This window comes from Canis lupus, chromosome 17 (assembly GCF_011100685.1).
Source record: "Canis lupus familiaris isolate Mischka breed German Shepherd chromosome 17, alternate assembly UU_Cfam_GSD_1.0, whole genome shotgun sequence".
In the NCBI taxonomy this organism is placed as follows: Eukaryota; Metazoa; Chordata; class Mammalia; order Carnivora; family Canidae; genus Canis; species Canis lupus.
The window spans coordinates 49272601-49476433 of record NC_049238.1 but is presented as its reverse complement, the minus strand read 5'-3'; the positions used below and the strand labels follow the sequence as shown (position 1 = coordinate 49476433).

The following is a 203833-nucleotide window of genomic DNA, read 5'->3' as shown; positions in this document are numbered from 1 at the left end:
CAAAATTGATAAACCTCTAGACAGACATTAAAAAACAAAAAACAAAAAACCCACAACTCACTAATGAAAGGAGAAATAGGGCAGCCCGGGTGGCTCAGCAGTTTGGCACCACCTTCAGCCCAGGGCCTGAACCTGGAGACCTGGGATTGAGTCCCATGTCAGGCTCCCCGCATGGAACCAGCTTCTTCCTCTGCCTGTGTCTCTCCCTCTCTCTCATGAATAAATAAATAAAATCTTAAAAAAAAAACCAACAACCACAGAAATACAGTTGTAACACGATTATGACAACTTAGAAGAAATGGATAAATTCCTAGAAACACAACTCACCAAAACTAAAGGAGAAATAGATTTGAAAAGAGCAATTACCAAAAATTAAATTGAATCAGTAATCCAAAAACTCCCAACAAACAATTAAGTCCAGGACCAGATGGCTTCATAGAACTCTACGAAACACTTAAAGAAGAGTTAATATCTATTCCTTCTCAAACTATTCTAAAAAATAGAAGAGGAAGGAAAACTTCCAAATTCATTCTATGAGGCCAGCATTACCCTGATACCAACACTAAAGACACTACAAAAAGAATAAATACAGGCCAATATCTCTTGAATACAGAAGTAAAATTCCTCATCAAATATTAGGAAACCAACATTTAAAAAATCGTAAACCACAATCAAGTGGGAATTACTCCTAGGATGCAAGGGTGGTTCAATATTTGCAAAACAATCAACATGATACATCACATCAATAAAAGAAAGGATAAAAACTATATGGCCATTTCTATTGATGCTGACAAAGTACATCCATTCATGATAGAAACACTGCAGAGTAGGTCTAGGGGGAATATGCCTCAACATAATAAAGCCCTTATGTCAAAACCCCACAGCAAACATCATCCTCAATGGGGAAAAAGAGTTTCTTGGGGCACCTGGGTGGCTCAGCAGTTGAGTATCTGCCTTTGGCTCAGGGCATGATTCTGGAGTCCCAGGATGGAGCCCCACATCAGGCTCCCTGCGTGGAGCCTGCTTCTCCCTCTGCCTACATCTCTGCCTCTCTCACTGTGTCTCTCAAGAATAAATAAAATCTTAAAAAAAAAAAAAAAAGAGTTTTTCTCCCAAAGGTCAGAAACAAGGATATCCACTCTCAACATTTTTATTCAACATAGTACTGGAAGTCCTAGCCACAAGAAATCAGACAACATAAAGAGCATCCAAACTGGTAAAGCAGCAAAACTTTCACTGTTTGCAGATGACATGACACTCTACATAGCAAACCCTAAAGACTATGTGTTTATTATTATTAATATTAATATTAACTAGAACTGATAAATGAATTCAGTAAAGTCACAGGATACAAAATCAGTGTACAGAAATCTGTTGCGTTCCTATACACTAATAACAGAAAGAGATTAAGAAAATAATCCCATGTATAATTGCACCAAAAACAATAAAATACCTAGGAATAAACTTAACCAAACAGGTAAAAGACTTATACTCTGAAAACTGTAAACACTAATGAAAGTCAGGAGAACACAAAGAAATGGAAAGATATTCCATGCTTATGGATTGGAAGAGCAAATACTGTCTATAGGATCCAAAGCAATTTTCAGATTTAATGCAAACCCTAACAAAATACCAATAGCATTTTTCTTTCTTTTTTTTTTTAATTACTTCTTTACTCATGAGAGAAACACACACACAGAGGGGCAGAGACACAGGCAGAGGGAGAAGCAGGCTCCATGCAGGGAGCCCAACATGGGACTCGATCCCACATCTCCAGGATCATGCCCTGGACTAAAGGCAGCACTAAACCACTGAGCCACCCGGGCTGCCCCCAACAGCATTTTTCACCAAACTAGAGCAATCCTAAAATTTGTATGGAACCACAAAAGACCTCCAATAGCCAAAGCAATCTTGAAAAAATTGGAGGCATCACAATTCCAGGTTTCAAGTTATACTACAAAACTATAGTAATCAAAACAGTATGGTACTGGCATAAAAATAGATCACTGGAAAAAAAATAGATCATTGGAATACAACAACTACAACAAAAGAGGGATCCTTGGGTGGCGCAGTGGTTTAGTGCCTGTCTTTGGCCCAGGGCACGATCCTGGAGACCCGGGATCGAATCCCACATCGGGCTCCCGGTGCATGGAGCCTGCTTCTCCCTCTGCCTTGTGTCTCTGCTTCTCTCTCTCTCTCTCTCTCTCTCTCTCTCTCTCTCTCTATCATGAATAAATAAATAAAATCTTTAAAAAAAAAAAGTTTAAAAAAAAAAAGAGAAATAAGTCCATGACTATATGGTCAATCTTTGACAGGCAAAACATATGCAATGGGAAAAAGTCTTTTCAACAAATGGTGTTGGGAAAACTGGACAGCTACAAGCAAAAGAATGAAACTGGACCACTTTCTTACACCATACACAAAAATAAACTCCTCGATGGACATGGAGCCTTATACTTAAACCCAAAATGGATTAAGGACCTAAGTGTGAGACCTGAAATCATAAAAATCCTAGAAGAGAGCACAGGTGATAATTTCTCTGACATTGGCCATAGCAATGTTTTTTCTAGATAGGTCTCCTGAGGCAAGGGAAATAAAAGTAAAGATAAACTATTGGAACTACGGGGAAAAAAAAAAAAACTATTGGAACTACGTCAAAATAAAGAGCTTCCAGACAACAAAAAATCGACAAAACAAAAAGACCATGTACTGAATGGAGAAGATATTTGCAAATGATATATCCTATAAGCGGTTAGTATCCAAATATATAAAGAATTTTAGGAAAGCCCGGCTGGCTTAGCAGTTTAGCCCTGCCTTCAGCCCAGGGCCTGATCCTAGAGACCTGGGATCGAGTCCCACGTCGGGCTCCCTGGCATGGAGCCTGCTTCTCCCTCTGCCTGTGTCTCTGCCTCTGCCTCTCTCTCTCTGTCTCTCTCTGTCTCTCATTAGTAAATAAACAAAATTTTTAAAAAATTTTATACACCAAAAAATAATCCAATTAAAATGGGCAGAATACATGAACAGACATTTCTCCAAAAAAGACATACAGATAGCTAACAGACACATGAAAAGATGCTCGACATCACTTACATCAGGTAAATGCATATCAAAACCACAATGAGATATCACCTCACATCTGTCAGAATATATAAAATAAAAAACACAAGAAACAAGTTTTGGCAAGGATGCGGAGAAAAAGGAACCCTCATGCACTGTTGGGGGTAATGCAAAGTGGTGCAGCCACTGTGGAAAACAGTATGGAGGCTCCTCAAAAAATAAAAAATGGAATTACCATGTGATCCAGTAATCATACTACTGGGTATTTACCCAAAGAATAGGAAGCCACTAATTTGAAAGGATATATGCACCCCTATGTTTATTGAACCATTTTTTTTTACAATAGCCAAATTATGAAAGTAGCTTAAGTGTCCATGGATAGATGAATGGATAAAGAAGACATGGTACATATGCACAACGGAATATTACTCAGCCATAAAAAACGAATGAAATCTTGCCATTTGCAACAGTGGTGGAGCTAAGGAGTGGAATGCAAAGTGAAGTAAGTCAGAGGAAGACAATTAGTATGATCTCACTCATACATGGAATTTAAGAAACCAAACAAGCAAAAGAAAAAAAAAAAGGAAACCAGGGAGGCCTGGGTAGCTCAGTTGTTGAGCGTCTGCCTTTGGCTCAGGGCGTGATCCTGGGGGCCCGGGATTGAGTCCTGTATTGGGCTCCCTGCAGGGAGCCTGCATCTCTTTCTCTCTGTGTGTGTGTTTCTGTCTCTCTCTCTCATGAATAAATAAAATATTTTTTAAAAAAGAAGAAAAAGAGGGATCCCTGGGTGGCGCAGTGGTTTAGCGCCTGCCTTTGTCCCAGGGCGCAATCCTGGAGACCCAGGATCGAATCCCACGTTGGGCTCCCGGTGCATGGAGCCTGCTTCTCCCTCTGCCTGTGTCTCTGCCTCTCTCTCTCACTGTCTGCCTATCATAAATAAATAATAAAAAAAAAAAATTAAAAAAAAAAAAAGAAGAAGAAAAAGAAACCAAAAGCAGCCTTAACTATGAAGAACAAACAGATGATTGCCAGAGAGGAAGTGGGAGGAGGGGGAGTGAAATAGGTGATGGGGATTAAGGAGTGCACTTATATTGGCAGTATATATATGGCCAATCCTGGTGGTGGCTGATCTGTGAAAAAGGGGGAACTGAATGGAGGAAAAGACAGAAGGGACAGTGGAAGAGAGTCCCTTCCTACTTGAAACATCTGACTGAAATTGATTCGATATCTCAGGCTGACCACAAAGCCAGCAGTCCATAAAGACTTCAGCATTCTTTCTAATGGATGCCAGCATCCTGTTAGGTCACTAGACAGGAAAGCTAATCTCTGACGGCATCTGAGTGAAAACCCCATAATCATAAAAGGGCTGCCAAATGATAGGCTCATAGATTTTCTTCTCCATTTTCTTTCACTTGCAAATGAACCCTCTGGAAATATCTGGGCACACAAGACACTCCTGGGATCTTCATACTCATTCACATGTTTTACAAAAGTAGGATCACCCTGTGTTTGGTAACCTGCTTCTTTCCATTTGACATCTTTGGATTGAAGGAGACCTAGTCCTGTCCCCTCCTGAGCCAGAGCCACTGTCCTAACAGCCACATTTCATGGCTTGAGGAGAGGGTGGGGAGATTCCTGCCTCAGCAGGGCTGGCTGACTCACTCCTGGGTAACTATAATTATGCTTTCATCTCTTGTTATATAATGCCATGTTAAATATAGAAACACTAGATGACAGAAGTTTTTAAAAATTACCTGAAATCCCACCACATATTGGTTGCAAACATTTTCTGAGTGTGTAAATATAAACATATATATACAAAATTCTGATGAAATCATGCAGTATTGTTGTAATCTTTTTTTACTTAATGGATTTTTAAGTATCCAATAATACAGAACTACATCTTTTTAAAGAGTTGCTGTCAGAAGGTGGAGAAGGGTCAGTAAGGTATTTTCCAGACTGAGAAGGCACGAGCCCAAGTAACAAAGCAAGCCCCTTCTGTACCTTTTACAGGGAGTTTTATTCAAGGTAACTTACTGACAGTGGGCATCAGGCAGGTGGATGAGCCACACATTACACAGCTATTCTCTGCCCCTATCTGGACCTTAACACACAGCTTTTGTAAAACAAAGGAATCACTGTGATGAGGTCAAAAAGTAGTCATCTAAGTGGGGCACTCCAAAAGGAAAGCTTCTGAATTCATTCTGTGAGGCCAGCATTACTCTGATACCCAAACCAGAGAAAGATACTACTAAAAAAAAAAAGAAAAAAGAAAAAAGAAAAAAGAAAAGAAAAGAACCACAGGCCAATACTTCCAATGAACATAGATGCAAAAATTTTCAACAAAGTATTAACAAACTACATCTTTAAAACAATACATCTTTAAAAAATCTTTCACCATGATCAAGTGGGATTTATTCCCAGGATGTAAGGATGGTTCAATATTTGCAAAACAATCAACATGATATATCAACAAGACAAGGGATAAAAAAAACATATGATTATTTCAACTGATGCTGAAAAAGCATTTGACAAAGGATAATATCCATTCATGATAAAAACCTTCTGCAGGTTAACGGGAAACATACCTCACCATAATAAAAGCCATTTATGAAAACCCATAGCTAACATCATACTCGATGGGGAAAAACTGAGTTCTTCTCGTAAGATCAGGAATAAGACAAGATGTCCCCTCCCACCACATTTATTCAACATAGTACTGGAAGTCCTAGATGCAAGCAATCAGATAAGATAAAGAAATAAAAGGCAACCAGACTGGTTGAGAAGAAGCAAAACGTCCACTGTTTGCAGGTGACATGATACTCTGTGTAGCAAAGCCTAAAGATTCCACCAAAAAACTACTAAAATTGATAAATGAATTCAGTAAAGTTACAGAATACAATATCAGTGTACAGAAATCTGTTGTGTTCCTATACACTAATAATGAAGAAAGAGAAATTAAGAAAACAATTCCATTTAGAACTATACCAAAAAACTGGGATCCCTGGGTGGCACAGCAGTTTGGTGCCTGCCTTTGGCCCAGGGCGCGATCCTGGAGACCCGGGATCGAATCCCACGTCGGGCTCCTGGTGCATGGAGCCTGCTTCTCCCTCTGCCTGTGTCTCTGCCTCTCTCTCTCTCTCTCTGTGACTATCATAAATAAATAAAAATTAAAAAAAAGAACTATACCAAAAAACAATAAAATAACTAGGAATAAACATAAGGAGGTGAAAGACCTGTACTTTGGGGGCACCTGGGTAGCTCAGTGGTTGAGCCTCTGCCTTTGGCTCAGGTCATGATCCCAGGGTCCTGTGATTGAGTCCCGCATCAGCTCCCTGCAAGGAGCCTGCTTCTCCCTCTGCCTATGTCTCTGCCTCTCTCTGTGTGTCTCTCATGAATAAATACATAAATTTTTTTTTAAAAATAAAGACTAGGATGCCTGGGTGGCTCAGCAGTCTAGCACCTGCCTTTGGCCCAGAGCATGATCCTGGAGTCCCAGGATCCAGTCCCGTATCGGGCTCCCTGCTTTGAGCCTGCTTCTCCCTCTGCCTGTGTCTCTCATAAATAAATAAATAAATAAATAAATAAATAAATAAATAAATAAATAAATAAAATATTTTTTAAAACTCTTAAAATATTTACATAAACTATAAAACTTTTCTTTTTTTAATTTTTTAAAAAATTTATTTATGGTCACAGAGAGAGAAAGAAAGAGAGGCAGAGACATAGGCAGAGGGAGAAGCAGGCTCCATGCATCAGGAGCCCAATGTGGGATTCGATCCCAGGTCTCCAGGATCACGCCCTGGGCCAAAGGCAGGCGCCAAACCACTGCGCCACCCAGGGATCCCTATAAAACTTTTCTAAATAAATTGACAATAAGAACAAAAAGATCGGGATCCCTGGGTGGTGCAGCGGTTTGGCGCCTGCCTTTGGCCCAGGGCGTGATCCTGGAGACCCAGGATCAAATCCCACATTGGGCTCCCGGTGCATGGAGCCTGCTTCTCCCTCTGCCTATATCTCTGCCTCTCTTTCTTTCTCTCTCTGTGACTACCATAAATAAATAAATTAATTAATTAAAAAAAATAACAAAAAGATCAACAAGATTTTACTCAAAAATGTATGAATAAACAGGAAGACCAGTTATCTGAAACCAAAAAAAAAAATCTTTTATTGCACAAAGAACAAACGTTAATTAAGAATTCAAAGACAGCAATGAGTCCTTGCAATCAAGACACAAGGGTAGACAGTGACTGCAATCTATTTTCAAAAAGATGGGCAGCCCCGGTGGCGCAGTGGTTTGGTGCCGCTTACAGCCTGGGGTGTGATCCTGGAGACCTGGGATCGAGTTCCACATCAGGCTCCCTGCATGGAACCTGCTTCTCCCTCTACCTCTGCCTGTGTCTCTGCCTCTCTCTGTGTGTCTATGAATAAATAAATAAAATCTTAAAAAAAAAGATTAAAAAGAATATCTCACCTACTCAACAAAATCAAGATTACTAGATAATAGACCAAATAGTATCTATGCTGAAAGCATAATTGATGTGCAGAGAACAGAATAATCAAAGCAGATTAGCAAACAGCTATTTAACAGGAAGGAACATCCAGGAGGATGCACGAGGCCATAAAAGACCATAAGAATAGATGCCGAAGAGCCTCCTGAGAATCCTGAGAGTCCCCATAAAGGACACAGAATAAATGGCTCTGAATCAGTAATCAAAGGTCTGAAATATTCCGAATGAGGTCAGATGAGAACACATAACTCCAAGGCTGCTCCAAGGCACCACAGGCTGTGGCTCATTCCACTGAGAAGTGAGCGTCCTGGAAATTAACTTCCTCCTATTGACCTGAAGATGCATTTCTGCAAAGAAATTTTGACTCTTCAGCATGTTCGCATTTGGAACCTGGAGCAAAAGCTGCTGCCCCACATCCAGGACCCACTCATTCCACAGCTGCTGCTGAACACCTGACTCCTAGCAGCTGCTGTGCTGGGTGCCGAGCACATGTGCCCAGGCCCACACAACCAAGCAGTTACATGTAAAACATATATATTTTTTAAAGATTTTATTTATTTATTTATTCATGAGAGACACACACAGAGAGAGAGAGGGGCAGAGACACAGGCAGAGGGAAGAAGGAGGCTCCATGCAGGGAGCCCAAAGTGGGACTCGATCCCGGGACTCCAGGATCATGCCCTGGGCCTAAGGCAGGTGCTAAACCTCTGAGCCACCCAGGGATTCCCTAAACATATTTTAATATCAATGTTTATCATGTAATTTAATTTCTAGTTACCACTTGTTAACAGCTAGTGTACACTCATTGCTCTTTTTTCAGGAGTTTCCTAGCGTTCTTGTGTATTTATTTTTCTATACGAACTTTGGAATGAACTTGCCTAGTGTCAGGAAAAAATACTGTTGACACTTTTATTTGATTCATATTAAATCTATAAGTTACTTAGAACTGACGTTTTTATGTGGTTGAGTCCTTCTGTACAAGAACAAGTTTACATTTTCCATTTGTCCAAGTCTGCTTGCTGGTCATTTGCAAATTAAAGCACACAGGATGCAGGACAGAGTATAGGTGAGGAGTCATGGGGACGGGGCTGGAGAAGACCCAGGAGGCAGTGCTGCAGGATGCATGACAAAGGGATGGGATTCTCTGGGGTTGGCCGAAGAGCAACTCACAAGGAGCCATGCCCCCTGGGAAGCACCCGCGGAGCATCAGTTTGACCTCAAACCACACAAAGTGGGAAATTGGTATTCTTGAAAAATATACCCCATTTGTCAGGGAAGAGACAGAGATTGAACTCAGCTATGCAGAGCAACTCAGGATCTTTTGAAGAAATACTAACCTAAAAAAGAAGTCGGAGGAGGAAGAAGAGTATGCGTACACATCATGGAAAGCTTTCCCTTCCGCCCTGTGAGTGAGTGACCCCGCAGGGCAGCCCTAACTGACCTGCCAGAACTTGACCTCACAGATCACCGTGGAGTGAGCGGCCTATGGTTAGGACCTGCGCAGGAGTGCAAATCGCACTGTCATGATACATGGAAGACAGATGCTCCCTGGAAGCAATTTAAATCGGGTAAAAGACAACGTCAGCAAGACTGCAAAAAGACTGGCCAAGCACAGCAGTGTTCTGAGAAAATGATGCCGACAGGAATGTTTTACAAAGTAGATGGTGAGGGGCACATGGGTGGCTCAGCGGTTGAGCATCTGCCTTCAGCTCAGGTCATAATTCTGGAGTCCTGAGGTGGAGTCCCCGCATTGGGATCCCTGCAGGGTGCCTGCTTCTCCCTCTGCCTGTGTCTCTGCCTCTCTCTCAAATAAATAAACAAACAAACAATCTTTAAGAAAAGATGGTGAAAAGGCACACTAGTAAGCTTGAACGTGTTGCCAATGACAGAGGACAGCAAAGCAGAATAGGCATCAATTCTCCAAGAAATACCACCATGAACTGCGTGACTATTACCATCTTCAGAGTTCCAACGTCTTGCAGAAAATACAAAAGATGGAGGCAAGGGGGAGAGTGAGAACAAGAGAATCAATGAAGATGTACAGAGATTGACTGATGGGCAATAGCAATCAATGAAAAGTTCTCAGATGTAACAGGAAAGGCCGCTGAATCAGTGATCGGGAAAATGTCACAGCTGCTAATAGAAATGTCAGATCAGAGTTTGAGCCTCACAGAGACATCTGAGGATGACACTCAGGCAAAGAAGTGTACTGTGTCTGAGAACAGTCTTTCAAATTCCAGAAAGGCAACCCAGAGGTCAAATCTGTTAGCATATCCAAAAAGGAGTTATAGCTATTCATAACAATAAATAAGTCTCCCGAACAGAAAAGGGAACTCAATGTTTCATGATCTTCAAATTCCAAATTCACTGCTTCAAAAAGCCTCAAGTACAGGTGATGCAATGCCAGAGGATTTCAATAATCTTCCACCTCAACAAAGAAGGAAGAAGCTATAAAAGAAAGTCAATGAATTAAATAAAGAAATCCAGATGGAGATGGAGATGGATCACAAATGTTGGAGAGGATGTGGAGAAAGGGGAACCCTCTTGCACTGTTGGTGGGAATGTGAACTGGTGCAGCCACTCTGGAAAACTGTGTGGAGTTTCCTCAAAGAGTTAAAAATAGACCTGCCCTACGACCCAGCAATTGCACTGCTGGGGATTTACCCCAAAGATACAGCTGCAATGAAACGCTGGGACACCTGCACCCCGATGTTTATAGCAGCAATGTCCACAATAGCCAAACTGTGGAAGGAGCCTCGGTGTCCATCGAAAGATGAATGGATAAAGAAGTTGTGGTCTATGTATACAATGGAATATTCCTCAGCCATTAGAAATGACAAATACCCACCATTTGCTTCGACGTGGATGGAACTGGAGGGTATTATGCTGAGTGAAGTAAGTCAATCGGAAAATGACAAACATTATTTGGTCTCATTCATTTGGGGAATATAAAAAATAGTGACAGGGAATAAAGGGGAAAGAAGAAAAAATGAGTGGGAAATATCAGAAAGGGAGACAGAACATGAGAAACTCCTAACTCTGGGAAATGAACTAGGGGTGGTAGAAAGGGAGGTGGGGGGGGGTGACTGGGTGACGGGCACTGAGGGGGGCACTTGACGGGATGAGCACTGGGTGTTATTCTGTATGTTGGCAAATTGAACACCAATAAAAAATAAATTTATGATATAAAAAAAGATGGCATGAAGATGATCATAGAAGAATGATTCTCTAAAGACTCCTCAGATAGGAGACTCAGCCATTTTGAGTCACAGATTAACAGAAGTTGCCCCAGATATAGAAGAACCATAACTAAATCTGGCTGGCTGGGGTTGAAGGCAGGCTCCCAACAGCCAAAGAATGGGCCTGACAACAGAGTAAACTGTACAAAACCCCCAAACCTCAAATAATGGTGCACAAGCCTTGTGGGGGCACAGGTGGCAGTTACAGAGAAGAGCCAAGTCAGGAGAGTGAGGGGCCGGTTCTGGGCATGGATTTTCAGTGAGTCTGATGACGAGGAACCCCTGCCCACCGCAGAGCTTATAAAGCTCTCTGCATAGTGAAGGGCAGAATGAAGCAGTCATCCCAGCAGCTGAAGCAGAAACACTATGGCTCAGAGGAAAATAAAGGCGCATCTGCACTGGGAGAAAGGAAAGGAACAGGGTTACATTCCTACTCTCTTTGTCAAAGTCTGTTTGCACAAAAATGCTAAAGGTGCCAAGATGTATATTTAGTATCATTTTTAAAACTTTGTAAAACAAAACAAAACAAAACTTAAATTGTTTCTCCCCACAACTGTGATTGTTACAAGCGGTCCTTCAAAAGACAGGCTGGATGGATAGCGCCCCAGTATATGTTTTTACGGACTCACATAGTAGGCTTTTAGGCACTGTACACCTGAGGTTCCCTCTGCTTTTTTTTTTTTTTTTTCTAGTTAGACAAGGATTTTATTGCTTGAATACACAGACGCATTTATGCAACCAGGGCAGAAGCTGTGAATGACTCAAATTTCCATTTGGCGGGGCGGGGGGCGGACTCATCTGGCCTTATAATATCAAGCCAACTGGTGAATACGGCTCTTGATCAGAATTAGTCTGAATTTAGCATCCTTATCCTTTCTGTTCTTCTCAAAATGCTTTCAATTGGCAACAGCTTTCTTAATCAAATGGTAGAGGTCCTCAGGAGGATCAGGAGCAAGTCCTTTAGCCCTAAAAACTCTCAAGATCTTATTGCCTGTCGCAAAAATGTGCTTGTACAACACCATACAAGTCCCTCCAGATCACACTGATTGCCCAGGAACGTGCATGTGACCCATGACAGCAGTTCTCACACGGGAGAAAAAAATCCCAGCTACTTTGAATTCTAATCCAGTCTCTCTTGCTAAGAAGTTTTACACTGAAAGCTGTCAACTGCCAACTTTACAACTGTGCCATTCGAAATCTGATAAACCTTTTTTCTCTTGGCAGTATCTGTATACAACAAAAAAGTTGGATTCCACCTCCTAACGATTGTTTCTGAACCAAGAAGGATAGCGTCATGCAGGTGCAGAAGACCTCAGCTCTCTTATTTATATACAGTGTCTACCATGAATTAGACTACATCAGAATGTTACATTTTGTAACTTAATAAATTGACCTAAGCTAGTTTGTTAAATTTTCCCGTCATTTACTCAGGGGAAATCATGAACAAAATAAAGCCTCACCTTTCTTGAGTAAAGAATGAGAAAATACTTATGCTGGCAATAAACATTTGTATTTTTCCTTAAATGTGCTTAAGATCATGGTCAATTCATTGTGATTATGCTAGCATATCTATTTGATCCCACATAACCAATTGAAATCTGGAAAAGCTTGGACAATTAACCTGTTGATTTTTACACATGACATCAGTTGACCTCCCTCAATAGAACTAACACAATAGATCAGATGTTCTCATGCTGTATAGACAGGTTTATATGCAAACAGTGCTTGTCTACTTCTCAACCACCTTGTTTCTGTTTTAGCAGGTTTTGTGGCAAGAGTAGGTGTGTTCAGCTCCCACTTCCCTACTCTGGCCTATACAAGAGTGCAGTGTGGCAGTAACTATTGTCACACATGGACACTCAGCATATTGCTTCTCAAAGAGCAGATAAATCATTGGTGTCTTTAAAACTTCAGTTTCAAATTGACTGGGATTTTTAAAATGTAAAACATGTAAAGGCTCACTTTAGAAAATAATATGATTAACTTCAGCCAGAATAAAATAAAATTTTCTCACCAACTTTAAAAACCTGCCCACATAGGATTTGCATTCTTAAATTGGTACTGAAGCAGGAGGATGGAGAGTGAAATGAGTCCGTGCTTAGATAGCTACCAAGTCCAGTGTTTTACCATGTTCAGGAATGAGATCTACCCAGAGATCATGGAGAACCAGCTATTAAATTCAACGGGTCAGAAGAAAGGTGTCAGGTTGAGATGTTCTTCTCTCTCTCTCTCTCTCTGGAGAAATATTTATTCATGTCCTTCCTACTTTTATTTATTTTTATTTTTTTAAAGATTTACTTATTTATTCATGAGAGACACAGAGAGAGAGAGAAGCAGAGACACAGGCAGAGGGAGAAGCAAGCTCCATGCAGGGAGCCCAATGTGGGACTCGATCCCAGGACTCCAGGATCACGCCGTGGACCAAAGGCAGGCACTGAACTGCTGCCACCCAGGGATCCCCAAGTTCTCTTTTTTCATGTATTGTATCAAGAAAATCAGCTGATCCTCAAATCATGAGTATTTGTTTTAATGAAACAAATGCTTGTCCTCACACAGCACTAGAAGATTCCTAGTTTCAGACATTAAACCAAATGAAGGGGAGACTGAAGATATAAGAAATCTGACCTTCCTATACCAGATGATAAGCTCATTTTCAAACTGTTAGCTATGAGAGGAAGCAAAATAAACACTGAAAAAGCCTAAAATGGGGCAAGTCAACATAAGCTTCTAAAAAGCTGCCTTGAAAACATCCTGGTCTTTGAACGTTTTTTTCTTTTGAGTTGTGCAAATCTGATTCAGAAAATAGCTCAGTTGGTTTGGACAGGGCGGGGCAGTTGGCTGTGCACATACACCTATGATCATTAACTTTACACTGTAAGCCTCAGCTCCAAGAACAGAGGAAGATGTGGGGCAAGGATGGAGCAGCTCAAGACAGTTTGTATTTTCAGTTCCACTAATTGGTGCCTGAAGTAGTAGAAAAAGTACTGAAACAATTTCCAAGGCATCATAACTTTCGACTTCCACCCAAAGTATTTTTCTGCCAACAGTTCTCTGTTAAATAAAAGAGGGACAGTCTCAGCTTGTTTATAGTTTTCTTCCGTTGTTTCATAGGTTAGTAATTATACGCTTATAGGTTAATGATGTGTGTGGAAAAGCTTTCCTTTTTTTTTTTTTTAAGATTTTATTTATTTATTCATGAGAGACACACAGAGAGAGAGAGAGAGAGAGAGAGAAGCAGAGACACAGGCAGAGGGAGAAGCAGGCTCCACACAGGGAGCCCAACGTGGGACTTGATCCTGGGTCTCCAGGTGGCGCCAAAGGTGGCGCCAAAGGTGGCGCTAAATCACTGAGCCACCCGGGCAGACCTGGAAAAGCCTTTCCTACCTAACCTTGTTTATAAATCTACCAAACCTCACCCAAGACAACCATCCTTTAAACCCATCCTGTCCAGTTAAGCTGCTACTTTCTGATGCCTCTAACTCAGGGTACTTGTTTTATTTTTAATAATGCCAGTGTATTTTCTTGGTGTGGTGTCTTAAGGTGTGACTATTTAATGTTTGCCAAAATGTTTAGAACAAAGTAATATTCTTTTTTCCTTTTCTTTTTATTTTATTTACTTGAGAGAGAGAAAAAGAGAAAGCATGATCCAGGGAGGGGCAGTGGGAGAGGGAGAAGCAGACTCCCCACTGAGCAGGGGTCCTGATGGGGAGCTCCATCTCAGGACCCTGGGATCACGACCTGAGCAGAAGGCAGACATTTAACTGACTGAGCCACTCAGGCACCCCTAGAGTAACTTTCAATTGGCCAACCAGATGGTGACTTCTCTTGCAGTTTTGTTTTTGTTATAAAAATTGCTTTCTATAGCAAAAAATGGTAAATAGATATGCGAACAATTAAGAGAAAGGAATCCCAGTATATCACTAAAAAAGCCAGCAAACTGTGAGAGAAGAGGGCAAGAGAATAAAGGAAAAGAGGAACTACAAAAACAACCATAAAACAAGCAACAAAATGGCAATACCTACATTCTTATCGATAATTATTTTGAATGTAAATGAAATAAACACTCCAATTGAAAGACATAAAGTGACAGAATGGATTAAAAAGCAAGACCCATCTATATGCTGCCTACCAGAGACTCATGTCAGACCTAAAAACACCTGCAGATTGGGCGGCCCAGGTGGCTCACCGGTTTAGCGCCACCTTCAGCCCAGGGTGTGATCCTGGAGACCCGGGATCGAGTCCTGAATTCGGGCTCCCTGCATGGAGCCTGCTTCTCCCTCTGCCTGTGTCTCTGCTTCTCTCTCTCTCTATCTATCTCTATCTCTATCTCTATCTCTATCTCTATCTATCTCTATCTATCTCTATCTCTATCTATATCTCTCATGAATAAATAAAATCTTTAAAAAAATAATAAATGAAATAGAAACTAAAATACAATAGAACAGATCAATGAAACCAGAAGTTGGTTCTTTGAAAAGATCAACAAAACTGATATGATTAAATCAGTTAAATCTAATTTAACCAGACTTATTGAGAGAGAGAGAGAGAGAGAGAGAGAGAGAACTTAAACAAAATCAGAATGAAAGAGGAGAAATAACAATCGACACAACAAAAATACAAAGAATTATAAGAGGGTATTATGAAGGTGCACCTGGGTGGCTCAGTGGTTGACTGTCTGCCTTTGGCTCAGGTCGTGATCCCAAGATGCTGGGATGAAGTCCCGCATCTGGCTCCTTGCTGGGATCCTGCTTCTCCCTCTGCCTGTGTCTCTGCCTCTCTCTCTCTCTCTCTCTGTCTCTCATGAATAAATAAATAAAATCTTAAAAAAAAAAAACAACCCAAACAGCCAAAGCAATCCTGAAAAAAGAGCAAAACTGATGGAATCGCAATCCAGATTTTAAGATATACTACAAAGGTATGATGAGCAAAACAGTACGGCACTGGCACAGAAACAGATACATTAAATTAAAAATGATCCAGTAATTCCACTACTGGGTATTGGGGTATTTACCCAAAGAATAGGAAAATACTAGTCTGAAAAGATATATGCCCCCCTGTGTTTATTGCAGCATTACTTACAATAGCCAAATTATGGAAGCAATTCAAGTGTCCACAGATAGATGAATGGATAAAGATGTGGTGTGTATAATCACATGTGCACATGTGCATGCATGTGCACACACCACACACCATGGAGTATTGCTTAGCCATGAAAAAGGATGAAATCTAGAGAATGTGAATGAATCTAGAGAATATAACGTGAATTATATGATAGATACCTAGAATCTATGTGAATGAATCTAGAGAATATAATGCTAAGTGAAGTAAGTTGGAGAAAGACATTGGACAGTCACGTGCAGAAGAATGAAACTAGACCATTCTCTTACACCAGACACAAAGATACACTCAAAATGGATGAAAGATCTAAATGTGAGACAAGAATCCATCAAAATCCTAGAGGAGAACACAGGCAACACCCTTTTTGAACTTGGCCACAGCAACTTCTTGCAAGATACATCCATGAAGGCAAGGGAAACAAAAGCAAAAATGAACTATTGGGACTTCATCAAGATAAGAAGCTTTTGCACAGCAAAGGATACAGTCAACAAAACTAAAAGACAACCTACAGAATGGGAGAAGATATTTGCAAATGACCTATCAGATAAAGGGCTAGTATCCAAGATCTATAAAGAACTTATTCAACTCAACAGCAAAGAAACAAACAATCCAATCATGAAATGGGCAAAAGACATGAACAGAAATCTCACAGAGGAAGACATAGACATGGCCAACAGCACATGAGAAAATGCTCCACATCACTTGCCATCAGGGAAATACAAATCAAAACCACAATGAGATACCATCTCACACCAGTGAGAATGGGGAAAATTAACAAGGCAGGAAACCACAAATGTTGGAGAGGATGTGGAGAAAGGGGAACCCTCTTGCACTGTTGGTGGGAATGTGAACTGGTACAGCCACTCTGGAAAACTGTGTGGAGGTTCCTCAAACAGTTAAAAATAGACCTGCCCTATGACCCAGCAATTTCACTGCTGGGGATTTACCCCAAAGATGCAGACGCAGTGAGATGGCAGGACACCTGTACCCCAATGTTTCTAGCAGCAATGTCCACAATAGCCAAACTGTGGAAGGAGCCTCGGTGTCCATGAAAGATGAATGGATAAAGAAGCTGTGGTCTATGTATACAATGGAATATTACTCAGCCATTAGAAACAACGAATACCCACCATTTGCTTTGTTGTGGAGGGACCTGGAGGGTATTATGCTGAGTGAAATAAGTCAATCGGAGAAGGACAAACATTATATGGTCTCATTCATTTGGGGAATATAAAAAATAGTGAAAGGGAATAAAGGGGAAAGGAGAGAAAATGAGTGGGAAATATCAGCGAGGGAGACAGAACATGAGAGACTCCTAACTCTGGGAAATGAACAAGGGGTAGTGGAAAGGGAGGTTGGCGGGGGGTTGGGGTGACTGGGTGACAGGCAGTGAGGGGGGCACTTGACGCGATAAGCACTGGGTGTTATGTTATATATTGGCAAATTGAACTCCAATAAAAAAAAAAAAAACTTCAAAAAAAGTTGAAAAAAAATTTTTTTAAAGTTGGAGAAAGACAAATACTATATGATTTCACTCATATGTGAATTTAAAAAACAAAATAGATGAATAAAGGGGAAAAAGACAAACCAAAAAATAGACTCTTAACCATAGAGAATAAGCTGATGGTTACCAGAGAGGAGATAGGTGGGAGAATCACAAAATGGGTGATGGGGATTAAAGAGTACACTTTGATGAGCACTGAGTAATGTGTAGAATTACTGAATCACTATATTATATACCTGAAACCAAGATAACACTGTAAGTTAATTATACTGGGATTAAATGGTTTTTTTTAATGATCAAATGTAATCAGGAATATGAATATTATGCAAATTGTTTTAAGCTTTAAAAACTAAACTATTATTTACATTCAACTCCAAACATTTTTTCCCAAGAAGGGGAAACACACTGTAAATCTGAAATCCCCAAACACCCAAGTATTTACAAATATGGGTACAGTTCCAAGGTGCCCTCACAAAAAAGGTTTCCTGTGACTGGGATCCCTGGGTGGCGCAGCGGTTTAGCGCCTGCCTTTGGCCCAGGGCGTGATCCTGGAGACCCGGGATCGAATCCCACGTCAGGCTCCCGGTGCATGGAGCCTGCTTCTCCCTCTGCCTATGTCTCTGCCTCTCTCTCTCACTGTGTGCCTATCATAAATAAAAAATAAATTTAAAAAAATTGAAAAAAAAAAAAAAAAGGTTTCCTGTGACCATATGTGGTTGAGGAATATGCCTTTGGTGTCTAAGGCACAGTTCTTTTTAAATCTAAAATAAGTAGAGGCTTGTCTCTCTTTTTTTAAAATTTTATTTATTTATGTTAAGTAACTCTACACCCAATGTGGGGCTCGAACTCATGATCCAGAGATTAAGAGTTGTACGGTCCACCCACTGAGGCAGCCAGTTGCCCCAAGCAGAAGCTCATTTTTAATGACAAAAAAATTGCTTTCTAAAAAAAAAAAAAAAAAAAAAAATTGCTTTCTGTCAAACACATCCATAATTTCCTCACAGGATATATCGGTATGCACTATTTAAAAACTAAAGGGGAAAAAAAAAAAACCTAAAGGGTCATCAAAAGCAAGGAAATTTTGAGAAACTGTCATGGCCAAGAAGAAGCCAAAGGGGACATGACAACGACATGTAATGTGGTGTCGTGGAGGGGCACCAGGGAAAAGATACTAAGGGAAAAGTAAGGATATTGAATAAACTATGGGCTTTAATTTGTAATACCGTATCAATATTGGTTCATTAATTGTAACAAATGTACCACGCTAATCTAAACTGCTGAGGGTAGGGGAAATGGTGTGGGATACACAGGCACTCTGTACTATCTTCTCCATTTTTCTGTAAATCTAAAATAGTTCTAAAAACAGTTATATAACTGTCCTAAAAACCATTTATTTAAAAAAAGCTAACATTATTACTTGAACCTTAGTTGTTCTCATTTTTTTTACTCTTTCATCCATTTGTTTAGCTGGCTATTCTGCTCCCTGAGGACCTGTGGGTTTTTATAACTGCTGGGGAGGTGGCCTGCTGGCCGAGGCCAGAGATGATGACAGACGTTCAGGTTCTGAATAAATAAATGATGCTTGAATAAAGGTCAACGTGATTGAAGAAACCCTCCTATCTGCCTCTCTAATAATCATTATATTTTTCTAGAACAAAACAAAACAAAATTAAAGTGCCTAAGTGTTCTTTGAAATTCACAGTGTCAGGGTATCTTACCACGACCTAGGAAATGAGACCAGTTTCCTGACAGCACCTAATGACAGACTTAATCCTATCAGCATTATTAGAACGAATGCAAATGTAAAAGATGTCAAAAGTCGGGCTCACTCGGGCAAGGGGAGAATGGTAAGATAGGGATGGTGTGGCTTCAGGCTTCCTGGGTTGCAAGCAAGAAACAACTCTGTTGACTCAAGCCAAAGGTTTCTGACATGCACCTGGCATCTGCGAGGTGGGGGTGGGAGGGGTGTCTTACCTTGCCGGCCAGAGGGTGCTCCAGAAAACTCGGGAAACTCCCAGATGGCAGAGGCCTGGCCCGCCTGGGGCAGGTGGGGGACCGGGGCCCACCTCCAGCTCCGGTGGCCGGGACACTCTCCCACCGTCCCCGATCCCCCGGTGGAATCAGGGGGTGGGGGCAGCCCCTGCAGGCCCCCCTCACCAAGGTGGGTAGGGGATGGAGGCGAGCTGGCAAACACACAGGCGCAGCCGCCCCATGGAAGGAAAGGGGGTGAGCAGGGCAAGCCTCACCCAGTTTTGGGGACAGAGGTAGGGGGTCTGTCCTGACTCAGGAGGCTCTAAGGCACGCAGGGCGGTTCGCCTGTCTTTCACTGCTTGGTCTCTGCCTCTGGACCTGGAAGCGCCCCAGGTGTGAGTATTTTTAAACACCCCAGGTGGTTCTCATTTGCAGCAGGAGTGAGAATCACTGTCTACTTTATTTCCGGTGTCCGCTTCCTCTTAACTCAGATTTGCAAATGCCTCGCAGGGCATCTGCCAGGCCATTTTTCCAACTTCCGTTTCTCCTGGATGGATTCTCTCCATAGTTCCTGATTGGAATTGCCCTTATTTGTTAGCCCAGAGCTTTCCACCAGCCATGAGCTGTCCTTGGTCCTTGGGTCATTTACTCTCACCCTTTCCAGTTTGGATTCGCCAGAAAGAGACTTGGATTCCTCCGCTCTTTGCCAATTCAAGCACATGGCTGGGGTTTGGTGGCCCCAGGGCCCCTCCCAGGCTGCTGGCCAGCCCGTGGGCTAGCTGCTAGCTGGGTGGTCTAATCAGGGGAGAGAGGGGCACTACATGAACCCTTGGGACCCAACCAGCCTGGGGGAGGGCTATGGGCAGGGCAGTGTCCCTTAGGTTGATTTATCTGGTCAGCAAGCACCTATCTCAAGGTGCTTTGGATTTTCTGCTGGAGAAGAGTACATTGTTTTTAAAAGGACACTTGAGGGGATCCCTGGGTGGTGCAGCAGTTTGGCGCCTGCCTTTGGCCCAGGGCGCGATCCTGGAGACCCGGGATCGAATCCCACGTTAGGCTCCCGGTGCATGGAGCCTGCTTCTCCCTCTGCCTGTGTCTCTGCCTCTCTCTCTCTCTCTCTCTCTCTGTGTGACTATCATTAAAAAAAAAAAAAAAGGACACTTGACTCAGAAAATGTACCAAATCGATTCAGCAATTTCCACAAGTAGCACTTAATCAAAAAGCTAAGGGTTGGCCGTATCAGATACAATGTTATACTCTGGCCACTCAGAGTAAACAATTTCTTCTTGTTTAATCAACTAAAAAGAAGCTCTGATTCCTCTCCCAACTTTCCTTTTAGTTTTGGAGGAAGGATAACTGCAGAGGGCGGCAGGGAACTCCTTGAAACGTTGTTGCCAGATTTGGGAACAGACATGTGGAAGTGGTAGGGCTGACACGTTTCTCTGGGCCTGAAGAGTCACCTGGGGTGGGAGTGGGGTGAAGCCAGGCAAGAGTCCGACGTTCTCTGGTGTCCCCCCACTCCTAGGAGGCCTGCCAGGCCACATCATCTTTCCCTCCAGTCAAGAATACCTATTGTTGGGGGGCCTGGGTAGCCCAGTCAGTTAAGTGTCTGACTTCAGCTCCAGTCCGATCTCCCGGTCCTGGGATGGAGCCCAGCGTCGTGCTCCCTGCTCGGTGGGGTCTGCTTCACCTTCTCCCTCTACCTGCTGCTCCCCCTGCACATGCTCTTTCTGTCTCTCTCTAAAATAAATACAATCTTAAAATTTAAAAAAAAAAAAAAAAAAGCCTGTTGTTTGCCCCAGCCTCTTCTTGGCACAGAACCCTCACTTTTTTTTTTGCCAATTGCTCTTCTCTCCACTCTAAACCAGAGTCCAGAGAAAGACTGCCGCGTCATAGGACTCCTGGGTGGCACCTGATTCAAGGTGGGCCCATCAGAGGCCTTCCCTGGCATTCTTTGGACTGGAACTTGGAAGAAAGTTCTGCCCTTCTCGCGCCTTGGACATTAAGTATAAAAATTCAGAGCTCTGGGCAGTACAGTGAGTCATACACGGGCAGTATATGGTGAATGCCCATCTACGAGAAATGTATCTAATAAAGTCGATCTGCAGAGAGAAATAGACAGAAGATGCGGAGCTCCGGGGACCTGTGGGACACTTAGCTCTACCCCATCCTTTCGGCAGCTCGGCTCTTCAGCGTCTCCTTCAATAGGTGAACCGCCCCAGTGTCCTGCCCGTAGCGCACAAGCGCCAGTGTACAGTTATCCTTCCTTCTAGAGCTTCCCCCAAAACTTAGTGGCTTCAAACAACAAATATTTATTATCTCCCAATTTCTGTTGGTCAAGAATTGGGAGTAGCTTAGCTCAGTGGTTCTGGCAAGCGGCAGTCAAGGTGCCGGCTGGGGCGACAGCTGTCTGAAGGCTTAGCTGTGGCTGGGACTCGGGAGGACACGCTTCTGAGACGGCTTACCCAAATGGCTCTGGTTTGGGCAGAAGGTTTAGTTCCGTGCTGGCCGTCGGCAGGCCTGTCCCATAGGCTGTGGCTAAGAGGCGGCGGTTCCTCGCGAGGCCCTCTCCACGGCTGCTCGAGGCCCTCACGACATGGCGGCCCCCTTCCCCCAGTCAGCAACCCGAGGAGGAGCAGGCAGCCGCGGTGCCTTCTACCACATAGTCCCTGAAGCTGCACCTTGTCATTTCTACGTTATTCTGTTCCTGAGAAGCAGAGGCTACGTCCAGCCCAGCCCCAGGAGGACAGCTGGGCTCCACGCAGGTAACCAACCGGTGCCGAATCCTGTTCCCGCCGACCGCTACCTTCTCCTGGCCTCGGGGCTTTTCCGAGGCGTTTCCTCCCTCCACCACCTAAAAGCTGTCCCCTGCGCTGCGCTTTAAGAGGCGCCTCTGATCCTCGGTTCTGTTTTATCCTGGCTTCTCAGCTCTTACACAACTCAGCTCTTATTCCATGTAAAAGGCGGGTCTGCCTTGGCAGGACACCAATCCCTCCCCCATACTGCGGAGACAGAGAATATTTTTAAACCCCAAAATGGGGGCATGGTATGGGAACAGAACATTCACAATTTGTGCTGCTCCCAAACTCAGGCCCCAGGTTGTTTTAACGACATACTTTCATTTCTTAGGGAGGTACTGGGGAGCCTCGGAAATGCTAGTGACCACGGCTTTCCCTGGTGAGCAGCTCCATGACAGACAAAGGACACACTGGAGAAAGAAGCAGATGATCAGGCCGCCCTCACCACGGTGACTGGGGTGCTGGGGACCAGGAGGGGCAGTGGACACAGTGGCTCAGGAAGCTGTCCAGCAGGGAAGCGGGGGTGGCAGGGCAGGAGCCACACGGGAACAAGAGAACCCATTAGGGCTCTCAGTTGCAAGCAACACTGACCAGACTGGTGTGAACAATAAAGAATTTAGTGAAAGGACATGGAACAGTCACAGATTTGTGGGAACAATGGCGAACCAGCTTCTGCTTTGGGCAGGAACGGGGAAGGCTCTGTTACCAGAGCCTAAAAATCATGCCACCGACCCAGACACTGCGACGGCCACGGCAGACTCCAGAGACGGCAGCTTGTTACACAAACTCTCCCACAGTCTCGCACAGGCGGAGCGCCGGACCCTGCTGCCGCGGCTGCTGGGATGGACGTGCCACTACCCCTCCTTCTCAGCTCCCCAATTCAAAGTCCAGATCCGTCTGATGGGCTGGGTCTAGACCACCGACCTGTGCCCATTGGCGAGGGAGCTGGGAAAGCAAACCTTTTCCACTTCTGCTGTGGGAGGTGAGATGCAGAGTGTGGCAGATCTTCAAGCAGGAAGAAGACCTTGACCCTGGCGTCCCAGACTCCTCAGAGTCCACGCCAGGTAGTAAGAAATTGAAGGTCTAACATCATTCTGGTAAGAAGTTTGGAGGAAGGGAAAGACAGGCATTAAACTGAGGGAATAGTAAAACCAAACGATATTTTTTTTCTCTTTCCTTTTTTTCTTTTCTTTTTTGGTAAGATTAAGGGGCCTTAATAGTTCCCTAGAGGAGAAGAAACAAGAAAGTCTCTTGACATGACAACTAGCTGGCACTCCAATCCGCGTGTGTAGCAGCAAGACAGCAGTGTCTGAGGACAAGAGCACTCTGGGCAAAAGGACAGTGCCTCTGAAACAAAGGAACTGGATGCATCACCAGTGGCTCTTCAAAGGTTTCAGTTGTCTGTTGCCTTTAATTAATCTCTAAATAGAGAACATATCCTTCTATGATTATAATACAGAAATGTCTATGAACAAAATACATAACTTTTTTGATAAATGCCTAGGAAAGGATGGTGTCAGCCAAGTTCATCCAAAGGCGTTAAGTAGCAGCATCTATGTAGCCAGGCCATGGTCAGTGTTTGGGGACAGAGGTAAATATCCGCAATCCGTGCATCCCTTTGATTTCTTCTTTTAGTGCCTAAGTAAGTAGAAGAGCATCACTGTTTTGCATTTGACATGGATTACAGTAAGTCTCTGTGAGTGTGTTTGGCTCCACAGGAGGCTCAACACCTGCTTTGGCTAACCAGTTTTTCCTTTTTTTTTTAGAAAATAGTTTTGTTTTGTTTTTTTAAAATTAGTGTCTAATGAGGCTCAAAAATCAAAAGTTATAGAAAGGTGTGCACTGAAGTTTCCTTCCCCCCGCCCCCAAACCTGTCCTCCACCACCCCTCATTCCCACCACCATCCACAAATAGAGAAATGGTGTCAATTTCCTGTGTGTCTTTGCAATGATTGAAAAATGCATATTTAAGCTAATATGAATATAGCTCCACCCTGGTACCTTTTTTTTTTTTTTTTTAGGATTTTCTTTATTTATTGATGAGAGACCTAGAGAGAGAGTGAGGAAGGCAGAGGCAGAGGCAGAGGCAGAAGCAGGCTCCCTTCAGGGAGCTCAATGCAGGCTTGATCCTAGGACCCCGGGATCACAACCTGAGCTGAAGGCAGACACTCAACCACTGAGCCACCCAGGTGTCCCACCCTGCTACCTTTTAGGAACACAAATGGTAGTATTTTAAACACACTGTTCTATACTCCCCCTTGTCCACTAGCCACTGGATATCTTCATTGTGTACTGCTCTTGGACTTACCAATTTGCCTGATATTTAGGTAGCTGTGTCCGTCTGGTGCAGCCTGATTGGTCCAGGGGTGACATGGGACCCAAACTGGGCCAATCAGAATCTCGACTGGGATTTTTCTGGGTGGAGCCTTGTCTCGGGTCATTTTACTTGAACAATGTCAGTTGGAGGTGGCTGAGGGCCATATTTTCCAATAAAAAGAGAAAGCCCATCTCCAGTAGGAGATAGTAAGGCCAACACACAGAAACTAAAAGCTCAGAGAGGTGGAGAGAGAGAGCATGAAAAAGAGCAAACAGATAAACTTGTTTAAGACCCTAGGGACATCTGTCTGGATGGCTCAGTGGTTATCCCAGGCTCCTGGAATCAAGTTCTGCATTGAGCTCCCTACAGGGAGCCTACTTCTCCTTCTGCCTTTGCCTCTGCCTCTGTGTCTCTCATGAATAAATAAAATCTTAAAAAAAAAAAAAACCCCAAAAAACAACCCTGAATCTAGATATACCAGAAACCAGATAATTCTGGCAATTTATTCCCTTTGTTTGCATTTGCTACTTTACAACAAAAAATATCCCTAACGTGTGGTCAGGTTTATAGGGAGAAGACTCCTTAGAGAAAATCTAGTCCTATCCCTTTCTTCGATAAAAAGAAATGGAATCTGTCCCCTGTCCAAACTCAGCAAGCGAGGAACAGAATTAGGACCTGAACCTAATGTTGTGGCTACTTCTCGTTTCCCTTGGGCTCCTGTCCAGCCCCGAAGCAGGAGCTGCTGTGTGCTGGGAGCCAAGGACATGTACCACCCCCTTCCACACTCACCAACTCACCAACGCCCCTGGACTCTGCAGACAACAGAAATGCCCCGAGGGGCATGGGGGAAGACTCCTGTCCTCACCCTGGAGAGGGAACGTAGCTGGGCCACAAGCTCTCTGCTTTCTGCAGGCACAGAATGCCCCCTAAAGGCTGTCCCTGTCCCCATGTTTAGGCTGTCACCTGGGGCACAATCCTTAAAGCCTCCTTGGCTAGTGTGGGCCCAGGCACACCTTCACATGGAAGGCCTTGAGCCCTCATGCCCTGGGCACTGAGACCTCCCAATGCCTTCTAGCAGCTCTCTTGCAGGCTTCTGAGACGAGGTCAGCATATCTCCCCACTACAGAAGGTCTTACAGATCATTGGACTAGGGGCACTTGGGTAGCTCGGTTGGTTAAGCATCTGTCTTCAGCTCAGGTCATGATCCCCAGGTCCTGGGATTGAGCCCCACATCGGGCTCTCTGCTCAGAGAGGAGCCTGCTTCTCCCTCTCCCTCTGCCTGCTGCTCCCCCTGCTTGTGCTCGCTGTCTCTCTCTCTCTCTGTCATATAAATAAATAAATAAATAAATAAATAAATAAATAAATAAATAAATAAAATCTTTAAAAGAAAAAAAAAGATCAAGCAGGCAAGCAGGTAATTTCACAGCTGATGTCCTGGTAGGGAAGTGACTGGGCCATAGCCCCACAGTTTGTAAGATGTAGTTTGGGTAAACATTTCTCAGTGCCTGCTACTGTGCTGGGGTCACAGATACAAAAGGCATGGGAAAAGGATGAAAGAGGTAAAGGGAAGTAATACAAGGGCCCCCAAAATGGGCAAGGGAGATAGTGATAGGCGCTGCCAGTCCACAAGCACACAGGCGTTGCTGTGCATGTTCACAGGAGGGAGCTTGCATTGACACTGGCCCTTCATGGAGGAGGCAAACCAGGAGCTGGACAGTTGGGAGTGGGACAGGCAGAGGGACCAAGAAGTGGGTCCAGGAGGGAAGGCTGGGAACCTGGCCCAATTCACCAGGGGAAGCCTGGCTGTGAATCAGGAGCAGGCCACAGAGAAGAGGGTGGGTCTGGACTCCCCCAGGCACCAGGGCATCCGCTGTGGGGCTCCAGGCAGGGGAGATATGGGTGGAGGCACCTTCAGGGACAGGTGAATGGGCAACACACAAGAAAGAGGCTGAGAAGGGGAGAGGGCACCTGCTGTGGCCAAAATGCCTTCCACATGCGTCACAAGGCCAGACACGTGTGGCCAGACATCTCATGCGATCTTTGCCAATAAGGACACGGAGGCTTGGATCCCACTGTGCAGCAGACAGCCAAGAAGGAACCGGCCTCGTCTAACACAAAAGGGAACTCAGTGCTCACTTCTCTCCCTGTGGCTGTTTCCCAGGGCAGGAAAAGGCTGGGTGGCATCCCTGGGGCCTGGCCCAAAGTCAATACTGGTGACTATTCCAGAGGAGAAGGCTGATGAGCCTCAGATGCTGAAAGAGTCTAGGCCACAGGTCGGCAGGGTCCCTGAAGAATGGCACATTTCTGCTGAGGGTGGGGCAGGTGTGAGTCGTGATAGCAGGGACACCTTGTCCCCAGGGAATCAGGCAGGGAGATCGTAAGTGGATTCTGGGATCAGATGGACCACGTGGCCTCTCAAGGGCATTTTGGGCCTGAGAGTCTTGATTCTATTAGGGTGACAAAGCAAGACCAACGGGGAAAGCTTCACCCCAGCCCAGGACCACCAGGCCCCCCACCCAATAGCTAGGGCATCCAGAGCATCCCAGCAGATCCTCCAGTGCCACCATCACTTCCTCCCGAATAAGCTGCTGACTCAGCACCCATGGAACAGAAGCTGGGGAGTGCGGAGTCTGCTCACCTCTCTTCCACTCCACTTTTAGGTCAGACTCCTCCTCCGTGAGTGCCCATCAGAACCCTCATTTCCAACACCTCTAATAGATGGGCGGCTAACTCCAGGTCGAGCTTAGCCCCCTGCAGGCCAACTGACTTGCTTTCAAAGACATTTCATTCTGTTCCTCCCACAGATTCCCACAGAGCCAACACCTGCAAATGTGATCATCTGAAAATGCCCAGGAGTGCAAGAGTACCTTGAGATGTGTGCAGTGGAGCCCTAGCAGCTTGCTGTGGCTGACCAGGGCCTCTGCACAGGCTGAGGGTCTGGCTCTGGCTCAGTGGGCATCTGGCTGTGGAACCACATGGCCTGCTAACAGCTTGAGTGGGCAATAAGCAGTGCTTGGGTGGGCAAAGCGGCTACTATAGTGACCTGAGTTTTAAAAGTACACCAGTGCCAGCAGGTGAATTCTCTGAAATGTGAGGGCTTTCAGCCACCAAACATTTCCTTTATCTGTGAGCCAATAACCAAACGAGGCCAGTTCTCCTTACTGTCTACAAACTCTCAAAAACTGGTTGGGCTTCTGTATGTGCCAGCTCCCTTGTGAGGTGTAGGCAACACAGCAGTGTACAAAACATACCCAGGGCCGGCCTGCATGGAGCTAGCTTCCTAGCACAGTGCAGACTGGCGTGCAGGGCTCTCCCACTAGGATGGTACCAGGAAAGTCCATATTCTACGGGGGTCCAGAGGAAGCCTTGAGCCCATGATGATGTAGGGGACATTCCCTCAAACCGAGGGAACAGCTGCGTTCCCCCTCAGACACGGCATGGGCTCCACCCAATGCTGTGGACAAAGATGATGATGGTGATGGCCGCTGATGTTTACTGACAGCTTACAAGGTGGCAGGCCGTGTTCTCAGTGCCACATGTGTGCTTTACCACTAATTTTCAAAACAGCCCTCTGAGGTGAGTCCTGTTTCTCTTCCCAGTGACAGATTAAAAAACTGAGGCACAGGCCCACAGCGTTGATTAAGTTGCCCAAGTTTCCACGGCTAGAAAGTAGCAGAGTCCACGTGTGTGATGTGGGCAGACAGACTCTAGAACCTGCCTCCTTCCCCACTTGTAACGGTGGCTTCAGGCCAGGGGATGCACTCAAAATAACAGTGCCCCTAGGAGTCCAGGCACACCAGACAGCCTGAGTAATTTTGAGGCCAGTCAGGTCTTCCCTGTCTTGCCTTGGCTCCTACCTCTGAGATCACGTGGGACTACAAGCACTTTTGGGAAAGCAAAGTAGCCGTTCCACCCCAGACCTCTCGGCAGACCAGCAGCACACCATATGGCCATAGATGTCCACATCCAAGCCAAAGACTGGGCTCTGTGAAGAATCCAAAGATGGATTCAAAAGGAAACAGCCCACAAAGGGATGACAGGGCCAAGGGACAGACAGCAGGGACATAACTATTCGGGACGCAAGGCAGAAAATGCTGCAGTCAGAGGGTGCAGGGACATTCAATCCCTGCCAGGCAGGTGGGGGGCGGGGCAGCGTTTGAGCTGGGTGCTGAAAAAGAGGAAGGGAACCCAGGCAGGAGGTCTGATCTGGACAAAGGTCCAGATGCACAGACAGAAAAACAAGCAGGGGCCAAAGGAGGGTTCATTCGGAGAAGGGTGGAGGCCTGGAATAGCTCTGGGACACTGGAACCAGATATACACAGGGCCACAGAGGGGTTCTCATGACCAGAGCTGTGTTGCACAAAAATTAAACTAGTTCACAATGTGCAAGACTTTCCAGAATGGTGTCAGATGCCCCTGCTGCAGGGGGTGGCTCTGCAGATGCAGGCCAGGGGTCAAGGCTGGTATAAATTCCAAGTAAAATAAGCATAGATCATGAATAAGCTGGACCTAGCCTGGTTAAATCTGATGTTCTGGGCCCCAAATGTCCTGTCACTGGGTCTGGGGCAGCTGGAGGAATTTTCAATCATGCCATACCCAGCTGCAAAGCAGTCCAAAGAGATGCTAAAAAAATATCTTTAAATCTACAAAAACATCTATTTTTTAGTACGTGTATGTTTACAAATATGTAAGGCAAACATTGGTAGCATTACATAAAGAAATATATAAGGAAATGTAAAATAACTATTGGGTAGTTTGTTTTCAGTTCTGAATAAAATTCCTATTTGCCCACCATCTGATTCCAGATAGTTCCAGATTACATTTTGCTCACGTCCTGAATGCTGTCTGCATGAGTGTGGTATTGCATTACTCTTTCCTAGGACTGACAATTAAAATGCCCTCCCTGCTCCTCAGGCCCTCTCAAGATACTGGAGCCCAGCAACAGCTTCTACTGACCTGATTGACCATTTGATGCTGTTGGACGGTTCTTTTCTCCTTAAATTCTTCTGACTCGATCTGGATTTCATACATCGCCCCACAGCCTCCTGAAATAAACAGGACTTGAAAGTCTTTCAGTTATTAACTTACAGCGGCCACAATCCCATAGATCCTCAAAGTACCATATAATCCAAAGTAGGTATGAATATTCTTATTTATTTATTTATTATTTATTTATTTTTAAATATTCTTATTTGGGAAAGTTGCTAAAACTGTCAAGGCTTGCAACCCGACCACACACCCCCTACAGGCTGTCTTGATCCAAAATGTGCTCTTCCTTTTCCAAGGCAGTTGCCCTACCCAGGAGTATTACTTGTGGACTATGTAACATAAGGCACAAGGCATGGAAAGCCTAGGAAACGTAGGTTTGCCCCATATTTGTTTAGTAGGCCAACCAACTATGGAATGGAAGGTTCAACCTTCCAAAGGACCAGCAATCAATATTTTTAAAAATGCAAAAATTGGGATGCCTGGGTGGCTCAGCAGTTGGCTTGCCTTTGGCTCAGGTTGTGGTCCCGGGGTCGGGTCCCACATCGGGCTCTCTGCATGGAGCCTGCTTCTCCCTCTGCCTCTGTCTCTCTCTCGCTCTATTATGAATAAATAAATAACATCTTTAAAAATAAAATAAAATAAAAATGAAAAATACAACAAAGCTTGGTTTAAAAAAAAACTGCGTAATACTAATGGAAAGAAAAGAATGGGCGCATGAGAGAGACAGGGACACAGCAGTATGGTGGCAGCTGCAGACATGCTGGTCACTGAGCTGTAGTCATCAAGCTCTCCTTAGCCCCTCCTGGTCTGGGAGCAGCCCTCAGGGTCTCATCTTGGGCTTCCTCAGGGAGGGAGCAGCTTTTTGGCCATGTTGTCCAGGCAGAGCCTATGGTGGACACATCCACCCCCTGCCCAAACTTTGTCTCCACGTGGCTGGAGAGCTAGTGCTGATGACTGATGGAAGGGTGCTGCCCTAGCATGAAGCAGTGTGGGCAAGAAGGAACATGTACCCAGGGCTGGTAGCACCCAGCTAGTTTCTGAGAGGTGCAATTTACTCAGCAGGCTTTATGTGCACTAGGGATCCGAGCTTTGGTTAACCAAGCTTCCTGGCCTCGATTCCCTTTCCACACTCCATTCAGGGCGAGGCAGGGGCAGCCCGAAGGCCACGTTCCAGCTCTGGCTGACCTGAGCCTGGGGCAGCTATAGGACTCCTAACGTCAAGGCCTCAGCACCACCCTGGAACACCCCAGAGGGCTTGCCTGACCTCCCATGCCAGTGGATCTTTGGATTGATTAATTTGTCTGTAGTTTCAAATAAAAAGTACTTTTTTAGACTTTCTCCTGATGCTTGCAGATGTTATGTTCTCAGAGAAGCCAGGGAGCCCTCGTGGCAAAGACACGTCTGGGTCTGGAGAGATGCAGGTAGATGCCCACCTTCCTGCTAAGCTGTTCTACATGTGTGTCTGGACAAAGGCCCTGTCCTCCTGGCCTGGGTGCAGAACTCGCCTCCCCAGCCTCTTCCTAACACGCAGTCCCCCATGGACTTCTGAGGTGCCTGGGGCTGGTAACTGGACTCAGCAGAGTCTGCCTGCGTCCCCCTATGTCCTGGTGCTGGTTCCACTTCTGCTACCTCCTTCCTGTGAGGGGCTGGGTTCTTTGGCCTTTTTGGGCTCAGCTCCTCATGAGGAAAGGAAGAAAGTTACTTTCAAAAGGATAAAATCCTTCTGGGGTCAGCTCTAGCTCTAACATTCTAGGGTGTCAGAAGAATGTGGAGAAACTAATGTTCATCTCCAAGTCAAATTAAAGACTCGGGACCTGAACCTCAGGGTGACTAGAGGGATCATTGGAATCGCACCGGGCTAGCGACCAGAAGTCCTCCCAGCCGGGCCATATCCCCACACACAGTTTCCCTCTAATGCTTCCACATCCACCTCCCTGCCATCAGCTGGGAGAGGCCATATTCCATCTGTCCAAAAGCCACACGTACTGAGAAGCCGCTGATGGCGAGTTGGCTCTGTCCAGCCCCCTGCCTCTCCCCCAGCAGAGGGCCCAATCCCACCAAACTCCGTGGGAAGGAGAGAAAAACCTCACCTGAAATGTCAGTGACTTTGATAGCTGTAGCCCCAGGAAACTTTTCTTTGAGAATCCGGGTCACTTTGAGCTCCCCCTCAGTCTGCGAGGCAAACATCCGCTGGGCACAGTGGACAAGAGGAGGCTGCCGCAGAACAGAGAAGAGTCATGGCAGGGCAAGATGATGGCGCCCCCAGGCCCCACCTGCCTTTACCCCCCACCCCGGGGCCCAGCCCCCGCCTCCAGCGTGGCCATGGGCTGTATCAGAGGGACTGTGTGGCATCGGATGTCCGCTGAAGCTCCCAGGACACAGAACAAACGTTTTGGGGAGTAAATGGAGCCGAGAAGTGAAATGACTCAACTTTGACTCCAGAGACAAGACAAACTTAAGAGACCTTGAACTCCTCAGGGTACTGCAGTGAGAGAGACACCATGACATCAACTTTAGAGGTGAAGAAACGAGGGAGGGGGGCATGAAGGCAAGTGCTAGGGTGGGTCCATCAGTGAGATGCAGAGCTAGAGGCTGGCCAGGGCGCCTCAGACGCATCTCCCCAGGCCAGCGTGCCCACACCCACACCTGGCTGGGACCAAATGCGGCCTATCCTGTCAGCCTGATGAACATTTCACACCCTCCAGTGGGATGTGGCCTTGTGGCCTGTTGCTCACTAAGCCAGGTGCACTTTGCGATCTGTACTAATTCTTATTGGGAAGAAGCAACAAAATGCTATTAAATGACCTAAAGGAGAAACATTGTTAGGTTATTTACCTTTGGCAACAGCACTCACCCTGCCCCTTGGGGGATACCACAGGGAGCCAGTGCTTCCGATGGGAACATGTCTCAACTCTTATAGTAGAAAGAACAAAAAACCGGGCCTGCAGCCTCTTGGCTGGGTTGAGCACATGCTGAAAGGGAGACTGAACAGAGAGCATGGCAGGTCTTGAATGCCAGGCTAAAGGTTATGGAGTTTGAGGCCTCTTGGTGCCAAAGTAACCTGCACAAAACAGTGTCTTTAGAAGCTAGTCAGGAAAGTCAGGAAAATGCCCAGTATTACAAAGGGAGCAGCACAGGGCCTGAGACTGGAGGGGGATGGCAGGTGGGAGACACAAGTGCTGTATATCTGATGCTGGTCCTGAAAGCACCATCCCTTCACCCTTCAGTCCCGTCCTCGGGCCTTTCCTGATGGCCTAGAGCAGGGTGCTGTGTTAGATCTCAAAGGACCTTTTTCTTCTTCTTTTAAGTAGGCTCCACACCCACCGCAGAGCCTAACACAGGGCTTGAACTCATCACCCTGAGATCAAGAGTCAGGCTCTTAACTGACTGAGCAACCCAGGTGCCCCTCGAAGCGCCATCCTTAAAATGATCTGTGCACTGGCTTATTCACCAGCTGGTTTCGAAGGTTCAGACTGCATCTATCCTCTTACTGCAGCCTTCCAAAGCTGGGCCAGGACAGGCCCTCCAGGAGACTTGGGTGAAGGATGGATGAAAGAATGAACAAATGAATGAGCAGAATGTGCACCTCATTCAGCCACGCCCCCTGGCACCTGCAAAGAAGTCTCAATTCTAGCAGGCGGTTGCAGTGCAGGTCAGAAGAAAGATCTGGAATGAGACTGAGTGCTGTGTGGAAGGACAGGAACTTGATGTTGTGGGCCTGGCTAAGATTGGGCTGGAGGAGGGGGAGGGGATGGAGCCTCTTTGGAGGACAGAGACTCGGGGCAGGGGCAAGGGCGGAGGGTAACCAGGTAGCAGGGAGCAGTAATCACTAAGGGGGAGGGTGCTTAGCATTGCCGAGTCCTTGGGAGGTCGTCCCTCCATTTGAGCCAATTTGGAGGCAGCGGCCTTTACCCGAGCAAGCTACTGACAAAACTCCTAAATGCTGAAAGTTGTCAGCTCTTTACACTTGGCGGAGGCAGGTTCAAGAGCAGCCGGAGCGAAGTAAGAAGGTGAGGGCAAGTGGAAGAAGGGAGGAGAGCGGGAGTCAGAGACGGAGAGAACCGAGGAGAGCGCGCGGGGAGTGCCCTCTGCTGGGCGTCCACTCCGGGCGCGTGGGACTCCGAGAAGGTTCAGGTCGCAGAGCCGGGAGGACTTGCCCAATGCCCGGAGCCCCGCACGCCCCGGCTCCCGGCCAGGACTCGGGGTGACCGCGGGGTCTCCGGCGCCGAGCGTCGACACCGCTTGCTCCGCGCCCGCCGGACGGCGACGGTTTCTGTCTGTCCCCCTCGCCCCCCCAGGCCCCGACCCCCGACCCCCCCCCCCGCCCAGGCTCGGAGCTCCGCCAGCGCGCGCGGGGCCCTGACGTTTCTCCGCTGCCCGGGCCGGGCCCCCTCCCCTGCAGGGCCGAACCCACCAGGAGTGGACGGGAGGGAGGCAGGGAGGGAGGCAGGGAGGGCCGGCCCCGGGCCCTGCGCCGCGCTCTCCGGGAGCCCGGCCCCGAGGCCCCGCCGCGCCTCCCGCCCGGGAGCAGCAGCCCGGCCCGCCCGCGCTCACCCCGCGGATCCCGCGGAGCAGCGGCCCCGCCGCGGCCGGGCTCCACGCCGCCATGCCCGGCCGACGCGGCCCGCCGCCCGAGGTCGCCGCGTCCCCCGAGAGGCGCGGGGCCGGGGCCCGGGAGCCGCCGCGGGCGAGGCCGCCCCCTGCCGCCCGGAGGCCGCGAGCCGCCCCGACCGGCCCGGCCCGGCCCTCGCCGCGGGGATGCCTGCGCGGAACCTGCTGCTCGGCGAGCTCCAGGCCCTTCCCGGCGCGGAGAGCCTCCGGACGCCGCGGGGCCGCCCCAGCAGCGCGCCCTTCTTGCCCAGCCCGCAGACGCCGAGGTCCTCGCACTGCCCCTCGGGCCCGAGGTAGGACAGCTCCCTTCCATCCCCACCGCCCGCAACCTGGCTTCCCAACTGGGGAGTGGGGGTTTCTCCCTCCAGAACAGGGGAGGCGTGGAGGGACATGAAGAGCGGCGTCGTTCTCAGGTTTGCGTTTTATTTTATTTTATTTTAATGAATTTATATATATATATATATATATATATATATATATATATATATTTAAGATTTTATTTATTTATTCATGATAGACATAGAGGGAGAAAGAGGCAGAGACACAGGCAGAGGGAGAAGCAGGCTCCATGCAGGAAGCCTGATGTGGGACTCGATCCCGGGACTCCAGGATCACGCCCGAGGCCAAAGGCAGGCGCTAAACCGCTGAGCCACCCAGGGATCCCCAGGTTTGCGTTTTAGAAAGATCGTTCGGGCTCCTGCGAAGAGGAGGGGCTGTTGGGGGGAACTGACATTGGAGACGGGGACAGAAGTTCTGAGGCTACCACGAAGGTCTGGGTGAGATGTGAAGCCTCCACCAGAGCTGGGGCAGCAGGATGGGGGACTGGGTTTGGAAACTTGGGAGGGGAAGGGAATGGAGTGAATGGATCCGGAGGCCAGGGTGAGAAAGGAGCCTGGCTTGGACAGTGCGGTGGGTGAAGGGGACCGACAAACTCAGATTTTGTTTTTTGGTGGGGGGTTTGTTGTTGTTGTTGTTGTTAAGATTTTATGTATTTATTCACGAGAGACACAGAGAGAGGCAGAGACACAGGCAGAGGGAGAAGCAGGCCCAATGTGGGACTGGATCCCAGGACCCCGGGATCAAGGCCTGAGTGGAAGGCAGATGCTCAACCGCAGAGCCACCCAGGTGCCCCGACAAACTCAGGTTTGGATGTGCCTGGGTTTAAGGTCCCTGCAGGAGGACATGGCCCAGCAGAAAAGTAGGCTGGAGCCACCCACCTTGGAGTCCTGCGAATGTAGTGGAAGCTGCCTCCTTCAGGACGGGTAAGATTATCCAGCAAACCTGCCCCACCTCTAGAGTAATTCAGACAGACGTCAGAGCCAAAACCGGACCAAGCCCTTTCTCTCACTAGCAGTGTATTTTTGCGGCATGGGGTCGGGTATGCCCCGCAGGCTTCACCAGTACTTGTCCAGCCTACGCCCAAGTTCACGGTGTTGCATTTGGATAAGTGGGACAGACCGAACAGTTGCTCTTGAAAGTGATCACCTGAATCCATGCTTAATTCATTCCAGTATTAATGGAGTGACTTCTGTGTTTGGGGTCTCATAATTTCTCCTTTGGATTACTCCAATAACTTCTTACATCTTTTGCTTGATTTCTTAAACATCAGGGTTGGTGTGGGATTAGAGATAACCTGCTAACTTTAAATTTTTCTTCACTGTTGTAATTAAAACTACCACAAATATTTTTTTCCCCCGGGTTATGTAGTGAACCCCCTTTGCTCCTCAGACCAGGTGGCTCAGATGAGGTCGACCTATCCCCAGCTTCAGGAGTGGTCCCATGACCCGGGGCTGGCCAATCAGTCACGGATTGGTTTGGGTTGGTCACATGATCCGAGCCAGCCCATTGAGAGCTGGTCTAGAGACAAAACTAGAGATGGCCCTTTACCACTGAGTTGCTAAACTGTTAGAGAGCCTACATCTTTACTGTTAGAGAGGCTGCCATCTTTACAATCTTTACAATCGTGCATGGCACCCAGTTTGTAAATGGAGTAGATACAGAAGAAGGAGCTAGAGACAGATGTTTGACACTGTGTGTCAAGTGGTGCCAGAAACGAGCACTAAAGTCGCTTCAGTTGGTTGGGTTTGTCACTTGTAAGAGACCCACGTTAGGCTCACTGATTTGTATTTGCAAGAATTCCCCCTTTATTGAAAATCAGTACTTTTGCTTATCCTCAACCTTCCTCTTCCTCCTAATTTCACTATTGCTCACATTGTTAGGGGTATTTTGGATCATTGGTCTTGCCCTAGGATCGTTCCCTTTGCATCTCTACACTGCTGTCAGAGCCGTCTGAGCTGAAAACCTGTCCATTGCTTGCTTATCTAAAATCCTTCTGACTCTCCATCACCTACTGGCAAAAACCTAAGTTCTTTGATTTAACCCCTACCTCCCTGTCCAACTGAAATCCACCCTTCAGTAATACTGGACAGCTGGTCCCTCCCTGTACAAGCTATGCTACAAGCTTGCTTATGCCGTGACCCTGTCTTATAAGAAACTTCAAGCCTTGTCTTCTCCAGGCAGCCACCTCTGATTGCCCCACAGTAAACACAAGAGCTCACAACTTGTGCATCACATTTATTGCACATATGGCCCTTCAGAGCTACCAATTTATGTAGGTGTGTTTTTCCCAGTGGTTCCGAAGTTCCGCCACAGGGTCTTGATTCTGTCCGCTTTGTCAGCTGCCCAGCGTGGCATGAACAAAGAGTGCACACACTAGGATTACCAAACAGAGCTGACAGTGATTTAGCCACTCTAGCTCCGTAGTGTGAATTTGAACCTTTTTAGGAAAGGATTTGCAGAATAGTCTCACCAATCTTGGGCTTCCATATTTATTCTAACTAAACATAAAAAGTTACCTCAAGTTACCCTTGATGATAGAAGCAAATAAAGGGCCAATTTTACTTTTTTATTATTATTATTTTTTAAAAGGCCAGTTTTACTTTGTTATGATTAAAAATGTCATAGCTTTAGTCCCAGGAAATGGGTCTATTCCTTCTGCATTTTATCCTTTTTGCCCTAAACTTGAGATTCTCTTATCTTTTATCTTCACTTATATTGGTTCATTGTCAACTCCCAGCTTTCATACTTATATTTACATCTGAACTAATCACAGAAAAAAGTCCTTCAGGAGGATCTTTTTGGATACTTTTTTTTTTTTTTTTTTTTTACCTCATAGGTATGCTTATAGTCATTTTTCTAGACCCTCCTAGCACACCTGAACACATGGAATTTTTACAGATGCATCCCAGAGGAACTAGCTGGACTCACTATGAACTCGCTATGTGAAGTCAGAGCATTTGTGCCACCTTCTGAAAAACACTGAAAAATTCTTAACATACCTCTCAGTTCCTGCCCCCTTCCTAGGTGGCTGTAAGGATTAACCTGCTGAAGACTCCCCTAACAGGTAGGTTTCCCTAAAGAAGTGGTATTCAAAGCGCTCATCAGGCACAAGAAAAGAGGTGGGCCAGAATCTGAATCAATAATCGACTTCCTTCACTTTGCAAATATGGTACAAAAAATATCAGTTGGGTTAAAACAGTGTGCCCAGAAACTTACATGCTAGTGAAAACTCCCTTATCTTTTCACAGAGCAGGAACAAAAAAGTCAGAGCAGGAGCCAGTCCAAACTTTTGGCACATCCAGCATCAATTTTGCTGTGAACTCTAAACCTCCAAGTAAAATCCAGAAAACCCCAGCCTCTCTGGCAGCCAGGACAGAGGTATATGACCAAGGATCTACCAAATTTGAGGCGCCCATGTTTTGTTTCTTTTTAAAAATTTGGCACCCATGTTCAGTTTTTATTAGGAAGACACAGCAAAGGAAGACAGTTCTAGGTAAATTTTTAAATTCTAGTCAGGACTGATGCATCTAGTTTTGAGGAGGCCCTGGCCCAGAGACTGACATCTAGTGGCCAGCAATAATGGTGCAGGCTGTAGTGTCCATTCCAAGCCCTTCAGCAAGGAGTTATTAGCTAGGGGGCCCGAGACACGGTTTAGGCATCGTTCTGGCTGTGTAGCTTTGAAGCCTGACTCTCGCACTCCCAAAGATTATTTGGGCTACTCTACGACTCATTTATAAAGTTTAAAATAACTTTCAGGGCAGCCTTGGTGGCTCAGCGGTTTAGCACTGACTTCAGCCCAGGGTGTGATCCTGGAGACCCAGGATCGAGGCCCCTCGTCAGGCTCCCTGCATGGAGCCTGCTTCTCCCTCTGCCTCTATCTCTGACTCTCTCTCTCTCTCTCTGTATGTATGTCTCATGAATAAATAAAATCTTTTTAAAAATATATAAAAAAATAAAATAACTTTCAAACTTAGCCATTGGACACCCTTATGTTTTTGTGAGTGACTTTAATCCTATCGAAATATTACCAAAATCCAAAACTGATCGAGTTTATTTGTATCTTCTACAAAACAGGAGTATTAACCCACATTATTTAGCCACATTAACTTCTAAACTTTAATCAAAAGGTCAAAACAATTCTACCATTGCTATCTTGTTTATTCATGAGAGACACAGGCAAGGGGAGAAAGCAGGCTTCATGCAGGGAGCCCGATGCGGGACTCCATCCCAGGACTCCAGGATCACATCCTGGGCCTGAAGGCAGGCGCTAAACCCCCTGAGCCACCCAGGGACCCCTAGCATTGCTATTTTGAATTAAAATGGGGCACCTGTGATTTGGACCTCTAAAATTAGTATTTCTCCTACTGTAATAAAAACTGGCTGATTGGGGTGGGTGATGTCTTATAGATATGCTGAGCACTCAGTTCAAGGTCAGAAAATCTTGAGTCCATTCTCCCCTCTTCCCTTTTCTCAATCTCACAACTAGAATATGCAAAAGAGGTCAGCTTGGTTAGTGCAGGAAGAGATTATGAATTTGTCCGGGATGGGTTTTAGCCACTATAGTCATAGGCGTAGTTTGTTTCTTGGGGAGTCAGGACCTGGTATTACAGAATATTTATTTAGAGACTTCCCTTTCCTCTAAGAGTTGAGGAAACATTTTAGCTACTAAATAAGCAAAGACCATCTTCTAGAGAAGCAAAAATCTTGTTTTACATTTAAATAGAAATAAGTGTGCTGAGGGGTACCTGAGTGCCTCAGTAGGCTTTGTGCTTGACTCTGGTCGTGGTCTCGGGGTCATGAGATCCAGCCAGTGTCGAGTCTGCTTGTCTCTTTCCATCCCCCTCTGCCCTTCCCCTCGCTCAGGGGTACTTACATGAGTACTCTCCCCCTTTCAAATGAGTAAAAACTTAAAAAAAAAAAAAGTGTGTTGAGACACAAACTTTAATCAGTCATTTCTTTTCATATATTTTATTCTGATGAAGTTACAAAAGTAGATACAAAATACTTTCTTTAAAAGTACAATTAACTGACTTAGAAAAATAGATAAAGCTCCTAAAGGTTTAAAAATACAACATAAATTTTCATGTAAAGAACACTTAAAAATATTTTAGATGGTAACCAGGACTAACTTATGCAAACTATTTTTGATGTAGACCAAACAAAAATGTTCTACAAAAAACCTATAGCACACTGGTAATCCATTTGGATTTACAGAATACTTGTTTGGAATGGAATTTGAGAATGAGAGAAAACCCTAGTGGATTTCAATGCAGTTGCTTCAATAAAGTCACTGTTATCACAGATAATATCATCCCTCTAAGCCATTTATAGTCTGAAATATCAAAATCTAATGTGAACACACAGGATGACTGACGGACTATTTTGCCTCTTTGCCAGAATTCTACAATAGTAAGAATCAAATCCACACACTGAACTGGTATCAGGAAAAAATAACATCCCTGTTGAAAGGGCTCAGCCAGCATTTGTCAGGGCAGGGTTCTCTGGCAGGAGACCATCTCCTGTGGCCAGGAAGGTAACACAAACACCAGGACTACTGCTGCTCAGAAATAGATTTCTAAGACTTGTGCTCTTTGGGGCTGATTTGTTTATGCTGATGAGATAATGATATGACGTTCAGAAGCTCCACTTCTAGTATAACCTCACTGTTCAGAGAGAAAGCCAATGGTATCATCAGAAAACCTCAACAATGTTTGCAAAAGTTAAAATCACCAGTGGATTGCTCCCCTTGCCACTGCACTGCTAGGAAGGCTTTCCTTTTGCTGTCAAAGTCATGAGTACAGATTTGCATTTCTCAAATAGGCAGCTACCGAAGCTAGGGCTATACAAGTCTAAGATGGAACTATTTGTTGCTGGCAGCCCTCTAAAAATCACTTTATTCACAGTCTGGAGAATAAAGGAGACATTTGGCTATCAAAACAAAAACCGTAGTTATGAGTAAGTTTCAATATTTAAACAAAAATCTGCACATCGTGGTCCAATAGTTTTTTAATGGCCCAGCAACTAGGCACCATAGGACTACCTGCATAATTTAGCAAGCACTCTCCATGACTGTACCCAGGGGTGAGGAGCAGTGGTCAGACATTGACAGGAGGTCAGTGGGGCTGACTTAGAGGGGCAGGGAATGTGGTATACAGGCAGACCTCAGACACAGAGAGATAAGTCACAAGGAATACGAGCCCAAGACAGTTGGATTTCTTCCAACTCTTCTCAAAGGCTGCTCTCTAGCCTGGTCAGGAGGGCCTCATCCTCTCCCCTTCCTCTAGTTTTCTTGCTCTCTACTCTCTGGCTTTAGATGTTAACAAGTAGTGTTAACGTAATGGTTAGGTGCATTGTTAGTTAAGCCTGATTAGCCTGGGAGCCTGGTAATGTGTTATTATTATTTTTTAAAAAGGATATTCTGAGTCTCAAATTACCAAAAACTTTTTATTTATGTCTAGCATGTGACCATCTTTGGTTTATTTTGGGAGGGAGTCACAAAGAGAGAGGATTTCTATCACTGAAAATAAATGGAGAAAAGTGAGAACTCCTTTAAGAACCATGTGAAATATGAGTAATGATGGAAAGTACAACCCTAGTTGAAAAAGAAGATTTCATTTCTTGAAGACTTAATTAAAGCCAAAGTCTAGAGAAACCTGCTTTCTTGTTCATAAATGATCAACACAAACACACAGAACTCCTGACAGGTACCTTTGGATAAGCTTAAAACATGGACTGTGGAATGTTTCAGAGGGCTTTTCTTTTTTTTACAAGGGGTTATCACACTTTTTTTTTCTTTCTTTTTTTTTTAAAACAGGCTCTATTACCATGCAGGGAGCCTGACGTGGCACTGGATCCTGGGTCTCCAGGACCACACCCTGGGCTGAAGGCAGCGCTAAACTGCTGAGCCACCCGGGCTGCCCCTATCCCACTTTTTAATTCCTGGACAATGATGTATGGTTTCAACCTAAATAAGATGAAAATTTTGTTTCCTGTAAAATTCTGCATATCTCGATATGAAATTGAGTTATTATAAAAATGGAGTTCCTAAGCAATTCTTTTCTTTATACTTAAGTGGACTAATAAAAATAAATTTAAAAACCTAACCAATCTAACCTTTTATTAAAGCCACCAAGGGAGTTGGTGAGCACTCTGCAAAAATCCCAGGTATGAAATCATACAGAATGCTGATGGACTTCAAGCAATACCAGCTGGGCAATTTGGCGGTATACCTGTGCCCAGTACATTCTTGACAGGTAGCTGGCGTTTACTAAATCTTAGAAACCTAATAAAAATTAGACCTTTTATTTCACTAACAGGGAAGACTTTTTTTTTTAACCCCAATAGAAATAGAAGAATTTCAAGTTTTGATACAAAAACAATTATAACAGGATTAAGTACAACCTTTGACTACTCACAGAATGAAGTAAGAATTTATACTTATTTCTCCCATTTTGTTTCCTTTACACACACACACACACACACACACACACACACACACACACAAGCACACCAAACTTTAAATTGTGTTATAAAATGTATATACCTTCAAGGTTTTTTATTATGGTCTTCCTTAAGTTTTATCAATGAAGTTTGGGCATTTCTACACTACTCTTAACTAAGTCTCAAGTCACGATAAAAACAAAAAGAAGTAATTCTTGTTTTTGTTTCAAAGGACACTCAAAATAATCAAGTACTCTGAGTACTTTCTCCCATTTTCTTCTCCGGGATTTCAAGGGCTCTGAAAAACAACATGAATGAAAATAGTGGTTCTGACACCTAAATTTGTCATAATTTGTTTGAGTTTTCTTTTTCTCAGACAAAAGCTACCTATTAAAATTAATCTAAATGAAGCATTTAAAAATAAAAATGTACAAGATTACCTTACATGCCTTAAGAAAATTATTTCTGATATACATACTCCTAAAACTTTAGATAGTTTTATGTGAATAAAATCCCAAATAAAGATTAAAAAATAAAGTCATTTTAGAAATAACTCTGGTTACTCCCATACCATATGGGTCATATGAGGATTTAAACTGTAATCATGGATTTTGAAAAAATAAACATATATATATATATTCTTATCTATAAAAACACTAGCATTCAAACTTTAAAACGTTATCCAAAGTAACACAGAAATGTTCTAAATCTTAAGGAAACTTAAAAAAAACCTCTTCTATTTGTAAATAAAAGCAGAATAGAACTGATCTGATTGTGTTATTAGGTAATTTGTTCTGGAAACTTGTTAATAAAGTATTGGTGGAAAGTCTCAATAGCCATTATATGCTGTCATGTGACACAATCATTTTCTTCAGTAAAATAAGTAAACTAATAGACTACATGTTAGTCATCACATATGATAACCAAGTATAACTCTGACAATAACAAGAGTGGTCACACAGTGCCTCAAATTTAGCTGTATCTTGAATTTCTCACTGAAGTGATTAGGCCAATCTACCTTGGGACAATTTTATCAGTAGACACAAACTACAGGTGTCTTTTTTCCTATTTTCTTAAAGTCTGTATCACTAGTTTATCAGAGATAGCAATAAGATAGCTCTAGCAGATGAAGCAAGAGGGCAACTGTATTCTAGAAGAAACATTTATCTGTCTTTCGATCCAAGCTTCTCAATTAATTCCTGAAGAGGTGCCAACTCACGCCTATCAATCAGATTAAACTCCTAAAAAGAGAAGAAAAGCAAAATTTTAAAATAGGCCTAAAATTAAAATTCCATAAATGTCTTCAGAGAAGGGATTCCCAACCCTGGTTTTCCAAAATCAAAAAAAAAAAAAAAAAAATGACATGATCTCTCTGAACATTCTAAAATGGGATCATTTTTACACATTTTTTAAAATACAAGAGACTTAGCAAATAAGCAACTGTATATTAGCATGATCCTCACTGTGTAAAACATTAAAATTAAAATTGTATATATGTTTGCATTTACATGGAAATTATCTTAACCTAACACAATGAACTTGAGAGTGGCCACCTTCCGGGGCAGTGGACCTTTGCCTTTCATAGGTCTATACTATACCTACATCTATACTATAGCCCTACTACAACTCTGTCCTTTATCTGTATCTAGATCCACTGTGTATCTGTATCTATATAACTGCATCAGCACCTATACTCTCTACATCCATGCCATGCAACAACCTCAGAAGGCAGACAGAGAAGAGCACAGTACATTTTCCTCTGTGTGGCACAATATAATTGAAATACACAGTATCTACTATAAAACTACTGGCTTTTCTGTCAAAAAAACAGCTATCTGGGTAGGCGTATATACATTTTGCATATAGAATTATATATCTCTAAAGTTGCTAAAGGAGTACCAATTCTTTAATATCTTTTTCAAACAATGCCAATTATTTTGATTTTAAAGAGTTCCAATTCCAATAAAGGGCCCATAAGGAAAAAAGCCACATCTTTGAAGGAGATGGTCCTTTTTAAGTTTCTAGCTGCTGACTTCATAAGACTTGACCTGAAATGAGACTTCTGGAAACTTAAACCAAGACAGCAGCTAACATGTTCTTCCAAAAGTTTCTCTCCTACACATAGACTTCTTATAAATAAACCAACTGCAGACATTTTCCCATAGCGTCCCTTCATGGAGCAGGAGGAAATGGACAAGCTATCCTGGAGTTTTGGTGCTCCCTGTCCTATCCTAACCAGAGAACTGGCAGGGCAGCCAGAGGCAGACGGCCTAAAATGGGGGTGATGCTCTCTCTGTTGTGATGCCCACTAATGAAATAAACAACATGGAAAAGAGAAAAGAGAGACCTCTGCTCATACTTTGCTCTACATCTATAAATTAGACAACTCTATAAATTGCTCTAAATTAAAATTACCAAATGAGACCAAGTCAAAGGACAAAGAAGTGAACATGGTTCAACTTACCTGAACAAAGAAAATAAAGTGCTTAAAGGAGGTGTTGAGGTGAGCCTCCTCTTGCAGCTGCATCACAGAATCAAAGTGCTGGTGATAAATATGGGCATAAACCCGGAAGAGACGCTTCAGAATGGTCTTTGCCACAGACATAAAGTTTTTGGGAAATGGGACACCTGTAATCAAACACACATATCTATCAATTGGTCTTTTATCTAATTGAACAGCAGAAAGTTTAGAAGCTGCCATAAGCAACACATGCATGTATGCATGTGTGACACAAATGCACACATTTACAAATATAAACCTATTTTCCATATACATTTTTTAAAAGAGAGAAAAAAACCCAAACATAAGGATGCCTGGGTGGCTCAGCAGTTGAGCATCTGCCTTTGGCTCAGGGTGTGATCCTGGAGCCCTGGGATCGAGTCCCATATCGGGCTCCCTGCATGGAGCTTGCTTCTCCCTCTGCCTGTGTCTCTGCCTCTCTCTCTCTCTCTCTTTCTGTGTCTCTCATGAATAAAATAAAATCTTTAAAACAAACAAATATAAGTATAGAGGTATTCTCACATAGCACACTATTTTTGACTGCCTTAGAAGAACAGGCACAGGCATTAGGTTTATAAGATGCTGCTGAATCCAAGTTAAAATAAACATAATTTTAGCTGTTTAATACTTAAGAGTTTCTTAAGATTAAATGCAACAAGTATTTTGACTATAAATAAAAATTTTTGTAATGCTTAATTCTAAAAATAAATTTTACACACACACATTCAACAAGGAATGAAAACTAAGCAAAAGGAAAAGACATTATAAACTACTGACTATGGATAAAAAGTATTTTATCTTCTGAATTACTCTGAAAACCACTTTTCTTTCTTAAATTAGGAGTCTGCAACTTTTTATCTTTTCAAAGTGCTATTTTCATTTTCCTGTAATACAAGATAGGGACAAGTTTCCTGAAAAAGGGAGGAAGAGCACCTCACTATTTTGCAAGAAAATAAACGCTTCCTTAGGAAAGAACCAGGAAAGGGTTTGGTAATCTCTCTCCAGTGGTTCACTGGGGATGTGACTGTTCATATTCCTGAGAATTCCAGCTGACATGATCAAAGTCTTGGGAAAAAGGGACAGGAGAAAGACAATACAAGTGGCACGGAGTACAGTATATGAACATATAAGAGGGCATCAGCTTCCAAAATAACCCAGATCAGATAGCCTTAAAGGTTATTCCACAACACTACTCAAGAAACATTTTTTTCTTCAATCTTTCAGAAAACAAGGGTTAAAACACTTTCTCCTTTCCTGTATTTAAATTTATTTCTTAACTAGTCCTTAAAAGCCTGGAATTTAGTGTATTTTGCTCTTGCAAGCTAATTTTTCTGATCCCCCCGTCCCCAATCTTGGCTAACAACTGATATTTACATTTTTAAAAACTTTCTTCCTTTCCTTTCCTTATTTCTATTTCTTTCTATTTCTTTATTTATGGTAAGCTCTACACCTAACATGAGGCTTGAACTCATGATCTCCCAAGATCAAGAGTTACATGCCCTACCTACCAATGGAGCCAACCAGATGCCCCCAACAACTAGCATTTCAAACATTATTCTGGAACCTGTAGGCATGTTTTTCTGGACTAGGGTCTTACGCTCGCATATTGAATATGGATTTTTTTAAGATTTTATTTATTTATTCTTGAGAGAGCGAGAGAGACAGACACAGGCAGAGGGAGAAGCAGGCCCCATGCAGGGAGCCCGATGTGGGACTCGATCTCGGGTCTCCAGGATCACGCCCTGGGCCGAAGGCAGACGCTAAACCACTGAGCCACCTGGGCTACCCTGAACATGGATTTTTAAGTCAAACTCCTCTCAGAATTTACAAATATGCATCTTGTTAACAAAAGGAACAGTAATAATTTGGTTAGTTCAAAATGAGTCATTAACAGTTCTAACTAGTAAGAATAAATAACTGGCAGAAATAGGATGTGGTTAATAGCCTAATTGAGGGGGGAAAGGATTCCAGAACATAGGCTAGATTACTGAAGAATGGAAAGCTGAGAAAATAATAAAATTTTAAGTATTCTTTGTCTTTCATAAGAGGGAGATTTTAATGAATAAAAGGATAGAAGTAATTTGTCTTAAATCAAGCACTTTCCAAGCTGAACTGAACAGAAATATTCAAGCACAGTCAATATACAATAAAGAATCCATAAAAAAGGAAATAAAAGACTTAATAATAAAACAGAAAACCCGACGAAAAGCAAAGAGACCTGGTGTAACATGATACAAGTTTTTCTCCCAAGAGAGCCACTGATTAGGCCACAAAAAGGAATCTGCTATGGTCTGAATATGTGCATCCCCTCAAAATTCCCATGTTGAAAGCCTAACCACCTAGGTGATGCTATTAGGAGGTGGGGCTCAGAGGTGATTCAGTCACAAGAGCAGAGCCCTCATGAGTGGGATTAATGCCCTTATAAAAGAGGCCCCAGAGAACTTGTGCGGGCTCCTTCTACCAAGTGAGGACGAAGCAAGAAATCAGCAGTCTGCAACCCAAAAGTTGGTTTTCACAAGACCTGACTATGCTGGCACCTTGATCTTGGACTTCCAGCCTTCACAACTGAGAAGTTTCTCTTCACGAACCATCCAATCTCTGGTAGTTTTGTTATTATAGCAGCACGAACAGAAAAGACAATCCAACATGTCATTTGTAAGACACACTCAAAATGAAAATGAAAAGATTGAACTCATCCATAAATACCGATGACAAAATCTTAATCAAAATATCAGCAAATAAAAAATACTCTTCCAGTAAAACATTGAAAAACAAACAACACAGAAAAAACTTTATGGTAACCAACAACAGACACTGGGAAAGTATCATAAAACTCAACAACCACACCTGATTTTTTAAAGATTCACATACGTCTAACCAAAAGTAAGATTCCTGCTTAACGCTGAAGTACTAGAAGCACCTGCATAAAAGTAAGGAAACAAGAAAAAGGACGTCCTGCCACATCATCTCCATTACTCAGCACTACTCTGGGGCAAGTAGGTACAAGTTACACAAGAAGCATCCCGATCAGAAAGGAAGAGGCAAATTTAATATTAGCTTAATATGATGTGATTGAATACTTAAAAACTCAAGAAAACCAACCCAAAACAACTGAAACAATAAGAATCTGATGGCCAATTTATTTGGAAATTTTATATAAAAAATCAATAGCTTTTCTACATACTAAACAATAACCCATTTGGAAGCCAGATATCATTTTTATTGATATTATATATATATATATATACACACACACACACATATATATATATTATACACAAAAAGTCTAGGAACAAACTTAAGAAACTTGAAGACTTGAAGGATTAACATATAGCTAAACTGCTGAGCCACCCGGGCTGCCCAAGAATAAAGATTTAAATGTAAAAATAAAACCACAAAAGTACTAAATGAAAATAAGGACAAATATTTTTATAATCTTGAAGTAGGGAAAATCTTTCTAATCATTGTATTAAAATCCACACAATGTAAAGGAAAAATTAGTAGAACAAAATAAGAAAGTTATATACAAGCAAGAATACCTCATGAACAAAATAAGACATATGGCAATCAAGGAAAAAGCACATATGACATTTATGTCAGAGCTAATCTTACCAAAGGATAGGAACAGAAAAAAATGAGTAAAAAATGAGTAGCCGGGATCCCTGGGTGGCGCAGTGGTTTGGCGCCTGCCTTTGGCCCAGGGCGCGATCCTGGAGACCCGGGATCGAATCCCACATCAGGCTCCCGGTGCATGGAGCCTGCTTCTCCCTCTGCCTGTGTCTCTGCCTCTCTCTCTCTCTCTCTGTGACTATCATAAATAAATAAAATTAAAAAAAAAAAAAATGAGTAGCCAACCGCAATATTAGTGAGGAAACATGGGCAGATACTGGTTACAATCTTTCTGGAGAGGAATTTGGCAGTATTCATTACAATTTTTTTTTAAAGTAATAGTATTAAAAAGAATGCAACATATTTATCAGTTAAAAAGGAAAACAATTCAACATTAACTCACCAATCTTAGAAGGAAAAAGAGTTTCATCATCAAGCTGATCCTGAACCCAAGTCATCAAATAGTCAATGTATTTTGGTGCAGAACATTTGATTGGCTTTTTAATATTAGTACCATCTGCCCAGTGATATTCGTATCTGGAGAGAAAAAGATTTTACTGATAGTTTTCAAAAACAGTAACAAATGTACAACTTGCAATCAAAGTAGGTCTACATTTTGTCAATAGAAGTTACATGTAACTTTAGTAAATTACCTCAAGTTCTACTGAAGATCACTCAGATTTCCCTATAGAATTTTTTTTTTAAAGATTTATTTATTTATTCATTCATGACAGAGAGAGAGAGAGAAAGAGAGAGAGGCTGAGGGAGAAGCAGGCTCCATGCAGGGAGCCCAACGCAAGACTCGATCCTGGATCTCCAGGATCACACCTTGGGCCAAAGGCTGTTGCTAAACCCCTGGGCCACTGGGGCTGCCCTATTTTTTTTTTCCCCTACAGAATTATCCTGAAAGAGGATAGGTATAATTAGAAGAGAAAGGGAGGATAATGTGGCAGCTGACAGTGCCAAAATGGATGTTTTAACACAGCCCTGGGAATAATAAAGGAACACACATTCCTGGCAGAGGGTGCTAAGGGCTGGTGAGAGACTGATGGGATATGCCTCATATCCTACAACAGCTGGCCATCAAGGTATCAACAATACAGTCAAGATTATAAGATTGTTTCCTGGAGAGGGTACTAAAGAAATACCCTTAGGCACGCATCTTTTTCACCTTTCCTTTGCTGAGCTAGAATGCATAATAAGACTTCTGCAAAACTTCACTGTGTGAAGCATTTAAGCCATTAATAAGTTTGTCTTATTTACTTTATTTAAATTTCTTCTAAGGAAGGTTCAGGAATAACAACACAAAATAAAAACATCCCTTCAAAATACTGTAATTAGAAATAGAACTAGAAACTCATTGGAGACCTTTTCTTTCCTTTATACCTGCAGCATATTCAGGGAAGACAATTTTTTCCCAAGGGGTAAATGTCTTAATACCATGTATCCCCATATAAAATTAGTCCTTTATTATCAGAAAAAGAGACTGGAAAGAAGAAACACTAAAACATTAATCCCATCACACCTTGATGTGTGTGATAACACACATTAACATTATGGGTGATAAAGTGTTCCATGTTTCTTAATATTTCTTAAGATTTATTATAATCAAATTTCTTATTTATTTGAGAGAGAGAGAGAGAGAGAGAAGGCTCAAGTGCATGCATGAGTGGGGCGGGGGTGGGGGGTAGAGGGAGAGGAATCCTCAAGCAGATGTGGGGCTCAATCCCATGACCCTGAGTTCATGACCTTAGCCAAAATCAAGAGTCAGCCACTTAACCAATTGAGCCACCCAGGTGCCCCTTATAGTCAAAATTTTTTCAGTCTAGCATCTTTAAGCCAGATAATTAAAGCAGCACAACTTGGAAATAATTAACACTAAATAAGCACAAGGAAAAAACCTGAACGTTCATTACTTACTATAATGCAATTAAATACTAAGTACCACATACCAAAGTATTTAATAAGAAGTAAAAGCTTATAAATAGGGAAGTATTCAGGAACTCATAAAATTGAACTGCTTGTACACAAGTAAATAGATAAAAAATATATATAAAGGCTTTATTATTTAATTTATATCAATTACTGATTAGCTTTACTTAGCATTTCAAATACCTATATAATAGGCAGTATATGTACCTGGGACCTGCAGACATGACTGGACAGCTTGCTTCAGTGCAGAATTCTGTAATAGTTCCATATAGCATGTTGATCTGGTTGAAGAAATCCACAGCTGGAAAGGTAATAGCAGAATTGTGTTAAAATGTTTGTGCCACCACAATAAAACATCAGACCTCTCAGTTGAAAGAAAAATGGACAATGCCTTCAAGTTCTTGTAAAATCCTCAATAGATTCGATAATACAGGGATAGTGCAAATTCCCTTCTCTTTTTAAGTTGTCACACTTAACTTTTAATATATATTCACTTTAATACAGGAAGCTTTTAGCCAGCATAGAACAGCAGGAAAATAAAATCTTGGCAGTAATTCTAACTTAATAGTGACTATTATATTATTAGAATATATAATTTGATTATATCCAAGGGAATGAAAATATCCATCACTTCTTTTTTTTTTTTTTTTTTAAGATTTTATTTATTCATTCATGAGAGACACAGAAAGAAAGAGAGGCAGAGATACAGGCATAGGGAGAAGCAGGCTCCATGCAGAGAGCCCAACATGGGACTCAATCCAGGGTCTCCAGGATCATGCCCTGGGCAGAAGGCGGCGCTAAACCGCTGAGCCACCCAGGCTGCCCTATCCATCACTTCCTATTGATCTGAACCAGACTATACCATTTGTGTCAGAAAAAAGCAGAGAATATTGTAGAATATACTGTGAAGGAGAAGGTGTATCAGCTGTATCAACAGGCATTTAAAATATCTTTTCAAAAAAAAAAAAAAAATCTTTTCAGGGATCCCTGGGTGGCGCAGCGGTTTAGCGCCTGCCTTTGGCCCAGGGCGCGATCCTGGAGACCCAGGATCGAATCCCACATCGGGCTCCCGGTGCATGGAGCCTGCTTCTCCCTCTGCCTATGTCTCTGCCTCTCTCTCTCTCTCTCTCTCTCTCTCTGACTATCATAAAAAAATAAAATTAAATTAAAAAAAAATCTTTTCATAAAAAACCTGAAGCCTAACGCATATTGAAGATATAAAAAGGATATGGGGGAAAAAAGGGACATGGAATAATGTCCCTTGCCTTGGAGACTCCAGCTGACTAAAGGGACAAAACTGAAAAGAATCATAAACACAACACATATGAGTTCAGAGAAAAGGCAGCATCCTGAGGGGTTGTGGCAGTCAGGGAACACTTCCTATAGGAGCTTCAGCTATATATGAAGGAAAATATGAGGAAGGGGGTAAGTAATGAGCTTATCTGAGTCAAATGTTCCTCTGCAAAGACACCCACATAAGCCTTGGAAAGTTTTAAAAAACGTTCTAGTTCCCCATCTAAAGGAGTACCTAAAAACAACTAGGGTTTTTCCATGTTTCTTAAAAAACAAATAGATAAAAAAGCTCCATCTTCCAAAAAGAATTTTATATAAAACTCCCCCACTTATAAATCTTCCTCTTAAAAAAAAAAAAAATTAAAATTTAAAAAATAAATAAATAAATCTTCCTCTTTTTTAGTCACGTTTCTAAGAAAGTAATAATTAGGCATTCAATATTCATTCAAAACAAAGAGTGTGCCCAGATGGTGTGCTGGTTTATTGGTCTAAAGCAGCTATTCTCAAAATGTAGTCCCGGGATTCCCCGGTTTCAGGGGGACATCTGTGAGGTCAGAGCATTTCAACTGCTCTTTCCACTCTGGTTCTCCCAGGAGGCACGGTGGAGTTGTCCAGAAGCTCCTGATATGGGACATTATAAGACTGAATGTGGAAGTGGACAGGACAATCCAGTTGTCTCCTATGAAGCCAAACATGAAAACAAATTTCCAAACATGTACAACAATGCCACACAGAACACTAAAATTCATTTTGGAAAATGGTCATTTTTCATAAAAATATATTTATGTTAACATGCAGTGGGTTTATTGTTATTTTTAGATGAATTAAAAAATAGGTATTTAAAGTTTCTCAGTTTTAATTTCTAACCCAGTATCACTAGATACAACCTACATAATTAAACACTCTTTGGGGTTCTCAGTAATTTTTTAGAGAATATAGGGATCCTGAGGCTAAAAGGTTTGAGAACAACCTATCTACAGCAAAAAGTCTCAAAGAAAAATCAAAGGCTAGAGAAGGCCAATGATGCCTTCAGAATAACAGATGATAATTTGAGTTAGGTTAAAAGAACAGAGGAAGGTCTTTCCTGAATATATAATGTTTTGCATGGTTCACATATCAAAAGACCTATAAAAACATATAGAGATTAATCTTAATCCCAACCACTCTAGCTTCCCCCTACATATATATAACCACATTACTTTTTTTGTCTCCTGCCCCAAGCACCTATCCTTATACAAAAGATATCACATAGTTCTGCATCTTGTTTTCTCTCTCTCTCTCTTTTTTTTAAATATTTTATTTTTATTTATTCATGAGAGACACAGAGAGGCAGAGACATAGGCAGAGGGAGACTCAGGCTCCTTGTGGGGAGCCCAATGTGGGACTCAATCCCAAGACCCTGGGATCACGCCCTGAGACGAAGGCAGACACTCAACCACTGAACCACCCAGACATCCCTTGTTTTTTCTCTTGTAATATGAATAACAGCTTTTTAATGTGCTGAAAAAAACCTAAAATTTTTCTTAATATGGCTACTAAAAAGTTTTAAATTACATTTGTAGCTCACATTATATTTCTATTGGACAGTGTTAATCAAAGGAGTGATTATCAATAGCTGAATAACACCACATAAAAACAGGTGGACACCAGGGAAGACACTATGGACACTGTTGGAAGTATATGCCACCACTTATAAGGTAGTCTTACAAACAAATAAAATCAAACCTGAATTTGAGCAAAGCTCCAAATCTGTGCTAATGTGGGAGCCACTAGCCACATATGGCTACTTACATTAAAATTCAGTTCCAGTCACACTAGCCACATTTCAAAAGCTAAATGGCCACAGTACAGACACAGAACATTTGCATCATTGCAGAAGTTCTATTGGACAGTGCTACTCTAGAGCTAACATTTACAAGGAAATAAAAGGAAGAGCAGAACATGATAATGGATGCCCTGGGGATACAATCAACAAAATTCATACTATGGTAAACAAATGAACTGGTTTCTTCAACAATAGCAACAAAATAGCAAGGAAAAAAGACTGCAATGAGGAGGAACCTGTGAATTAAGAGATTCAAGAAACACTGCATATATGGCTTATTAGTCCAGATTTAAACCAACCATCAATTTTTTTAAAAAAGAAACATTTAGAAGACAATCAGGGAAAATGTGAACACTGACTAGATATTTGTTAACATAAAGAAATGGCAGTACTGTCATTTAAAAGGGGGAGTTGTTGTCTTTTAGAGAAGGAATATTCATAGATGAAATAATATATTTGGGATTCACCTCAAAACAATCAGGGTGAGGTGGGCTGGCTGTGTCTCGCTGCCAGTGTGGAATAAGCTAGGGGAGAGACAGGAGGAATGGGGAGAGGTGAGGAGGGGATGGAGGTGGAAAGGGAGAAATTAAAATGAGAAGAAAAAAAAAATAATCAGGGTGACATATAGAAGCATGAATTGGCCGCAAACCAACTGCTAAAATGGATGCCCAAGAATTCACTGTTCTAGTTTCTCTACTTTTGTATGTTTGAAGTTTTCCATTAAGAAGTTTAAAAATAAAAATAAATAAATAAAATTAAAAAAAAAAAGAAAAGAAGTTTAAAAATTCCTGGAACATCTGAAAGTTCCTAACAGATTTAAACCTTATCACCCAGCACTGATCTCACCTCAGAAATGATCGGCCTCAAATAGTCAAATCTCTAGCCTCAGTATATATAACTTTCCATGTCATGCCTGCATTTTCTTGTACTTGAGTGACTTACAGCTCGTGGGTCCCACCCGTTTTCTCTCAATTTCCTTCTGACTACTCCTAAGGCACAACAATCAAGTGACTGCCCATAGAACTCCAAATGACTTCTGTGTATGGGCAGGCAGATGAGCGCTGCTGGGGGTGGTGGGTATGATTGTGACGATGGGCTCCCTACCAAGTCATGGTCCACCAGAGGCAGAATTTTATATTCCAATCTTTTATTTCACCCTACCACTCAACATTTCTCCTCAGTGTCTCTATCCAACCACACAAGCTATACAACCAAGTATTCTGAAGAGAACAAAAACAGTTTTGGATGTATTTGTGTTTATGAATTTCTTATAGGTAATCCATTATACTACAACAGTTATTTATACCTGTAAAAAATAACAAAAAGATTTTAGCAAAATGTTCCTATAAATCAGCAAAACTGAATGTTATTAAAAACTTACTGTTAACAGCAATCCATTCATTGAGGTCCTCTCCCTCTGGCAACATAACAGCTTGTCTCAGATTCCCACTTCCTAGAGTTGCTTCTGCATGTTTTAAGAGTTCATACTGATGAGAGCCCTCAGGGATATTCTTCTTTGGTTTGAATGTTTTAGAAGAGCGGCTGCTGCTATTAGATTGAAAGTAAAAATATATTAATTTTTAGGGCTGAAAGCAGAATGGCATAATTTTAGGCATATAAATTGTTCTGAAAATAATAATAAAAAAAAAAATTCCTGAAAAGTGCCAGTATGAGGAAGGGGTGATGATCATAAAAAAATGCTTTAAAATTTTTTCCTCACATAGAATCAGGATTAGCAATACAACTTCATATAGAATGCAATTTTACTGTGTCTCATGAAGTAGTCTGGTGTAATAAGATTCTAGTCTTTGATCTGCCACTAGTTCTGACTGTCTGAGAAAACGAACCTCCTTTTGACCTCAATTTCTACCTATAGAAAATGGTGGGAGAGGAAGGTAGCCCTAAGTTTTGAATAGCTCAAAAATCCAGTTTTCTGTATCAAAATATCTGTGATGCCATCAAAGCAAACCACAGAAGTGACACTAACATTTTATTTTTATTTATTTTAAAGATTTCATTTATTCATTCATGAGAGACACAGAGAGGCAGAGGGAGAAGGAGGCTCCCCGTGGGGAACCAGATGCCGGACTCAATCCCACAACCCTGGGATCACGACCTGAGCCAAAGGCATAAGCCCAACCACTGGGCTACTCAGGTGTCCCATGACACTAACATTTTAAAGTTATTAGCAGGGAAAATAAATGAGAGACAACTGGTTACTGGGGAAAAAACATTTTTACTCATCTCACACCATCTGCAAGGAAGCTAACAGAATATGAAACCCAGAAAAAATGAGGGATTTCTAATCATAAGAATTAAAATTTCCGTAACAAAGAGACAAAAAAGTACTCACAACATATATTACAAAGTAGTAAAAAAAAAAAAAAAGGGTATTAACTACATATTAAAAGGCTTCTATAATTTGTTAAGAAAAAGGAAAAGGACCCTTTAGAAAAATGGGACACCTGGGTGGCTCAGTGGTTGAGCATGTCTTTGGATCAGGGCATGATCCTGGGCTCCTGGGATAGAGTCCCTTATTGTGCTCCCTGTGGGGAACCTGCTTCTCCCTCTGCCTGTGTCTCTGCCTCCCTCTCTGCCTCTCATGAATGAATGAATGAATGAATAAATAAATAAATCTTTAAATAAATAAATAAATAAATATCTTTTAGAAAAGGAAAAATGGGCTAGAGATCAATAGGGAATTCAGAAATAAAAATACAATGGCCAATGAACATTTGAAAAACTATTCAATTAAAATTGTATTTCTTCAATGTGTCAGATTAAGTGACAACTATATTAAGTGTGAGCTAAGTACAGGGAAATTAATATTTTAATACACTTGGTGAGGGCAGTCCCGGTGGTTCAGTGGTTTAGCACCACCTTCAGCCCAGGGCATGACCCTGGAGACCAGGGATCGAGCCCCACATCGGGCTCCCTGTGAGGAGCCTGCTTCTCCCTCTGCCTGTGTCTCTGCCTCTCTTTCTATGTCTCTCATGAATAAATAAATAAAATCTTTTTTTAAAAAAGTAATAATAATATACTTGGTGAAGGTGTAAAGGGTATAATATTTTGGGAAGGCAGTATCTATAAATAGTATCTATAAACAAGGAAATGCTCCCAATTCGTCCCTTCTACTTCTAAGTATCTCTCCTAGATATGAATAAGGATGTGAAAAAAAAAAAAAAAAGAATAAGGATGTGTTTCTCAAGATTGGTTTTAACAGTGAAAAATCTGGAAATAATCCTAACACTTATTAGAAGAGGAATAATAAGTTTGATATATCCATAACATGGAATACTAGTTTTTTTAATGTTTTATTTTTTTATAGATTTTATTCATTTATTCACGACAGACACACACACAGAGAGAGAGAGAGAGAGAGACACAGACAGAGGGAGAAGCAGGCTCCATGCAGGGAGCCTGACGTGGGACTCGATCCCGGGTCTCCAGGATCACACCCCAGGCTGAAGGCGGCACTAAACCGCTGATATCCACCTGGGCTGCCTGGAATGTTAGTTAAGAACAAGTTAAAGCTACATGTATTCACATGCCAAGATCTAACGTCATTTGAGATCCTATTAAAGGACAAATGTACAGCGGAAGCCCATTTTGTAAATATACAAAAAGTGTCCAAAAGGGGGCACCTGGCTGGCTCAGTCAGTAAAGCATGCAACTCTTGATCTTGGGGTTGTTAAGCCCCACACTGGGTGTAAAAATTATTGTTGTTTTTTTTTTTAAACAAAACAAAACAAAACAGGGGATCCTTGGGTGGCTCAGCAGTTTAGCGCCTGCCTTTGGTCCAGGGCGCACTCCTGGAGTCCAGGGATCGAGTCCCACATCGGGCTCCCAGCATGGAGCCTGCTTCTCCCTCTGCCTCTCTCTCTCTCTCTCTCTCTCTATATATATATATATATATATATCATGAATAAATAAATAAAAATCTTAAAAAAAATAAAAGCAAATAAAAACAAAACATGAAATGATTTCTCAGGATTTAATATGATCATCTAAATTAATACTTTTGTCTTCAAGTGACTACATCAAAACAGTGTAAATGATCCACAGAATGGGAAAAAATGTTTGCAATTCATAGATGTGATAAAGGACTTGTATCTAAGATAAAGAATCCTTACAACTCAAAAACAAAAACAAAAACCCCAATTTAAAAATGATCACACAGGGGATCCCTGGGTGGCTCAGCGGTTTGGCACCTGCCTTCAGCCCAGGGCGTAACCCTGGAGACGAGGGAACGAATCCCATGTTGGGCTCCCTGCATGGAGCCTGCTTCTCCCTCTGCCTGTGTCCCTGCCTCTCTCTCCCTATGAATAAATGAATAAAATCTTTAAAAAAAATGATCACAGAATTTGAATAGACATTCTAAAGAAGATTTACAAATGGCCAATAGCATACAAAAAGATGCTGACCTTCATTAATCATTAGGAAAATGCAAAGTAAAATCACAATTAGGTAACATTTCACATCGACTTGGGATTACTATAATCAGAAAGACTACAAGTGCTACCTACAGTGTGCGTAAACTGAAACTCTCACACAGTGCTGGTGGGAATGCAAAATGGTGCAGTGCTCTGAAAGTTTGGCAGTTCCTCAAAAGATTAAACCAGTTACCATATAACTCAGCAATTCCACTTCTACATATATATCCAAGAGAGGTGAACATACACATCCAATACAAAAATCTGAACACAAAAGTTCATAACTACATTATTCGTAATAGCCAAAAAGTGGAAACTCAAATGCCTGTCAACAAAACAGTTTTTTTAAAAAACAGCCTCACGTTTTAATCCTAAAAGTAACTAAGCAGGTGAGCACCCACAAACAAACCCCTAACTAAACATTAACTCATTAAAAAAAAGACCTTGGGGGTGGAGGGAAAGTTTGTTCCAGTAATATAGAGATTTACAATTACATCTAAATCATACAAACTTTCAGACATGGTAATCACACTGTGTTGATCATACTCCTAAAAATATAATCGAAAGGTGGGAAAAAAGGATTTGAACAAAGATACTCTCAGTAGTGCTATTTTATAATAACAAAATACTAGATAGAATCCAAATTTGTGTATTGGTTTGATAAGATTTCAAATCCACTTGTTTATGACTTAAGTGAAATTTGTTTTAATCCACTTGTTTATGACAAACACCAAAAAAAGTCGTTTTCATATAAGAATGAGGTAAATATGAGGTAAATAGTGTCGAGATGTCATCATCTCATCTGTTCTCACCCATAACTCAGTAGTTTGGCAGCTGAAGCGGCCCTGCTGGGGCTTATCAGTGAAAACTTACGAAGAAGCAAGCATGACAAGGAGACACTTTGACTATAAATACCAAGAATTTGTGAGGAGTAGTTGAGAGTGTTCCGTCTGGACAAGGTGACACTTGGCTGATCTAAACAGCTTTCTTAAACCTTGGGGCAACCGGCCCCTGCCAGGCAAATGCCCAGTCCAGAAGGAAAATCCACTTGCTGGTCAACACCAGCGCCATGGTTGCCTGGCAACAAGGGACTTTTACTTTAGTGCTGGCAGCTGGACCTCAGCTCTGGGTTGGCTAAGCCCAACCCGTCTCCTCAGTACCAACTCCTAGAAAGGAGCACCTCAACTAAACGTGGGCTTGCTTTCTTTTATCTCTCCTTGCCCGGAAAAACAGTGTACTTAATCTATCAATGACTCGGGAGTATTTCATTAGTTTGTTGAGACATGATCCGGTATGCTACTGGCCTGTGAAAATCCTACAGCAAACCTTTGTTAAATAAATTGCTGGCAAAGACAAACTCAGTCTCTGAGCATAACCTGCCTCCCAAAGCAAAACATCCTCACATTAAGGAACTAGATAAATTCTCGTTACAGAACACTATGTGCTTTAATAAAATCTAACAAAAATGTCAAGTATGTGTGTGATGGATGTGTCCTCAATCACACAGCATGTATTTAAGTAATGTATCAGGTAGAAAGAGCCTTCTGAAAATAATGAGGTGCTGGAGAGATGCTTCCCAAACCTTTAACATGCTCAAGAATCATCAGAGAATTTACAAAAGTTTCCGTTTAAGACTCATTTGGGCCCCAGGCCGTATCTCTAAAACAGGATTCTACCCAGAAAATTTAATTACACAAAGTCACAACGCTGCCTGGCTGGCTCAGTCAGTAGAGCATGCGACTCTCGGTCTTGGGATCGTAAATGTGAGCCCCACGATGGGTGCAGATTATTAACTAAAATCTACACAAAATCGCAAAGTGGACTGACTGAATCCGAGTTGGACAGAAGTCTGCAAGCAAGGCGGCAGCTCAACTTGAAGCTGCTCAAGCTGTGGCACTCCACGTTTTCCTGGGGCAGCGTTTTTCCGCGGGGGTAACTTAATACCGAAGATATTAAAACGTGACATAATAACGGTGGAGTAAAAAGCTAAGTCAGCAGGGATCGGGACTGGAAAGCTCCAGACTTAAGGGGAATCGGGAGCCCAGCTGCGGGGCTCCGGGCTCCGCCCCCGGGTCGTCCCTCCGCCCTCAGCCGCGCTGGGGCGGAAAACTTTGGAGGCACTGGCGGCCTCGGGGCCTCTCGACTCCGCAACCCACTCGCTCCGCTTCCCCCGCCTCGACCTTCACCTCCATCTGCCAGGGCCCACGTCCGGGCCTCCCGCGCGGCCCGCGGGGGAGGAGGTGGGAGGGGGAGGCAGGCGTCCGCCGCTCCGCCCCGGCCCCCGGGGCCCGGCCCTCGCCTCTGGCTCCGGTAGCCCCTTCCTCGCCCTGGCTCTCGGCCTTCAGCCCGGGGACCCTCAGCCCGGCCACACTCACAAGAGGAAGCTCATCTTCTATCCTCGGAGGGGAGGGGCCGCTGGCCCCCGCCGCGGTCTGGATTCGGAGCCCGCGCGGGAACCACGAGGAAGCGGCCAGTCCTCAGCTCGCGGCCAGCGGAAGCACCGGGCGCCGCAGCTCTAAACCGGGGGTCTAGCCGGTGCAATTGCGGCGTCGCCTCCCCCACCTCGCCGACCCGAAATGCGGAACCAGCAAAATCTCGCGAGCGAAGGCTTCTGCCCGCCCCGCCCCTGCGAAAGGGCCTCGGCGCACCCCTCTTCGCCCCGCCCTCCCCCAGAGCTCAGCCAATCAGCGGCCTCCCAGCCGGGACTTCCTCTCCTGGAGGCACGGCCAGGTCGTCGTCCCTGGCTTGGGGGAGTGGCTCACCTTCTGCTTGGTCTGGGTGTTTGCTCTTGGATTGTGGGCATCCTCTCTATAGGGCAAGGGGTTTCTAAAAGCGCTGCAGTTTTTTTTAAATTTTTTTTTGATTTTTAAGTTGAGATGTAATTCACACAGCATGAAATTCACCCTTTAAAAATGTATACTCCAGTGATATTTTTCCTCTATTCAGAGTTATGCAACCATCATCTCTAATTCTAGAATGTTTTCATCACCCTGAAAAGAAGCCCATTAGCAGTCATTCTCCTTCCTCACTCCTGGCATCCCCTGACAACAGTCTTCCTTTTTTATATGGACTTGCCTCACCTGGACATTTTACATAAATGGAATTATACCATAGATGGTCTTGTGACTGGCTTCTTTCACCAAGTATGATGTTTGCAAGGTTCATCCACATTGTAGCACTGTATCAATACTTCATTCCTTTTTATGGCTTGAATAATATTCCGTTGTATGAGTATACCTGTTTTGTTTACCTCTTCATCCGTTGATGGACATTGGAGTTCTTTCTACATTTTGGCTATTACAAGTAATGCTGCTACAAACATTCCTGTACTGGTTTTTGCATGGACAAATGTGTTCGTTTCTCTTAGGTATTATACTCAGGAGTGGCTGGGTCCTATGGTTACTATACGTCTAACTTTTTGAGGAGCTCCCAAACTGTTTTCCGAATTGGCAGGACCACTTTATGTTCACCATGGCACGTCTGATGGTGCTAATATTTCCATATTCTTGATGACATTTGCTATTGTTTTCTTCTTTAAGTGTTTTCAGGTGCATTTACCTTATTTTAAAGATTCGTTTATTTTATATTTTATTTTATTTTATTTTATTTTATTTTATTTTATTTCCCAGTGATTCACCAGTCTCATAATACTCAGTGTTCATTATATCACATCATTTATTTATTTTAGAGAGAGAGCATGTGTGAGCAGGGAGAAGGGCAGAGGGAGAGAATCCCAATGAGGGGCTTCAAATGGGGCTCAATGTGGGGTTTAATCCCATGACCCCAAGATCATAACCTGAGAGGAAATCAAGAGTTGATGTACAATTGACTGAACCACCCAGGCGCATTACTACTGTCCTTTTTTTTTTTTTAAAGATTTATTTTTTTATTTATTCATGATAGACACACAGAAAGAGAGAGAGAGGCAGAGGGATAGGCAGAGGGAGAAGCAGGCTCCAATGCCGGGAGCCCGACGCGGGACTCGATCCCGGGACTCCAGGATCGCTCCCTGGGCCAAAGGCAGGGCGAAACCGCTGAGCAACCCAGGGATCCCCTTTTTTATTGCAGCTATTTTAGTGAGTGTGAAGTGATGATCTCATGGTCACTTTGGTTTACATATCCTGTTGAGAATCTTTTCATCTGCTTATTGGCCTTTTGAAAGAAATTTATTTTTATCTTCTTTTAAAGTTATCCCAGCCCCTCAAAGGATGATACAACAACCTAAAAGGGGTTCCAGTTCAGTAACATAGTTCACTGTCTCCATGACATCACCATCCCTTTGTTTCTCCACACTTGTCAGTCCACATTCTGAACCCCACCTGACCTCCTGGAAAAACTGTCTCATAGAGCTCTCCAGTGTCTTAGCTTCTAAATTCCAGGGGCATTTTTCAGTACCTTTATTACTTGCCACTTAGTTCTATCTGGCCCATCCTACCAGACTCCTCATTTGATCACAGTGATTTCATTTTTCAAGAACCCTTTCTTAGAAAACACAAACAGAAAAAGCCTCTTCCTTACTCCCTGTGATCTGGTTTCCATGAGGTGAAATGGGGGGAGGGGAGCACAGAAAAGGAGAGACCATGGCCAGAATGTTGTAATAGTTTACTTCAGTCACACTTTTTTTGGTAGAGCAAGTGACAGAAATCCATACTGTTCATATTTCCATCTGGCCTATCTTATATTTTCTTTGCCACTAGACTGTGAGATTACTTAAAAATAAAACCTTAGGGGAATCTTTGGGTGGCTCAGCAGTTTAGCACCTGCCTTTGGCGCAGGGCATGGTCCTGGAGTCCAGGGAGCAAGCCCCACATTGGCTCCTGCATGGAGCCTGCTTCTCCCTCTGTCTGTGTCTCTGCCTCTCTCTGTGTGTCTCTCATGAATAAATAAATAAAATCTTAAAAACAACAACAACAACAACAACAACAAACAAACCCGTAAGGGATGCCTGAGTGGCTCAGCGGTTGAGCATGTATCTTTGGCTCAGGGCGTGATCCCAGGGTCCCGGGATCGAGTTCTGCATCAGGCTCCTTGCGTGAAGCCTGCTTCTCCCTCTGCCTGCATCTCTGCCTCTCTCTCTCTCTCTCTCTCTCTGTCTATGAATAAATAAATAAAATCTTAAAAAATAAATAAATAAAACCTTAAAAAAATAAAGTGAAGCAAGATAGGATAGTGACTAAAAAGCTCATATGACTGTGTTTGAAATCTGCCAGTGCTACTTAATAATCATAGAACCTTAAGTATTTCATAACCCTTTGCCTTGGTTTTCCTATCTATAAAATGGAGAGCAACCTCATAGGCTTGTGGGGATTAAAGGAGTTCAGATATAGAACTCACTTAGACTATTCTTAGAACATATATTGGATTAACTTTTCACTATTTAAAAAGGAAGAAAACTTGATATGTTTTATTGACAGAGAAACTGGAGGGACCCCATAAAAAAAAGCTGGAGTTTTTTTCCCCTTTGCTTCTCTCCTTGCTTCTATTCTTACTAGGACCTGCACACCCACCCCATTGTACACACATCTTGTAACGCAATAGCACATGTCCTCCTTGTAAGGAACAAAAAGATACGATGTCTTTTGGAGTCTTCCAGCACAATAGATAACATCTAAGGAGTGACCGGGTGGGGTCACCATAAGTGTTCTCTAAGACACTGACTCCAAATACCTTGATGCCTAAACCCCTGGCTTCGGGGAGTGAGTGACCTATGGACACCTGGATCCTGTCCTTGTTCTGACCAGTTCCTGGAGTCTAAGAGGACACGTGCACTATACCAGACCACAATCACTAAGAAAACCCCAGGCCCCAAGCAAAGATGAAACTCATGCTCTTTTCCTTTCTGAATCTCCTGGATACTGTATTTCTCTCACTCTTTCTGTATATGTATCTTCAATAAATTCTGACTTCACCTACTGCTGGCTCATGTTTGATTTCCATCCTGCAGGAAGCCAAGGACCCTCTTCACTAGTCCTGCGGGACCCTCTTTAGGTCCTCGGACCAGGCCTACCCACATCATTATCACTTCTATTGGATGCTTCCTGACAGCAAATCCCTGATTTATTTGCTTTTCTGTTTTACATGTGTCTACTGCGGGGCCTTGTGTCTGTAGATATTCAGAAAATACTTGTGGGGCAGCCCGGGTGGCTCAGCGGTTTAGCGCCGCCTTTGGGCCAGGGCGTAATCCTGGAGACCAGGGATCAAGTCCCACGTCGGGCTCCCTGCATGGAGCCTGCTTCTCTCTCTGCCTGTGTCTCTGCCTCTCTCCCTCCCTCTCTCTCTCTCTCTGTGTCTCTTGTAAATAGATAAATAAATAGATAAATTGCTATGTGAATGCGATTGGGTAGCTGGCTATATATTATTTTATTTATTATTTATTTTTATTTTTATTTATTATTTTTTTAAAGATTTATTTATTTATTTTAGAGACAGAGCAGGGAGGAGGAGCGGGCAGAAGGGGAGAAAGGGAGTCTCAAGCAGACTCCATGCTGAGCGTGGAGCCTGACTTGGGGCCCAATTCCAGGACCCTGAGACAAAATCAAGGGTCGGATATGCAACTGACTGAGCCACCTAGGCACTCCTATACATTTTATTTATTTATTTATTTATTTATTTATTTATTTATTTATTTATTTATTTATGAGAGACAAAGAGAGAGAGCGAGCAGAAGAGACACTGGCAGAGGGAGAAGCAGGCTCCACGCAGGGAGCCCGACATGGAACTCGATCCTGTGTCTCCAGGATCACGTCCTGGGCCGAAGGCGGCGCTAAACCGCTGAGCCAGCTGGGCTGCCCTCTATACATTGTTTTAGACCAATTCCTTAACTAATGTAGTCCCTGATTTTCGGTAGTTGTGTGTAGCTTGGGAAGTAGTTGTTGAATCTGCCCAAAAAGTACATTCTCACTTTTTTTTGGTCTTTTATCTACCATGAGTTTCCCCAGGAGACAACAATTTTTGATCAAATGATTGTGAAATGACCGTATATGGCAGTACATATGTTCTGGGAGGGATGGAAGTGCCTTCCCCAGACACTTTTACAAGGAAGCCATGTGGGAAAACCACAGAAATATATCGCTAGGATACTGGAGGGAAAGCAGAGAAAAGTCCTATGCTGATTTTGTACCCTTAGCTTCTGAGAAAGAATGCAGCCATTAAATGCTAGAGCAGTAGTAAACTAGAAACCAAATCTATGTGTTTTGGATACCCCCACGTTTTCTATGAGAATTTTTTATACAGTATTTTCAGTTTGTTGTACACATGTTTTCTCTCTCACAATTATTCTAGACCATGTTGTCTCAGAAATACATTGTGTATAATATAATTTAAATGATATATATATATATTAAAGATTTTATTTATTTGAGAGAGAGTGAGAGAAAGAGCATGAGCTGGGGGGGTGGATGGGGAGAAGGAGATGCAGACTCCCCACTGAGCAGGGAGCCCCAGACATGGGGTTCAATCCCAGGACCCCGGGACCATGACCTGAGCTGAAGGCAGACGCTTAACCAACTGAGCTACCCAGGTGCCCTTCTAGGATCCATATTTTAAAAAAAATAAATAAACACAAACAAAAAACCCAGGTGGGGGCCATCCCGGGTGGCTCAGTGGTTTAGTGCCTGCCTTCGGCCCAGGGCCTGATCCTGGAGACCAAGAATCGAGTCCCACGTCAGGCTCCCTGCATAGAGCCTGCTTCTCCCTCTGCCTGTGTCTCTGCCTCTCTCTCTCTGTCTCTCATAAATGAATAAATAAAATCTTAAAAAAAAACCCCAAATGGGATTAATCTTAATCTTGACAATGTATTTTATTTAATCCAATGTACCCCACATAATGTGATTTTTAACATGAAGTCAATTTTAAAATATTGAATGAGCTTTGTTGCTTTTTTTTATTCTAAGTCATCAGAGTATGATATGAGTGTAGTTTACATCTATGTGCCCCTTAATTCAGACTACCCATATTTCAAGTGCTCAGCGGCCACGTATGGCTAGTGGCTGCCATATGGGATGGTGTGCAGTTCTAGATGATCTGTATGATCCTCCGATAATACAATTTCAGTATTGCAGGTCCATTTGTGCTTGTTCTTGTTGGTACCAAAGTGCCAAATTGCCATAATCTAATGAAACTTTAACAGAAGCAAATAATATGAAAACAATGCATTAGCATCAAGTGACAGCTACTTGACGCCACGATGGAATGAAGAAACCAAGGAAGGGAACATTATGGGAGAATAGAGTCATAGTTCAGTAAATAGTGGTGCAGGATGCCCAGCACAAAAGAATTTGCCCTGTACCTGTCACCACTATATTCATGTTGCAGGTGATTTCATTTTACCCAAGTGTAACCTGTCACATTAAGTGATGATGGTATTTTGATTTTTTTTAACTTCATGTAGTTTCGTTGGTGTTTAATTTATAACTGTGTTTTTTGATAGCTGTAAAGAGCTATAAGCCTAACAACATTTATGGATTTATGCTTTTATAATACTTTGTATTATTTAAATAATGTAATTACCATAAAAATATTTCCAAACACCACTGGGAAAAAGGGATTCATGAAAGTTCCTCTCCCTTTTAATAGGATTGTTCTTTAATTTGGGCATATCCCCCAAGGATATGAAAGGCCACCTATTTATTAAAAAATCTTTGAGGATAGCTAGATTTGGGGCTGGGGGAAGTAAGGAGTCTCAGGGATTTGGAGGAAAACCTAGGTCAATATTTGACCAAGTTATCAATATAGTTCACTTAGGAATCAAAGATAAGATTTCTGAGCTGGGGGAGGGAGATCTCGAGCTAATTATCAATTGTTGCAGGGCAATAGCCCCCTTCCTGGGCTAACACACAGGCAGTCTATAGTTTACAAAGACTGGGGAGGTTTACTCCCTCCTTGGCTCAGTTGGCTAAAGAGATCATTGCCCACCATCTGTTCACAGCAGATGCTGAAAGCAGAAGTGATGCAGTAAATTATGAAGTAGCCAGTACTGCCTTTTCTGAACCTCTCCCAGCCCCCTACCCCCAACCCCATTCATCACTCAGTTCCCCTTTCCAGCTCTCAGACAGAATTTGCAACCTTGCATTTTCATTCTGTGTAAGTGTCCTGTCTCATCATTCGAGAAACTCCAGCTTTGCCTAAACAACCTCATCCACACGCAGGGCCTCTTCCCACGTGGCTCACTGCCCAGTTCCCGCCCCTCCCAGCTAGCCACGTCTCTCAGCAGCAGCATGTGTTTTAGTCCTGTCACGAGAGAAAAAAGACAGTCAGTAAAGTTGCTAAGCCATCCTTGCCCATTATCTCAGGACTCAGGTGGGAGATTGTGAAAGAGAAATCCCAATTTATTAAACACTGAAAACACTCAACAAAGAAGCCAGATGAAAGCTTTCACTTTGAAAATATCTTAAGTCTGGGACACCTGGGTGGCTCAGTGGTTGAGCGTCTGCCTTTGGCTCAGGTCATGATCCCAGGGTCCTGGGATTGAGTCCTCTCTCAGGCTCCCCGCAGGGAGCCTGCTTCTCCCTCTGCCTGTGTCTCTGCCTCTCTGTGTCTCTCATAAATAAATAAATAAAATCTTTAAAAAAATGTATCTTAAGTCTAAGGTCAGACCTCTGTCAGTCACATAGACTGGTGAATAAAATACAAGGTCCTTGCCCTCCTGAGGCTTACATTCAGTTAGAGAAGATAGATATTAATCAAATAATCTCTCTTAGGAGGAAAAGCACAGGATGCATTAAGAGCTTTCAGAGAGCATAATGAGAGACATAAAGAGAGACGGGGAGTCTTAGGAGATGCCATTGAAGCCGAGCCCTCAGAAAATGAATTAGGCAACTAAAGAGAGAGGAGACAGGGTCTAGTCCTCTCAGGGTCAGCAGCATTAGCAAAGGCTTTGAAGCAGGTAAGAGTTTGCTCTGATCAAGGCCCTGAAAGAAGCCAGCAAAGGTGGCAGGCGAGGGGAGAGGTGAAGGGGGCCAAAGGCAGTCACCGAGAATCTTGGATCTTATTTGAAGCAAGATGGCCAGTCACCGGGAGGTTTTCAGGAGAAGGATGATGCCAGCTACATTGTAAAACGCTGAAGCAGTTAAGAGGCTATTGCCATTGACTGGGTGGGAGATGGAGTTGACCAGGGCTGAAACAATAGAAAGAGATAGATGGGACTGAGATCTATTCTGGAAAAAAAAAATCTGCAGGCCTCAGTGAAAAGCTGGATGTGGTCAAGGCTGAGTCCTGTGTTTCTGGCACAAACCCCTACCTGGTAGCTGGTTTTTCCCAATTACTAAGATGGAAAAGATTGGGAGGAAAAGCAGCTTTGGGATAGATCAGGAGTTCTGTTTTGAACATCTTTTTAATTTTTTTTTTTTTTTTAATGTATGGTAGTCACACACACACAGAGAGAGAGAGAGAGAGAGAGAGAGGCAGAGACACAGGCAGAGGGAGAAGCAGGCTCCATGCACCGGGAGCCCGACGTGGGATTCGATCCCGGGTCTCCAGGATCGCGCCCTGGGCCAAAGGCAGGCGCCAAACCGCTGCGCCACCCAGGGATCCCTGTTTTGAAAGTCTTAACTCTGAAATGTTGACAATACAGATATACACAGATGTGGAGCCCAGAGAAGAGACCAGGACAGACAGAGCTAAGCATGGGAATCAATAGCATACAGATATTTACAGCCATGGTGGAGGATAGAAGAGCCGAGGGGAGAGAGGGTACCAGGTTGGAACCTGATATTTAAAGGCCACATAGAGGGGATCCCTGCGTGGCGCAGCGGTTTAGCGCCTGCCTTTGGCCCAGGGCGCGATCCTGGAGACCCGGGATCGAATCCCACGTCGGGCTCCCGGTGCATGGAGCCTGCTTCTCCCTCTGCCTAAGTCTCTGCCTCTCTCTCTCTCTCTATCATAAATAAATAAAAAAAAATTAAAAAAAATAAAATTAAAAAGGCCACATAGAGGGCAGCCCGGGTGGCTCAGCGGTTTAGCGCCACCTTCAGGCCAGGGCGCGATCCTGGAGACCCGGGATCGAGTCCCACGTCGGGCTCCCTGCATGGAGCCTGCTTCTCCCTCTGCCTGTGTCTCTGCCTCTCTCATGAATAAATAAATAAAATCTTAAAAAAAAAAAAAAAAAGCCACATAGAGGAGAAGAAACTGACAAAGGACTTTGAGAGGAAGATCCAGAGACAGAAGGGAAAGCAGGAGGGGATGTTATGAAAGCGGGCGAAGAGTGTTGAAGGATCAGAGAGAGGGTCGACTCCGTTGAACGATCTTGAAGTCTCCGGCAAGACGAGAACTGAAGGGGAAAGCCTATGAAGGCACTGACCCGGGGGCAATCTGACGGCTTTCTCATCTTCGGGTTCCACTTTAGTGATCGAGGACAGAAGTCTTGTAACCGCCATCGATGTCGCGGGGAGGGACCCGGGCAGGAACCAGATGTACTGATGAAAACTTCTATCACCCAGGCGTGGCCTGCAGGACTTACTCAAGAGTAGCTTTCTCTCTCTGTCGTGTGAGAAATGGTGACGAATTTCGGGTCCAGGTTGCCTTCTGCCATGGAGACTCCAATGACCTTGGTTTTTAATGCCTTTTCTCTCATACTTTTTTCAACATTTTACTCTGCTTTATTAATTCTGGCACTTACCAGCTGTGCACCCAGGGCAAGTTATTTCACCTCTTTGTGTCTTACTTTCTCTATGGGTAAAATTAGAATAAAAATAGCAGATGTATGAGGATTGGATCATACATGTAGAACACTTAAAACTGTGCCAAGTATATGTTGGCATTCAAAGTTTGGGTTGTTGACACCTTTCCTTTTCTTCTAATGTTCAGAGAAACTGAATTTTCTTGTGTCTTCCAAAAGGAAAGGAGGGGCATCTGGGTGGCTCAGTCAGTTGAGTGGCTGACTCTTGGTTTGGGCTCAGGTGGTGATCTCATGGTCCTGGGATGGAGCCCTATGGTGGTGGTGGTGGGTGCCCTGTGCTCAGTGCTCAGTGGGGGGTGTGCTTGTGGATTCTCTCTCTCCCTCTCCCCCTTACCCAGCTCTCTTTCTTTCAAATAAATAATTTTTTTTAAAAAAAGAAAGGAAATGAATTTGAAAATTAGATCTGCTAATTACTAGCCATGTGATTTGGGGGAAGTTACTAACCTCTCTGTGCCTCAGTTTCCTGATCTGTAAAAGAGGAATATTGTAGTATACTACTTTATAGGGTTATTGTGAGGACTAAATGAGTTATTAATCATACGGCATTTAGAACATAAAGCATGGCACACAGTAAGTGCTACCTGTTAATTATGTTGTTCTCGCAGCAAATCATTCCCCTCAATATTACTACCACCTTTCATCTTAAATGGAATAAAATCAGGACAAATAGAAAGTGCGTAGAATTATTTTCACGAAAATGCATGATGTAATTGATTTATAATTAATTGTAGGGAAATAATAAATAGGAACATGCTGGATTGGCATCCAAGTACTGACACTTGGGAGACAAGCAGTATTTTCTATAACAAATCTTGGTGCTACTCTCAGAATCATGTAATTTTAAACACTCTGGTAAAGCATCATCTCTCTTTTTTTAAACCATACAACATTTTTGTAAATGATAAAAATTTAATGAGTTCTTTTTAGCCAGCCGAAAGAAAGAAAGAAAGAAAGAAAGAAAAAAGAAAAAGAAGAAGGAGGAAGAAGACAAAGAAGAAAGGGAAACAAAGGAGGGATTGTTAGAATATATGCTTCTGGGAGAATCGTGTCCTTAGATGTTCTGTGACCTTGTCAGGATTCCTTGTTCTACATTCTGACCACTATATTTTGCCAAATGGCCGGTCTTCCATCTGACCTAATACAACAGCGATAGACATGTTTTGTGGAAGAGCATTGGCTCTGGATGAAGACACACCTATGTTTGATCCTGGCACTGCCATTATTAGCTGGTGATCCTGGGCAAATCACTTCAAATTTGTGAATTTGTCCATTCTTCTATAATATGGAGATAAAAATAGAATGATGTCATAGGAATGATAGGATCATGCGAGCGAATGTAGGGGAAGTATCTAGCACAGTTCCTTGCATGTGGTTAATGGTCTATGAATTTAGTTCCTCTCTTCCCCAACCTCTCACCCCCTGTCCCCTTTCCTTTCCTGTCAAATAGAGTCAGGTTTACTTACTTCTCCTTACTTCTCTTTGAATTATAGGAGCACCTGAGTGGCTCAGATGGTTAAATATGTGCCCTCAGCTCAGGTCATGGTCTCTGGATCCTGGGTTCAAGCCCTGAGTCGGATTTTCTCCCCAGCTCGTTCTCTCTCTTTCTCTCCCTCTCTCTCTCTAAATAAATGAATACATCTAAAAAAAAAAAAAAAAAAAAAAAAAAGCTTGGAACTTTGTACAGAAGGCTGCGCTAGAACCTTCAGTGATTTACAGGGCCCCATTACATAGCTCCTTCATGAACCAATGGAGGGGGCAACTGGTTAAGGATCTTATGTTTGGAGAATACTGGCCTCAGAATTTCCAAGATTTAGGTTCTTTCTTCAGTTCTCTTTCTTGTCTTCTGAACTGGGGGTCCCTCAGTTTAAGGGGTTCCTCTGTATCTGGAGGAGCTAGTATGGTACCCTGAAGTGATGCAACTCAGTTTTCTTCTAAATTTTTAAAAGATTTTATTTATTCATTTGACAGAGAGAACACAAGCAGGGGAGAGAGGCAGAGGGAGAGAACTTTTTATTTTTTTATTTTTTTATTTTATTTTTTTTTGGGAGAGAACTTTTAATTCTTTCCATACGGGGCTGGATCCCACAACCCATGACATCACGACCTGAGCTGAAACCAAGAGTTGGATGCTTAACCAACTGAGCCACCGAGGTACCCCATTCTCAGCTTTTTATGAGCTAGGATGTTCTGCCTGTGAACTTCTAGAGCTCTTTTTCCCTGACAAAGGCCCTGCCAAAAAAGGCTGGATGTACTCCTTGGCTTCTTTCTTCCAACCTACACTTTCACTATGGCCATTGAGGCAATTCTAATCTAAAGGCAAGAAGAGGGGGACGCCTGGGTGGCTCAGTGGTTGAGCATCTGCCTTTGGCTCAAGTCATGATCCTGGGGTCCTGGGGTCCTGGGATCAAGTCTCACACCAGGCTCCCTGTAGGGAGCCTGCTTCTCCCTCTGCCTATGTCTCTGCCTTTCTGTGTCTCTCATGAATGAATAAATAAAACCTTTAAAAAAAATAAAGGCAAGAAGAGGAATTTGCCATAAATTATGGACCCCTCCACTAAGCTCCCAGAGCCCTCTTGGGTATACCTTTATCACTTATCCACTCAACTGCAAGCATGATTTGTCTTCCATCCCACTGGGCTAGAAATCTCATTAGTCTGAGTTTGCACCTTACTTGACATTTAAAAATTTTTTTATTTTTTAGATTTTATTTATTTATTCATGAGAGACAGAGAGAGAGAGAGGCAGAGACACAGGCAGAGGGAAAAGCAGGCCCCATGCAGGGAGCCTGATGTGGGACCTGATCCCAGGTCCTTCAGGATCACACCCTGGGCTGAAGGCAGATGCTTAACCACTGAGCCACCTGGGCTGCCCATGACATTTTTATTCTTACTTCTAAACAGAATACCACTCATCTAATCCCAAATATTTCTGACTGGCGATGCAGCATGTGTTACTTTGACTTTGATCCTTAGTCTTTTTTGTAGTTTCCAATGTGTATGTTTTATTATTTATTTTTTGATTTTTTTTTTTTTTTTTTATTTTTATTTTTTTGGAGAGGGAGCACATGTGGAGCCTAATGCCGGGCTCGATCTCATGATCCTGAGATCACGAGCTGAGTGGAAATCAAGAGTCCAACAATTAACTGACTGAGCCATCCAGGCAGCCGTGTGTGTGTGTGTGTGTGTGTGTGTGTGTGCTTTAAACAAAGAATATGAATTGCTTTTACAGCAAGAGAAAAGGCATAGCTACCTGTCTCTGGCTGGGTGTTCCAGGGACTGGACTGTCCCTACTTTACTGCTGTCTACTTCAGTGGTATTAAAATAGAAAACACATTGGCCAAGAATCAGTAAGTCCTGAGATGAGAGAAATTCAGGGTATATGTAATGGATAGAAATGGGCTAAACTGGCCTAGTGTAGAAGCAGGGTCATGGTCCACTTGTCAATATTAATTTCGTTAGGGAGGGCTCCTAGGGAATGATAGACAATCAAGGGAGTTGGGAGAACCAGTTTTATCAGTTGGGACGGAAATATTCCCAATATTTTTACAATTGCAATGACCAGCCTGGTGCATGTATACTAATTATGGCTCCAGATTATAAGGAGTGAAACTTCAGTGTCTGACATAATTCTTACCTAAAGAGTGCTCTGGAATGATAAAGGTTTCTTGATTGCTTCAGATCAGTTAGTTAAAGTGGAAGTTTGACCAATGGTGGAATGAACTGGAGTTTGTGAGCTCTGTGGTTCCTTCTAGACATGGAACACTATGGAAGTTGAGCTGCCGGCTTTCATGGGTTTCACCACTATGACCGCCTCTGCCCAACTGTTCCATCTTACCCATTTCTACTCTTGAAGGATTTTGCCTGTGTGCAGTCTGGTTTCCTCCTGAAGTATCTGTGAAACACTCAGGCCCGCATGAAGTGGAGGGCCAGAGGCAGGTCAGGCCCGGAGGGTGTAGAGCCTGCCTGGGCTTGCTGGATGAGTGACTTCATGGCTGTGTGGTCAAGTCCTCTGAGTCTCAGTTCTCTTATTTCAAATGGGAATCATAAGTAAGGGTGTAGGGATTAAAGAAGATGGTGTTGAATCTCATGCCAGGCACAGAATAAGTGCTTGAGAAGTGGTAGCTAACATTAGAGCAGGAGCTCTGGAGGCAGCCTGTTCAATCCCTGCCCCTTTCCTTACTAGCTCTGTGACCTTGGATGTATTTCTTAAACCTCCTGTGTCTCATTTCCCCCATCTGTAAGATGGCGATAGTAATAGCACTTACTTCATGGGATAAGTGTGCGAATTGCACGGGATAATGTACACAAAGTGCTTAAAACAGTGCCTGACACATTGCCAGTATTCAGTAAAGAGAGCTATTTTTAGAATGATTATTAATAGATGTTTGGTCATTCCTATGCTTTGTGCTTGCATGAATGAGATGAGTCATAAGATAGGAATTATAAATGAGCCCAGATTGTATTGGGGGAGATAGGTGCACAGATAATATCAAGATGTCATTCCAAGGGCTGAAATAGGATTGGAGTAGTTCTGAATGCTGTGATAGTCCAGAGGAGAGGGCAATTAATTCTGCCAATCCATGTTGTGTTGGCGCAAAAATGTGATTTTACCTGTGTGTGGTCCTGAGTCTTCCTTATGTGTCAGTGATACATTTGGGGCCATGTAAAGTGAAGACCCACAGGCCCAGCTTTTAAGTCAGGGAGTCTGAGGGTACAGCCTTGAGGGATGAACAGTAGCAGTTCTTGGGAGCAGAGAGAAGAGGCTGGTCTAACACTGGGTAGAAGTACAGAAAGTACTCAGTGGAGGGCAGGGCAAAGGAAGAGTAGAGTAGAAAAGCTAGTTGAGCCCAACTGGTAGAAAGCCCTGAGCACCTGCACCCCACAGAATTGGACTAAAGATCAGAGCATAAAGTATTTTTGTCAAATGAATGGTATTTCAATATCATTGGAATGTCCTTTCAATATCATTTACTTCTTGGGAGCATAGAAGTAAATCCTTGTGTTAAGTGTATTAAAAATATAATAATGCTCTCTAGCTTCACTCTTAAGAGTTCAAACTTTGGGAAATTCCAAAATCTCCAAAACTTTCCAAGTGTTGAGAGAGGGTTAGGTATCCAGACACGCTTGGTTCCTTTCCCTCCTCACAGCCTCTGCTGAAAGGTCGAAGCAACTAGAAGGCTCTCCTCATCATAGCTGTCTGGGCACAGGTTCTACAAGTCATCATGCTCAGTCTTAAAATCTGTAGGACATGCTCTTGAGTTAGAGACAGATGGGGCTAGGCAGAGAAAGATAAGGGAAAGGCCCAAAGTTGGGATCCCATAAATCTCTGGGCTCCCATAAATCCCAAGGACACCAAAAGGCCCAGAGTCAGGCTCTTACCCATCCCAATGAAACAGAGATAAGGCAGCAAAAACAGAGAAAAAAAAATTAAAAATAAATCTGGCTCCCTAGCTCCAAAATTTTAGGGAGTATCTCCCCTTGATGGTTCCCAAGTAATCATAGAAACTCACCAGACCACAAAGAAGTAAGTCATTAAAGGTGTTATCAAATAGTCCTTCCTCAAACCAAGACTGCACAAGAATCTCAAGGCCACAAGCTTTGTAATCAGTTCTCAATCCAAGACTGCCACTAAACGCCCTCAGTGGCAACCCTGTCAGGACTCCTCTCACTTCTGAGAGCTTTCTCTCTATCTTTGCCTAATAAACTTCTTTTTTTTTTTTTTTAAAGATTTTATTTTTTTTATGATAGTCACAGAGAGAGAGAGAGAGAGGCAGAGACACAGGCAGAGGGAGAAGCAGGCTCCATGCACCGGAAGCCCGATGTGGGATTTGATCCCGGGTCTCCAGGATCGCGCCCTGGGCCAAAGGCAGGTGCCAAACCGCTGCGCCACCCAGGGATCCCTTTGCCTAATAAACTTCTATCGCTTTACTCACTCTCTGTTGTCCATGAGATTCATTCTTCGACTCTGTGAAACAAGAATCAAGCTCTCCCGTATCTCTCTGACCTACACAGTCCTTCACATCTGCCCTCTTGAGGGTTCTCAGTACCACATTTTTTTTCTTACCTTCTTTTCTTGTTCACTGTATGTCTACCTTATCCCTAAGTGCCATGAGGGTAGAAATCTTACTGGTCTTTTTCTTTTTTCACTTGTTCTTTTCTTTTCTTTAATATTTATTTATTTATTATTTATTTAGGAGAGAAAGAGAGAGAGAGTAACCAAGTGGTAAGTGGTGGGGAGGGGAAGAGGGAGAAAGAATCCTGAAGTGGACTCCCCACTGAGCATGGAGCCAGAAGTGTGCTTGATCCCAGGACCCCCGACATCATGACCTGAGCTGAAACCAAGAATTGGTAGCTTCACCAACTAAGCCACCCAGGTGCCTCCACTGGTCTTTTTCTTTTTTTTAATTTTGAAAAAATTTCAGACACATAGAAAGGTTGCAGGAAAAGTTCAGAGAATGCTTGTATGCTCTTCACCTACTTCCCGGTTGTTAATATGTTACATTTGCCATATGCTTTCTCGGTTTCTCTCTTTATATATCTACATCATTATGGACTGCACTGTGCCTTCCCCCAAATTCATTTGTTGAATCCCTAATTCCCAGTACCTTAGAATGTGACTGTATTTGGAAATAGAGCCTTCAAAAACATAATGAAGTTAAAATGAGATGGTTAGAGTAGCTCCAAATCCAATCTGATTGGTGTCCTTATAAGAAGAGGTGATTAAGACATCCGGAGAGAGATAGCTGAAGTGTACTGCCATAAAGAGAAGGCCATGTGAGGACACTGAGAAGGCAGCCATATGCAAGGCAAGGAGAGAGGCCTCAAGGGAAAAAACAAACAAACAAACCCTGCCAACACCTTGATCATGTATTTCCAGCCTCCAGAACTGGGACAAAATAATTTTCTGTTGTTTAGGACACCTGGGCGGCTCAGCGGTTAAGCATCTGCCTTTGGCTCAGGGCGTGATCCTGGAGACCTGGGATCGAGTCCCACGTGGGGCTCCCTGCATGGAGCCTGCTTCTCCCTCTGCCTATGTCTCTGCCTTTCTCTCTGTGTCTCTCATGAATAATTTTTTAAAAAAATTTCTGTTGTTTAAGCTACCCAGTCTGTGATATTCTGTAGTGACACCCTTAAAAAACTAATATTTATATGGGTGACCCTTGAACCACCTAAATTTGAATTGCTTGAGTTACCATGTAGAATTTTTTCAATAAATACAGGACTATAATGTATTTTTCTCTTCCTCGTGGTTTTCTTGGTAATGTTTTCTTTTCTCTAGCTTACTTTATTGTAAAAATATATATGGTATAATACATATAAAATATGTTAATTGACTGTTCATGTTATTTGGAAGGCCTTTGGTCAACAGTAGGATACTAGTAGGATATATATAGAATATATATACACATTTCCTGAACCATTTGAAGACATGATGTCCCTTTATTTCTAAAGGCAAGTACTTTCTTTTATGTAATCACAATATAATTAGCTAAAGCAGGAAATTAACACTGATATGCTATTAGCTGATCTACAGATTTATTAATATTTGCTAATTGCCCTGTAATATCCCTTAAGCAAAGAGAAAGGAAAAAGAAAAATGAAATAAAGAAAAGAAAAATAATTTTTTGGTCCCAAATCACACATTTGTCATGTCTAGAGTCATCTAAAACGGTACATCATTCTTTGTTTTTCATGACTTTGACATTTTTTCAAAGAGTACAGGCCGCTTTTCTTGTAGTATATCTTTCAGTTTGGATTTGTTGGATATTTCCTCGAGATTAGATTAAGATCTAATAATATATTCCAAAATTTCAGGAATATGGCTTTTTCCTGGACTGTTTTAATATTCCAGGTCTGTGTTCTCCCCTCTCGATGTGTAAATGAAAAATTTATAACATTTTTTAGGGAACTTAATGGTTTAGAAAAACCACTTCGTTCAATTTTCAGACTTGTTAAGAGTTATGAATTGATGTGTCCTCCTTAATGCACCATATTGTGTGTTTGTCTCCTTAATGATGGTGTAATTTGCACCTCTTGTTTAAGGTCATGACTTTCAGGGCCGTGTGAGTGGCTCAGCGGTTAAGCATCTGTCTGCCTTTGGCCCAGGGCATGATCCTGGAGTCCCAAGATCCAGTCCTGCACTGGAGCCTGCTTCACCCTCTGCCAGAGTCTCTGCCTCTCTCTCTCCCTGATGAGTGAATAAATAAAATCTTAAAAAAAAAAAAAAAAAAGGTTACGACTTTCAGGTTTCCCTGTTGTAAGTTTATTATTTCCCCCCTTACTATTAATAAGTATTTTGTGGGAGAGATTCTTCAACACTTTATTTTTACTTTATTGTAAAAATATATATGATATAATACATATAAAATATGTTAATTGACTGTTCATGTTATTTGGAAGGCCTTCTGCAAAAAGGATAGCCAGATAAAATACAGGAAGCCCAGTTTACTTTTAATTGCAGATGACCATCGAATACCATCCTTTGTCTTTTCAAAAAAATTTACTTGAGAGAGAGAGTGAGCGCGCGAGACAGCCCGAGCAGGGGCAGAGGGAGAGGGAGAAGCAGGCTCCTCGCTGGGCAGGGAGCCCGCAGTGGGGCTCAATCCAGATCCCTCCATCCCAGGACCAGGAGATCGCGACTTGAGCCACCCGGGTGCCCTAATACAGCCAATGCTACCCTAATACAAGTATGACCCTTCCTCCTAAATTATTTATCTAAAATTCAAATTTAATGGAGTGTCTTGCATTTTTGCTTGCAAGATCTGGCATAACCCAGCAAGTTCATCACCTTGTTCCTCATCCAGTTTGATCCAGTTGTTTTGACATCCATCGATGATGGACGTCGCTATGATTTCACTATGATTTTGCCAAACAGTTTCTTTGTAACTGCATCACTCTTCTATCCGCCTGTGTTTCTATCCCCTATTTTACGGCGCCTGGCACGCGGCAGGCGCTCCGACACTCGTTCCAGCGATGAATGAACCAACTCTCGCCGGCGCTGGCCGGGCTTGGGGACGCGGGCCGTGTCGGGCAGGGGCTTGCCTTCCTCAGCCAACCACTGCGGGCTCCCGAAGCTTCCGAGCCTCCCCGGCCCCGCGGCTGGCTCCTCTTGCTCCAATCACAAGCCGGGCCTTGCTGGGAGGGGCCAATGGGTGCCGGCGGGAGGCGGGGCCTGCCACGCGGCGGCGGTATAACCGCGCGGCCCGCGCGCGCGCTTCTCTCCCGGGGCGGACGTCGGCGCGGGTGATGGCTGCTGTTTCCATCGCGTCCACGTTGGCCATCCGGCTCCTCCGGCCGGCGCGGAGCTGCCGCCTCCGCCATCGCCCCTTCCACCTCTCGGTAGTTCGGTAAGAGGGTGCGGGAGCTGGGTCGGCGCCGAAAGCCGAGGGGAGCCGCGGGTGGGGGGCCGCCCCGGCTCCCGGGGGCGCCGAGGGACGTTCGGCTGAGCATCTCCGTCCCGGGCGGCGACGGGGCGACGTGGCAGCCGAGCGCGGCCGCAGCCTGCGACCCGGGCGCTCGCTCCGTCGGGCGGGCGGATGCCCGGAGCCATCCTTTCCGAGGGAAGGGGTCTCCGCCACCCCGGGGCGTCGCCCTCTCCCGGGGCCAGTCCGTGGGCGGGACGGGGCCCCCGGAGCGAGCCAAGGCGCGGGCGGGCGCGGTAAGGCCCAGACTAACGCGGCGGCGTGCGGAGGTGACCGGCCAGAACGCGCCGGCCGCCCGTGGCCGTGTCGCTGGCGGCTCGGGCGAGCGCCGCGAAGGGCTCTCGGAGCAGCCCCGAGTGCGCGCCGGGATCCTAGCGGCGGGGGGAGTCGGTGCAGTCTGATGAAATCCGCGAGCCGGCTTGCTCGCCCGCTACCCGCGCTGCCCTCCTCCTTCGGGAGGTGGACGTAGCTCCCGCTGCTCTTCAGGCGGCCCCTTTCCCTCCCGAGAGAATAAATGTGCTGTGGTCTCCAGGGCTTTGATGCGGTCCACCCGGAGCTAGTCCCCGCCGGGCTGAGTAAATTGAAGGGAAAAATACCCGAGAGGAGGAGAGAGCGAGCTCTGATTGCCTTTTCTCAGCGAGGTCATAGGTTGTTGGTTTTTTTTTTTTTTTTTTTTCCCCTTTCCCATTTTTCCAGACCTCGAACTCCCATTCTTAAACCTAGGTTGAAGAGCCTTCTGGGGGCCTGTGATTTCTCTCCCTAAATCTGCGCACTCTCTCGCGCATCTTTAGAGCCTTGCGTTGCCAGTGGGCTGAGCCTTGTAACAGCAGCCCCTTCTTCCGTCCAGGCACTGCGCTAGGCTGTGTGAATTCAGGGATCATCGTAAGTCTTTTCTCCTAGTGGAACTCCCTTTAGAACACGTGTGTACTTTCCATTCAGTGTAAAAAAAAAAAAAAATGTTACAAGAAGCATTGCCACTGTGCTGTTGTAGCACAGCATGCGGATTAAGGTGTCCTTGAAAGAAGACCCGGGCTTTTGTTCTGACCCTGACCTGTCTTCCTGGCCCCATCCCCCGTTACTGTCTGTTCTCCTCCCCGAAGCTCCCTTCCTGAGTTCTGGCCTCGTGTGCCTGTGGCTTTCATGATTGAAGAGATTTCTAAAGATCCTCTAATTCATCACCTAGAAAACTGGACCAGTTTGTTCACTCTTCAGTAACAAATGCCCTCCTTTCACTTGTGTTTCTGAATGAACTAGTAGGCTTCCTCATGTCTGAAGGCAATATTATGGTATTTATGGTTTCCTTGTATTGCTTTGATCACTGATGGCTAGGAAATGTAAAACAATAATATCTTTTATGAGTCTGCATGCATTCCTTTTGGGGGTGGTGGTGGAGGGTTTCAGGAACATAGACTCCTGGTTGGAGAGCTAGTGCTATAGTAGACTGGGGTGTAGGGGAAAATGGAACTTTGGAGACAGAGGGTTGTTTGTGTTTGAATCTTACTTTCTACAGTCCTCACTTTCCCCTTTTGTATGCCAGAGTTAGTATAATAGCCTAAGGTAAGTGAGACTAATGTGTGTAAAGTTCTTAGCAAAATACCTAGTGTTTAATGGATATTAGTTGCATCCCCCTTTGTATCTTTCTTTACTCATTACTGGTTCCATTAATTAGTAGATAACTGAACTCTTTCTAGAATAACCTGTTCATGAATTGTAAATTGCACCTGGTAATTAATTTTTTAAAAATATTTTATTTATTTCAGAGCCAGAGACAGAGAGAGGCAGAGAGAGAAAGAGCACAAACAGGGGGAGGGGCAGAGGGAGAGGAAGAAGCAGACACCCCTCTGAGTAGGGAGCCTGATGCAGGATTCATTCCCAAGACCCTGAGATCATGACCTGAACCAAAAGCAGACACTTAACTGACTGAGCCACCCAGGCTCAGTTAATTATCACTCCCGATAATTAATTTTTTATGGAAGATTACAGTGCTCTGAAAAGCTATTGAATTAAAAAAGTGAAGATGCTACTGAGTTGGATTTAATTTTATTTGAACAGTCCTTGCAACTTCTTTCTAGTCTATTCATTCATTTTATTTTATTCTCACTCATAATTTTTTTTAAAATATTTTATTTATCTATTCATGAGAGACACAGACAGAGAGAGAGAGGCAGAGACACAGGCAGAGGGAGAAGCAGGCTCCACGCATGGAGCCCGATGTGGGACTTGATCCCGGGACTCCAGGATCACACCCTGGACCAAAGGCAGGCGCCAAACCGCTGAGCCACCCAGGGATCCCCTCTCACTCATAATTTTAATCAATTATTAAACATATCCGTGAAACGCGTTTAATTCCTACATAAGTGTTAGCTAGTATAGTTAATACATTTTGGATTTCCTGTGGGACTGTGGTGAGCCTCTTCTTCTCTTTCTTTTGGGGTAGCAGTTGCTTTATCTGCCCTTTGGCAAAAGAGATGATGGGAAATTAGGTAATGACTCACTGGCAGGACTGTGTTTCACATTTTGCAGAGTTGTATATGTAGAGGAGGGCTAAAACACCTTATATTAGAGAAGATACTCATTGTGTTGTGGCTTTGTTTTTGGTTCTTGTTGCTCTCTAACAAGCTTTTTAAAAGCTAATTGGCATAACATCCAGAACCTGCCTTTGGCACTTGGAACACTGGGTTCTCCCAGAACCCTGTGTTCTTAATTTTAGTATATCATTCTTAGCTCAAATGTGCTGCTACCATTTTGTCTAAGTGTATTGCTTTCAGATTTTTAAAAAAATATTTTAATTATTTATTTGAGAGAAAGGGAGTGCTGGGGTGGGGAGGGTGGGAGCAGAGGGAGAGGGAACCAGCTTGTAGCCATATGGGGGGGTGAGTAGTGTCTATCCCACAACCCTGAGATCATGACTTGAGCCCAAGGCAGACACTTAACTAACTGAACCACTCAGGCGCCCCTTAAAAGGAACTTTTTAAGAAAATGCAATTAAAGACACACATATCCTTATGAGTGTGTAAGTAAATATATATATGCTATATTAAGGATATGCATGTGTGTAAATCTAACCAATGAAAGAGAGTAAGAAATTAATGTTTCTTGAATATATGTGCCTTGTACTTTATGTTATTTCATTCAGTATAAATCATTGTCGTAAGCTCTTTTATTTTTTTTTTTTATATTTTTAAAAGATTTTATTTATTCTTGAGAGACACAGAGAGAGAGAGAGAGAGAGAGAAGGAGAGACACAGGCAGAGGGAGAAGCAGGCTCCACGCAGGGAGCCCGATGTGGGACTCGATCCCAGGACTCCAGGATCACACCTGGGCCGAAGGCAGGCGCTAAACCGCTGAGCCACCCCGGGATCCCCTGTCGTAAGCTCTTTTAAAATAATCTTTCATTCTACAGCATTCCAGGGTTGGGAATGCATTTCTGGACTGGAGCTGTTCCCCAGGAATGTTGCTAGAGGTGTTTGTATCCAAAGCCCTTTGAATGAAGCCACTTCAACTCTAAATCTAAAATAGATTTGCGAATGTTAACATGTTTTCAGTTCCTTATATACCATGTGTATATGTGAAATGCTATTATCTATTTTGTGCTATGCTTGTGTTATTACATAAAATTTGGGTAATAGTACTTGGTTTCCTATAAAATGTTATCTTTTTACTACCCCCAAGATATAAATACAAATTAATATAAGGTTTAGATATGAAATTACCCCTTTATATCTAAGACATTTCAGTCTGGTTTAAAATAGGTATTTAATCTTAATGGAAAGAAGCATGGAAGGTTTAAAGACTGTTGAAGCTTTAAAATTCCATTTTAAATAACAGTGGTCTTAAAAATGAATCATACGTGGGGTGCCTGGCTGGCTCAATGGGTGGAGTGTGCTACTCTTGATCTCAAAGTTGTCAGCTTGAGCTCCATGCTTGGTGTAAAGATTACTTAAAAATAAAATCTTAAAAAAAAAAAAAGAATTCTATCTGACCATACAAGATAACCAGTACCTTGGTGTTATCCCTGAGAATTGGATATGTGCTATAAGGGGAAATTTTCTTAATATTTCAGACAATCATGTGTCTCATTGGTCTTGAGGTTGAAGCATCCTTCATTGATACTGAGACTGAAAACTAAAGGGAAAGACTTGTTTCCACTGAGAGCTTTATGCTTAAGGAGCAGGTGCTTAGCGCACATGAAGTATTGGGAACTTGTAAGGACATGTATGGAAATAAGAAAGGCAGGAATCTTCCACATTAGAACCCAGGAAGAGCTGCATAAACAGTTCCTGTTGGGAAGCAGTGGCCTCTCAGAGGTCTGAACATGGTTTTGGGAACTGGAGGTTCTTTCAGACCCTGACTTTTCTCGTTGCCCCTCCAATAGCAGTTTCCACCTCTCTTGCTCCATCTACTATGAGCGTGATCGCTGTTCTGTTTCTACTTTTTTCTTTTCTTTTTTTTTAAAGATTTATTTATTTATTTTATGATAGACATAGGGAGAGAGAGAGAGGCAGAGACACAGGAGGAGGGAGAAGCAGGCTCCATGCCGGGAGCCTGATGAGGGTCTCAATCCCGGGACTCCAGGATCGTGCCCTGGGCTAAAGGCAGGCGCCAAACCGCTGAGCCACCCAGGGATCCCCTGTTTCTACTTTTTTTCTACGGCTTTCTTCAGCTTCTCCTACCAACAAGTCCTCCGGTTTGAGTGTGTGGATGTGAAGAGCTTTCGGGGAGAAGCTCTTATCAGTCTAGTTACCTACCACTGCTGCTGTTGCCGTGAGCTTTTGCACCAGCTGGACCAGTGGCCTGCCTAGAAATTGTTGTCCCTAGTGTCAGATACTCCTGGTCTGTGGCTACCAGGGCCCCAGGGTAGAGCACACTGCCACCCATGGGATAGAACCTCCTCTAGTCCCCTGCCAGCCCTTATTCTCACTGGGAAAGTCTTCTCTAGGAGGGCTGTGGGGAGCAATGGTAATTTTGAGGTTTGGCCTGTCCAGAATATTGTTTATTGGTTTAATTGCATGACATAATTTATATATGTGAAAGCATCACAGAAACTCAAAGCCAATTGACTTAACTAGGAAATGGTTTGAAACATATGACTGGATGCTAATAACATGTACAAAACACAGACTACAAAATGGTATATAAGCATATAGGAAACACCATTAACCTCTTAGTGGTGACGGGTCAAATAAAACAGTGCAAATTAAAACAGTGGGAAACTTGGCGGAGGGGGGGGCGGCGTCTATCATTTTGTCAGGGGGCAGGGGGCAGGATGGTATAGTGGTGAGAGCCTGGACTCTGGATTCAGAGAGAGCTGGATATGAGACCCAGCTTTGCCAAGTACTAGCCTTCACTCACGTAAACTCTTCAAGCTTCAGGGTAATGCTAGTAACTATGTCAGTCAACGTTATCTTTCTGAACAAGTAGCTAGACACAGATTTGTCACTTTGAGACTGCCCTTCAGATTTCTGTTGTCCCTCAGATTAGGGACCATGTGTTTGAATCTACTCTTTAAGTTTGGGGTAGTTAATAACTTTTTTTTTTTTTGTAATCTGATCTTTTTTAGTTTTCCCAGAAATTTAAGCTATTTGGTTTTGTGACTGTTGTTGCATTCTGCAGAGATGAAGCTGTCATCATCTCTGGAAGGAAACTTGCCCAGCAAATCAAGCAGGAAGTGCGGCAGGAGGTGGAAGAGTGGGTGGCATCAGGCAACAAGCGGCCGCACCTGAGTGTGGTTCTGGTTGGTGAGAATCCTGCAAGTCACTCCTATGTCCTCAACAAAACCAGGGCAGCTGCCGAAGTGGGTATGTGTCACTCTCAGACCCTGACTGCTGTTAAATTGTGGCTTATCTGAGGCGAACTCCATTGTCATTCATGATTCGTTTTTCTGATTAGAAGACTCAAGCAGAGGAAGCTGATGTGATTGAACTGTATCCAGAATGTTGTCATAAAGAAGTTAGGCCTTTCTGCCTGGGAGGCTTATAAACTAGGATGGAAAGAAAATGGTTGGTATTCTCAGTGTCTCCTGGATTGTAAGCTAAATTCTGTCTTTAGTCTTAACATTTGACAAGTGACCTTGAACACAGTTTACATCTGCTTTTCTTGAGCAATAAGGAGAGTCTGGCTGAGATGTTTGAGCACTTGGTTAAGGAGGCCTCAGTGATGTGGCCTAGAACACAGTCCTAGGGTTTGAAGGAAAAGACTGACTGCTGGGAAGTAGCTTTCAGCTTCTCTACCAACTTAGTCCAAAGCCAATTAAATCATGTGGTGTTAGAGTTTTGAATGCAGAAGCTGAGGGTCTGGGTGATGGGAGGTTTGTGTTGTAGGTCTCACTATACCACTGACTCTGTGTGATGGTAGATCAGGGGTGTAGGCTTGGCTCTGCCTCTTCCTCCTCCTCTGTGGGTCAGTGGTGTGAGCCCTGGGTGTCCTTCTTTCCTGAGAGGTTGTGAAACCACTGGTGTGGCTGGGCCATGTGCCTGGGCTGTGAGTCCTTGGTATACTCTGTTCTTTATCACTGAGGATTGAGGCCTCCTGCTCTTTTCATCGAAAAACTTTTGGAACCTCTAGAAAATAGCAAGCTGTGGTTTCTTAAGATGCTGGGAGGAAACACTATGCAATAGCAACAACAGGGGCTCTGGAACTGGAAGGATTGCCTTCATCACTGGCTGGCTTGTGTTTCAATTTTGCTGAGCCTCAGTCTCCTTGTCTATAAATAGAGGTTCATGAGGATAGTGTAGAATAATGTAGAGAATTGTCAAGCCAACATCCTCTAGCATGTATATTTGTGAAGTTACTTTTTTAGGTGACTTGGGAACTTTTTAGCTACCAGGGTTGGTGTGATGAAGAACCTCTATGTTAGAATGCCATGGCAGGCAACATAGCATTGCTCAGTAAATGCCTTGAGATATATATATATTTTAACGTTGGAATTTTCTTACAGGAATCAACAGTGAGACAATTGTGAAACCAGCTTCAATTTCAGAGGATGAACTATTGAATTTAATCAATAAACTAAATAATGATGATAATGTAGATGGCCTCCTTGTTCAGCTGCCTCTTCCAGGTGAGTTTTGGACTCTGCCACTTAGAATGATTTCTGAGGAGAGGATTCTTAGCTACTTTATACACCTAGCGCCTCATGTGGATTTGACTTAAAGGGGAGGTAAGGGGATCCCTGGGTGGAGCAGTGGTTTGGCGCCTGCCTTTGGCCCAGGGTGCGATCCTGGAGACCCGGGATCGAATCCCACATCGGGCTCCCTGCATGGAGCCTGCTTCTCCCTCTGCCTATGTCTCTGCCTCTCTCTCTCTCTGTGTGACTATCATAAATAAATAAAATTTAAAAAATAAAAAAAAAATAAAAAAAAAAAAAAAAAGGGGAGGTAAGCTCAAGAGAGTGAATATCTTATTAGGTATGCACAGACCTACTTAGAATACTAATTACTCTGATTTGGAATTGATACAAAATAGCAGCAGAGGAAAGCAGTTGTATAAGAAGACACTGCCTTTGATATTGGCATTTGGCTTTGCCTGGTGTATGTTCCTTCAGTGCAGACCAAGAGGTAAATTATGGAGGTAGAAGGGGAATGGGTTTGCAAGATAAATCAGATAAGCTGGTGTCAAGCAGCGCTAACTACATAACAGTGACTTCAAGCTGCTGCTCTGATTTCTTTTTCAGAGCACATCGATGAGAGAAAGGTCTGCAACGCTGTTTCTCCTGACAAGGATGTTGATGGTTTTCATGTAATTAATGTAGGGCGAATGTGTCTGGACCAGTATTCCATGTTACCAGCTACCCCATGGGGTGTCTGGGAAATAATTAAGCGAACTGGTAGGTATATCCCGTAATTGTATGTCTGTGTTAGTATCATGAAAAGTACTAACTTGCAGTTAGTACTCGCAAGTGGTAATAGACCATATATAGTCCCAGAGTGTACACTCTGGCCACATGTCCCCCAGTCCTGCCCACAGAGCCTGCCTCTCCCAGCAGTTGCCTGTTTTGACTATTTGCCTATATTGACTTTGTTGCTATGTAATGTAGAAGCCTCCGTAAAGGAAACTTAAGGTTTCATTGTGTCGATAGTGCACACTCATAAAATTTTGTAGCTTCCAGGGTGCTTTGTCTCCTGTTCTTTTAGCCTTCAGGATGTGTAGCAAGTGATGGGCCCCCTTGACTGATGAGGTAACAAGCTTAGAAACTCCCTTCCTTATCACGGTTAGATTGACATTCTAGGTCCTCTGCCTTCCTTGTTTGGTGCTCATTCTAACATAGTCTAGCATTCCTTTTCATACAAATATATGTTTCTTTATAGGCATTCCAACCCTAGGGAAGAATGTGGTTGTGGCTGGGAGGTCAAAAAATGTTGGAATGCCCATTGCAATGCTGCTCCACACAGATGGGGCACATGAACGCCCTGGAGGTAAGGAAATGGCTTTCATAGGAGTGTTTCCTTCTCCCTTATGTGCGAACCTTCAGAGTATCCTGTGTTTGTTAAACTTTGTATTCACGTTTGTTGTAATTTTGTTAACAGATATATGGGGAATAATCTTCCATAGGAGAAGCTGAACTCCTGTCACCTGAGACTTTATTTATATTCATTTATTGGGGAACTAGTACAGAAATGGATGTGCCTTAGAAATATATTTGAGTTTTGAGTGTAAGCATGGTTAGAGGCAATTAGACATTTTCAATTATGGCTTTGAGAGTTTGAACTAAGAAACAGTTCAAAGTAAGTATCCCATTCTGTGCCATTTGATAGAAAATAATCTTAAGCCATTGAAAAGAATTGACTTGATAAGACTGTAGTGTATCATTACGTCAGGTTCTGATAATTTGTCTGAGAAAAAGACTCCTAAATCAGTTATCACATGTGATTAATGTATGACCTTACCTGATTATATCAGAAATAATGGCAAAACTATATATTTTTAGATACCTTTCAACATGCTTATTTTTTAAACTTTGAGCAATTTTAGTGATATTTTGCTTAGGAAAGATAAAATTCTTGAAAGGCTGCTAAATGGGATAAGGAATAAATGTAATTATAAATGATTCCAAAGGATAGATCTAGGATGAGAGGATAAAAGCTGTAAGAAACTAAGTATCTACCCAAAAGATACAAACATAGTAATCCAAAGGGGCACCTGCACCCCAATGTCTATAGCAGCAATGTCCACAATAGCTAAACTATGGAAAGAGTCCAGATGTCCATCAACAAATGAATGGATAAAGAAGATGTGGGTTGTTGTTGTTTTTTTTTAAGATTTTATTTATTCATGAGACACAGAGAGAGAGTGAGAAAGAGAGAGAGAGAGGCAGAGACACAGGCAGAGGGAAAAGCAGGCTCCATGCAGGGAGCCCGACGTGGGACTCGATCCTGGGTCTCCAGGATCAGGCCCTGGGCTGAAGGTGATGCTAAACTGCTGAGCCACCTGGGCTGCCCAGAAGATGTGATTTTATGCATACACACATACAATGGAATATTACTCAGCCATCAAAAAAAAAATCTTACCATTTGCAACAATGTGGATGGCACTGGAGGGTATTATACTAAGCAAACAAGTCAATCAGAGAAAGACAATTATATGATTTCACTCAGGTGAAATTTAAGAAACAAAACAGAAATTATTATTTAAAAAAAAAGAAAGCAGAGGATCATAGGGGAGGAGAGGGAAAAATAAATCTTTTTTTTTTTTTATTTTTCATTTATTTATGATAGTCACAGAGAGAGAGAGAGAGGCAGAGACACAGGCAGAGGGAGAAGCAGGCTCCACGCACCGGGAGCCTGACGTGGGATTCGATCCCGGGTCTCCAGGATCGTGCCCTGGGCCAAAGGCAGGCGCCAAACCACTGCGCCACCCAGGGATCCGAGAGGGAAAAATAAAATAAGACGAAATCATAGAGGGAGGCAAAATGGAAGTTCCTTAACTATAGGAAACAAACTGGGTTACTGGAGGGGAAGAGGGAATGGGTATGGTGTTATATGCAACTGATGAATCACTAAACGCTACCTCTGAAAGTAATAATATACTCTATGTTAATTAATTGAATTTAAATTAAAAAAGAAACTGGGTATTATTTGCTGAAAAGTAAATAATACTTAGCTGTTCAGAAGATATGGTACATGAATTAAGTCAATTACTTCTTCAGAGACAGTGAATTTCTAAAATGGGTTGCCTAGTTGAGACCTAAAACAATCTCAGCTTTGATTCAGAAATTAAGACATGTATTTTTTACGTCCTAGGCGATGCCACTGTTACAATATCTCATCGATATACTCCCAAAGAACAACTGAAGAAACATACAGTTCTTGCAGACATTGTGATCTCTGCTGCAGGTAAGAACCTAGGGAGAGAATGGCAGGGCCTCGCTGCAGAAGGGTGAGGATAGATCTCTTAGCTTAGAACTTGCCTGCCTCACTGCTACCCATTCACCATTCTTCCGGCAGTGATGCTGTGAGTAGCCCACAAAGATAAGGCGGGAACGGTGCGTGCAGCGTTGGTTTCTGGCTTTCCGCTATCGCCTTGATGGGTGAATGTTACTTCAAAAGCCTCCCAGCATGTCTGTTTACTGTATGAAGTTTCAGTGGTTCCTTGGCTAATGGTTTTTACAGGTTTTCATCAGGCAAGCTAATTAGTTCTTCCAGGTCTCTTAAAAATTGAAATCATACAAGATGGACAGGAGAATCTTCCTTTTAGGACTAGTGATCATTCCTCTCTCATTTGCAGGCATTCCAAATCTGATCACTGCAGATATGATCAAGGAGGGAGCTGCAGTCATCGATGTGGGAATAAATAGAGTTCAAGATCCCATCACTGCTAAACCCAAGTTAGTTGGAGATGTGGATTTTGAAGGTAAATGGTATGATTTTCTTAAAATATAAAATCAGTAAATACTACCTTTAATGGATATTTAGAACGGCTTATTTACTTTTAACTTACATTGCTCTGAGGGCACCTGGCTGGCTCAGTTGGTGGAGCATGTGACTCTTGATCTCAGGGTTGTGAGTTTGAGCTCTACATTGTGGGTAGAAATTTATTTTCCTTTTTCTTTCTTTTTAAATACGACTAGAATTTTATTTTTATTTTATTTTTAAGATATTTATTTATTTATTTATTTATTTATTTATTTATTTATTTATGAGACACAGAGAGAGAGAGAGAGAGAGGCAGAGACACAGGCAGAGGGAGAAGCAGGTTCCACCCAGGGAACCTGATGTGGGACTTGATCCCGGGATCCCAGGATCACGCCCTGAGCCAAAGGCAGACACTCAACCACCGAGCCACCGAGGCATCCCTAGAAATTACTTTAAAGAAACAAAACAAAACCAGCTTCTGTTACTCGGGTAATTCAAAATACATTTCACATGAATTTAGAGAAATCTTAAGTTATAGTCCTTTTAGAATTATTTTAATTGTTTATATTATAAAATTATGGGGACCAGGTCTAAACTTTTCAGAGAGGTGTTCTTTTCTTAGGGTTACTTCATAATTAAAACAACTTTATCACTTAATAAGTCTGAAAATTTAATGAAGTTACTTTCCAAAACCATCGAGTTTCCTAGAAGGTGTTACAGATTTATCCTTTTCACATTAAGAGGAGAGATCACAAACCTCAAATGTTTTAAAAATGTTCCAGGAATAAGCCACATTCCTGAATTTTGAAATATAGTAGTAGATTTCTCCTTTGAGTTCCTAAGCTATCATGTTTATCTCAATTTTGTGCTGGTAAACCTATTTCTAGCTTTCTATTTCTAGTAAAGCAATCAGACACAAGCCTAGGTGTCTAAGTATTTTTCCTTAAGATTGGGTTAGATGGGCTGCCCTGGTGGCTCAGCGGTTGAAGTGCTGCCTTCAGCCCAGGGCACAATCCTGGAGACCCAGATCAAGTCCCACATCGGGCTCCCTGCATGGAGCCTGCTTCTCCCTCTGCCTGTGTCTCTGCCTCTCTAAGTGTGTGTGTCTCTCATGAATAAATAAATAAAAATATTAAAAAAGAAAAAGACTGGGTTAGAAAAAAATCTCACTTCTCACTTTCCAGAAAATTACTTTGCTTGGTGCTTTGAGCAAACAGTATAGTTAGGTAAATATAATAAATAGTAAATAAGGTAGAGTAAAATTAAGAAAATATGTAAGTGGTATTAATTGGTAATATATTAATATTAATAATTATTATAATTATAGCTTACATAAAATTAATTCATTGAGGTGTTTCTTTTTGAACTGATTTAATATGGAAGAAAAGTATGGATGGTAAATTATAAGCTATTTAGATGTATAAACATTCGTTGAACAACTCTTACTATATGCATGCTCTTTTTTTAGTATGTTCAAAAGCCTTTACTCCTGAGCAAATATAGATATGACTATTTTTTTATGAATTTGAGGCTTATAAAGGTGCATATATATATATTCTTGCTTTCTCTTTGAATGCTTCTTCCATGGTATGTTAAGATGCATATGTTTCCTTTGCCGTAATTAAGGCAATCTACCCATCTTGTTCCTATGTAGGAGTCCGAAAGAAAGCTGGTTACATCACTCCAGTCCCTGGGGGTGTTGGCCCCATGACAGTGGCAATGCTGATGAAGAATACCATTATTGCTGCAAAAAAGGTGCTGAGGCTTGAAGAGCGGGAAGTAGTGAAGCCTAAGGAGCGTGGAGTAGCAAGTAATTAACTGTTGTGTCTTTTATCACGAACAACACTCCAAGCCGGTTCAAGAGGCAAAACAGGCTAATAGAAATGCAATATTTTTTATTTATTTTACTGAAATGGTTTAAAATGCCTTGTATTTATTGAAAGCTCAAATGGGTGGGTGTTTGTGCACATAGCTCTGTAGTACCTCACCATGGAGCCCACCAGTATCACGCTGGGTTGTGTGATCCAGCCAAGAGAAGCCATTAACCTAGTGATTAATGTGGAGGACATTGTCCCATTGAGAGCAGATGCTTAACTTTGTCAAGCCACTTCAGTTAAAATTTGCCTTTTCTAGGATTGCATTTCCCAAGTGCTATTCCAATAAGAGTTGATACTCACTTTAGGTTCCAAACCTTTTGAGTTCAACTGGTCAAACCAAAGGAAAAATGTTGCTAGAGAAAATTAGGGCAAAAAGAAAAAAGAAAAAATGGTAATTGAGTAGGATAAAAAACCTTACTGTAAGTTACATACATACTGTATGTAAAACTACATGTTAATAGTGTCCTGAGCTGTCATTTCGTGGCTTAGTCAGTTGTAGGGAAAATATTTAGGGTAGTTCCATGTGTGTTACATTCATGAGGCTTCCCCATTTTTCTCTAGGATTGAAAGACTTATTTTATTTTATAGATGATTTGTGTATATTGTCATATTTGGCTTTTCCTCTACCCTTAAACTCCATTGCTATATCTTTGTATTCCTCGGGGGGTGTCTGTATGGTTTCCTTGGGATATCTTGAAACCTATTTTTGAAAAACAAAATTTGGGCTTGATAATCATTAGGATTAGGGCAGCTTGTATAAGTATGCAACTTAACTTTTCCACCAAAGACTTGTCAGCAGCTGCCTGGTTTTCTCTGATGTACCTGTTGGCTTTGTCCAATCGGTTTTTGAGAACTTGAGTTCATATTGAATTTAATCAGACTTTCTGATTAAAAGGGTTTTTTTGTGTGTGTTTGTTTCACTATTTTTTTTTTTTTTTAATAAAAACACTCTGGTGTGGAATGAGTTTCCAAATACTGTATCTTCCTGCTACTGTCCTAGTTGAGACCTAATTACAGTTAATCTTTCTCATTGGATGTAATTGATGTCGATATTCCTGTATTTGGTAATACCTAACTAATCCTGTGCCTTAAACAGACTGATGCAAAGTGCTGTGGAGAAACCAGCCCAGTCCTTTCAATGTGACGTCCTAATAGGCTGTGCCAAGCCAGAAGCTTTTAATCTGTAAGATTCATTTAAATTTCTTAGGTTTATTCTAGGTGTTCTCTAAACCATGCAGTTCAATTTACACATTGTTGGATTTACAAAGGACTTCTTGATGTGCTTGCTGACACCCCCACTTCAGGCTCCCCGCTCCCTTCTCTCTATATAGTTATTTTTTCAATGTGTGTGTGTTTGATTTGACAGATTGGAAGGTATTTGCTGTGCACATTTTGAGGCTGGGATAGGTCCCTGTGTATTCTCGATTCTCTACGAGGGTTGAGCATTTTGGCTTCCAGGCAGACAGATCCTCTGTTCCTGCTCCAGGCAGCATGAGGTAGAAAAAACAATGGGGAGTAGATTTCCTCCTTGTTCTACCAGCTGCCTTTTGATAGTTTGCTGAAGATGAAAGAAAATGATAGTTTGCTGGCGATGTTTTTGTAAGTGAGACTAGCTCATGTCCATATGCCACGTTTGCTGACTTAACCAAAATTATTAAACATGGAGCAAGATGAGCAGACAGGATTAAGTTTTATCAAGTTATAGTTACAAGTAGAAAGAAGGTCTGACCTACTTCATGGAGAAGTAATAATAGGTCAACTTGTTAAAAGCTGTCAAAATTAAAATGTTCATGTATACACAAAATGTGACATATTGGGTGAAAATTACAGTGATCAATTTATAACAACAAAAAATTAACATCATAGTTTCCAACTTGTTTGATTAATCAAGCACATTTACTCCAGAATCCATAATGTTCCTACCATTTAATTTGGACAAAGTGCTATTGGAAATCAGCCAAGTTCTAAACCTGAAATGTTAAGGGTAGATTGTTAGATTTCCCAGGATTGGTGTAGCCAAAGATACAGAATTTATATTTAAGTTCAGGCGATGGTTCTGGATTAGTTGAGCAGCTAAGTCCTTTTGTTGCAATCACTACAGGTGGGAGAGGTTTAGAGCTTTACCTCTTGGCAGTATCCCTTGGAAGGGAGCCCTGAAATTGAATTTAATAAACACTTAAGAGAGTTTTCTATGCACCAGGCACTGTATGAAGCACTGAGAATCGCAGAGGCAATTCGCTTTCCTAGTACCCAAAGTGTTAATGATCTCATGTCATTTGTCTTTAAAAATTAGTAAAGAATAAAGAAAAAAGCACCTACATTGGTCATTTTGAGTAAATACAGTAACTAACCAAAGTGATTTACTCAAGATTCAAATCCATAGTTGTTCCGGAGACAAAGTAAATGTCAGATGCGTTGTGGCTGTCAGGCACAGAGTAGGTGTTAAATAAACAAAGTTGGCATTCAGTGGGGATAGAAGATAGACTGATATTAAGTTTCATGAGAACAGAGTTTGCCTCTTTATTAAGTCATTAATCTACCCGGCTTGCTTCCAATCATTCCTTTAAAGAACTAATCTAATACTACAAAGTTATAATCTGATATTTTACATTAGCTCTGCCTAACATGCAGGGGTCATGTGGATGGGAGTTTGACTTTGGGAGCAAGACCATTGAAAACTTAGAGGAAGGACCTATCCAAAGGTAGAAAGAAGCCTTACTCTGTGAAAGAAGTGAAAAACCAGTGATATTAAGAGATCAGTTTGTTGATGTAATGTGCTTGAAGTTTCATTTTAACAAGAACAATTTTATTTTGAAAACATTTGCCCACTCTCATGTGTTGGTTCTTTCACTAGCAGACTTTGGGAACTGGCTTTTCAGTCTGGGGAAGCTCCAGTCATGCTTCTGTGCTGGCACAGGGCCCACAGCGCCCGCAGATGGCGCAGACTTGACATGGGAGCCTTGGAAAACTGCACAACACGGGAAGAGAAGACAGGGCCTTGTAAGCATTTCTTACCATGTCAAGTTGCAAAACAAATTTTCCAGCTTTTGTCTACTGAAGTATGCGCATTTTAATGGTTTTTTTTCAAGACTAGATACTTTAAAATCTAAGCTTTTAAAGAAAAATCTAACTGATATTTATTTCAATAAAAATTTACTATTGCCTCCTTTATCTTAGCTATGTTTTGGGAGGCAAGCATTGTTTTCATTTCAAGAAACAGAATTTCTATCCTTGACTGCATTTTAAAATAAGGTATAACATTTCTGTTAGTAAAATATTTCTATTTTCCAAACTCCGGAAAGAAGGAGATAGCTCTGCATGTAAGTAGTACGTTTCATCCACACAGATCAGTTTTCTATCAAGTGGAATGACTCCGTCTGTTTGGCAAATAAGGAAAGCGGCTGAGAGGAGTTCAGGGAGATGGCCCAGACCTCACAGTGAGATGCAGCCATGTCCTCCCCCACGAAGAGGAAGCTGGGCCCCTGGGCCAGCTGCGTCAGAGGGTGGTCTCGCCATCCGTTTCTCTTCCGTATCTGTCCACGTCTGTGAAGTCACAGTCTGACTCCATTTCTATCTTCACCTGTGGCACCATGAACACTGGGCTTTGTGAGTAGTTGAAAGCAGGTGAAGCCGGACAGGAAATTCTGAAGTGCAGTGTGATGCTGCGTGAGAAAGAGAGGGAAGGAAGAGTGATTTATCTAGCACGTGGTGTTTTCCACGCTATCCCCCAGAGCAGGGCTCTAATGCAAGTACTTCTGTCTTTGCTTCTGAAGTCTCCACACACCGTGGCAATGAGCAGCGTCCTCTGCGCTTGGCCTTCAGCTGCGCTTACTGAGCTAGGTTTGCCAGGAGTCTCAGCCTGGTCTTCACCTTGCTGCCAAGGTGAGCTTTCTGGATCACAGATCTGTCTGTGATTCCCACTGTTTGAAAGAGAGAATCCAAGCTCCTAATTCTGTTTGGACTCTTGATTACCCCTAGTTGGACTGCCAGCCATCCCGGCAGTCTTCACTGTGTTTACATTTTCAAATGGTATTTCAGGTGTGTTCCCACTGCCTGAAATGCCACCTTTTATCTCTTTTTGTCTTTACTCTGTATACCTGGGAGGCTCCTATTTATTGTTCTTGGACTCTCCAGATAAGGCAGCTCCCTCCCTTAGACACTGCCCTTTCTCTTACGTGTGCTCCATTGTTCCGGTTCACAGTGCTGTAGGTCTCTGTTCATAGACCTGTCTTTCTATATCCCCAGGAATTGAATGTCATGCCTGATAGGTCATGGATGCTTAATCTTTGTTAAACTAGATCATGTTGCTGAGCCTTTTCCTTCACTGAAACGGGACCCTGTTCAGTGGCCTCTGCTTCTACCTACTTTCATAGATTTGGTAAAACACCAATGTAGCTGGGAGATGCCATCACTAATTACCAACTTTTCTTAATTTCTGATCTTGTCCCATGTTTGTATATGGAAATGCCCTATCCTGGCCCAAATTTTCTCTCTATGGACTGAAATTGGGGCAAGTAGAGATTCAATTTGGTATAGCCTACTTAAAAATGAAAATACATCAGGATAGATTGCTTTTCTCCTAACACCTTTCAATAAAAATCAGTGACAGTGTAATTTGTAGGAATCCTGACTGGGGAGGTGGAATGACAAGGCAGGCAGAGATGTAATGTGAACACATGACATTCCTGGGCTAGAGTGGCCTTGGGTCTGCTGCTTAGGGAGGCTTGTTATGGTGATGTCCCTCTTCTCATCCTGGCAAAGATTTCTAACTCAGACAATCTCAGGCATGTTTTCTAAAATCTCTTGGATGAGGGCATCTAAGTCTGGAGGCTTACTTGCCTGTAGACTTGGGATAGCCTATGCTTTTACTCACATGTGATGTAGTACAGTGTTTCCTGTCTAATTCAGGGTACCAGGTAGGAGCGCCCTACCATCTTCACCAGTAATAACTGAGGCTGACTTTCTTGCACCTGGATTTCTCTTCCTTTTTGAGCAGTCCTTATTTTCAATTATCAGGTTGTTCCACTTTTTTCACTGCCTCTCATTAAGAACCCTAAAGTATCACAGTTGGCATGAAGGCTCCTGGAAATGGCCTGGAATCCTTTCTTGATTCTTTTTTTTTTTTTTTTAAGTAATCTCTGTGCTCAAGCTGGGGCTTGAATTCATGACTCCGAGATCAAGAGTCACACATTCCACTTAATCTTTGATATTTTTCTAACCTTTGCTAATTAACCATGCTGTTACTTTATTCTGTGTTTCTTCCCTAGTATTTTCAATTTTACGTAGTATTTTGTAATTTCCTTTTCTAAAGTAGAATACCTTTGTGTATTGTAATCATGTTATGTCCATGAGAGGACAGATTTGTTACTTGACACCAATAATCAGATCTGACCACTTCTGTTTCCCAAGGTGGACCGGCAAAGGCCTTTTCTTGAACACTGGCTAACCTGGGAAATCTTCGTCCCTCTGCCTTCCTGGCCACTACTTAGTCTCTTATTTCATACACAAGGGGTCTACCTCATGGCCATTACCTTCGGTCGAGTTCTGAGTCACTGAAGGAAGAATCAGAATGAGTAACTCCAACTGGAAGATCTTTTTCCTGGCAGGAAAATTAAAATGTCAGTTGTAGAGCAGGTTTGAGGATGATACTGGAGAAGACTTTTCTCCAGTGCTTTCCTCAATTCTTCCTGTTCTCTAATCCCCACGGCCAACACTACACAAGAGGACATCAGGGACTCACAGGGATGGCTTCCGGTTCAGTTAGTCCTTCACCAGAGGGCTCTTAGCTGGGTTAGGTGGGTGTGGGGCATGGACAGGGCCAGGGAAGAGTGAGAAAGGCTGATGGCAGTGTACAAATGGGAAGGGGGAAGGAGAGTTAGCAACTAAAAAAAAAAGAGATACTTCTGATGGACAGTGTGCTGGGAAGCCCTTCGAGGGCCCTGGCAGGATCCTAATCTGGGTCTTTTAGGAAAGTGGCAAGCCCTGTATTAGGAACACTGGGACTCAGGTGGGATCTTTCTGATTACTCCCAGGATAGGCTATGGTCTTGATGACAGGACTGTCCTCTGCTAGGGCGCTGAAGCTGGGATGCAGTAAAGACAGCCAAGAATCCCCCAGGATCTTCCTAAGCAATGCCCGATCCCTCTCAGCAGGAGGAATGTGCTAGTGATTCATACAGAATCACAGCCCAACCACTAGGCCTTCCCTTCAGACTAATTTATGATCCAAATGCTGTGCTACCTGTGTCTCTAAACGGGACAACTCAGCTTGGATTTGAACCCTCAAACATTTTCAACCACCCCTGGAAAGCATGGGAGGCTCAGTGTGTCATGTTTGCATCAATGTGGTCTGAAACAATTCAAGAGAGGGCCAGGTGGTGTGCCACAGGCATCAGGAGGCACCAGGGGCAAGGAAGGAATGAGGGGCTTTGCCTAAATGGAAGTGAAGCTTGATCACTGGCATCTGCAGGGTTTGATTTGGGGATTCCATCAGTTGAAATCTGAATCCTTGTGGCCCAGTTCTCACTGAAGTCTGCCTACCACAGGAGTCCTCTAGCATCTAAGACCATTAGGTTCCCCTGAGTTAAAGATGGAAGTTCCTTGGAGGAAGAGGTGGAAAATTAGTAGTAAGTAGGAAGGGAGAGACCCCATGTGTTTTACTTACTGGCAATGCAGTGGATACCATTTTGGGGATCTGATTGGACACTTTCCATGGGAATCTTTATAACTGAGGGAGGAGGGAACTGGGGCTGGAGAGAAACAGTGGGAAAAGCTGATAAACACCAATACAACAGCTTTGACTTTTTTGCCAAGATGGAAAATACACGTATCCACGATGTGCCAACCACCATCCTCTCTATATCAAGTCTAAACAGGGGCTGCTGCAAATACTCTGGGACTCACTGAGGGACAATCACAGTTAGCCTGCTGTCCAAGACAGAACTCTTCCAGGAACATTCTTGATCAGAACAGTTTCAAATGTCATAGTAACCAATCTCTTGGGAATGAATCTCACACAATAGCTGGTGTTGCTGTAAAGACGTGTGTAAAATGAATTTGCGCAAAATTGAATCCCATTTTCCCACTGAATATATCATGCTTTTCCCCAACCCTGGAACAGTTCTTGGCACATGGTAGCCACTCAAATATTTATTGAATAAATCAATGAAAGAATAAGTATTTGTCTTTAAAAGGCACTTAGACTCTCAGTTTCTTTGTTCTCAAGGCCTGTCTTTGCAAACCATCTAAATTATTAATGAAAAAAATGTGAATGAGTGATGGGCCTCTTCCTACCTGGAAGAGGAAAGCAATTAAGGACCAGGGGAGGTTTGGTCCATCCCTACCATCAGAAGATGGTCTGATTGCCACCAATCAGCAAGGATTTGCCTATAAACAGCTTTTATCTGCAAAAGGCACAATCAACTAGAACAGTTCAGGGTGGATACAGGGATGTGGGTTCAGGTCAGACCAGGAAAATGGGAGCCAGGCATGTTGTTAGATGGCAAGGGCAGCTTAGCATATTGGGAATGATCAGATTCAAAGTCAGCAATGCTTCTCTTAATTCCCTTTTAGACATTTAGCCATATGTCCATCTTGGGTGAACCACTTCTCTTTTGGAGGACTGTTTGATCATCTGTAATGAGCATTTGAACTATATCTTTCTGCTTAATATTTTGTAATTTAAGTTCTGGACTGGCTTCCTGCCTGTTGACTCCCTGAGTGTTTTGGGGGTGGGACGGGGAGGAAGCATAAGAGAAGAAGGGTAGATGGGGCAAGCATGTCATCCCTAACATCTGGGGGGATGTAGCCACTCTCCTTTCAGGGAGGACATATTCCTCTCCCCTGCCTTCTTCCTTAATACCCCAGGGGCAGGCCAAGCAAACCTTGTTCCCAGTCCTTCCACCTGTCCAGGAGTCCAATCTACTAACTGGTGCCCATTAGTCTTCCTCCAAGGCCTGCTCCATTCTTTGGAGGCCAGTCCTCATAACCTCCCCCATGATGGAGCCGAGCCTTCTGCGCCAATTCATCAAGGATCTGCACTGCTGTTGAGAACAGCCCCAGAAGCTCACAGAAATGGGAAAGAGTGGGTGTGGCTCATTCACTGTGACCCACTCTGAGGATATTCACATAAGCAGACGAGCTCTCAGCACCCCCCACCAACACAGAAGCCTCAGCTCATCCTGGAGTAGACCCAGGTGATCACGGTTGGTCACCCAAGAGCCCATCCTCCCCCTGGCCCTGGCAGAAGCAGAGGGAGGGTCTTCTGATCTCTTCCCTCAGCTCAGCCTCACATCCTCCCCACCTCCTCATCACTGTCCTCATGGGCCCCTTTCCTTCTCTTCTTCTTATCTGTCTCCTTCTTCTCCTTCTCTGGGAGGATGTTGTCAATCCAGGCCAGATCATGCTGGGAGAAGATGAGATCCAGAAGTCTTCGAACGATGATAAGGCCCAGGATCTGTGGGGAGAGTTCAGAGAAAACCATGGCCTCAAGGTCCCAAACTCAGACATTGTTTTTTCTCCCTCAACTATGTTTAGGGACTTTTTCTGGTGTCTTTGGAGTCATCTCAGAGCTCCCACAAAGCATCATTTACCACTTGCCCAGCTTGGTTCCTCTCATCTGGCCTTTCCTCAGCTGAGTGGCAAAGCCTATCAGTGACCCAGGGACAGGGACTGTGACAGCTGAAGTAAGGAGTCGGGCAGAGACCAGAGGCCACAGAACTAGAGTTATTCTTTAAATCAGTGATCCTCTAACTTGAGCTTCCATCAAAACACCTGAAGAGCTTGTTAACACACACTGCTGGGTGCTACCCTCAGAGGTTCCAAGTCAGCAGGTCTGGGCCTGAGAATCTGCACCCTTAACAAGCTTCCCTGGAGACATTGATACTTCCAGACTAGATTGGAGATCAAGCTTTGAGCCCCAATATCCCTCTGCCCCATTTCCGAGAGCTGCCAATCTCTTTGTTAACAAGTATAAAGTAGGGCAGCCTGGGTGGCTCAGCGGTTTAGCGCCACCTTCAGCCCAGGGCGTCATCCTGGAGTCCCAGGATCGGGTTCCATGTTGGGCTCCCCTCATGGAGCCTGCTTCTCCCTCTGCCTGTGTCTCTGCCTGCTTCTCTCTCTCTCTATCTCTCATGAATAAATAAAAATCTTTTTTAAAAAGCAAGTATAAAAAAAAAGTATAAAGTACACTGAATACAGTGTACTGGGATATCAGGAATTCTAACTGCAAAGTCTAGAAAGTTTGGTTCTGTTCAGCATACACAAATTAAAGGGAAACAACGTGTGTGCTTTGGGGAAGGATTAAATACTGGCCTTTTAATAAACTCAATGGGCCCAGGGTAGCTAGTTATAAATATTGCTCCTTCACTACCAAGAACCCGCCACTAAATGAGGTCAAGGAGAAAACCAGCCAGCTGGATTTAACTCTGGTTCCTCACTGACTCCTGCTTCTTAGAAGCAAGTAGAGCTTCAGAGTTGGACAGACCCAGGTTTTAAAAATCCTGGCTCTGAAAACAAATTCGTGGTTGCTAGGGGCAGAGGTGGGAAGAGGCACTGCCTGCATAGAAATGGCATGGGGTGAGGGGTGCCTGGGTGGCTCAGTGGGTTAAGTGTCCAACTCCTGATTTCCGCCCAAGTCGTGAGATCGAGCCCCCCCCCATCAGGCTTTGCACAGGGCAGGGAGCCTGCCTAAGATTCTCTCTCTGCCCCTCCGCCACTTGCCCCCACTGCCATGCCATGTACATGTGTGTGCTCTGGCACTCTCTCTCTAAAAAAAGAAAAGAAATGGCATGAGGGGATTTTAGGCATGACGGAACTGTTCTGTATCATGACTTTGGTTGTAGAACCACTGATCTGTGCATTTGTCAAAAGTTGCAGAACCACAGAGTGAATTTTACTGCATGTAAATTAAAAAAAAAAAAAAATTAGGGCAGCCCTGGTGGCGCAGCGGTTTACCGCCGCCTTTAGCCCAGGGTGTGATCCTCGAGACCCGGGGTCCAGTCCTGCGTCGGGCTGCCCGCATGGAGCCTGCTTCTCCCTCTGCCTGTGTCTCTGCCTCTCTCTCTCTCTCTCTCTCTCTGTGTGTGTCTCATGAATGAATAAATTTTAAAAAATTAATAGGGGAGGGGTATAGATCTTGGCTCAGCTCCCCCTGGTTGTGTGGGCTGGGTCACTCATGCTTGCTGAGCCTGTTTTCTCACCTGTAAAATGGGGTTAGGAGGAGTACTTTAAGGCTGCTGTGGACTAAATTAAACAGCACCCCACATATGCTAATCACGACTATAATTTCCTTTCCCCTTGTTACCACTAAACCCCATGAGGGCCCTTTTGGAAGATCTATTTCTCCTTCCCTGGAGAGGTGGTCCTCACTCTTGACTGCACTTTTAGGCTCACCCGCAGACTTATTACAAACAGCAATGCCTGCGTTTCCCCCAAGAGATACTGGTTTAACTGATCTGGGGTGAGGCCTGGGCACAGTTTTAAAAAGCTCCCAAGTGATTCTGTGGTCACCCAGGCTTGAGAATCCTAGGTGGGCACATTTCAAATCCTACCTCTGTGTTCTCACTTTGGCCCCTAGTCCAGCCCCTCAGGCTTTGGGGGCCACTCAGGGCTTCCCCGTCCCATGAGCCCACAGGCTCTGACACTGCCCCTCACCAGCCACCAGCAGGGGTCCGGGACCACTTCCCTTCAGTGGGATTATCTAGAGGCCAGATGCAACATGTTGTTGGCTGTTTTTCTTTTCCCTTTTTCTTTTGTAATAATTTCAAACTTCCATAAAATTTCAAGAATAGACCAAAAAACCCCACCCTATACTTTTCCCAGCTTCACCAAACCTCATGTTCATGACCTCAGACTAGGAAGTTCTTACTCTGATTCTAGTTCTCTTCCGCACACACACCGCCCCCCCTCCCCATTTATCTTTTCAAATTCAGTTCTTTTGAATGGTGAAAAGAGTTATACTTCGTATAGGTGTTTGAATTTGGCAGTGGGGACTTGGTCTCCTTCCTGCCCCAGAGCGGGGAGGCTGGATGGCTTTTCCATCACCTCTGAGCGCTGGGACCCGAGCTGGGTGGAGGTGGGCAAGCCGGCTGTGGCTGTAGGGCTCGCCTACCCCTGGGGGAGCCTTCCTCCCGCTCCACGGCCCCACGTCCCCACGTCCATCCTGCGGGGGGGCCCCCACCTGCATCTTGCTCTGGGCTTGCCTCTGTGACCCTGAGAGTCAGGCCGCACGCACTGGCAGGCCTCTCCGCGGACACCTGCCCGGCCCCATCCCCTGAGCAGGATGGGGAGCCCGCGCCCACCTTACCATGACTGGGAAAATGATGGCAGCCACCGTGGACTTGAGGATCCAGAGCACCGCCAGACAGAGGATCTGCACCAAGGTGAACAGGTGGATCCGGCGCAGGGGCACATGCCGCAGGAAGGCGTGGTCCGGCTGGTGCTTGGCGGGCATTAGGAAGAGCTTGCAGCGCTCCCAGAACTGGCAGAGAGCGTGAGGTCACTCGGCTAGGCCATGGGGGCCCCGTGAGCCAGGGGGCCCGCCCCCCCACCTCCCGTCCGGCCTAAGCACGAACAGGAGGAGACTGGAGGTCTAGGAGCACACGTGGGGAGCTCTGAGGGGAGCAGGCCTGAGCTCTGCCCAGGGGTCCAGCCCTGGAGCCGCCGCAGGTGAACACTGCGTTCAAGAAGAGTGCAACCAGGGGATCCCTGGGTGGCTCAGTGGTTTAGCGCCTGCCTTTGGCCCAGGGCCTGATCCTGGAGTCTCGGGAGCAAGTCCTGCATCGGGCTCCCTCCATGGAGCCTGCGTGTGTGTGTGTGTGTGTGTGTATGTGTGTGTGTGTGTGTGTGTGTGTGTGTCTCTCTCTCTCATGAATAAATAAAATCTTTAAAAAGAAAAAAAGAGTGCAACCAATTGCAACACAAAGATATCCAAGACACCTGGTGAATCCTGGTAAATAAGGAACAAAACAAAAGAAAATGTTTTCTTCAGCCAGAGTCGCCTCAGGGAAGAAGAGATGCAGTGAAATGCTCACTAGAGTCTGTACTTTCAAATCCTGAGCCTGTTTCCTCATTGGTAAAATAGGTATCACATCACCTACTTACGCAGATTTCATTACAGAACACCTAGAAAGTGCCTGGTAAGGTTATCCCACTGCGCACACAGTAAATGGTAGAATCTTTGGCACCATTATTCTTCCCCTGAACCGGAATAGCAAGCGCTTGGGGTTTGGGTCATCAGGCAGCAGACAGGGAGTACTGCCTCCCCACAGGTCACCTGGAGCCCGGTGGGGGGTGGGGTGCGGAGAACCTTACCTGGATGCCATTCAGGGAGGCCACGCCCATGTAGAGGAAGACTCCGTACAGCACTGGCAGGGGGATGTACTGAAATGGGAGATGAAGCAGAGCTTTGGCCTGGGCCTCTGCCCCGGGCTGGCTGTTGGCTGCCTTGTTCCCTATGACAGTGTCTGCTAAGTCGCAGAGGCCACCTGGTCTGCCTTGGCTTTTCCCACGCCATGAGGGAGCTGGATATTTAGGGGGAACTGAGCCTCTGAGAGCAGATCTACAGCCAGTGTTGTGGGGTGGCTGACCCGCCCCCTTCTTTCTGTGCAGCTGCTGTCCCAGCCTGGTCACCCTGCCACCTTTCTTCCAAACCTGCAGAAGCCTTGTGGCTTAACTGAAGACGCACCTTCTGGAACATGGGAAAGCTCCCTAGAAAGCCCCCTGCTTATTCTTGTCAGCTCCTTCTCCCAGCCCTAGCTGGGGACACCCCACAAACCTGCATTGCTCTGGGGACTTTTATTGAGCTGACCACCATTGGCAGAGAGTACATGCTGATTAACAAAAATTATACACCATACATAATTGGATTTTAAAAAGAAGCAAAACAGATATGTATATATAAACCAACCTCCACTAATTGCTAACTAATCACTAATGGTTTGGTGGACATATTTTCTTCTGATCATGCTCATAGGTAGTTTGTTAGCTTTTTCAAAGGTGGGACATCATTTATACTGTTCTACAATCATAGTTATGACTCTTTATAAACCATTTGAGGTATTTCTCCACTGTCTTTCTAAGTGGCGTTTCTGCTTCTTTCATCCTTCCCCTCCCTTTTTTTTTTTAAAGAGTATGTTTGTGAGCAGTGTGTGTGGGGGGGGTGTTGGTGGTGAAAAGGGCAGAGAGTAAGGGAAAGAATCTTAAGCCAATTCCATGCCCACCATGGAGCCCAACTGGAGACTTGATCTCATGACCCTGAGATCATGATCTGAGCCAAAACCAAGGGTTGGACGCTCATCCGACTAAGCTACCCAGCACCCCTCATCTTTCCCTTTATCTGCCTCTTTGACTTGCCACTCTGAATAAGGCTCTGCCTTGACTCCAGGGTTGTCATGTTAGAACATGTGGCCAAATATAAAGTCCTGTGCTCAACTTTTAGATGCTATTTAGGATGTCCATAAACCCAACCAAATAAATAACCTCTTTATTAAAATCAGTTAGAGGGGATCCCTGGGTGGCTCAGTGGTTTAGCGCCTGCCTTCGGCCTGGGGTATGATCCTGGGGTCCCGGGATCAAGTCCCGCATTGGGCTTCCTGCATGGAGCCTGCTTCTCCCTCTGCCTGTGTCTCTGTCTCTCTCTGTGTGTCTCTCATGAATAAATAAAATCTTTAAAAATAAATAAATAAATAAAATAAGTTAGACTGGGTTCATTTTTTAAACACAAACCATGATTTGAACCTATGTGCTGGAAACCTCAACCCAAGACATTTGATCTTAAAGCAAAGAAGGGAAATATGGGCCACTGTACCATTACATTTGTATGTGGCTTATGAGATTGTTTGCCTAATTATGAAACAAAGTTAAAATTTCCACTGAACAACACTGTCCTAATCATTCTCAAATCGTGGGAGCAATTGAGAGAGAAATAAAAATCTTAAATAAAAGACTTAGTTGGGGCACCTGGGTGGCTCAGCCGGTTAAGGGTTTGCCTTTGGCTCAGGTCACAATTCTGGGTTTCCGGGATCAAGCCCCCATCAGGGTCCCTGCTTGCCTCTCCTCTCCCTCTGTTTGTGCTTTCTCTATTGCTCTCTCTCAAATAAATAACATCCTTTTTTTTTTTTTTTTTAAAGACACTAATTTCAGGCGGCTTAAAACTTCCTTTTGACCTAATGAGGAGAACTGGGCTAAGTCTTAGAGAATTTGCAGTTACCAGTGTCTGACCCATCAACCCTAGGAAATTATCTCCTGTCCTGTCATTTGCAGGATCAAACAGCTTTCTTGGCAAATCCCAAGGCCTATGACATCAGACTGACAAGTGTTGGGGCTGTGATATAGAATTATAGATTGATCCACACAAATCTTCCTTGAATCCCCAAAGAAAGGCCCTTTTCAAACATTAATGAAACAGTCAAATGGCAAAAAAGGCGCCTCTAGTGTCAGCTTTCTACCCCTCTGTTGGAAGAGTCAAAAATGTCACAGTCCCACAAACATAAGGACATTGCAGCCTTTCCATATAATTTGAAGCTGAGACCATTTGAACAACTCATGGGGCTCAGAGGAGAAGCTTCTGATATGGTCAGGGGTTCCCCTGCAGCAGAATGCTGAATTTGGGCAGCCTGGGTGGCTTAGCGGTTTAGCGCCGCCTTCAGCCCAGGGCATGGTCCTGGAGACCCAGGATCAAGTCCCATGTCAGGCTCCCTGCATGGAGCCTGCTTCTCCCTCTGCCTGTGTCTCTGCCTCTCTCTCTCTCTCTCTCTGTTTCTCATGAATGAATAAATAAATAAAATCTTAAAAAAAAAAAAAAGAATGCTGAAATCCACAGTCCTGAAAAGCAGTGGCAAAGTGCAACAAAACATAAGATAAATCTTCAGGGCTTTGGATGGACTGGGAATCTGCAGAACTGAGTGTGTTAAGTTGTGTATGCTGCCCGTCAGATACATGGCACCTCATCCCCCAGTGCCCTCATTTGAAAAGATAACCAAAAATTTGTAAATTGGTGATAATAGGGCTGAAGATTATCAGTGATTTTCTAGCAGTAAAAATCACTGTGTCTAAATCAGTACAACCATCCACTGAGAGAGAGATTTCATCCCTTACTGCTCAAAGTGTGGTCTTTGGACCAGTATTATTGGCATTGTGGCATTGCCTGTGAGCTTATTAAAAATGCAGAATTTTAGGTTCTACTGAGACCTATTTGAACTAGTACCTCTTTATTTATTTTTTTATTTATTTATGATAGTCACACACAGAGAGAGAGGCAGAGACACAGGCAGAGGGAGAAGCAGGCTCCATGCACCTGGAGCCCGATGTGGGATTTGATCCTGGGTCTCCAGGATTGCACCCTGGGCCAAAGGCAGGAACCAAACCACTGCACCACCCAGGGATCCCCCAACTGGTACCTCTTTAAAAACGAACTTCTAATTCTAATTCCAGAATAGTTAACATAAGTGTTATACTAGTATCTTTCTTTAACAAGATCTCCAGGTGATTTTTTTTATGTATATATGGAACCCAATATAGGACTTGAACTCATGACCTGAGATCAAGACCTGAACTACTATCAAGAGTCGGATACTTAACTAGCTGAGCCATCCAGGTGCCTCTCCCAGGTGATTTTTATACATATTAAAATTTGAGAAGCTGGGGATCCCTGGGTGGCGCAGTGGTTTAGCGCCTGCCTTCAGCCCAAGGCATGATCCTGGAGTTCCGGGATCGAGTCCCATGTTGGGCTCCCTGCATGGAGCCTGCTTCTCCCTCTGCCTGTGTCTCTACCTCTCTCTCTCTCTCTCATGAATAAATAAATAAAATCTTTTAAAAAATAAATAAAATTTGAGAAGCTCTAGAGCAAAATTCTACTGGAGGAATTGGTACAAAGGTATAGTTAATAACTGATTTTTTTAAATAACTGATTTATTTATTTATTTATTTATTTATTTATTTATTTATTTATTTATTTTTAAGATTTTATTTATTGATTCATAGACACAGAGAGAAAGGCAGAGACACAGACAGAGGGAGAAGCAGGCTCCATGGAGGGAGCCCGATGTGGGACTCGATCCCGGGTCTCCAGGATCACACCCCAGGCTGCAAGTCGCGCCAAACCGCTGCACCACCAGGGCTGCCCTAATAACTAATTTTGATCACAGTTCAGGTCTTGATCTCAGGATCCCCTGTTGGCTACATAAACAAGAATTAAAAGTCCAAGGGCTCCTGGGTGGCTCAGTCAGTTAAGTGTCTAACTCTTAATTTTGGATCAGGTCGTGATCTTAGGGCCCTGAGATTGAGCCCTTTGATGGGTTCTATGCCTAGCAGGGAGTCTGCTTGAGGATTCTCTTTCCCTCTCCCTCTGCCCCTCCTCCTGTTCTCTCTCTCTCAAAACAAAACAAAACAAAAAAACTCAAATAAAGTACATCTTGGGTAGATAGCTCTCCCAATGTAAGTTCTCTGAATCTTGTATAGGCAGCTGTGCCTAATTTGACAGACATGGGCAAACATACAGTTGCAAAAAGTTAAGTAAGCTTTATGGAAAAAAAATTGTTGACTATTTGAGAGAAACAGTGTGAGAGAGGGGGTGGGGAGTGAGCTCACAAGTGGAGGGGAAGGGGCAAGGGGAAAGGGAGAAGCAGATTTCTCACTGAGCAAGGAGTGTGGGGGGGAGGTGGGGGTGTGCTCAATTCCAGGACCCCGGGATCATGCCCTGAGCTGAAGGCAGACACTTAACTGACTAAGCCACCCAGGCGCCCTGGAAAATTTTTCTTGTTGGAAATAAATGCTGGGATTAAAACGAGGACCTCAGATCTGGATTAATTATATTTTTCTTGAACTGGCTATACAAAATATCTTTCCTTTAACCTAAAATTAGCCCAGTATTTAGTACTGATGTCAGCTAGTGATAATGCTTTAGGCATTTAAACAGTTTTGAAAGCCAATCTTTTTCTGTTGTTGTAGGAAATGATTTTGTTTTGCTTGGTTAAGATGGAAGACATTTAGATAATTGTCAGGTTGTGATGGGGAAGGTCTGCCTCAAAGATACTCTTGAACTCTTATTCCCAGAAGTAGTTTTGGGTAGGATCAGTCTCTGAAAAAGCATGTGCAAAGTTGTTGACTTCTTCTGAAAGCTTATCTTTATAAAAAGGTATAAAAATAGAAATAAGTAAAAAAAAAAGTGAAAAGGTATGTATCTTAATACAAGCAAATGAGCAATCCCAAATCTTATGATTAATAAAAATCTATATAGTGCCTGGGTGGCTCAGTCGGTTAAGTGGCAGTGGCTGCCTTCAGCTCGGGTCATGGTCCTGGGTCTCTGCTCGGGAGTGGGAGGGTCGCGGGGGGGGTTGGTCTGCTTCTCCCTCTCCCTCTGCCTGCAGCTCTGCCTACTTGTGCCCTTGCTCACTCTCTGTGAAATAAACAAACAAACAAATAAATAAATCTTTTAAAAAATCTAGATAGGTCTTCTCAGTTATAAAATATATCAAATAAATTAATTGGTGGTAAATAAAATGATATTGTATTTTTTCTACTCTTTTTATAAAAGAACCTTCAGTAGGATTTTTTGGGAGGTGGGAGTAGGATTTTTCAAACTGTTTTTGTCACTGAACACTAAGACAATATCAGAGCCTTTAGAGTTATGTGGACTCATGGAAATTTTTCCATCATGGCCAGAGTAATAATTCACATTTCCCCCGTATCTGGCTTCAGAAGAGACCAGACTGGTGACACTTTGATCATGGACTTCTAGCCTTCAGAAATGTAAGAAAATAAGTGTTGTTTAAAGTGCCTGGTCTGTGGTACTGTATTAATGCAGCAAATGAACTCAATGGGGGGGAGTGGCTGAACTGGAGAAACAGAGAAACCGGTGCAGAGAGAGAGGGTCCCACAGATGCCTGCTGTGAATGTCCTCCCATTTGATTTGGTCTCTCCCAGCTGGTCTGGGGGAACATGGGCAAAAGGAGCTTCAAACAGTATGGGGGAACAGTATGTGCTCAAGACACACAAGACAGAGGAGCAGACAAGGCCACAGGAAAATCTACAGAAGCCTTCCCCTTGTAAGTTTTAAACTTCAGAAAATGGGTGAGCAAACAAGTGTCTAGTGAGCGAGGAAAGAGTGTCCTCCAGAAAGGGGAGGATGGACCCTGGGATGAGTGAAAATAGTGGTGAGGATTGCCTGGTGCTGATAAGGAATGCAACATGCCAGAAAACAAAGATGGTGATGGAACATGTATTTGGGTCCTGCCTCTTTAGGGTCCAGGTGGGACCTCTAGGCACCAGGCCAGGGCTTTCTAAGGCAGATGGGGCCCTGGTGGAGGGAGCAGAGCCTCACCTTCAGGATAGGAGCCAGGAAGACGGAGATGCCAGTCAGGATGAAGACGATGGTGCCGGTCACTCTTTGTTCCCTGGCAGACAGGGACACAGGGTCAGGGTGAACTGGAAGATGCTCCATGACCACTCTAGCCCTCCATGACCACTCTAGCCCTCCAGCCCTCTGCGTGCACCTAAAGATTGTGGCCATACCCTGGCCTCCCCATTCCAGAGAGTAAACCTGCTGCCTGAGGCCCAGCTGACCAGCACATGGGACGAGAGTGAGCCCTGACTGAGGCAGTTGTAGGGTCGTCTGGGGGGCTATCCAGTGCCGTGACTAATAGTAGAGGTACTTGAGCCAAACTGACCTGGGTGTGGCTCTGCCACTGTCGTGTGGCATCAGACAAGGCCCTAAATGTCTTTAGACTCAGAGGAAGAAAGATAATGGAAACTGCCTTGGGAGTTGTGAGGATGAAATGGGAACATGCACTGATTATTATCCCTGCCCTCTGACTGCAAGAAGATCCCCATGGGGCATGACTAAAGGGAATTGGAGGAAGGGGGCCCGGCTGCTGGCAGAGCAGGCATGTGTCCCCGAGTGCCCGCGCCCAGGCACAACTCAGGTGGGGGTTGGGGGGTTCGGGGTCGACTGCTCAGGCCCAGTCATCTGTGGCTCAGGAGTCCAGGAGGGGACCCTGCCCTGACCAGACAAGGCTCACCGGGGCAGGCTGGGTAGCCTAGGTATTCCAAGGCAGTGAGGAGAAATTCTTTGGACAGCCAGTTCTGGTGTGAGCTCACCCCAGAGGCCCTAAGAGGTGGGAGATGCACATGGCCACTGGTAACAGGTAAGGGACCTGACATGGGCACAAGGGAAGGAGGAGTGAGGAGATGGAAGTGATAGGCCATGGGCCACAGGCTAGGGAGTGGGAGTGGTCCTGGGAAGACACTCTGAAAGAATGGAGATTGGGTAGGATCTACACCCATGGGAGGGGGCTTGAAGAAGAGGCAAAAAGACAGGCCCATGCAGGTGAGAGGTCAGTGTGCAATGGGGTGGTGTACTGCTTGCAATCCATTACCAAAAAAGCACCACTTAGAACTGAATCTTTGTCTCCTTTTTCTCCTCCCTAGAAATATCACTCCTATCCTTGTAGGTCCTGGGCTGTCAGAGCAGGGGCCCCTTTTGCCCAAATACCTTGATGGTAAGAAAAACCTGCTTCCCTTCTACCAATCCAAACACCCTTGCTTAGGTGGGCCCCAGTCACTGCTCCCCACCTACCTGACCCCCAGGAACTGGGGCTGCTCCCCAGGGGCGCTGGTCTCTGTCTCCATCTTGAGGCTGTCGATGTGGGCGATGGAGATGACAGTGGCCGCCACATACCAGGGGAGCCCCATGAAGGAGCACAAGGCCATGAGGATGCCCACCCAGAACAGGTCCAGATGGTAGCCAGCAGCCTTCTGCATGAGGCAGTGGGAGACAGAGAAGCTGTCTAGGGAGTCTACACCAGGCCGCCTGAGGGTAGGAGGTGAGGGAGATAGAAATCTCCCCAGAGCAGCCATTTTGGGGAACATGGCTCAAGGCTCCCTTCAGCCTTCATTAGGTACTCTTGGGGTGTCGCTACCCTGAGGTGCTCAGGCATCACCAACCCCAGGGTTTGTTGAACCAGGGAAGGGACTCAGGAAAGGGAGGAGAGGTATTTAGGCTTGAGAGGCCCTGGGATTGGGTCCTTGGGAAGAAGGGCTCCTACCAGTGGTCACAATGTCTCTGCAATTCTTGAACAAGGGGTCTTGGCAGGGGCAGGCATTAGACCAAGCTATGAGTGGTCTAGATTGGGATGGAGGAAGGTAGCCCGAATCTCTTCAAACCCGAGACAGGGAGGGGAGTTGTAGGGACTGGGGGCACGGGTGATGGTGGGGGTGAAAGATTCTCCTCTGCCTCAGAGTTCTGGGTCAAAATTCCAGATCTGTTCAGACTCTCAAGCTCCCAGTCAAGAAGCTGGAAAGTCACTTTGGGAGAAGCAAGCAGCCCATACCTAGTGGCCCCTACTGGGTTTGGTCCTGGTCATTGCATCATATCACCCTGGCCCTGGTTGGCCTTACCCACATCTGGGGGTCACATTTCCCCACACATGCACCAGAACTCCAGGCTTCTGACCTCCTGCCTTGCTTTATAAATGGCCCCACATTTTGACAAAAGCACCATCTCCCTTCTTTTTTCCTTCCAACTTTGTGGGAAGAAAGAGGTTGTGCTCCTGCCCCTGGTAGCCGCCTTACCCTCAGCTTGTTCTCCTTCCGGTTGACTATGACAGCGGTGATCTGCTGGTCCATGAAGATCAGGATGGTCACCAGCAGGGCGGGCAGGATGCTCGCCAGGTATACCCACCATGGGTTCTTCCCGAAGGGAGCCACGAACCAGCCTCGGTCAGGCCGAGTGGGCTGAGCAGAACAAATGGAAATGGCCCTTTCCTCTCCCCTGTGCCAGTGCATTTGCTGCCTGGGGGCCCCAGTCTCCCTGACCTCCCACCACTCCCCCTGCCTGCCCCAGGGTGCCTTTTGAGCCTAATCTTTTCCTTCCAAGACCTTAGGCACCTGCAACTTTAAAGAGACCACAGACACAGATTTGGGAAGGGCATGGTGTCTGCTGAACTGAGATCCCTGGGATTGGTTGGGAACGAGGAGGGGCGGAGAGCTGGGAGACAGCTCGAGGACCTAACTGCAAGGTAGCAGGAAGCAGGAATGAGGCCCAACAGGCAAGAGTAAGGAATCTGATGGGCCCAGTGCCTAAGGCTTCTGCCTCTCCTCTGAGTTACCTCTCTGGGGAGCCTTACAGGAAGGTCTGTAAAACATCAGTCTGTTAATTCAGACTTGTACCTTAAGAATATGGGATTATCTCTGCAGAAGCTGGCTGAAATCTCTCTTTTATTTAAGAGAAAGAGGTACTTTTTTGCATGTAAGCTATCAAAGAGAACCCTGGAGTCATAGCAAGGAGATCAAGCCCTTGAAGACAGGGAAGGTCAGTTCTAGAACCTCCAAGCCCAGTGTAGGTGGCTGATGCTCCTAATAAGGGAGCAGGGCCTGAGCTGAGCTTCAAGCAAATGGCACCAACTCAGGACTTACTAGGACTTCTGCAGCAGTTCTCAAGCTTGGCGCTGGCTTTCTGGGGGCACTTATTAAAATGCAGAACTCTGTGCCCTATCCCCAGACTTTCTGATTCCACAGGTCTGGGGCGGGGCCAAGAATATGTATTTCTAACAAATTGTCAGGTGATGATATGATGTTAGTCTGGGGACCACACTTGGAGCATCAGTGTTCTCAGGGATCATTTTCAACAGACCCCAGGTGACCCCACTTGAAGATTGCTGGAGCCAGGGGATCGCAGACCAACCTGTCAGTGGAAATCAGGGGGCTTCTGCTGGGCTGAAGGGTGGGTTCCAGTACCTTCCCCACTCTGTGACTCCACAGCAGGACTTCACTGTGAATATGTCCCCAGCCTACCGTCTCAAGGGACCACCCCCTGGGAGCCTGTGTGGAGGAAAGGTGGAGCATACCCAGAGAACCCCCACAGCTGAGAGTCTATGAAAGTCTGATGAGCAGAGAGGGGAAAGGAACTACAGCTGGTGGGTGGGCAGAGCTAATGTCCAGAGCAGGGACCAGGGGCAAACCTTGATGACACTGGGCACGTGCAACTTAGGGGTTGCCAGGCCGAAACAGGCATCAATTCCACAGAACAGCAGGATGGAGAAGATAATGGAAAAGTCAGCTACCAGGGCCCGGACCTGCAGAAAGGAGATGCATGAATGAAGCACCTGCACTCCTCCTGGAGGACTCAGTCCCCTGGCAGCAGGAGGACCGTGGCTAAGTACTTGGGTTTGAGTGTCAGCAGACCTATGTTCAAATCCTGACTCTGCCCTTGCTGGCTGTGTGACCTGGGGGAAGCAGGTCGTCTCTTGGAGCCTCAGTTTCTTCATTTGTAAAATGAACATAACAGTAGCACCTACTTCATAGACCTGAGTGAGCTAGGACATATTCAGAGGGCTTGGCATATGTTAGTGAGCATGGGAATTGTTATTAGACACATGGCATGTAGTCATTGCTGAAAGCATTTCCTGGTATGACAGACTGAACTGAGTCACTGTAAGGGGTGGTGAGAGCAAAGCTGAACTCCAAAGAAAATTTTAGCTCCTGATAATATGTGGCAGATTGCTGCACTGCCACCTGGGCTGGGAGGGAGGTTTCCAGTTCCACGGGGGACCCCTATCTGCCTGCAGACTTTCTGTCCACTAGGAATCCTTTGCCTCTTGCTCCTGTGTCTCAGAATGCCCATCCTAGGCCAGGTTCCTGACCTCCTCCCACTACCCCCTACCTTCTGACCAACGTCTATATTGCCACCTTTTCTATCTCTCTTCAGGGATAGCAGTTTCCAGAGAACAACAGGAAAAGAAGTTAGGAAGGGTAGGGGTAGGTAATGGTACATTGAATGCATTCTCTGTATCCATACTCACCTTGAAAACTGTTATTAAAATAATATATATATAGTTAAAAACCCACATAGTGTAGAAAGCAAAGTCCCCTACCTCACTTTTCTTCACTCCAGATGTACCCAATAAGTCTGCTTGATTTTAGTTGTTCTGGTGGTTTCCTCCATGTCATTAATATGCTATACTTTCATATTTTGATTTACAAATTTAAAGCAAAATCTACTGATAAAGATTTAGCTTACCTGCACTGTCCCTTCTGCCCTTTCCTCAGTCCCAATAATTGAGAGTTATTTTCAAACTCTTTCTATGGGTTTCCTTTATACTTTCAAGTTTTATAACTAACCCTCTCTTTCTGCTGACTTTACCAGTTGCTCTCGTGCTCCATCCTGGGAAGCTAGCTGCTTCCCTTCCCACCACCTCCCTCCCCATCCTGTTCCAACTGTGATTCTTCCAAGTGGATCTTTACATTGTCAAAGCTGAGAACACTCACATTGTGTTCCATAAACACATGTCTTTTGTGGTTTATCTGTAAGTTGATTCTAAAAGTTGGAAGTCAATAACTGCTTTATGTTACTATGATCATGTAAACCAAGCAGTGTGCAGATTTACAATTGGTTTTCTGCAATATTCCTAGCATCCAGATCAAAAGTTAAACCATATGAATTTGCCACTTTTTTGTAGAACAAAACAGTCAAATGCACTCCATTTCACATGGTCCAACCTAGCATAAAGATGGATGTAGTAAATAGTTGTGAACTCCTCAATCCTTAAGAAATGAAAATATACCCATTCAGTCAATACCTCTCTGTGATCCAGTGGCTTCCCTGTCACTGCTCTCTAGAGAGATCCACTGCTCTGAATTTAGACTTTATTATTCCCATGAATCTCTCTCTCTCTCTTTTAACATTTTCATTTATTTATTCATGAGAGATACACAGAGAGACAGGCAGAGACATAGGCAGAGGGAGAAGTAGGCTTCCTGCAGGGACCCCGATCCTGGGACTCCAGGTTCATGCCCTGAGCCAAAGGCAGATGCTCAACTACTGAGCCACCCAGGTGTCCCTATTCCCATGAATGTCTTAATACTTTTACTAAATATGTAGATAGCTCTAAACAAAATATGATATTGTTTTGCACATTTAAAAATTTTACATAAATGTTTTCATATTATTTGTAGTCTTCTGCAGTTTGCTTTATTTGCTCAACATTATGTTGGTGCTATTTTTCCTTGCGGATAGATGTAGTTTTAGTCTGCGTGTATATGCATTGCAGTTTAATATTTGTATGATTGTTTGCCATTTACTTCTTCATTCTCCTGTTGATTGATCAACTCAGATTATTTTCATTGCTTTCCTCTAAGAATCAATGCTTCTGTGAACATTCTTGCACACGTGAGAGTTTCTCTGGGGTGTATACCTGGGAGTGGAAATGCTCATTGGAAAATCATATCCATCTTTAACTCTATCTAAGAGGGCCAACGGCTCTCTCAAATGCTTGTGCCTATTTACACTTCTACCCACTTTTCACCTCCAACACTTGATATCCCAAGATCTTCATATCTTTACCAATCTTATGGGTATGAAATGGTACAGTCTCAGTTCTTCTCTGCAACACTAAATTCCAGTAGGCAACAGAGGAATTTGTAAGAAACTTAAGGGGGGGAAAGTTGGTGATAAAAGATAAAAGAAAGTTGGTGAATTATATTTAATCCTCCAGGAAATAGATATTCTCAGATGCAATTGCTGTTCTGGATCTTTTACATAAGAGGTGACTTGGATATAATCTGGTTGGAAAGTAGGGAGGTAGGGAGGGAATTTGCCTTGAGGATGCATTTGTGTTGCAAGCACACTATTTTTCCCCTCAGTTTGCATATTGCCAACTTCCTAAAGAGCTTTTTAGTTTTTATGGAATACTGAAAAAAAATTCAATTATTCATATCAATTTTATCATCATCATCAGTCATAGTAGTAGTAGCAGCAACAGTAATATTTATTTAAGATGGCTTTAGGAGAGGGACGCCTGGCTGGCTCAGTAGAGCATGTGACTCTTGATCTTGGGATCATGAGTTCAAGCCCCATACTGGGTGTAGAGATTACTAAAAACAAAGAAGCATTAAAAAAAGATGGCTTTAGGAGAATGCCCTGGGATTTATAGTGGAAGAGTGTTGCTACAATTCTTCTGAGCTTCCCTCCCATTGCTTACATATACGCAAGTGCTCTTTTGATTAATTAATGTTTTATTTTGACCAGAAAAGAAAATGCAATTCAAATTAGTATTTAGCATTTCAATAGCATAAAAAATCAAGTACTTAGGAATAAGTCTAATAAAAAGTATGCAAGAGCTTAAGGCCAAAACCGAAAAAAAAAAAAAAATATGGAGAGAAGACAGAGCCAAGTAAATGGTGAAGCATACAATATTCATGGATCAGTAGACTCCAAATTTCAAAGGTGTCAATCCTCCCCAGTTTACATTTAGGTTCAATACAATCCTATCAATATTCTAACAAGTTTTTGAGACACCTGGGTGGCTCAGCAGTTGAGCGTCTGCCTTCAGCTCAGGGTGTGATCCTGGGGTCCAGGATTGAGTCCTGCATTGGGGTCCTTGTGGGGAGCCTACTTCTCCATCTGCCTATGTCTTTGCCTCTCTCTCTGTCTCTCATGAATAAATAAATAAGGTCTTTAAGAAAAATTCTAACAAGTTTTTATTTTAGTAAAATTTAAGATTAATCTTGGAAAAAAAGGACAAAGAGGGAAAGTTTGGTCTGTAAGACATACAGACTTATTATGAGCCATACAAATGAAGACTGTGATACTGGCAGATAAATAAATCAGTGAAACAGTAAAGAACCTAGAAACAGACCCCATCATATGTGAATATTTGACACCTGGCAAAAGAAATATTGCAGAGCAGTGAGAAAGGAGAGTCTTCTTTAAAAAGTGCTATTTATATACATATAAAAAGAAACACAATCTCATACTATATGTCAAAAGTAATTCTGATATAACATGAAAGGAAAAACAATGAAGTTTTTAGAAGATAACAGGAGAATATCTTCTGTCCAATATTTTCCTTGAGGAAAATTCTGATGTATTTGATTATAATAAAACTAAGAATTTCTATTAGTCAATAGATACCACTAAGAAAGTAAAAAGGCCAGTCACATAGGAGAAGATATTTGCAACACAGATGATCACAAAAAGCTTTCTATCCAGAATATGTAAAGAAATCTTGCAAACCAGAAAGAAAACAGACAGACTGCCCAATAGAAAATGTGTGAAAGATTTGAATAGGCACTTCCAAGAAGAAAGTTAAATGGTTATGTGGCCAATAAATGCACAAGATTTTCAACTTCGTCATTGGGGAAGTGAAAAATTTAAAAACATAGTGAGATAGTACTACACAGAAAGACTAAAGATAAAAGTCTTATAATGTTGAGTATTGCCAACAGGACTTGGCAACAAGGGAACTCACTTCTCTCTGACAAGTCTGTAACCTGAAAAATCCCAGTGAGCCAGTGCTGATGTGGTGGGTGTCCATCCTGTCAGTGGGCCCTAACCCTCACAGGGAGACCCCACTGGGGCTTCCTTGTGAACTGCCTAACTGTAGGCCCCTTCCTAACCGCAGAGTAAGCTTACCTTGGTAGGGAAATAGCGGCTGAATTTGAACTTCTTCAGGGTCAAGGTCATGGAGTACGTCCCAAAGAAAAGGATGAAGGACATGAGTGCCAGGTCTGGGATGAATTGGCAGGAATTCCCAAGCAGCTGCCCACCATAGTTCAGACACTCCTTCTTGCTCAGCAGAGACCAGTCCAGTGCTGTGAGGTTAAGGGGGTTGTACTTGGAAGACCAAGCACAGGAGAGAAAGAGTCAGGGCCTTCCTGGGGAGTCAGATGTATCCTTGCCCCTGCAGTCCCTCAGGCATCCCACACATCCCTCCCCTCCTCCATGAGGCCCAGTAACAGAATGATGTCCCGGGATACAGGCCGTGTCAAGGAATAGCAAACAGCAGGACCCCCAGGAAGCTTACAAGCTGGCATGTGTTTCTTCAGTTCTAGGATGTACTGCAGAGTTAGCAAGGAGAAAAAGCTCAGAGGGTGGGATGCCTTCTCCTACAGTAGGCTCAGCTACTAGTTCAGCCAACTATGGATTTCTCTCCCAGAGCATATCACATTTATTCTTTCTTTTCCTTCTCCTATGCACACCTTTTCACATATTGGGGCATATGCCCCACCCTTGTCAGATCTCTCTTGAGTCAGTCACTTCAAGCACTTCCCCTTTTCATGTTTAGATGCTTAAAATCCAGTGTACACATAAGTACATATATAGACACATACATTTCTCTAAGTGTATGTATATGAGTGCATATATACATACATATATGTGTGTACACACATGTTCATACACATATGTTTTTAAGTGTAATAAAAGCAGAGTAATTTATAATAAAGTTAATATATACTTCAAACAATTACTGTGTAAATATTCAGCAACCTGCAAAATGAAGCCAGCAGGTATTTGTAACCACCTGTAATGAATGTTTGGCTTATAAGTGTGGTACTTTGCTATAATGGTGTTTTCCAGTGAATCATGCCTCTCTGTGTCCACACTCCTTTGCCATGTGACACCAATAATCCTCCCATCAACAAATGAAGTCTATTTCTCCACCCTTTTGAATCTGGCCTGGCCTTGGGTCTGCTTAGACCAGTGGAATAGGGGAGGAAGTGGCTCTGAGTGGGCTCTGGAGTTGTGGCCTTGAGGGGACTTGCAGGATCCATTCTTACCCTCTTGGAAACGTGAGACTGGCATACTGTGGGAAAGCTCAGGATCAGGAAATACCACGTGAAGAGAGAAATCCAGATTTGCAAGACATCTGCTGAGTGTCAGGGCCTCCCCCAATCACTGAAGCTATTAAAAATGCCCTCTTTCCGGGTCACATGCCTCTACTGCCCCACTGGTCCAGCCCCACATCTCTCTCCTAGCTCATCTCCTGTGCTTTCCCTGTGCCATGACACCCTGTGTGCTGTCTCAGCCAGACTGGTCCCCTCACTGTCCTCAGAACAGGTTTTGTGTCTTCTTTGTTTGCCCTTCTGTCTGTGCTGGCCCTGGGTCTGGCATGTGCTTCTCTCTAGGGAACCAACTTTCTCAACCTTCAAGACCAGATTACATTCCACTTTCTCTCTGAGGCTTTCTTCTCCAGCTTGTTCCCATGGCTGGAAGGACACATGTGGCCCAGATTTGACACATGGCATGCTCTGCTTTTGCTGTCCCACCACCGTTCATGTTCATCTCTACACATATACTACCAGCAAGTTTGAGGACAAGGGCCACATCTGGTCTTGTCTTGTCTTTTCTTTTCTTTTTTCTTTCTTTTCTTTTTAACATCCCTTTAGCCCTCAGAGTACACATGGCACGTTGAACATAGTAAATATCCAGGCACAGGCATCGACGGATTCCCTTCTTTCCTCAAAATCAGATATTTGAAAATCTTAGGTGAAATTGCCAGCTGAACAGCCAGCTGCCTCTTCAGGGGTGACTAAAGCAGCAACCTCAGTGACCCACAAAAGTCCAAAGATCTTCCCCAAAGCCCACCAGGAGCCACCCTTGTCCTGGTTTTGGACTTTCCCACCATTGGTGCCACTCAGGCTGGGTGCCTCTCCTAAGGGCCACCGCTCATAGTTCCTGGCAGAGGCAGACCAGACCTGCTGGACGGGGGACTTGTGAGCACACAGGACAGATCAGACTTAGTGAGGGTCATAGCACTAACAACCTTCCTGGGGTTGTTGGGTGGGAGTTGGAGGCGCTGGGTAGAAAGGCAAGGAAGCAAATAGAAAGATGGCTGGGAAACTGTGTTTATACTGTTCTTTGTGCAGCCCTATTTACCATGCCTTACCTCTACCTCCCGTTCATGTGTGTGAGCACGTGCATGTGTGATATTTAGGCACACAAATTTCATAGGAAGAGATGTGTTTTAAAGGGGGGTTTTGACAGTATATACTTAGGATAAAAGTACGCATTGACACAGCTCCATGGGCCACCCTGGGGTGCAGCTGGGACTGGCTTCTGCAAGTCTGGCTTGCCAGAAGATGGTCTCTGTTTCCCAGCTTCTCCCACTATTCCCACAAACAAACGCCCTCGAGTGTCTGAGTAAGAGGAGAGGACTTACCAGAGAAGTGTTGGTGTTTGGTGCCAGCAGGGCTGAAGCATTGAACACGGTTGTATTCGCTGTGGATGAGCACAGGACATGGGCCAGGTCAGTGGCTGCTGGTGGGGAGAGCCTGGGGCCCCCATCAGGCCCCCACCTTCTCCATCTCCCACCATTCCTCAGAGCCCAGGAGTGGCTTCCCTTGTGAGGGCACCTCATCACGCCCTGGCTCCGCTCTGCTCTCCTCACTCTGCACAGTGAGGACAGGGGTGGTAGAGGAGCCTGGGTTACAGCTCTGACTGCCCCACTGGGCCGGTCTATGACAGCTCCTATCTGACCACGAAGGGCTCACTTTAAAAGCCAAAGTAAGGAATCTGCTACCAAGACCCAGTGCTGACACGAGCTGGGGAATGACGTGCCTTGTCCCTACCAGCAACTGGATCCACGTCTACGCTCTCAGACACTTTCAGAGGACTTATCCTGTCTCTGCTTTGCACAATGCCAAGCCTTAGAAGCATCATCTTGCCAAGTTCCTAAATTCCTACTATCCCCTTTTGAAAGATGAGGCCCACCAAAGCCCACACAGGTTAAGTAACCTGCTCATTTCCCCACGGTCGCACAACTCGTACTTGCAAGGAGTCATGATCCATCCCAGGCCCAGCCTAGATACCTCCAAGGTCTACACAGCAAGAATCCCTTCCTGTGCTGCTCTCCATGCCCCTGTCCAGATGTGTGTGTGTGTTTTTTAGGCCAACCGTAAGAACACATTGGCTTTGATATTAAATTTTCTAACCTACCCCTTGAATGCATGCTGAGGAAAATTAAACCCAAGTCCAAGCCTGAAGGTGAATCATAACCCAGAGGTACTGTCCTTAGCTGTTTACCACTCCCCTCCCCAGCCTCAGGGTTCCAAACTGTAGGTAGAGCATATAAGGGTTCCCATCACAGGCCATGAGAAGAACTGAGAACTGTAATTCCCTTCCTGTGGGATGTAGCCATTCATTAAAAAGGCAGGCTTTGGAGGCTGCTGTTTGCCTTCTCTCTCACGTGTGCTCCTGTGCTGCATGGGTAAAGAAGGGCCAGGTCCTCCTTGCCTTTCTTCTCTAAGCGAAGGCTCATTAAGTAGTTCCAATGGAGCAGGTTTGGGGAGGGAGGCAGGAGGCCAGCTAGCCAGTTTGCTGGCAATGAATCTGAAATGCGCTGCAAGCCATTTGGCTCCTACTGACTGTCCATGGTTGGTTAGGAACCCAGAGTGAAGTTGAAGCTATTCTTGAAGCTTCTTCAACCTCCAATAAGCTGTCACGGGGTAGATGTAATCACAGGGCCCCTCTATGTTGCCCACTTCTGGGGCAGTGGGGGGCTGGAATGACTAAGGAATTCAGTCTTGACCCAGGGCAGAATATTCCTAAAAGTTCTACAACCAGAGGTTTGTTACGATTATTCTGAAGAAAGCTTTACTAATAGAAATCAGGACATCTGCTACTTTACCTCACACCACTGACCAAGAGAACATGATGTGCAGTTAACCACAGAGCAGGGCAAGTGGGCCAGAAGTGGGTAACTCAGGGCTACCCACACAAACACTAGAGGACTCCCAGCTAATGCTTGAGCCTCAAGAACTCAGGTGCTTTTCCATTGCCCAAGCTTGTCAGACCAGACACACCTTTGATGTCTTCTTCTTAGACTTAGCCATTCTTTTATATTGGGTAGGGTTAATCTGAAAGTCACTTTGAGGTAAAGAGGATGAAATATAATATTTCAAATATTTGATTCCAAATATCAAATATTTTTAAATACTAGTGTTTACAAAGTGGTACTCACTTGGGATTGAAAGCAGCCAAATCAGTTGTGCAGCATCCATAAACAGAATACAAATCAGTTACAATGGAAACAAGATTAAATTTAAAAAGAGAGCTCCCCCACACAACAAGCTCTTAGGATGAAGAGTGGCAAAGACCAATAGGGTGCCTTGTCCAGACTGGGCTTTGCAGTAAAGCTAGGAATATGGAACATTTTGCAAGCAAGTGGACCATGGACTGGGAAAGAAACCCTCCTCACTTAGTTCCCCTAATGTCTAGAATTTTCCTTTTCATATTCTAGTCAAAACTAACTTGTCCTAATCCCAGTTCCTTTACTCTTGGTGAAGAAACTGAAAATCTAATCTTATAAGGGTTAGTGGCTAATGAGGGCTCCAAATTACTAATTAACAGCTGAATACAGCAATGGTTCTCAAACTTAAGCATGAATCAGAATCACCTGGAAGGCTTGTTACTATACAGCTGGCCCTACCTCCAGAGTTTCTGATCAGCAGGTGTTGGGTGAAGCCCAATAATTTGTATTTCTAACAAGTTTCCAGAGGTACTAATGCTGCTTCTGGAGACCACACTTTGAGAACCATGGCAATAGAGTGATCCAAAATGAGGAGGTTAAAAAAAAAAAAGAGGTGTTATCAGGCACCTGGGAAAGGGCAAAGGGGATACTCTTTGAAGGCAAGTAGATTTTATTATGGCCCTCAAATTCAGCCTTCTATGCTCCTACATCTCCTGTTCTTAGGGTATGTCTATGTTTGGTTTCTCCTGTGGACAGATGATTCTCAGAATGACCAAAATGCCACATATGACCCCAGAATTTGGACAGTTTCTCAAAGAGATCAAGGCCATGTACTTCCAAAAGCCGTGCTTGTGTGAACCTTTGTGTTCAGTCAATGCAATGAAGCCACCATCCAGTGGGCACAAGCAGCAAATGGGAGTATCCTGATGGGGCCTAGGCCACAGAGGAGAGATTCACTCCAGGGCAGAATGAAAAAGGCCTGCAGGTAGGATCTCCTCCATTGCCTAGGCAAGCAGCATGTTCTGGCTCAGGACAAACAATAGCTTAATCTATGCTGAATTTTAATGAAATAACTCTAAATTAATGATAGAAAAAAATTAAGTCTAGACTTGTTTACAAAACCAGTGCAGTGACAGAGGGAGAGAGGGTATAACCAGAACTATACACCCTGAGGTCAGGACATCTTCCTCTCCATGAGGCCTAGTCTAAAGCAGGGTGCACAGTGACTGTACAGTAAATATTTTTGATTGACTTATGATCAATCTTTTATCAATAACATGTGGAGTACTAAACAACACAAAATCTACTTGTGTCAAACTCCAATCCAATCTGGGTATAGATTTGGAAGCCTCACAAGAGTTCTATGAGACCATCAGGGCCAGCATTGATATTCCTCTTTCATAGCTAGGGAAACTGAGCTTCAATGTGACCTTGGGTTGTCTCTGGGCCTCACTCTTCTCTCTGAGTCCAGCTTGGTAGTACTTAGAGATATATGGACAGATCTCTTTCTCTCTCTTGATCTAGATCTATGTATTTATGGGTGTCCCTGCTCCACGGCATCCTGGTCACCCCAGACAAGGCCCACTGAAGGCTCTGAGGGCATGACTAGGACTGTGAAGGGAGGCCAGTGGTTGAGACTATAGGAAGCCCTAACTGTACAGATGACATTTTTTTGGTTAGTAAGGAATTCCACAGAAAAGGCACTATGTATTATCAGGTTGACCAGTTGGTTGATTCAACCTCCCACCCAATGCCAGAAATCTATCTTTTGTTTTGAGAGAGAGAGAAAGAGAGCAAAGAGTTCTGGGGGGAGCAGAAGGAGAGGGAGCCCAACATGGGGCTCAATTTCATGACCCTGAGATCATGACCTGAGACAAAACCAAGCCAGTGCTTAACTGACTGAGCCCCCCAGCTCCCTCAGGAATTCTGTTTATACCACCATTGGCAGACGGACATCCAAGTGTTCAGGTAGCTTGCTACCACTCAAGGGGCCTGATACCTCTCAGGATGGTACCTCCTACATTTGAGTAGAGAGCTGTGGTGAGGGGAGAGTGTGTGGGTGAAGGCCCAGGGCACATCTGGGATTACCGGTCACCTGTGTCAGGGGCAACACACTCGCATTTGTAGGTGGTGATGGAGTCAGGCTTAAAGTCCATGTTGATGGGATAGTACTTGAAGGCACTAATCATCTTCTTGATGGCATCATAGATGAAAATGAAGCTGATGAGGGTGGAGAAGCCCTCTTCGGTGAAGCGGGTGATATACTTGATGATAAAGCTGGCATCTGTGGCCACCAGGATAAGGCACTGGATGGCTGAGTGGAGACCAATCCAGAGGCGGAACTCCATGTAGTCCAGGCCATTGCCTCTGGAAGATAGAGGGAAGGAAGGGGCCTCCAGCCCAGGGCTCTTCACAGTACTTGGCTCCCCAACCCAACCTGAGTGGCTCATCCATCCCTTCTGTGGCACAAATGCCCTTCTAGGAGCTGTGAGAGGACAAGGGACAGGGAGAATTCCTGGGTGGGATTGTTTCATCTTTGCAAATTCTGGCAAAGATCTCATGGGGGATGGCAGGAAGGTGCTAAGACATCTCAATTCTCACACATTTGGTAACAAACACCCAGGGTGAATGAAAAACAGGGAATATCAGAGTAACAGAGCTTGGGGAGGCCTTAAAATGGTCTCATGTTGTAGATGAGGCAATTAAGCTCAGAGTGGTGAGAGCAGGTGCAGGTGTGAGAGTAGGCACCGGGGGCTACCAACGGCACCTACTTGCTGAAGTCAAAGAGGAGCTTCTCAAAGATGAGGATGGGCCCTGTGCTGCTGAGGATGATGAGAGGCTGTCCCGAGAAGAGGCAGAACAAGGAGCCGGCCATAGCAGTGCCCAGGAAGCTCTCCATCACTCCCTGGGGGCATGAGGAGTATGAGGCTCAGTGGAAGCAGGAGAAGGGGCATCTTGGCATAGGCTAGAACCCAGCCAAGGGCCCAGGCCACAGTGCTCATCCTTTATTCTGGGCCCTCTCCTTCCCAAATTCTGCCTCCTATCTCCTATTCCACACCCTCCTCCCAATCACCAGTATCACTCTCTATTTATATTTGGACTAAGGTCCCATGTAACTTCTTTTTGGCACCCTACAACTTAGAAAACAGGGCTGCCGGTGGATGTGCTTGATCTCATGCCCACACTACTCCCAGAGGACAGCCTATTTGTCCATCCAGTCATTTATTCATTCAAAAATCTGTTAGGTGCTTTTAGAGGTCAGACCACTCATTCATTCAAAATCCATTAAGTGCCTACTGTGTACCAGGCATTTTGTTAGGTACTGGGGACCCATCAGTGAATGAGATAATGCATCTTCAGTCTAATGGGAAATACAAACAAGTAACCACCAGACAATTTCCATACAGCAGTTTTTCAACCTTTGTATTATTGACATTTTAGGCTAGACAATTCTTTGTTGTAGAGGGATGTCCTGTGCATTACAGGATGTTTAGCAGCATGCCTGGTCTCCACCCATCAGATGTCAGTAGCACTCTGTTCCCCAGTTATGACAACCAAAACTGTCTCTATGTCTCCTGGGGAACCAAATCATTCCTTGTTGAGAATCACTGCCTTGGAGTGTGATAAGCTGGGATAAGTTCAAGGCGCCATAGGACAACATAATAGGTGTAAGAGAGTGGTCAGAAAGGCTTCCCAGGAGGTATATATATAGAAGCTGAGACCTCCCCAAAATGAGCAAGGAATTGACCAGGAGAATAAGGTAAGCAGAGTGACAAAAAAAGATGGTTCCAGGAATAGCAACTCTTGTTCACAAAAGCTGGAGCTGAAAGGGAGCATGCCTTTGAATAATGGAAAGATGATGAAGATTGATGGAAAACATAATGGGTAAGGAAGACAGGAATCTGAGAAAAGGATCTTTGGAGATGAGTCTTGAGAAGCAAGTAGAGTCATGTCATGAAGACAATGTGGGGAAGCTGGGATTTAGAAGTCAAGGATGATGCATGGATAGCTGGATAAACCATGGTGTCACTTGCTATGTTGGGATAGCAGCAGGTCTAGTGGGAAGACAATGGATGCAATGTTGACTCTCTGAGTTGAGGGATCTCATATGAACATGCCCAGGAGATAGTTGGATATTGGACCTGCAGTTCAGGAGAGTGGTATGGTCTGAAGATAAGCATTCATCTCAATTTATCTGGAGTAATAAGTCTTCACCTTGGCTTCTAAGCTTTCCAATGGTTCTACCCTGAAGGCCCCATGGGACAAGACCCTTGACTGGGATATGGGCTGGTGTCTCTGCTGACTGATGTTTTTCCAAGGGAGGCCTGTATTGTTGTCATGGTAACAGATTACCATCTTTCTAAAGATGTCTTAATTCTAGGCAAAGAATTTAAGATTGATTTAAAAAATGTGCAAAGAAGTCTCTAATTAATAACTTAATTAATTCTGATTGCTCATTCACACATCAGTGGGAAAAGTATCAAACAACAGAGAGGATCATTCCCCTTAAAAGCACTGCATAATGTATAGAATTATTGAATCACTATGTTATACCTGGACACTAATATAGCATTGTATGTCAACTATACTTCAATAATAAAAATTGACAAAAAATAGAGTGCAATTAACACAACTTTATAAATGTTAAAAAAAGTTTGATCTATTTATGTCATCCTTACATTTGGACTTTAGTAACACAATTTAACTTTAGATCTTTTAATACTGTAGGCTCACTACTTTTTTGGAAGGGTAAAAGATCACTAAAAGTGATGTTCTGAGCCCCATGGTGGGTGAAACTCAAGCCCTGGTTTTGGGATTATGGTATGAAACTCCTTACCACTGCCTGGTGGCAGAAGATTTTATGGAGGTTTGCACAGATGTCCCCAGTTAGCAATAGTTGTGCCTCTGATAAACACCATTGGCTATGATACTGCCACTGCGCAAACTTAGCACTCACAGCCCCAGCTCACACACACCTGATAATTGTCAGTGGCATCCCCCAGAAGCCCACCAAAGGTGATTGCGTTGGTGATACAGCCGAGGTAGATGAACAGGATGGCAGAGATGGACTGAATGTGAAAACCGTCATAGAAGTCACTCAGGAACCAGGGCAGCTTCCTCTTGATATCCAGACGCAGGCCACCGAAGAACCTGCTCAAGACAGGCCCAGGGGCTGCTTTCTCACTACAAACACCAGTGCAGGGGTAGGGCTATTTATAGGAGCCTGCAGAATTTGGGGCAAGAAAAGGACCTTGACTAGAGGTGGAAGGGGACAGGGGTCTTTCTACTAGCACATATAAAGGCAGAGAGGATTTTTGCAGGACTGAAAGTCTGTGGTTAGCATCATCCTGACTGGAAAGGTGGTCAGAAACAGCCTGGATGGGCAAGGGAAGGCCTGATGGGAACATGTCCTAGAGTAGACCTAACATCGTATGGGGAAAGGAGATCGTGGGGTCCACAGAAATCCTGCCGTCCTCTTCAGTGATGTCCCTGATCATCTTCAGGGCATCTGCCTGTGCTTGGTAAACAGAGATGTGTCCAACTTTAGGAGAGAGAGAGAGAGACAGCCCAGATTCATCAAGGGCAGGTTCTCAGTCTTAGAACTGGTTTCTTTATTCTCTGGAACAATCAAGTAGGAATTTTAGGTTTAGGGACTGTGCTATTGGATATAGTATTCCCCACAGCTCCTAATGCAATGCTTGGCATGGAGCCGGGTTTCTCAGCCTTGGAACTATTGACATGTCAGGCTGCGTAATCCTTTGTCATGGGGCTGTACTGGGCCTTGTAGCATGCTGAGCAGCATCTCTGGCCTCTGTCCACTAGATGCCAGCAGCAACCCCCCTCTAGTTGTGGCAAATAAAAATGTCTCTGGACATTGCCAAATGTCTCCTGGGGGAAGATGGGGGTACAGGCAAAATTATCCCCAATTTGGAAGCACTGGTTGGCATAGAGCCAAAGACATATAAAACATGACTCCATTCTCAAAGTCATAATTTACATATAGCTTTGCAGGGCCATGTCCTTTCCTAAATTCAGAGCAACCCGAATTATTCTAAAAGACAGCAAGGAAACCCAAGCCAGGAAATCTCAATCTCAATCTCAATCTCTCTCTCTCTTTTAAAGAAAGAAAAAAGAGAAAAAATTCAAATTGTGCTGTTATGGATTAAATAGTGTCATCCCAAAAGACATATTGATGTCCTAAGGGACATAGGGTCTTTGCAGATATAATCAGGTTCAGAGGAGGTCATGGCAGTGGGCCCTAATCCAATATGACTAGTGTCCTCAGGAGAAAAGTGCCATTGGAAGACACATGCAGGGAGAACACCACATGAGGACAGACACATAGACCAGAGCCCTGCAGCTGAAGCCAAGGACGTCAAGGACACCGAGGACTGCTGGCCACCACCAGAATCTGGGGAGAGGGAAGGGAGGATGCCATCCAAAGTCTCAGAGGGAGCTGGCCCTGCCCAGACCTTGATTTGGATCTTCTACCCTCCAGGACTGTGAGAGAAAACTTCTATTGTTTAAGCCACCTAGAACAGGACATTTTGTTATGGCAACCCTAGAAGACTCACACAGGAACAGAGTATCTAGAGGAAAGTGTGTGTTCCTGCACTCCCGTGCTGGACCTCACTTCCCTTCTCCTGCCACAATAGTTGCCTCTTTTGCCAGATCCAGAGGGGTTTGAGGGGATGGGCAGGGAAAGAGTGCAGTGTCCGGACCCCATGGCCGGGAGTGGGAGCTGCAAGGCAGAGGTGGGAAAGGTTCGCACAGGTGGGTGAGAAGGAGACAAGCCTAAAGGTTGTCTGGCATTCCCGTCAGGCCTGGGGTGGGCACCTTCCAGTCCAGATAAGTTCTTCCCCGATTTCGTGCATGGCTGGCATCTCTCCTTCATCCCCGCTGCTCCCTCCGCCAGCCCCGCCACCACTGCCACCGCCACCGGCGCTGCCTCCTGCAGCTGCTCCGCTGCCTCCCCCTGCAGAGCCGTTCATCTGTCTGAGCTCCATCAGCGAAAACACGGATTTCCTGTAAGGAGCCAGGGGGGCAGGGGACAGTGGGGCTCCCAATCCTGGGATGAACTTAGCTCCTCTAGAACAGTCCTGAGAATGCCTCTTACCTCTCTAACAAAAATCATGAAATAAAATAGAGACAAATGCAGAAAATGGCCTCACAGTACCCCTGCACAGGTCACCCAGATTTTACAGATGTTCACAATGCAGCATGTTGCTTGCTAATTTTTTTTTTTTTGAGAGATAAAATGACACCAGGTCCAAGGATATACTATATCCTCCAAAATATAGTATAAACCCATCCACGCTGACCAGAAAAGTCATGAACAGACTTGGACAGACAGTCATGGAGCTCCCTTTGAACCACTTCCCTCCTCACCACCCCTCCATCCACAAACATACCTCTTATCAGCAGAGGGCACTTTCTTGGGAGGCTCAATCCGGATATTTGGGTCCCATTCTCCAGGGGGAAGGACAATGACCTCATCCAGAAACTCATCAATTCCTGCTATCAGATCTTCCCGATTCCGGGCTTTATAGGCTACGTCACTGAAGAGCTGGCAAGGAAAGAGTAAGGGGATGTCTTGCTTCTCCTTCACCTCCTGGGAGCACATCACATATAGTTTCGGAGAAAATCCCTTTGAACCTTTGCTCCTGCCAGCTCACTCTGTCTTTAGGTGAGGACAGAGCCCAGCAGGTGAAATTACACACGGTGGGGAGCAGCGGGTCTTGGGGGAAGACCTGGAGGCCAGGTCTCCCTGTCCTCACTGAAGGTCTTTAGCTGAGTTACTTAACTGTTCTGCTTTCAATTTGGCAGGGAACAAGTTTATTAGAAAACCTGTACAGAACCCAGTCCTAGCAGCTCAGTTATTTTAGATCTGATTATAACTTCCTCGCCCCTCATCCTTGGAGGGTCAGACTGCATCATTCCAGGCTGTCTCCAGGACGTTCTTTCTGATTTACAGATCTTGCCTGTGTTTGAAGTCTTCTAGGCTCCCCACCACTCCTGGGACAGAGAGAGCTCTCAGCTATGCCTATCGGCTCTGTCATCTCTGGGTCACCTCCTGCTCTTGAGGCTCTTACACTGAGCCTAAGTCGAACCACTTTTACCCAGCTTCTCTATCTCTAAGCTTTGGTTCCTATTCTCTTTGTCTGGAATGCCTGCCTCCTCTTAGGCTTGTGCAGGATCTACCCAATTCCTGCTCATCCTTAGCTTACAGCCCTCTCTTACGTGAAGCCTCTCCTGGCTGCCCGGACAGTTAGCATATGGTTCACTTTTAGAATTACAAGTCTGTCTCTCCCTCTTGATCAGCGCTCCTAAAGGGCAGTGACTGAACTGATTCTTATAATCTTCAGTTCCCTGCATAAGCCTGGCACACAGTAGGTGCTCAAATGTGCCTGTTGGATAAGTGAGGGAATGAAAGCATAGTGCTTGATGCAGGAACCATGGCATTCAGGAGTACACGCTTTTTGTTGCTACTTACATCATCTACCATGAGGGTTGCAATGGCACGGCCAATTTCATTGTAGGATTTTGCTCTCCCAGAAGGTCCAAGCAGTATGAACAGAAATCTGCAAAGAAGATAAAGGAGGAGGAGGAAATTGACAAGGAAAAATAGAAGCAGGTAAAGACAGGGATTCTCTGGCCCTGGACATTATTCTTTCTTAACTCATGAATTGACCATACACTTGTCCCTTCCCTCCTTTGAATCTCATAGTTGCTCTGGAAGGACGTCTTTTCTTCACCCCCATCCTCTCCCCCTGGAGTATCCTCACCATTGTCTTATGGCCCAAGCCCAGCCAACAGTATCTCAGCTCCTTCTTTTAAATGATTATTTTAAATAAGCTCTAAACCCCACCCCTTAGTCAAAAGATTTCCCTCCCCAGCAATTCCCTAATTTTCCTTCTGTTTTAGGGGTGTCTCCAACAGCTCTTTATGCCAACTGCATGGACAGCTGGCTTCCTTCAGGCGGGTGTAGGGGCAGATTTCAGTGGCCCTCACCTGGTGGGGACAGGCACCTCGGTCACTCCTCCCAACATGGCCGATTGAATGAGACGCACGAAGGCGATGAATGGCTGGTCAAGGAAGTCCACCTCACCGACAAGCACATTGGAGGCTTCTGAGTCCTTGGGGATCTTCTTCATAAACTTGTTTTTCCGCTGGCAGGGAGGGGGAAACAAGATGCCCGTGGATACTCTCATCAGTGGTTTCAGCATTCAGTATCCCCAAACCCCTTTAGATTGCTGTGAAGGCCTGACTTTAAAAAATTCTCCAAGTATTTCTCAGGAGACTGAAATAACCAAACACTTTCCTCTGTTCTGTAGATGAGGAGACTCAAAATCCGTCAACCCCAGGACCAAGCCAGCCTTAGGAGACAGGAAGGAACAGGCAGTGACTTAACCCCTAAGACATTCCTTGATGAGTAGAAACTGCTCAAATGAAGTATGAGCTGAGGGGTCATACAAGAAAGCCAAGGTTTGCCAGACATCAGGCCTCATCCCCCAACCCCCTGAGGCTCAAGCAGGTGGGAGTCGGCTCTTCCACACCAAGCACCCAACCCTCCCTCTCTGCCTTCACCTTGAGTGGCTGTGGAAAGGATTAGGCCCATTCTGGTGACCAGGGCAGACATGTTTGTCTTCCCTTGCCATCAGCTTCCTGGCTGACAGGAGCCCCTGGGCCCCATCTCCAAGTCCGTGGGAGACTTCCATGTCCCCAGGTCATCCCGAGGGGAAGTCCTAAGAAACTCATGGCTTCTGAGACTTTCCAACTATAGACTATCAGGATGCTAGGGGCTAGTGTCTGTTCAGGGCAGGAAGGTCAAATAGGCAGAGCGAGTGGGGTCCAATAGGAGAGGTACCAGAAACAGGCCCTCATCCCAAACTTATTCTCACTCTCTACATCTATGACTTCATTCCTAAGGTTAAGACACAGACTCCTCCTGAGTCCTATTGTACAATGAAAATGCCCCAGGGACAGTCATGTACAAGTTTTTCTTTTTTTTTTTTTTAATTTTTATTTATTTATGATAGTCATACAGAGAGAGAGAGAGAGGCAAAGACATAGGCAGAGGGAGAAGCAGGCTCCATGCACCGGGAGCCCGACGTGGGATTTGATCCTGGGTCTCCAGGATCGCGCCCTGAGCCAAAGGCAGGCGCCAAACCGCTGCGCCACCCAGGGATCCCAAGTTTTTCTTAGTCTTTAACATCATAGGGTGCATTGGTTTTTCGGATTGCTTCCCCTCAGCAGCAAGGGGATGGGCAAGGGACAGAGATAAATTTGTACAGAGAGGAAGGGGAGGAAGGCTTTTGTGGGGGCAGGGCTGGTAGAAGTCCCTGATGGCCAACAAAGGAAGAAGGGACCAGAGGGGGAGGCAAGTCCTAAAGAGATCTTGTGGACACCACAATTTTGCCACCCTTTCCTCCTTGGCCAGAGTCTTTCCTTGTACAGATTCCTTGTGTCTTTTCCTGGCCCTAGGCAGGGGAATGGCTCACAACTGTTCCCTGATGCATTCATGGGGGGTGGGATACACACTGGGCTGGGTGGACTACCAGTTCAAGAAAAAGCACGTGAGTGACAGCTGCACCCTTATAATCTTTTAAATTCAAACCAACCAACCAACAAATAAAACTCTTCACAGCCACCCATGCAACAGTCCCAAGGACAAATAAGCATGGCCGGGAGTTAAATGGGAACCAGAGTCCCAAAGGCTCAAAAAGTCCTTCTGTTACAGATGAGTCAGCTGATTCATAAGCAGGTTCTTCAGGATGAAGGACTGGGTGTGCCAGGAGAGCTATTGTCCCACACTCCCGGCATCATGCCCCTGAGCATCTGGCAGGGAGGGGATCCAGGGGACAGGAGGAGGAGGGGTAATAGGAGTGCCCTGGAGAACAAGGCTTTGAAAACAACAATGCTTTGGAGAAGCATAATCCAGAAGAGGAGAAGGACCTGGGTCCTCTCTTGCAGATTGTGACATGTTTGGTAAGGAGCCTGCCCTGGTGGCATCCCAGATATGAGCCACGGGGGCATTCTGGTCCTCCTGGCTTGGCCACAATCTGAACCTAGATTTGTCCAATCAGGGACCTGTTGACCCCTCTTCCTGAACCCCATGGGGACTCTGGTCCACCTCTGCTGAGTCTCTGCACACAGTGAATCCACGTTCTGCTTACTGGGAACCCACTGGCCTACCTAGGGCGGGTGTGGAGTTTTAAAGAAAGATGCACCTATGGCGTACCCACTGCCTGACAAGCCATTGTGCCCACAACAAGCCATACTGCTGCAGGAACTGAGAAGCAGCACCACTCTGTCAGGAGAGCTGGACACTGGGCTCCAACCCCTAAATCAAGGCAGCACTGCCCGGCAAAAGTGACAGCTAGTATTCTCATTGCTACTTAGATATTTATTAAAATCGTCCCTCAAAGACATTTACTAGGCAATGCTTTCTTAGCATGGCTTCACCATCAATGTGTATGCCTATAGTAAAGTGAGTTTCTTCTCTAAATAATATTCTAGAATATTCCTTCCTAAGGCACTCCCAAAGTAAGGGCTCTAATATCAGACTGCCTGGGTCAAATCATAGTTCTGTTGCTTTTAGCCGCATGGACTGGGGCACATTATTTAACTGCGTTAAGCCTCAGTGTCCTCACCAGCTGAATGGAGATGTTAAGAAAAAAGCTCAGGTCATTGTAGTGCATGCAGTATTTGGATTTTAAATGTTGGTTGATGCTGTTCTTACTGTTTTAGCCACCAAAGGGCCCTTGGGACTCTGACGCGAGGGACTGTTTTTGTTTTGCTTTCCACCAAACTTGGTGGTGCTTTGAAAGCCTGGAGATCCCCCAAGCTCCTGAGGGGTCCTTACCAAATTTCAGGTTTCCTTCATCACCTTTATTCCTCCTCCTGGGGGCTCAGGCATGGGGACCATGAGACTGCTGCCCTCAAGATGTGTGGGGGTTGTGGGTGAAGGGGTCCCCCACTGGGGTTCCCAGGAGGACATAGTCATGGGGTACCTGGGCTGGGGGCCTTAGACTTGGACTCAACCTGTTGTAGAATCCTGATCTCCTCAGGGGGTTTCAGGCAAGCTGGTGGGAGACGAGAAATGATGTCATCCTGCCCTGGCCTGGGAGAAGACACTAGTAGGTAGTCTAGTGGATCTCCTCAGGGAGGCCCCACTGTTCTTTTCTGCCAGCCCAAATCCCCACTCCATCCTTAAAGGTGCTTGAGGGTCAAGGAGGAGGTGAGACTCTATGTGCTGGTCTTCTCCATCCAACAAATCCCAAGCTCAGGGATGGCTGGCACCTCATCTGATCATGCTTCTCTGTCCCCCACTCCTCCCAGAGCCTGGCACAGAGGCAGCACATGGAGCTTGGTCAGTACCTGGCCGATGAGCTGGGCAGTCACCAAGGCAGCCCAGAGCCCCCACCCGGGTCCTTCCTGGGGACTCTGACTCCTTCCTAGGAGTGGAGTTCTGTCCCTCGGGGCTCCCTGCCCCTGCAACCAAAAGCATGTTCCTGCCCTGCACCTTCACAGCAGCCCAGTGCAGGGCCTTTACTACCTGGTCTGTGTTTGGGGTGCGAGAAATGTCATTCATGCTTCTGCTCTGGGCGTGACCTAGGAAAGAAGGAAAAGAAGGTCCATCAGGGGAAGTCAGACTCTTGCAGGTCCTTTTCCCTTGGTCCCTACACATGCTTCTCCCAGCTTCATAACCAAAGCAAGACTGGAGCTAGCCTCTGCTCTCATTTCTTCTTTCTTCCCTTCTACTGAAGGTTCTCCTTTTCCCTTCTCACTCCTCAGCCTGCTGCTCTCTGCCCAACCTCCTTGGGCAGAGATGGAGATGTCTGCTCTGTGCCAGGCCCTGGAGGAGTGGGGGACACAGACACATTATCAGGTGAGGTGCCAGGTGTCACTGAGTCTTGGACTTATTAGAGAGAGAAGACCAGTTTCCCCTCTGTCCTCCACAACCCATGTGAGTGTTTCAAGATGGTCAGGGATCTGGCTGGAAGAGGGAAGGAAGATGGGGCTCTCCATGGGGGGAAGAGTGATGGCAAATGATCTGAACTGCCCTGCCCGATGGTCCTCCCAACTCGGCGAGGCAGGAGAGGGAATGCTGCTCATTCCCCAGCAGCAGTCACATCCAATGAGCACTCTCAGCCCTCTTATTTCTTGGCTTTCTGTGGCCTGTGGCACCTCCTGGTTTCCAGAACTCTGCCTTCCCTTGGCTCCCTTACTCTTATTTACATCCAGAATCCTCTCCTGCTGGGCTCAGGGCCTTGCTTTGCCTGCATTCCCTGCAGAGGCTTCATCCTCTCCAACCTTGTTCAATGGGATCCAGCTCTGTTGCTTCAGGCCCATACTGGGCTGAGGAGGCCCAGATGGAGTCTCCACTCCACATCTCTCTCCTGAGCCCTGGAATCCACTGTGCAGCCCCACCTTCAACTCAACACACCAGGAAATAGAACTCACTGACTTCCAACAAACCACCCCGACGCCATATCTTCTTTGGTTCTGCACCCCTGCCTCCCATCCACCAGCTGAATTCCAGCCTCGTCGCTTCCACATCCTTGCCTCTTGGCTCCCTTCCCACCTCCCCTCGTCCTCACATCCCACCTTGGCCCTTTCCTCTCTGGTCCTGCTCTGACAACAGTCTCTTACTTCCAGTCTTGTCCCCTTCTAGTTTATTCTTTCTCAAGTAAGAATCTGATTATGGTGTGCTTCTGCTTAGGTCTCCATTATCTTCCAGATAGAGGTAGGGAGGATCCTCTGGCAGGGTACATGGGTCCCCTTCAGTTTGACCCCCTGGCCCTCAGGCTCTGTCCTCCTGGTGAGGTGGACAACTCCCTTCACAGTGCCTTCCTCTTTTGTTTGCAACCTTCTCCCCTCCCTCACCCCCACCCTACCACGTGTGCCTGAAAAACCCCTATTGATTCTCCAAGACTCAGGCGTGGCTCCTCTTTGAACCTTCAGGGCCCCCCCGGGGTGGGACGGCATGCACACAGAGCCTTTTATCCGGGTCTCCTTCCCGCAATGTTGGGCACGACGGTGACTTCATACACAGTGAACAGCTGTGAAAGCCCTTGGCTGCCGGCCGCCTCCTGGTGTCCCTATGTGAAATAACCAAGTCCGGGATGACTCAGCTCACCAGCAAACAGAGAGGAAAGACTGTAGCTGAGGCCTCCGCCAGGGCCCACACTACCCTCCAAATCATTCCTCAGGCCTGGTCAGGGCACAGCTGTCATAACTTGTTCATATCTTGGCATTTTAATAAAAGTATCTAAAGGAACATACTCATACCGTTTTCTTTCCATTTTGCAAGTTCTCTCTTTGCTCTGCTTCACAGCTCACCAGTCTGTTCCTCCCCACACCTCCTGATGAATTGCCTGAAGAGCCCTGTCTGTGACCATGCATCTCACAAGACCCTCACCCACCCCCAGGCCCAGGGGGGCTGTGACAGCCAGCATCCCCAGGTTGTGGTGCATGAGGCTGTCATCCAGTGGTGGTGGTGTTCTCGGACTGTCCCAAGGCAAAGTACTTCACCTGTTTCTAATCCAGTTTTGAGGAAGACTTCTTACCAAAAATAGAGCCGATGATCAGTTTTGGTGGAAGCAGAGGTACAGACCAAGATCAAAATGCCTAGTACATAGGACTGGATCCTGATTATGCCAGCACTTGACTTAGAGTTGCATTTTTCAGAGTAATTACCTAGAAACTTAGGGTAGTAGGTTAGGCCCCCAGGACAGCCCGGGTTTGGGGTGAAGGCTAGATCTCTCCTGATGCCTGTCCTGAGAATTTTACACAGGTCCTGGCCTTGATCTCCTTCACCTGTGAGAGCCTACGGTCTCTGTCATGCTGTCATGCAGCAGCCGAGAACACACTTACACAGCCGGCCATAACTGGCATTTTGCCGCATCCTCAGGTCCTCAGTGGAGTGGTGGAGGCTGGGGCCAGCAGCTGGGCTGCGGGCTGGGCTGCGATCTGGGGGGAGGAACGGAAAGGATTTGGCTTCAGCAGCCTTACTGTCAGCATGGTTTACATTCATGGACCTTCCACCTAAACAAAGCTGGGTTGCGAGGCATGTCTCCTCTCCTTTCAGGAAGAAAGTGTATTTTTAGTTGTTTTGTGTTTTGCTCTGGAAGTAAATTAAGAGCCTGAACAAGATTACAGAGAAAATATCTACTCTGGAGAGTGAGACAGATACACAATCATTAAATCGGCAGCAAGGGTTGTAGACTGCCTGTGTTCATCCGTGACTCCAATACTTACTGGCTGTGTGACATTAGTCAAGTAACTTAACTTCTTGGTGCCTCAGGCTCCTCATGTGTGAAATGGAGATGACAAGAACAGTACCTAGAACACACTAAGTGCTGACCATGCACCTGCTGTTATTATCATATGCTAAACATTTTCCATTTGAAAACAATTTGTCTAAAGAGATTTCTTAATGATTTAGCAATCTTATCAACTGTTTTCTGATCACTGCATTTATCTGGCAGGTTCAGCAAGGCTACAGGCTGGGCATCTCGACTCTGCAATATTAGGGGTGGAGGACTGCAGGTTTGAGATGTGTGTGTAGAACAATCCATTCTCCCTAATGGCTCCAGGCTCTGGCAATCAGAGTGACACAGCTGCCAGATTTGTAAGCACACCTGAGAGGAACCCAGAACCTTCTACCACCTTGATGTGTTTCATTTTCTGCCAAGGTTCATGGGTTCTTCTTGGGGTTTTTTTTTTTTTTTTTTTTTTTTTTTTTTTTTTTTTTTTTTTTTTTTTTTTTTTCTTGGGGGTTTAGTGGGAGACTTTCAAGCTCTTTCCACACACATGCCATCGCTACCAGCATTTTGCAATCCTGACTGCATATGAGAATCTCTTGGGGAGTTTTCTAAACTCCTAGGCCATACCCTAGACCAACCAAATCCAGGTTGAGGCCAAGGCACAGGGACACGTTTCATACCCCCAGGTGATTGCCATGTGCAGCATAGGCTGAGAACCTGCTTTCTTCTAGGAATGGTTCTGTTCTTGGTGGGGACAACATTGGGGTATAGCTGGGGTCTCTGCAGACCTGCCAGAGAAGGGGGCAGAGAGACCCCCCAGAACTTTAGAATTTCTCCAGGATCAAGAGGTCCAGGAAGCCTCCAAGTTGCCAAGGCTCTCCAGCCACCAAGGTGGGCTCACCTGACCCTAGGACCTGGCACCAGCCCCCACATGCCCATCGCCCACCAGTACATGGCCCAACTCACTGGTGGTGGAGGAGACGGACTTTCCAATGTCAACCAAGGAGCGGTGGATGGGCTTCTTGGTTTGGTGACGGTGTTTTCTCAGGAGGACATAGCTGACCCTCTCCCGGAGCTCAGGCCGCAGGAGGCCGTCCTCAATTTGCTTCTCGATGACATCATCTAAGTGGGGAACAGACACACCTCATCCATGTGGGACAGAATGACCAGGCATGCGGGGGTCTTCAGTTTCATCTGTTCTAAGTGGGATTAAAAGTGACTAAAGGAGATAGGAGATGTGGAAATAGTTCCGGTTTTGCTACAAACTGTGGAAACATGGGCAGGTCACACAGCTCTGGGTATGTGCATGCATGTGTCTCTGTGTGTGTGTGTGTGCATACAATTCTATGCTCTATCAACGCTATTGTGGAAAGTCAATGAAGTACCCTAAGAAGCACAAGAGTTCTGTGATCAATAGTTTTAGTCCTAGCATCAATTCCTTCTAGAAAAGTATTTGGGGCAAAATACCTGTGGCAGATTTGAATATGGTAGAACAAAATTCACAAAGTTTTAGGGACAGTAAGGTAAGCTTCACTGTTCCACTTAATAAGAGCTAATTTCCTAAAGATGAGTGATGATCCATTTACTCTGGTAACAAACAGGTTGCCATGGCAATAGGATTCTCTGACAACACTAGGAAGCTCCTCTCTGATTTGCTTCATTGCTGGGTGGCATTTCAGAGGATGGTCTTTTCCTGGTCAGAGCTCCACTGGGGACTGACGCCTAGGGCCACTGTAATGCTATCTTGGGAGCATCAGACCTAGAGCCTCGTGTCTGCAGAATCAGGTGGGCGTCACACAGGTCTGAGGCAGGCATGAGGCTGCCATGGCTTTAGGGGACCCCGGTGGTCTCTGCCTCACCTATGATCTGTGGTAAGGAGCCACCATCCAAATCCAGCAGCACCGTTCCCGTCTGCAAGCATGTCCGCAGCTCGAAGAGGCTGTGCAGAGACAGTGTGGACACATGGGGCTTGCTCCAGCGTTCGCCTCCTTCCTCTACCTTTTCTTCAAACTTTATCCACCTGGAAGGGGTCAGGATGGGGTTCAGGATGGCCAGTGCCCTCAGGAGGAGCCCCCATTGGATTTCCTCAGGGCAAGGAGTGTTGGCCTGGAAGTCATGCGCATGCATGTTGTGGAAGGCAGAGGATCTTGGGAACCCCCTCATTCTCCCCCCCCCCCCACTTCTCCTGATGCTGTCATGCTCAAGGCAATGTGACATCCAGAGGATAACCATAAATGGGCATGAGGGATCTTTTTGAGGGTGGCAGAAATGTTCCAAAACTGGATTTGGTGATGGTTGTGCAACTCTGTACATTTACTAAAAATCATTTACTTGAACATTTAAAATGAAAGAAGTTGACCATAACTTAAAATAATAAAGCTGTTAAATAAAAAGTATCACTTTATCACTTGGAACCTGGTTACCCAGGGTTGGTCACACATGTGTCCAGTGTCTGCCTTACGGGGGTGTAGTTTGCCAGGAGCAAAGAAAGCATTCCTGACAAAAAAGTATTTCCCCACAGCTTCTGCTGAAGAGCCTGGAGATTCTACACGTCAACCCTGCGTTTCGGTTCTCAAAGTTCATATTAAAAATCCATGTCATCTGGGGAAGGAAAGAAATTAAACCAAGGATATGTAGGAATTTGTTCTTTCTAGAAGACAGAATCAGAGGCTGGGTGGAGCTGAGAGGGAAGGCGTGGAACAGCCCAGCAGAGGGCAGCACCAGAAAGCCTAGACAGCGCAGTCAGCAGGCTCTGCTTTGCATGATGTCAACCCCCAAGTTAGTGGGTAGCTTCAAGCTAGTCCAATCAAAATCCCAAAAAAGTATTTTTGGACCATGACTAATTCTAAAGTTTTCTGAAAAGTCAATGTCCGAAAATGGTTGGGGAAAGTCTAAAAAAGAAGGATGGGGACTGCCATGCTTTTAGCAGATACAGAAACTGGCCTAAAAGCTGGAGTAATTAACAGTGTGATTCCCATCAAGATATAGACAAAGAGATCAATGAACAACGGTCCAGAAGCAGACCAAGCCGCCATGGGAATTTGGGTTTTGATAGAGGAGGTTTTTAAAAGATGACTAATTTAAAAATAAGAATAAAAAAACTTACCTGTCTCTTATTTCTCACCAAGCACAATATTAAATTCTACATAGATTAAAATCTAAACATAAAGTTAAATCTATGATGAAATATTATTAGCTAATAAAAAGAGAAGAAACTCTGACACATGCTACAACATGGATGAGCCTCGAAGACTTTACACTATGTGAGATAAGCCAGGCACAGAGGATGAACACTGTGTGATTCCACTTATGTGGAGACCCAGAGTAGTTAAATTCATAGAGACAGGAAGTAGAATGGCAGCTGCCAGGGGATGAGGAGTACAGGAGAGTGGGAGTTACTGTTTGATAGGTAGAGTTTCAGTTTTGCAAGATGAGAAAAGTTCTGGAGATGGATGGTAGTGATGGTTACTCCATTACCCTAGGTGAATATACCTAAGTCCACAGAACTGTACACTTAACAATGGTTGAAATGGTAAAATTCATGTTATGTATATTTTACCATAATTAAAATAAATAAATAAAAATATATAAACAACAATGCAAATATACTAGAAGAGAGTATAGGAGAATCTTCTTATATTCTTGGTTGTATAGAAAGAACTGCTAAACAAGATATAAAACCACTAGGGGAAAAAATGGGCAGATTTTGTTACATAAAAGTAAACAAAACTAAAATTTCTGTATTATAAAATAAGACAAAGTTCCAAAAAAATGCAACATAGTGGGGAAAATATTTATAACACACAGGGCATCAAAAAACTGGTGTTCATAATATAACACAACTCCTTCACATCAAAGAAAAACTCACATTACCCTATTGAAAAGTGAAAAATTCTGGAAAGAAATGAAGATGGCCAAAATATTTTCAACTTTACTAGGAATCAAGGACATTTAAATTACTGCAAATGGAATGGCATTCTTCACTTCTCACATTGGCAAAAATGAAAAAGACTGGTGACTTCCAGTGTTGGTGAAAACACGGGGTTGTGGGTGTTGTCTTACTGGATGTGTGTACATAGTGTAAGTTTGCATGTATACCCTGGGTGTATGTATATAGCATAGCAGCACGGTCTTGGTATGGGGAATTGGGCAGCTGCTTTCAATATGTAGTGTGCACATCTTTTGATTCAGTGGTTCTATTTCCAGGAAATTATCGCAGAAATATCCTTACACATTTGCACACCATAATATGTATACAAGGATTCATTCACCTGTTCATTATGGTGAAGAACTGGAAACTGCCAGTTTGTGGTAGGGGCATGGTCATATCTGTTCTCTACACTCCTGCTGCAGAATACCCCTCAGAGGTAAAAAGTGTGAGGGTGAACTATGCATACTGACATGATAGACAATACCATCCTATTTTATAAAAAAAAAAAGAAACAAACAAACAAACAAACAAACAAACAAACACACACAGATCTGTGTGTAAGGTCACATGTATCTAAAAGTTCCTGGCAGAAGCTTTGGAAGGCTACCCATCAAATGGTTAACAATGAGTCTGGGAGAGGAGAGGATTTGCTGGTGGGGGAGGGGTTAAGAGACTCTTAGTCAGTTTGGATTAATTGGTATAGTAACAGGGAGGCCTGTGGAGCTAGACAACGGGGTTGTAAGTCCCAGCTCCCTCATTAGCTGTGGAACTTATCATTTTTTTTCTTCAGGAATAATAATAGTATGTAGCAATTAGAGCAGAGCCCAGCATATAATGCACATACTGTGTCAGTAACTAATGTAAAATAAATAACATTGCTGTTGTAATTTTAGAAACAATAAAAAATAAAGTAGAGGCATTCAAAGATCTTGCAACCAGAGGACACCATGGTTGATATTTCAAGGACTATCATTATTGTTTTATTTACTTATTTTTGAGAGAGAAAGAGCATATACTTGAGGGGGAGGGGAGGGAAGGGGTAAAGGGGTAAAAGGAGCGGGGGGGGGGGGCGGGGAGAGACAGAGAGAGAATCTTAAGCAGGCTCCATGCCCAGAGCAGAGCCCAACATGGAGCTCGATCCTACCACCCTGAGATCATGACCTGAGCTGAAATCAAGAGTCTGACACTTAACCAATTGAGACACCCAAGCACCCCTCCATGACTATCATGGTTATGAAAGCACATGTGTACATGTACACACACAGTTTTACATTAAAGATACCATAAGAAAAAAAATACCATAAGGACCTAATATCTATTGGACATTATTTCATGTCCACAAATGTCTATAAATATTCGTATCATCTTAAAGGTTTTTTAAAAAAGATTTTATTCATTTATTAATGAAAAGCACAGAGAGCAAGGAAGGCAGAGACATAGGGAGAAGGAGAAGCAGGCTCCCTGCAGGGAGCCCCATGTGGGGACTCAATTCCAGGACCCCAGGATCATGCTCTGAGCCAAAGGCAGATGCTCAACCACTGAGCCACCCATGTGCCCCCATCTTAAAGGCTCTTTAGTATTATTTTATTATATGAATGGACCACAGTTGATATGATTTAGGTTATTTCTTGGTGACATTTAGGTTATTTCTAATTAATCTTTATTACAAACAAGGCTGGCTTGAATATCCTTGGTCCTGCTCAATAATTTCCTTAGGATAAACTCTCAGAAGTGGAATTGCTGTGTCTGCATATTTTTAAGTGTGTGATATACATCCCCAAACTGTTCTCCAGAAAGCTTCTGCCAATTTACATCTCTGTCAATGTACAGGAAACCTCACATTACCCTGAAGTCTCTCAAATCCTGATATTATCTTTTTTCACTTCTGTTCCTTTGGTAATTGAAAATTTACATCACATTTGCATTCTTTGAATTACAAATAAGGTTGGACATTTTTTCCTTTATCAGATTTCCTCTTTACACAATTGTGTGAGAACTTTGCATTACGAATGTTTGACATCCTGACTTACTACATTTATTTGAGATCAGTTAACCAGGTGCCTGGCAGGGCCTTGGGGGCTCAAATGGACATAAGGTGGAAGGTTTAGAACTTCACTATGGAAACTGGAGTGGATGCCACACATACACTTGCCTCATATTTACCAAAGTGCAGTTTTTTAAATGGGAAAATCTGTTTTGGGGGAACATCAGCTAAATTCTGGTAGATCCAAGTCTGTATGAAGTCAGTACAAAGGTTTCCTAAAAGTTGTATTAATACAAGGGTTTGTTGGGGATCCCTGGGTGGCTCAGCGGTTTAGTGCCTGCCTTTGGCCCAGGGCGTGATCCTGGAGTCCCGGGATCGAGTCCCATGTCAGGCTTCCTGTATGGAGCCTGCTTCTCCCTCTGCCTATGCCTCTGCCTCTCTCTCTCTCTCTCTCTCTCTCTGTCTATCATGAATAAATAAATAAAATCTTTAAAATATATATATAAGGGTTTGTAAGGAAGAGATCAAAGGATCAGTCCAAATGTTCTGACTGAGAAGATGCTTACCTTCTCCTTGAGAGTCTTTCTTCCATGCAAGCAATCACATTGCTGTTTTTTTTTAATATGCAAGATAAATTATACTGTCACCTTGCCACTGAAGACCCTTTGCTAGTCCACGGTCTTGCCCTATCCACCCAAAGGTGTGACATATCCCAGTACATGGGGCCACTTGGGTTGACTGTTTTCTATACTGTCTCATAAACATCCTGGGTGAACATTCTCAGGCATTTCTCTGCCATGACATCCATTCTTCAGTTTTCTGCCTATACTAATGCAACTCTACCTGGAAGGAGTAGGTGAAACTTTGAGGTTTCACTTTGAAACATCCTCTATTAACTCCAGGTGGCACAGACAATAGGTTCTCTCTGCCTCCCAGAATTTCTGCTATTTATACTGTGTTAGGTCTCATAAAACATTAGTTCTATACACAAACAGACAAAGACATCAACCTACCTGAACATAGTCTGCAGAAAAGCAAAGTTACTATTTTCAGGTTCAGGACAACATCAGATCTAGTCTCCTACTACCAACATCCCTTGAGAACTTGATTTCAAAAAAATTCCAGGGATGCTCAACAACTTAACTAGAAACACCTCTCCAGGTCCTCCTTGCAACTATTTTGGGAATCTAGATGTTGAAACAGCTAGCCTGTGCCCTGAAACTTAATTTTATATTTTTAATGGTAACTACTAGACTTTGAGCTCACTTTTACCTTGAGTGGAACATGGAAACACAGAGGACCCAAGATCTGCAGTGATGGTTTTCAATTTTGGCTGCCTATTAGAATCGCCTTGCCTGGGAGATTTTGTAAAATAGGCATAAGATGCCTAGATGGTCACTCCTTCAGGAGGGTGGCCTGGCCATGGAAACTCCCAGTTTATATAACAGTGCCCTGAGAACTGAGGAGCCCTTACTCTGGAATCATATAGAACTGTGTCACTTAGGGAAGTTGGACTTGTCTGCGGTCCCAATGCAGACAAGTAGCTCTGTGTACATGCGTCCCACCCTCCTTATACAAGAGGAAACATGTTCTCTTTCCCTTAGAATGGCTTTGAGAATACCAGCTGAAAGGCAGAACTGTATCTCCAGAGTCTCCTTCCTAGCATGGCCATTTTTAAATTTTGTTTCCCTAATTTTTATAACTGGAGTACATACTCTATACCAGTGTGTCTCAAATTTTAATGTACATACAAATCACACAGAGATACTGTTAAAATACAGATTCTGATTCAGCAGATTTGGGGTGTGATCTCAGATTCTGTATTTCTAATAAGTTCCCAGGCACGCCTACACTGCTGGTCTTCAGATTACTTTTAAGGGTCGTGGATCTATATAGTAAAATGCCCTTTTTCCTGTTTTCCAGATATGACCCCTTCATTTTCCACTGCCCATCAAGAGGGTCACTTCCTCTCAAACCTCTCCCAGTCTTCCTATTTCTCCAATAGTAAACACTGAGGACAGGGTTCTCAAACTTACACACACATCAGTATCACTGGTTAGGCTTAGGAAAATATGGATTACTGGGTCTCAATCCTAAAGTTTTTTTTTTTTTAAAGATTTTATTTATTTATTCATGATAGTCACACACACAGACACAGAGAGAGAGAGAGAGGCAGAGACACAGGCAGAGGGAGAAGCAGGCTCCATGCAGGGAGCCCGACGTGGGATTCGATCCCGGGTCTCCAGGATCGCGCCCTGGGCCAAAGGCAGGCACCAAACCGCTGCGCCACCCAGGGATCCCTCAATCCTAAAGTTTTTGATTTCATAGGTGTCGGGTAGAGGGGAGACTGCACCAAGGATTTGGACATTTCTAACAAGTTCCCAGGTGATGCTGATGCTGTGATCTAGGGACCACACTTTAAGAACCACTATCCTAGGATAATGATTCTTAAACCTGGTTGCACAGAAAAATACCTCAGATGCTTTTAAAATCTTGATGTAGTGGGTGAAGTCTTGCTTTGAAGAAATGACTGGGGTTTAACCACTTTTCAGAATGAATAAAGGAATGGGCTCTTTAAAAAGCCTCTGACCAGAACCTTGCTTAAAAATTCTCAGAAGCCTGATAAAATGGTTAATGTGTAATCCCAAGAAACTCATTACAAAATGACCTTTATACCATGATTGGCTTCAGAAAGTAGGGAATTAGAGTTGGGGAAGCAGGTCAAGTGGAAAGAAAATCTCTGGCTGGAAAAGAACTTGCAGGGATTTTGTCCAGGCGGGGGGCAGGCACCAGGTACCCTTCTTCTGGCTGGGGTGGAGCTGGACAGAACCTTGAAGAGTCACATGTCACAGAAAGCAGTTCCCTGTCATGCAAAGGGAATCTGAAACCGAGGCCTTTTCTGTGACTTGTAACTTGGCCACAGATACAACTGCTGCACAGTTGCACAGAAGCTGCACAGAAGCTGCTGAGGAGTTAATACCAACAGTAGTAGAAAGTGTCACAGAACAAACTACCAGGTACCACTGAGGCTTTCCAACACTTAAACCCAGGTTGTGAGAAGAAGAGGGGGTTCTCCTTTTAGGCCCTGGAAAAAGCTGAAAACTAGGAGACCTGAATTGTAGCTCTATCCTCAGATAGAGATTTAAATTATAACCCCACTTGCCCTGCCCTGGCTAGCATATCAGTGGTTCTTGACCTCATATGCATTCATGGCATCTGGGAGCTTGTTACAAATTCCAACACTGAGGGCTGAACCCCAGGCTAATGACACCAGAATCTCAGGGGCCTGAGAAGTGGACATCAGTACTTTTAAAAAGAAGACACAGGTCTTTGAGGGGACACTGAGCAGGTCATGTGCACGGTCAGCTAAGAGTAAAATCTGGAGAATATAGATAAACATTTTGATTGGAGTGAAGGTCATTTCTTTCTGTGCTTATTTTGCATATCATTATTATTAAATTGTGTCCTGGTTAATTTGTTTGTAAAAACTCCCCTTAGAGGGCAGCCCGGGTGGCTCAGTGGTTTAGCGCTGCCTTCAGCCCAGGGCCTGATCCTGGACACCTGGGATCGAGTCCTATGTCAGGCTCCCTGCATGGAGCTTGCTTCTCCCTCTTCCTGTGTCTCTGCCTCTCTCTCTCTCTGTATCTCAAAAAAAAAAAAAAAAAAAAAAAAAATATATATATATATATATCTTTAAAAAAATCTTTAAAAAATTCCCCTTAGAATATCCTAAATTTAAAGATTAAAAAAATATAGGGGCATCTGGCTGGTTCAGTCAGAAGAGCACATGACTCTTGATCTTGGCGTTGTGAGTTCAAGCCCTATGTGGAGCACAAAGATTTCTTACACTAAAAATAAAGATAAAAAAATATGTATAGAATGCAACCTTTAATATTAAGGTTATGTTGCCTCTAAACATTTGTTGTAAGACTTCTATTTGTGTGCGTTTATTGCTTAGATGAAGTTATGCTGACTCACATAAAAGTTGAGAAGTACACACTTACACTGTGATGATTCTCCATCTCCATGGCCTCAGACTTTATTCTGTAACTCTCCCATCCCTACCCCATTACCCATTGTCCAAAGACTTGACTTCCATGTATCAGTTACAAAGCATCAAGACATGGTGTTTTTTGCTTGCTGCTAGGGCCAGCTGGTAATAAATTTTGAGACTTTAAGAGATCATTTCTTAAAAGTAACATGAATATGAGTTTCCTCCCATCATCCAGCAAAGCTGTTTAACTTAATTTGAGTCATATCAATGCCCTGAAATTTTCAGCAGAAACCAAAGTCCAGTGTTCATTCTCTTATGGGCCATTGAAGAATTTTCCTGGAGATGTCTAGGAGATATCATTAGATATTCCCTAGTTCAGTCTTTGAAAGAGGCACCAAGAGATGATAAAAGGGGAGCTCCTAAGCTAATTCTTTCCTATTCCTACAACTTATTTGGCAAATTCTTACTACATAATGATAAACACATGCATTAAAATATGCATGTGAAGTAATACAAAAAGTTATTTCTACAACTGATTAAAATTATACATATGGTATATATGTTCACAAACCAAACTTGCCAGTGAATTTGAAAGATTATAAAGTATAAAAGACTGAGTGGGAAGGCATGAATCAAGGGTCATCATGTATATGTGGAAGTTTAGAAGGTATCAGTAAGACAAAAGCATCACAAGTCTCTTGTGGTATCCACCTCAGAACAGACTCAGAAATTTGTCTTTTTATAGTCCCAGAGATGACTAGGTCCAAGGATACTGACTAATGTCAATCAAATTCACAAGGACTGATGTATAAACCTAAATTTACAATGAGATTTACAACAGTTACAGAGTTAGTTACTGTCATCTTGCAATCTTTGCTTTCTCTCCTTACAGGCAGATGCACCAGGAAAGCCAGACTATTATTAGAAAGATATAGAATCATGATTGAGGTTTAAGTGACTCAAATATTTAATAGGATAAAATGTCTGGAATCTTCTATCTCTGCAAATGAAATTTACCTGGGACCAGACACGTGGACACCTCTGTCCTAGACTGTTCTGGAACAAACCCCATGTGCTTTCATGGCTGACTAACTCCCTGTGATTGAAAGTCTCTCCTTTTGCTAGGATAGGAGTCTCCTCTCAGGGCCTTTAGTTATGCAGTGCAATTTGGGTATTACTGGAGAATAACTTCTCAAAAAAGTGCACTCAGCAGTGAGCTGGCAGGGAGGAGGTCGAGGTGTGTCATTCCAGGGGCTGTGGTCAATGGAATAGGTGTGGGCACTCTGCCCCCAAGCTCATGCATTCGGTGAAGGGTCTTTCCTGTTGCATATCATGTCTTCATTCATGGGTAAGGGGGAGCCCACAGCTAAGTGAGTGCCATCAGACACAGCTACTGGCAAATTCCTAACTGGTTCCTTCAGGGAAAGGTTTCAATCAAAACTCTCTGAAGGCCACTTTTCTGTGTGTCCAGGAAGCTTTTGTAATTATTTCCAAAGGACTGTCATTTATAGACTTGTCATTCTCCCTCAGAGTCTGCTAACACCTGCTCCTTACTGCCTCTCAGGAAAGGCCCTCTTCTCTACCTGGATGCTCTCTCTCCCACCTCTGCTGTTCGGGCCCTAGTTCAAAGGTCACTTCATCCCTGCAAAGCCTCCCCAGGGACCCAGCTTGAAGAGATTGCTCCTTCCCCTGACTCCCATTCCATCCTGTGTCATTTATCACATGGCACTCAATATAACAACAGTGGCTAAATCATACTGAGCACATATTATGTGCCAGGTGTTATACTAAGTATTTTACATATATTATCTCACTGAATCCTCAAATCAGCCCCTTGAAGAAGATCTGTTACTATTACTGTCCCGGTTAGGAGGCCAGAGACTCAGAGGAAGGAACCTGCTCAAGGTCATGCAGCTTATAAGAGAAAGCCTTTGGACTCTAGAGCTCTGTCCTCATCACTCCACAGTATATCCCTGGGTTTTAGTTATCCACGTATATGAAAACACACCTGCCTTTTACACTAGATCAGGGGTCAAAAACCCCATCCCATGGGTTAAAAGTGCCTCATAGCTTGCTTTTGTATGGCCAGCTAGCTAAGAATGGTGTTTACATTTTTAAAAAGTAGTAAGAAAGGAGGAGGAAAAGGAGAAGAAGAAAAAGATCATATGTGGTCAGAAAACCTAAAATACTATTAGTCCCTTAGAAGAATTTTGTTGACACCTGCACCAGGTCATAAGCATCTTGAGGACAGATCCATGCATGGCTCACTTCAATTCTCCCACAGAACCTCATACAACATCCCCTAAAATATTTTTAGAATGAAGGGGAAAAAGTGTAGATAAGATAAACTTTCCAAAGTTCTCCTAGATCCACAGATTAAAGCTTCCACTTTTCCACCGCCCTAGGAATTGATAGTGACAATAGGTGTCAATGTACAAAGATTGGATGTGATCTCTGAAGTGCTCATCCAAGAGGGGGACAGGTTACAAAACTACCACCTCTCACAGTGGCCTGAAGAATTCTGCAAATTCTGGTTGGCAGTAGAAGCACAACTGCAGCCAAAGAATAGATTACATAAAGTGCATATCTTCACTACTACATACGTGAAAAATACATATTTCGGATGTGTGTCTGCTCTGCTGCCATTCGTGGGGGTATGTTCTCCAAACCATGACCAGCCTTTCCTGAACCTTCCCATAACTCTGATTTAGGTCACAGTGATAGGACAACCAAAGTTGGGCAAATCAGGTGTCATTGAAGAATTAGGAATCAGGATGGATAAATAGCTACACAGTATGAGATGGTCACTTGAGGACAGCCTGGGTGGTTCAGCAGTTGAGCGCTGCCTTCAGCCCAGGGCCTGGTCCGGGAGTCCCAGGATCGAGTCCCACATCAGGCTCCCTGTATGGAGCCTGCTTCTCCCTCTGCCTATGTCTCTGCATCTTTCTCTCTCTCTGTGTCTCTCATGAATAAATAAATAAAATCTTTAAAAAAAGAGAGATGGTCACTTGACTAGAGTAGATGCAAATGTGGAAGCTAAGGAATAGCCAAGGATGGGAACAAATTGGGGAAGCCAGCTACAGAAGAGTGAAGGAGCTGCCCAGAGAGAAGCAGAAACCAGAAGCAGAGAAAGAGGACAGCCTGGCTTCCTGCACCCAGGCCTTGAGATATCTGACCATCCCTGAGTACTATGAGGTCATCCTACATTCTGTTGATGCTCCCTCCTTTTGCATAAGTTAGTTTGAGTGGGCTTCTGTTACTTGTGGCCTAACATGCCCTAACAAAGACAGGGGCATTTCTCTCTCCTTTGGCCATCGTACACAGGCTCTGACAGCTCACTTGAACTTAGGCTATGGTTGTGAAGCTGGACATATCAGACAGGGAGGCTCTTGACTTTAGCATAAAGAACACCTGGCAAAGGGTTTTCAGGGAGGTCTATTCCTTCAGCATCTCTGGAGTCTAACAGTTCTGATCCTGACAACACAGGAGACATAACCACCAAAATCAATTTGTGGACCTTGCTTTGATTTGAAGTTGTATAAACCAACAATAAATGGATGTTTTTGAGACAATTAGGGAAATTTGAATGTAGACTATCATATTAAGGAATTGTTCTCAATTTTGTTAGGAGATATAATGACATTGTGGTTATGTTTATAAAAGATGCCTAATTTCATAAAGTTGTATACTAAAATGTTTACAACAAGTGGAATTTTCTTTAAAACATTGCAGCAGAAACAAAATTCCTAAAAGCAGACCAAAAAAGTGGTGAAGATAGATCAGTATTAATCATTGATGAAGCTGGGTAATAGATACATGGGGCTCAAAATGTTTTACTTATGGTGTCTGAAACTTTCCTTAATAAAAAATTATAAGTAGATAGCTATTTAGATATTTAAAAGTTAAAAATATATATTTGGATTTAGACAAATATGTATTTATATACTTATATATATGTAGGTGGATGAATCAACTGGTGTCTTGGCATGCAAGGTAGTCTGATGGTGGGGTTTCTTCCCTCTTGACAACTGCATCTGTGGGAGCCAACCAAGAATTTCGTTGGTTGTAGAGAGGTGATCTTCCTGCTGACTAGCTTCTAGGGATTCTGAGGAACTACCAGCTAGTCAAGCCACATCCAGGTGGAGGCCTGCCCTCTCTCCTCACTTAGCTAGCCTTCCTATCCCAATCACTAGCCAGGTAATCCTATCTTACCATCCTGAGCCCACCAGGTGATGGTGTTGTGTCACTGCCTGGCTGTCCCCACAGGTGCACACTGGTGCTTCCCCAACCTGATGGCAGGTGCTTTGAAGGTGGCCCCTCTAGGGGTGTTGGGGCCTCATGCATCTCCTACCCTGAGCTGTGCTACTATAAGTGATCACTAAGTCCCTGGGGATAGACACACAGCTCGCAGGGGAGAGTGCTGGCTGCAAGCAGGGACTCTGAGGCCTGGGGGAACGTTGCCTTGGTCCAGGTTCTGATTCGCATAAAATCGCTTTTGCCCACTTTCTCAGCATAAGTGTCAGATATCAGTGTTTGACTAGTGGAGGAAGAGGGAAGGACAATGTTAGCTATTGGATGTGCAAGCGGCTTGATAAAGACAGTGTAACTATTCAGACCAGGAAGTAAGTAGCCAGTCAAACAACTTTAAAAACTTTCATCTGAAAAAAAGAAAAAAAGAACAAAAAAAAACAAAGAAAAACAAAACAAAAAAACAACAAAAAAAAACTTTCATCTGGCCACAAATCTCCACACATGACTCCACTGCAGGAAAACAGGAGGCCCCAGGCCTGCCAGCAGCTCACCTGCCTCAGGACCACCTGGTTACCTGCAGCTCCCACACTCAGCTCGTGGGCTCCTCACCTCCTCCAACAAGAAATGGCACTGGCAGTCACCAGCCCTTCCACTCCTGCGAGGAACCCCCAAGCATCTCACTGCAGCTGCCCTGCTCCCTCAGGCCTGTCACATAGAAGGGATATGGCCTTCCTAGCTGGGGGCTCAGGGTTCCCCTTCCCCTCTCCCCCCACCACCCCCATGCCCCCTAGCAGCTCCTAAACCATTCTCTTTCATTTGGCTTTTTTCCATCAGCATTCAGTATGCTCAGATTTCTTATGCTTACAGACACAGAACAAAAGCCTCCCTTGAGAGTCCTAACTACCACCTTCCACAGACAAGCATCTTAGAAGAATTTTTCCACTGAACCCACCCTCCATTCTGATTTCTCCACCCTCTACCCCATGCCACCCGGGACTGCTCTCATCTCTCCATCTTATGGATACTCTTCATTTCTTCCCTCCTTTGTTGGCCACTCCTTCCTTTTAATTTTTTAAAGATTTTATTAATTTATTCATGAGAGACAGAGAGAGAGGCAGAGACATAGGCAGAGGGAGAAGCAGGCTTCCTGTGGGAGCCCAATGTGGGACTTGATCCCAGGACCCTGGGATCACGACCTGAGCCAAAGGCGGATGCTCAACCACTGAGCCACTCAGGTGCCCCTGGCCACTCCTTCCATCTTGAATGTCTCCCTGCCCCTGGTTTCCAGGACACAGCACCCCTCTTGTTTCCCTCCTGCCTCTCTGGTTGCTCTTCCTCAGTCTCTATGGTGGGCTCCACTCCCTCTGCCCATCCCTCAAAATGTTAGTGATCTGGAGGTTCTGCCCTGGCAACTCTCCTCACTTCACAGACCTCAAGGGCCTTACCCTTTAAAAAAAAAATTTTTTTTTTTTTTTTTTAATTCATGAGAGACACACAGAGAGAGGCAGCAATGTAGAGGGAGAAGCAGGCTCTCCACAGGGAGCCCAATGCAGGACTCAACCCTGGGACCCCGGGGATCATGACCTGAGCCAAAGGTAGATACTCAACCACTGAGCCACCCAGGTGCCCCAACTTTACCCTTTTCTAATGGGTTTGATCACTGACAAATCTGTGCTTCTATACCGAGCTCCAGACCTCTATCTCTACATGCCGACCTGCTGGACACTTCCCCTTGCAGTTTCCTCAAACAGAACATGTCCCAGAGGGAACTCATCATCAAGATCCACCAGAACAAAACAAAATACCCAACAAAATGAAACCTTGCTATTCCTCTTGTGTTTCCTAAATTGCTATCCCGAGTAACCTGCTTGCTCGAGCTGGAAAGCTGGGCATCTCCCTGACTGTCCTGATCCTCAACATGCCACCTGTCACTAAACCCTGCCAATTCTCCCTGTTAAGATAGGTCTCAAATCCTGTAAAAAGATCAGTGGCTTCCAGGGATTAGGGGAGAGAGAGATACAAATAAGCAGAGCACAGAAGATATTTAGGGCAGTGAAATTACTGTATATGATACCATAAAAGTGGATGCATGTCCTTATACATGTCCAGACCCACAGTAGGTCCAACACCAAGAGTGGAGCCCAATGTAAACTCTGGCCACTCACTCTGCAGCCCAGCCACAGAGCATTTCTGCCCTTTCCTTTGTGTGTCCATCCTCCTTGCTCCAGGGACCTCTCCTTTCCCCCCTTCCATACCCTCTCCTCACTAATTCTGACCTATCTTTCAGGTCTCAGCGTGAATACCTCTTGCTCCCGGTTGTTTTCCTTCACCCCTGCTGTCTGGGCTAGGTGCCCCTACACTATGCTTTCACAGCACCCCATCCTCAAATGCCTTTTTATCCACTTCTATGCCCCATTCAACTGAAAGCCCAAGTGAGCAGGGACAGTATCTGCTGTGTTCATTTTGGTATCTCCAGCAGCTGGCTCAGGCTTACAGACAGTGAACACTTTGTAAATAACAGTTCAATGAATGGGGGTGCCTAGGTGGCTCAGGTCATAATCCTGGAGTCTTGGGGTGGAGCCCCGTGTCAGGAATCCCTGCTCAGCATGTGCACATGTGTGCTCTCTCAACTAAGTAAATAAAAATCTTTTAAAAACATAGTTAAATGAATGAATGAGGCTTGCTGACTTCTGTGCTAAGAGTTCTCAGCTTCCTATTCTGCTTTAATCCACAAAGTAGGCCCCTCTGGACTTATACATGTGATCACAGGTGAGTAGTGAGCAGAGGGCTGGGGGTGCCTTCTGCCCCAGACTAAGCAGGGAAATGATACTAGGGGGGCATTTTACAAGATCTTAAATGGGAGAAATTTCAAAGCTGAGACAAAGCTCAGGCTTTCCCCTCTATCACATAGGAAGTGTGCAAGCATCTCCACAAGTAAGATGCTTTTGAAAATATATGGATCTGGTTTGACCCAATTAAGCGACCCACTTTTCCTGCTTTTCTTTCTGCCCTTTCCCTGGTTATCACACAATCATCATCAAAGCAGGTATGTCTCATAAGAACCTCTGGAAAGTTCACTCGCTTGGTCCACTCTGAGTGGAGGATCAGAGGCAGCTTGGATTTGGAATTTGCTCTGAGAACTCTTGGAAGGCTCTGAGCTTTGGCTGTCTCTGAGTAACCCCAAAGGGCCCTCCACACTTGGGTGGGTTCCAGCCCAGGTCATTCTTCTCTTCCTGTCCTCGCAGCCAGGCCGACTTGGGCTTGAGAGAAGACAGAATGCTGGGTGAATTATTTGCTGGAAGTGAGGGGGTTGTGTGCCCACTCCCACCTGACCCAGCCCTCCCTTCAGGCAAGGTCAGTATCCGCAAACAGCCAGCTGCATTTTCCTCCCGGGAATGCTAAAGAGGCTGAGTTAGTAAAAATCTATCTCATTAACAGCCTGACCTACTAGCATTGATCACACTAGAAGTGACGCCTGCACACACAGTCCCCATCATGTGCACAGGGGCAAGGCTTCAGTGGAGCGCAAAAAGCCATTTAAATCCGTCAAGGGCTCAAAACATCCTCCAAACTAATAACCCCCGACAAAGTACCACCAGAGAAAATTCCTTGCGGATTTGAGATTTTCACTCTGTTAATCTCCTAACTCAATAAAGCAAACACTCCTGCAGCAAATTAAATACTTTTATTAAAGGGTCCCTTCCTGCATTCCCTTTGATGTGGTATAGGCCTGCAACTCTCCCAGGGCCTAAATGTCTGTGTAAGGGGTTGTCCACTCCCCCACACCACCATCATTTTCTCCTGTTACCCCCAAGGAGGCCCAGAACCCACTAGGATTCGCAGATTCTTGGATTCTGGAGACTTCTAAGACCTCTAGCTTCCCAGAGTAGATCTCCCAGCCTGTCAGGTGAGGGAAATACTTCCTGATCTTCTGTGGGAGGATATGGCTGTCCCCAGGTACCTTTACTGTTGTGGTTTATCTGGAGGAGTTCTTAGTACAACTGTTCAGGCCAAGGTGGACATGTTGGCCAATGGTCATGCCCTTCTCTCTGACCTTTCTATAGGCTTGCTGGTCATACCTCCAGCAATGAGCTGGAGACCTGATGAGGTTAGCTGGACAAAAGATTAAAAGAGGCTAGGTAGAGAAAGGGGGGGGTTGGGACTCAAGGTAGGGAGGTCAGAGCTCCTCTCCTCCCATGGCTTCCTATCCCCAAGTTGGCCTCCAAGCTGCTTCTCCCTCACATCTGCCTGGAATTGCATTCAGCCATTTTAACTTCTCTGAGCCATAACTTTCCTCTCACTATTGGTTTAAGGTCCACTCAGGACCCTTCCATAATCACCTCAGATGCTGTCCTCAGAAAGCCTTGCAGGGAAACCTATCAGCTTGCAGATGGTAACTCAGATCAGACCCCTTTATATTTCAGGAAAAGCCTCCTTCTAGAAACATCATCTCCTACAGTTTATAAGCTTCATTACAGGGTCTATAGTGCAGAAGGCTCTATGGATCCATTCTCAGAGATCAGAAATAGTATTTTGCCTAGGATGACAGACAATCAGGTCTCTGGGGGCCCTGAGGCTCTGTGGGAGTACATGATAAGCCCTCATGGAAGTCTGGTCCTGGCACCAGATACAGACCTCACCCAGTGGGGAAAACACACTCTTTTTCCTGGGTCTCTGAGAAGGCCCTTCACAACATTCCTTCTATTTGCCCATCTTAGACAAGGAAGGGAGGAGAAGTACAAGCTCCTCAGAGACATTAAGCCACAGGAGTCCAGACCAGGCCCTGGTCATTTAAAATGTCCTACTCGGGATGCGTGGGTGGCTCAATGGTTGAGTGTTTGCTTTCAGCTCAGGTCATGATCCCAGGGTCCTGGGATCGAGTCCCACACTGGGCTCCCTGCAGGAAACCTGCTTCTCGCTCTGCCTATGTCTCTGCCTCTCTCTGTGTCTCTCTTGAATAAGTAAATAAAATCTTTAAATAAAATAAAATAAAATGCCCTACCCCTCTCTTCTCAGCCCTGAATAGATGCTCTGGTCTCTGTGACTTTTTCCATTTATGTCCCATTCCAGTGGAATTGCCTCCAGGCTCATGTATTCCCATGGAAACCCAAACAGAGTCTCTCAAAGTTAGAGGAATGGGGAGGGAGGTAGCTGAGAAAATAGGGAAAGCACACAAAGTGCAGAAGCCCTTAGGCTAGGGTCAGACAGGCCTGAGCTAGATCCCAGGCTCAGCAGCCAGCACACTGACCTTTGCAAGCTATATGGCCCTCTAAACCTCAGTATCCTCATCTATAAAATGGGGATCATAATAGCTCCCACCTCCTTAGGGGCAATGTGCAGCTTGAGTGAGAGGAGCCTGGAAATTATCTAGCATATAGTAAGGGCTCAGTGAATGGCTGATAGGTCAAGGCTCAAGGGCTTCTGGCAGGCCAGGAGGTAGGAATTCATTCCTTCCCCAAGGCCAGCAGGGATTTGGTAGTCCACCCAGTGGCCTTTCTTCTGGGAGAGATTAGTAGGGGAGAGGCTTGGGGATGTCCAAACCTGCTCTTCCCCACTCTACAGAGTCACTGCCCAGGTGAGGGAGGTTAATGGGTAAGGGAAGAGCCCAGGCCATGGTTGGAGCAGCCTGGGAAGAGCCAGTCCTAGATACAGGTGACAGTCCAGGCATTCTCAACTATGGCAACAACAGCCCCAAAGGGGTCTTGGGGGAGCAAAAATTTCAAATATCAATCACCATGATTTATGGCACTCCAAAGTTCAAGCCAATCTGACAGAATCATGTTCCTTAGTATTTTATTCCTCTCATTAGACATAAATCAAATAATAATTTAATAAAGTTGAATTAAAATTTCTCAGGGGTAAGGGGCACACTAATACAAAAAAAAAAAAAAAAAAAGGGTCAAGAAACATTGGTATGGTCCATCTTCCGGACTTTCTCAACATCCTTCCCAGGGTCCCTCCACTCTCACCAGCCCTTCTACCTCCTACCATATCCTTCCTTTTCCTTAGACTCTCAGCAGCAGTTGGTGTTGCTGATCAGGCCAGTTCAGGTAGAAGGCCACTCTGTCCCAGCCACTGGGTACGGCCAACACTGCTACTCACTCCAATCCTCCCTTGGCTCCATGTCTTCACCGTGTGGTTCCTCAACAGTCTTCTGACTCTTTTTTTTCCTTCTACTGACTCTATATACACAGTTCCTCTGTCCCCCCACCCCCACCCCACATGTGCCTCCAGAGCTCCACTCTGCTTGTCCCACTTCAAACTCTGCTTCAGAGGCCCACTGGACCATTCCACCTGGATTTTTCATGACTACATTTCTTTCTTCCAGGAAGCCCTCCTTGCCTACCCTAGCTCCTTGGTGCTTTCCCTTCTATCACATTTAGTTTGAACCATTTGACAAGAAAGAATATATGTTTTTGTTATTATTCTCTCATGGTGTCATGTATGTTTGTTCTACTTTCCCACTTGGATTTTAATTTGAGAATAAAGACAAAATGATAAGTATCTGTTTGCTCCTTAGTGTCCAGTCTAGTTCTGGACACCAAGGAAGGCAGATGTGGAGGTCTTTAGGGGCCAAAGAGTGCCCCAGCAGAACTCAAGGTGCAAGATGCCACTGGTTACTGGTCCTTCCCACCAGGAGGGTCAGCTCAGCCTGGGTCCCAGGCAGACCGCAGGGGGGAGCCCTCCCCTCCCCTCCCCCAGGACTGCACCTCACCTGGCTGACTCCTTCCACTCCATCTGGTCTCCGTCGTGCTGCAGAGTGTCCATTTCTGTGAAGAGGGTGGGGTTGGGAGCCTCATCTTCCTCCCCCAGGATGTCCTGGAGCTGCTCAGCAGCTGGAGACCCTGCAAAAAAAAAAAAAAAAAAAAAAAAAAAAAATGGGCAGCAGGATCTGCTGAATGGCCTGGAGGAGGACAAGGGCTGCAAGGCCAATTGCAATGGAGCCAGAGCCAAGCTCAAGGGAAAAGTATTTCCTAATTTAGTAAAACTAAGTCCAGCTTCTGGGTGAAGCTAGACTCAGGACTCGGAATTGGATGTGGGTGAGATATTCTTTGAGATAAAGGGATAAAAGGTTTTAGTTTGGATTCAGACTCCAGGGTCTTATAGCTGACAATGAAGAAGGATAGAAAATGGCCAAAGCTGGGTGACAGCAAGGATAGGAAACAGAAAAGTGAGAAGTGAGAAAAACTCTGACTCAACTTCAGCATACCAAACCCAGAGGGACCCCTTTTCCCACTGGGCCCCAAAACCAGTCAACTCCCAGTGTTGGCCTTGAAGAAGCAGTCAATCTGTGAAAGGACATGCTTGTACTGGTGTGCCACAAGAGCCCACCTTCTTCATGGGTAGGTGACAACATATTCCTGAGATCCTGGCCTGCTTTCTGACTGCCCAGGGATGTCACCTCCTGGGTGTATCTCAGGCACCTCAAAAGTTAGCATTCCAACATGAACATGTGCCCTTCCCCAACATGCTTCCCCTTCCTGCCTCCCTTCCTTCCTTCCCCTCATTCAGTATTTCATGAAAGTCTACTATATGCCAGGCATTGTTGCAGGTGTTGGGAAACAAAGCTGGGATGAAGGCCCATACATCCTTGCTGTCTCAAATGTCTGTTCTAGTGGCAGAAACAAATAATCAACAGGTAAACAAAAGCATAAATGATCATTTCAACCATTCTGAAAAAAAAAAAAGATAAAGCAACCGGAGGGGCACTTGGGTGGCTCAGTGGGTTAAGCATCTGCCTTTGGCTCAGGTCATGATCCCAGAGTCCTAGGATTGAGCCCCACATCAGGCTCCTTGCTCAGCGGGGAGTCTGCTTCTCCCTCTCCCTCTGTCTGCTGCTCCCCTTGCTTGTGCTCACTCTGTCAAATAAATAAATAAAATCTTAGAAAAAGAAAACAAAGCAACCAGAGAACTATATTAGATTGGTTAAGGAAGACCTCTCTGGGGAATGTTTGTTTGAATTGTGACTTGGAAGAGAATGAGCCATTTCTGCACCTCTGGAAAAAAAAAAAAAAAAAAGAGTGCTCCATGTGTTTCAAAGACCCTGAAGTGAGAGTGTGCTAGCCATTGTGCCTAGAGCATGGTGAGTAAGAGAGGGGCAGGACATGATGAGGAAAGCCTTGGTTAAAAGCACGGCTGTCTACCCAACTGTACAGGCTAGACACCCTGGAGTCATCTTCACCTCAACTACTTTCTCTCACCTCCACCCCCATTTGAAAGTTTTTAAGAATATTTCCCTCCTCACCAATCCCTTTGCCCCTGCCCTGGTTCAGTCTTTCATTGACTGTCTCCTGGGCTTCATCAAGTCTTCCCCTTCCTCCAAGGCCCTGCATCCCTGCAATTTATCATACCCACTGACCCTCACTTATTTCCCCATGGATACCCAATGGTCAATAATTTCAACTACTCTGTCATTGTACTCCCCACTCTTAATCCTTGACTACCCAGTAAAACCAGGCAGCCAATGCCCAAACAAGAATTCATTGACCCAGTCACTTCTGAAAGATTGTCCTGGGGGCACAGAGAGAGGCAGTGTGGTACTGTGGTCTGGTAGAGAGGAGGTGCACAATGGGCTTGCAATCCAACTAGACATAAGTATGAATCCAAGAGTTGCCACTGCTTATGAGTGAATTCAGTCTGAGTGAGCAGGATTGTTGGGAAGAACAAGGAAATAAATCGGATAAGGAGTATAAGACACATGACATGGGCCGGGAGTGTAACAGGTACTAATCCCCTTCACCACCAACCCCAGCACCCAGGCTCATGGGCCTTGCTGGAAACAACCATCCTACAGTACAGGTCTTAGAAGTGCAGCCACTTCCCAATCATCCTTGTCAGCATGCCCCTTGATGCCATTCTTAACCTTTGCTCCTCTCTTCAAGCCTCTTGATCCATCTCCTATCTACTCCACCAAGGAACTAAAGGCCTCTAGATGTGAAATCGATCACATCCAGTTCTTCTGTACCCTTACCACTTTGTAGTTCGTTTTTGAACAAAGGAGTCCTTCCTCCAGCTTAATCTCTGGCCACATTTATTCCCTTCTGCTGGGTCATAATTTTATCAACTAGTTTCCTTACCTTGGTCTTCAACTTCATCTCTCCACTATTTTTCTCCCAGCCTAGAAACAGTCCTTCCTACTCTAGAACACTCTTCCCTGACTCTGCCTGCCACCCAAGCTCTCCTTTCTCTCCAATTTCTTGAAGGAGTGGTCTCCACCTTCTCCTTACCCAGTCACTTTCCAACCTGATGCAACTGGTTCAGCCCCATCACTCTAAGGGACAGAGATTTCAAACTGGCAACTCAAAGATATGCTTAATTTAGTTCTCACATAGTATAAAAGTTTTTTTGAAATTATTGCTAACATAAAGAATTATGATATTTCATTTAACAATCCAGATTTCTATTTTTTCTTGAAAATTCAGATGCTCTGATGACTGTGCCTACATTCCTTCCTGGCAAAAATCAACTAGGACTGAGTGATGGCTGCTTCCTTTAGATGGGCATATCCACTTTTTAAAAGTCCTTTTATTTGAGTATAGTTGACACACAGTGTAATGGGCATATGCATCTTAGTTTGCCACAACCCCCACTACTCCCTGCTATACCCTGCTCATCTCATTTATGCTATGCACCTGAGCATACAACCCTGTCTTCAGATTGATCTTGTTATCTTATTCTCAAACCAGTAAATTAATAAAACCAAGCAAACCAGCAGGTCTGGCCTATCTCTTTGGGTCATCAGTGGTGCTGACTGCTCCCTCTGAACTGACATGCTACTCTTGGCTCTCATAATGCAGTACTTTCTTGATATATTTTCCTATCTCTTCAAGGACTCCTCAATATCTTTCCCTGGCCCCTCTTTCCTGTCTTACATAAATCTTCATCTTTCCTGAGATTTCTCCTTGGCCTTCTCTTTTCTCTTTGTACACCCTACACCATCTTGTGTTCTTCATGGTGTCACCCTATAGATGAGGTCACTCATGCCTCCAGACCTGCCTGTATTGAGCATTTCCAACTGTCAACTGGATTACTCCATCTGGGAGTTCTGTAGCCTTCACAAGTCAATTTCAATATATTCATAATGGTTCCCTTATTCCAATACCCTAACTCTGCCCTTCTCAGTTTTGAATGATATAGCACTGCTAACTACCCAGCCATCGAGATAAGAAATATTGTACTCCCTCCTGAAGCCTCTTTCTCACCATTCATGTCCAATCAAATACTAACTTCTTTCTCTTGCTTCCTAAATATTTTTCAGCTCTCTCCATTTTATTCCTACCCAATGCCACTGTCTTATTTCAGGTTCTCATTATTTCCTGTTCCTAACACTGCGAGAGCCTTACTGCTCCCACTGTCTCTGGTTGCATAATCCACCTCTATTCCCTATGTGGCAGCAAAGTTTGCTTTTAAAACATTTCAAACATGTACACGTGACACACTCCTGGGAGTCATGGTGCTCTTTGGGCAGCACTGTAAAAGCTTTTGCATAGGAGTAAGAAATAATTTTACTAGCAGAAAATACTATTAATTTATCTGTATGTAGCTCAATCTACGACATTTATTTAGATGAATGTTATTTCTGAATTTTTCCATTACTTTAAACATAGTCCTTTCACTGGGTTATTGGTTGCTAATACTTGTTAGCAGACATCAAAGGTTAAGGAAATTTTACAGAAGAAAAACTAATTGAACAAATAACCTTATTTTTTCTTTAAATTGGGAGAAGACTATGACTTTTTGATTCTGAGAGACACACCAGTTCTCCATGAAATCACAGTTCAAGAACTACTCTTTCAAAAATATAGGTTTGATAATGTTACTCTCTATATGAAAAACCCTTAATAGGCTCTGTATTACCTAGAGCCGAAGGTCTATGACATGGTTTAAAACATCCCTTGTGGGATCCCTGGGTGGTGCAGCGGTTTGGCGCCTGCCTTTGGCCAAGGGCGCGATCCTGGAGACCCGGGATCGAATCCCACGTCGGGCTCCTGTGCATGGAGCCTGCTTCTCCCTCTGCCTATGTCTCTGCCTCTCTCTCTCTCTCTCTCTCTCTCTCTGTGACTATCATAAATAAATAAAAATTAAAAAAAAATAAAAAAATAAAAATAAAAAATAAAACATCCCTTGTGATCTGGCCCTTACCTGCCTACTTAGGTTCTACCATGTTCCTCAGCCAGTTGCCCTGGAACCCAGTCACCCTTAACCCCAGATACCCTTGACCCCAGCCATCCCTGACCTCAGACACTCCAGACCCCAGCCACCCTCAATCCCAGATAGCCTGGACCCCAGCCACATCAGACCATACACAGTTCTCTGAAGAGGAGGGCACCTTACTCCTTGGATCCTGGTACCTACTGCTCCCTAAGCTTGGAATTCCCTTTCCCCTTCAAGTCCAAATAAGAAGACAAGTAAATGAAACAATCACAGAAAGAGGAGACAGGGCAGAGAGCAGGATGCCTGAAGTAGCTCTGTCTGAGACATTACCTGCTCCCTGGAATGGCTGAATGCTGGGGTCTCCGGCTGTTGGCACTGCCTCTGGCCCCAGTCTGTTTCTGCTGCTGCCCCCTGGCCACTGCCTCCAAACGTCCTCTTCCCCACCAGGTCACAAAAAATTCACTTTTGTTTCCAGTTAAGCACCAGGGGTGGCGTGGAGGAGAGAAGACAAGAGACAGAGACCAGAGATGGGAGGGGAGGGGGGAATATGGGAAAGACTGCAGAGGTGGAGGGAGGACTGTGTGTGGGAGAGAAAAGAGATGTAGTAAGTGAGAGAGATTGTGAGTAGAAAGAAATACTGTATTGAGGGTGAATTAAAGGTACTGGAGGTATGAGAGAAGTGTGTGTGTGTGTGTGTGTGTGTGTGAGAGAGAGAGAGAGAGAGAGAGAGAAAATGTGAGAGAGCAATGTGAGGGGCGGGGGTCCCAAGTGCACCAGAGAGAGAAGAGAGAGGAGAGAAGGGCTTAGTGGTGCCTCAGAGGCTGGAGCAGGCAGCCAGGTCTTCACAGCAGCAAGGGCAGTAGCAGCAGCAGTCCTGTGAGAGCGCTGGTGCAACTGCCCCGTCCCCCCTCCACTATGAGGGCTCCAGGAGAGCCCAAGCACCTCTCCTCAGGCCCCTTTATAAAGGCAGAAGTAGGATTTGCCAGGAGACTCCCTGGGGCCTCCTTAAGAGACTTGGCTGCAGGTGAGCTGGCTGGAGAGTGGCTGCCAAGGCAGAGTTCTCTGGCTACACGGCCCCAGAGGAGGTGGGGTAGTTAGGGAGGGTTGCTGTGGGGTCTCGTGTTTCAAAGCAACCATGCTTGGTCAATAATATTCCATGGAGCTGGTTTCTCTCTGTCCCCAGCTTCAAACCCAAACTCCTGATCCTCTAACTCTTCAGCTATTTCTGCGACGAAAGTGCCAGATACCATCACTCAGTAGGTGTTTCCTGAGAGCCCGTGGACAGTGAGGACTGGTTACTCGAGGGTGTGCGGTGAACCCCACAGGGAATTATTTTGCTCTGCTGAGACACTCCTAATCTCCTGGGTTCATTTCAACAAGTGCTTACTGAGTACTTAGAATGTGCCAAGGTTGATTAGAGGTCACTAGGCGGCTGCTGCTCCAAGGGGCACTGAGCCCTGAATTCTCTAAGTCTCAGGGTTAGGAGGGAGCTTAGCCACTGTCGAATCCAAGCCCTTTACTTCACAGATGAAAAATGGGAAACCCAGTTTACATCATAGATGGCCCCACCAAGCCCCAAATTAGGGGATCCCAGAGGAAAGCAAAGTTTTCTAACATCCTCCACCCAACACTGCCCACCTGCAGCTGGCCCCACTCACCACATTTTCATACATGAGGCTCAAGGATCTAGAATGCCCACTTTAAAGTTGAGAAAACAGCAGCAGCAGATCAGAGGTATCTGTTTAGGTGCTGGGATTCAAGCAAACATCACCATCCAGGAGTTTCTGCCATGGTGGGCTTCTCAACAGGACAGGATACTGAGGATGTAGGCACCTCCTCCAGGGTCCCAGGCTCTCCAGGTCACACTACCATGTGACTGAAGTCACCCCATCTCCTCCTGAGTGCCACTGGGCAGCTACTACATGCAATACTGGGTCAGGAGCTGTGGACTGCCCAGAAACACCACAGAAACACCCAAAGAGAGATCACCAAGGATGCCAAAGGATTCTCTTTATTTGTGTGGTGCTCTAAGAGCCCATACCTGGATTTAACACCTGACTCTGCTAATTATTAGCACTAGGATGTTGGCAAAGCATTAAGCTCTCTGAGCCTTGGTTTCCCCATCTATAAAGTGGGGCTAATCACACTTATCTCATTAGATTGTGGTGGCCATTAAGTGAGATAATATATGTAATGTAGTTGGCGCAGTACTTGGTATACACCAGTCACACAATAAATGCTATCGCTATTATTGTTGTTGCCAACAGGTCTGATACCTTTCTCCATTATTACCAGTCATCAAGTCCACTATTGCCAGTCCTCACTGTCCACAGGCTCTCAGAAACACCCACTGAGTGATGGTATCTGGCACTTCCATTGCAGAAGTAGCTGAAGAGGTAGAGGATCAGGAATTTGGGTTTGAGGTTGGGGACAGAGAGAAACCAGCTTCATGGAACATTATTGACCAAGTATGACCCCACATTCTTTTAAATATTCTAAGGGCTCAATCCTTTTCAACCTCTAAATGCCCATGCCGCTCCCACGCTACCCTGAGGCCCTTCTACCCTGTCTTCCCCTCCCTCCTTCCCATAGAGGGTTTGGCACACCACATGTTGGGCTCCCAGGTCAGGGTGACTCTAATGCACTGTGGGCCCCATGCACATGCAGCACATCAGAAGTTAATCCACATAATGAGAAATGCCACAGGTAATAGCCACTGTGGTTGATAGCACACAGCTGAGAGTCACATAGTGATGGCTGTAGGACTGGACTGTGCCAGCAGTTGCTCGGAGAAGCATAACAGTGCTGGAGCAAGCATCAAGAAGCACAATAAAAGAAGCAAGTAGCATTGTGCTTTTACTGAGTGGGAACTGTCCAGTCATTGGATTAGCAAAGCACAAAATGATCTAGTATACTATATACCAGCAAGCCTTTAATTCCTAGTAAAGACTGAGAAGGCTATGAGGATAGTCTGGAAGTCAAGCTGAGGACTGGGTCCTGGGGCCCTGGGCTTTGGGTGAGCCCTTTCAGAGGGCTTTCAGAAGTTCCCTCCCTCTCTCTTGGGCTCCACACAAATCTCTAGATAGCCAGCTTTGCAAGGTTGGAGTCAGCACAGAGCTCACCAGCATGGGCACTCAATAAATATTTGCTGGGTGAATGAATTTCACTGATTAACACTCATGAGTGTATCAGCTGGATTAGGCTTGGCAAGAAAGCAGCCAAGGACAAGGAAATGCTGCTGTGAGTAGAGCCGAGTGGAGACTTTGGGTAGCTGAAGGTCACTGAATATTGGGAAATGGGAACTGACCTAGGGTTCTAAAATCATTCTTGCAACTGTGTGAGGGGGGTGGTCTTGAGAGGCCATGTGAAGGCCCCAAGTCCTCATTTCATGGACAGTAAAGTTTTGTTCCTAGGAATCTGTCCTAAAACTCCAAATGTACCCTCTGAGAGAAGAGGAAGAGAATATACCTCCTTTGGTGTTAACAGGAATCCTTCCCGTCATTGGTAGTTTTAGGGGGTATCAGACCAGCCACACACCCCCAAAGGCAACTGTGTTTGTGGAATGTATTACCTATGCCTCTTGGCTATAGCTAATTAGACCACAAACAGTTCATGGGACATCTGACCCAAGCCCGAAAATTTTGAATTGAGTCTCTAAGATAACTGGAGCTTTTCTCAATGGTCTCTGGAAGAGAGAGCATGTAAACTGGAAGGCAAGGGCACAGAGATGCAGAAAAGGCTATAGAAAGAGGGGAATGGAGTAGACCCTCAGGAAAGGCAGGGGAAGAGGCCATCAGTCCTGGAGAGGGGATTGAGAGGTATGGTGTCCACTTGCTGATCCTGGCTGTTTATTTTGCTTTGGGATTGTGAGAGACTTCTTTGGGCTTGTAATAACCTACACACACACACACACACACACACACACACACACACGCCCTCCTTGCCCAAGCCAGCTCAGATAGGTTTTTGATACTTGTGATCAAATTACCTTCTTAATCATGAGTGCCTCTTATATGAAATTCTAGGGTATGGAAATTTTCTTCTGTGTACCTTCTTAAGAACCACAAGTGTAGGAGTTATAAAGAATGTTGAGTCACTGAAGGGAAAATAGTTAGAATGAGAAAGAATGGGGAATCAGTAAAAGAGGGGAGTGAAACAATAGAAGAACAGGCCAAAAGCAAGAAAAGAAGGAAGGCCAAGGAAAAGAAACCTTGGCCTGGGCCCTGACTCTGCCTGAGGGAGTTGCTGCATCAGAGGACCAGAAGAGCTTGGCAAGGGCACTGCCAGCTCCCCTACAGACTTTTGGATGGAACCAAGGCTGGAGGATCTTGATGTGTTGGGCAAATAGGGAGATTCAACCAGATTCAAATAAAAGATCCCTCAGCCTTCCCCAGGAAGGGCATCAATCTCAATATGAGATCAGAGAGACCTCGAGCATTTGCAGGAGACCCCACAGAGAAAAGAGAACAATGACACTGAAGCCCTGGAGGAGGAACTTCTGACACTTCTGGGGAGCCAAAATAGTAAAAGGCAATTGATTGTAGCATATCGATTATTTATCATTTTAGATGTGTGACAATGTTAGAGATAGTTTTCAATTAGCATGTGTTTTTTTATCGCTTTGTTTTAGTGAGTATAAACACAGTAAAGAAATTGTTATTTAAAATCAACAAAGACAGTGGCTGCTTCTCCTGCCCGAGCCGTCAGGGACATGGGGGCCCAATTCACACACAGAATCCTGACATAGTCTGCAGAGGGAGAAGGGGGAGAAGGAAGCCTCAAGCCCCTTTCAGATCTTCGAGGCCACCGAAACGCTAGACAGGCTAGACGCAGAGGCGATGGTCTGTGTGTTTGGTGTAACCCATTATGTGGCCTCAGCTGTGCGAAAATGTGCTGGGAGCCAAGAAGGGGTGGAAAGAGAATTGATGTGATTGGAAAGTGAGGGGACTGAGTGTATGCTCATGGAAGGGGCTCTGCGCTGAGAGCAAGGAGGTGCGAGGGCACTCGGGAGGGGGCAGAGGGTGGCAGGAGTCTCCGCAAAATATGATAGGAGGCTGGAACTGTAGAGAAAAATGCCCAGTGTGAAATTTCAAGTGGCCAGAGGATTTTTAAGAACGGGGATATCTAGTATCTCATTTCAAAAATTGTGTATCTCTGCAATGTTAAACTTGGTTCTGACCCTCCATCAAAGCCTGCCATTCACATGTATGCCATACGTGGCCAATTCTGGGAAAACCAAAGAAGGTCTGAACTCCATGCATGAGCTGGCCTGGAGGTGAAGGCAGAGAATAGGTCTAGGAGGTGAAACATATGGAGATGACAAGCCCACCAGGCAGGGACTTGGATGACAGGATGACAGGTGACACTGAGACCAGCAGCCTCTGGGAATACACAGCAATTAGGCAAAGACATGGATCTCCTCCAGGATGAGGCCAGGGAGACCAGAGTCCATTTTAGCTAATACTCAAAGAATAAGGACACCCGGCTAACATATGGTTTATAAAAACTACCTATTTATTAGGACTTTCATTGGTTTGCTAGCAAACCTGGATTCTCAAATCTAATTTCCCCTCAAGATCTTAAGGTCACTAACTCACTAATAGGATTTTTTTGTTTGTTTTAGAATAGTCCTCACAGCTGGGGAGGGAATGCTATATATGTTGATAATTCCAGGAGACCCAGATTTTAAGATGTCAAAGAACAAGAAGAGAGAGAAAAGGGGATCCCTGGGTGGCGCAGCGGTTTGGCGCCTGCCTTTGGCCCAGGGCGCGATCCTGGAGACCCGGGATCGAGTCCCACGTCTGGCTCCCGGAGCATGGAGCCTGTTTCTCCCTCTGCCTATGTCTCTGCCTCTCTCTCTCTCTCTGTGACTATCATAAAAAAAAAGAAGAAGAAGAGAGAGAAAATACAGGCTTCCTTTGGGAAATCCATTTTAATTTGCTTTCCTGCATGTCCCCTACCTCCAAGGGGCATGATAGGTCTAGAATGATCCTCATTCTTTCTGCTTTTCCATCTTCCTTTCCCCAAGTCTCTCTCCAAGTTATATCCTTCCAAGACACAAATTTGTAAGGTACGCAAAGGCAAGAAAATGACCCTGTTTCAAAGCTTCGAAGTCTAAAAGAATCCTAACTGTCTTTGCACCTATGTTGGAAATCGCCTGTTTCAGGAACTATTCATGGAGGATACGCTTTAGAGACAAAATACGTGTTCTGTCCCAACCCTTGCTCCTTCCTTATTAGAAATGTGAACTGAAGACCACATGAAATATATCCTTGATCCTAAGGCACTGGAATGAGGCACAATATGAGGCTCAAATGCCTAGCTGAAAAATAGCCTTTCCCTCCTTTACTGCACATCTTGGGATGGTTTTAATCTTTTAGTGACCCCAGAGTTAACACCCAGGTAGAAGACCTTGATAATTTTTCACAACCCTCCCACCAGAAAGATCTCTTAAGCCTTCAGTACCAATAAAGACAGCCAAACCAAATCAATATCCACATGTAGAGGGAAAATATTTGGGGTCCTTGCTTTTAGATTGGGTTAATGTGTATTAGTTGAACTAACATATACTAAGTGTATACCACACACCTACCATGTTATTTATGTCCTTCCTGCCTCAGGAGGGACCCAGCAAACTCAATTTTAAAAGGGGATCTCTGGGATCCCTGGGTGGCTCAGCGGTTTGGCGCCTGCCTTCGGCCCAGGGTGTGATCCTGGGGACCCAGGATCAAGTCCCACGTCCGGCTCCCTGCATGGAGCCTGCTTCTCCCTCTGCCTGGGTCTCTGCCTCTCTGTGTGTGTGTGTCTCTCATGAATAAATCAATAAAATCTTTAAAAAGGGGGGGGGGAATCTCATCCCTAAATGTCGGAGGAGGCGGTGGAGTTATATAGGAGAATGCCCCAGAAAGTGAGGGTGAGGCATCCAGAGCCAACATGGGGAGCAGGTCTTCCCAACAGGCTTGCTCTCCTCTGGGTCTCTGATGTTCCCACCTCTGAGCTGGCACTTGTGCACCTACATGTGCATGTATATGCATGTATATGTGTGCATATACATGTTTTCATCAGAGCTCATCTCTTATGCTAGACAGCTCCAAAGGACTTCCCTTAACCCATCTCCCACATTAGACATGTCTACTCTGGAAAAGCCACAGGCCTTGGTAGATGTGTTGCCTAGGAGAGCAGTTGTTCAGGGCAGCTGCAAGGTTGGGGGTGGCTCAGTTAGCCTTTGGGAACATGTATGTCAGATCTCTTCCTACAGATGCTGAGACAATTACTGCCTCTAACATTCATTTGAAAGTTGTTTTGTTTTTTTTACATGTTTTAATTATTTATTTATTTGAGAGAGATAGCAAAAGAGAGCACAAGGGAGAGAGAGCACAAGCGGGAGGGAGAAGCAGGCTCCCCACTGAGCAGGGAGCCTGACTCTTGGGGCTCCACCCTAGCACCGTGGGATCATGACCTGAGCTGAAGGCAGATACTTAACCGACTGAGCCACCCAGGTGCCCCACTTTGAAGGTTTCATGGTAAAATAACTAATTTTGCCTTATTCAAGATAATGGAAATATATAATAGAGATCAATGAAATACCATTTATCAGGCAGATTTAGAATATGCTGGGGTGAAAGCATGTCCTTGCAAACAGTGAAGTCTCAAAAGAATAAAAAGTCAAAGCTATGCTCTAAGGATTCCAGTCTTTTCACTTCTCTTAAGATTGATACTTTTCTTTCTACCAAAGGAACAAAAAGACTGATTTTTTAATCAACCCAGAACTAATTTTTGCAGTGGCAGCAGCAGACCCCAGGGGATTTGTCGGCCTAGGAGAGAGCTTCCCAGGGGTCTGCAAGCTATCCTGCAGGTGCCTAGACCATTCTGTACCATTCCTTGGCGTTCAGGTGAGGAAAGAGGATAGAGGTAATGTGGTGAGGAATTCAGTTTACTGAGCACAATGCCTCATGCTAAATAGTCATGTTTGTGGTTAGGACAATGACTGTGTGGCCCCTAGGAATTTGAAAATGAGAGAAATAATTAAAGCATGAAATCACTTGGGACAGATCAGAGCGGAAGTCTCAAAGTCACCAGAGAAAGATGGGGCTCAGCGTGACTCAAGGTGTCCCTGAGCAGGGAGGTTGGTCTGCAGTGGCAGCTGAGCAGGGGTACTGAGAGCCCTAACCTCAGCAGGACATCACTGAGTCTCCAGACAATCTCCCAGCCCTGTTGCCCCATCTAGGCTCACCAGCAGATGGCTCCCCCAAATACACCTCTCAAAAACTCACGGATCCTGCTGACGTGATCCACATGGCTGTCCCGGCTGCTTCCCCTGCTCCCCACTCCAGGCAGTTCCTGCTGTGGCTTGTCTGGCTGCAAACCCCAGCAGACCTTTTGAAGGCCTGAAAGTCGTCCCTGCTGGTCTCTTTTCCTTTGAGGGTAACTGGGGACTGAAAGCCCAATGTGGATAGAACGGCAGTCTGTGGGCATAGCACAAAAGAGGGAGAGGCAAGAATTACTGAAAATTGGTATTTCTCCTTAATATTCTTCAGTTACAAAGCACTGAGGTCACCAAAGCAAAATGGAAGACAAGGGATCCCTGGCCAGGGCCACTGCCCTGAGTCTTGGGTTTTACAGAATTCCATTTCTGAGCAACTCAACAGTTGCTGGAAACGATAACCTTGGTGCTGTAGTTAGAACTCAGAAGGAGCAGAATTCCCATCATTCTGTTCTTGCTTGTCCAGAATGGCAGTAACCACATAAGGTTTATGACACATGGCCTGGGCGAGGGTCCCTCACTGAGTCAGTTTTTGTCCAAAATGCCAACGCCCTTCTTTGGGAAAGCCATATGTATTTTCACTGAGGGCCACCTTTATTAATAACCAAAGACTACATAAACTATTTATCAGGAAAGTGAGTTACTAAGAATTTCTCAAAGCTGGTTTTGTATACTAGATTTTCAAGAACAGTAATCACCAAGAACCTTAATTTTGAATTCCACTAAGCCTGGCTACTCTGTAAAGCCCTCACTGGGTCCGTGCACACAAAAGCAGCCGGAATTCTCTCAGCTCTTGGGATGGACATTCTGCAATCAGTATGTCATCAGTGTTAGCTTGAATTGGTCAACAGGTTTTAAAATAATCAACAGATTCAGTTTTATATTTACAGAATAATTCCGCAGATAGTACGTAGGAACTTAGACTTCCTCCTACCCACTCCACAAACAGTTTCTCCTATTATTGAGGTATAATTGACATATAACATTGTACTAGTGCAAGATGTGCAACACACTAATTTGATAGATGTATATATATTGCAAAATGATCGCCATGAGAAGTCTAGTTAACATCTATCACCTCACATAGTAGTATTTTTTTTCTTGTGATGAAAACTTCTAGAATCTACTCTCTTGGCAACTTTCAAATACACAATACAGATTGCTAACTATAGTTACCATGCTGTACCTTCCATTCCCAGAATGCATTTATCTTATATCTGGAAGTTTGTACCTTTAACTACTTTCACCCCTTTTGCCCACCCCCAAACTCCTACCTCTAGCAACCAGTAATCTGTTTTCTATGAGTTTGGTTCTTTAGATTCCACATATAAATGATACCATACAATATTTGTCTTTCTCTGTCAAAGACTGCCAAGGAGATAACCTTCTGTGTTTTCTTCTTGGAATTTTGTTGTTTCAGGTCTTACATCAGTCTTTTATCCATTTTGAATTGTGTGTGTGTGTGTGTGTGTGTGTGATAGCGTTAGATAGTGGTCTGATTTTATTCTTATGTGTGTGCCTATCCAGTTTTCTCATCAGAGAGAGTATCATTCCCACTGTATATTCTTGGCTCCTTTGTCATAAATTAATTGAACTTAGATAAGTGTCAGTGTATTTCTGGGCTCTCTATTTTCCATTGATCTATGTGTTTGTTTTTATGCCAGCACCATACTGTCTTGATTGCTATAACTTTGTAATATCTTTTGAATCAGGAAGCATGATATCTCTAGCTTTGTTCTTTTGCAAGATCACTTTGACTATTCAGGCTCCTAATACAAATTTTAGAATTATTTCTTCTTTTTCTGTGAAAAACGCCAATGCCATTGAGATTTTGATAGGGATTGCATTGACTCTGTAGATTGCTTTGGGTAGCATGGACACTTTAAAAATATTAATTTATACAATCCATGAACATGGAATATCTTTCCATTTATTTGTGTCTTCTTCAATTTCTTTCATCAGTCTTATAGTTTTCAGTGTACAAGTCTTTTACCTCCCTTGTTAAATTTATTTATTCCTATGTATTTTATTCTTTTTACCATTGTAAATAGAATTGTTTTCTTAATTTCTCCTTCTGATAGTTCATTATTAGTACATAGAAATGTACCTTTTTGTATTGATTTTTTTATATTGATGTTGTATCCTGTAAATTTACTGAATTTGTTTATTAGTTCTAACAGTTTTTTGGTGGGATCTTTAGGGTTTTCCATATATAATATTATATCATCTGCAATTACAGACACTTTTATTTCTTCCTTTCTAATTTGAATGCCTTTTATTTCTTTTTCTTGACTAACTGCTCTAGCTAGGGCTTCCAGTACAATGTTGAATAAAAATAGTAAGAGTTGGCTTGTTCCTGATGTTAGAGGAATAAATTTCAACTTGTCATTACCAAGTATGATGTTAGCTATGGGCTTGTCATATATGGTCTTTGTTATGTTGAGGTGCATTCTCTCTCTACTCAGCTCATTGAGATTTTTGATAATGAGTAGATGTTAAATTTTATTTATTTATTCATAAGAGGCACACACAGAGAGAGGCAGAGACACAGGAAGAGGGAGAAGCAGGTTCCTTGCAGGGAGCCCAATATGGGACTTGATCCCTGGACCCCAGGATCATGACCCAAGCCAAAGGCAGACGCTCAACTGCTGAGACACCCAGGCATCCTGATAATGAGTAGACATTAAATTTCACAAAATACGCTTTCTGCATCTATTGAAATGATCATATGATCTTTATCCTTCATTTTGTTAGTGAGGTATATCACACTGATTGATTTGTAGGTATTGAACCATCCTTGCACTCCTGAAATAAATCCTATTTGATCAAGGTGCAAGATCCTTTTAATGTGTTATTGAACTTGGTTTCCCAATATTTTGTTGAGAACTTTTGCACCTATGGTCATCAGAGATATTGGCATGTAATTTTGTTTTCTTGTAGTGTCCTAGTCTGGTTTTGATATCAGAGTAATAAGTATTTCCTTTTCTTCTATTTTTCAGAAGAGTTTGAGAAGGATTGGTATTAATTCTTATTTAAATATTTGGTAGAATTCATTGGTAAAGCCATCTGTTCCTGAACTCTTGTTTGTTGAGAGGTTTTTCATTACTGATTCAATCTCCTTACTAGTAATTGGTCTGTTCAGGTTTTCTTTTTTTTTTCATATTTAGTTTTGGTAAATTGTATCTTTAGGAATTCATCCATTTCTTTTAAGTTGTCCAAATTGTTTGCATATAATTGTTCACAGTACTCTCTTCTGATTTTTTGTATGTGTGTGCTTTCACTTGTAATACATTTTCTTTAATTTCTAATTTTATTTATTTGAAACTTTTCCCCCCTTGATAAGTCAGCTAAAGATTTGTCTATTTTTTTTGTCTTTTCAAAAACCAGCTTATCCTCTTTTTTTAAAATATTATTTATTTATTTATTTATGACAGTCACACACAGAGAGAGAGAGAGAGGCAGAGACACAGGCAGAGGGAGAAGCAGGCTCCATGCACCAGGAGCCCAACGTGGGATTCGATCCCGGGTCTCCAGGATCACGCCCTGGGCCAAAGGCAGGCGCCAAACCGCTGCGCCACCCAGGGATGCCAAAAACCAGCTTATCCTCTTTGATCTTTTATATTACCTTTTTGGTCTCTATTTTACTTATTTCTTCTTAGATCTTTGTTATTTCCTCCCTCTACTAACTTTGGGCTTAATTTGTTCTTCTTTTTCTAGTTCCTTGAGGTGTAAAGTTAGGTTATTTACTTGGGACCTTTCCTTTTTCTTAATGTAGGCATTTATTGCTATGAATAGATTCCCCTATTATTAACAACTTGCATTAGTGTCGCACATTTGTTACAATTAATAACCAATATCGATACATTATGATTAACAATAGTCTATAGTTTACATTAAGTTTCACTCTTAGTATTGGATAGCTTTATGGGTTTTGACAAATGCATAAAGACATGCATCTACCATTACAGTATCATACAAAATAGTTTCACCACCCAAAAATTCCCCATGCTCCACCTATTCATCCCTCTCTTCCTGAATACCAAAACTACTTTCCTCTTTTGGGCCTTTACACTTTGTTCTCTTTTCTTTTTTCTTTCTAAAAAGAAATGAGAATGGGTGGAGTAAATGAATGGGAAGATCTTTTTCTCTGCTTATGTGAACTGCAGCAAAAATGTTTAAGAACCACTAGTTTAGGATAAGTTTGAGTCTGGCATTCCATGGTGACAATTTTCCAAAGAGCAGACTGACCAAGAAATATTATTGTAACTAAAGTATTTCCCCTTTTCCACAGGGGATATGTTCCAAGATCCCTAGTGGATGCCTGAAACTGCAGATAGCACTGAAACCTGTATATGCCATGCTTTGTCCTACACATACATACCTATGATAAAGTTTAATTTATAAATTACACACAGTAAGAGATTAACAATAAGTAATAGTAAAATAGAATAACTGTAACAATATTTTATTTAAAAAGTTATGTGAATGAGATCTCTCTCTCTCTCTCTCTCTCTCAAGCTATCCCATTGTACTATATTCACCTTTCTTCTTGTGATGATGTGAGATGACAAAATGCCTATGTGATTAGATGAAGTGAGATAAACGACATCAGCACTGTGATGCAGGGTTGGGCTACTATTGACCTTCTAATGATATTTCAGAAAGAGAACTGATCTGTTTCCAGACCATGGTTGAACATGGGTAACTGAACTGAAGAAAGTGAAATCACAGAGAAGGGGGGACTGATGTATTTATGAAGCCCAAAGATGGCAACTGAGAGTTGAAAGCTGCTTCAGAATGGAAAATTAGACTCTGTGTTTTTCCTCAAGATTTATCTTAACTTGATTTTACTTTCCTTGGAGGGGAGGTGTGCCTCTTGGCTCAAACTCCTAAAATGCAGATGCCAATGTCTGGGCATTTATTGACTGGACATATCACACAGAAACCACATCAAGCTGGACCTTGGAGAAGCATATCTAACTAAGTCCTTTAGAGATATGTCAAGTGTCTACTCTGGTGAAAAGACTGTCATTCCTAGGCATTGGAAAGTGAGGTTACCTGGACATTAGCATCTAAAACTCTTCAGAGCCCAGCTCACTTGAACTTACCTCATTGTTCACTCCTATGAACTTCCAGTCTTTCTTGAGTGTAACCAGGAATGTGAGGTGGAGATGTTTTTTAAAATAAAACCTTGCTTTCTAGTACACCAATATCAGAATGACTGGGGCTCCTCCTTTCCCTCCTCTCCCTCCAATATGGTGGGACTTCCCTTGCTTAAGTCTACCATTTCTTAAGCAAGCTGAAATTTGAGTAAGCCATGGACACCAAAATTTAGAGATAAGTAGTTTTAATCTAAGAGCTTAGCAGATAAGTTCTTATTTTCCACCATTGAGGCTAGGAGCAGAAATGAGAAGTAGCTGATATATCACAAAGGCCTCTATCCAAGAGTCACATGCCCTGGATGCTCCTTGGCTTGTTCTTCACTTGCTCTGTGGCCATGAACATCTGCCTCTCTAGGATTCAGCGTCCTCACCTCTAATGTGGTAATAAAATCCTTTCTCTACTGTCTGGGCAAGATTTTTGAGACGATAGAATAAGATGGTATATGGGAACATGATTATGAACACTGTAAGGACTATACCACGAAAAATATGCTTATTAAGGAAATCAGGGGAGATAGCTGTCAGGAAAATATTTTACTTTCTGCCCTGGATCTAACTTGTCCCATTTCTTGTGCCTCCCATCATAATCATCAGAGTGTTACTGTGTAGCTGGTAAACTGGAAAATGGCTAGCCCTCTCTCAAGCTTTGTCCTTTGCTCTATGGGACCTCTCCACTCACTGTGAACATCTTGCAGTTTGGCTCAGGACAATGTCAAGTTCTTCTAAGAACTCTTCCACTATATTCTCCAGTGACATCCCCAGAATGGCTCTTAACATTCTGCAGCTCAGCAAGCATCCAGCTGGGCAGTGAGTAGGGAGATTAGTGTTTCCCTCCAAGTGGGGCTGGGGCAGTGACAGGGCAGTAGCTTGTCTGGTTTCGTCTTCATAAGTCCTGTGGTTGCTTCTCTGTAGAATGTAAGAACTTAGGGTCTCTGAGTTAGCAATTTTGGAGCAACAGATAGCCCCACTCAATATCCTCTCGCACTAGTTTTAACTAAGCTTTAGAATCTATATAATGCTGGCATCTTGTATGGTTTGTAGATCTTGTAAAAATAAGTAAGTTTAATTCTGTGTTGGGGATGCTATGCCCTAATCCATAGAAACAAAGTAGTAGTTTCCTGTCTTCCACCCCACTATGTGATCTCTTTAAGACAGTGAAACCTGGTCCCATTGGATCCAGAGAAGATACTGAGGATGGGTCAGGGAAAGGGATTAGCTCTCTAGATTCCCCCGCTAGATGGGTATTATAAGGATATTTAAGAAATTATCAGACCCTTCTAGGATCTGCATGAAATTCTCAAGATGACCTTACCTTCTGGATCCTGACATCTCCTCCTGTAGTTAGCAGGATCCAGCTTCCCAACCCCAGCCTTCTCTTCTTCCACCTTCATAACTATAAAGTAAAAGATGAAAATAGCCTCAAAATATATACAACACAAAGGTAGGATTTCAAGGAGAAATGATCAAATCCTCACCCATAGTGGAGACCTTAAGGCAGATGAAAAACTTAAGGCAACAGAAGGTATAATAAACAAATTGAAGAAGCTCAAGTATCTGTCTCTAACAAATAGAGAACAGATCTCTTTTTCAAGTACAAATGGAACATTTATAGAAAGCATATATCTAGTTCACAGGAAAGCCTTAGTAAATTTCAAAGAATCTGTATCATAGTTCTACATTAAGAATATATATGTATACACATATATATAACTTTACAAACTAAAGGTAATTTCTACTCATGGGTTTAATAGGGAACCACAATGAAAATTATTAAATAATTAGAACTTAATAACAATTACAACTACTAAATATTGAAACTTATGTGATGCAACATATTTAGAGGAAACAGGGAAGGAAGGAAAGAAGGGAAGGAGGAAAGAGGGAAAGAGCAAGAGAGGAAGGAAAGAAAATAAATGTGATAAGCATTCAGCTGAAGAACCTAGAAAAAAAAAACACATGAGAAAACCCAAAGAAAGTAGAAAAATGTAAATATAAAATATAAAACCAAAATATAATGAAACAGAAACAAGAATAGAGATGGTTAGTAAACCCAAAGGTAATTATTTGAAAAGATTATTAGAATGGGCAAACTATGCAAAACTAATCAAGAAGAAAAAAGAAGATTCATAAGTAAACAGTATTAGGAATGAAAGAGACATAACTAAAAATATAGTGGAGAATTTAAAAGTTAAAAGTGGGGATCCCTGGGTGGCGCAGCGGTTTGGCGCCTGCCTTTGGCCCAGGGCGCGATCCTGGAGACCCGGGATCGAATCCCACATCGGGCTCCCGGTGCATGGAGCCTGCTTCTCCCTCTGCCTGTGTCTCTGCCTCTCTCTCTCTCTCTGTGACTGTCATGAATAAATAAATAAAATCTTTAAAAAAATAAAAATAAAATAAAAATAAAAGTTAAAAGTGAATGCCATGAAAGACCTCATGCCAATACATTTTAACTTTGATGGTAATAATAATAAAATAATAATTACCATTTCAATGTGCCAGGAACTATTTTAAATGCTCTGGAAGTATGACTTAATTGAGTCTTCTCAACAACTTTATGAGATAACTAACATTATTATTCCCATTTTACAGGTGAGGAAATGGAGGCACAGAGAGCTTAAGTGACTGCCCAAATGGAGGAACAGAGGTTCAAACCCAGACAATCTGTTTCTGGAATTAAAGCTCTTAGCCACAAAGTTGATAAATGGATATTTTATTAGAAAATAATAGAAGTGATCAAAATTGACTTAGAAAACCTCAATAACCAATAACCATTAACTGAAATGTTTATGGGAAAGTCATTACAAACAGCCTCCCCCATATTCCATGGATAATTATTGAAGCTGGATTATAAGTACAAAAAGATCATCATATTTTTTCCTATTTTTGTTATGTCTGAGTTTTTTTCTATAGTGAAAAGTAAAACACCAGGAGCAGATAGCTTTTTAAAATTGTTTTATCTGAACCTCCAGGGATTAGAGAGTCTCTAACTGATTCAAAGTGGTTTTCAAAAGTAGAAAAAAAGGAAATTGGAGGTAGTAGATACATCTAAAGACTAGAATACAGGGAAGAATTAAAAGCCAGAGAGTTAAAAAAAAAAAAAAAAAAAAAGCCAGAGAGTTGGTTAACAATCTTCATAAGGAGTCAATTAAACACTCAGATCTCTCCTTCCTAGGCTCCAGGCTCCTAAAATGTGCCCCCTTCTAGAATAAGGAGGAATTAAATCAGAACATCTTTGGATAACTAAGGGCAAGAAGGAGTCATTTCATTGAGATGTGGGTGGGGGGTGGATATAAGCAAAGGAGTTAGCCACCCAGCTCTCTGCCTACTTGCCTGGTACAACACTAAAGAAGCTTATACCTCCAGGTGGGAGGTTGGAGGACTTACAGATTCTGACATTTGGGGGACCTCTAACAAATGGTGAGGGCTCCACCCAATTGCCCACCAGTAGTCTATCACTCAATAAGTCCAGCCTGTCAAACAGTTGTTTGGCAGCTCCACTCCAAAATGATAGCCAGCCAAGAATCATTAGAATGACAGAAACCAAAACAAACAGGAAAAGAAGTCCAGGGAAACAGGAGCAATGTAGGCAGCCAAAGAACCATTTAAAAAGCATGTAACTCATATCTGAAGACACTTGAAAGTAGCCTAGAAAAGACATCGTCTCCATAACAAAAAGAAAAGTAGAACGCTATAAACCTGGAACTTTTAAAGAATAAAGAAGAACTCTTGAAAATTAAAGATATGTTAGAAGAAAAATTTCAGTAAAAGAGTTGGAACAGAAAGTTGAAAAATTATGTGAGATAATTGAGCACAAACACAAATAATTTTTTAAATTGTAGGAAAAGGACAAGGAAATCAGAGGATTGATCCCGGGGTCTAACATCAAAGCAACAGAAGTTTTCAAAGAGATCAGAAAAAAATAATGAAGAGGAAATTATCAAGGACATGAGAATAAAAAAAAAAAAAAAAAAAAAAAAAGGACATGAGAATATTTCCCAAAACTGATGGATTTTAATTTCATGGTGGAAAGAATTTATTGAGAGCCCAGGAAAATGAATTGAAAACAAAATCCCCTCTAAGTATATTACGAAGTGTTAGAATATTATATTATAAAGAGAAGACCTTAAAAACCTTCCAGAAGAAGAAAATAAGTCACCTAACAAAGAATCAGACTTGAAAACCGGCATTAGACACAACAGAAGCTATAAGACAATGCAGTTAGGTCTTCAAAAGTGAGAAAATTATTTCCAACCTAAAATTGGAAAATACCAAATGTGAGGGTAAAAAAGGGACATTTTTTGGACAAGAAATGTCATAAAACTATACCATTTATGCACTTTTTTCAGGAAGTGGTTGAAGGAAGAACTCCAGCAAGATAGAAGAGCAACTAAGAAAGGGATATAGCATCTAGAAAATGGGATTTACCACATAAGATTGGCACAGGAGGCCCTGCAAAGTAGCTGTGTAGCAGTCCAGAGAGCAGTGGGTCCATCTAGATCAGGCTCTCCACAGGTTCTCCAAGAAAATTTTTTTTCAAGAATAAATAGTCATGGAAAGGAGGAGTGATTACTGAACACTATGTAACTCAAATACAAGCAATATTTATATAGTCATAATAAATAAAAATATTAATTTAACCAAAAACTGACATAAGCAGGGTTGGTATTCCACCAGTGTGCAGTATTATGCATATGTTGTTGCTTGTGGCTGATGTTCAGGTATCTATTCTGATTGGTCAGTGCCAATGCCATATGGGCTATTAAATATTTTTAATATCTACATTGGATGTAAGTATTTGGAGAGATAAGGATTTGTCAGGGGGATGGGAGTTGTAAGACACCTGTAGAGGACAGTGCTAGTTACTTGCCTGATGTCCATTCCTCTTTCTGCTCTGATTTTATTCAGGGCAGCAATGTGGCTGACTAAAAATAATCACTTACCCTAATGCCCTTCAACAATCTCTAAAGAGATATAAGAGAAAGAACCTAGGAAAAGATTCTCTTCCTGGGTGAAGCTTCCGCAGAAGAAAGCTCCTCCATTTTTTCTTCTTCCTCCCTGGATAAGATTGTCAGATTTAGCAAATAAAAATAGAGTTTTCCCAGTTAAATCTGAGTTTAATATGCACAATTAATATTTTTAGTATAAGTATTGCAGTATTGGGGACATACTTATACCAAAAAGATTACTTATTATTTATACAAAATTCAAATTTAACTCAGCAAACTGTACTTTACCTGGCAAACTATTTCACCTCTGTATCTGGAGCATAGACATTATACATGGAAGTGCATCAGCCATCTTGTCATCATGGGAATGAAGGCCACATGCTAATTGTGGAAACAAGGGGAGGAAGGATTCTGAACCTTAATGTCTTCACAGCACTAGACAGCCCCCACTGGTTTTCTTGTTATGGAGAAAATTAGGACACTTACTTGTTCAAATACTATAGTTAACTTTTCTGTTACTCAAAACCACACCTAGGTCATAGGACAAAAGACTCTGAGGCAGTATTTACTGGAAAAATAAAATTAGGTTCTGTTAATAAGAAAAACAGGGAGAATGGGCACTGAGTGGTCATGTAACAGTGTCTGCTACACTTTCCAACATCCATTCCCTCCTTGTCTTGCCTGTTCTGTTCAGATAGAGACACAGGGCCCTTCACTGCTGTATTCACCTTCCCCAACTTCAGGCACGAATTGTGATCTGCCTAAATTATTTGTGGCAATCGTGTGGCCTTTGTCCTAACCAATCTTAGGAGTAGTCATGTAACCCTATTAAGCTAGTGAGATTTAAATGGAAGTCCCTTGGGTAAGACTTCCAGGAAAGCTTTTATTTTCCTAATAAATAGTGACTGATGCTTCTGGAATGCACGTTTGGCCAATTACCCTCCCTATTTTCCTGCACAGACCTCGGTCATGAGACTTCTAGATGAAGCAGCCTTCTTGCAACAATGATGTGACAGGTATGAAGAGCAAAGGCTCAGGCTGAGGACAAAGCAGAAGGCTAGAACAAATCTTGGTTCCTGATAATGTCACTGAGCTCCAGACTGCTTATCTCTGGGCTTCCTGTTACATGAAAAGAAATCTACTTTGTATATTTAAATTGCTAGCTAAATTTTATGTTACTTTTAGCTGAAGACCTTCCCCGGGTGCCTGGTGGCTCAGTCAGTTCAGCATCCAAGATCCCCTCAGGTCTTGATTTTGAGGTCGTAAATTCAAGCCCTGTGTTGGGCTCCACAATGGATGTGAAGCCTACTTAGAAATAATAATAATAGGGATGCCTGGATGGCTCAGCAGTTGAGCCTTCGGCTCAGGGCGTGATTCCGGATTCCTGGGATCAAGTCCTACATAGGGCTCCTTGCATGGAGCCTGCTTCTCCTCCCTCTGCCTGTGTCGCTGCCTCTCTTTCTGTGTCTCTCATGAATAAATATTTTTTAAAAAAGAAAGAAATATTAATAATAATAATTTTATTTATTTATTTTTTAATTTTAAAAATAAAGACCTTAACTGAGATTTAACGGAATACTATGGGGAGTTCAAATGAATGAACTAGATTTCTGTGTGCTCACATGTATAAATTTCAAAAACAAAATGACACTATTTATATAAAACTTTAAAACATTGTTTTAAATTGTATTGTTTGTTGCTTCATTTATAAGCAATAGCAGAAAATCACCCAGAGGAATGAGACACACTAACTCAGTTTACTTCTGGGGAAAGGTAAGGTTTAATGATGATGTTTTAGCTGTATCTTTGATATTTGGGGGGGGGGGGTTAGTTGTTGGCTTTTTAAAAGATTTTATTTATTTATTTAAGAGAGAGAGAGAGAGAGAGAGAGGGCAGCCCCTGTGGCCCAGCGGTTTGGCTGCCACCTTCAGCCCAGGGTGTGATCCTGGAGACCGAGGATCGAGTCCCACGTCGGGCTCCCTGCATGGAGCCTGCTTCTCCCTCTGCCTGTGTCTCTGCCTCTCTCTCTCTTTCTGTCATGAATAAATAAATAAAATCTTTAAAAGAGAGAGAGAGAGAGCACTATCAGGGGAAACAGCAAAGGGAGAGGGAGAAGCAGGCTCCCTGTTTGGAACCTGATGTAGGGCTTGATCCCAGGACCCTGTGATCACGACTTGAGTCAAAAGTAGACACTTAACTAGCTGAACCACCCAGGCGCCCCTCTTTAATATTTTGGATAGAGATAGATGGATATGAAGCAAATATGATAAAATGTTAATATCTGCTAATTCTGGACAGTGGTAATGAATGTCTTACATTTACAAGTTCGAAATATTTTATTACTAACATTTTTAAATGAGTTCTTTTAAAGATTTTTATTTATTTATTAATGAGAGATACTGTAAGAGAGTGAGTCAGAGACATAGGCTGAGGGAGATGCAGGCTCCCTGCAAGGAGCCTGATATGGGACTTGGTCCTGGATCCCGGGATCACATCCTGGATATGATACAGATGCATCACATCCAGCATCACAAAGGCAGATGCTCAACTGCTGAGCCACCCAGGCAGGCATCCCGAGTTTTTTTTTTTTTTTTAAATAAGAGAACTCCCCAACACCATGACATACCAGTCTCAAATAAAATGGGCCAATTGAATACCCTGACAAAGAATGACTGGTAGGAAAAATCCTCACACTTTGATACATCATTATGAAATTTTAGAGCACTAAATGAAGATGAAGAAAAAAGAAACCCTAAAAAGTTCTAGAGTGAAAGAAACAAGAACAGGTCACCTACAAATGAATAAAAATCAGACTTATTTCTCATCAACAACTTGAATAACAAAAGAACAGTGCATCCAAAATTCTGAGGAAGAATAATTCCCAACCTAGCATTCTCTTCTCAGCCAAACTACCAGGCAAGAGAGAGGGTAGAAGACATTACAGACATGTAAGAAGTCATTTTACTTCTCTCTCATAACTTCCTAGGAAGTATGTTACCATGATGAGTGAAGAAGGGGAAGATAATGGGATCCAGGAAAGGGCTCCAAGCTGAAGAATAATGAAGGGAGGAGGTCCCCAGATGGTGGCTGTGCCACAATCCCAGTCCCTCTTCAGAAGTGCTAAAAATGAGGTTTCAGAAGGAGCCACCAAGGAAAAGACAAAATGCTAGAGATCTGATACATTCCTTGAGAATTTGGAACAATTTAAGACAGTGACAAAGACAGAAAATTATAGAAAGAAAGGCAATTAGAAATACCGGAGTGGGGGAGGGATTAAAATTGCAAGAAATTAAATGTGATTGTGGTACACAGTTGTAAAACATTGATTTTTTTTTTTAAGATTTTACTTATTTATTCATAAGAGACACACAGAGAGAGAGGCAGAGCCCAATGTGGGACTCAGTCCGGGGACTCCAGGACACGCCCTGAGCTGAACGAAGGCAGACACTCAACCACTGAGCCACTCAAGCATCCCTAAACATTGATTTTTGAATGATGATAGGGACGCCTGGTGGCTCAGTGGTTGAGCATCCGACTTCAGCTCGGGTTGTGATCCTAGGGTCCTGGGATCAAGTCCTGCATTGGGATCCCCACGGAGAGCCTGCTTCTCCCTCTGCCTATGTCTCTGCCTCTCTCTCTCTCTCATGAATAAATAAATAAAACCTTAAAAAAAAAAAAACCAAAGCAACAATGATATATCTACATTGGGCGAACGAAGAAGAGATGGGTGTGGTATAAGAAAATTATTTACCCATAGGTGGCTAATATTCAACTCTGATAAACAGCAGGATATACAATCTGTATATATTATCAGAGGGGGTGTCAGTAGCTAATAGAAAAAGCTAAAAGAACTTCAGGTGATCATCTTTAGGAAATGAAACAGTGGAATGTTTAGAAAGCTGGAATAGAGTTTTCTTATTTTTTATTATAAGCTCTTACATGTGTTACTTGATTTTTAATTATGGTCATTTATTATTTCTATTTTAAACATTTTAAGGCAAATAATTTGACACATATACTCTCATTATGTGATAATTATATCCTCCCAAAAATTCATGGTTAAATCTGTTTGTTCAAAGTGAATCATGTTTAAATATTCAGGAGAACTACAAAACAAAGAACCTTTAAGAAACTGGTTCACAGGAGTTCTCAAACATAAGCATGCCTAACAAGCATTTCTGGAGGGCTGGTTAAAACCTAGATTTCTGGATTCCACCCCAGAGTTACTGATTCTGTGGATCTGGGGTGTAGACTAAAAGTCTGCATTTCCAACAAGTTTCCACTTGATGCTGAAGCTGCTGATGATCCAGGGGCCACACATTGAAAGCTGCTGTTTTTTTTCTTTTTCCTTTTTTTTTTAAGATTTTATTTATTTATTCATGAGACACACACACACACACACAGAGAGAGGCAGACACAGGCAGAGGGAGAAGCAGGCTCCATGCAGGGAGCGTGACGTGGGACTTGATCCCAGGACTCCAGGATCACGCCCTGAGCCGAAGGCTGGTGCTAAACCGCCAAGCCACCCAGGGATCCCCAAAAGAACCGCTGTTTTAAGGAAATAACTCCGATTTATATTTTCTATGAAACTGAATCACCATACACAGAGTTTACTTCACACAAGCTTACATACATAACAATATCACGTCTTTGCTTTCAAACTGGGCATTGTGAACTGGTAAGCTTAGCAAGGACACACTGGTAGCTCCAACTGCTTGGTGATTTTTTTTTTTTTTTTTTTTTTGAGAGTTGCTATCTTCCTCAACCCTCATAGCATGTGGAGTAAAGATAAGCTGAGTAACAGACCCTCTTTCCCATATAAAACCACCGCCCAGGTGGGGTTCACTCCACCTCTCCCCAACCATAAACAGGAAAGGCCACGCGACCCAGCCTGGCCAATCAAATACTCCTCATCACCCCCATCACAGAGATTGGTTCCTCGCTGATCCCACGCCCAAAGCTGGGCAATCAGAATTTTTCCTAGAATGTTTCCATTTGATCCATCCAAAACCTGTCTGCTCTGGCTCTGGCTTTGGCACTGTGAAGCTGATTAGCTTGGGTGCCACTATGTTGCTTGCCCCAGGGAGGGAAGCATCCAAAAAAGTAGAGAAACAGAGTACTGGTAACACTGTAACTCCCTGAGTCAGTTAATTCTGAACTGGCCTGGCTAATACAAATGAAATAGAATTTTCCAGCATGTTTTAAAAACATATTCTTTCATATTTGAAGTACTATGGATTTTCAGACTGGGAGCCAAACAGAAGTGAGTGCAAAATGACAAATAGATGCAAACAGATGAAGACTTAACGGAACTATAGAGGCATAGAGATGTAATGTAGTCCATATTCAGGTAAATGCATACCTCCCAGTTCTGCACTAGTTCAGACCATTCCTTCCACACTTCCTCTGTACTGGAGCCTACCTCCTCACAACTTGAGAGAAGCTCCCTTCCAGGAGTATGCAGAAGTAGGAGAAAAACTCAGGCTGCCCCAGATCATCTTCAGCAGAAACCATTCATTTGAAACCACTCAAGTGAGTGCTGACTGTACGTAAAGTGTTTAGGTTAACTACTGCTGTAATCAGCAGCTGCACAGCTCATCACAAAAATTTCCAAAAGTGACCTAACCCTTGAAACAGAATTTCTATCTCCACCATTTTGTATAATATATATTAATTGAATGTCAGATATCTTGCTTTCACAATCTCATTTAATCCTGATTAAAATTCAGTGAGGTGCATAATTTTCACCCCCATTTTACAGATGATGAAATGGAGATTCAGAGAATTAAGTAATTTTTCCTATGTCACAGGGCCAGCCATGGCGGAACTAAGATTGAAATTGGATTCTCTTTGATTCCTCAAGCCAAGGAAGAAAGGAAGGCAGGGAAAGAGAAAGGGAGGGAGAAAATGAAGGGAGGTAGGGGGGCTAGAAGAGGAAATAAAGAAGTGAAGACTTGAGAGAGAGGTTGGGAAGAAGCCACAGACTTAGTTCTCAGCCCTTCCTGAGGTCTAGCTGAATTCCCATCGCCAAGACCTTCTCAATGCCTTAAAATAATCTCTTCGTTTCTCTTTAGCTAGCTTCAGTTGATTTGTTATTTGCATCCCAAGAATATTAACCAGTACAGCTATCCACTACAGTATGTTGCCAGAGAAATTTGTTAGCAACACAGCAGCTCCTGGCACGTAGCAAATGAAAGAACTTCTAACAGCAGTTTTTTCTATACCAGCACCTCCACTGCTTAACTCCCTCGTCATTATTCTCCCATCCATCTTTAGACCCTGGGGGGAAGTATGGCTTTACAGTGAGGGATCAGACCAAATTCTCATCAGTCCTGAGTCACTTAAGGGATCGATTCCACTTTACTGCCCCTGCCACCAGCCTGGAATTCCATCTTGGATCCCTCAGAGTACAAACCCTGCTGACAAAATCAATGCCCTCAGCCTAAGCCACACCAGGGAACAGACACTCAGGGTCCCTGCCCTAAGCAGCCTACATGCCCACTGCAGTAAGGAGGTGATGATACAGCCAACCTTATGGGCATACAACATGTTTTGACTATCCAAACCCTGGTGATTGAATCCTGGGCCATTTGACCCTGCCACCTCCCCAGCCACAGAGACACATCAGTTCAGTCCAACAAATCCACTTTGTTCCAGATATTTGCTCTAGACACTGGAAACAAACAGAATAAAATAGTTTATTAAGGAAGAAGGGCAAAATATGATAATAAATCCTTAGGATTAGACATCCATATGTCTGGGGAAAAAACTAGCTAGAAAAAGGTTGGGCCACATGCATCAGTCAGGTTTTCCTCCTATCCTATCCTTTAACCATTTGACCTTATTATGCCTAAGAACAGAGACCAGCCCAATGTAGTATCCAGTGAACTCTTGTGAGAGCTCAAAGTATTTCAAAAAAGGACCTCCCGGAGAGCTCATCTGGGATAATTTTGTGAGCTGAGTTGACAAAAATGACACGGGGTCATGCTGGGCTTTAAAGACTACGCCTGGAAACTAGAGAAAGGCCACCTTCCCAACTGATAGCTTATTCATTGCCTCTGGGCCCTGAGGACCTCACCCATGCATGCCCCAGAAGAGGAAGAGAAAACAAGTGAACAAAATATTCCCAAGCAAACCACCAGTAACCAAACCAGGTGCACAGTATCCAAACCTAACAACAGAAATGTGTAATGAAGGAGGCTAGCCATTATTTAGTTTCTATCCTGAGATATTATATCAACAGACATAATCTATTTTCCCATAATTTTCTGGGGAAGAAGCGAGTCTCGGGGTTTTTGATTACTTCCCATTCAAATTTCAGCCAGTCTTGTAAATTTAATAAAGGCCACAGAAATTTGCATTGCCTAGGAGAAAAAGATTCTCAGTTCCATCAGTTGAGCAGAAAAATGAACTCACTTGCCAGGGTATCAGAGAGTGAATTTCATGTCATTTCGGTTAAATTGCCATGAGGTTTTATGCCCAAAACTCAAGACGTCAAGGTGACTAATACAGTATAATCTTTGAAAGAAAAAGCAAATATCTAATGCTTGTTTGGAGGACTTATTAGCTTTCATGGTATTCTCCTCAGTGTGTGTGAAGCTCACTCTCAAATACTCTGTGTTCATATTGTCAAGGACATTTTTCTTATCTGCATAGTTTTGTCTACTATCTCTGAAACTCCAAGCTGCAAACTTACCTTCACGCTCTTAGCACTGGAAACCAGGATCCAAATCTCAGGAAGGCCAGAGTCACTTGCTTTGTTGCCGTTAGGTGGCAAGAAGGACGCTCTGTGATTTCCAGAATAGTATTTGGGGCATTGGAGATTGACTTGTGGGGCTCAGTGGCGGCCAGCCATGTGACCAGGGTGGGGGAAGGGACACTCCTGCAGGGCAAGGGACCCATGCCTACTCGGCTGACAGACCAGGGTAGAGCAAGGCTCTGAACAGAGCTGGCCATGATTAGAGACAGACAACTTTGCTCTAAATTTCTTTTTGGATATTAGCTTAGTGATCTTACTATGGCAGTGTTGTGTTTTAGCCTTGGTTTTTATTTTTTATTTATTTTTAAGATTTTATTTATTTATTCATAAGTTGACAAAGACAGAGAGAGAGAGAGAGAGAGGCAGAGACACAGGCAGAGGGAGAAGCAGGCTCCATGCAGGGAGCCCAGTGTGGGACTCGACCCCGGGACTCCAGGATCACACCCTGGGCTGAAGGCGGCACTAAACTGCTGAGCCACCCAGAAGTCCCCAGCCTTGGTTTTTAAATGCTTGTTTATCTCCCTACATGATTTCTATCCTACATCCTTTTTGGATTCTGTCTTAGAGGGATATTAGAGCTGGAAGAGACCTTACAGATGATCCAGCACTACCCCCCACCCCAGGCTCACCCATTTTACAGATGGGTCTCAGCACTTCCAGGGGCCTGCAGAGGCCTGGGTTTGGTATTGTATATTGGAAGACCCTGGCTTGCTGGCTGGCTGTACTTGTGGTCAAAGAGTTTATATAGGGGCTCCTGGGTGGCTTAGTCAGTTGAGTATCTGACTCTTGATTTCAGCTCAGGGTGTGATCTCAGGGTCCTGGGATTGAGTCCCACATGGGACTCCTGGATCAGCGCGGAATCTGCTTGTCCCTCTCCCTCCCTCTCTACCCTTCCCCTGCCCCCTTACTCTTGCATACTCTCTCTCTCAAGTAAATAAATGAATCTTTTTTAAAAAGGAGTTTATATAAACACTTGTACTTATGTTTATGTATCTATCATAATCTTCTTAAGACACTCTGAGATGATCTTTTTGGAGGGATTAGGGGACATCAAAGATGCTGAGACTTCTTAAGGCCAGAGCCACATGATAGGCTTCTAGTTCACATCTGCTTCTCCACCAAAATGGTCTGTGCTGGTTGCCTGCTAACCAAAAGAGCGATAGTGATAATGGTGGTGGAAATGGTAGAGGGAGCAGTGGTAGGTGGAATGGTAGCAGTGGCAATATGGTAGTTGGGCATAAATGGACATCACAAATGGAGATGGTGGAGGTAAAGATGGAGGTGATGAGGCATAGCTGGAGGTGATGAGGGGTTGATGGAGGTAGTGGAGGAAGGGGCAAGAAGATGCCCTGAATGACAGAGTAGGAGATTCTTGTTACTGATTATTATGCTGGTGATCCTGGATGAAGCTGACCTGCTATGATTTCAAGTGTGAAATGGTAAAGTCGTGGCATTAGAAGCCTGTAAGATCTCATTATGTCCTCAGAGCTGTATAGTCTTAAGATAATCACTTTACCTCTCTGGACTCCAGGTTTCCTGAAATAGAATTTGCACTAAATGGTATACTGTTAGGCGAAATTCATCCTTCTTCTAAGCCCTTTACCCTTCCCTATAAAGTAGTAGCTTCTGTCCTTTTGTGTTTTTTAATGTTTTTTTTTTTAAAGATTTTATTTATTTATTGATGAGAGACACAGAGAGAGAGAGAGAGAGAGAGAGACAGGCAGAAACACAGGCAGAGGGAGAAGCAGGCTCCATGCAGGGAGCCTGATGTGGGACTCTATCCCAGGTCTCCAGGATCACGCCCTGGGTTAAAGGCAGGCGCTAAACCACTGAGCCACCCGGGATGCCCAGTAGCTTCTGTCCTTTTGAAGTCCCAAAAAGAGTACTCTTCACTTACCTCTCTACCTCCCTGAGGATGAATGACTCAGGGAATTGGCAAATTGGGGAGAATAAAATGGGCATGTGCCATGACTCAGATCCTTCTGAGAACTGCCTGCTTCAGAGAAAGTCCAAGCTGTGCTCCTCTCCTCCTCTCTTCACAGTAAACTTCCAGGGCAGGTTTTTACCCTGAAGGTAGAGAGTCTTCGAGTATTGGGTAAACGAGGTTAATTCTGGGGGAAAAATTAGGAAGCTTCATTGTGGTTGTACATTCTAATCCAAATTCTCCAATCAGCTTTACATATTACAAAGTTATTTTGACTTCTACCTATGTGACTTCTGTATCCTATTTCTCATTTGATTCCAAGCAGAGAGGGAAAAATTGTAAACAAGTTTCATCTTCAAATCCCCATGCTGAAGAATTAATGAAAGAGCTGTCATAGAGTTGATTTGACTAAATGATCTCTAAATTTCCTTCAAGCTCTAACATCCTGTGATTCTACAAGTCTCTGGAGCAGAACTAATATTTGTGAAGCTGGGCAGAATGTTGAGACTCTTAGTGGACAACTTCCTAATCTCTTTCTCTCTTCTTTCCTGCTTTTCAACTCAATGAAGACATCTTCCTCTTCTCCCCCTCCACCAGCCCTACATGGCTTCATTTACCCCTATTCTGGTCTGGACCCCATGATGAATCACTTCACTCTTCCCTCATTGATACCCACAACCTCTTGTTCCTGCCCTGCCAATCTTTTGGTCTAAATCAGCCCCACTGCTATCTTTCTTTTCCTGTACTGAGCTCTCTCTCATCTCTGGAGAAAGTCTATGTTCAGAGGGAGAGAGGAGAGCCAAGACAGAGTGGTAGAAGTGTGTGTGTGTGTGCGTGTGTGTGTGTGTGACTAAGAGACAGAGTACTCCACATGGGCCCACTTCAATCACCAGGATGCTACAAGGAGGGAGGAAGGGCAAAGATTCTTAGTATTTGCAGTTTTGACCTCTGGGCTTCCATTTCCTTTGGAGACCTGGCAGACAGGGGTGGTTATTTCACAGGGACAGATTCCCTTCCATCTTCTGGCTAGATGCTATCTGAACCCCATCTAGGTTTAACATATGGTAGGGCTTAAGCGGGTTTGACATTGGGTCCTGGCATAGGGGGTGAAGTCTCATGAAGACAAAATGAGCTTTCTATCCCTGTGTTGGTGGGAACAGGGATTCATCTGGGGCCCAAGCAGGCTTACCTAGAGCTTTTGCCCACAAGAGGTTTTCCACAAGTTGGGCAAGCCTCATGCCAGTATGTGCAATTTGGGGCTCTCAGATTATTTATGCCAAGCTTTGGGAGGTGGTACAAGCCTGGCTGCCCCAGATTCTTGTCCGCTTTAGCTGCTTTTGAACTGTATCCAGGGTTGAAGAGGGAACATACTGTGGCATGTCAAGACTGTAGAGAAAGACAAGAAAATCTGAGAGATATCTTAAAGGGAAGCTGAGAAACCTGAAGAGGCCAGGCTCAGGTTATGCAATGGATGGGTTCTCTCCTTCTTCCATCTCCATTTACCCCCAATCACTGCTGTGGCCTGTGGCCAGCAATAGCACAGATCTTGGCTCACTCTGTACCAACCACACTCCACATCCTGCTGTTCCTCTAACATCCCAAGCTCAGTCCCACCTCAGGACCTTTGCACTTACTGCTTTCCCCACTTTCAGCTCTCTCATGTGCTCAGCTTTCTGGTCAAATGTCATCTATCCAAGAAGGTCGTCCCTGACCAGTCTATCTAAAATGCCCCTTTCTAGTCTTTAACTCTGCCTTATTGGCCTATATGTGTTTATTTCTTTGTTCATTATTTTCTCTCTCTTTAATATGGCAGGGACTTTGTCTTGTTCACTGAGGTATCCCTGACACCTATAAGATGGTTGGTTCGAATCCTAGCTCCACAAACTATGGGATGCTGAGCAAATCACCTATCTATTTTCTTCTTCAATTGCCTCAACTGAAAAATGGAAATATTAATCATACCTATCTCCATGGTTGCTATGAGAACTGATTGAATCAATGTATATAAAATCTTAGGTCAATGTCTGGCATGCAGAAAATGATTAGTATCAACTAGTAATATTATAATTATTATACTGCCAGGAAGTTCACACCATGTCTATACTGAGGAGGTGGGGAGTGGTATTCCTGGCGGTTTGCTGGAAAGGAGCAGTTATTGTTACTTCTCTGGGAACCAAAATCCTTCTGCAGGCCCAGACCTGGGTGGGACCCTTTTCTCTCCTTTGCATCTGCTCTCTGCTGCCCTCTGAAGGCCCTGAGTAGAGGCTGGCAAAAGAACTGTTAGGAACTCCACAGATGAGGCATTTCCCAAAGAAAAATGAGCCATCCCTTTTCTTAAGCAAGCCACACTCCCCAGGTGGCAAGCTTGGCCCTTGACAAGACTGCCACTGGAGCCATCACTTGACAAATTCAGTTAGGGATCACTGAAGCCACGGAGGACCTGCAGGTACCTGGGCATTCATTCTTCAGACAGGCTCCAGGAGGGACTGAGAACAAACCCACTTCTTCTTTCCCCTAGGCTGTACTTCTTGAGCCCAGAGACAGTGATCTGTCAGCCAACATGAGCCACCCTGTAAAGCCATCCCTCACCCTGTGCCTCACTCCCTCTTGAACTGTGTAACCATGTGGGTCAAGTGATCTTCATATTGTCAGCCTAAAATGAGAGAAAAAGCCACTTCTCTGAGGGTGGTGGTGATTCATTAACAAGAATCTGGGGACACACACACTGAGGAAAAGATATAATGGGGGAAAAGATTTCATTTTCAATAGTGACAAAACTCCTAAAACATCTGGAAATAAACTTGCCTAGAAATGCATATTTTATATGAGAATGTAAGAAATATAAAATAAGGTAACATATTCCTGAATGGGAAAATTGAATAGGGCAAATATATTAAATATCCATAAATTTATATAAATTTTAAATACCATTCCAATGACATTTTGGATAAAAATGACAAAAATAATGGTTAAAATATTAGCTTAGAATTTATGGAGCTCTTACTATGTGCCAGGATCTGGACTGAGAGCTTTACAAAATTACCTCAGTTAATCCTACAGCAACCCTATGTGATCATTATCATTTATGAAGGAAAGAGCTGGGCAGTAGTTAAGAGCAGGAGATCACATGACATTGGGCACTTACTTATGACCCCTGAGACTTGGTTTCCTCATCTATAAAACAGGAATAATGTGTTTCTGTTTAGGATTAAATGAGATAATTTGGAATAGTGCCTGGCAAGTGCTAAGCACTTAATTAATATGAACTACTGTTATCCACATTTACAGATAGGAAATTAAAGCTCTGAGAGGATAAAGGAAATTGCCCGTGTTCACATAGCTGGTAAATAACTGATCTGGCCTGAGGGATGGGCTTAGGGAGGCTTTCCTAAAAGATACAGAAAATTATAATATCATAATAGTTAAAACAGGAAGCACGCCTTATATAAGGCATTTATATAAGTCTTGCAAAATAATGTTGTGAATAATTAGCCAGTGCCTCCTATTGATGAATGAATGAATGAAGGAATGAATGAATGAATGGCCAGCCTGCTGGTTTCTTTACTTCCCTTCCTTTCAACCATCCAAACAGCCAGATCATTCCATGCTTTGCCTCAGGAGGGTATGTGAAAGCAGAAAAAAAGAGATAAAAGGAGCCTCTTCCCTTAGGGTAATAGGAAAGACTCCTAACCAAACTAGACTAAAGTATGGGAGAAGATGGTCATGATGATCAAGGCTGTCCCCTCCCCCTCATCCAAGGTGGCACAAAGATATGGAAAGAGACTTGGTGCTCCACAGGGACCTGCAGGTACCAACAAACAAGGACTAGATGGGACAAGAACAGATGATGTCAAATGTAGGAGGCCTTTATAGGTCCCTAAGAGTCCAGCATCTCACTCACTCTGACCCCGAAATGGATTTAAGTGTCACCATCTTTTTTAAATGGGGGCTCAGAATACAGATGGAAAGTGTTAGAAAATAAACTAATGTTTCTTATACATGTCAGTTTAGAGGCTGAAACTGGTATTCCAAATGATAGATTTTTAAAGACAATAGCATTGGAGAAATGCACTATTAAAAATTTTTCCATTTATTTTTTTTATTTTTTTTTAATTTTTTTTTTATTTATTTATGATAGTCACACACAGAGAGAGAGAGAGGCAGAGACACAGGCAGAGGGAGAAGCAGGCTCCATGCACCGGGAGCCCGACGTGGGATTCGATCCGGGGTCTCCAGGATCGCGCCCCGGGCCAAAGGCAGGCGCCAAACCGCTGCGCCACCCAGGGATCCCAAAAATTTTTCCATTTAGAGGAGCAGCTTGGGCAGTGGACAAAGGCAACAATATATTCATTTGTTGGACGCAGCACACTAAATGTGATTGTCCTTAAGACTGCGGTTGAACTTGCATCCCAGTTTGCCTTGGACAGCCACCATGTGCCCATTTGTCCCGGCTTCATTGTTGGTAGTACCCCCTTTCATTCTCAAAAGCCTTTCAGTCTGGACAATAAGTTATATGGTTACTCTGTTAAGATTTTAAAATTCAAGCAATCCTGTGGGTGAGCAACTCTTAGCTAAGCTCTATGAAACAGAAAGTAAGGATTTCCAGACAGGGGCAGCTGGAGGCCATTGGGGCAATAAAGTGAAGCCCCCAGAGAGCTGAGAATCTCACCTGGATGGGAAAGAAAGGGTTGGTAAGGTTGAAGGTCAGGTGCTGGAGTTAAGAGGACACTGCTGGGGTTAGAGTGGTATGTCTGAACTTAATCTTTCACACACATGAAACAGCTCAGAGTGACAGCGTGGCCCAAGCTATGCCCATATAAGCAGGCAAGAAATGGAACTGAGATTGCATTTGGGGTTAGGGACTAGACAGCTAGTGACAGACTTGGAAAGAGGAGATGTCTACTCTATACCCTTTTACTCCTATTGTATCTTGAATCTTGTGACTATATTACCTATTCAGAAACATATAGAAGCAAAATGGAAATTTTAAAGAACCCAGGCTACCTTGCTCATAGATTCTCTACACAAACTGTGGAATCATTTTGTCAAGTTTTTAAAATGCCATCAGTAAACCAAATGGCCTTTAAACATTTGAAAAGATGATCAACCTCATTTAAAAAGGTGGTGGAGGGGGGTGGGAGTGAATGGGTGACGGGCACTGGGGGTTATTCTGTATGTTAGTAAATTAAACACCAATAAAAAATAAATTAAAAAAAAAAGAAAAAAATAAAAAAATAAAATAAAAAGGTGGTGGGAGTTGTCTAGGTGGCTCAATTGGTTAAGCGTCTGCCTTCAGCTCAGGTCACGATCTCAGGGTCCTGGGATTGAGCCCTGAGTCAGGCTTCCTGCTCAGTGGAGAGTCTGCTTCTCTCTCTGGCCCTCCCTCTCTGCTCGTGCACTCTCTCAAATGCATAAATAGAAAGAAGAAGAAGAAGAAGAAGAAGAAGAAGAAGAAGAAGAAGAAGAAGAAGAAGAAGAAGAAGAAGAAGAAGAAGAAGAAGAAGAAGAAGAAGAAAATTAGAGCCACAGTGAAATACCACTTTTTAACTTTCAAATCAGCAAATATCAAAAGGTTTCATAACCATGACAGTGGAAGGAAATGGGCCCGCTTCACACAATGGCCAGTGGCCCTGCAGTTGAGCACAGACCCTTTGGGGCCACTTTGGCAATATTTATAAAACTTTAAAAATGAAAAAAAAAAATAAAAAAAAATAAACTTTACAAATGCATATACTTTTGGGTAGTAGCATTCTTTGTCTAGAAATTTATCTTACAGAATACTCCCACCTGTGTAAGGACATATGTGTGGTTTGGGGCAGTTACCCACCTCCCTGCATTTATATCAGGGGATTATCATAGGAATTAAGTGATATAATACATGGAAAAGATTTTAAAGGATTTAAGGATGACACATAGGAAGTACTCACTAAATTCTGTTATTACTACAGCATTGTTTGTGGCAGCAAAGCACTGGAAACAACCTGAATGTCCATCAATAGGGGACTGATTAAAAAAAGTTTTATCTATATATTGGAAAACTATGAAGCTTTTAAATAGAGTGAATACTCTAAACAGTGCTATGGAATGATCTTAAGAAGTATTGTTAAATAGGGGGGGAAAAGCAAAGTGTAGAAAAGTGCTTATGGCGTGCCACCATTTGGGGAGGGGCGGCAGGCATGCCTATGGGGGCATAATCTCTTCAAGGAAGAAGTCACAAGAATCTGGTTTCAGTGAAGATTCCTGGGAGCAGAACTGGGGGGCAGGTGCTCAGGGGCTGCTAGTAGAACCCTTTGTCCCTTTTATATTGTCCACATAGGGATGTATTTTCTATTCAAAAACAAATAAATTCGATTTCTAGATATATGCCCTAAAGAGTTAAAAGGCAGTGGCTCAAACAGGTACTTGTATTGTACACCAATGTTCATTACTCACAACAGGCAAAAGGTGGAAAACAACCCAAATGTTCATCTATAGATGAATGGATAAAGAAAATGTGATATCCGTGCAATTCAATATTAGCCTTTAAAAAGAAGGAGGGGGGAATCCCTAGGTGGCTCAGCGGTTCAGCGCCTGCCTTCGGCCCAGGGCGTGATCCTGGAGTCCTGGGATCAAGTCCCACGACTCCCTGCATGGAGCCTGCTTGTCCCTCTGCCTGTGTCTCTGCTTCTCTCTCTCTCTCTCTCTCTCTCTATCAAGAATAAATAAATAAAATCTTTTTTAAAAAGTTTAAAAAATAAATAAATCATCTTATTAAAAAAATAATAATAATTTTAAAAAAGACAAAAAGAAGGAGGGGCACCTGGCTGGCTCAGTCGGTAAAGCATGCAACTCTTAAGCTTGGGGTTTTAAGTTCAAGTCCTGCATTGGGTGTAGAGATTACTTAAAAATAAAGTTTCTTAAAAATTTTTTAAATTAAAAGGAAATTCTAATACACACTGAACCATGAAGACATCATGTTAAGTTAAATAAGCCAGACACAGAAAGACAAATACTGTAGGATTCCACTTTTATGGGTATCTAGAATAGCCAAATTCATAGAGACAGAAAACAGAACAATAGATCTGGGGCAGCAGGAAGGGGGAGTGAGGAGTCACTGTTTCATGCATATAGAGTTTCAGTTGGGGAAGAAGACAAAGTTCTGGAAATGGATGGTGGAGAGAATTGTACAGTTAATGTGAATGTACTTAATGCTATTAAGTAGTTAAAATGGTCAATTTTGTTATATATATTTTACTACAAAAATTAAATAATTTTAATTTAATTTTAAATAAGGTAATACATCACTTTAAATACTTTTTAAAAATAATCTTTTTTTACTTTGACTAGAGTTATGCTAGACGTAGAGATTGATTACAGGGAGCCATAAGGTATGAGCTACAACAAAGAATAAGCCCTAAAAAAAGGACCCTTGGTCACCAAACCCTGGCATTCTCCATGCCACGTGAACCTACTGTGCTGACTGGCTTCTGGGGGATTCCTGATACATAGCAAAGGTGAAAGGCTGAAGCAGGACCAGGGGAAAACGGCAACTTCATCCAAGATGGAAGAAAAAGGAAGAAGAGATGACAGGAGGACAGAAGCAGAGGAAATTCCCACTTGACTGTATATACTTCCTCTGTGAGGAAGTGAGGAGTGGGAGTGTGTGCCTTTGGGTGGATTTTGAGGGTAGCAGAAAGGTTGACCTTTTAGGGGTCAGACCAGGGATGTGTAAAAGAATTCCCATGTCCCCACTGAGGACTCCATTGAGGCTGGAGATCAGACATGTGTAGAGAGAACTCTCCCACTCCTCTCACCTCTTTTCCCTCCCCAGGCAACAATCCAGAAGCGTCCATAGACCCCTGCTAGCTAAATAAATGAGGAAAAGTAGAAACTAGGACTTTCCATCCAGACCACCAACTACCATAGGCCTCTCTTCTTCAGTAACACAAGGTTGGGATGGGAAGAGGCCTCAATTTTAAATTGAGATTGAAGTTTGGATTTTCATTGGGAACAAATGAAATTTGTTTCATTCAATTTTGAAATTTCATTCATAATTTCTGAAATTTATTTGGTCTCTGACTGAGACCAAAGGTGACCACAACAACCATGTGACTTGTCTAAATTTCATTCGGGGACAGAACAAGATCCAACCCCACAGAATAAATTTAAAAGAGCAATCATAGGTAAAAATCCAGTTGCTTTCTGATTTTACCCCTTGAGTCATGCTTGCTTAATGGAACAGTTACACAATACTATCAACTGTTACTTAACATTCATATATCTTGCACCTCCCACTAGATTTGTAAGCTCTCTGAGGGCAGGGCCCATGTATAAATTACCCACATATTGCAGCCCAGAAAAGTGCCTTGCATGTACACAGTAAGCCACAGGGTGTATGAATCGGTGCATGAGGACAGAGTCTCTGACAACATGACTAGTGTACACATGTACATATGGTAAAAACTGGCTAGGCAGCTAGAAGAAGCCAGGCAGGCAGTACTTTGGAAACTCAGCAGGGAATCTCCTTTCCTTCTGCCCCTCCCCCTGCTCATTCTCTCTTTCTCTCTCTCAAATAAATAAATAAATAAATAAATCTTAAAAAAAAAAAAAAAAAGACAGAACCTGTGTTCAAGGAATTCTGATATAAAATGAGATTGCAGTTTGCCCAGATTTAGGGTAAAAGGCACAGAGGCGAAGTAGGTATGGATTACCATGTTCTGTTTCTCTGTTAGAGCTGTGATCAGACCCAGCTCATGCCCTGTGATACCACAAGTGGACACTGCAGTGCCCCATTAGGCTTCAAACAAAGCTGAATCCATTTTTGAGTAAGGAATCTTAAAGGGCCCCTGTCTTTAAGATTATATAAAATGATCCAAATTATGTAATTCTGAGATAATAAATTAGGTGAAGACACACAGAGGCCAATTCCTTAGATAGAGAAGTATATCTCAAGTAGCTCAAGAAGCAAAGTTTTCTACAGATGAAGGTTATGAAAACCCAAGACCAGTTGATTCTGTTTTGGGAATGTTAACATTGGTGAACACACTCTGCCATCTATTTCATGTGACTACATCACTTGTGCTGAAGTATCTCCTTTATTGACATTGGCCTCCATCAGTGGTCACAGAACAGGGAGGTGAAAGAGAAGATATTTGAGCATCTCCATTAATTCGTCTCAGTGCTTGATTATTGCCTCTCTGAGAAGATTAGATTAACTCAGGGGAGGGTGTGCAGGCATTCAGTCATGCAACAAGCCACTTACTGAGCTTCTTCAACAGATGGAGAAAGATGGCTCTCCTCAGACTGGGCAGCCCAAAATGAGCTAGGGGGTTGAGGGGGAGAAAGGACATATTTGGTGGGCTGTTAAGATACTACTGAGAACATTCCTCAGCTCAGGCCCAAATCGCAGGAAAGTAAAAACAATAAATAAATAAAAATAAAAACAAGCAAACAACAATAACAAATCTTTCTCAGAGAAGCCCACAGAGCTAAAGGGCTCTGGATTTTTTTTTTAAGATTTTATTTATTTATTCATGAGAGAAACAGAGAAGCAGAGACACAGGCAGAGGGAGAAGCAGGCTCCATTCAGGGAGCCCGTGGTGGGACTCGATCCTGGGTCTCCAGGATCACACCCTGGGCTGCAGGTGGCACTAAACCGCTGTGCCACCAGGGCTGCCCGGGTTCTGGATTTCTAAGTTAGAATTTCATCAAGGGCTGAGTGACCCTTTCTTGGATAGACAACTCATCCCCAGGAGTCCTAATTTGTAAGAACTACACAGTCTGTCATATCTAGGAAGAGAGATGAGGACTAGCTCCCTGGCTTCTCAGGTATCACCTCCCTCCCATTCCCTAGAGCCCAAGAAGTAAGTGGGAAAGGCCACCTCCTTCCTGTGGGAAAGCTTAATTGAAGTGAGGATTTTTATATAAGTCTCATGTTTCCTGGACTCTTAGAAGCCTCCAAGAAGATGCTGGAAATAACCCTTGGAAGAAGCTCGAAGTAAGCAAAGAACCAACCACCATGACTTTCATGGCTGAAGAACATGGATTTAAGAAAGGCAGTTAGACCTCTGTGCAGAGAATATAACTAGATCTAAATCTCAGCCCCTCGGTGCACAGCAGACATTGCACAGAGGCACATGATCATAGAATGCAAGTAGGGGAACACCAAATAGCAATAGGACAACTTGGTCAATCTTACTTGTCCTTCACTATGTTGAAATAGTTAAAAATTAATTTAAACAACAGACTGCCCTTTATCTTTGCTCTCTAAATCTTGCACCGAACTTTAGTAAAAAGCAACAAAATTCTCACCTGAGCCTCTGTGGGCTGAAGGTTCCTACCTATTGGGTTCATTCTTTTACATCCCCAAACCAGAACCCACAACCAAGCTATTAACTCCGTATATTTAAAATCCACTCTACTCACCCTGCACAGTGGCTGGTTGCTCCGGGCCCTTGAATCTAATCCTTTAAGGTGGGCCCTGAAGTTGGAATCCACCCACCTCTCCTTTTTTCCTACCTCTGCTATTAACATAGCCCCTCCTCTGTTACCTCACCTACCAACTATTTCAGAACCAAAAAGTCTTTGTCTATTCACAGACACTGTAAAAGTAACATTCATTTTAAATTTTTTTAATCTAATGTCTGTGTCTTCCGCAATTCCTATTGGTTTATCTAATCAGTATGTCCTAGGGAGGTTTATTACTTGCAGCTTTAGCTCGTCCAAGCACAATGGAGCCAGCAGAGGCATTCCCCAAAGACAATTAACTCCTTTAAGACACAATCCTCAGGAAAGATGTCAGGCCTTTTGCCTCTTCTCTTCAGAGGCCTGAGATTAAGGAGCACATTCCATATCTCAGAGCCCCTCTAGCTCAGCAAACCTCAGCTCCTAACTCTTCAGAGAAGGATATGGACAAGAGAAATGAAGGTGTTTGAACAAATCAAACCCTGCAAGCAAAATGTTGCATACTTTGTGATTTTTCTAAGTTTTGTGCTGATTTTTGTCCTCGTTTTAACTGCTTTGTAAGTAGGAAAGATATAAAGAAAGAGTGGTCAGTGAGAAGAGGGCAGGGAGAAGGCAGACAGTGAATAGGAAATGAGGCGAAAAGAAGTGCTAGTGGGGGAGGGACACAGTGTGGGGGGTGTGGACTCACAGTGTGAGGGTGTGGGCTCAGAGTATGGAGGATGTGGGCACATAGTCTTGGATGTGTGGGCACAGAGTGTGGAGGGTAAGGCATATAGTCTTGGGGGGCAAGCACAGAGTGTTGGGGATGTGGGCACACAGGGTTGGGGATATGGACACACAGGGTTGGTCTGTGAGCATAGTGTTGGGGGTGGGCACACAGTGTTTGGTTGTGGGCACACAGAGTAGGAGGGGCAAGGAAGAAGAGCATGCTGAAATCTCTGATAACCTAGGCATCTCTGGACACCAAGTATTGGGCTCAGTGACACACACACCTTCTCTGATTTAACTCTCAACAGAACTGGCAGGAGAGGATTTTCATCCCCAGATGAAACCTTGCAGATATGGAAATTGAGGCTCAGAGAGTAATACATACCGTGGACTCATAGAGGTAGAAGGAAGAGCAGAGGTTGGAAGCTCCATCAAAAAATGAACTCCAATTAGAGAGGAAGACAAACCATGAGAGACTCCCATCTCTGAGAAACAAAGGTTTGCAGAAAGGGAGGTGGGAGAGGTGGGGTAACTGGGTGATGGGGACTAATGAGGACACATGATGAGATGAGCACTGCGTGTTATACTGTATGTTGGCAAATTGAATTTAAATAAGAGAAAATAGGGATCCCTGGGTGGTGCAGTGGTTTAGCGCCTGCCTTTGGCCTAGGGCACGATCCTGGAGACCCAGGATCGAATCCCACGTCGGGCTCCCGGTGCATGGAGCCTGCTTCTCCCTCTGCCTGTGTCTCTGACTCTCTCTCTCACTGTGTGCCTATCATAAATAAATTAAAAAAAAAAAAAAAATTAAAAAAATAAATAAATAAATAAATAAATAAATAAGAGAAAATAGAGAAAAATGAACTCCAGCCCTTTGCTTACACAGGCCCTATTATAGATCTGTTGAGTGTTTTTAGACCCATATTTCAGGATTTACCTTCTCTCTCAGATAGGAAATTTATCTTCTGGTATAAAGTCTTCACTCTAGGGATACCTGGGTAGCTCAGGGGTTTAGTGTCTGCCTTCAGCTCAGGGCATGATCCTAGTGTCCCAGGATCAAGTCCCACATTGGGCTCCTTGCATGGACCCTGCTTCTCCCTTTGCCTAGGTCTCTGCCTCTCTCTCTCTCTCTCTCTCTCTCATGAATAAATAAATTAAAAAAAAAAAAAAAAAGTCCTCACTCTATTCCTAGCTCACTGGGTTTCCCCCAGTGGAAAACCCATGCATGCAGCAGACATATGGGAAGGTGTGTTTTGGAGGCCATGGCTGAGCCATAATTTTAACCTTACATCCTATTTTCTTCCCACAATCCATGGAATCAAAGACTAGCAAGACTAGGATGACTGACTCACTTTGGTCTGCCTGACACTTTCCTGGTTTAAGCTCTGAAAGAACTGCAACCTAGGAAATGCCTCAGTCTGGAACAGATCAGGATAGCCTGGACCCAGAAGACATAGTCTCTAGCCTCAGGGAGTTTCCAGCCAGTTGAGGATTCGACAAATACATAAGCAGAAGAGTGCAAAGCCCCATAAAAAAGCACAAAGGGAGGGAGAGGCACAGTAAAAGAAAAACCATATGTGTTGGGAGGACTGATTCAATTCACAAATAGTCATTGCTTACCTTTAAAGTCCCAGGCTGTAGTTTAGACCCTATGTGTTAAAGAAACAATTCATGGAGGGCCTGGGTGGCATAGTTGAGTATGCACCTCTTGATTTCTGCTCCAGTCATGATCTCAGGGGCATGAGTCCCAGCCTGCAGAGGTCCCCACATGGGGCCTGGCATGGAATTCCATGTCAGGCTCTGTGCTGGGTATGGAGCCTGCTTAAGATTCTCTCTCCCTTTCCCTCTCCCTCTGCCCCTGCCCTTGCATGCACATTCACAGGCATGCATGCACTCGAAAGAAAGAAAGAAAGAAAGAAAGAAAGAAAGAAAGAAAGAAAGAAAGAAAGAGAGAAAAGAAAGAAAGAAAGACTTCATGGAGAAAATGGCCTTC

At 43.9% G+C, this 203833-nt stretch overlaps 4 protein-coding genes across 12 annotated transcripts; 1 reads left to right on the top strand and 3 right to left on the bottom strand.

Moving 5' to 3' along the window:
• Positions 1-22796: 22796 nt before the first annotated feature.
• BOLA3 (bolA family member 3) lies at positions 22797-34142 on the bottom strand. Its single transcript, XM_038561735.1, has 4 exons — positions 34058-34142; positions 31594-31717; positions 29471-29559; positions 22797-23836 (listed from the first exon to the last, which is right to left on the bottom strand). Exons 1-4 carry the CDS (start codon positions 34109-34111, stop codon positions 23771-23773), a joined length of 333 nt encoding a protein of 110 aa, XP_038417663.1. The 5' UTR covers positions 34112-34142; the 3' UTR covers positions 22797-23770.
• A 5263-nt stretch (positions 34143-39405) lies between these two features.
• MOB1A (MOB kinase activator 1A) lies at positions 39406-60096 on the bottom strand. Of its 2 annotated transcripts, none has more exons than XM_038561731.1 (6): positions 59861-60096; positions 54434-54597; positions 50142-50235; positions 48406-48539; positions 44358-44521; positions 39406-43134 (listed from the first exon to the last, which is right to left on the bottom strand). In XM_038561731.1, the coding sequence occupies exons 1-6, from the start codon at positions 59872-59874 to the stop codon at positions 43057-43059; spliced, it is 648 nt and encodes a 215-aa protein (XP_038417659.1). In that variant the 5' UTR covers positions 59875-60096; the 3' UTR covers positions 39406-43056. The 2 variants fall into 2 exon arrangements, with proteins under 2 accessions (XP_038417659.1, XP_038417658.1); XM_038561730.1 differs by having other exon boundaries at positions 54434-54600; positions 59861-60095.
• Positions 60097-78352: 18256 nt separating this feature from the next.
• MTHFD2 (methylenetetrahydrofolate dehydrogenase (NADP+ dependent) 2, methenyltetrahydrofolate cyclohydrolase) lies at positions 78353-94127 on the top strand. Its single transcript, XM_038561729.1, has 8 exons — positions 78353-78505; positions 84194-84378; positions 85518-85640; positions 86253-86405; positions 86887-86994; positions 88819-88911; positions 89303-89428; positions 91085-94127. The coding sequence occupies exons 1-8, from the start codon at positions 78405-78407 to the stop codon at positions 91246-91248; spliced, it is 1053 nt and encodes a 350-aa protein (XP_038417657.1). The 5' UTR covers positions 78353-78404; the 3' UTR covers positions 91249-94127.
• SLC4A5 (solute carrier family 4 member 5) lies at positions 92979-201220 on the bottom strand. 8 transcript variants are annotated; one of them, XR_005372547.1, is made up of 28 exons: positions 201094-201220; positions 190663-190876; positions 177373-177453; positions 170909-171100; positions 158197-158326; positions 139181-139341; positions 138288-138443; positions 136930-137025; positions 134609-134664; positions 131062-131219; positions 130544-130631; positions 129462-129616; positions 128887-129075; positions 127026-127200; positions 124821-124954; positions 124145-124416; positions 120241-120299; positions 117714-117914; positions 113263-113376; positions 111875-112036; positions 110880-111058; positions 109626-109698; positions 103619-103687; positions 102612-102785; positions 99609-99761; positions 96839-96906; positions 94739-94969; positions 92979-94275 (listed from the first exon to the last, which is right to left on the bottom strand). XR_005372547.1 is itself a non-coding variant. In XM_038561726.1 (28 exons), exons 3-27 carry the CDS (start codon positions 177449-177451, stop codon positions 96872-96874), a joined length of 3345 nt encoding a protein of 1114 aa, XP_038417654.1. In that variant the 5' UTR covers positions 177452-177453; positions 190663-190876; positions 201094-201220; the 3' UTR covers positions 94830-94969; positions 96839-96871. The 8 variants fall into 8 exon arrangements, 7 of the variants coding, with proteins under 7 accessions (XP_038417650.1, XP_038417651.1, XP_038417655.1 ...); XM_038561726.1 differs by lacking the exon at positions 92979-94275 and adding an exon at positions 97971-98055 and having other exon boundaries at positions 94830-94969; XM_038561722.1 differs by having other exon boundaries at positions 92979-94969.
• Between the last annotated feature and the right edge of the window lie 2613 nt (positions 201221-203833).

Excerpts from the sequence above, each read along its gene's own strand:
- MTHFD2 (XM_038561729.1), top strand. The coding sequence starts at position 78,405 with ATGGCTGCTGTTTCCATCGCGTCCACGTTGGCCATCCGGCTCCTCCGG. Across the intron at positions 78,506-84,193 it reads TTCCACCTCTCGGTAGTTCG|AGATGAAGCTGTCATCATCT; the intron begins GTAAGAGGGTGC and ends TGCATTCTGCAG. Across the intron at positions 86,995-88,818 it reads GGCACATGAACGCCCTGGAG|GCGATGCCACTGTTACAATA; the intron begins GTAAGGAAATGG and ends TTTACGTCCTAG.
- MOB1A (XM_038561730.1), bottom strand. Across the intron at positions 50,236-54,433 it reads TGAATGGATTGCTGTTAACA|CTGTGGATTTCTTCAACCAG; the intron begins GTAAGTTTTTAA and ends TTACCTTTCCAG. Across the intron at positions 43,135-44,357 it reads ACTTTATTTTCTTTGTTCAG|GAGTTTAATCTGATTGATAG; the intron begins GTAAGTTGAACC and ends TTCTCTTTTTAG.
- BOLA3 (XM_038561735.1), bottom strand. The coding sequence starts at position 34,111 with ATGGCGGCGTGGAGCCCGGCCGCGGCGGGGCCGCTGCTCCGCGGGATC. Across the intron at positions 31,718-34,057 it reads TGCTCCGCGGGATCCGCGGG|CCTCCTCTTGTCCACTGTGC; the intron begins GTGAGCGCGGGC and ends GTTCTGCGGCAG. Across the intron at positions 29,560-31,593 it reads CAAAGTCACTGACATTTCAG|GAGGCTGTGGGGCGATGTAT; the intron begins GTGAGGTTTTTC and ends TGTTTATTTCAG.
- SLC4A5 (XM_038561722.1), bottom strand. The coding sequence starts at position 177,451 with ATGAAGGTGGAAGAAGAGAAGGCTGGGGTTGGGAAGCTGGATCCTGCT. Across the intron at positions 137,026-138,287 it reads GTCCGTCTCCTCCACCACCA|ATCGCAGCCCAGCCCGCAGC; the intron begins GTGAGTTGGGCC and ends TCCTCCCCCCAG. Across the intron at positions 117,915-120,240 it reads CAAACACCAACACTTCTCTG|TACAACCCCCTTAACCTCAC; the intron begins GTAAGTCCTCTC and ends TGGTCTTCCAAG.